Genomic DNA, 214,542 nt, shown 5'->3' with positions numbered 1-214,542 from the left:
ACCTGGGTCTGAGCCCTAGCCTGCCAGTGGACAGCTGGGAGGCCTCTCTGAGCCTCAGTTTCCTCATCTGTGGCAAGGCTGGGGCAGGAGGGTTGATTTGAGCAGGTCATATGTACCGAGCACGTGGCCCAGAGTCAGGACCCAAAGGAAGACCAAGAAGCTGGTGAGGGCACCGGTGATGGGGGTGTGGGTCGGTCGCAGGGCAGATGGTTTCTGGGCCCACCTCTCTTCCCCCTGGGGCCCTGAGGTCCCTGAAGGCTTTTGAGCAGGGGCAGGGGGAGGCCACACAGGTGCAGCCAGGTGAGCAGCTGAAGAAGAGCAGATGCCTGGCCCCGGCCCCTCCCGACTGACCAGACGACCTGGAGGCCCAAGCCTGTTCAGGCCTGCCCAGGAAGGGATGGGGGATGGAAGCTCAGCTGGCCAGAGGGCAGAGGGAGCTATGGAGTGGGCAAATGGGCAGTATCCGGAGAGTCCGGAGAGTTCTGGAGCGAGGGTCACTGAGCCTGTTCTGGTGCCAGCCACTTCTGCCTGGGGGCCTCTGGCCAGGGCCCAGCACCTCGCCAGCCCTCCTCCCAGTCATTTCTCATCAGGGACCTCATGTCCCATTCTCGCTCCCCACAATGTTGGTCTGATTTACCCCCCTTCACCGACAAGTAGACAAGAGCTGCACCCACAAACCAGCCTGAAGATGGCCGTGTGGCTCCTCCAGCCCTTCCAGAAGCTCACCTGTTGTGGGGAACCCCATCCTGCTGGGGGCCCCTGGGGCCAGCCCATCCGTCCCTCTCTTCCTCTCAGTGACTGCCCTCTGTCAATGTGCATATTCAAAACATCATGTTAGGGTGGGAGGGAGGGAGACGCAAGAGGGAAGAGATAAGGGGATATATGTATATGTATAGCTGATTCACTTTGTTATAAAGCAGAAACTAACACACCATTGTAAAGCAATTATACTCCAATAAAGGTGCTAAAAAAAAAAAAAGTTGATATCCAAACGTCAATTCTGACTTCTCAAGAAAAATATTAAATTATTATGTTCAGAATAATTAAAAAAAACCATAATGTTAACTGATCAATTCCAGAGTCCTTATATGAAATCTGTATTCATATGAGCAACACAGCATGGAGGTCACAACATAAAAAGCTCAGAGACACCTCCCGAGGCCCATTTGAAGCTCATCTCACCTTTTGGTCAACACCCTGTCTCCCTGTCTCACCCCCTGGAGGTCGGATTTGGAAGCAGGGTTGGGGCTGGCGGGGAGTCAGGGGTTCCACCTAAGGCAGATCCCACTAGCCAACTCAGGTCTTGTGAAACCGACAATATCGCCAGGTGAGGCTGGCTCCAGATCCTGGGCACAGAGGGTTCCTGGGGCTGTGGTGACACCAGGGACACCCCAGCCAGTCCCACAGGAACGGACGCATGGCAGACCCCACCAGTTTTGTCCCAGTTCCGTTGGCTGGGGGGGTCTGTCATGGGTCTGTTCTGGGACCCATGAACAGAACAGAGGCTCCCCCTCTCTCAAAAGCCCTGGCCTCTGATACCTGGCTACGGGCCCCAGTGTGCTCTGGGCCCTCAGGGAAATTCCCTTTCATCCTCCGGTAACTGACCACCTGATGCGCTGTGCTTGCTTGGCTGGACGTCCAGGACACTGACCTCAGCCTGAGGGACCCCATGGGCCACATCCCTTTGGTCAGGGTGCTTTGGTCAGAGGGGGCTCACCTGGAGGCTTGGACCCTCCTGCTCAGTTTCCTCTCTCCTAAAATGGGCCTTCCAGCTGCCTGGCCCCTTCAGCCAGCTCACTCCGGATGTCCTTCACAAGTGCCCTCCATTGCGTCTTGGGGCCATCTCCCCACACCTTCCCCATCCCACCTACCCCCACTGGATTCAGCTGCCCCTCCCAGGTGCATGGACAGCCTCCAGGCACAGTCCCCATGGCCTGGAATTACTCATTAACTCTGCTGCTTCCCCTATCAGACTGGGTCCTCCTCGAGCCCTCCATGCAGGCATCCCGACCTGGCGACAAGGCGTGGAGCAGACATCAAACTGGACGCCGCCTTAAGAAAGGGTTGGCCTGGGGCTCCTGGTGGCTGCACTTCCCAATGAGAACTGGCCTGTATGGAGCCCTCACCATGTGCCTCAGCTTATGTATGCTTGAGGCCACCTTATCCAGGGGTATAATTATTTCCCGTTTTTTACAGATGGAGAAACTCGGGCTCAGAGATGGGAGGTCATTCATCAAGGTCATTCAGCATGTTGGTGGCAGATCAGGGGGTCTGAGCCCAGGTGTGTCCCTTTGCCCCTTGCCCTTATCTATCTGGAGGATTCCTTCCCCCAGCCTGGGGGCAGGCCTGAGTCTAGGGAGGAGGCCAGAGGGAGGGATAGTCAGGAATTCAAATTGGCTGAGCTGGTGGGGGAGGGCGGGAGTGCCTGGGAGTGGCCAGTAGTTAGGGCTTGGGCAACAGGGCCCTCTGTGTGCGGGATGCTGGGGGAGGGGGGGCAGCAGGGCAGGTACAGACTCTGCTGAGTCAGAGACGCCCCAGGGTCTCCAGGGGGAGGCGTCTGGCAGGTGGCTGGGGCTGGGGCCAGTGAAGGCACCTCAGGGTGGTGGGCCAAGGGGTAGAATTGGGCTCTGAGGCCCCACCCCAGGATCATCGGGATTTAAGGAGAAAGAGGCCTCCGAGAGGGCAGGGGGCCACATATTTCCAGATGGAGGGAGTGGTCAGCCCCACAAGGTCAGGCAAGATAAGGGCTGTTGGGCCCAGCCTCCCTCGTGACTGTGACCAGAGCCTGCTGCCCCAGCCCAGGGGCTTCCTGGTGTACAGGCCACGAGGGTGCTGGCCCCTCCCCTACTGCACAGGAAGCCCCACTAGGTCCTGGTGAGGGAGGAGGCTCCCCAAAGAAAACTGCAAAGCTGGAATTTGGAAATTCCAAGCGCTCCCCGCCCTGTGCAGCCTTGGTCCACCACCATCCCTCTGGTGACCCAGCAGAGTCCCCAGGACACTGCCCACAGCTGGGATTCAGGAGGGGCCTACCTTCTCCACTCCTGCCCCCTCCTCCTTCTGCCCACCTCTTACCCCTCCTCGGTTGGAGGCTCTGCTGGGCTTCTGCCTGGCCACCCAAGCCAAGTGAGTAGACACTGCTATCAGCGCCATTTCACAGGTGGGAAAACTAAGGCTGATGGATATCAGTTCTAGGGCAGCCAGCTGGTCAGTGGCACGGCCAGGATTTGGATCCTGGTCCAACTGCCTCCCCATGAGCTTCCCCCAGAAACAGACCTGCCAGCCTTGCTCTACACCCTCGCCAACTCAGAGTGACAACAGGGCCCCCACCTTCATCCGTCCATTCCCGTGGGCCAGGTGCAGGGCCGCAGCTTCCTGCAGACAGACCCACCAACAGACGCTGCCAGTCTAATGGTGGAGGCAACAAGGAAACTGAAGAGCAATGTGGGGGGTGATCAGGAGCGGGAGGCCCAGGCCTGGGGGAGTTTGCAAGCAAGTAGGGGGCAGACAAAGCTTCCCAAGAAAGGGAGGCTTCACTGAGATTTTTTTTTTTCTTTAATTCCTGATTATTTTTCTTTCTTTCTTTTTAAAAAAATTTTTTTTGGCCGTGCCACGCAGCATGTGGGATCTTAGTTCCCCAGCCAGGGATCGAACCCATGCCCTCTGCAGTGGAAGCTCAGAGTCTTAACCATTGGACCACCGGGGAATTCCCTATTTTTCTAAAGAATAAAAATAATACACAGACGTGATGTAACAATTCCAGCAATACAGGAGCACCTTGAGTTAAATGTGAAGACTCACTTCCCACCCCTCCCCATCGCCTCCTCCCATGGGTCTCTTGCCCTGGCTTTCTTTAGGAATTTAACAACCACATATAGGAATGGAAACATATATATAATTTCTGAAAACCAGAAATGTGATTACATCGTCCACACTGTTCTGGATCTTGCTTCTCTCACTTAGAAGAATGTCTTGGCCGACATAACAGTAAACCGTTCACCCCTCCTGGCCTGTCTGCCTAGGGACAGTGCCATACCTTCAGCTGGGCTCCAGGACTGTCTTGCCTCCCCTGGGTGATCGGTGGATTGGGCTCCTCTGCACGCCTCCCACACAAATTTGTTCAAGACCCTGGAAGCTGGCCCAGGCTGGCGATGCTCCCCACCTCTTGACTCTCATCATGCCCCCACAGTCCCCTGTGCTTGGCACCTGCCCTGCCAGCCTCCTCTGAGTGCCTCAAAAAGCCTTCTCTCCCTTCAGGAGTTTGTACCTGCTGCTCCCCTGCCTGGCCTCACCCTGCCTCCCACCCAAAGTTTGGCCTTTGGGTCTCAGCTATTAATTCACATGTGAACCAAATTCCTACTGATCACAGTCCTAGGCACCTGGCTGCAGCAGTGAACCGTGGATGACCAATAGAGTCATCATGGATGGTGCAGGGATGGAGAGGGAAACAGGGAGTGAGGATAGAGTGAAAAACGCTGGGCCTGGAGAGGTGCTGGAGCTGATGATGCTGAGGAATGGTGTGCCAGGCAGAGGGTACCGCATGGCCCCACCAGCCAGGGCAGGACCTCTTGAAGCAGCCTGCACTGCTCCCAGCCCTGTCCAGCCCTGCTGTGAGCATTCTCTCATCTCCCGCCTTGACCTTGGTCGGCTGGCTGCCCCCCCGCCCAGCCGTGTGCTGTTCACTAGCCTGTGCCCACCTCCTTCCTCCTCAGTGTCGGCAACTGTGGCTTGAATGACCATCAGGGGTTGTGGCCTCTTTTGGGCTCAGGGTGCCTGGCTCTGCCTGGGGCTGTGGGATTACAAAGTGAGGGGAGGGGGCTAGTGAGGGAAGGGCCCTGTCACAAGGCAGGGCCTTAACTGGAGAGAATGTGCACATTAGGGGCCTTTCTTCAGATGCTGGCTGTTTCAAGAGGCTGCACCGAGCTCTTGCCTGTCGGGGGGCCTGGGTCAAGCTTCGCTGTGTAACCTTGGGCAGGTGACCTTAACCTCTTTGAGCCTCAGTTTTCTCATCTATAAAATGGGGTAATAACACCCCCCTCTCAGAGGTGGTGTTGAAGAGCAGCAAGCCCACATGTATGAAGTGCTTGCCTGTCCCTAGAGTGAGGAACCAATGTTGGCAGCCAATATCAGCAGCTCAAATTCGGGTGGGGCTGCTGATCTTGCAAGAGAAATTCTGCTTCCCCGTTGGGCGGCCTGAACGCCAAGTTGCTGCAGTGCCACTCTCTCCCCTGTGCGTACCATGTGCCATGCAACCCTTGTGACAAGGAATGAATGAAGCCCACAGGGCTTGGGAAGCAGCAGGTGGGGTACATTGTTGCAGGAGGGAAGCGGGGTCGGGAGAAAACTCATTCACTCATTCCTTTGACTTTTTATTGAGCGCCTGTTTTTTTAAATTTTTTGGCCATGTTGCACAGCATGTGGGATCTTAGTACCCCGACCAGGGATTGAAACTGCTCCGCCTGCAGTGGAAGCATGGAGTCTTAACCACTGGACCACCGGGAAAGTCCCTGAGCACCTGTTTGATGTCAGGCTTGAGCAGGGTTGGTACTGGGTCTACAAGAAGCAACAAGACAGTCTTCCTGCCCTCAAGGCACCTGTCCAGCAGCAGCAGCAGCAGCAGCAGCAGCAGCAGGACTGGATCGGGATGAATAGCCTGGGATTGGGGAGGGGGACTTCCTGAAGGAGATGACATCTGAGCTGGGTAGGAGTTCTCCAGGCAGAGGTGGGGAGGAGGAAGAAGGGTGGCCCAGGCAGCAGGAGCCCTGGGTGCCAATGCCCAGAGGTGGGAGGAGAAATCACAGCATGTACAAGGAACAGAGTTTTCTGGTACGGGTTGGGGCCGGGGGGGTGGGGGGTGGGGGGGGGGAGGAGAGGTGAGATGTGATATTGTATGGGACATATTTATATTAAAATATGATTAGTTGTTTATCTGAAATGCAAATTTTAACTGGGCATCCTGTATTTTTTCATTTGTTATATCTTGCTGTCATGTTAAGAAGCAGCAGTTTACTCTTTTGGGATATTTTGTGTGTTTTTTCTTCCTTCCTTCCTTCCTTCCTTCCTTCCTTCCTTCCTTCCCTCCCTCCTTCCCTCCCTCCCTCCCTCCCTCCCTCCCTCCCTCCTTCCTTCCTTCCTTCCTTCCTTCCTTCCTTCCTTCCTTCCTTTCTTTCTTTCTTCCGTTTTTATTGAGATGAGATGATGGTAAAAGTAGCAGATCAGGGGGAGGGATAAATCAGGAATTTGGGAGGAACAGATACACACTACTATACAGAAAATAGATAAACAACAAGGACCTACTGTATAGCACAGGGAACTCTTTGATATTTTGTAATAACCTGTATGGGAAAAGAACTTGAGAAAGAACACATGTGTATATTCATATACATATATATTGTAACTGAATCACTTTGCTGTACACCTGAAACTAACACAACATTGTAAATTAGCTATACTTCAATTAAAAAAAAAAAAGTAGCAGATCAGCTCTCCTGCCTGGCTTGAGCCATCCTACACCAACATAGCGACATAGCAATCCTAGTTACTTTACCCAGGACTTGCCCAGAGCCTGACTCGACTCTACCTGCCCAGGTCTCATCTCACTGAATCCTCCTAGGAGTCCCAGGGGCAGGTGCCATTATTATTCCCAAATGACTGATGGGGGAAGATGATCAGAGAGGTTAGGTCCTGTACTAGACACACGAATCCAGAGGGAGTTGGGACAAAAAAAACACACCTCATTCTCACTGGTTCTCCCATCCCTGCCACTATGTGGTTTTTATAATTTCCACGTTACTTTCCACCCAGATATAGTTTTACGGGGTTGCTGTTAGCAAAACAAAATTTTGAAATCTGCTATTTTCACTTAATATTATATCAAAACTTCCCAAGTTTTTAAAAAAATATTTATTATTTACTTATTTTATTATTTATTTATTATTTATTTTGGCTGCTCTGGGTCTTAGTTGCAGCATGTGGGCTTCTTAGTTGTGGCATGCATGCAGGATCTAGTTCCCCCACCAGGGATCGAACCCAAGGCCCCTGTATTGGGAGCGGAGAGTCTTACTCACTGGACCACAAGGAAAGTCCCCCACCACCCCCAACTTTTTAAGTGTGTCTATGTAATGATATTGCACTAGAAGCAGAAGCGTAACCATGCTTGGATTTTGTGAAGTGCTTGACAGGAAGTGGGCTTGGGGGTGGCCCTTGGAGGTGGGGACACCCCTGCAAGGCTACCCAGTAAACAGGACAGAGATGGTGAGAGTCTAGCTCACTGTGATTTAGAAATCTGCCCCCCATCCCAGCCATCTTTTTTCCTGGCTTTAAAAAATATGTACTACGTATGCAGAATTTAGAATGTTTTGGAAAGTTAAAGAAGCAGGAAAACTAAAACCTCACGCTCAGGATCTGAATTGCTACATCATTTTGGGTAAGTATACCTGGCAGGACCTATTCAAGTTGAAAACACCCACATATCACTAAATTCATAGATTCTACTTCTAGAAAACTATTCTACACAAGTAAGATCTTTTTTGGTAAGATGTGAAGAGATACATGTTGACATCAGAGTAGGAAGTGTAGATGCACAGTTGTTAATGTTACTTCAGAGCACAGACTGTGGGGAGAATTAGTAACTTTTAAAACATGTAGGGACTTCCCTGGTGGCTCAGTGGTTAAGAATCCGCCTGCCAATGCAGGAGACACGGGTTCGAGCCCTGGTCTGGGAAGATCCCACATGCCGCGGAGCAACTAAGCCCGTGAGCCACAACTACTGAGCCTGTGCTCTAGAGCCGGAGAGCCACAACTACTGAGCCCTCATGCCACAACTACTGAAGCCCGTGCGCCTAGAGCCCGTGCTCTGCAAGAAGAGAAGCCACAGCAATGAGAAGCCCGCGCACCGCAACAAAGAGTAGCCCCCACTGTCCGCAACTAGAGAAAGCCCGCGCACAGCAACAAAGACCCAACACCGCCAAAAATAAATAAATAAATAAATTTATATTTAAAAAACACACACTAAAATATATCCATGTATTTAAAAAGATCCCAAACCCTAGGAAGAACCTCTGTAAATATTTTGATGTATTTTCTTCATTTGCTTTTCCACGGATCAATATTTTGCATGCATCAGGTACATACAATTTTGTAGTTTGCTTCTTTCTTTTCTTTTTTTTGCTTCATATCATTTGCATGCTTCCAAATTGTAAAATGGTATTTATAAATACCATTCGTAGTGACTGTTTACCATTCCATCACGTGGACCATTTAACCAATCCCCTATTGTCATTTACTTTGTGTATGATTTTGCAATTATTATAAATGACACTTTAAAAATATGATCATACATTAATTTAAAATATATTTTATTGAAATATAGTTGATTTATAGTGTGCTAGTTTCAGGTGTACAGCAAAGTGATTCAGTTTTATATATATATATAAATATATATACTTTTTTTACATTCTCTTCCATTATAGGTTATTACAAGATATTGAGAATCATTACTCATACATTAATTTTCAAATGCAAGTGAAACGAGTGACCAGTGAGTACCTGTAAGTCTCAGGTGTGCTCCTGGCACCGGGGTTCCAAATTCAAGTTTACAGTCTGGTTAGAGAGACCGACCATCAAGCATACAGTCTACAAATGCAGTTAATTTCCTTAAAACAAAATCCCAGAAGAGGAATTACTGGTCCAAGGGGTATGATCATTTTAAAAGATTTTTATTTTTGGCTTTTACTGCCAAATTCATGTTCATGAATTTTGAGGTAATTTATATGCTTCCAGTAGTATAGGAGAGTGATTACCCACCAGACCCCTGACTGTGTTTGAAGGTTATCATTTGAAACTGATTTCCAATTTGTTAAAAAAGCAAAGAAAAAAGTTTTAATTTGCATGTCTTTGGTAAGTCTGGCGTTGACAGCTTTTCAGTAGTTTCTTCAAATAGTCCCTCCACTGAGCTCCATTCCAGGGATGTTTCTTTGCTTCTTCACTGATGTTTGATACTTCCTTTTTCATCACGTTCTTTACCATTTCTGGGATTTGTTTGTAGGCTTTCCGTTTCTGGGTCAGATTGCCCTGAGTTGAGTACAGTACCTTCACAGTTTGTTTTAATACGTTAGGGCAAGTCCACCTTGTTCCTTTTTCTGTTCCCAAGGAGAGAAATAATAGCTGTTTGGGGTTATTTACTCTTCCAGCTGAAGTGAGAATTTTGTTAAGTCTCAGAACCGTCCTGCTAGGGTTGCATTAAAAGTACACCTTTAGGGCTTCCCTGGTGGCGCAGTGGTTGAGAGTCCGCCTGCCGATGCAGGGGACACGGGTTCGTGCCCCGGTCCGGCAAGATCCCACATGCCGCGGAGCGGCTGGTCCCCTGAGCCATGGCCGGTGAGCCTGCGCGTCCGGAGCCTGTGCTCCGCAACGGGAGAGGCCACAACGGTGAGGGGCCCGCGTACCGAAAAAAAAAAAAAAAAAAGTACACGTTTATTTGGAAGAACGGGGCCACAGTCAGCCTTACTGGGGAGTCTCGATTCCAGTCTTGACTGGTAAATCTGGGCCCCTCACAGCCTTTAGCTGGCTTGTCCTATTATTTGGTGCCCAAAGTGGGGAGCGGTTCATCAAGTGACCCCTAGAGCAGCGTTGCGGCCCTCGGCGCGCTGCAGCCCCTCCGAACAGCCTGGGTCCGGCCGGCCGGCCGGCCTGGGGGCATCGCTTGACCCCGGGGGCCTGCGAGGGGCTGCGGCCACCGGAAGGGGCTGGCTGAGCTCGGCGAGTGGCAACCTCCGCGCCCTCGGAGCAGATAGGGCCGGCGGGGCTGCGCGGGGCCGCGGGCGGTGGGCCGGGCCGGGGGCTTCCTTCTCCAGACCCGGAGGCCCAAGACCCCAGACCGGACCACGCCGTCTGCAGCCCGCGGCTGCGAAGTGACGCTGGCCGCCCGTGGGGGCACGGAGCGGGACTGCCAAGGGTCAGGGTCAGGCCCAAGATGTGTAGGCTCCGAGTGTGGGGGCCGAGCCCCCATCCGAGGGGTGCGGGCCGGTGTTCCGGGGCTGAGGTCGCGGCGCCAGCCCCGCACCCGCGGCCGGTCCGCCACACGCCGGGGTCGGGGTCCTGGCTCCGGGCCCCTGCTCTTTCCGCGCGCCCCTCCCCCATGGCGCCGCCGCGCGGCCGCCTAGGCCCCGCCCTGGCCCCGCCCAGGCCCGGCCCGGCCCCGCCCCACCCCGCCTCGCCGCTAGTCCATTCAGATGTGGGTCAGGGGTGAGCGGGCGGTGCCGACGTCACAAGCTTCCAAGATGGCGCCGAGCGGGCGGCTGTGAGCGGCGCTCGGGCGCGCGGGGCGGGGAGCCGAGCCGGGCCGGCGGCGGGCGGACGGACGGGGCGGGCGCGGGCGGCGCGGGCGGCGCCGAGGACGAGGCCGCGGGAGGGCCGGCCGGCGGGCGAGCGCCGCCGCCGACGCACACGAGGTGAGGGGCGCGGGAGGCGGGCGGCGGGCGCGCCCCCGGTAGAGGGGCGTGGGCGGGCGCGCGCCCGGAGACGTGGGGCTGCGGCGCGCGTGGGAGGGGGCGGGACCCCCGGCTGGTCTGCCGCTTGCGGCGCTTTGTGGCCCCGAGCAGGCGGCGCGGTTCTGGCACAAAGCCCCGGCGCGCGGGTGTGCGGAGCTGGGAGGCGGGCGCCGGCTCTTTGTGCCTTTGCATCCGCGGTCTAATCCGAGCAGGTCGGGGAGCGGCGCTGCCTGACAGGCGGGCTCCTATTATGCGGGCGGCCCTGCGCCCGCCGCCGCCCCTTGCGGGGCGTTTCGCCGTGTCCACGACTGCGGCCCCGCGCCGTCCGTCGTTTCCCCGGCCCCCTCCCCGCAGGAGGACGGCTGCGCGCGGGCATGGCAGGGGCAGGCCTGGAGGGGCCGCTCCCCGAGGGCCGGGCCCTGCGGCTGGTGGGCTCGCTGCCCTGCCCCCAGACCTCTCTTTAGCAGGCGGCCGCTTGGCAGGAAGAGAAATGGGCTTGGGGGAGGGGGTCGGCTGGCAGGGGGAGGGGACCGGCTGGCAGAGGGAGGGGGCTGAAGGGCCCCAGCTTGTCACTCTCTGTTTATCTACTGAGATGGTTCATATTCACACAGGCTTAGCTGGGGTGGAGGGAGGCGGGGATGCCTCTCCCTGGGGGGTAGTGACTTACGGAGAGGAGGGAACGCGGCCAGATAATGCTCGCAGCGGCCCCACCCAGAACAGCGTGGGACTGCCTAGGGAAGGGAGCCCAGTGCGGATCCGGATGGCCCGGAACGGTTTTGAAGTTATTTATCCGTGTTTCTCCTGTTCCCTCCATCTCCAGTGCCTTTTCTAGTAGGGGTTGCCAAGCACATCTGGAAAGCTAGGTTCCCGGCCCCCCCACCCCGGCAGGAGGAGTGTAACCCGGGGAGGCCACCTCTCTGACATATGTGGTAGGGGGGAGGGGCAGAGCTTTGCCCATAGGAATCCTGTGGCTGTAGATTGTTGACTGATGTGGGGATGGCTGTGCCTCTTGTGCAGGGGGGAGGGGGAGAGCTGGCAGGTAGTGGAGGGGCCTCCAGAGATTCTAGGCTGAACTTGGGGGTGTTCTCCAGGGACCCCCGCTCGAGGGATGGAGCTGGACCTTTCTGGAGCTAGCATTTATTGCTTCCTGGCTCCTGGCTTTACTTCTTTCTCTCCGTTCCCATCTGCCAGCGTCTGGACTCCCTGGGCCTTTCAGCAGACATTTTCAGGAGCACAGGCCATGTGGCTGGTCTGTAGCCCTGGCTCAAGGAGCGGACTTAACGCTCAGCAGAGCAGGGTTGCTGGCATGTTCTGAAAAAAAAAAAGCAGATGGGCCGGCCTCAGGCTGGCCTCCAGAGACAAAGCTGTGTGGTGAGATTGCTGGTGTAGCGGGCTCTTAGTACCAAGGGGGTGGGGGGAATGGGAGGCTGATACTTGGGGGCTGAACTGAGTCCTTTGCTCCTGGAGTAGGTTGCCCTGCCTGTGAGTGAAATCGGTCCTGTGTGGTTGTGCTTATTATGGAAATCTCTAGGTCCATGGGCAGGTAGTAGCCTAGGAAGGCTGGGAGGGGGCTTCCCACCTGCCTGCCTGCCTGCCTTGGGGTCAGTGCGCCCAGGTTGGTCTGCTTCCTGCGGGCCAGTTTTGGGGTGTTGCTGAGTGACTGTCCTCTGGCCAGTTGACTCAAGTGCTGGTGTGCACCCAGGATTTCTTCCTGCAGTGTTTTCCTGCCAGTTGTTGGGACTTGTAAATTAGTCTCTCGGCTTTTACAAGCGATTCCTGAAAAGGAAAATCTCCCTCTGGTTGCTGGCTCTGCGTAGAGGAAGAAGCAGCCAGAGGGAGCCAGGCCTTTAATTAAAGCAAAACCGAAATGATTGCTGCAGTGGCTGGAAGGAGAGAAGGCAGCGCAGGTGGGGCGGAGGTGATATGCCCTGTCCTGCAGCGAGGAACCTGCCGGGGACAGGTAGGCACCGTCCCGTCCTCTCTGCCTGGTCTTGGCCAGCAGCCCAGCCTTCTCCACAAGCTGCAGTCCTGGATTAATCCTCACATAGTGTTTTCTTTCCATAGATCAGATTTCTCATTTTGTTAATAAGCACAGCCTCCGATCCACTTGAAGTCAGCTGTCGTGGACTCAGAGCAACAGGGTTTTGCATTATTGAGCTGACAGGCCTGCTGCCTTCCCTGAGTCCTCATTGTTTGCCAGGGCGTGGGGGCGGGGGTGGGGGCAGTGCCTTTGAATCAGCAGCTCGCCCCCGTGGAAGGGCTGGCAGGGCAGTTCTCGAGAGTTGAGGAGTGAAGAAGGAATAAAGTTCAGTTTACCCGGGGGACCTGCTGCCCTGCCCTTTTTGGCTTGGCCTGTTGGCCTCCAGCAGTCAGCCCCACCCCACGGCCTGCCTGCATCATTGCCCACTGGGGCTGAGGGCCAGTGCCCCCCGGGACTGATCACTAGAGGGTGGGGGCTCTTGTTCTTGGCTCTTTCTGCAGAGAAGAAACCACAAGTCCTGTTCCTCCCGTCCTGGCCCTCGGAGCCTGACTGAGGAGGGACTCCTGGGGGCAGTGTGAGGGGCACTGGCCTCAGCACTGTTTACTCTCCTTGTGGCCTTGGACAGGGATTGACTCTTTGAGCCTTAGTGTCCCCGTTTCTAAAATGGGAACAGAGCTAGAGTTCACATTCACGTATCGCTGCCTTCCAGAGCTCAGCCTGGGGAAGACAGACTGGCAAACAGACCATCGGAGGATGAGGTGATAGGGCCGCACCGTGCTGCGGGGAGCACGAGGTGGCAAGGGCGGAGGGTGGGCAGCTTCAGGAGGGGGATTTTAATGGGGAGCGCACGCAGTTTGGGGAGGGCAGTGCTGGGGAGACAGGAGAACGGCGACAGGAGTGTGGCCCTGCAGATGCTGAGCTGCGAGAAGCTGGCGCAGGAGCACCTGCTGCGTGCTCCTGTGAGTCTCTTTCACAAGCTTTTTATCCGTTCAGCGAAGTTTTTTGAGAACCAATGCAGTGCCCAGCCCTTGTGGCTAGACTAAATCATGCTGTTGCTCAGACTTGCCGCTAAGCGGTCAGCCTTCAGCTGGGATGTAGAGACACTGGGAGATTTCAGGGCTCGCTCTGGGTGTAGCACTCTCACAGACTTGGAGGTCAAGTAACTGGAGGTTAAGTAACGTCCTGGGGCTGCAGGGTAGGCGCCTTTGGTGTTCTGTCTGGAGAGGTCAGAGATCCCATCCTGGCTTCCTCAGTTAGGGGCTTTCAGCCAGCTGGGCCAGTTAGGCTCTGCCTGGCAGCCGGCTGTGCTTCCTGCTGGGAGGGGCCTTGCTTAAGGGTTAGGGACCTGGGCTGGGGGAGGGCTCCAAGCCCCAGAACCTGGTGTGAGCTGGGAGTGGCAAAGCCAGAAAAGCAGGTGGGGGTGGGGTGCGGGTTGCGAGTGGGCCCCCAGCACGCTTGGTGAGGAAGGGAAAACTGGGTGCCAACTCCAGACCCCAGCGCAGTCCAGGAGGGAAGGCCCGGGGCCGGGGGGGCTCTGCTGAGGGAGCACAGTCTGGGAGGGTGTGGCCAGACTGTGGGGAGAGGGACCCTGAGACACTGCCAGGCTCAGAGCCCTGCCTCCGCCTGCCCTGTGTGGGTGGGTGGAGGGGTGGGGGAGCGTGGCCTTGGGGTTAGAGCAGGTCCTGTCGAGGGTCCCCTGCTGCTGAGCGTGTTGGCAGGGTGGGTGCCTGTTTCCTGTCGGGGGTCCACCTTCTCTGAGTGTGTGGGTGAAAAGGGTGGGGTACGACAGGGCAGGTGGCTTGGCTCCTGGGGCTCCCGAGGCTCTCCCCTTCCATTCTGTGGGAATTCTGAGGACCCCTAAGGAAAGGTGGGGCTTGGGCTTGGCTGGGGAAGGGGGCTTCCAGGTGGGCAGTTGACCTCTTGTGGGCCTGGAGGGGCCACTGGCTCTGGCATGGCTGTGGCCACTGTGCACACTGGCCTCCAGTGGTCCAGGATGCTGCTGCCGCTTCGGGTTTCTCTCCCAGCAGCACCTTGCGGGGGAGGGGGGGCGAGGGTTCTCAGGTGAATGTGGGGAGGGGCTGCTCCAGTGCCTTGGGCACAGCCCCCCCACATACAAACAGGTGGTTGGAGGTGCTGCTTCCTTCCCCACGCTGGGGTCGCAGCCCCTTGCCCTCTTCTTCAACCTGGTTATAGGCCTTTTAAGGGGCAGGACTGTTCCATGGTCTTTGCAGTTCCCTTGCCTGCGCTGCTTTGGAAGCTAATAGTAAGCTCTTGGTGAATTCTTGTTCACAGAGTGAATGAGAAGGGAGAGTAGAGTTGATGGCTAGGAGGGTGGGGCCTGGAGCCTCAGTGTCTGCCCCATGTGGACACAGGGAACTTACCCTGTGATGAGCACGGGCTCCACACTGACCTCCAGTGTGTGTGCTGTTCCCCGTGCTGCCTGGTGGAGGCCTGCCTGATGGTGCCCTGGTTCTTACCTCTGCATATCAGGATCACCTGGAGCTGGTGGAGCCCAGCCCGGCCCACCTCTAGGGTGGGCCCAGCCATCTATGCTTCCTGAGGCTTTTAAAATGAATCCAATGTGCAGCCAACTGCTTTAGCAGGAATAAATGTGTTGATAATAGAATCAGGGAGTGGTGAGTCCACAAAGACCAGCAAGGGTGGTCACAGACTGCCCGGTGGGGTTGTGCTTACAGAGCAAGCCACGGCTTCTGTTAGGTACCAGGGTCTGGGAGAAGCATCATGTGCAGCGGGGGCTCACCCTTTTCATGGTCCCTTTTCCTGGGGTGGTAGTGACCCCAGGCCGGTGAGTATTAAGGGGGCGTCTCCTAGGAGGTCCCCCGGGAAACACCTGCTGCTCTTGACCCCAGGACTTTTGCTCCTGCTTGACTTTAAGGGACCGCCTGCCCTGGTCTCTTGGTTGCATTCTTGGGCCCTGGCTGGTCTCTGTGCCCCGGCATAGTGACCTTGGAGTTCCTCGTGGTTCCCTAACAAGCCCACTGTGGCTGCAGCTGGGGACCCCTGGGACCTGTGTCTTTCCCCTTCTTTTTCTCTTTGACCTCAGGGTACCTGGGAGAGAGAGATGGGTCCCTGAGGTTATTTACGTGGGTCAGGTGTGTGAGGGAGCTACTGACGAGGGGCCAGGAGGTGGGGCGAGGGCTGGGAGGGGCGCTGGAGGTGGGGCTTCAGGTAAGGTATGGCCAGCCCAGCCCAGCCTCCTCTGCTGGGACAGAACAATGGGCTGTCTTGGGGCTTAGTTCACGTCTGAGGGCAGCCAGGACACAAGACAGCCCCCGCCTGCTCTGGGCAGCTTACTGCACGAGGGAGGAGAGCAGCAAGGCCCTTGGGCGTGGTGAGGTCTGGAATGGGCCTGGTTGGTGTCCTGGGGGGGAGGTGCAGGAAGAGCAACCTGGCCTGGGGCCAGGCAGGAGTGGGACTAAGTGGTCTGGGCTGGGCAGTTGGGGGAGGGGTGGTCCGGGGCAGTCAGGGTGTCCTCTGTCACTGTTTTTGGCCTGCGCACATCTTGGTAGATGGACCCATGGGTTCTCCCTTGAGAGTGAGTAGTCCTGGGGGTGGATTCCTGTCTCAGGTGTTTGGCCTCTTCACCCCGCCCCTCCCTGGGACCCCTTTGGTAGAAAAGGGCTGATGGTTTCTTTCCAGCAGGTGCTCCGGCAGCTCTGCTTGCAAACTGGGAGGAGGATGGTTCCCACAGAGCTCCTGATGGGATGCTGGGGAGGTAGCACAAGAGGGCTGGGCCTTCCCTCTCAGGATCCTATCCCGGGCTGGGCCTGGTGGGACACACCTGGGCAGTCCCGATTGCCTTCTCAGTCCCTGCTGTGTGAGTGGCTTGGAGAGGTTATGCACTTGGTCTAGAGTCCTTCTGCTGGGATGTGGTGGAAAAAGTCTAGGAGTAGGGTAACCACGATGCAACACACGCACGAGGGTGCATTGGACACACGTGTGGACTCCTGCCACTGAGCAGGGCTTGAGCCTGAGGGCAGCCGGGTTTTCATTTGAGTGGGGGGCAGACGGCTGCCTGAGACAGAGCCCGGGGGTCTGGTTCTGGAGCTGAGAGAGGCCCCTTCCCCAAGCCTTGGGGGCGGAGAGGACCCCTTACGGTGGTGGCTCTTCCCTTCTGCCCCTGGAGGCCTGGGCCTGTGCTCCCACTTCCAGGAGGGCCTGGGGGCTGGCGGCAGGGCTGGGCAGCCCGGAGCTCAAAACCAGGCTTGGGTCCTCCTTTTGGTGTTCTCTCAGCATAGGGGGCACCGGCTGGGGTCTCCCTCTGGCGTGTGGGGTTGTCTCTTGGCAGAGGGGCCTGGGGGGTCTGGGCAATCATGGCTGGGCTGCAAGGGGAGGGGCCCTGGGTCACCACCAGCAAGCCGCTGCCACGAGGCTGCAGGTGTGGGGGGGGGTGCTGGGCGTGGGCTCAGGTTGCCCTGTGGCTGTGGTAGGTGAACTCGAGCCCCAGAGGGGTGCGGGCAGGGGAGGGGATAGTTTCCAAAGTCCCACATTCCATGCATGTTGACGCTGATAAGGGCAGTGGGGCTGGCCTGGTGCCGTGGGCAGGCAGTGCACACCTGCTTCCCGAGACCCCTCCCTGCCTCCACTCTGCCCACCTCTGGGGCTGAGCACCCAGTCCGCAGCCTGCAGGCGCCCGCCTGCTCAGGCAACACTGCCGCCTCTAGTTAGCAGGTCTTGGAGGCCCCACAGTGGTTTCTGCCGGCCCTGCCTCTAAGGGTGTTTTTGGAGGCCATTTGAAGTGGCATTTCCTTTCTTTTCTTTGAAATTCCTTACTCTCAGGTGTGGCCCTTTGCCTGGGATTTCAGCATTTGGTGAACAACTGTGATTTTGGGGGAAGAGGACTCTGATGTCAAGCCTGTTTCCTCCAGGTGCCAGACCAGACCTCTCCGTGCCTCATTTTCCTTGCCTGTAAAATGGGTTGGTAGAAATATTTGCGGTAATGGCCATCAGCCGTTCTCAGAGTGGTTTGCAGACCCCTGGGGATTCCCAGGACTCTTCAAAATACTGAGACATTACTGGCCTTTGTCCCCGCACTGACACATCATCGGTGTGAAGACGTGGTGGGCAGCCCTGCCCAAGGTGCACACTGCATGCTCCAGCCCTGGGTGCTCGAGCCAGGACCACTGGTCTTCCTCATGCTGTTCCAGGGAGGCCGTGCAGGTGACCCAGTGGTGAGTCTTGACCCTGGAGAACACATATGTTAAGTGTTCTCTGTGGTGAGCTGGGGAGGACCCGGTGGGTTCTCGTGCCTCAGACCGAAGCAAGATGTCATTCCAGGAACAGCAGTGTCTGCGAGCTGCTTTTTTTCATGGAATGTTAGTTTTACTTGAAAGAAGGGCTGACAGGCAAGGTGGTTGTTCAGACTTGGAGAATTGGTCAGACCTTTAATCAGGTGAGCAAAGTGAGCCTTACCATGGGAAGGAAAACAGGTGACAGTGTTCCTTGCCAGCCATAGAGCCAGCAGAGGACAGGGACAGTTTTGGGAACCACTGTCCTTCACTGCGAGCCTGACTTGAGACGTCTTGTGATGGAAGCACTCGGGTTTTGGTGTCGTATAATGAAGTCTGACAACAGTGGGAAGATGTGATTGACTCAGGGGACCACTGTTTTCCGAATGACTAGCGCTCAGTGTTGCAAAATCCTGGGTGGATGTGAGTGCAGGGTAGGCCACTGGATTTTTGTGTAACCAGATATGAATTAGTCACCGATACAATTTCAGAGTCTACATTGCACCTTTTAAGAACCTACCACTTGTTGAGTTTAAGTGTAATAACAAGGAAGAATAGCCACCATTATCTGAAAAGGGTAAAATACCCCTCCCATCTGTCTGTGTGAGGTTGGATTTCTCCACAGACTTCAGTCAGAACCATGCATCCTCACTGGCTGAACGCAGGGCAGATGTGAGGATCCAGCTACATCTGTTCAGCCAGGCGTTAAAGACATTTGCAAAAATGTGAAACAGTGCCACCCTTCTCGTTGATTTTCTTTTCTTTTGGGATAGTTTCTTTCCTCCATAAAAACATCATTTATGTTAACATAAAATGGGTTTATTGTTGATAATTTTAAATCAAGTAAATATTTTTTAAGTTACCAGTTTTTCTAACACAGTAAATAGAACAGTAGCATACAAGCCACCAAGAGTTCTTTGGGGGGTCCTTCCTAGTTTTCAAGAATGTGGACAACAGTTTCTGACCCGGTGGGCTAGGGCTGGGGCGGCGGGCGGGTGGCATCCTCCTTTACACCTCCCCTCCCCCCACCCCATCCTGTCCCCTCAGCCCTGCCTCTCCCCTCTGGCATTTGCTCCCATAGCAAACCTGCATGGGAGCCTGCTGCGTGGTAGGAGCAGCTGTGGCCGTCAGGCTAGTGGGACACAAGGTCCCTGGCCCCAGGAGCCTATTGGGTGGCAGCTGGGCAGCTAATGCTGACGTTGGGTGGGGGGAGAAGTGCTGGGTGGCTTCGCTGAGGAGGGGGCACTCGGGCCTGACTGGTGGGGGCCGCGTGGAGGGGTGGCCTGGTCCTCTGGAAGCCCTCCATGGGCTGGCCCAGGTGTGGACTTTATCCAAGCCCTGGGAGTCCATTGAGAGCTGTAAGCAGGAGAGTGACTTGATGGGATTGGCGTTTGAGGAGAGAACTGAGGGTTGACAGCTGGGACTGTGGGGGTCGGGATCACATGCTGGACTTGTACGGTCCTTCAAAGTGGCTCCCGTCGGGAGGATTCCCCCAGGTACAGGGGCTCTGGCTTCTGCTGCTTTCTCTTGGGACTGGGTGACACTTTCTGGGCATGTCCTGTGGGACTGGCCCCCGAAGCCCTGGTTCACACGGTGCTGCCCTGTTCCCGGCCATGTGGCTGCGTGCGGGGGTCCCCTGGGGTGGGAGGGGGTGCTCAACCCCTCCCTGGATCGGGAATACCCTAGTCTCTCCGCACCGAGCACGTTGGCTCCTTGTGGACCTGGGCTGTGCTGTGGGTTGTCATGAGTATGAACCACAAGGTGTGAGTTATGTGTGCACACATCTGGCTGTGAAGAGTGGGAGGCGTGCACCCTTCCCCCCACCCCTGTAAGAAATGGTCCCCACGCCCCGGGCTGCTCCCTGGGCCGCCCCTAATGTCACTGCTTTTCCAAATTTGGGGTTAACTGTTGCGAGTGTGTGCCGGTTCCCCGCACTCGTCCGCATTCTTGGACAGCGGGTTTGCTCTCTGTGGACATAGAGCTGGGCGCTCATCGTGGTTTTGAGCCTCACCCAAGTGCTGGGCATCACTGTGGTTCCTGCGCCCCGGCCCCCCCTTGTCGTGTTCCAAGGTGGCACTGACCCCACATGTCATCATGGGGCAATGTCAGGGTTTCTGTTTTTGCTGCTGCCTGAGTAACCCGGCTTTCACCCCCCTCCCCCAGCTCTGCTTCCTCAGGCAGAGAAGAGCCTGTTTATTTTTCTGTCTCTAAACCGGGTTCCTTAATGCCAAACAGCCCTCCCAAGCGCCCCTGGGATGCCGTCTGAAGAAGCTCTGTGAGCACTTTTCTTTGAGTCCTGGGGGCCCCTCTGTCTGACTCCCTTTCTGAGCTCGGCCTCTCCTCTGTTGGGCCCGTCACATTACCTGCTGGACAGGTGAGACTTCTTCTCTGTAAGTGCCATCCTGCAGGCGTTTCAGGCACAGAGCCACAGGTTGAAATGTTTTCCACAGCGGTTCCCTAGTTTTTTCCTTAAAAATGGCTTTTTAAAAACTGGTAGGTGCCCAAGATGTGTCTACTTGATTTTTTTCCATTTTGGACTAAAACAACCTGATCCTTGATCTTTGGTTTAGCTCCTTGAGTCCTTGGTCAGAGGCCCTGGGCTTGGGGGTTGGTCCTTCACTCAGGGCAGGGATCCTTCTGTTTGACTCCCGATCCCTGAGGGCCTTGTCCAGCCTGGAGCTCCTGGGGCCGTTGTTGGTGCCTTGCTGGCTGCACTTGGAATGTCCTCTCCTCTCCTAAGCATGCCTGTCAGGATTTGAAGACCCCTTCCCTCTTCCTTGGACACTAGGATGGTTAAAAATGTCATTAGGTTGTTGCTGCCTTCAGATGGCAGGCACAGATCTGCCCCGATAAGAGGTTTTAAGGTGGTCTTTATTAGGTGTCCTGTGGGTCCGTGGCTGGACTGTAGGGTTCCCTCCTGTCCTGTTGGTGCCGCATCTTGTCTGGGGATTGTTGTGATTAGTTGGGGGTTCGGTCAGCTTGCTCATCAGGCCTGGAACGGGCCCTGCTGCCCCTCCTGAAGATTTCTGTGCACCTGTTGAAGCCAAGTACATCATAGTCATACCTAAGAAGTGTGCCCAGTTGTGAGCAACAGCGCCACGGACTCTTCCCAGGTGGACACGCATCCAGCATCCATCCTGAGAGAAAACACCGGAACAGAAGGCCCTCGTGTGTCCTTCAAGCCCCCTCCACTCCCCAATCCCTCCCCTCACCCACCCCTGCTTTCCACCTTGACCAGAACTGGCTGTGTTGTCCCTTTCGGGTCTGGCTGCTTTGCTCAGCCGCTTGCTGGAGGCTCCCCGTGCAGGCAGCCAGGCCGTGGGATACGGTGACAGTCAGCTCTTCTTGACCCGTGCAAGGCACGAGTGCGAGGCTTGGCCTGAGCCCTGGGGCCTGCCCACTGCTGGAGGGGCTCCACGCCTGCATGGCTTCTGGGACCCAGGGTTTGTGTGTCTTCAGTCTGGGTCTTTTTAAAGTCTGACCGTTCTCTTTTCTGCCTGCGATGACCTCTTTCAGTGTCTGGTCAGCTAGTTGAAGCCCGTCGTTGCCATCTGGCATCCGGTTTGGGTTTTGTTTTTCTGATTCCAGGGCCAGGCCATCACAGGCAGGGCACAGGGCCTGGGTGCCAGCCACCAGGAGTCTCGACGGCCGCGTGGGTAGATGGGTCAGCTGCCCTTTCTCGGGGAAGGACTCCTATACCCTGAGGTGGTTCTTCTTGGTTTTCAGTTATGAAGTGTCTTCTGGTACGAAGGGATGATGATAGAAGATGCAGAGTATTTTTATTTTGTTTTTTAAATACTTGAGAGTCCTTAGTTAGTGTAAGACATAGTGAGCTTCTAGGGTTGGGTTTGAAGTTGTGATGTTGGAGTCTGTCCTGGAGGAGCTGTGGGCTGGGCAGCTGCTGCTCTGTGACTCCTGAAAGGTATCCCGGAGTAGGTGGGGGACGGTGACTCCTTGCAGCGGGTGGCCCAGGCTCCCTGCACTCTGCCTGCCACCCGTGCCCAGAGCCCCTTGCCCGCCCGCGGCCACTGTCCTGCCTCTAAGACGCCCGCAGTAACAGAGTGCCACCTCGATCTCTCAAGTTCTGGGGCCGCCTCCTTCCTCTTGACCCCCATCACTGAGCATTTACTACCTGCCGAGCTTCGGGCTTTCTGGGGAGTAGAAAGCTTGTAACCCACAGTCCATTGTGCGTGCAGGTTCTGGTTCTGAGGTCTGGAGTGAGGCCAGACTGTCTGCGTTTCTCAAAACCCTGGGCGAGGGCCTTCCCTGGTGGTCCAGTGGTTAAGACTCCGTGCTACCAGTGCAAGGGGCGCAGGTTCGATCCCTGGTTGGGGAACAAAGATCCCACATGCCACATGGCATGGCCAAATAAACAAATATTAAAAAAAAAAAAAAAAAAAAAACTAAAAGAAGAAACAAAAACCCTGGGCGATGCTGCCACTGGTCCCTGGACCGTGCCGGACACCCAGCAGGACAAGTAGGAAGTGGGGCTGGGGGCGCAGGAGCCAGCTTGCCAGGGCCTGTCTCCCTGCAGCAGGAGCTCCTTGCTCCTTGCCTGATTGGGATGCTCCCTGTTGGCCGTGCCGCCCCGCCAGCTTCCCACAGGCTCCCTGCCTCCAGGCTCTAGTTCTTTTGTTGCAAGCAAGCCTCTTACCTAGAGCTCAGGCCCCTTCAGGTGGGGATGGGGGGCAGTGCAGTGTGGGTACAGTCTGGAAGTTTTCATAATAGTGAATGTGCTCCAGGCAACTCTCACCTGCCTCTCCCCAGTTCACCCCCTGTCTCACTGGCTCAACACTCTTGGCCAGACTCAGGCAGGCTGGGGGCCTCCCAGTGTGACCCTGCCCTGCACCCTCCCCGGTGCCAGCCAGCTAGCTGTGCCAGTGCCAGCAGGGGAAATCCAGCTGCAGGTACCCGGGTTGTCCTGGGAGTGGGAGTAACGGGCGGGTTGTAGGCCAGGGGTGAGATGAGTGTGCAAGGTTCGCCCTGGAGCCCTGGAGAGTGGGGTTTGTGGTTGTGGCCCCGCCAGGCCTCCCCTCGTGGTGCCACGAGCCTCTTGGGTGGGAGTGCACATGTGGGAAGGTGGGGCTGCAGGCATTTGGGGGCAGACTCAGGGAGGTCGTGCTGGGGTGGATGGATGCCACCTTCCGCACTGCTCAGGGACCTGAGGGAGAAGCCCAGCCCCAGGCCCCGATCACCACGTCACCAGCGTGCTGATGGAACTGAGTGTTAATTTCGTAGAAGTCTTGTCCGAAGGAGGGCAGGGCTCTTGGCATTCGTGGAGCCCGTTGCTTTCCAGGAGGATGGTCTGGGAGACGAGCCAGGAGCTGCTGGCAGGCATCCAGGTCTGGGCCAGATTACCCGCTGGGCTCGCCCAGAGCAGTGGGTCCCACCCACCACCAACCCATGTCTGGAGGGGCAGGCCAGAGAGGGCACAGCCTGGGTCCCCAAGAGTAGGCCTGCCCCTGGGTGGTGTAGCCCAGGTGAGGCCTGCTGTGAGGTAGGCTGTGGGAGGGGGAGATGAGGGGGAGCTGCAGGCCGAGGCCCTCCTCCTGGCTCCCCTGCCCTGCCCCTGGGAGAAGGAGGTGCAGGTGTCTGTCCTCAGGGTAGGAAAGTCTGGAGTCAGGCTCTGCCACCTGCTTGCTCCTGTGACCTTGGGCAAGTTGCTTAACCCCCAGAACCTGTCTTCTTATCTGGCACTGGAGGTGGAGAGAACACCTCTGAGGCTTCCCCACAGGCAGGGTGCCCTCCACCTGGTATGGGGTGAGGAGGACCTGGGGCTGGGGGGGTGGGTTGGGGGCTGGGCCTTAGGCTCTTCTGGATCCTGGGTGCTGGGACCTTCCAGGCCTTCTTGCTCTGCCCTCCAGCTGCCCTCCTGCAGCCTGGGAGGGGCCGGGCCTGCAGGGAGGGGCAGTGCTCACACCTGTCTGGGCCACACCTGGAGCACCAGGTGGCCACAGCAGGGGTCGGCTGGGCCCAGAGTTGTGGGGGCAGTGGATACGAGTGTCTGAGGCCCTCAATGACAAGGTCAGATGTGCTTAAGCCCCTGGGGGTGTGGCGGTGGCCTGGTGTCCTTGTGACTCCCACCGCCAGTGGAGCCCTAGGTGGGTGCTGGGCAGCCCCCCCCCCCCCCCCCCCCCCGCCCCAGCTCTCAGCTGGAAGAGTCCTGTGTTCTTCTGTGACTTCTGGCTGTTGTTCTTTGGCCAGAAGGTGGTTAAGGAGCAAGAATAGCCTCCCATTGGGTGCTTTGGGCTGGGCCGGGAGAGAACTTTTCCGGGGGGGACCCAGCATAGCTCTGGGCTTCCTGCGGAAAATGTGCTCTGGGGAGGGAGGAGGGGTCAGGGTTCCCGGGGACCTGGGTGACGAGACCTGCCCAAAGAGGGGTGGGGGCCCCTTTTTCCTGTCTTCACCCTTCTCTCCAGGACCCTCCATCCTGGCTGGGTATGGGCGGGGCGAGTCGTTTCAGCCAGGGTGCGCGGGGCTTCTTTGGGCGCTCTTTCTTGCCTAGGGAGATAGGACATTGCAGAGAGGGGCCCACAGTCTCCTGGGAGCATCGCCCAAGGGTGAAACCACACCCTGAGCTTGGGCCCCCCTTGTGGGCTGGAGGTAGGCATGGGATGCCCTCTGTCTCCAGAAGGGAGGGGTGCCTGCCGCCAGGCTCCAGGGAGGCAGGGCTGCCTGCCTGTTCCCCAGGGGGTTCCACCTGAAGGCTAAAGGATGGAGCAGCCTGAGGGCCCAGGCTTCCTGGCGCCCAGGCTCTGGGCTCAGTGGGTGTCCAGGCTAAGTTGGATTGGCTCCTGTTGGAATTGGGGTTGGAGCCATTTTCCTTGGCTTCCTGCTTAAACAAGGGCCACTTTCATGTGGAGACCTCCTCTCATGGCCTCCTGCCCTCTGTGGGTTCCAGGAGGGGAGACCTCCCTACGAGCCCTGAGCCCATGTAGACCACCTGACATGGGTGGGGCCTTGTCTTGCCTGGGATCCCTGTGCAGCTGTAGGGACCTGGCCTTGGGCATGTGCTCTGTAGGCCCCGGGCCTGTCCTCAGTGTGTGTGGGGTCGGGGGCCAGCCTCCCTGGCTTTTCTGAGGCCTGAGCCTGGAGGGAAGAAGAGGAAATAAGATCTCAGTCAGGACCTGTCTTGCGTCACCGTGTAGCAGCCCTGTTGGGGAGGTGGGTGCTGGCCGTCCTGTGAACAGAGACCTGGGAAGGTGATCCAGGCCCCTCTGTTCACAAGAGAGCAGAGCTGCCCCCTCCCCGCTTCCTTGCCGGGGTCAGGGTCAGCCCATCTGGGGACAACCACGCACCCATCTGACTGACCTGTCCCACTGCCCAAGATCCTGGGCATTCTGGAGCCAGTGCTCCGGGTGGGCAGTGTGGCTGCGCTGGGCATGGGATCCTTGGGGCTGATTGGCACGCTGCTGGGCCTGCTGCCAGGTGGCTGATGGATGCCAGGAGCTGGGGCCAGGCGGCAGCCTCATTCCAGCCCATGGTGGGCTCCTGCCAGGGCTGAGCACCAGCCCCGTACCCAGTGGGCATCCCGCTGCCAGCTTGCCTGGCCAGCCCCACAGTGCTATTTCTAGCCCTCTCTCCCCAGCTGCTGTGGGCTCTCCAGGGTGGGCGCTTGCTGCTCCCACACCCACCGTTGAGCCGGAGGGCAGAGGCCTCTGGGAGGGAAGGAGCAACACTTTCTAGGGGTCTTGGCCCTCACCTGTGGTGAGGTGTGTCCCTGCTTATGGACACGATGTAGACCCACTCTCGGCCCAGCCTGGGGTGCCCGGCAGGCGGGGCAGCTTCCTGGTGGATGGGCACTCCCAGCAGGCAGCTCTGTGCGACGCCAACGCCACCCCTGCCCGGCAGAGGGCACAGCCTGCTCTGCCTGGTCCTGCTGGGCCTCCCTGCGGGTAGGTCAGGCTCGAGGGCAGTCACTTGGTCAGTTGCTGGGCTTTTTCCAGGCTGCAGTGACCAGGCTGGTCGACCTGATCTCCAACAAGGGCGAGGAAGCCCCAGTTGCAGGGTCCGGCCCAGGCTGAGGTGGTGGGCATTGTGCCCGGGCGGGGCTTGGGTTGTCATTGGGTCTGGTGGGGTTCCTGATATGGCTTCCCATCCTTTCTCCTGGGCTACTCTCACTGGCGGCGGCATTGCGGTGGTCTCCGCCCCCCTCCCCAGGCAGGGTTTGGCTCCGTCTCTGGCCTCTCTTGGCCGGGAGCCTGATGAGGGGCCCAGGCTGCCCTCGGGGAAACGTGGACGCTCTCAGGCTGCTGGACCTACAGAGCTGGTTCTCCTGCCCTCTGGGCTGACCGTGCCCCCCTCCCCCCAGCAACCCCTGCAAGAGGGGAGCTGTGCTTGGGGCCGAGAGACAGCTGGCAGGCTGGAGCCGAGGCCTCCCGGCCACCCTGCACCCCGGGTCTGGTCACATTCCTGAGGGACCTGCTGAGCCTCCCTGGCCCTGGGGGCGGGGGAAGGGCAGGCAGGGATGGGCTCTGGGCTGCTGCAGGCCTCCTCCCCCACCCCTGGCTCCATTCCAAGGGCGCCCAGGCCTGTTGGAGTGGGGGACAAGGAGCTGGAGCCTCAGGACCCCCTCCCGCAGGACCCAAAGCTCTGGCGGGGGGGGGCAGGTGGAGCCCACCCACATCTGGCAGCAGCTGCCAGTGGCCTTGGCGGGCTGGTATTGAAAGGGCGAGCCTGCAAACGCCATGTGGTCAGGCTGGGCTGGGCAGGAGGGGGCTGGGCGCTCTGGGCGGGGGTGGGGTGGGGGTGGGGGTGGGGGGAGAGCAGACCCGGAGGGAAGGGAAGGAAAGGAGCAGGAGAGCCAGAAGCGGTTGAGACTGGTTCTTACAAATAGCCCGTTGCACCAGCGCCTCCAATTTTGACCTTTTGTTATGTAAATGTGGCCAGCCTGGAAAGGGCCTTGCCCAGGCCTCCTGCCACCACGCCTGCCCGCCCTCCGGGAATTGTGTGCCTGCCACCAGCCCCCCAGATCTAGGTGGCCCTTGCAGTATCCTAAATCTGTGGGGGTGGGTGGGAAGAGGGTGCAGGCGAGCTCCCCAAATTTGCTTTCTTCCTACCATGGGGACTGACTGTGGGCACTATGACCACTGTCTCTTGCCCAGCTGTCTGGGCGTCCCAGCCAGAGAGACCCCCAGACCTTCCTGGGAGCGAGGTCCCCCAGCACCTCCCCCCTCCCCTTGCTGATGCCTTTGTGGGTGACCATGTCTGTCTGTCTTCCCTTCCCCAGGTGACCAGGCATTGATGCACCCCCAGGGAGGCCACGCGCTCAAGGAGGCCACCCCCACTGGCTGCTGCTCACATGGTTTCTGGGCCCCTGGCACTCCGGTAGGTCAGGGAGGGGGAGCTGGGGGCGGGGGCGGCAGAGGGAGGATGTTTGCTCCTCCTCCTTGGGACTCTGGGCAGCCTGCAGCTCTCAGCCTGTGTCCTGGCCTGCAGTCCTTTGTGTGCGGGCAGCGCTGGCAGCATAGAGGGGAGGCTGGGGCTTGGGGAGGAGGGCTGCTGTGGACTCACTGGCTCTCGGAGGCCAGGACCTCCTGCCCTCGGCTAGTCCCCTTGCCAGTTGTCCTGGGTGCTGGGGCTAGGTGTCTAGGCCAGTGTGGAGGCCGCGCCTTGGGCTCTTTGTCCCTGCCTGGCTGGCTCTGGGGGCAGGGAGTGGCGGAGGGCTGGTTTCTGCGCGATCTGGGCTCCAGCTTCTGAACAGGCTGACAAGGCCGAGCTGGCCTGAGGTGCTTGCTGCCTCCTGCTGTCAGGCCCTGAGTGCCGGCCCACGTGGTCATTGGGTGCTCAAAGTCTTCCTTGGGGTGCACAGGATCATGGGGGGTTTTCCTCTGTCTTTGCAAACAAGGGCAGGTACGGACCAGTGGGAGGAAGGCAGGTGGGTGCAACCCCTCCGGGCTCTGTCCTGAGGGAGGCAGGGCTGGGCGCCTGGTAGGAGCTGATCCCAGGTGGGGGAGGCTCAGAGCAGTCAATTCCTCTCCGAGGTTGGGCCGTGAGCAGAAGGACATGAAAGCCCCTTGTCGGCCTCACGGCTCAAAGCACCTGTGGGAGGGCACGAGCTTCCGAGTGGCTGGAGGGGTGGGGAGCCACGGCCGTGCGCTGTGGCCCTGCTGCCCAGTGGGGTGGGTGCATGGTTGGGGCACGCTGCTCCCAGAGACCCCTGTGCACACTGCCACGCAGCCACCACAGAATTCCTCTGCATGTGTTTTCCTCAGTGACATCAGTTAGCATCTGTGCCAGTCTGGCGAGTTTCTCAGGCTCAGACAGCACTGCCTGCCCTGCCCAGAAAGTCCCTGGGGCCCAGCGGTGCCAGGGCTTGGCCAGGCTGCCTTTCCTTCTCGGCACCTGGAGGCCCAGGCAGGGGGTAGGGGGGATGGGTGCTCAGTGCCTGTGGTGGGGCAAGGCCTTGTGCGGTGGGGGTGGCAGCTGGGCTGCAGTGTCACGTGATGCTGGTAAACCTCAGAGTTTGGGAAGCCTCTAGGGTTGTTGGAGAGAGACCCAGGCTAGAGCAGAGGTCACAGACCAGAGGCTGCATGTTTGATCTGGCCCACGTGGTATTTAAGGAAAAAGAACCTTCATTTTGCATGGGGTGATTTCACCTGAAAACCTGGATTTCTGGCTTGTCTCGAAAGCTGGGAAGCTGCATGCCCACGTGAGAAGTCCAGCCACCCAGCACCTCATAGACCCCTGCCTTTGGGTCTATGAGGCCAAAGACGGGCCAAAGACCTTTGGGTCCCATCTGGGCACGTGGTTGGCTTCCTTTAGTGCGGAGATGATACCTTGGGCCAAGTTCAAATCCCAGTTTGGTTGCCTGCCACCATGTGCCCTTCATTGTCCTCTGTGTTTTCAAGTCTGCAGATGGGCTGGTGCCGCCCCCCTTCTCAGGCAGCCTGGGTGGCATGAGTTCCCTGCCCAGGTGCCGGACCCCAGGAGGGTCCCCCGCTGATGCGCACGCGTACCTGTTCTTGCCCACAGGTGGTGCGTGTGGGCAGGGCGTGGGGACATGGGGCCCGACATGGAACTGCCCAGCCACTCGAAGCAGCTCCTGCTGCAGCTGAACCAGCAGCGGACCAAGGGCTTCCTGTGTGACGTCATCATCATGGTGGAGAACTCCATCTTCCGGGCCCACAAGAACGTGCTGGCCGCCAGCAGCATCTACTTCAAGTCCCTGGTCCTGCACGACAACCTCATCAACCTGGACACGGACATGGTCAGCTCCACGGTGTTCCAGCAGATCCTGGACTTCATCTACACCGGCAAGCTGCTGCCCAGTGACCAGCCAGCCGAGCCCAACTTCAGCACGCTCCTTACCGCCGCCAGCTACCTCCAGCTGCCCGAGTTGGCAGCCCTCTGCCGGCGCAAACTCAAGAGAGCTGGCAAACCCTTTGGCTCCGGGCGGGGTGGGGCCGGCCTGGGGAGGCCACCCCGCGGCCAGCGGCTGTCCACGGCCTCTGTCATCCAGGCCCGATATCCAGGGCTCGTGGACGGGCGCAAGGGGGCCCACACCCCCCAGGAGCTCCCCCAGGCCAAAGGCTCTGATGAGGAGCTCTTCCTGGGCGGCTCCAGCCAGGAGAGCGTGCACGGCCTGGGTCGGCCAGTCTGTCCAGCCAGCAGGGAGGCCGGCCTGGGTGGCTGCAGCACCAATGGCAGTGGTGGGGGCTGCGAGCAGGAGCTGGGCCTGGACTTGTCCAAGAAAAGCCCCCCGCTGCCCCCCGCCACCCCCGGGCCCCCCCTCACCCCCGACGACCCAGCCCAGCTGAGCGACAGTCAGCAAGGCTCACCCCTCTCGGCCTCCGCCCCTCCCGTCGCCAACAGTGCCTCTTACGCCGAGCTGGGGGGCAACCCCAGTGAGCCCATGGATCTGGAGGGGGCCGAGGACAACCCCCTGAGCCTATTGGAGGGGCCGGGCGGGCAGCCCCCCCGCAAGAGCCTCCGGCACTCGGCCCGCAAGAAGGAGTGGGCCAAGAAGGAGCCCGTGGCCGCCTCCCCCTTTGAGCGGAGGGAAGCAGCGCCGAAGGGTCCCTGCCCAGGGGAGGAGGCCGAAGGGCTTGGGGACAGGGTTCCCAACGGCATCCTGGCCAGCAATGCGGTGGCGGGCGGGCCCTACGGGGAGCCCTCATACCCCTGCAAGGAGGAGGAGGAGAACGGCAAGGATGGGAGTGAGGACAGTGGGCAAAGCGGGAGCGAGGGCGGCAGCGGCCATGCCGGCGCCCACTACATGTACCGGCAGGAGGGCTATGAGACGGTGTCCTATGGGGACAACCTATATGTGTGCATCCCCTGCGCCAAGGGCTTCCCCAGCTCCGAGCAGCTCAACGCGCACGTGGAGACGCACACGGAGGAGGAGCTCTTCATCAAGGAGGAGGGTGCCTATGAGACAGGCAGCGGGGGCGCCGAGGAGGAGGCCGAGGACCTGTCAGCGCCCAGCGCGGCCTACGCAGCCGAGCCCCGGCCCTTCAAGTGCTCGGTCTGCGAGAAGACCTACAAGGACCCGGCCACTCTGCGGCAGCACGAGAAGACTCACTGGCTGACGCGGCCCTTCCCCTGCAACATCTGTGGCAAGATGTTCACGCAGCGCGGCACCATGACGCGCCACATGCGCAGCCACCTGGGCCTGAAGCCCTTTGCCTGTGACGAGTGCGGCATGCGCTTCACCCGCCAGTACCGCCTCACTGAGCACATGCGCGTGCACTCCGGCGAGAAGCCCTACGAGTGCCAGCTGTGCGGGGGCAAGTTTACGCAGCAGCGCAACCTCATCAGCCACCTGCGCATGCACACCTCCCCCTCCTAGAAGCCAAAGACCCTTGTTGGCCTGCGGGCGCCCAGGAAAGCAGGGGCACAGTGGCCAGGCCCCGGGTGTGGGGCAGTTCCTGGTGCAGCTCTCCCCCCCCGCCCCCCAGAGCTTTAATCCACAGTCTGTACCAAGGGGAGAAGCGGGCAGCCAGCACCCAGCCCGAGTGCATGTGGCTGCTGCACTGTCTGCCTCCTGATCCTGCCCGGCCCAGTTCCCCGTGAGGGCCATGGCGGGGCCTGCGGGAGTGGGTCACGGGGGGTGTCCCGCAGGCTGTGTTGGAGCAGGGGGAGGGGGGCCTCCCTCCATGCTGCGGGGAGCAGGGCTGCCGTGGCCGGGGTGTCTGTGCTGCCAGCCTGGCTCTGCGGGGAGCGGTGCCAGAGGGAGGGGACAGCGCCCTCCCTTCTCGAGCCAGGGGTCACCGCTCACTGGTGCTGGGACAGTCAGGGGCCCCCACCGCCTACCTCTCCACAGCTAAAGAGCCCTCTGGGCCTGTGTGGCTGTTATTCCTACTGATCTGTTCCTTTTTTCTTTTTGAATTGTTTTTTAAACCAAAACCAACAAGAGTTTATTTTCCTTCCGGCCCCTCGGGGCTGAGCCTGGGTCTGCAGACTGAATGTACCGGGGCAGCCACCCCCCCTGCCCGACTGTGGGCTGGGCGCCCACCCTCCAGGCCCCAGAAGCCCTTCTTGGCCAAAGGCTTCCCTGGGCCCCGAGCCCTGCCTCGGCTGCCTCAGGAGAGAGAGTGCTTTTCCCATAGTTTCTGAGGAATATTCTTTGTTTAGAGGTACTTGTTTTTTATTAAGAGAAAACCCCGTGTAACGTGTATGTGAATGTTGGAACTGGAAGGTCTGGGGTTGGTGGGGGGCGGGGGGAGGCTGGCCACGGTGCCAGGACGTTGGTACGCGTTTCCATTTTCTCCGTGTGTGTGGTGTGCGCGGTACGTGTGGACTCATGTCGCGTTTCCTTCCTTCCTTGCCCATCAAGGTGGAGAGACTTCTGACCTTTTGCTACCTCTTGAATTTGTGAGAACAGAACGTTGGTTGGTGATGGCAGTTGTGGCCGTGACGCTTGTGTTTTCCTTCTGTCGCCCTCCTGGGCCCCCCGCCTGTGCCCCCTCTCAGAAGGGGCACCTGTACTTCCTCTGTGCGCGTGTGGCCACGTGGCCACCCTGAAGGTGTTCTGAGTGTGCTGCTGGGCGTCAGGGAGCCCGAGCTGCCTCTCATCTGGGCCCGAGTGGGGGTATAGGTGCTCCAGCCCCTGGGGAGACCCCAGCACAGGACCAGGTGCCGGGAGACAGGAGCCACACAGTGGGACAAGTTCCTGGAGGCTCCCGGCCAGGCCAGGATGGGGCGGAAGTGAGCCCCCCCCATCCTGTCCCCTGGGCCTGCAAGAGCCTGACCTCGGGAGAGCAACAGCCCCTACCTGACCAGTGCAGAGGGGCTGACCACAGGGATGTGTATATTTTCTCCCACCCCCCTGGCAGGGTGGGGACCTGTTCTGCTTTGGCATCTCTGGGCGGTCTGGGGAGAGGCTGGCTGCCACCCATGGGCTCAGCTCTGAATCCCACCCTACCCTCACCTCTCGCCTTGGGCTCTCCACCAGCCTCAGACACCTCCATGGGCCTAGAGCCATGCTCACAAGGCCAGGCCAAGGTTGAGAGGTCGGCACCACTGTCCTCAGCCTACTGCAGCCACAGGGCTGGACCAGCAGCTTTATCTTTTTCATTTTGCTTCATGTTTTCATTTCTTTTTCTTTTTTCTACTTTAAGTTCAGACCAAAAAATTCCGGAGCCATCCCCTACCCCCACCCTCCACCCCTCCAGAGACCCTCCAGCTGAAACCAGAGCCTGAGTTCAGGGACCCTAGTGGTGGGTGTTGGGAATGGGGGCACGCAGGCCACGTGGGGCCCTGCTGAGCCCTTGGGGTACCCCCGGCCTCGGGCTGCTCCTCTCCCCTCTGGGGACTTGTGTTCCAGCAAGTCAGGCGGGGGCCCCTCCAGCGCCTCTGCTCTCCCGACCCCCCTACTCCGTCAGCACTTAAGCCACACGACAGAAGTCTGTAGCGGGAGCTACCTGGGCGTGGCCCCCGGTGAAGCAGGTGGTTCATGGCAGAGCTTCAGGGACTGGGCGCAGAGGCCCTCACTCGACGACCTTCCTGCGACGTAGTATTGTACCCACCTGAGTATTGTATCATATATCGAGCCTTCTCTGTATTTTAACAAGAAAGCGAAACACTAGTTTCCTATTTAAGACTTTAAGGGTTTGTGGGGCGGGCAGGGTTAACACGACACTTGGTTTTGTTTTCCTTTTCCTTTGGTTTCATGTGGAATGTGTGCTTGTGAGTGTGTGCATGGACGTGTGTTAGAGCCTCACCAGGAGATTAGGCTGTTGGAGGCCAAGGGCGGCTTACAGTTCTCTGCTTTAGTCACTTAATTCCTGAATGTTTCGGAGAAACAGGAAACAGAAAATAGCAGATGTCATGTAGGAAAGAGGATAAACAACAACAAAAAAAAAAGAAAAAAAGCTCACATCCAAATTCACAAAACCTATTTTTTAAACCAAAGCACATTTTGAATGCATATGGAACCTCAGTGCGCTCAGAAAAAAGATACTAATATATTTATCTCATTGTTTACATAAACTTTTACAGTTTCAGACCTCAGCAGATAAAAGGCCAGTCCCAGTGAACCCCACCTTCTGCCGGAGCCCCTTCTGAGTAGGCCCTGGAATGGCTCACGGGCAGAGGGGCCGCCGTGGGGCCGGGGCAGGCGTGGAGGCCCCTGAGCCCTCCTCCCAGCCCGGGCCTCTCCCAGCCCAGCTGGCACCAAAGAGCTTGGGCCCGTGCTGACCCGCCCCCCCAGGCCTCCTGGCTAGACTGTGGTGGTCCTGCCAGCTAGCACAGCAGGGGTGACTGTCAGTTCTGGCCACAGGACCTGAGCCTGGGCTTGGGCCCTGGGATGGAGGTGCGCCCCCATCCCGCTGCTCTGCCTGCAACCCTTGGGTGGGTTGATGTGAGGGTCCCTCTCAAGCCAAAAAGCCAGGACCTTTGCACAGCTCCATGGACTCCAGCGGGTCCCCGCCCCCTGGGGACCCCCACCTCCACCCCGGCAGTGGGAGGGGCTCACTGGGCCGGTCCTTACCTACACAGACGGTGCAAACACTCTGAACAGTGTTGTTTTTGTATCAATATGTTTGTGCAGTGATGAATGTATTTATTTCTCAGACTTGGGGCGAGTGAGCGGTAGACGGCTCCACCACCGCACGCTCCCGCCAGACCGAGCCCACCACCGGGGCTCCTCCAGGATTGCAAAAAAGGTAAAGAAGAAAAGATGAACCTTTAAGCAAATACGAATCTCAGAGACTTGCAGCATAGCCATACACCTCAGCCTGTGAAACGAACAATCTGGACCCAGACGGACTTTCAGAACCTCACACACCCGTGTGTGTTACTGTTGGTCGCCACTTGGGGGCTCTGGGCTGTCCGCCGCCCCCCGCCCTCACACCCACCCGTCAGTATTCACTGGACTGGCTGTGTGCAGGAGTGCGATCGGGGCGGGCTGGCTGGGCAGGCGGACCCCAGCCGCCCTCCCCGCGGCCGTCCTGAGTCAGGGTGAGGCCTGGGCAGCCGGGAGGGCAGGGATCAGGGCAGAGGCGGCCGCATCCGTCCCGTCCCCTTGGCTTGTGGGGGCGAAAGCAGAGGCGTCAGGCCTCAGAACAGACCAGGGATCCCAGCCCTACCGGCCCCCTGCAGGGACCAAGGCCCTCACTATTCCCCAGAGCCAGGTTGGGCATCATTGAACCTGTGAACCCGATGCCAGGAAAGGGTTGTGGAGCCGGGCCTGACCAGAGCCTCAGTCTGACATTCCAAATCGGGGTGGGTGTACGCTGTGGGAATTGAGGCTGCCTGGGACCCCCTGCCTAGGACCACCCATCCCCCACCGGGCTTGTCACCCCACTTTAATTTTCTACCGGGAACCCCTCCCCCTACCTCACCTTGCTATTTATTGCTGTAATTTATTGACCTCAAATATGCTGCATAACAGACCTCACTCAGGACAGAGAGGATCCCCAGGGCTCCCCCCCTCCACTTGGCGGGGCCCTGTGGGGCCAGGTGCTGAGGGGAACCTCTCTGTCCCCCACCCATCACTTGCTTTCCCCCTCCCCCGTTGAGGGACCCCAGGTTGGGCACTGGCCCATTCACAAATACCTCGAGGGGGAGGGGAGGGATGGGGTTATAGCTGTTTTGTTTAATGGGAACTGGAAGAGGGATCATGTCCTGCTATACGCGCCCTTCCCCGGAAGGGGGGACCACGATCGCACTCCTGTACTGGCCACCGCCACTGTCAGTCATCACACTGAGTTCACTTCCCTCGAGAATTTGGATAAATTCAGGTCAGAGCTGCAGGTATGCAACCCTCAAGTGTCATAGTAAAGCAGTTCACCGATCTCTCCATTCAGAAGCGTGCAGTCTTAATGTACAGTGATGAGAAACTGTTATTTTATGATCTTTTCATTAAAAGCTTGATTGAAAACTTGTGTGAGGCCTCTGTTCTCTGGCTGTTCTCTTGCTAAATGAGAAACTGCTTTCCTTTCTCTGTCCAGTGCTTCCAGGACCTGGGAAGGTGGGAGCTGGGGTGGACATCTTCCTGCCTCAGGCCTAAGGGTGGGTTTCAGAGGGGCCTAGGCCCTCGGTGGCATGTGTGCGTCTGGAGTTGGCAGTTGGGTCAGCATCCTTTCTGGCATTGTTGGCCAAAGCTGGCCGAGGCAGTTTGGGAAGCAGGGGGTGTGTGGGTTGGGTGTGGACCCGGTAGCCTGGGTGAGAGGAGGTCTGGCCCATGCCCAGGACCATGCATTGGAACAGCAGGATTGGACTGGGGCAGGGGGTGCTCATTACTGCAATATTCCCCCCACCTGCCGCTTGGTCTTGGGGTGGGGTGGGTGGGAGCCGGGAAGGGGGATAATCTTAGTCTCTAGGGTCGGGGACAGTAGACCCTATTCCCTGGAGGACTGTCCCTGCTGAACCAGGGTGGGGGTACCAGGCTGAGTGAAGACCCAGGAGGAGGAGTGGGCTGGGCCTGGGAGTGTGGTCAGCCAGCTCAGCCCTCAGACTCCATGTACTGCAGGCATTCAGGCAGCTACAGGGCTGCAGCAGGCGAGCCCCCAGAAGAACATGGGCTTTGCTGCTCTAAATCTCAGTAAGTTCTGTTCAATTGTTTTAAAATTCTTTTTTTTTTTTTGGTATATCAAAGCAATACTCAAACATAGTTTGAACAACCAAATGGCTCTTAAAAAGGCTTAAAACAAAAAATGGTTTCTCATCTTCCCAGCCCATCCCCACATCGTGCAGGCAACCAGAGTCCAGCCTCACAGCAGGTGATCATTTCAGTTCATCTCTACCCTCTTCCCCTTCCCTCCTACCCCTGCAAATAGTTATTGGACATTTCCTGTGATCTAGGGCTTGGCAAACTTTTTCTGTAAGGTTGCCAAATAGTAAGTGGGCCATTCAGTCTCTGTGGTGACTCACCTCTGCAGTCACAGAGCAAAAGCAGCCAAAAAGGGTGTAAGCAGACGGGTGTGGCCATGTCCCGTTCAATTGCATTTACAAACCCTGGTGCAGTGTGCAACTGGCCAAGCCATAATGGTTATCACCATGTACATTTGTTTATTGCTGGGCCAACTAGTGTATTGGCCCTTCTTATTTTTCTTGAGGTTTAATAACGATCTTATCTTTTTAATTGCTCGGTTTGATCTGAGCTTCTTTCTCCACCCTTTGACTCTGTGAAATGCCTCCCGGTACAGTTTTCCACAGAATCAGACACTGTCTGTTCTGACGCCTACTGTTCTGCACAGATTGGGCTGGCGTCCTGCCTTTTTGTCCTGCAACAGAAGTCCTGTTTTCTGGCTTCTGTGTGTTCTTTTCTTGTTTGGTAGCGTATTTGCTCCAGTACCATCCTGACAAAAGAACACATGGGAAGTGGGTTTCTTGAGACTTAAAATGTTGAAAATGCTTTTAAATGACACGGAATTGGTAGTTTGGCTGGGTATAGAACTGTGGATTGGATGTCATTTTCCTGCTGAAGTTTGAAGGAGTTGCTCCCCTGGCTTCTACCTTCCAGCATGAGAAGAAGCCCAGTCCCCTATGTGTGACCTGATTTCCTCCCTGGAAGCTTTGGTGTCATCTCTCCATTTAGACGGTTTTCTGTTCGTTGGGCAGGTGATGGGTTGGTTCTACTCTGCAGGCTCATTCCCTTCAGTAAACTCTTACTGATTTTTAAAGCATCTTAGCAACTTTTTTTTTAGGTGAGGTATAGTTGATTTACAATTGTTGTGTTAGCGATTATTTTAAATTTTCTTTCTTCTGTTTGTACCTTGATTGTTGCATTTTGTTCTCTTTTCCTGGATGTAATCTCTTTCTGAGGAAACTGTAATTTTTTGACACTTTCTACTGTTCCTTGCATTGTATCTAGTTCCCTTTTAGATCCACTTTTGGTTTGTTTTTATCCTGTTCTATAATTTTAAAGACTTTTCCTCAAATGTTGGGTGGTCTTGGCAGTTCATATTTAAGAATGAGACCCTAAAAAGCTACTCGGAACCAGTCCAACTGTCACCTAGGGTGTGTGGGTTTCATCGCACTCGTCTTGCAGGTGGGATGGAGGGAATGAGCACCACTTCCCCGTGTGCAGAGTTGGCCGTGGTGCTTTTGACGGAGGCGCCAAGGCGAGGCCTCACGCCTCTTAGTGCGGATCATTGGAGGAGGTGGGAGGTGAGGGGTTACTCCATCACAGCCTGAGTGAGTTGGGCCTGGTTACAGAGTCATTCTGTGGGTGGAGGTCAAGGATGGGGTTGAGTTGTAGGCACCACTGTTTCCTTTCATAAAGGTTTTGTTTAAAATGTGCCTCTTTCTGAAAACCATCTGAGTAGGGCTGTGCGATGGAGGTGGTTTGAGCCAAGAAAAGGAGTCGGGCAGGAAAAGAGCTGCTCTGGGTGCCCTGGCGTCCAAAGAAAGGGACGGAGGGAGGGAAGAAAGGAAAGTTCGAGGAGAGTGAGCCGGAGGCTGCTCCCATCTTCACGCAGGAGGCAGCCCCGAAGCGGAATGTTTTCATAGACCTTCTGGAAAGACCTTTTCTGAGTTCAGCAAATGGAGAGGAAGCTTTTGGACGGCTCCCCCCCGAAGCCGGGGGTGGGGTGGGGGGTGGGGCAGCGTGTCGTTAAAGGTCTTCACACTGCAGGATGTCGCTGCTGCTGATTCCGAGGGGCCCCCTGCCTCGTGGGGCACCTGGGAACGCGGCTGAGGGTAGATTTTTTTCTGGTCACTGTGGTTTACGATGTTACCTGGACTTACTGTGGTGATCATTTCACAATGTCTATAAAGATGGAATCATCGTGTTGAGCTCCTGAAACTAATGTTATGTGTCAACTATACCACAGTTGAAAAATGCAGTTGACAGTCTGGGCTTGACCCCTGGTTAAAGGGCCGGGTGACCCTCCCGCCACTGCCCTGCCCTCAGGGGCCACCCAGGACTCCCTCACAGCGGGGGAAAGCAGGCTGTGGGGGATCTGGCCGATGTAGCAAAGGACCCCAGGCTGGGAGCAGAGCATGGGGTTGACTCCTCACGGTTCTGAGGACCGGAAGTCTGAGACCCAGGTGTCGACCAGGTGATCTCTCTCCAGAGGCCTCTGCATGGCACGTAGATGCCCTCATCATCCTGTGTCCCCATCTGTTAGTCCCTCTGTGTGTCTGTGGCTAGATTTCCCCTTACAAGGACCCTGGTCAGACTGGGTTAGGGTCCAACCCAAAGACCCATCTCCAGACACAGTCACATTCTGAGATGCTGGGGCAGGCCTTCAACGTAGGAATTCTGGGGGACACGCTTCAGCCCACACGGGGCACACAGACCTGCCATGTGCGGCCTCGGGTGGCTGTGGGGGTCCCCAGTGACCCTCTGTCCGTGTTGGCGCCATTGGCACCCTCTCTCCTGCCTTGGGGCACAGGCCACCTCTGCCCTCAGCAGGTACCTGCTGGGGTCACAAGCTCCTCACTGAGGCATCGCTCCTCGCAGTGTGCCCCCTGGGGAGTCGGGGGTATCCCCAGAACCTGCCCACTTTGTGATGCTACAGGCAGTGATCCCTCGGCCCTGGGGTGCCTCCCAGGATGTGGGCAGAGCTCATGCCAGTGGCCGTCAGTGCACCCCCCAAGAATTCCTCTTCCTGTCCCCACACTGCCTGTCTGCTGACAGGGATGAAGACCTCAGTCTTCAAGAGCAGGGCGGGGGAGGCAGCCGCTGACCGGCCTCCTCTGGCCCTTGGTAGGAGGTGGGGCTGCAGGTGGGGGCAGCAAATGAGACAGCTCATCACCTGACCTGCCGTCACAGTAACTCAACGTCTAACCATTAAACAGGCTGGTGAAGAGCTGTGAGGAGCTGGTCAGACACCAGGCGCTCAGGCAGGGCCGCCCCACGGGTGGGGAAGAGTACATGCAAAGTGTGGAGGCATCAGAGCACGTGGTCTGTTTATGGGACTGAGGTGGCTTCCCTGTGGCTGGCGTGGGAGACAGTGGGGGGCTGGCAGGCGGGCCCACATTGGGGGGACTCTGTGCCATTGAGCCATTATTTGATACGTTGTGGTTTACGGGAATCTTTTTTCTATTTATTTTGGCCATGCAGCTAGGCTTGCAGGATCTTATTTCCTGGAGCAGGGATCGGACCCATGCCCTCGGCAGTAAATGCGCAGAGTCCTAACCACTGGACCATCAGGGAATTCCCCTTTTTTCTCTTATCAGGCAAAAAATACAAGTTTCAAATACAAAAAAAAGGGACTGTGCACAACAGGCATGGATTTTATAACTATTCTTTCTCTGATTGGACAGACATTTATTGAGCTCCTGGCACCACGCAGATGTCCTCACCCGACCATGCACTGAGTGTGCAACCACTGCATTCAGCCCTGAAGACAGGGTTGGGGGCCCTGCACTTTCCTGGGCTGTGCCCCTCGGTGAGGGCGTGTGTGGGGAGGGAGGCCCGGAGAAGAGGACCTTGAACCTGAGTCCTGGGGGAGGGGCAGAGCAGGGCCAGCAGGCTGGGTGGGAAGATAGGCAGGTGCTTCCACCGGGTCCAGTGGGAGCAAAGGGCAGGGACACCACAGCCGGGGGTCTGTTTCCATGGCTCCTGTCGCCCCCACCGCCAGGGAAGTGGCTTGGGTTTCACCGGAGGCTTCCTCAGACCCAGGCTTTCCCTGCAGAGTTTCCTCCTAAAGACCAGGGGCGGGGAGGGGTCAAAGCGCCCCTCGGCTCACCCTCTGAGGCTGCAGAACAGCAACCCAGGGGGTGGCCAATGTCACCGCCGTGAGGGCTGGATGCAGGCCCAGCTTCTCGCGGGGACAGGGCACCTGAGCTGCCACTGCCTGGTGACCTGTCGTCACTGAGCTTCCCCACGTAAACCGGGATCAGGATGCCTAGGCAGTGGGCGCGGTGTGGTCATGGGGACGCTGTGAGGGGATGGAGGGTCCCCCGGGAGTGCAGAGCTGTCCCACGGGACTGGAGCTTGTGTTCCAGGAGCCACGGGAAACTGGAAAGAGAAACAAGTGGGCCAGATTCTAGTGTGTCATTAAGCCCAGTATATTCACAGTATTTCATATGTAATCGATACAAAAATTATCAATGAGATGGTGCTTCGCAGGGTTCACATCTCAGTCGGGACCAGACTTTCAGGAGCTCGGCGCCACCTTCTGGGGCTGGACATCCAACGCTGGAGCCAGTGATGGTGCCAGGCTCAGAGCCTCAGCCATGTGGTGTGAGTCACTGGCCCCCTGGCTCTATGAGGGAGTTTGGTAACAGCCCCACTTTACAGGTGGAGAAACCAAGCCGCAGAGCTGGAGGGGGATGTGGGGCACTCACACCAGCACCTTTTTATTTTTTTCTTTTCCATTACGGTTTATCACAGGATACTGAATATAGTTCCCTGTGCTATACAGTAGGACCTTGTTGTTTATCCATCCTATATAAAATAGTTTGCATCTGCTAATCCCAAACTCCCAATCCATCCCTCCCCCATTCCCCTCCCCCTTGGCAACCACAAGTCTGTTCTCTATGTCTGTGACTCTATTTCTGTTTCATAGGTAAGTTCATTTGTGTCATATTTTAGATTCCACATATAAGTGATATCATATGGTATTTGTCTTTTTCTTTCTGACTTATTTCACTTAGTATGATCATCTCTATGTCCATCCATGTTGCTGCAAATGGCATTATTTCATTCTTTTTGATGGTTGAGTAGTATTCTGTTGTATATATACCACATCTTCTTTATCTGGTCATCTGTCAGTTGTTTCCATGTCTTGGCTGTTGTAAGTAATGCTGCAATGAACATTGGGGTGCATGTATCTTTTCGAATTAGAGTTTTGTCTGGATATATGCCCAGGAGCGGGGCTGTTGGATCATATGGCAACTCTTTTTTTTTTTTTTTAATTTATTTTTGGTTGCGTTGGGTCTTTGCTGCTGCACGTGGGCTTTCTCTAGTTGAGGCGACTGGGGGCTACTCTTCATTGTGGTGTGCGGGCTTCTCATTGCCGTGACTTCTCTTGTTGTGGAGCACGGGTTCTAGGCGTGCAGGCTTCAGTAGTTGTGGCTTGCAGGCTCTAGAGCGCATATTCAGTAGTTGTGGTGCACGGGCTTAGTTGCTCCGCAGCATGTGGGATCTTCCCGGACCAGGGCTCAAACCCATGTCCCATGCATTGGCAGGCGGGTTCTTTTTTTCTTTTTCTTTTTGTTTTAGCGGTACGCGGGCCTCTCACTGTTGTGGCCTCTCCCGTTGTGGGGCACAGGCTCCGGACGCACAGGCTCAGCGGCCATGGCTCACGGGCCCAGCCGCTCCGCGGCATGTGGGATCTTCCCAGACCGGGGCACGAACCTGTGTTCCCTGCATCGGCAGGCGGACTCTCAACCACTGCGCCACCAGGGAAGCCCGGCAGGCGGATTCTTAACCACTGTGCCACCAGGGAAGTCCCGGCAACTCTATCTTTAGTTTCATGAGGAACCTCCGTCCTGTTCTCCAAAATGGCTGCACTAATTTACATTCCCACCAGCAGTGCAGGAGGGACAGCTTTATGGTAGGCACCCAGCTGTATCTGCTGACTCCTCAGACTTTCCTATTTCTTTTTCTTGCTTCCTTGTAGGTCCTCCAGCACTGTTAGACCTGAGCAGGAGGGTCATTCTTGTCTCTTAAAATCTTAACGGGAAGACTGCTAATACTGCCTCCCTAAGGAGTGTGTTTACTAAGCAGCTTTCATCAGTTTAGAGTCCCTTTCGATCCCTCTTTAAATTTTCCACAGATGAGGAGCTCTATCCCGCGTGCTGCTCCTACTGAAATGCTCTACTGAAGCTGGTGTTCTCCCTCTTTTATCCATGTGGTGAATGACGTCAATTTTTTGATCTTGAACAATCTCTGGAATAAAGTCTTCTTGGTTTCATGTACCTTTTTTTTTTCAATGTACCCCTTTGGATTTGGTCAGCTAATTATTTAGGACTTTTGCATCCAGCTTCATAGTCTAAATTGGCCAAATGAAAGCCGACTTTAAAAGGACAAGTTTACCTGCAATTTCACCAATGAAATAGCTTGTCTTTCTCTTGTTTCCTTTAAAGATCTTATCCGTGTACATTACAATCTTAGTTATTTCAGCATACATAGTAAATCATATTCTTTTTTTCACTAGACATCATATCTCTATGTATGCCACATAAAATACATCATTTCAGTAACTACAGTGGTGTCCTCTTTGTGATGACTGTAACTACCCACCTGAGTGAACCCACTTAACGTGTTGTGGTTTAAGAATTTTATTTTTTTCTTCCTAGATTAAGTTCCCAGGAGTGGGATCATTGGGTCCAAAGATAAGAACCTGTTTACGGATCCTGATCTCTTTCCCACAGGAGGCTTCTCAGTCCGCAGTGCCGTCGGCAGCGAGCGGGAACAAGCCAGCCTCGCCTTCTGCTTCAGGTGCGAGCACCCACCGGCCTGCGCGGTCCGATGGCTGCCCGTGAGCAGCGGTTCCGAAACGCCCCGCGCTCCATCCATTGTGACGCGGGTCCGGCGGCGGCGGGCAGAGCCGGGGCATGGCCGAGGCGCAGGAGCTACTGCTGCAGCTGCTGAAGGACAACCGCGACGGGCGCCTGCGGAAGCAGGAGCTGGAGGAACTGGTGCGCGGGCTGGAGGCCGAGAGCGAGAGCCTCACAGCGCGCCTGCACGACCTGAGCGAGCGCGAGCGCAGGTGCGGGCTGCTCCTCACCTCCACCCGGGCCTTGGGACCGAGCCGACGTGCGGGGGCACCGCGAGGTGGCTGGCATCCCGGCGTCACCCCGGGCCGCGGAGCCTCAGTTTCCCCTCCGCAGCCTGCAGCGGCAGCGGAGCCAGGCGGCGCGGGCCCTGCGCGGGGAGGCGAGCGAGGCGGCGCGGGAGTGCGCAGGCCGGGCGCACCGGCGGCTGGAGGCTGCGGAGCAGCACAAGTGGGACCTGGTGGGGCGGGGCCCTAAATGGGGCGGAGCCTTCGGGGGCGGGACCTTGGACGGGGCGGGTCTCTGGATGGGCGGGACCAGTGAAGGGGGAGGGGCCTTGAATGCGACGGAGCCTGGGGAGGGGGGGCCTTGGACGGGGTGGGACCTTGTGTGGGGCGGGGCCTGAAGCAGGGTGGGACCCTGGACGGGGCGGGGCTGTTGGTGGGCGGGGCCAGTGTAGAGAGGGATCTTTAATGGGGCGGGGACTGCGGTGGGGGCGGGGACCTCGCAGAGGCCCGGACCGCCCCCTCGATCCCGTCCAGGAGCAACAAAACCGTCAGCTGCAGGAGCAGTGGGAGGAGCTGTCAAGCCAGGTACCTTCAGGAGACGGCTTCCGTCTCACGCTTCCCCTAGGAAGCCCCACCCTAGTCCCCATTTCCGCCGCGTCCCCGCCTCCCAGGATAATCCCCACCCCTAGAAGCCCCGCAAGCCCCGCCCTCACAAGCCCCACCCCCCAGCTCTTTTACTATGGAGAACAACTGAGTCCGCAGCGCGCAGAGCGGCAACTCGGGACCCAACTGGTGGCTTTGCAGGTGCTTGGGTGGGGCCCCGAGGGCAGGAGCGCTGGTGTGGGCGGGGCTTTGATGACCTGAGGGCGGGGCCTTGGGGCTGAGGTCGGGCGGAGGGGGGCATGAACCTCTTGGCCGGGAGTTGGGGCGGGGTCTGGCGCGGCGAGCTCGGGGAGTGCCGGACTCCTGACCTTCCCTGGATCCTCCGGAAGAAACAACTGGAGCTGGTGGAGGCCAAGCACGCCAGGCAGGCGGAGGCCCTGCGGCAGGTGCGGGCGGAGCCGGGTACTCAGTGGGAGGGTCGGCTTGGGGTGTGGGTGGGGCCTGGGCAGGCGCCGGACGGTGGAGAGGGCTGACTTCCCCGAGTCTAATCAGGGCTCCCCTCATGCCAGAGCGCACAGCGGATGGAAGAGGCCTGGGCCAGCTTCCAGGAGCAGAGCGGAGTCTTGCAGGTGCCGCCACCCTCCACTCGGAGAGCCGCTCACCTCCGACCCCACTGCGGCCTCCTCCCCCGGAGCTGCCGGGGCCTGCCTCACCAAGGTCTTCCCAGGTGTGAGGACTCACTCCCAACCCTTCCAGGAGCTGCAGGGGAAGGTGATGGAGGCGGCGACTGCGCTGGACGCCTCGCAGGGCGGCCCGGAGCCGTAAGGGGTTAGGAATGTCGGGTGTGGGGAGGTGACTGTGGGCCCGGACAGAGGGCACATCGCCATGCCTGTCTCCACAGGTGCGAGTCGCAGCCTGGCCGGGGGCAGGGATGCGCGGGCTCGCTCATGGAGGAAGTGGCCAAAGCGGACTGTGTGAGTGCGGGCCTGGGCGGGGACGTGCTGGAGCCGGGACCTGCCCCCGGGGCCACCCACACACACGTGACCACCCCATAAGGGATTTTCCCCCCCTCCCCCAGGGACCCGCCCCTTGATACCAACCTCGCTGGGCGGCCACGCCTGCCACGGGACGGCCCACCCAAGCACCACTTCCGCATAGGGGACCCGCCCCGTAGTGCCACGCCCCCCACGGAGCGACGCGCACCCACGGGCTCCGCTCCCCCAGGGGGTTCCCCCCACCGCTCCCAGGCGCGGAGCTGTACGTCGCTCCCTCTTCCCCGCAGAAGCGGCTGTTCGGCGGCGCGGGTGCGGCGGACATCAGGTGAGCCGGCGGCGGGCGCGGCGCTGGAGTCTGGGGTCCGGGGTGCGCCCGGCGCCCCGCCACCACCCGTCTGCCGGTGCGTCGTGGTCCGCAGGCTGTGGGCGCTGGGCGCGCTGCAGACGCTGCTGCTGCTCCTGCTGGGCGTCGTGGCGCTGCCGCTGCTGTACCTGGCGCTGGTGAACCCCTCGGCCCTCCGCCGCGGGCTCATGCGCCCCGGCTCGGACGCCGCCATCCGTCGCCTGCGCTACACGCTGGCCCCGCTGCTGGAGCTGCGCGCGCGCGGGCTGCTGCCCGCCTAGTGCATCACGCCGGCTGCGGCCGCCAGCACCCGTGTCTCCCGCGTGGTTTCTGGGCGTCAGGCGGAGGGGTGGGGTGGCGGGGGTGACTGGGGAGGAGAGGGGAGAGGGGAAGGGGGACTGGCGAGGGGTGGCGGCGAGAGACGGCGAGACGCGGGGGTGGCGGCGAGAGAATGGGAGACACCGGGGCGGGGGCGTCATGTGTCCTCGGGCCCATCGGACGCCGGGCTCCTCCGGGTGGACCTTGGTCCCGAGAGGCTGCCGGGCCCTCGGTTCCTCCAGCCCCGCCGCCCACTCGGGAGGGGTAGGAATTGTTACTAAACCCGCTCTCCCCTCCGGCGAGCAGAGCCCCGGGGCACCGGCTGGCGGGTCCCCGCGGAGGTCCGTGTCCCGCGTCCGCGTGGTGGTTACACAGTCCCCGCGGCGCCTCTCTTCCCCTTGGTCCGCGGCGCTCTCCCGCGTCCGGGCTGTGCGGACCGTGCGCGCTCACCACTGCGGTCTTCGCGGGCATCGTCTCTTCATTTATGTAAATGTTCTGCTTAATGGAGATGGACCTCGCGTTTCACTTAGTCTCTGATGCAGACGCTGCTCGATTTTTATTATTTACTTTTTTTTTTTTGGTAGTGAAATTGTATCTCCTGTGCACACATACGTGCGTTTTTGTTTTGTTTTTGCGGTACGCGGGCCTCTCACTGTTGTGGCCTCTCCCGTTGCGGAGCACAGGCTCCGGACGCGCAGGCTCAGCGGCCATGGCTCACGGGCCCAGCCGCTCCGCGGCATGTGGGATCTTCCCGGACCGGGCACGAACCCGTGTCCCCTGCATCGGCAGGCGGACTTTCAACCACTGTGCCACCAGGGAAGCCCTGGGCACATTTTTTATATTTAAGGGCCAGGTGCATTTCTTTTCCTGCAAACAATTCATATTATTTTTTCATGTTAAAACTATAGGATTGTAGGGTTTCCTTCTCCCTCAGTTTTTTCAACGCTCTTTTTTAGGATGCATTTTACCTTCGAGATCTGTTGTGAATATTTCCCCAGTTTGTCTTTCGCTTTGTTTGGGGTGCTCTTTTGCTATGTGTTGTTTTGGTAACAATTTGCTTTCCTGTACTGATCCTGGATTTTCTGGGTTATGAAGGAAACTGTTCCCGTCTTCTTCCAACACTTGCATGCTTCCTTAGTTTATATTCAGCCTGTTGTCTGCCTCTGGAGGTAGGGACTTAGTATGGTTTAGGATGTGAGGACCTTTTGCATTTGCTTGATTGGGATTACACTGAAGTTAGGATAAGTTTGCAGAGAAATGTCTTCCAAACCTCGGGCGACATCTCTCTCCATTTTTAATTTTTCTCAGCATTTTGTGGTTTTTTTAGTGTAAAGGTCTTTCATGTCTTTCCATTTATTCTGAGGGATTTTATGTTTGGGGTGCTATTATACATGGTATAGGATTTTTTTGTTTTAATTTCCAACTGTTTATTGCTGGCATATAGAAATACAATGACTTTTGTGTATGGACCTTGTAAACTGTGGTATTGCTGAACTACTCCCTTGTTAGTGCTTTGAAACTCTTCCGTAGCTTCCTCAGGATTTTATAAACAATCTTATTGTCTGTGAGGCAGGACTGTTTCTCTTCTTCCTTCCAAACTGTCTACCGCTGGCCACACACTCGGTACAAAGCTGATTAGAAGTGGTGAGAAGGAGTGCCCTGATCTTGCTCTGGATCTTGTATTTCATCATGACTATGTTAACCATGTTTTTCTTAGAGATCTTTATCAGATTGAGGAACTGTTCTCCTATTTCTAGTTTGCTGATTTTTTTTTTTTGGCCATGCAGCACAGCTTGAGGAATCTTAGTTCCCCGACCAGGGATCGAACCCATGGCACAACAGTGAAAGCACCGAGTCCTAACCACTGGGTGGTCAGGGAATTCCCAAGTTTGCTGATTTTTTATTACGAATGGGTGTTGAATATTGTGCAGTGCTTTTTCTGCACCTGTTGATCATATGGTTTTCCTTCTTTAGTCTGTTAATGTGAATGACCCTGATTGCGTCTTAAGCCAACCTTGCCTTCCTGGGATAAGGCCCACTTGGTCATGATGGTCCTTTTTTACACATTGTGTTCAATTTGCTAATATTTAGTTAAAGATTTTTGTGCCTGTGTTCATGAGAGGGATGTTGCCCTGTCTTCTAATTTTCTTGGAAGGTCCTTGTCTTTTTTTTTTTTTTTTTAATTAGTTAATCTATTTGGCTGCATTGGGTCTTAGTTGCGGTACACAGGATCTTTCATTATGTAGTGTGGGCTCCTCACTGCAGCATTTGGGCTCTAGAGCGCGTGGGCTTAGTTGCCCTGCGGCATGTGGGATCTTAGTTCCCCCACCAGGGATTGAACCCATGTCCCCTGCATTGGAAGGCGGATTCTCAACCACTGGACCACCAGGGAAGTCCCAGAAGGTCCTTTTTAATATCAGGGCTGTGTTGCCCTCATAAAAAAATGAATAGGGAAGTGTTTGTTCCTCTCTTTTCTGAAGGATAGTGTGTAACACTGGCATTATTGCTTCCTTACATATTGAGACCCATCTTGGCTTTATGATGAAAAAAATTACACCTCAATAATTTTAACACAGAAAAACGTATGAGTCATCAGTGTATGTAGCTCAGTGAATTTCCATAGAATAAGAAACAATGTTACCAGCATCTGATTCTCCTCCTGCCTTCCTAGTGGCTCCCTCCTTCAAAACTAACTTGTGTCCTGACTTCTAACACCATCAAATAATGGTGCCTGTTCTGGAACCTCAGGTGGAGTCATTCAGCAAGTACCTTTTGCTCAGCAGCATCCACACTGCCTGCTGCAGTTGTTCATTTATTTCCATTATTGCCCTGTATTCTTCTGCATGAATAACCACAATGATTTCTCTCTTGTCCAAGAACATTTTGGTCATTTACAGGTTTTGTTTGTTAGGAGTAGCGACCTCAGGACACTATTTCCTGCCCAGATTTCGTAAGTCTGTCGGGTATGTGTGTAGGCGGGGAACTGCTGGCTTGAGCTGCTCAGCCTTGCTGGATGCTTCACACCCAGCAGCAGCAACTGAGTTCCAGGTGCTCCACATGCCCCAATGCTTGACATTATGTATCATTTTATGTTTCAGACAGGCAGGGGGGTGAGTGGGTATCACATTGTGGTTTTAATTTGCAATGATGACTAATGAAGTTGAACACCTCTTACTATGTTTATTGGCTGTTTGGACAATGTCTTTTGTGAAATGCCTGTTCAGGTTTTTTGCCCATTTTTCTATTCAATTGTGTCTTACTGATTTTTTAGTAGTTCTTTATATATTCTGGCTGTAAGTCCTTTGAACAGATACAGGTAATTGCAAATATCTTCCCAGGTTTGTGGCATGTATTTTCATAGAGTCCAATTTAATTTTTTCCCCTTTATAATTAGTGTTTTGGTTCTGCTTAAGAAATCTGTGTGTTCTGAGGTCATCAAGACACGCTTCTGTATTTTCTTCTAAAAGCCTTTAAAGTTTACCTTTAACATACATCTTTCCAGTCCACCTGGAATTAATTTCTATGTCTGATGTGAGGTAGGCAGTCGAGGTTGAGTTATTTTCTATACTGCTATCCAGTTAATGCACCATTATTGCAAAGACCATCTTTCCCTGACTGCTCTGCAGTGTCTGCATGTATGTGGGTATACGTCCCTGGACTTCATCTCTTCCACTGTTCACTTGTCTTTCCTTGAACCAGGAAGCCACAGTGTCTTAACTTCCATGGCTTAAGTATAATTCTTTTTTTTTTTTTTTTTTTGCGGTATGCGGGCCTCTCACTGTTGTGGCCTCTCCCGTTGCAGAGCACAGGCTCCAGACATGCAGGCTCAGCGGCCATGGCTCACGGGCCCAGCCGCTCTGCAGCATGTGGGATCTTCCCAGACCGGGGCACAAACTCGTGTCCCCTGCATCGGCAGGCGGACTCTCAACCACTGTGCCACCAGGGAAGCCCAAGGATAATTCTTGATATCTAGCTGGTGGGTCTTCAAGATCCAAATCGCTATATTTTGACCTTTGCATTCCCATATAGATTTTAGACTTGCCAATTTCCACTACAGAACTTTCTGGGATTTCGATTGGCATTTGCAGTGAAACTACAGATCAATTTGGGGAGAAACAAACATCTGTATAATGTTGGGTTTTCCAACCCATGAATATTTGTTTAGATCTTCTTTCTTTCAACATTTGTAGTTTTCAGTGTTTCTTATGAGTAGGTCATTAGATCTTTTTCTTGGTATTTGTTTAGGGTGCAATTGTAAATGGTACTGTTTTCATTTTTGTTGTTGTAAGATATATGTACACACATACACACACACACATAATTGACTTTTGTATATTAACCTGTATTCTGAACCTTGACTATAGAATATATTCAGATTATTTTGGATTTTTATGTACACAAAGGCCATCTCTGAGTTTTATTTCTCCTTTCCAGATTCTTACACTGTTTCCTTTTGTGGCCTGACTAGACTGGTGAGGGCCCCCAGTGCCAAGAGCTGAACAGAGGTGGTGAAACACAGTATTGTCTAAGGGGACAGCTGTCAGTATATCACCTTTAAGCATTTCAGAGTTTTTCGCAGACACATCAAGGGAGTGATGTTTTGGGTACACCCCGTCCTGACTGTGGACCAAGCTTCCCCAGAAACTCCTCGAAGGTATCAGGCTCTTGGGTTGGTCTTTTGTCTCCTGCGTCATCGAAAGAGGAACTTGACTGTTTTAAGATTTTAAATTTCATTTTGTTTTCTGTCTCTAAAGAAATCTATTTGCTTGTCAGCTTGTGGATTTAGATTTTTCTACCCAGTACTGTAAATAGCATTTCTAACTTTTCAAGATGTGTAATTTGCCATATTGCCGGAGTCTTGGACGTGCCATTCAATTGACTTTCATTTTAAAGCCAGTTTGACAGGCTTTTCTTTCCAAGTATTGTGGTTTCAAATCAGTTCTACTGTGTTTGCGTGTGTTTCTACATTTTATAGTGTGTTTGTCCTGCACTTCCTATGCTCCCCCCTCTTCCTGGTCTTCTGTTTGATCTTTCTGGAAGTCACACCCGATATTCTGGTTTCCTTTCTACTTGAACAGGCTCACCTCTACCCACCTCCCCAAACCCGACCTTAAAGCATTTAACTTGGATCATCCCCTTGGCTCTTATGTGTATTTTGTCTGGTGTTTCAGTTCCACTCTTTCAATTTCTAAGTATTTAGGGTTCTTCCAGATATCTTATTGATTCCTAACAATTCCGTGGGATCAGCCTAACGTGGTGAACAGGTACGGATGGGGTGCTGCTGCTGATGGACTGCATTTCAATTAATTTTTGCTGTGTTGGGTCTTCGTTTCTGTGCGAGGGCTTTCTCTAGTTGTGGCAAGTGGAGGCTACTCTTCATTGCAGTGCGCGGGCCTCTCACTATTGCGGCCTCTCTTGTTGTGTAGCACAGGCTCCAGACGCGCAGGCTCAGTAGTTGTGGCTCACGGGCCTAGTTGCTCTGCGGCATGTGGGATCCTCCCAGACCAGGGCTCGAACCCGTGTCCCCTGCATTAGCAGGCAGATTCTCAACCACTGCACCACCAGGGAAGCCCCGGACTGCATTTCATAATCGCCATCAGGGCTACATGTGTGACGGCATCCTGTGTTCTATCACTTGTACAGAGAAGGATGTTGAAATCTCCAACTCTACTAGTTTATTTCTCCCCTGAATTCTGTCAAATTTTGCTTCGGAAACACACGTACACACAATGATGATGAATCTATTTCCTCTACTTCTGCATCAGGTCCATGACTATAAAGTGCACTGCTTGTCATCAGCATATAATTGGGTCTCATGTTTATCCATGTTTATAATTCCTGCCTCCTGACTGGAGTGCTCAGTTGTCCGTACTTAACAGAATTAATGATGCAGTGGGACTGTCGTCTGCTATTGCAAAACTTTTTGTCCCATCTTTTCTTTTTCCTTTCCTGCCTTCTTTTGGAGTAATTTAATATGTTAAAAAGTTTTTTTAACTTACATATTGGCTGCTTCTTTATATTTATTTATATTGTGCTTCCTGCAGCTGAGTGGGTGTTTTTCACCAACTCTGGAATCCTGTTGTGGCTGACTGGAGCGTCTCATTCAACTCTCCTTTTCTTTATGCCTCATTTTTGACTTTTTTTTGGTAATTTCCTCATTTGCCTCATTTTTGGTAATTTCATTGTTCTGCCTTTCACTGTCTGCAGTCTCTTCACCTGTATCTTACCTTTTTTTTTTTAATTACTTTTTAAAATTAATTATTTTTGGCTGTGTTGGGTCTTCGATGCTGTGTGTGAGCTTTCTCTAGTTGTGGCGAGCAGGGGCTACTCTGTTGCAGTGCGCGGGCTTGGCATTGCAGTGGCTTCTCTTGTTGTGAAGCACGGGCTCTAGGCGCACGGGCTTCTGTACTTGTGGCACGTGGGCTCAGCTGCTGTGGCTTGCGGGCTCTAGAGCACAGGCTCAGCAGTTGTGGCACACGGGCTTAGTTGGGATCGCGGCATCTGGGATCTTCCCAGACCAGGGCTTGAACCCATGTCCCCTGCATTGGCAGGCAGATTCTTAACTGCTGGGACTCCAGGGAAGTCCTTACCTGCTTTTTAACCAATCTTATATGTGACTTACTTCTAGATATTTTGTCATCGTTTTTTTAGTTTTGGGTCTTTGGAGGGTCATGTGGGTGGGGATGGATACTGCGGGGAGGTTGGTGCATGAGGACGATGGTGTCCTGGAGTAGAGGACCTGAAGGTGGTCGAGAGGGACACCGGGAAGGACCGGAGCAGAGGCAGGATGCAGAGCAACGCCTACGGAGGAGAGATGAGAACGGGGCGGCCGGGTGGCCTCTGCGGGAGCCCTGAGAGCTATCAGGGAAAATACAGTGCTATTTTCGGTACATCTGTGCTGTGGTGAGTCGTCTTTGTGAAGCTCACAGTCAGGGCACCGGGGATGGCCCCTCGTGGCTGCGAGGCTCCTGGGCGGGCGCCCCCCACCCCTAGCTGAACATGCACTTAGTACTGGATTGGTTCCAACGCAGTTTTTTTGTTTTTATTTTGTTCACGTTGGTTGAATCTTAGGTTGAATATAATTTTTCCATTTTTTATACACAAGAAAATACTTCATGTACCTCTGAGAACAAGACAGGGAATGTGTCCAGTGTAAGCATAGCTCGCACCTGCGCAAAGACTGGCTCTGATTGTCATTCCAGCCACACGGGCCATGTAGGCGACACCTTGGGAGGCAGCGGGTTGCTGGGCTCTGCAGGGGCATCTCAGCCCATCTGTCCATCTGATGAGGTGGCAGGCCGTGCGCAGCAGCAAGCAGTGATTGCGGCACTCTGCCCCTCAGTAGGGGATGTCGTTCTGATAGTACTGGATCATGTCATAGGTCCGGCTCCTGGGAGCAGAGAGCAGAGGGGATTGTGAGGGGCCTGTGCTGGTCTGGGGACCCGACCCCCTGAGCCACCCTGCTACACCCCTGGAGGTCGAGTGCCCGATCGCAGACTTTTTGTCTGCCCGCCAGCCCCTCTCTCCCTGGGACACTTGCTCCCTCACCCATGGCCACAGCCTCCCTGTTATGCCCTGTCTCCTCCTTGCTCATGGGCCCCAAAGTGGGCTCAAGAGGATGCCCTTCCTCAGCCAGACGCCTGCCCTCAGTCCTGGGGCCCGGGATGTGGCCCGGGGGTGCGTCTGTAGGAGTTGACTCCCAGCCTTGGGGCCTCACATGTGGCTGGAAGGGGTCTGTGCACTCCCCTTCTGCCCCGCCTCACATCACCATCAGGAGAGCCTGCCTCATGCCGCCCTCCAAACCCCTCCTGCTGCCCTGAGCCACCCCACTTCTCTGCTCCCCAGTCAGCAAAACCAAGTGGCGCTCCTGTGCCACCGGACCTCGGCGGGTCCACCGGAGCCAGTTCTCTGTCCCCAGGGTGTGGACCTGGGGCCTCTGCACCTCCCGGGGCCTGGACTCCCCTCGCTCACCCTGTTGTTGAGCCTATAAACCTCAAGGCCACCTTCGACTGTCACAGCCCCTGAGAGCCTGTTCCCAGGCCTGTCACTGAGGCCTGGCCCCACCACTTCTAGTGGCCCCAGTTCCCCCACCAGGCCCCTCCTGTCACGGCCCCCACAGCAGCTGAAGGGGGTTGAAGCCTCTCAAAACTCACTTCCTGCCCCACTGGGCTGGGCGTCTCGGGGCAGTGCATCCTGTCACCTGGCCCAGGTGGGGGCCTGCACAAGTGCCCACTGAACACTGGATAGGTGACATGGGTGCATGGGTGGGGCAGGACAGGGTGACTTGCCTGTTGCTGAGGAAGCAGCTCTGAATGACCTTTAGAATGAAATTTGCGGCCTCTCGCTCTGTCATGTTGGGGCTGAACCTGTGCCTGGTGGGGGGAAGGGCCGTGTCAGGGCTGCCGCCCCCAGGGCTCCAGGCTGCCCTCCCTGCAGGGACGTGGCCTGGCCTCCTGTGGGGACACGGTTCCCAGCTGGCCTCAAGGGCTTGGGCTCCTTCCCAGAACCTCCCGGGCCCAGGGCCCTGCAGCCAGGGTAGGACTGGCAGGGGGCTGAGCCACTGCAGCCCCGGGGCTTGGCGCAGACACACCCTTGAGGGACGAAGGGCCGCAGGGTACATCCTCCGCCTACGTCAAGGCACCTCACACACGGAAGGTCTGGGGACAGCTCCTCACCCAGGACCCCGTCTGTCTGGGCGTCCAAGGGGGAGCACTTGGCCTCGATAACAGTCCCCATTACCAGCACTCGAAGGGCTCCCATCTCAGGGGACAGCCACCCCCCAGTGGCCTGCCTGCCGGACCTACTTCAAGAGCTTGATTGTCTGGCCGCGGAAGCAGGGAAGGCCCGTGTCCAGCATGAGAGTGACCAGAGAGACGACGGCGTCCATGTAGGGCCTGGGGAGAGGCAGGGAAGGAGGTGGACAGAGGCCAGCCTGGGTGGGGGCCCTGCCTGTGGTCAACATGCAGCCCCTGCCCAGGGCCTGCCCTCGGCCCCTGCCATGGTTCTGTGCCTGGCTAAGGAAGGGATCCTCCCTTCTGCACGTGCCATGCAGGCTTCAACAGACTCGGGTTGGAGTCCAGGTGTCCCCACACTGCTCTGTGGCATCAGCCACATGACACTTGGAAGCCAGGACCTGAGTCCCCGGCACGCAGCCTGGGGGTGTAGGGGCTCAGGCTAGGGAGGAAGGGCAGGTGGGGTGCTCAGAGGGGCCCCAAGGCGTCGGCAGGCGAGGTCAAGCCTGGGAGATGCAGAACGTGGCGGGTCACTGATGCCTGGAGCAAGATGCTGCTGGCACAGGTGGCAGAGATGTGACAGGAAGGCAAGGGCTCAGGGGGCCTCCCGTGCATCCCCCTGCCCCAACCCCAGTTCTGTGTCCACCAAAGGCCTGAGATGACCCGAGGAGAACTCTGAGGGGTGGGCGGGGCTTGCTGAATGAACGGGCCCAGTATGGAAGCCCCTCCCTGCCCCCCACCCCACCCGCGGGGCTCACCGCACGGCCAGGTAGCCGCGGACACACATCTCCATGAACCACTTGAAGGGGGTGGCCTCCATCTTGCCCCCCATGATCATCACCATCTCGTCCGTCAGCTTGATGTCTGGTTCCCAGCCGAGGTTGCCACCCGGGGAGCTTTCAAACATGAAGCCAAAGTCTGCAATACCCCAAAGAGCCATCGTGCTGGGATCAGCTGCAGGGCAAAGCTGGGTGTATGCCCTGTAACCGCTGTTTCCTGGGGACACTGGGGAGCAGCGGCTGGAAAGGAAGCCCAGCTCCCCAACCCCCAGAGCCCCTGCCCCGGTGCCCCCGCGGCAGGATGCCCACCCACCGATGTGGATGATGTGGCCCTTCTTGTCCAGCATGATGTTGCCGTTGTGCCGGTCCTTGATCTGCAGCAGGAACAGCAGGAGGCTGTAGGCAGCCATGCTGCGGATGAAGTTATAGCGTGCCTGTGCAGAGACAGCATGCTCAGGGTGCCCTGGAGCTGTGCCCTCTTGGGCCTGCGGGCACCCTGGAACCCCTGGGCCTGCACCTAGATCAGCAAGCCAGACCTTGGTAGTCGGAGTGACAAGTGGGTGCATCTGAGGTGCAGGGCTGTGGCCCCTTCCCCCCTTCAACTCCTGTCAGCTTTCTCCTGGGGAGCCCCTCTCGAGTCATGCCTTTCATCCCAAGGAAGGTTACAGATGCTCTGGTTTTACCCCCAGACATACGAGGACTTAGAAAACAGGGTGCTGACCAACGCAGGAGCTGGGGCTGGCGGGCAGTGGGGCCGCCCTGCTGCCCACCTGCTGGAAGGCCAGCGTGGACTCATCCCCGTACTGGCGTGTGAAATAGTCGTACATGCCAAAGTCGGTCTGGCGGCCCAGCTGGTCCCGAGAGGTACAGTCAGGGATGCACTCGATCACCCCGCACTAGGGAGGAAGGGCCGAGGCTCAGGCTGCGGGCACACCACAGGGTGAGGGACAGGGGCAGCGCCCAAGCAACTGCTTGGGAAACTTACCCCAGGGGCGGTGGCCACCACCCGGTACGGAAAGACGAAGAGATCCAGGCCAACCAGCTGGAAGATGTTTTTGAAGAGGTCGATGATCTGCAAGGCCAGCATGTCCTGGGAACCAGGAGAGACTCAGGGTCGTAGTGGGCTGCTGGCTCCAGGTGCCTGCGGCCCTGCCCAGTGAGGGGGAGGGGGAGGAGGGAGGGAGGCCCCGTTGAGCCTCACTGCCCACTGCTCCCTGGGCAGACTGCGAGGATGCACTGCCTGGCGGTGGGTGTGAGTAAGGGGCACCCATTCCCCGGGGCAGTTCCCCCTGAGCAGCCAGGGTGTACAGCGGGAGGGGGGCCACTGGAGAGGCCTCCGGGTTTAGCAGAAAGCCCTGATGTACTCCAAGGCAACAGAACCAAATGGGAAACCAAGGATTCCTATTTCTGTATGATGCTGAGAAGTGTGCCTGGAGTCTTGGAGAGGCGGGCCTGCCCCGGCCCCTGCACACCTCCGGCCCTGCCCTGCCTGCCCAGCCCACTACCTGACGGCAGTCGTCTCCCACTTTGAAGATGGCTGCTTGCCAGGAGATTTTCTGGCCATCGGCCTCCTGCGTGCTGCCCTCATCCTCGGAGTCTGAGCAGCACCGCAGACCTGCACAGGGAGAGGCTGCCTGTCAGCGGCGGGCAGAGAGGCCCTCTGAGGATGCTGGGGGTGAGCCCTGATCATGTGCCTGAAGCAACACAGAACCTTAGGGATCATCTCTGCAAAACCCTAAAGAGGCCAACGAGGCCCAGCAGACACCAGGGGTCAGTGGGTGGGGCCACAGGGTCAGGGTCTCTTCCTAAGAACAGCTGAGGAGCAAGGACCCAGGGCCACACCCTTGTGCTGCTACGCTCCCGACATTCATGCCCCCCCAGAACTGCAGAGTGTGATGTATGTGGCAGCCACAGCTGAGGAACAACCATGCCCTGTCCCTGGAAGAGGCCAGAAGGATCCTTCACAGCACTTCAGGAGGGAGCAGGGCCCTGCTGACACCCCGGCCTCCAGACAGAGAGAATCGACTCCTGCTGTGGAGGCTGCCAGCCTGCGGTCACTCTCACGGCAGCCAAGCCGACCAGTCCTCCCCGGGGCCTCTGTCACTGCACACGTGCCTGCCACCCCCAGACAAGGGTCCAGACTGACTGGCCGGAGGCTGTCACCGTTCATGGGGACCCCAAACTACATCGGACGTGCCCCACTGACCTTCCTTCTCAAGTTCACTAACTCCGCATCGTTTCACCTTGAACTTAGCCAGATACGGGGCCTTTGCAGCGCTGGAAAACAAGAGAGAATGGGGTGCAAGTGACAGAGAATGGGAGCCCGTGAGGGGGAGTTTGCAGGTGGTGCCTCACCTCTGCATGGGCGTCCCGGACTTGTAGTCGATGTCCAGCACGATGGCCTCGGGGTTGCTGGGCAGGTAGCAGCCTATGAGGGACAGAAGGGACATCCCAGGGCCCGAGCAGGATGAGGCTTTCCCAGCAGACGGGGCTGTGCTGAGGCCTCAAGGGCCTTGCCTGCGGCACCGCCGACTCCTTGTTCCAAGGCCGGTAAGGCTGTCTTCCCTGACTCTGTGCTGTTTCCCTGGGCCCATCCTGACGTTCCACATGGGGCAACCACCTCCCGCAGACGCTTCTCCAAGAGGACACCCTAAACCCTCAGCTTCTCAAGCCACTGGCCGCCAATGCCACAGGACACAGGAGCCCCAGCACCCATCCACCTGACACCCCCAGCTCAACCCTGTCAGTGCAGGTTGAGAGAAGGCCCTTCCTGGTCAGGGACCACAGTTCCCCGAGCCCCCGGAGGTGGGGGTGCTTGAGGCGGGGTCCTGGTGGGAGGGACTGGGCCCCTGGGGAGCATGCAGGCCCCCACCTCATCCACCCTCCTTCCCTCGCCAGCCCAGCCTCCCTCACACGGCCCAAGCTCCACTCTGCTCTAGAGCCCAGCTGGCTCCCCAGTGCCTCGGGGACACGACCCAGCAGCATGGTGTCCTCTGGGAGGCTGAGTGTTCTCTGGGGCGGGGCTGGGCAGGGCTCAGCACAGTCAGGAGAGGCCCACCCAGGGCCCTGCACTGGTGCCCACCACTGAGGCGGGCAGTGGGCAAGTGTGCAAGGCCAGGGTTTTGAAGAACGAGTGTGTAAGACTTAAGAACGGAGAGCTGTGCGGTGACGTCTGGGTTCCCATCTTGTCTTGAAAAGACACGGATCTGACCACATGGCAAGAGCACCAGGGAGTGGGGCATGGGCGCCCTCATCCTACAGGCCCTAGCACACCTGGGACACCCCTGCTCCTCCCTAAGTCCACTGTGTGGCCTGCGTTGCTTCTGTTACACTGGAGCTCAGGAAACTTCTAGAACCACAGCTGCCAAGGACAGGGCCTCGGCCTTCAGAAAACAGCTGTAGCTAGGAGAACCAAGAGTGACCACTGGCAGGGGCAGGTTCTGGAGAGGGGTTCTGGGCACCCAGGGTCCCCCAGACCCCCGTCTCACTGGCCTCGAACCCTGCTCACCAGGCTGCACCTTCACTTCAGACAGAGCCGACAGACAAGCCCTCTTCCTCTCGTCACCTTTAGGGTAGGGCCTGGAGAACAAGACACAGACACTGGTGTCTGTGGCTTCGGGGCACAGACAGGCCCTCCTGTCCGAGGGCCCTAGCCCTGCACTCTGCCACCTGGGGCATGGGAAGGGGGTGTACAATGCTGTGGGGGTCAGGCTGCGGGCTACGTGGTTTACTGGCAGTGTGGCCTCGGGCAGACCCTCAGACCTCTGCGCCCCACGACAAGGTGAGTGAAATGGAATCACGCCTCACGTGGCAGAGGCCTAGGGAGTCCACCCTGACCCTCCATCTCTGCAGCCACGTTGCCGCTCTGCTTAGAACTGGTCAGGAGAGGACCATGGGACACATGGCCCGCAGTGATGGGGTAGCGGGGGAGCCTGAGCACTGGGGACAGTGTGGCGACTAGGCACCTGGAGGAACAGCACTAGGGCTCCCCTGCTGCCTCCCCAGGCGCTTGGCCAGCATCTGCAACCCTGGGGCCCCATCCTGCACAAATGGGTGGCCAAGACGTCCAAGGTTGGCGTCTGCTCCACGTGAATGAGGGCCCAGGAGGTGAATCAAGAAAGGACCTCGCGGCTGCAAAGGAGTCTGGTTTCCCTAACACCACGGGGACCATCAGAACCTGGAGAGCAGGTGTCCTCAGGCTTGGGCAAGACCCAAAGTGAACCTGAGATGTTGTTTTCTGTGCATCTTCTATGCCCACGGGGGCCCTGGACGGTGGGAGCAGACTCCCCGTCTGGCTGTTCCTTAGCAGGAGACGTCAGGAGTCTACGAAGCTCCTTGGGCAGCTCCCACAAGTGGGGCCTGGAGAAGATGCCACTTACTTGATGATGGCCGACACGTTAGTGATCTTGTTGAAGAAGTCGAATTCCCGCTGGTAGAAGTCCTTGGCCGGGCCAGACAGGGAGCTTGTGATCTCTTCCACCAGCTGTTCCAGGAGGTCGCCAATGTCAGCTGCAGAGAAACCGAGGGTGAGCCTGCAGTCCTGGGGACCCTCTCTCCAGACCCCACCCAGAGGAGGTCTGCCCTCCTCAGGGTGCTGATGCCCGTGAGGCTGTGGCGAGTGAAGGGCCCCAGGATCACGGATGCTCACGGGGGCCGCACCTGAAGCGTGTGGTGGTCTCACGGGAGTACCTGCATCTGACTGTCCCCTCTTCCAGGGAACGTCATTTTTACTTGAAGGAGTGACTAACAGATAAGGTAAAGTCACTCAGATGTAGACTTATGGCAGATATTTTCTTGAAAATCAATAAAATGAATCTGCCATTTAAGGAAAACAACTACAAAACTTTGTTAAGCTTGACAAAAAAGCCTGACAGTTTCCCAGCACTCAGAAACGTTTCTGTCCTGTGAGGCAGCTGGGGCTCCACACACAAGATCTTTAAATACTGTGTCATGAAATGCGTCAGCACTGGAGACCCTGCCCTGCACGTTGGGTGTGACCACAGCGGGTGTTACAGGTCTTGCGAGGGGCGAGTGCAGGGCAAGCAGGGGCTGGATGAACAGAGAGTGAGGCTCACAACACGGTTCAGACTCCTCACTGCACTGAACCCCTGAGAAACCATCCCGCCAAGCTTGGTAGCATTGGCGGGGAGCACCCATGGGGGCCTGAACACCAGACACTCCTCCGTTTCCAACTATAGGTCAGCAAGGCCCAATCTCCTGCAGCCACTTCAGCCCAAACAGCATATTCTGACATGAAATGCAGAGGCAGAGTGAGGGGATCTCCCACCGCACTGATGACCTCATCTCCCACAGGCACTAAAGGGGCCTGTAAACGTGTTAAACAATGCTACTCTTCTTGCTCACTTCTTTAAAAGTTATGTTTATGTGAGATGGGTCTCTATTTTTTTTAATTTTAGCTGCTTTGGGGCTTTGTTGCTGCACGCAGGCTTTCTCTGGTTGCGACGAGCGGGGGCTACTCTTCGTTACAGTGTGCGGGCTTCTCACTGCGGTGGCTTCTCTTGTTGCGGAGCATGGGCTCTAGGCACGCGGGCTTCAGTAGTTGTGGCACACGGGCTCAGTAGTTGTGGCTCGCGGGCTCTAGAGCACAGGCTCAGTAGTTGTGGCGCACGGGCTTAGTTGCTCCGCGGCATGTGGGATCTTCCCAGACCAGGGCTCGAACCCTTGTCCCCTGCATTGGCAGGCAGATTCTTAACCACTGCGCCACCAGGGAAGCCCTCTATTTTTAATTTCTAATGTTGGTGAGTATGGATGGCCAAAGGCCACATAAACCCAAGCTCTTTGAGGGTCTGTAGTTTTCAAGGGTGTGAGGATCCTGAGATGACCTGGTTTGGGAAGCGCTGCCCGTGGAGCTGCAGGACCGAGCCATAGGGTCTTGGGAGCCAGGCAGGGGTCAGAGGTGGGAGTGGAGGAATGATGACCCTGGGCAGGTGGTGAGTACGGGGTGGGGGCCGAGGGACGGGCACTCACGGTCTTTCTGGTGCCCCTCTTCATCCACATAGATGTTCGTCTTCATGTTCCAGATGAATTGGTGTGCCAGGAGCTGGGACTTGGATGCCGCCCACAGAATATACTCCCGCACATAGCCCATCTGTAGGAAAGCAAGGTCAGCCCAGGCTGGCCACACTCCACCAAGAGAGGCCACTCTTATCCAAGCAGCAATAACTCCACGCTTGGCAGACCCAGAAAGAAGCGTGGTCGAGCGGTGCCGGCTGTGAGCACCTCTCCTGCGCGGCGGAGTTGAGCCCGAGTCCAGCTGGCTGGCCAGCTGCCGGGGTCTTTGTCTATGCAGGCATGCACCAGCTTTTGTCTCCTCTGTTCCCTCCTCTGGACTCTAAGCCCTAGACTCTAACCAGCTTCTGCTGTCGTCAAGCACGACGCGTGGGCAGGCGGGTTTCAAATGCGCCCCTGTGGACTGGTGTCTAGAAGACGCTGCCCAGTGATGGACGGGTCCCAGAAAACCCTACGTCACTCCCAGCTCAGGCTGAATTCCCATGTCCTAGGTTACAAAGGCAGCTGGCCTTTCTGGAAGACTCCTGGGGTGCAGCCTCTCCCTCTCCACAGTCATTTGCGGCCCATCTGGTAAAGTATTCCTTGGACAGATGTCCTCAACTTGGGTGGGTGGGCTTCCCAAACAGGTCAAACTTCAAATAACCCAATTCTAACCCAGCAACTAGATCTAAAGATGAACCATGAATGTGCAACCTCCAGTGCAGGGTCTCCAGGCTTGGCCAGGGCATGGGGTGTTCTGGGGCCCTGTGGGCCCAGGGCAGGGGGGTGTATGGGCAGGAGCAGGAGGGGTAGACGCTGCTGCCCTCAGACGCAGGCTTGGGTGTGGCACCGTGATGAAGTGCGGGTGGTGAGGGCTCCGGGCTGTGGTCACCCCGTGGGTGTTTTCTGGCCAGGCCCTTTGCCAGGCCCCTATGTGCATGTACACTGTTACGGCTGAATTATCCACCCCCACACCCCATTCATATGTTGAAGTCCCCCCCCCCCACAGAATGTGACTGTATTTGGATATAGGCCTTTAAAGAACTGATGAAGTTACATGAGATCAGTAGGGGGCCCTGATCCGATCTGACTTGTATCCTTATAAGAAGAGATTAGGACACAGACAAATGGACAGCCACGTGGGGATACAGGGAGAAGCCGCCGTCTACACGGCAAGGAGAGGGCCTTGGGCAAACCAGCCCTGCTGACACCTGGATCTCAGATGTCCAGCCTCCAGACTGTGTGGAACGAGCTCCCTGTAGTTTAAGCCCCGAGTCTGTGTACTTTGCCAGGGTGGCCTGAGCTCACTAATACACATGCTGTCTCCTCCAACCCCTTGGCCACTCCACCCAGGAGACGGGGAGCTGGATTTGGGAGCTAGGGGACCTGCTGAGACCCCCATCCAGCAGGTACGGGTCCCAGGCCAGGTCGCCTACCCTGAGGAAGCAGCCAGCAATGTTTCCAGAACCTGTTCACCCAGCACAGCAGGACTGGGCCTTGGGTGCTGGACGACCACATGGGGGTGAGAGACCTCAGGCCCAGGTCCCAGCTCAGTGGCCCTGCTCCTGGGCTCCGTCCCGCTGCCCGCCCGGCCCTCCAGGCTGGTAGCCCTGTGCTGCATGCCTTACCTTGTCATACCTGAGGGCCTGCACAATCTGGGGGATGTAGAACAGGATGGCATCCTGTGTGGTGGGGGAGGAGCAGTCATGACTCAGGAAGGGGTGAGAGCACCAGGCAGGACAGGGGTCCCAGGGCCCCACCCCACCTGGACTGGCCCTGCTGTCACTCCACCCCCAGGACACGTCCTCACCCTCAATCAGGCCTGCCCTCTGTCCCCCCGTGGGGCTGGGCAGCCCCCCGAGGTCGACCCAGCAGATGGGCTCACCGGCGGGAAGGACCGTAGGACTTTGACCCCATACTGCGCCGTGAGTGGGTGTGGCGGGTACATGCTGGAGAAGTAGGACAGGCCTGTGGGTGGGTCTGCGGGTGCCCAGCACAGCACATGGCTGAGCTCGGGGGCATCGGCGTCGATGGTGTGCCAGGTGACCAGGAACTGGGGAGGAAGAAGGGAGTCACAGGGATGGCCCCAAGGAGTGAAAACTGCAAGGCATTTATAACAGCTTCTGACACATTACATACAACAGCACAACTTCAACCAGGGTGAAATACACTCAACGTTTTTCTACTATAAACACAGTAAATGATTCATCCGAAGAGTAGATAACACAAGAGATCAGAAAAATCGTGGTACCACTGAGGTCAGTGGGTTTTGGTTGTGTTCCTCGCCTCCAGGCATCCCTGGAGGCAGTTTTGTTTCTGTGCACTTAGGACCAGGCCCCAGCACACTACCCGCCATGCTACCTTGATGGCTTCGGGGATGTCACTAACGGCTCCTGGGTCCAAGCGAACCAGACGGGTCACCTCATTGCCAATAGCTTCTGTGTTTTTGAACCTACAGGCAAAGAGGGTGTGGGTGGCAGACACTGAAGACGGGGGCTGGGGGAGCCCTGGACTAAGGGATGTGGACCAACACCCAGTGACATCTGAGCACTGTGGCTACTGACATGGTGTTTACTGTGACCGGCTGTGACCCAAGGGCAGAACTCCTTGGAGCAGGAATGATCCTTCCAAGGACACCTCCCTTGGCCTGGCCCCCAAAGCACCCATCCACGTTGTGGCACCCGTGGGCCAGAAGGCACGCTAGCAGGTGGGAGGGTGGGTGCAAAGTGTTCAGGTGTGACCGCCCAAGGCTAAGGCAGGCAGCTGCTGCCTAAATACCGTCAGGCTGCGATCCTGTCCTGAGGAGGACTTAGGACCCGAAGAAGGAAGCAGTAAGTATGCACCATGGGCTCTGGGGAAGAAAGGCCCACCCTGCACGCAGGCACATGGAGTCTACTGGGATGCAGCACAGGGGGCCTGGGAAGCCCCTCTCAGCACCTACCAGCCTGAGTCCTGTCCCTGTTAAGAGCTGCCTCAGGACAGCTCACAGGACACTCAGTTGCCAGCCACCCCTCTGAGTAGCCTGCTGCCTGAAGATGCCACCCAGGAACCAACCCAGACCCCCCAGGCCTACCTCCCAGAGTAACCACAGGTGTTTCCTTTCCTCATCGAACAAGGTGAGGCCCTGGGGTGCCCTGATGTTATCTCCTCGGGCTCCGGGGTGCTGGGCCCCTGGCAGGACAGACCCTACCACTGCACAGGACTGGGGAGCATCTGGGGCTACGATGGCTCTTCCCTTACAGTCCTTGGCTGTGACACGTGCCCTCCCCCTGCCAGGTGCCTTGTGCTGGACCTCCGGCACGGCCTCTCAGGCAGCCCACCTGGCTGGCAGTTGCACGGCCAGATGAGGAGAGATGTTCCAGGCGAGGTTCACGTTGTCCTTCCACTGCTTCTCGCTCAGGCTGATGTACTTGGACCTCCAGTTGGCCACGCTGCTCTCTCCAGCCTGGTCCAGCTCTAGCTCCGGGGCTGACAGTGGGTTGTACCACGTGATGAGACGCTCGATCTCAGTGGCCTGGTGAGGGACACAGACACGGATGTGCCTCTGCGTGGCCCGCGCCCCTCCCCTACCCCAGCGCTGCAGGCATGGCGCACGGGCCTCACCAGCAGGGACAGCAGCAGCGTCCGGCGCTTCATGTAGTACTTGTGCAGCTGGGAGCCCCGGTTGGTCTTCTTGGACATGCCTGGGGATGGGGGGGGGGACGGCACAGAGTGTCCCTTGGAGCTGCTCTATGACCCTGAGGACCCAAGGGACCCGGCAGCAAAGCCCCACCGACCTGACTTCTTGGAGATGGTGGACATGCCGCTAGACAGCGGGTAGGTGTTGATCCAGCCTTGTGTAGCCTGCTGGCGCGAGCCAACCGCTATGTCCAGATTGCTCCGGGTGTCCTGGTTATCTGTGGGCAGACACTGCATTCTAGAAAGAGGTGTCTGGACCTTCACCACAGACAAAGCAGCTGTGGGGGAGCAGGTGGGGGAGACGGCCGGTGACGGCTTCCCTGGACGAACCAGGTGTCTGCAAAGTTCCTCATGAACCACTGCAGATGGAAGCTTTCTAAAGTGTGTTATGTTCCCCTGAGCCCAAAGCAAAGCAAATCGAGGAGCCGCCTTGATCAGTTATGGCACTGACCTCCCAGTGTCCTCCTACATGGCGATGACTCGGGGACCCGTGGGGACAGATGGCAGGGCTGCCTGCCCTGCTCTGAGTGGAGCCAAGAGCTGCTTACAATCACTGTGCCTGCTTTTCCCTTTCGTGGCGGCCAGGCTGTCCACGTGGGTCTGCCTGCAGAGACATGCGCCTCCCGCAGCCTGGGCGTGTGACCAGCTACATGCTTCAGAGAAACAAGAGCAGGGCTTCCTCCTGTGGGGGCGGCTGCTGGCTCCCACTTCAGCGCCTTTCCCTGACCCCGTCCACCCTCCATGCTCCAAGATGCAGCTCACACGTCACCTCTTCCAGAAACCTGCCCCTGGTCCCCAACTGCTGCAGGGCAAGTGCCTGTCCTCAGGGGACGTTCCCACGACCCCCCATGTTGGAGTCACCTGCCGGTAAGACTGGCCCCACCAGGTGACAATGGACTGTGCCCTATCCCTTCCAGCACATAGGCCGTAGTCCAATACAGACTGTCGGGCATGCAGGGGGCCCCTGAGAATGGCCCCGTGCTGGGAAGTTACACCAGGGGGTGTCTGCCTGTCTGCTTGGAGACCCTGCCCTCCTTCCTGCTCCCCAGCAGCGGCCAGAGAAGAGGTGACCGGGCAGGCATGGGCCTCTGGTGACCATGCAGCACAGCTGAGGCTGGGGCTCACCTGGGGGAACGAGCTGGCTGGCGGTCAGGTACTTCTTATCTGAGAACATGGCGGTCCAGAACTTAATCATTATGCTTATGTCCTCACGCAGCCTCTTCTCTCCCTGCGTAGGGAACTTTGGGGGACAACTGCAAACAGCCAGGGACGAGGGTGAGTGCCAGGGTCTAGGAGTCAGGAAGCGCGGCAAGGTGGGGCGCGCAGCCTCCTAATGACAAGTCGGGCCACTAAGCCGGGGGTCGGCACACAGCAGGCCGAGTGACCCAGGCCTGGGGGCTGGGGGTGGGGTGGGGGCAGCACCTGAAGTAGTCGAAGGCAGTGGAGTAGATCTTCTCGCGGAGCACGTTGCGGATGGTCGCATTGGGAAGCACGTCCGCGTGCAGGAGGGTCAGGCCGAGGGTCAGCAGCCTGCAAGACGGCCCCGGTCAGCGAGTGGCGCCTCCTGCAAACCTCTCCCTGAGCTCAGGGCCCACCTGCAGGCGGCAGAGCCCTCCCGCCAGGGCTGTGGATCGGGCAGGTGGTCACCTGTCTCGGATTACTGTACCCTGATGCCTTACGAAAGATTTTTTAAATCTTCACTTTTGTTGGGGGGAAAACAACATGTGTGTGACTCTGCCCCTCGGCCAGAAGCTTTGGTCCCACAAACTGCAAACCACTCCCTGAGGTACCATCACCTACGGGGACTACGAAGGTAGAACTCAGGTTCTAAGAACAATCTGCTTGGATTCTGCAAGATCAGGGCTGCCCTGCAGGCATCCGCAGACGCGCTGGTCAGGAATGGGCAGCCCTCCTGCTCGTCTCCATGGCCACTTCCCATGGCTGGGATGGTCCAGCATGGATCCTCTCCTACTAACCCATTCTCGTTGCAATTTGTAAAAGTATAGGTCCACAACAGACTGAAAATTAGGGAAAAAGAGAACTAGCCCTTGGGTACTGGTTTGAGAAGCACGGCCCGAGGGCGTGCCCAGTGGGCTTCAGGAACATGAGTCAAGAGCTCAGGGAGGGGAACAGGTAGACGGAGTGGTGCCCACCTGCAGGGGCCCCTCACCCTCCTTCCATCTGAGCCCCCAGGTATCTGCAGGCCCAGTCAAGAGCCCTCCCCATGCCAGGCCAGGCCCTCTTGCTGCGTCCACAGCGCCCCTGACCACCGCACCTGGTTTGAGGCCCACTGGGCCACATGCTGCCTATTGGGGTGTGTGCCCTCCCCCGGTGTTGCTGGTTTTGCACAGGGCTTGGTGTGCAACTGGCACAATCGGCCCCAGAGGGTAATGGGCCTGAGCTGTCACACCAGGCTCTGCCACACAGCTGGCCGTTTTTCCCTCTCCAGTGTGTCACCAGAATCCTTTTGCTGCTGCCACCCCCAGCGTTTGGCTGGCCGGGTCCCCACATGAAGCACCTCCTGCGCACTTCCCTGCTGTGGACAGCACGCTGCCCCATGTCCCCAGCCCCGAGAGGGCGTGGTGGCCTCGGCCATCATGTGCGGATGCCTTTCCCAGGGGGGCTCGGTCAGTTTCTGGTGAACAAGTGACCAACCACAGGAAACCCGGGGGAGCAGGCCCTGAGGTGAGCTCTCACTTGAAGCGGGGCCCGATGGCCGCCACATGCCGGTTCATGCTCCCCGCAGTGCCCCCAATGCTCAGAGACATGGACCGCTGCAGTAGGCTGGAGAAGATCTCCACCTGATCAGAGCTGCAGTACTTGGCAATCTCGAACCGCTGCACCAGGAACTGGACGGAAAGGGATACGCTGCTGGTGGGGCCATGTTGCTGGCGGGGCCAGGTGGCCGCCCACCCTCGAGCCACCACTGCCTGCCAAGGAGGGGCTCAGGCCCACAGGAGGGCAGGTGGGGTCTACAGGGCAAAGGGACGAGACCGGCAGGGCGTGGGGAGAGAGATGGGCCAGTTACCCCCGAGGTGGGGCAGTCTTCAACCTGGAGTCCCAGGGCAGCCCCCGACCCCGGGGAAGAGTGGGTGGAGCACAGGGGAGACGGGGGTACGTACATCGATCCAGATGCAGTGAGGGGTCACCTCGGGGGCACAGGGTTTGGGCTGACTGGCTTCCGACGCAGCCAAGGGGTCTGCTTCCTTTATCTCCGCAGAAAACAGGCCGAACTTCTGCTCCACTGTCATCTGCCAGGCCCCCGCCATCTCCCGCATGAACTGCAAGAATGCAGATGTTAGCCCCTCCGTGGGGCGCAGAAAGAGGCTTGCTGGTTTTTTGGCGTTTTTTTTTGCGGTACGCGGGCCTCTCACTGTTGTGGCCTCTCCCGTTGCGGAGCACAGGCTCCGGACGCGCAGGCTCAGCGGCCATGGCTCACGGCCCCAGCCTCCTCCCGGACCGGGTCACGAACCCGTGTCCCCTGCATCGGCAGGCGGACTCTCTACCACTGCGCCACCAGGGAAGCCCCCGTTTTGTTTTTTTAATCATAAAAGGAATATATGCTCACTGAACAAAATTAGAAAACCGAGGAAGGTATGAAGGAAAAAAAAAATCACTAAGATCTCCCCATGATCCCACTTTCCAGCCTTTTTTCACCAGAAGCCCCTCCTGGACCACAGCCAGGAGGTGTCCTGCTTTGTGGTGCAGCCCACCTGTGACAGCACTGCCTGGAAACCACGCAGGGGAGGCCGCCTGCTCAGGGCCTCTGGGCTGGCAGTGGCAGGGGCGTGGCGGGCTCCAGAACCCAGTTCCTCCTCTCCACCCCCATGGACCCCACACGACACCTTTATGCCGCTATCCGGGCTCAGGGAAGAACTGTGGGGGCCGAGTGGAGCCTGTGACCCCACCAGCCTGGGTGAGGGGTTCGCAGGGGAGCAGCCTCTGTGGCCTGACAACAGCCAGTGGCTCCTTCCAGGGCATCCAGAGCCCCTGCGGGGACACGGGACCCCATCCCTCCTCCCATTCCATGGCTGCTCAGGGCGCCAGGCAGCCAGTCTCAGGTCCCTTCGCCCACTCGTTAGCAGGAGTGAGCAGTGGGAGTCGGGGCAGCCCTGAGGAAGAAGGCAGGGAGGTGACACTCGCCTCTGCCCTCCTCCCTGCCTGCAGGCACAGAAGCCATCTGGAGGCCATGAGGTGAGGACAGAGTCCAGCGCAGACAGAAGCCCATCCACGACACAAGGATGGACTCCCGGCGGTCGCCCCTGCAGCCAAACGTGTTGCAGGGTGGAGGGTAAGGGAGCAGCCCACCAGGTTGCCTGCCCACCATTTGTACCCCCGTCCTGGTCGCCACCTTGGCCAGGGCCTGCCTTCCAGGCTCGTGGCATGAGTGTGAACAAACACAACTCAGGTCCAGGCTGACTAGAAGCAGCCTACAGACTGCACGGCGCTCTCCGCTGGGGGCAAACAGCCGTGAAGGGAAGCGGGGATGGCGTGGCGGCATTTCAGGCAGGGCGGCTGGGGAGATCCCAGGTGGAGGATACAGCTCAGACCAGCCCTGGAGAAAACCTGTTTGAGGACAGCGCTGCCGGGGAGGGAGCGGCACCCGCAGTCTAAAGCAGGAGCCCACCGGGGCCGGGACAGCAGGGATTGCAGGGTGCCTGTGGCGGCAACAGGGGGCAGAGGGGCCTTGCTGGTCAGACACTGTCCACCTCTGCTCTGCGTGAGCACAAGCAGCATGGACAAGTCCGGGAGTGGAAGGGTCCTGATCTGACCCATTTTCCTGGCTCCTCTGTGTAGAGAAGGTGGAGGGGCCTGGGGGGATAGCAGGGGCTGGGTTGTCTCCAAGTGCAAGGGAGAGACAGGGGCTGGGCCAGGCTGCTGGGAGGTGGTCAAATTCTGAAGATGCTTTAAAGATAAAAGGTAGACCTGACAGGATTCGCTAAGGCTCGCCGTGGAGTGTCGGGGGGCAGAGAGGGCCATGAGGATTTTGTCTGGGCGTTTACAGACTGCGGGACCGTGGGGGCCAGTCTAGGCCTGTGCTCTTGTTACGGGTTACAGAACCAGGGGACCAGAATTCTTTCCTGTCTCAGTGGAACGAAGGCCCAGACCCTTGTGCTATATGAGACCAATAAGATTGCTCAGGCTTTATCTCCCCACGAATGCAAAAGACTCCAGCAGCACCCGCCTCTGAGTTGGGGCTACGGACGATTTTTGTTTTCTTCTTTGTGCTCATACCTTCCAATTGCTCCATAACCAGCAAACATTGGCAGATAATAGAAAAAATGAAACACCAGGGTGCAATGATACTAAAGACATAGAAATATAGGGGAACGGCCCCCACTTTGGGGTGTGGAGCATAGCTGGGCCTGGACAGCAGATCGTTGCAGAGGCCAGGAGCAGGGAGACAGACAGCCTTCAGCCTTGAGCCAACAGCAAGAGCTTGGTGACACCAAACCCACACATAGCTGTCGGGCTGTTGAGGAGGGCAGGTGAAGAGCTGCCAAGAGCTGCTTTCCAGAGAGAGATCACATTTCTCTGGGAAGGATGAGCCCAACAGCCCGGGGCCAGCACTAGGTCTGGCACGAGTGGTGGACGGACCTGCCAAGGCCCAAACCTCAAGCCAGCCGAGCTACTGATGATGGCGGAGGCAGGGGACAGACTAGAGTCTGACAGACCCCAAATGACATAGCAATTTGCTTGGCATAAAAACCCCTCCTTGGGGACTTCCCTGGTGGCTCAGTGGTTAAGAATCTACCTGCCAATGCAGGGGACACAGGTTTGATCCCTGGTCTGGGAACATCCCACATACTGCGGAGCAACTAAGCCTGTGTGCCACAACTACTGAGCCTGTGCTTTAGAGCCTGTGAGCCACAACTACTGAGCCTGCATGCCACAACTACTGAAGCCCGTGTGCCTAGAGCCTATGCTCCACAACAAGACAAGCCACTGCAATGAAAAGCCTGCGCACTTCAACGAAGAGTAGCCCCTGCTCACCGCAACTAGAGAAAAAAAAAAAAAGGAAGATGTGAAGGTGTGATGTAAAGCAGGAAGAACCCACCCTTCTTGCCAAGATGAGCCCCTCGGGGGTGCGGCCTTCACTTCAGCCACCAGGCACAAGGAGAAGATAAAGCAGCAGGGCCCCTTAGTCTCCACTGTTTTTCTAAACACAGTGTCAGGTCCACGGTCACAAACTTGAACACAGATGACCCTGATGCTAGAACTAACCGACCAGATAAGAATTTTCAAATAATTATCATAAATATGTTTAGAGATTTACCAGAAAAGATAGAAAAGGTGAAGATACAGAGATTCTCGGGAAAGAAATACAAAGTATAAAAAAGAAACTGAAATACTAGATCTGAGGATTATGATATCTGAAATAAAATACATTAAAAATGGTTTAACAGGCTTCCCTGCTGGCACAGTGGTTGAGAGTCCGCCTGCCGATGCAGGGGACACGGGTTCGTGCCCTGGTCCGGGAAGATCCCACATGCCGCAAAGCGGCTGGGCCCATGAGCCGTGGCCGCTGAGCCTGCGCGTCCAGAGCCTGTGCTCCGCAACGGGAGAGGCCACAACAGTGAGAGGCCCGCATACCGCAAAAAAAAAAAAAAAAAAAAAGGTTTAACAACAGAATGAATAAGGCAGGAGGAAGTACTAGGGAACTGGAAGGAGGCCAATGAAAATGGACCAAAGCAAGAGAAAGAATGAAAACAACCCAAGAGAATGCTGACGACCCTCGGACACTGCCATCGTCACAACATCTGCACCACAGGCGTCCCTGGAGCCCAAGTGAGAAGGGGCGAACCAGGTAAAAAATGTATTTAATGAAATACTGGCCTGAAACTTTCCAAGTCTGATGAAAAACCTGACATCTCTAGATTTAGGAAGTTCAAGGAATCCCAACATAAAATACACAGAAAACCACACCCAAGCAGAACAGAGTCAAACTATTAAAGATCAAAGATAAAAAAACCCTAAGAATAGCTAAAAGGAAAAACAAACAAACAATAGCACATACTGAGAAAGGATGATAATTTGTGGATTTCTCCCCAGGAACAATGCAAGCCAACAGATGATAGATGTGTGTAACATGCCAAAGGCAACTTAGGATCACAGACCCAGGAAGAACAGCCAAAGCACGAGATGAAGGTGAACTAGGCTGCAAGTTCACTCCCGCCACCTGCAGCCCAGGAAGCGCTGAGGAGAACTACAGACCCAGGCCTACAGAGGTAAGTGAGGACGGGAAACGGTCTGGATACACCCATAAGGCTTAGGAAAAGCATGTGACAACACAGACAGCACTGTTACAAGGCGTGTATCACACAGCAGTGAACACAGATGAAGACAATACACGCACGGGTCCTGACGGAGCGGGACGTAGCTGTGACTGAAGAGCCCCTGCCCTGCAGTGACAACAGGTGCCGTGAGGTGGGCCAGGTCGGCTCATCCTCACAAAGACTCTGCGCAGACCCCTTGCCATCACCCTCGACACACAGGCAGGGACCTGTCCTGGAACCCTGAAGACAGCACAGCCAGCTAGGCGAGAGCCCAGACCCAACCGACTTCCCTCCTGAGGGGCAGGGGCCAGTGTCTCTGCTCCCCACCACCCGACTTGGCCCCTCCACAGACGCCTGCCACCGTGAGCTGGACACAAACTCCGTGAGGAGGTACGACTACGGTCGGCCACCTCCACGCCTGGAACACTCCAGTTCCATCCTTGGAAGTTATCCAGCTGACCCTCAGGGGCAAAATACACAGAACACTCTTTCTGACCACTTATCTCATTATCTTAAGAAACTCAGAAAAAACATGTCCAATCCCATTACTGTGAAAATTAATGGGATCTTTGAAAAATACATCTGTTCTTAGGTGTTCATCCCATCAGCTGAAAGGGTGTGTAGACCCTCCCCGTGGGCCCCCTCCAGCAGGAGGGCTGCTGTCCCAGAGTCAGCAGGTAGGACGCGGTCACTGTGGATAAACACGTGTCCACTTGTGGAGAAATGGCTCCCCCTGCCGAGCTTTGGAAAAATAACAGCTTCAAGCACCACTGGGTCCTTTAACACACTCCCTCTGGTCCCAGTGACAGTCCTGTGGGCAGGCTTTAATATCACAGTCTTGCTTACATATGAGGCCCTGTAGGGTGAGGGGCTTTCCCGGGGTCTCCACGCTTGTCATCCAAGGGGCCAGGACTGGCTCTCCACCTCTCACCCCACAGCCGCCTGCAGCCGGCGTCTTACCGGCACTTCCACTCCATTCTTGCCAGCCAGCAGCCACTCCCAGCAGGCCAGGGCCGTCTCCATGCCGTGCTCGTTGAACATCTGGAGGGGACCCCAGCACAGGTGATGGAGGAGCTGCGGGTCACAGTCTGGAACCAAATGCATGCTGTTCAGAGGCCCCGACAGGTCGACCCACAGCCTCCCTGGGTCAGCAGGACAATTGGCACTGGCCGGAAAAGCGCTGGCCTTTTAATTACAGCCCCACCCCAGTCCCGTGCGTGACGCCGCAGGGATCTCCCGGGGGAGCGCAGGCTCTCTGCGTGGCCAGGACTCGCTCCCTGGGACAGCAAGGTGGCCCGGGCCTGGGCGGTACCTTTGCTGCTGATGAGCATGGCCGTCAGCTTGAACATGGCCTCTGTGTAGTGCTGAGGGTCACCCGCGCCCAACGCTGCCTTCAGCTCCTGGACCATCATTTTGTTCAGGTCAGACGTCTGGCCTGTGGCGTCTGAGAAGCGGATCATCCCATACACCTGTGGAAGGTCAGCGGAGGCTCATGTGGCCTGGCCACCCAGACCACGGGGCTTCGTTGCCCACGCGGAGTGACAGGCTCGTCTGGGTGCTGCCGCCACCGCGCATGGTGCCCCGGAACTCCTCCTCTAGAAACAAGTGCTGCTCCCACCATTCTGGACAGTCCCCGAGGGCGGGGACCCGGCCCTGATGTCTGAATCCAACACTGAGCTACAGCAGAGCTGCCTGCACATGGGCTAAACAAGATCAGCCGCGCGCTTCTTGAGTCGGACATTACTTTTTTTCCCAAGAAAGGTGTTGCTCTCTTATTCACAAGACTTGACTAGAGAGGAGCTCCCACTCCTTCCAAGAACCAAACCTTCCCCCCAAGACAGACCTCCCGCCCCCACCAGGAAGGAGAGGACGCTAGGGGGCCCCGACCCGGCGGGCGGCTACCTCGCCCGCGTAGCGGTTGCGCAGGTTGAGGGATGCCATGAAGTTGGAGTAGTCCTTCTTCACGCAGGCTGGCCGCTCCGTGAGCTGAGTCGCCTGCAGAGACGGGACAGTGACTGCACACCCTCGTGGCCAAAGCCCAGTGCAGTGAGGCTGTCATGCTCAGACCCGGGTTATTAAAATCTCCAGCAATGGCAAGTGAATAAAATGAAACACCTCTAAACACGCTCTGGGGTCTGCCAGGTCGCATGGAAAACAGAGTTTTAAACATTTTACTCTGAAACATCTCCGGAAGGCAGCTGGGACTACAGCTTTGCTCCATGGCCAGCTACTTCACCCCCACTGGTGTGGCTGCCCACACTTGGAAGGGACCTCGGCTCACACAGCCCCCACTTCCCCTGCCTTGGCCTCGCCTCTCCAGTCTGCCCACCCCTCCAGGCCCCTCCTCCAGCTGGACCTGCCCAGTGTCCCCAGGGCCACCTCACACTGTCCCTTCAGCTCTGTTCCCTACACACCAGCACTGCCAGTCGTCATACACGGACACTACTGGAGACAACCAACCCTCAGATGCTGCAGTTTTGGGCAACTTTTTATTTTGGGTGGTAGGGGTGGGGGGAAAGAAGGTCAGGGGAAAAGATATAAACAGTAAAACTGAACCACAAACAAAAAATACACGGTTTTCTCATAAAAATTTTAAGCTGGTTCATTTTTAAAAAGGTGACCTGAGAGTGCATTACATTTTTTGGAGACAGTGGCCTGGAGCAGGCATGTGTGGGAAACTGGCTCTGCCACTCACTGTCCCTGACCTCGGCCTGCTTCCCAGGAAGTGGGGACACGGGGTCCTCTCGCCAGGCTGAGCACAGTCCTGAGGGACCGAGAGCTGCCAGACCCTCCCTTGCATCTCTCTGACCCCGCTCCTGTGCCCAAATCAACCCCCAGCCCACTCCCCTCTGGGCGGAGAGGTCAGCCAGGCCACAGGCTGCACCTTCTGCAGGGCAGGGGCTCTAGGGCCGGGGTCTCCCAACAACCAGCGATCAAAACACAAGATAAAAATGGTCCTTCCCTCCTGAGCAACAGGAAAGGGAAAAACCTAACCTAAATCTACTTTTCTGTGGAAAAATCCCAAAATCTTTTAGGCAACATCACCTTGGACCAGGACCGAGCCCTGGTGGCCTCTGCCCGCATCCTCAGCCTGCCTAAGGGGCGGCTCCCTTCCCACCTGGGCGCCTGGCCTCCCCTGACCCCAGAGCGGGCAGCATAGAGGTGCATGTGGCTGCCTGGGCTCCCACGGACCGCAGAGACCCTGCACTGGGCCCCAGGGTTGGGAGACACCAAATCGCACCACTGCCGGACAGGCCACTGCTGCCAACCACCAGCTTTGAGGCGAGTCTCTGATCTGGTTCAGAGGGAACCCCTCAGCGCACGTGCTGCCCCTAAATGAACCTCGAGCAGAACGAGACGAAGCCAAGGACATGGGGTGCAGCTCGGTCCAATGGATGGCCAGGCCAGCGTGACCATAAAACGTGCTGACCGTGTCCAGCAGGAAACTTCGTCCGTCGTGGACCTGATCCTCAAAAAGGATCAACCTTAGAGCTCCGTCAGAAACATGGTGAGCAGCTCCCCCGAGCCTGGGGTCTGCCACAGACACCGCAAGCTCCCCATATGGGGGCAGGGCTCCCACGGCTGGAGACCCTGCTCCCCAGAGGCACACGTACCCCAAGGGTGGTGTTCTGCTTGTTGTAGCTGGCAAACTGAAGGATGCTCTCGGTGGCCATGGCCAGCCCCGTGTGCTGCGACAGCCCCGACACCCAGTTCTGGTGTTTGTTCAGGTATTCCTGAGACGGGGAAGTGCCGTGTTATTTTAAAGGTAAAAGCAAGCCTTGTGCAGCACGTGTGAGGTGGGGGAGGGAACCCTGGCTCTAAGGCTGGCATCGCCCGCCCTGATCCACTGAAGAGATGGCTCCGCTCGGGCTGCCACTCCCTTGGGACCAGAGCCAGAGCCAGAGCCAGCCACTGTTCCTGCTGGCCTGCCGGGCTCCTGGCCATGCCACTCTCGCCCAGCCCGCATGCACCCCTAGTCCTGCCTACCATAAGCGGTCGGCTCCCCTGGGCCTGCCCCCCAGTCCCACCGCACCTGCCCTCCTGGCCCCTGACCAGCATGCTCACCCCACAGGGTGTCCCATTACCCTGGGCCTGGACCAGTGTTCCTGGTCTGCTAGTTCACACCAGTGCTGTCGGTATTTCCAGCACGCTGTCTGGCTACAGCTCTCTGCAAGGCTGGAAGGAGCTACCCAGGATGCTTTTTGGTGATTTCAAGAAAGTACCTGTAGGTGAGACTTGGTGACTGTGGGCGCCCACTTCATGGCCTCCTGCAGGATCATCGCACAGCGCGCAGCGAAGTCCTTGACGATGCTCTGGAAGAGGGTGCACCGGGCTGTCAGAGCTTAGTGAACACAGGGCTGGACCATGTGCCCCAGAGCCTTGTGTTGAAGTTCGAACCCCCGGCCCACCTCTCGCGCTTCGCAGGTGTCGGGAACGGTAATGCGATAGGGGGCGTCCGGAATGTCGTAGTAAGGCTGGTCCTTGTGAATATCCTGAAAGCACACAGGTCCCTCTTCCAAAGCAGGTCCCTACGTAGCACCTCCCTCCCTTCCCCCACCCCTCCCATCTGTGATGGGAGCCCCCCAACCCCCCATTCACGGCTTGTGGCATGAGCTAGGCTCAGAAGGGTGGGCAGGGTACTCACGGCGTTCAGTGACAGCGACAGGGTCTGCAGGATGTCCAGCATGGTCTTCAGCACCGTCCCGCTCCAGAGCAAGTGGGGGAATCTGCACCCAGAGCCACCTCTCAGGGCCCAGAAGCCACCTGTCCAAGGAGCTGTGCTCCTTAAGGCCCCTCACCCCTCCTGCTGCCCAGCCCCAGCCCCCCCCAGCCCCATCATCTTGGTTATGCGCTGGCCAGACCACTCCCTGCTTCGCACAGGGATCCTCCCTGTTTTCAACCAAGGCCCCTGTACCCTCACGTGGAACATGGCAGGACAGGTGACCCTTGAACAATGGGGGGCTGGGGGTGCCGACACTCCACACAATAGAAAATTTGCATGTAACTTATAGCTGGCCTGCCGTTTCCGCAGTTCCACAACTGTGGCTTGTGTAGCACTGCAGTGTTTACCACTGAAACCCCCCCCGCTGCTCAAAGCAGGTGGCCCTGGGCCAAGGGAAGCAGGCTGCAGGCTCGGTGGCCTGGCTCAGACACGCCCTCCGGCCCTACCTGGATGGGCACATGGTGTCTGCTGCAGGCTCCGGGGATGCCTGCGGGAGCTGCAGGCAGGCCTGGCATGGCAGTGCACTGAGGCTGGCCCAGCCCACCATGAGGGCCCTCACCTGGGAGGACCCGTTCCATGAGCCTGCCGTGCCTCTCAATACAGCAAGGAAAGCCCAGGGTGGAACCAGCTCAGAGTGAGCTCCCCTCCTCCTGAGGGCCTGGGAGAAACTAATTCCACCAGGTCCTCTGGCCGGGCCCTGGGCTGGGAGACAGCACTTAGGATGGCTGTGAGCATCCCAGAGTGAGTCCAGAGCCCTGCAGCAGGGAGGGTGGGATCCCGAGAACAGGGACATAACACCCGGTCAGGAGATGTGCTCTAAGTAGCACCAACCACTCTGAACGGGGGAGGGTTAGGCCACTGACTCCTCACTTGCCAACATCCTGTGGGGGCTGCCCCGCCCTTTGAGAGCTGTGACTCTGAGTCCACTTTTCTCTGTACTGATGATGCAAGGTCGACCCTTCCCTGCATCCCAAATCTAGACGTGTGCACACAAACATATGCGCACACACATGTACACACATGGGCACACACGTGAACACACGCACAACACCAGAAGGAAACCGAGCTCACTTGTCCACCAGCCCGGACAGGTACTTGTCGGCCACTCTCCGGATGCGCTTGTGGATGTGGTTGAAGTTCACCAGCAAGAACTGCGCATGGCGCTCCAGCTCCTCCTCGTTCTCCTTGGTCTTGGCCTGGATTCAGAAGAGACAGGTTGTAGGCCCTGCACGGCCCCGGCAGGCGTGCACTGGCACTCCAACAAGGCTTACTTTATCTGCCATCATGTTCAGGAAGGCATCAAACACCTTGTCGGCAACGGCGATCACACACTGCAGCATCCCTGCAACAGGAGGGCAGGGCATCAGCAGAGGGGACCACCGTCTCATCTGTCGCTGATACAACACTCCCCCAAACTCTCAGCTTTACTTGCATTTCCCCCCATGGCCCCCTTTCTGTCCCAGGACCCAGTCCAGGGCACCCCTTGGCATCCGCTCAGCACGGCTCTGAGCCCAGTAGTCTGTGCTGATTCCTTAGGCTTTCCAGTCTTTCTGTCCTCCCCACTTCTAAAGGGCACAGGCATCTTGTAGGGTGTCCCTCAATCAAGGTGTGTGTGATGATTGCTCATGCCTGGACCAAGCTCATGGGATTTTAGATGAAATGCCCTCCTGGTCGCATCTTATGGGGGTAGGGTGAAGTCGGTGCCCCCGTCACTGGTGGGCTGGCCCTGAATGCTCCCTCTACCCTCAGATGTGAGTCCCCAGGTCCAGCCCTCACTCTGGGGCAGGGAGTGGGGGGCAGCGGCTCCCGAGAACCTGTACACGTCAAGCTGCGCAGAGCCCCCCACTTCTCCTGGAAACCATCTATCAGTGTGTTCTGTGGCAGCTGTCCCTCTGGTTCTTGTCGACATTTTCTATCTTCCACATTCTTTCTCCTTTTAGCAACTGGAATTCCACCTGAAGGCATGTCCCTCCCCGTGTTTTGTTTATTCAACCGTCTAGTCAGTAGGGACTCACGAATGCTCATCATTTGTGTGGCTGCTCCCTCTGGTCGGCTCCTGGGCCCTGCAACACACCTCCCCACCTTCTCCTTCTCTCTTTTTCCTCTTGTTTCGGCATGACCTTACTTTCTGGCCCTGCAAGGTGCCTGGGCTCAGCCTATACTCTCCCTGCCCCAGCTCTCCCTAGAGTCACCATTCCTCCACGGAGCCCAGGTTCCTTCTACTGGAGAACAGTGTTCTGAGACCAAGATCTGGGCACTGGGTGTGGTCAGTGCTGATGGGGTAGAGCAGAGTTTTAAAAACAACAGTAGGAGAACCACAGTGTTGGTGAGAGAACTGTGAGAAAACACCAACGTTTCCTCCACGACACACCTTGTGTAGCTAGGACGGTTGGTTGGTGGCCATCCCTGTGCTGCCAGCGGAGGGGGGCTTCCAGGCCCCCCACTGTCCTTCCTCGCCAGCCCCACAGGAGTCAAACCAACCTCTGGACTGTTGTGCAGGGTCACATGGAGCAGCACCTCACAGTCCCTGAGGTGATTTCTCAAAAGATTTCTCCAAGGACTGATTTTTCAACAGAAGAAAAAAATGGTACCCGAGACACCTGGGAGTTAGTTCTCCATTAGCAAGAACAAGCTGCTCAAGTCGTCAGTGTGCTGATGGTGCTGGCGTGGGAAGGACTCCTCACTACTTTTTTTTTCGTTTAATTTATTCATTTTTATTTATTTATTTGGTTGCGCCGGGTCTTAGTTGCAGCAGTTGGGCTCCTTAGTTGTGGCTTACAGGCTCCTTAGTTGCGGCAGGCAGGCTCCTTAGTTGCGCCATGCAAACTCTTAGTTGCGGCATGCATGCAGGATCTAGTTCCCTGACCAGGGGTCGAACCTGGGCCCCCTGCATCGAACCCCTCCCCCCTGGGAGCTCAGAGTCCTATCCACTGTGCCACCAGGGAAGTCCTAAGACTCCTCACTACTAACTGTATCAATGCCAAATTTATTAACCTTAGAATCGTTACTCAGCATTCCTCAAAACATTTTCCCACACTGTTAATCAACCAGACCTTGTGGATCTAGCAAATCAAGGATGCTTGTAAAAAAAAAAAAAATCATCCATCCAAGGGCACTTGGAGAGTAAATTAGAAGAATGTGTAAAAAAGAGTAAATCCATTGAATAATCTGTTCAGACTGGGGAATATCTGCAGGTATGTGTTCACTGACTCTAGGAAATTTCAGAAAGCATGATTCAAAAAAATGACTTTAAGAATAGTAAAACACTGTTCATTGAATCTGAAAAGCTAATTCTTTTTGCAATCAATCAATAAAAACAATATTTGTTTTAAAAGATTCTATAACATAACTTCATGAATAATTTCTTCCTAACATTTTAGGAACTAATTTAGTTTCTTAAAAACTTTTATTCTGAGAATACTTGAAATGATTGCTAATACCATTTACTGAATAAATGCATTATTACATGAGATACATTAAAAAATCTGTGGATTGAGCATACTAAATTTCATCAAATATTTAAACACATTTATAAACTCCATCATATTCTTCTAAGCATTTAATTAAAGCACAGGTCTAATATTTCAGTCTCTTCAATTTTTAAATACCTTATAAATCAGCACATAGACCAACACAATGATGCTACAATTTATCGTGTCCTTATACTAAAACTGGTAAACAGTGCCAGTACCATGCATTTAATTTTTTTTCTTTGCTGCCTCAATTTTAATATCTCTTCATGTTTTAATTCCTATTCTTATCTTAGGTTCACCTCAGTAGGGTTTTGGTGATGGGCACATTTTGATACCCTAGAGAGGTTAATTCTGTTTCTGTCTCCCTGGGAGTATCGTCCTGTTGGGACTGGTCACGCCGAGGCCCTGTGAGCCCAGGGTCTGAGGACACTGCATCCTGGGACTTGTAAGTCCTCATGTTTCACACAGACTTTTGTATCCTGAAACTTTCCCGGAAAAGAAGGATGCAGTCTTAAATCAGATGTGGCCCACAGGTCCTGGCCTGCTGGAAACGTGTGGTAGTGAGTGGGGTCTCCTTGTGGGCAGCAGGCCTGCTGAGGCGTGGAGCCCCCATGGCAAGAAGCAGGATGCCCCCCAGCGAGCTCTCTGCTCTCCACTAATGAGTGCCTCTAACAGGCTGCTCGCAGGACGTCTCTGCCCATCACCTGTTGGGCGCCCTTCCTACCTGGTCACTCTGAGACCAGGTGTGACCTTACACAGGTGCCCCGCCTCTCCCTGGACCATGCGGCTCTTTCTTGCTGCTCCCTCTTTCTTGATTGCATGAGAAAAACAACTACACGTCCCTACTTCACAAACACTTTAGTGGGAGAAACAAAATTATGATATCGTATATATAATTATATATAATATATATGTAATCTCCTAATGTATTTAGATACATACGTCCTAGTATATTTGCTCTTCTTTTAAACAAGATAATAGAAATACTGTATCCATGCTCGAATTCTGATAATCTGTTAGTTGGGAGCCCCTGCAGCCTGATTCTCAGTCCTCTCAGCCTGCCTCAGACGCCTGAGAAGCACTACTGCTCCCTGGCCAAAAGATGCCCCAGGTCCATCCAGACCGTCCAAGGAGCCCAGGGTCCCTCAGCAGAGGATGGTGTCTGGGACTGAAACCTGGGGGCTGGAGCACATCTGAGCATCAGTGCTTCTACTCTCGGGCTCCTGGCAGCAGAGGCAGAGCCAGAAAGATGTATATGTTTTAGAGTCAAATGTTTTTTTTTTTTTTTAGAGTCAAACGTTTTATACTGATCTTTCCAATGTAGTACATAGCCTCATGAAACTATTTTCTTGACACAGACAGAAAACAGGATGCAGTATTCTTTTTTACACTATTAAATCTCAGTTCATTATGAGAAGCCCGCAGGAGTCAACTTACCAGACTTGTCTTTCTGAATAGCTTTATCCTCAAAGTAGCAGAACATTACCTGGAAGCGGTCAGGATCTGTCGAGCGCAGGACCCTACAGGGAACAGCTCAGAGTGAGTCTGAAGCTCTGATCCCCCAGCAAATGGAATGCTGCCCGGGCGGATGAGGCTGTGAGGGCAGCCACCCCCTGTGAGCCAGGGGTTTTAAAGGTCACATGCACAAGGTCCTAACAGCACCGGCTGCATGTCCATCAGCCAACGGCGCATCAGGCAGCCACCAAAATGAGAGGCAGCTCTCTGTGCTGCTACAGAATATTCGAGACTTCCGGCTGGGAGGAAAGGGCGAGGTGCAGCGGGACAGGTGTGAACAGGTATGATCCCACATCCCGCTGTGTGCAGGTGGGATACACGCATGAGCACGTGGCTGATTTCTAGAAGGGAAAGATAAGAGACGGCAACAGGGGGCCTCTCTGGACGCAGGGCCAGCAAACGGAGACATGCATTTCTCCTCCTTAGCATCTTTTCTACCATCCAATGCTTTTCTTCTCTATTCTGTTTTACGCACCATGGACATTTTTACACGTAAAACAATATCCCTACCCTTGAGGAAAAAAGGAAGAGAAAGGAAAGGAAGGCATGTGCTTGAACCAGGGCCCCGGTACAGGGCACTTGGCATCTGGGGCTCCACTGAGACGGCCAGGCGCGAGCTCAGCAGTGCGCGTGGATGACGTCCGCACCCACCCTCTCAGATTAAGGCTCCACGGGCGCCGGGGGCTCAAGCGCAGACACTCTCCAGCGCCCTCGTGCACATGGCGAGAATGTGTGCTGTTGTCTGAAAGCTCTCCTGATAACTGGTGACTGGGATCTAAGCCAGGCTCTGGACTAAAGGCTTCAGGGCTGCTTCTCGGTGCTGACAGGAGTCCAGGGGACCTGGCAGGCAGCCTCGGGCAAGAGCTGGGCTCTCAGAACCGCCCGCCAATTAGAGAGCCTGCCCGAGAGCCCTGGGTCACCATGGGGCACACCGGGGAGTGGACACAGCCCACAGCCCTGCCGGCAGGTGCTGGAGGCCGAGGGGGCCCAGAGGCCTCTCCTGGAGCTACACGTGCCAGGATTAGACCCAGGCTTTTGCTGTCTTGGTTTGGCTTCGTTTTTCTGTGAAAATATATTCTTTGTAAAAAAAAAAAAGACCAGAAGGAACGATACTAACCACTATGGATGGTGCTAGTGAGCAGAGTGGGTTTCTTCCCTCAACTATTTCCACAGTTTTGTATAATGTTCTCCTATTACTTATACAACTGAAAAAAAAATGTGTAATGAAAAAAGAAAAGTCAAAGCTCCCTTGGCTGTGGGGACTCTGGGACTGCCGGGAGGAGGGGACTGAGGGTGGGAGGACTCACTCCCACTCACCCAAAACAGCTTCCATCTGGTTTATATGTCAAGCTTCCAAGCAAGATCCAATCTACCGGAGGGTCTCGTGGCACCAAATAAAGGTTAAATAAAGTAGTGGCGTTGTCCAAACATCCCTCGCTTTAAGAATCAATACTTTGTTTTAAGTGGTTTGAAAAAGACCTTATTCTGTATCTAACTGCACCTGTCTTGTGACCTAAACAAATGTCCTCCTGCAGCCCCCCACAGCGGGTCCACAGGGTGGGCGGCTGGGCTCTGGACGTCCTGCTGCTGCTTCCAGTCTCCCTTTACAGGGAGGCAGCAGGCACTGCCCTGGAGACGATGTCGGTCTCAGGCCAAATCAGGGACCGTGACCTTGGGCAGCTTCTTTGAGCGCCTGGGCCCTGGTTCCCTCCTGTGAAGTGGGGTGTACAGTGCCCACCTTGTGGGCTTGCTGGGGGGGCCTGTCAGCGCATGGAGCTCGTGCAGCGCCTGTGGGGCCGGTGCTCCATCCATGTTAGTGCTTCTAGCTGTCAGCTCCCTGTGGTTGCAGAGGCGTCCTGAGTGTCAGGTGCCCAGAGGACTGTGTGGAGCAGCCCCCCCACTTCCCGTTTGCTGTCTGTGCTCCAATGTGGTCCTGGAACCAGCCTGGGGGGTGCCTTAGAGCGTGTCAAAGAGGGCTGGTTCCCGGCAGAGGCTCCGATCCGTCAAGTGCACTGAGTTGGTGGCAGCTCTGGTGACAGCTCAGAACCTGTTCCCTTGGGGAGGTGGCACCAGCGTCAGACCCCTGGTGTGTTACTACACGTGGCATCCAATGATCAGGAAGGATAAGCACAGGAGAAGAGCAGAAGGGGCTGGGGGTGGTTTTTCTAAGACAGCTTACTTGTTAGGAGGAACTGAGAAAAGCCCAAGCCTGGAAGGAACACAAACGTAAAACCAGCTCAAGCGGGGGTACGGGTGGCGAAGCTCACATACCTCATGTATTCCAGCCGGTAAACGGACAGAAGGTAGGTGGACATGGCGAAGTCCAGCTTGTTGATGAGGGCGGACACCTCGGGGGCCGGGTCCAGCAGGTTGATGATGGTGCTACGGAGCTCGCTCAGCTCGGCCTAGGGACAAATGCCAGGACTGCTTGGGCACGGGCGGGCATGGCTGCTCCCCCAGATGCAAACCCCGGGGCCGTGCCCGTGAACCAGACATGCAAGACTGGCCCTCACTGTCCCAGAGGGCTTCCCGAAACCCTGCCCGGTACCACCCGTCTTTGGCAGGCAGGCATCCTTACGGGGGTGACTGTGTCGTTCTTCATGGCTGAGTTGTACTGGAGGACAGACCGCAGGGGCTCTTTGCTGGGAAAGGTGAGCAGGGGGGACTTGGTGGCTATTTCACAGACGCCCTCGTACCACTCTTCTGGCCAGAGTCCTGCAAGAGAGCATGGGCTGAGGTGCCTCCTGGCTCGAGAAGAGCTCTGGCGGGGCCCACGCTGAGCTTCTGGAGTTGTGGGTCCTCTGGTTGAGCCACTGTCCCAAAAATGTGGCATAGAAACGAGTGTGTTTCCTAATGGGGGCAGGTTTCCCTAAGGTATGTGGTGTTCCCAGAACCCTAAACAACTTCGGGAAGTGTTCCCTGAGGAGGCGGCAGCCGCACTGGGCCTGTCTTGTGCGTGGGCACAGGCACCATTAGGTCGGGCCCTTTCGCATCTTGGTCCTTACTCTGCACTGTCCTCCCTGGGGCAGCAAACGTCCCCTACCTGACCCCTCCACGGCAAATCCCATCAGCACAGAATAGAGCCAGAAATCCCGGAAGAGCTTCTGCAACCGCGGCTTCGCTTCTTTGATGGGCAGCAACCGCCGGGTGAGCTGATGGGCCGAGGAGAGAGGGAGAGAAGGTGGTTACCTGCATATGAACCTGACACCTACAGGCGTAAGCTTGAGATCCATTCTCCAGGCTTCTTCTCAGAGAACAGGTCAGTCAGACTGGGCAGGAGAAGGCACAGGGCACAGTAACCAGCAGCCCTCAGAGAGCTCACCCAGAAATGCTCCTGAGCCTCTTGTATGCAGGGCGGGCTCTGCACTGGGAGGGAAAAGCCCTTTGGCCTCGTCGGGAGGCAGACAAGCAGCATCCCAGAGTTCCTGGGGACCCAGGGATGGGGTGCTTGGTGTTCACAGGCGGGCAGGAAACAGGGAGCAGCCGCCTGGCCACAGAAGCACCAGGCCCAAGGGCCGGAACCATGGCGGGCGGGGCAGTGACCTTGGGCAGAACCACAGGGTGTGAAGCAGGTAAAAGCAGAGTGCTCAGGGGCAGGGGTGAGGCTGGAGTCCCTGCGTCCCTGTCCCCATGGTGTCCCACTCAGTGCGTGGCAGGGGAAGGCGCCTTGGGTATGGAAAATGGTTATGTGTGCACAACGCCTGGTGGACAGGTGGACCCTCCAGAGTCCCCAGCAGAGGTCGAGCCCCCACACAGCGCTAACTAACCTGCAGCGAGGGGTGCTCAGCGGTCCAAATGCTTATGATCTATGAGTGCCAAGTATGGGCTAGGTGCTGGCCAGGGTTTGCCTCCTGCCAGGGCCCAGGTTCGACTCCTGGTCAGGGAACTAAGATCCTGCAAATAGTGCGGCGTGACCAAAAAAACCCCCCAAAAAACCACCACAAACTAAAAATAGAAATGATCACGGTGCCACGGTCCTCTGCGAACACCTGAGTGGATGTGAGCATGGGAAGCACCACAGTACGGCCCTGGCTATCCCACAACGGACAGCAAAGCGGGGCTGCATGTCCTGCAGATGGCAGACAGGCCCGGGCCAGGGTCTCCTGGTGCTCTGAGTCTCTACCTGCACCCTCCCCTCCACTGTCCATGGAGGGACAGCTCACAGGAGGGTGGGGACACCTTGCCTAGCAGGCACGTCACCCCAGAGCCCAGGATGAGGTCGGGAGCTGCGATCACTTAGAGGAAGAACTCGGAGCTGGAAGACACGAGAGGAGCCCTCCCATGTCCAGGGGAGCATCAGAGCCGCCGCCCCCCACGCAACCAAGCCCTGGGCCACAGAGTGTCCTGGCTGCTCCTGTAAGCTCATCCACACAGAGACGGTCAGGCCTCCAAACACTGGGAGTCACAAGCCACTCGGCAGTGACTAAAGACACAACGAGGGCTTTGTGCTGACAAAGCTAGTTGAGCGGTGTTTGATCTGGGATGTATTTACTTTGGAAAACACGACAGCAGTCCGGCACCAAAGGTCACACTGAAGCCTGCTGGTGACTTTGGCCGATTCTGCCCCTGCAAAGCCAGTTCTCAGCAGCACAGAGGTGAGTAGGTTTCTAACGTTTCTGCCGATTATGAATTATTATTTGAGGTGGTTAGAGATGGGTAACTGATTTGCTTCCCTATCCAACTACATTCAAACGCTCTCTACACCATCTTAGAAAGGGTAAGAGGTTTTGTTAAGCTGCCTATGATAACATTCTGTCAGTTACGCTAGTGGGACTCTCAGCCAACCGGGGAGGAGGGACTGCGCTAGGTTAAGGACCTGAACTGGGAATGGTGCTGGGGGCTGTGGGCGGGCACCCTAGTTCTGGGGCATCACAAATGGTTCAGAAAAATGACGCGTGTCATACACGCGCACACACACGTACGTAGAGAGACCTGGCGAGTCTGGAGACGCGGGTACAGGGTGGGTGTTCTCTGTGCTGTGCTTTCAACTCGTTTGTGAGCCTGAAGTTATTTCAACCTGAAGACTGTCCACAGCTCCATTACCCCCTCTCCGTCTGGGCCGGGAGACAGCAGCCAGGAGGAACGAGGGACCACAAAGCCCAGCCCCGCTCCACGCAGCCAGCCTGAGAAGGCGCCATAGGAAATGCCCATAAAAACAAACTTTCGAATGATTTCCCTTTAAAAAATACTGCTTCTCTTCAAAGATAGTAATCTGGATTTAAACACAACCTAGTGATAATTTTAAAGTATCTTCTTTAACTCTTGTGATACTAAATGGCAAAACAACAGGAAGATTTACCTTTCAGGTACCTAATTTTTTACCACATAAAATGAGATATATTATGAGATACCTTCTGCTTCCTCTGATGAGAGCATAATGCAAAGTGTTTTGGGCTTTTCATCGTGTAATACAGGAATAGGAAGAGTACAAGAAGCTTCCACACTTACTATCTGAATACAAGAGCAAAAAGATACGAATGTTTTCAACCTCTGCCTCCCTATCTGGTCTCAGATTCCTTTTCCTGAACTTTTATTTATTCAAGTTGGGTTTTTTAAAGCTTTTTTTTTTTTTTTTTTTGCGGTACGCAGGCCTCTCATTGTTGTGGCCTCTCCCGTTGCGGAGCACAGGCTCCGGACGCGCAGGCTCAGCGGCCATGGCTCACGGGCCCAGCCGCTCCGCGGCACGTGGGATCTTCCCGGACCGGGGCATGAACCCATGTCCCCTGCATTGGCAGGTGGACTCTCAACCACTGCGCCACCAGGGAAGCCCTTAAAGCTTATTTTAACCTAAGAAGGATACTTTCAAGTGTAGCCTAGCAAGAAGACCTCTTCTTTTCTCACTTTTTCAGTGTCTTGCCATCAATACCCACGCCCAATTCTACCCAGAACCTTGGCCCGGTTCCGCTGGCAGCCACACACATTACACACTGTGTCCTGAGTGCAGGCAACGTGTGTGGCAGCCTCGGCTATGGGCTGGGGGGAGGGAAGGGAACAGGAAAAGACAACAGACAGTTTTAAGTCAGAAACCATGTGACTTTCCCTCTCCAAAATGTTGTGATTAGAGGAGTGTGCAAGCTGACTGTGTTAAGAGTGCTGCAGGGAAGAGCCGAGGTGGGAACTGGGGCAGGGACAATGGTGCTGGCACTCCAGGCCAAACGGGCAGAGCCCTGGACACAGGGAAGGGCTCCACTAACCAGGGTCTAATCTAGTCACTGGCACACTCAGGCAGGCTCAGCACCCCCGATACGCACAATGCTCTGCGCGGGGAGCTGAGTCACCAAAGCCCCTGGTCCAGCACCGGCACCCAGAAGAGGCTCTGCTGAGAGTCACTGCCATTGCCAGCACACCATCTTCAGGCCTAACAAGTCCCAATATTTACCTAATAGGAGCCAGTGATTCTTACCTGGCCTGGAGGGGAAGCAGACATTCTGGTCCTCAAAAACGTACCAGATGGTCACACACATGACAAACCTGACAAGACACTCTCCTCTTTCTGAGGTGATTAGAAGGGATGCTGGGATCTTGCATGACTGAGCAGCAGTATAAACACCTGCTGTCACTGTCCTGGACACACAGAAGCATCGAATAATAGCTCATTTCCCAGGATGCAATTCACAACCAGGAAGGAAGCAAGAGAAGGACAAAGCCGTCTGGCAGCCAAACTGACGTGACAGAGGGAGGGATGGGAGACAGATGGCTCATCCCACAGTATCTGTTAAAAACGTGCCTTGTTTACTTAAATAGAGGGAGCGCCCCTCAGGCCTTCAGTAAGAGCTTTCTGACAGCACCCTCACCTAGACCCTATACACCTGGTGAGACTATTTGTAACCCCAGCCAGAAACACTTCAGTGGGAGAGCTCTAGTCCCTCCTGACAGCAGTGGGAGCCGACTGACAGACACAAGGAGAAAACGTACACCTGCAGCGAGCTGTACCCTCATCCCCCATGGCTGCAGGAAGACCGGCACCCACCATGTCCACTGGGCCCCCAGGTGATCCCTGCACTGCAGACACAGTCCAAATCACACAGATTAAACCACCCCAAATAACTGCTAGTGCAGGAGGAGGAGCCTCAGCCTGCCTGGCGCCCCCCCCCCGCCCCCCACCTGGCAGTGTCCTTGTGAGCCATGCTTTACTGCACATGGGCCCCCATCCGGCTGGGGTACCTGTGTGCCTCCAAGGCCCACCCAATATGTCATTTGAGGAAGGGACACAAAGTTCAGTGAATGAATGAAAAGCAAACTCCCTGGGGCCCCTGAGCCCTATGGTTTTGCACACTTTCAACAAGGGGTTCTGATCTGGGCCCAGGGGTCCTTCAGGCAAGTTCATGAAGCCACACAAAATGTCAGGCGTCTGTTTTAACTTCAGCAGATCCTAAAATGGTTAGAGACTGGCACCCATGGGGCCCCTCCTGGGTCGTGGCCGGGGGCCTGCAGAGGTGTGTGTGTGAGTGTGTGGGGCAGGGAGGGGGCAGTCTGCCAGGCTGCCCTCACCACGTCCTACTCTCCCTCCAGCTCCAGCTCTGCCAGAATGCAGCACCTGCTGCACTCTCTCGTGGTGTCCCTCCTCCTGGTATCCGTGTGTGGGAACCTCGGCCCTCGGGGTCAGCCTGATAGCAGAGGGGGAGACCCCGAGTCTGCAGACCCCCGGTGGGGGCAGCTGAAGAGTGGAAACCTGAGCAGACCCCTCCTGCCTGCCGACTTCCACAAGGAGAACACAGTCACCAACGAGTGGATTGTGGATGGGGAAGAGGATGAGGACTACCTGGACCTGGAGAAGATCTTTGGGGAGGATGACGACTACATCGACGTCGTGGACGCGGTCTCGCCCGTGGACCCTGGGACTGGCGCCAGCAGCGTGCTCCAGCTCTTCCCGGGCAAGAGCCGCATAGAGCGGCTCAACCTCCTCAACGCCAAGTTCGCTTTAGACCTCTACCGGGCGCTGAAGGAGCGGGTTGGTGCCTCAGACAATGTCTTCCTGGCGCCCGTAGGTGTGTCCACAGCCATGGCCATGCTCTCCCTGGGCCTGCGGGGGGACACCCACGAGCAGGTACACGCTGCCCTGCGCTTCACCGACTTCGTCAACGCCAGCACCACATACGAGCTGGGCACCGTCCACAACCTGTTCCGGAAGCTGACCCACCGCCTCTTCCGGAGGAATTTCGGGTACACGCTGCGGTCCGTCAGCGACCTGTACATTCAGAAGCAAGTTCAAGTCTTGGACGACTTCAGAGCCAAGGTCCGACAGTACTACTTTGCCGAGGTCCGGGCAGCTGACTTCTCTGATCCCGCCTTCATCTCCCAAACCAACCAGCACATCTCGCGGCTCACCAAGGGCCTCATAAGAGACGTGCTGGAGGATGTGGACCCCGCGACTCAGATGATGCTCCTGAACTGCATCTACTTTAAAGGTAAGAGGTGGCGACATTTCTCAGGGCAGACGCGCGGGCGCTCTCAGCTCACAGGTGGGCCGAACTGCAGACTCTACCTCCATTCCCCTGGGAAACCCAGACACGGGGTCAGCTCGCAGGGACAGGGAAGGTCCTGATGAGGTGACAGGGCAGCTGACACTTAGAAACCCTACGCTTTACGCCTCGCCACAGCCTTGAGAGACCGCCACTGTTATGAGTGTCTCCATTTTACAGACAGGGAATTAAAATGCTGCTCTGCGGAGATGGCGGTAAGGGACAGAGCCAAGCTCCAGCCTCTGTTAGATCAGAATAACGCAAAAACCTTTCCAGCATCAGGTCAACCTGGATCTGAGCTTTTTCATTTCCCTTCCCAATGGACAAAAGGCTGAAGACAGGTTCACCCTGAGTAACTGACATTCACACCCCTACTCATTTCTAGGCAGGTGGGAGTGGGGAAATCAACCCTTATGTCTAGAGCAACTGTTCCAGGCCAGCACCAAGCACCGAGGCACTTCCTAAGGAGGACCCCTCCCCCACCGCCAACCACCCACACCTGCGCGTGAGCAACGCACGCACGCACACACACACACAGCCCCGGGACTCTAGAGATAAATGGGCACGGGTCTGTAAATACCAGGCCTCGCTTTTAAAATGCCCTGGTGATGGGGCTTCCCTGGTGGCGCTGTGGTTGAGAGTCTGCCTGCCGATGCAGGGGACACAGGTTCGTGCCCCGGTCCGGGAAGATCCCACATGCCACGGAGCGGCTGGGCCCGTGAGCCATGGCCGCTGAGCCTGCGCATCCGGAGCCTGTGCTCTGCAATGGGAGAGGCCGCAACAGTGAGAGGCCCGCGTACCGCAAAAAAAAAAAAGCCCTGGTGTGACCTGAGCCAGGAGAAACCTCTACTGCCCTCCACCTGCCCAGCAAGCCGAGGGCAGACATGAGGAGTGGGGTCACTGCACACTAGTGCGGTGACACGCAACCACTCTCCCCTCTGCCACCAAGGACTAGTGGGCACTGGCCAGGTCAGTCCCGGGAGGCCACGTTCCCTGGTCAGCTCCAGCACGGTTTACAGCAGTCCAGGGAGCCCCTCTCCTGGAAGTGGCTGAGGGGCAGTGGGGCCAGAGCACCCACCGGCCAGGACAACCACTCCGTGCCCAAGCCGAGGCCCCCAGCGGCTGTGCGGAATGCTGCCAAAGGGCAACGCAGGGGGAGGGAGCCAAGACAGGAGGAAGGGTTCAGAGGCTGAGCCAGACCCCTGCCTCCCCCGACGCCAGGCACAACGCCAGCCTCGCCGTGGGCAGGTCCAGGCCAAGGCTCCAACAGGCCCGTGACAGGCACACGGGACATGCTCAGTGAACACACACATGTCCTTTCATCCCTGGCTGGCGGGACAGGTTTGGGAATGAAAACTGGAGGTCAGCCCTGGTCTCACTCCCCTATCCGTGTGGCCTCGCAAGTCCCACTGTTACATGCTCAGTGGGTTTGATGTTGCCAGTGACACTTGAGAGCGATTTCCCGTGTTCAGGGGTGACTTTGACAGTGAGTGGGAGACCCCTGGGTGGCACCAAGGCCCTCAGCCCTCAGCCCTGCCAGCCTGTGGGCACCCCGACTTCCAGAGCCTCTGCCTCAGCGCAGTCAGTATTCAGAGCAGGCAGGGACACGTCCCAACATGGGAACCAGGGTCACGAAGACGGCAAACGTGGCAGCAGGGCACATGAATCCTTGCCCACACACCGGAAGGCTTGCTGGATCAGGGCTGGGAGTCAGAGAGATGAAACGCCAGCAGCACCAGCTCTCATGGGTGCATATCACAACAGCGTCTGGATGTGTAACTCTTAGCTCTAGCTCCCAAATCTCTATCACTACTTTGATTTTAATTTCAAATGTTACGAGCACTCTGTAAAACACAGTGAAAACAGAGGTTAGGCCTCAGGAGCAAAGGAAGGACAGAACCCGGGAGAGGCGGGGCGGCTGCAGCAAACCTGGGAAAGCCGTGGCTGGAGCCCAGGGGAAAGGGAGTCTCCCCCAGGGCAAATGGCACAATCTGGGGAAGGGGAGAGGCCAGGGACACCGCTCACACCCACCATGCACAGGGTGGCCCCCCACAGAGAGCTGCTTAGATGCCTGCCTCACGGGGCTGAGCAGCCCTGGACCCAGACCAGAGGCGGGCGGGCACTGCTGTTACGCCTCCCCCAGGAACCTCCTGCTTTTCTGACCCCCTGTGCCCCACCCACCAGCTAGAAACCTTGAACAGGTCACTTGGCTTCTCCCCTCTGCTTGCTCATCTGTGAGATGGGGGTGGTGAAAGCCCCGTCCCTCACGGTTGCTAGGAGACGAGGTAGCACAGGAAGGGGCTGGAGGAGGCCTGGCACATGACCAGTCTCACCAGTGGGCGGGCAGCCCTCACTTCCAGTTACTAGCATCTTAGAGCCACAAAGACATGTTCCCACTCGGGCACACAAAGCTGCCCCGCAATCCAAAGTGAAGGTGGCAATGGCAGTGCTGCCTCCCCAGGCATCCAGCCAGTCCTCATAGAGCTGATGGGAGCTCAGGGCCCTCATCTTACAGAGAGACACGCAGAGGCCCAGGCAAGGCAAGTGATGTGCTATTTAATGTCAGGATCTAACCCAGCATTCACCTGGTCTATTCACCCCATCTGCCCTCATCCGCTTCCTACGAGAAGCCTCTAAAACAGTGATTCTCAGTGTGGCGGGCGGGCCAGACCAGCAGCATCAGTATCGCCTGGGAACCAGTGAGAAACTTAAACTCCTGGCCCAAACCAGACCTGTGGGTTCATACGGTGGGGGTGGGCCATGCAGCCTGTTTGAACAAACCCTCTAAGAGAGCATTTAAACAAAAGCCCATTCCTGCTGACCTCACAGGGTCCTGGGTGAACAAATTCCCAGCGGAAATGACACACAACCACAACTTCAGGCTGAATGAGCGAGAGGTGGTCAAGGTCCCCATGATGCAGACCAAGGGGTCCTTCCTGGCGGCAAGCGACCAGGAGCTGGACTGCGATGTCCTGCGGCTGGAGTACATGGGGGGCATCAGCATGCTGGTGGTGGTCCCGCACAAGCTGTCCGGGATGAAGACTCTCGAGGCCCAGCTGAAGCCCCAAGTGGTGGAGAGATGGCAGAAGAGCATGACAAACAGGTGCCTCTGGGGCCAGGGGACTGGGGGCCCAAGGATGCTGGGGCTGCAGTCACTTTAGGGAAAGGGGCATGTGCCCCATGGGCCGCTGTGACTTCAGCCCGAACTTTCCACTTGGTGAGAGGAGACCAGAGAGCATTGGTGAGAAATGCACCTGTACTCTGTGATGTGGGGGCAGGAGCGACCCGGCTCTGCCACACACTTGCCCTGACCCCCTGGGGTCACTTGCTGTGGGCCTAGAACCAAGACAAGCCCCCAACCCAGTTTGAGAAGCCTCGAGGTGCTCCAAATCCCCTCAGGGCGTCACTTACCATCTGAGTCAGGACCACAGGTTGCGCTGAAGGCTCAGCGCAGGAAGGACGCACACGTCACCTCCCTGTCTTCCTGGATCCCGCCAGGCCCGAGTTAACAGCTGAACCTGGTCTGGGCCTCCTTTCAGGACCAGGATACAAGGAAATGCAACTGAGGGACAGGCAGGCTCTTAGGGGCAGGTCTGCCCAGGCAGCTGGGCAGGCACCAAGCCCTGTCACTTTCTCCTTAAAACCTGTTCTGTACCAGCCTCCTTCCTAACCTCACTGCCCACGACCTTCACCCTGAGCCAGCGGGGGCCTGACCGGCCTGCCGTCCCATGCTCCGTCTACCTGCCACCAGCCACCAGGCAGCATCCCCACCTCCCTCTTCCTGTGAACTCTCTGTGGACCCCCACGCACAGGATGCAGCCCTCTCGCTGCCCAGCCTGGCCCACACGCTGCTCTGCTCTCCCCTGCCCTCCTGCCCAGAGTCCTGCACTCCCTCCAGCAGGTCCTGCTCAGGGCCCCCAGATCTTGTCCCCCCTCCTCCAGGATGGCCCAGTGGTTAGGCCTGTTCTTGTCACTCGGACGCTAACAGGCGGTCTTTACACTTTGCTGCTTCATGTATGGGGTCCTGGCGCACCAAGAGGGAAGGAAGCTCCTGAGAAGGGGGCGCGTCTGGCATCTTAGCCCCACAAGCGCCGTCAAGGATGGAGAACGCTAGCACTGGCTGGTACAGAAAGCACTCTGTTTTTAAGTGCACTGACCTGCACTTCAGCTCCTTAAACAGTAAAATACCAAATGCCTGAAAGCAGGGACCCAAGTGAGAGAATGATGTCACATGTCTGAGCCATAAGCCAGTAACAGCTCTGCCCCCTGGCTGGTAGGACACAAACCATACAGTACCGAGGACATGACCGCACAGCAGTAACCATGCCTCAATTCTGAGTGCTGGGATTACAATGGGATGGTCTTTCCAAAATCCTCCACTGGCAGGACTAGGATATGCATTTTAAGAAGTGTTGTGTCAATTCTGTGGTACACGGACTGGAGGCGGTTGTGTGTGTTTATGGACGTTTAAGGGGAAACGTGATTCCTCTGCAACTTGCAGTTAGTAGAACCAGCCCTTCTCTTCCCTGACCAGGACACGGGAAGTACTCCTGCCCAAGTTCAAGCTAGAAAAGGACTACAACCTGGTGGAGGCCCTGCGGTCCCTGGGGGTCACAGCGCTGTTCGACAGGAACAGCAATATGACGGGGATCTCAGACCAGAGGATTGTCATCGACCTGGTAATGCCCGTCCTCTGCCCATCCCCATCCCGCCCCAGGTCTGCCCCCCTTGGAGCCCCTGCTGATACCAGAGAGAAGGCAGGTGCCCGGGAACACCCCAGCCCAGCAGGCCTACTATGGCAGAGGCCCCAGAGCATGAGCAGGCGGTTCTAGGGCCACGGTCCTGCCCGCAGAGCGCTGTGGGCAGCCCTGAGTGGCCATGGTGCACAGTGCCAAGGTGGCACCGCTCACACCACACTCAGCTGATGCGTGAGGACCGAGTCCCAAGGGCCATCCTGCCCAGCCACGTCCACGCCTCCCCTGCGCTCGCTTGGTCCCTTCCCTGAAGAACACGAGACTACCCCCCCTTGCCCGTCTGTGAGTGACCACCGCTATCTGATAGCTTCCCTTTTGTCCTGACACAGTTCAAGCACCAAGGCACCATCATGGTGGACGAGGAGGGTACGCAGGCCGCGGCCGTGACCACTGTGGGGTTCATGCCATTGTCCACCCAGGTCCGCTTCAGCGTCGACCGGCCCTTCCTTTTCCTTGTGTATGAGCACCGCACGGGCTGCCTGCTCTTCCTGGGCCGGGTCGCCAACCCCACCAGGTCTTAGCGGTGGAGGCCGGGGCGTCTTGAGTGCTCTGGGGCATCCGCAATTCCATTTCCCTTCCAACAACGACCACGAGGAGCTGGGGCGGTGACCCCGTGGCTCAGGCCACCTTTCTGGGAGACATGGACGAAGGACCGCGATGCTTGCTACCATCAGGGCTGCAGAGCCCAGAGGTCACCGCAGCTGTAGCGCGGCAGCTGTCTCCTAGAGGGTGTTGGCGCCAGACAGACCAACTCCCTCCACCTCTCACAGCAAACCCCTCCCCGGGCCCAGCATCCCCCCTCCTCCACTCTGTCACCCAAAGCCTTTCCCCCCCAGGGCTTCCCACCTGACAGGGAACATGGGCAGGAGCTGCCCCCTCCCCAGAGTGCTGACAGCGAGCCCCCTCCCCAAGGCCCAGGGTGCCCTGGCCTCGGGCTCAGTCCTCTCAAGGCCCAACCTCCTGAATTGAGGCTAAATGTCTCTGCACCTGCTTTCACCTCACGGCCGCCCAGAGGACGGCATGTACCCGTAGCCATGCCTTCCACCCTAGAGATAAATAAACATCACCACTTTTACTGGGTATAATTCTACTTTTATAAGGTCAGATAACTAAAAAAGGCCACATTCAAAATAGAAGACACCCCAGCAGTGCTAGACATCAACAGAGTGACCTGAGTGCCCAACAGTGACCCAGAGCAGGCACGTCCTCGGGCTCGGATGTGGCAGTGCTGCTGCATCCTGGGGGCGGGGGCGGGGGCGGGGGGCGTGGATGGAGCTGCCTGGGGGCTCCGGCAACACCAGTCTGTACGTGCGGCACACGCTTCAGCTTCCATCCCCAGACACAGGGAGACCCTCAGACGTGATTGTGGTGCATCTGGTTCGAGAATACGGGTGACATCCAAGGACTATATTTCTGGACCCTTGATTCCAGGGCAAGACCAGTGGAATCCACACAGGCTGCTCAGGGAGAAGAGCGCAAGGCCTCCGCAGTGCGGGGCGGGGGACAGCGCCGGGGGCTTCACAACTGCCACGCGTGTGGCCGTCAGACTGGGACCCCATGGGCCTGCAGTGGGCAGTGGGCTGGGGTCGAAGCCTGGTTGGCCTGACTCCACAGAGGGCTTCTGACCCAGCGAGACTGACACAGTCACAGGCAGCAAAGGGGTGCAAGAATGCTCCCCGATGTGGAGGCTGGGTTATCCCCATCCTCACACCAACCTGGGGCTTCCACTGTTACAGAGGGGGCACGCTCAGCCACAGGCCTGAGTCCCACCCCGGCCCTGCTTTCACCCCTCACCCTCTCCCCCTGCCCCCTCCCCACTGCCTGAGCCAGGGCCCGTCCAGTGTCTGCCACCCAGGGCAGGGGGGCCTTTCCCTGTCATCCCTCTTGCCCTCTCAGGGAACCTAGGCTTGCTGACCACCCTCTCCAAGTCCTCCTCTATTCTGAGTCAACACTGTCCTCCCTTGGGCTTGTCTGACACTTCTGGTCTTGCTGCTGGTTCCTCTGGCTCCTCCCCCACACCCCCATGTGCATCTCAAGACTCCACCTTCAGCCCTTCCCCACATCCCCCACCCAGAAGGCATGAAGACACGTGGCCCAGGTTCCTCTTCGACCCCCAAGGGTCAGAGAGCTCCAGCCCCTCAATCTGCTCAGAATGCCCTTGGGCCCCCTTCAGAAACGAGGTGCCTCCATGCGGCAGATATGAACCCAGAGCACAGGCCTGCGCCAGGCTGCCTGGGTTCCACTCCGGCTCTGGCACTTTGAGGCAAGTTCTGTGCCTCAGTCTCCTGTCTGTGAAACGGGGATAACACAGTCCCTATCTTGCAGGCTGTTGTGAGGATGAAGTGGGTTGCTGTCTCGAAGGGGTTCAGGTCAGTGCCTGGGTTACCACTTCTAGCCCAGGGGTCCCTAACTGGGGGCCTACCTGGGCCCCTCCCCCTTCCCTTCCTGAGGTGAAGTACAAATGCTTGAGGACAGACACCATCTCTACGAGGAAGAGGGAGCAGTTTTCACACAGGTCTATGACTGGAAGTGTTAGTCCCCAAACATCCTTTTACAGGCACCAAGAGAATAACCTGTCCAAGGCCACACAAGCTGCAAGTGGCCCGGGTGCCCGGCCGAGTGGAGTGCATGGACATTTTCCACGCTTTGTGACAGCGGGGCAACTATGTCTCCAGCTGTAGGTTCAAGCAATGGAATCAGTGACATTTCTGAAGAGCATCACAGAGTCACAGGACAAAGACCACCAAACGCAGGCAGGAAGGAGCCTCGGAGGCCATGTGAGCTGGTGCCCCCACCCCAGGCTCCCAAGATCACTGATAAGGGAACAGCTGCATTAGGGCAGAAACCCATGCTTCCTGCCCAGACCCACTGGCACGTCCACTCAACTAAGTCACTGAAGACACTGTGTCATCGAAAAATCCAAAACAGAGCATCTTTTTCTTTAAAATAAAAAATTAAAAAAAAATTTTTTTTAAGTATAAAACATTCAAGCAAACAAACAAAAAAACTATGGAAGTTAGTTTCTCCCAGAAGGTCCAGGGTTAGGGTGAGGGCTAGAACCAGAGAGCAGAGGCAAGAACCATGGCATCTGGGCTCTGTGTTGAGCAACAGAATCAAATATTTGTTTCCTCCTCCACAATATAACCATTAACTTGTTGACACGACGATACTTATTCCATTCATGTAAAGGTCACCGTATTGGAGGAGACACGGGTGTTTCAGGTGAGCATGTGCTAGCCTATCACTGCTAACATATCTACCTGCCCTGACGCACCAGCCCCACAGAAAGTCACCCCATTTTTTGAGACACTCTGCTGGCAGAGCAGGTGCGGAGAGACTGGGACACTCTCCCAGGACCCCACATGCAGGGCCAGGAGTCCAACTCCGGCCCCAGTGACCCTAAAACTGGTGTGCCCCCACCCAAACCTACAAGTCATCGCTCCCCCAAAGTGCGAAGTGTCCCCTATAGACTTCTTCCATGCATTTATTAAACTCCAAACAACAACCGCCAAGCACACTTACAAGCTCACAGGCATACATACGGGTCAGAGAACTGTGGGGCTCAAATATCCCAGAACTCGTTAACTTGAGAGGCCCCCCGGGCGTGCTCCCTGCCTACCAAATCTGCTCTCCATGGAGCCCTCCACGGGCCAAGGACTTCATGCCCCTCGCCCTTCCCTCCAGGCCAACAAAGTGTCCTCGTGGCGCTTCTCAATGCACTGTGCGCGAGTCGATGTCAACCATGACGTCTTTAGAAACCGACCTGTGGGTGCTGGTGTAAACCGGCAGGGTCCCAGCAACCCACAGGCCCTCGAGGGGCTGTGGGGGCCCTGACCGCAGGGAGAGGTGGGAGGGCTCCCGGGGAAAGTGGGAGGCATGAGGCAAGCCCAAGCTCCAACCCTGCAGCACGCTTGGGGAGAGATGCTGTCCTGGAGCCCGGCTGAGTCAGCCACCTTCAGGGGAGGGAGGAGGGGACAGGCAGAGGGTGGGGGTGGCCCGAGACGGAACCCCACCCCCCCACCCCAGACATAGTCCGCGACTATCAGTCTCACTATCAGAGCCAGGGACGATAAGCCAGTTAGCTGCCGGTTCCCATCCGCCTTGGTCGGCTGACACTGGACCCCCAACGGTCCCCAGACTCAAATGACAAATGCCCACAGAAGCAGAGACAGAAACTACTTTGCAGAGATAGGAGAGGGCTCCCCAAACGTCCACCGGGCCTCGACGCCCCTGGGTCACCACGCAGCCGGAGGTCAACCTCACCACGTGCGGGGACACCCACGTAAATGCTCGAGGCTCGAACGAAGAGGGAGAACTGGAGGCGGAAGCAGGGGCTTAAGCAGAAGGCAGGCTAAGTGGGAGCTCGAGAATCACCAATGAAACAAAGCCGGATGCGGGCCTGGCTCAGGTCTGGCAGCTGGGAACGCCTGGTCCAGGAAAAGTGACATCTGTAAGGGCCATTTGGGAAGAAGTGGCCGCAGGCTGAGACAGGACAAGACGGACACCGGCCCTTGACTGCGGCAGTGCTGCGGCAGAGACAGGCCTGAGCCATCCCCGACAGGGCACCAAGGGCTGCAGCCCCAAGGCCCAGGCACCAACCAGAGGCCCCAGGCTCACTATGGGGGGTTGGGGGTGGGGGGAGGGGTTGGAAGCAGCACCTGCAGGCCATAGTCAGAGGCACCTGAGCCGGGTGGGAGCTCAGGGAAAACCTAAGTCAGACCCAGACACCTGAGGAACAGGCAGTAGGGTCCTGGTCAGCTGGCCAGGGGTTCGGCCAAGCATGGAGAAAGGGGGTGAGGCAGCAAGGCCACAGCAGGCACATGCCCACGGGGCAGTCGCGGAAGATCGGAGACACAACCACAGCTGCAGGATCCCTGCAGCCTCAGAACAGCACCTTTCAGGGAACTCGCTGCAGGTCTCTGGGCAGCACTCAGCACGAGCACCACACCTGAGTCCGAGACACCAATGGGCGGGTACTCACCACAGCGATCACGGGGATGAGGACGCCCAGGTTCCCCGCGCTGCTGGAGGCCTGGAGGAGAACAGAACTGAGTCACTGATGAGCCCACGCTTCTTTCATTGAAAAGGAAAAAAAAAAAAAGACCTGACACAGTGTCATGAAAACTGAAATTCCTTAATCTACACGAAACAATGAAAAAGATATACAGAGAAACATGTATGAAGATGCATCATCTTAACAGCAAAAGAGGGAAACAATTTGAATGTCAAACAGGAGAAGGATTACATAAACCGTGACAACTCTGCACAAATATCACAAGCTGTTACAGAGACTGCGCTCTGAAAAGCACTGTTACCTTAAAAAGTGCCCAGATCAAATATTAAATGTAAGAAAGTATGCTCTCACACAGTGCCAACTACGTAAAATAAATAGATTTGCATAAAACACCTAGGAGAAAGTCTGTCAAAAGGTTAACGACGATTGGATCTGAGGAGAGAAATTTTTACTATTTATAGGTTTCTGTATCTTTTCTATAATGAACACACATTCTTTCCAAGTCTGGGAAAATTTGGGGGTTACTTAAAAATAACTAAGTAGGGCTTCCCTGGTGGCGCAGTGGTTGAGCTCTTCCCTGGTGGCGCAGTGGTTGAGAGTATGCCTGCTGATGCAGGGGACACGGGTTCGTGTCCCGGTCCAGGAAGATCCCACATGCCGTGGAGCGGCTGGGCCCGTGAGCCATGGCTGCTGAGCCTGCGCGTCCGGAGCCTGTGCTCCACAACGGGAGAGGCCACAACAGTGAGAGGCCCGCGTACCGCAAAAAAAAAAAACTAAGTAAAAAGTCAGCCACCTGGCCAGACACATGAGGCGCAGCCCGGCTCGGGAAGCCCAGCTGCTCAGTTGACCATGAGGGCATCGACTGCCCACTGCAGCAGGGCTGCTCCATCTTCAGGGATGGACAGGGTCAGGACACCTTGCCGAGGCCCCATGGCCATGCAGGGGTGGGGACAGAGTCCTAAGCTGGTGTCCCCCCAGCTCTTGATTTCTGTCCTCAGCTCCTGGTGGTCAGTGTGTTGGCCAGTCTCCACCCCACCCCACCCCCCACTGCTGCCCCACAGACACCTGGCCTGTCACTGTAGGTGGGGGATGGGTGCATGGGCAAGCTCAGCTCGGCACCCAAGGAGCCCCTACCCCAGCCGAGGAACGAAGCAGGACACCTGAGTGTTGAGCCCGGGAGATGCAGTGAGAGTGGTGGGGGTGGGGGTGGGGGAGCTGGGCCCTGGAGCCCTCAACAGGGTACAGCCTCGGCCTCCTTGGGCTCCAGGTGTCTCCCCAACACCCTCGAGCCCCCATCTCCTGGGCACAGGGAGCTGGGCCCCACTCAGGAGACAAGAGGAACAGTGGCCTAGCCTGCTGTGGCGGGGAGCAAGGCAGGGCTGAGCAGGGCAAAGGGTCTCAGGCCCTGTTTGCACCAGCCCCTCGCTCCTAGGTGAGACTTTCACTCGAGGCTGCTGTTCACTCGCTTCCACCTCAGAGAGGCCTTGAGACCACCCGACGTCCCTGTTTTGTTCCCATGCCTGTCCCACTAAGCCTGCAGGGGCAGCCCCTCGTCTGTCTGTTCACTCCCGCCAGCACCCTGGGAAGGAACCAGTCCCCCGTTCCTGATGTCACCAGGTAAAGGGAGAAAGCACAGGTTTCAAGGCGGTGCCCAGGGCTGAGCCCTACCTTCAGGGCGGGCCCCTTCTCGCTGGCCCTCTCACTGGCCCGCTTGCCCTCCAGCCCCAGCTGCACAAACAGCTCCAGCAGGTTCATGAGCAGCTCGTCCACCAGGTGCTCGTCCTGGATGTTGGCCGCGATGTTGGCCAGGGCATTGATCACAGCCAGTGAGCAGTGCCTGTGGGAGAGAAGTGACACGGCCACAGTGCCCGCCCCCAGTACTGTGAACGAAGACCCCCAAGGCGAGGGACATGCCACCAGAGGATACCAGCCCTGAAGGAAAGTCAGCTGCTGCGGAAGAGACCCCAACCTCCCCCGAGACAAGTTGGGGGCCCAGGGGCTGTTCAGCTTCCAGGAGCCTGCGTGTTGGGGCATGTTGACAGTCTCGGGACACTTCCTCCAAGTGCCTGGGCAGCCACGCAGCTGAGAACGGGCATGTCGCTCCCCGGCACTTCCAGGGGACCCACTTCCCCTCCAGTTACAGTCTCCCTTCATCACCACCACCCAGGAAACCCTGACGACACTTCCTCCTCCACCTGGGGCTGAGGTTAGGGTCAGCTCACACCAGACACTCAGGAAGTGCTCAGTGGTCCTGATGACCTGCCCCGACCCCGTCACCCCATGTAAACCCTGAATAGGAAGTTGACACTGCACACCAGTGGGGTGGCCAGGCTCTGAGTGCCAGGTCAGCTGGATGCTGCTGCAGCCGGGCTGTGCCAAGTAGCTCAGGTCTTTAAGGCCCAGTTTCTTCCTGAGTAAACAAGGATAATAATTTCCTCCTTGCAGGGCGTGGGGGAATCAAACAGTCCCTGTGAAGCATGTAGCACATTGTCTGCCCCCAAAATCACAGAGCAACGGCAGCCAGGACAAAAGGCACCTTCCCAGACAAATCTCTAGGGGGGAAACGGATGGCAGTGGATGCCTCCTCCGGCGGGAGACCAGTTACTGTGGGTGGCACTGTCAGAAAGTGCTTTAGGAAGGAAATGTGGCAGAAGATGAGGAACTGGTAAGTTCCGTACATGGCACAGGCCGAGCAGCGAGGCAGAGGTGGGATCAGAGGTCAGAAGGAAAGACGGAGGGGAGGGGCGAGGAGGCGCAGGAGCTGCTCTGGGAGCAAGATGCAAGGGGAAGAGGTTTTGGTCTGTGTGTCAGTGTCACTGCAGAGACCAGAACGGACAGACAGGAGAGGGAGGTGAGCTGGCGGCCCCCTAAGGCCACTCCTGCGTTCCAGTGGCTGGCGCTCCCATGGGAGCGGCAGTGAGAAGGCAGAGAAGCAGCCATTGTGCTGAGAGCTGTCACATGCATACACACAGCCTCATACACCCACACAGCTGGTGAGGAAGTTAAGGCACAGAGAAGATGAGCATGTCCTGAGTTCATTCACACAGCCGCACTCCCACCCCCTCCCCTGGGTGGAGTGGTCAGGAGGGGAGAGGAGAACCTCTGCCCTGCCCACCGCCCTCCTGATGTCATCTGACCAAGTCCATGAGATCCTCCAAACACAGGAGGACACGTCTCGTCCTTGGGGCATCCCTGGGGAGGGCGAGGACTCACGCAAACATCATACACCCAGGGCTGTCAACGTCTCCTCCCTTGCCCTCTGAATCCACCCTGAGGCGAGCATCCGAGACCGCACAGGTATGCAGCACCGACCAGCAGAAACACTGGAAAACTATCTAATGTGCGGCCTAGGGCTGGCCAGACAGACTGCGGCACTGCCACCTGATGCACACCATGCTGACATCTAAGATGACGACGGGCAGGAAGGCTGGTTCTGCTCTGTGAGAACACGGTCACTCGGGGGCACTGTGCCCACTGGGTGAGGAGCTCAGAGATGCTAGCTCAGGGGCGGCCCTGTGCGGGTCATTCCCGCCTGGGTACACGTATTTCTAACATGTAGTGCTTTTGTAAGAAAAGATGTTTATTTAAAAGACAAGTCCCCACATCTCACATTTTCAAAGGATCGAGAGCAACAATGAGGTTGCGAAGACTTACCTGTAGCCGTGGTCCTTGTAATCTTTGGTGGCAGAGTACACAACAGAGCTGGCCTTCACGCTGATCTGCTGGAAGAGATTCCACACCTCCTGGTAAATGTATTGCTGGAAAAGAGTGAGGGACATGTGACCACATCTCCTCTGGGAGCGCCCTCCATGGACACCCAGAGGGGACACACTGGGGACCAGGGACAGTGGGGCCTGAAATAGCATCAAGGCCAGCCCTTCCTAAAGGTTTATGCAAACCTCAACTTAGACACCAAGAGTGGAATAGGTTCCATTTCCATTCTATTCTATTAACATCGGCAAGAAAATAGTTTAAACCTCTTTCTCCGGCACTCTTGGAACCATTACACTATTCTCCTCTACTTGGAAAAAAATCTCACCATTCAGTGTTAAGAAAGTTGGGAGCATTTAACTCTTCTGCAGGGTAAGCTTAATGTGTATTTCCACATTCCTGGGAATCAAGGAGTTTCGCAAAGCTTGCCCAGGGAGAGTGGGTTCCCGGCCGTGCTTACGTTTCCGGTGATGACCAGGCAGCCAAGCTGGTCGATGATGAGCACGTCAAGCGGGGAGGGGGGCTGGCAGAACTTCTGCTGTAGGATCTGCAGGATCGGCTCCATGACTTTTGGGGTGTCCCTCAGGGCCACTGCGATATGGCCCAAGGCTCGGATGGTGTGGTCCGGAATCAGGTGAGCATCCCTATGGGAGGGAAGGACAGACACGCCCTGGGAATGGTGCTCCAGCACGCAGCAGGGAAATGAAGCCGGAAGCCAGGACCTGGACCCCAGGGTCATCAGTCTCTCAGAGGAAGCGTCCATCTGAAAGTGACAACCTGGGATCTGCAATCACCAGCACCAGGCGGGAAGACAGGTCTTTTCCCCCAGTGTCCAGGGTGGACATTCGAAGGTGGGCTTCAGCAGACATCGCGGGACAGACTCAATGCCCGACGCCATTCCGTGCCAGAAAGCGGCATAGACGTGCAAATGCCAGCGGCCCCATGAGCCTGCAAAGGACCAGCTAGCTGCCCCCGCCCCCACCCCCCCGGACAGGACAGGACGTACTTGTCACTCTCCTGGGAGATATAGAGCCGGTTGGAGAGGCTGGCCAGGAAGGCCTCCACGATCACTGCATCCACAGTCAAGCCAGCCTTCAGGCATCTGAGCAAGGAGGAGGCCAAGCAGAATGAGGCATCAGAATAACCAGATGAGCATTTTGTGTTTGATTTTGGTTGAGTTTTTCCTGTCTCGGGTCTGCAAGGTTTAAAGACCCGCTCTGAATACTCTTTCCCCAGAAATCTGAATGAACATCATTACACAGAATGAATTCAAAGAACAGCTGTAGATTTCACCCTTTGACAAGTATCTCAGTTGAAAATAGTAACTTCATTATCTTGCCCAGAACGGTCTCCCTTAGGGTGTCATACTCATGCCAATTCCAATTTAAAATTCCGTTTCTCAACAAAAGTCACAATAGCTGATTCGAAAGACAGATGGTCCCACGGTGGCTGAGGGAATGTTAAAATTACATATCGAGGTTTTAATAGTATGGAGAAATGCTTATGCTCTAGAGAAGGGGAAATCTAACAGCCCTGAGGAGCATGAAATCTTACAAGCATCTCTCGCTCCCCACACATTTGGCTCCCAGGCCACAAAGTCAGAGAAGACAGTCTGACAGAGTAGCTGGGCTCCAGCCCGATGGCCCCGAGAGCAAGGCGCCAGGACTCAGACAAGGAGAGGTACGTCTCCTGCAAATCAGAATGTATCTGGTCCCCAAGTGTAGACAGCAAGAGTTCACACAGATGGAGCTGGTGCTGAAGGGACATTCGGGCATGTAAAACCTCTCATTTATACCAAAAATCACATGGAAAACAAGATGAAATAGGACCACATGTCATCACTCTGGATGATGGGCTAAGGGATAATTCTTTTCTGTCTACTTTTCTACAAATCACAGGTTTTCTCTGTTTTTTATTACGTTTATGATCAAGAAAAGAAAGGCAGGAAATTTTTTTTTTTTCTTTAACATGTAGCAATCTCCCTTTTCGGATCCAGTGCAGGTTTAGAAGCTTCCCTGAACAATAATGTCTCTGGCTCTGCCTGACACTCCGCCCCTGTCCCCCTCACCCCGAGGCCGCCCACCTGCAGACGTTGTCAATGGCAATGTCCCGCAGCTGCTCGTACATGGACGGCTGGCTCTTCTTCCCCGACGCCACATTCAGGGTTGACTCGGAATGCTCATTGGTTACGCTGATTTTTATATCATTGCCAGCAACTGGAAGTAAAAGTTCAAATATCTGTCTGGTTATGCCTGTCACTTTCCATACCCGTGTTTGAAATTCAAAACCAAAATCAAATGTAATCATCTTTAGCTATAAAAGCAATCACTTTACAAAGACTTCACCAAGCATTTCAGAATCCAAAGTGTCAGAGAACAGAAAGAATGAAACAAATGTTTAAATCAAGGAAGCACATTTAAGTTACAAAGCAATGAATACATAAAACAGCAACGTCTTAAGAAATGATTCAGAAGTCCTGGCCCCTAGGAGCTCAGCTCCAGCAGAAAGGCAAGGGCATGGCCTGAGGGCATCCAGCTCACGAGCAGGAAGGTGGGAAGGGTGGGCAAGCGTGAGAGCAGGGCCCTCAGTCTCTCTCCACCTGAAGGGTGGGACTACCTTGGTGGGACTGGGGTCAGCATGGTGATACCACTGCAGCACCCGAGTGCGCAGCAGGGTACTTAATTAACACTGGTCACCAGCCGTGCTCTGGGCCTGTGGCAGCGGAGGGGACAGAGCTCCAGGCCCAGCACTGGGACATGGGACGCACACTGCAGGATGCCCCAGAGAGGGCAGGTGCCAAAAAGAGCAGGCCTGGAGCGGGGCCTGGGGCCGTGGCAGCGTGAGGGAGGCCTGGCACCCCAGGGGGTTGTGCAGGGGAAGCCTTGGGAGGAAAAGGCAGAGGAGCAGCCCAGGGATGGCGGCCTCTCGGCCAGTTACCTGTGTGGTACTGACTGTGGCACTTGTACAGCTTCACCAGCACAGGGGACGGGACCACCAGGAAGTCTCGCAGGGATGGCGTCACCGAGTGCACCACCACCGGGAACCTCTCGCACAGGCGGCCCAGGCCCTGCAACGCACAGCGGGCCATCAGGGGCCGCAGGGAAGGTGCCCACCCCTTCAGACACCAAGTCAATCAGACTTCCAAGGGCCACCCGGCCATGGGGCACAAAGACAGAAAGGGGGTGGTTGGGAATCTCTCCACCCAAAGGCGAGATTCACTGTTAAAGTGTGTCCATTTCTTTTAGAAGAAACTTAGGGGAGAAAGGGCACCAAGCATTACTTTTACACAACGGCAGACGTGAAGTCAGTGGGGTTGGGACAAGGTCAGAGTCTCGGCACAGCAGACTGGCGTCTGAGGCCTTGGGAACACCCGGCAGATGCAGGGCAGCCTTCACAACGCAGGACTTGGCTGTGCCTGGACCCCACTTGCAGAAAGCCTGCTGACTGTCAGCAGTGGCCTCCCAGCACTGAACTTGTCCACATCAGACTCTAGTTCAAGTTCCTAGAGGCAGCAGCTCAGACCTCGCTGCTGGTGCCCCCCACAGCCTGGCCACGGCAAGAAGGCCCTGCTGGGGCTTCCCTGGTGGCACGGTGGTTGGGAGTCCGCCTGCCGATGCAGGGGACATGGGTTCATGCCTCGGTCTGGGAGGATCCCATGTGCTGTGGAGCGGCTGGGCCTGTGAGCCATGGCCACTGAGCCTGTGCGTCTGAAGCCTGTGCTCCGCACCGGGAGAGGCCACAACAGTGGGAGGCCCGTGTACCTCAAAAAAAAAAAGAAGGCCCTGCTGACGGGTGTCAGCACCGCGCCCCCAACCACCCCCACCGGGGCCCTTGAGACTGACCTGCAGACAGCAGATGAGCAAGGGCAGGTGAGCAATGATGACCTTGCTGGATGTCTTGGACTGCAGCTTCTCAGACAGCTTGATGCACAGATTCTCTGCACCTAAGTTCAGAACAGAGGAGGGTACGGACCTTTAGCAAAGGCCAATGGTCACAAAAACTCCTTCATCAGTCAAAATAGAACGTGACTAAACCCCGGGCTCACTAACTCTGAGAAGCGGATCCACCACAAAGTGTCGGAGGTGGGCGTCCCTGCTCCTTTCCTGCTGCTATGACAACACCATCCTGCGGGGTGGGCTATCCCTCCACTGCCAGCCCCCACCCTGTCCCATGTCCTGAGCATGGCTCCCCCCGAACCCCCACCTTCCTGGACCAGCACTATCTTCCGCCCTGAGCCCCCTCCTCTCCTCGTAAGCGGAGGACACGCCAGGCGGTGGCACGGGGAACCCACCCTGCTCGTCCTTCACAGCCCACACCATGAGGTCCACGCAGGCGGCACTGGCCTGGCAGCGCAGCTTCAGGGGGCTCAGCTCGCTGTGGGTCCGGTCCATGTCGTGCAGGATCTTCTGGAGCTCCCCCTGGCTGGTGTTGAACTGCTCCAGCACGAAGTCATGGACCTCCTTCACAAAGGAGGTGGGCAGGTCTGCAGGAGGGAGAGCGGGCACAGATTCAGGCTGTGAGCAGCCGTGGTCTTTCCCTTGCGACAGACACCCAGGGAGAAGGAGCTGCTGCTGGCTACCATGCTTCCAGGAAGGCCGGCTGGGGCGAGCCAGGACGGGCACGCACGCCAGCCCTGCACACATGCTACCTGACACTCAGAATGGTCACCTCCCAGCGAAATGCGAGCCATGCTTTGTTTTAAGCTGTCAATACACTCAAACCTGAACACGAGACACAACCTGGGGAGTGCCATCACCAGAACTGGTCTGCTTAACGAGAAGTACTCCTGTGATACTTTCTAAAAAGGGCGTCAGTTATCAGATGTGGGAAAGCTGGATGCAGCCCGAGGAGGACCCCCTGCATAGGAAGACACCCAGTCTGCAGCCTCTCCCAGCTCTCGTCCTCGGGCCTGGACAGTGCAGGAGACCCGAGAGACGGCACAGGCAGAGGGCAGACTGGCCGAGAAAGCCAGCAGCAGACTGGCTAGGGGAGGTCACAGGCTCCGGGGTCAGGCCGAGCAGCCAGCACCTGCCGCTTTTCGGGAACCTAGCCCTCATGGTGGCCCCAACCAGGCTCAGGCCCCAGCAGTGCTTGGAATCAGATCAGGAAAACAGCTAAGGAGATTATGGGACACCCACAGGACACCATGTGGTCATCGAAGCTTTTGTTTATGAAGCACATTCAGCAACTTAAGGGAAGAGCCTAGGAAAACTGTTTAAAACACACAAGAGAGCCTGGAAGGAACTGCTAACTCCGTGTGTGAGCTCCGCTACTGACAAATTATTCTGAGTTGTAAGATCACGACTGCCTCATTTTCTCATTTTTTTTAATGTTTTGAAACATGTAAGGCAGACACATTAGACTGTATGCCTGACCAGGGGATCAGGACGACCCCACACGTCCGTGTCAGACATCAGCAGAGGAGACACACCCACCAAAGAGGCTGCGCTGCTGGCAGCACGGGGGGCAGGACGACAGATGCATGTCCCTCATCACCTGCTTCTCCCAGGAACGTGTCCACGTTCCTTGCAGATGCTGTGAAGCAGCCCTGGCACAAAGGCAGGACCCCACCCTCACCTTTCATGTAGTACAGAGTGTCCCGTAGCATCTTGAATGTGGCCACATAGAGGGGGTCGCTGAACACGCTGTAGTAGAGGTCGGCGCTGGGGTTGGCCTGCGGGTAGAGGCATGGGACGCGTGACTGGCACCGTGACTCCCTCCTCCCTCCTACGCTCACACTGCCCAGAGATGCCTGCGGGGAGCAGCCCCAGGCCCCTGGAGGATGGACCACCTCCTCTCACTGAGGGCTCACCCTCTCCAGGCATCTTTGAACAAGGAGAGTGGGGGTGCAGGAGCCACAGGGCCACAAGACCACATTGCACCCTGTCCCCATCAGTCATAGACACGACAGCTGGGGCACCTTCGGATTCGGCCTACGTTTTGTAACTAAAATTCACTTTAAATTTTCTTTAGCGATCTCATCTAAAATGTGACGCTAGTTTTCTTCTGGGGAAAAAAATTCATCCGAGGTCTAGTGAGTTGAGTAAGATGCTGTTAATTTTTCTGCACCCTCAGTCTAGTGCAATGGAAAGGCACGATTTACAAAAGTTCTGACACAGGTAAGCGCGGGGAAGGCAGATGCAGAGGCAAATCCACAGCGGGAAGGGGCCTGCGGGGCGAGGCTGGTGGAGGCCGTGTCCCATGGGCACCGGTGCCATCAGAGGGCACTGCGCGAATGGCCCTACAGGCACAGTCCTCATGACTCCCTGCAGGGCAGATGTGACACTGGCTGAGGTTAAGGTGAGCAGGGGTCCCACCCCAGAGCCAGGAGGGAGGAACCCGGGCGGTGCAGCCCGGCCCCAGGGCCCCAGAGCTGTGTGATGAAGGCCCTGCCAGCCTCTGTCTTCCCAGCTGAGAGTGGGTGTGCCGTGGGTTCAAGGAGAGGGAGTCACATCTGGCACATAATAATCACAGTCACTGCCAGTGAAGGTGGATGAGGAGGAGGATTATCCTGCAGTGACTCAGGTTCGAGCTTTTTTTTAGCCACAAAACCAATTCTTCAAATGGATATTTACACTGAAGTCCAAATTATGAAACAAAATATGTGAAACTGCTCTGTTCTGCGGGGAAAAGGGCCCCAAAGCCTCATGTTCCTGGCATTCCTCTCCCCTCAGGACCCAAGCCAGCTCTTCACCACGGACGGCACTCAGGCCCAACACGTCTGGCTGCTGTGCCTGCCAGCCCAGCTCCAGCCCTGGCCTCCTGGTTTGCCCAGGGTCACACGACCCCACACCAACAAAGGACACCAGGACACCTCTGAGAGCAAGCACAGTGAGAGCTCAGGCCCACAGGCAGGAGGGCTGCGGACCAGCTGGCAAGTGACCGGCCACACACCTAATGCCCGCAGACAGCGGGGTGGAGTGCATGAAGAGCAGGAGCTGTGGCCTGCAGCACAGGGAGGTCCCTGGTGGTACCCTTCCCGCTTCATAACAGCCTGGTGGTGCCAGGCGCTGCATGTCTTATAATCGGATGAGAGAAAGAATGCCAGGCTTAACAAGGAATCTGAGCCCAGCACATGGCCACAGCAGTCATTAGCCTGGAAATTGGTGAACTCTCTGGACCCTGACAAAAGGGGGCTGATCCAAATGTTCCCAGGGACTTTGAGGTCTCCCAGCAGCGACATTTAATGATTTTATGAATAAAGCTGTGGGCCTTGGTTCCAAACATGCTAAGGACAGAAGATGCCTGAGTACACACCCCTCACACTCACAAGACAGGGCCTGCAGTGCCTGGACTGATGAGGGGTGTGTACCGAGCCCTGGCAGTGGCTCTGCAGGCACCGTGGGGGCAAGGACCACAATGGAGCAGAGTTGGGGCCCAGGCCGCAATCCAGCTCCCATGCTGACCATGGGACGTGGGCACCAGTTAGTCCTCCCCGAACCTCTGCTTTCACCTGTGAAGTAGAGACCCTGACCACTGCTGAGGGGCCAGGACAGGACACCGGTAGGGGACACATCTAAAGGAGCCAGGCACAGGGCAAGCCCTTGGGTGGCAGGTGTGCTGTCGTCACTGCAACGTACGCAGAAGTCTCAGGGCGAGCCTCTCCCTCACTCCAGTGGCCCCACCCCACCCACTGCAAACCCTCCCCACTCCCCCCACACAGGTGTGCCCGGCAGGTGATCTCAGCGTGATGCCCTCAGAGGGACGTACCTCCATCACAGTGGCTACGACTGCATCCAGGGACTTGAGAACAGGCTCCTCAACAATCTTCTTCACCTGCAAGGGAAACGAGACCTCGTGAGCACCTGGCACACATAGGAGGAGACAGGAGTGCCAGCTCATTCCACTGAAGAACAAATCATGCTGATGTATGAAACCATATCACAAGCTCACAGTGAAAAATGGATGGAAATAAGAGGCCAACAATGAGCACATCACTGGAGCCCCAAGGCTCCAATACACACACAAATGTCCCTAATCCTGCCATCACCTAGAACTTCTTTCTTACCATAGATGGGAATGAAATAAAAACAGAAAAGGAACCAACTCCCTCAAATCTGGGTACATTAGGTTTCCATTTCCAGGAAGCAAAAGCACTGAGACTCCAGGCAAGACTGATTTTTCCCCCCCCCGAGGCCCCTCCCAGATGTGGTAGACCCCCGTCACAGCCAGTCCCCAAGCGCCAACGATGCCCCCTCCCCAGGCCAAGGCGCTGGCTCTTCCGGGCGCTGCAGCACACACTGCGAATTCCTCACAGGAGCACTGGCCACCCCCACCCCGGCCCCACTCTGTACCAGTGCTCAGGACAGGAAGAACTGTTCTGCCGACCGAGAACCGCCTGAGAAAACTGCCTCCACGTTACAGTGCTTTAAGGTTATTTTTAAAACATATGGATAATGATAAACGACATGCCAGGAGAAGAAATTTAAAAATGGTTTAGAAGAAAACCTAACCTTGAAAGTTAAAAAAAACTGAAAAACAAATTCCCCTGAACGACCCAAGACATCCAGCCTTCAACTGGAATCTCTTGACACGACCCTAAAGAGCTGCTGTCCCGTCGGGACACTGACAGCGTGGCCGGCTGGGGGGTCTCAGGACAGCCGGCTACTGAGCAGCTCACCCTGGCTCCACCCTGCCCGCCGACACTGGGTCATCTTCTTACTTCTCCACCCATAGCCACCACCTCTGGGCCATTTCTGTTCACACTCCTCACAGGCAAGCGCCACGTCCCTGGCCCCCGCCTCACCCCGACCTTCTTCTTCTCTCTCATTCGTTCCAAAGCAGAAAGCCCTGTCTTTGGAGTCTGTCCTGGCCCACCCAAACCCACCATGCAGCACCCCGGTACAAGCATGGCAACTTCAGGGGTGGGTCACAGGCCCAGCCACTCCAGGACTCAGACAATGGCATCGCTGATGCGACTGCAAAGGTTACACAGAGGTCCCCAGACAGGAAACACTAGCTCTGTATTACTCCAAACAGAGCAGCCCCTGAGCTGGGTCAAGTGCAAGAGCAGGTGGGCTTGGGGTCGGACCACAGTCTGAGCCTGGGCCCTGCCCTTAGCCCTTAAGGTACTTGACACCAACTTCCTCACCTCTAACAAGGGGACGCATGGCTGTGCCCCACGTGGCAGCTGCAGGGACAAATGAGAACATGCCGCACAGCAACTCCGAGGATGTGTCCCTCCTTCCCTCTTTAATCTGAAAACTGTGACTACCAAGCTGTGCTGTGAAATATAGGCTGACACAACTAGCAATTCCACTGGTTGATATACCCATGGTCCATCTATCCATCAAGGCTATGCTTACCAGGTTTACGAGTTCCCGGAGCATCTCCAGGGGAATACTGAACTCCTTGTAAGTGATGCCATTGAAAAGAGGAGAAACGGAGAAGCTGGAGCTGATGGTGGAGAAGTAGTAGTCGGGCTCCAGGGCACTCCCATCAGGCAAGTAAGAGGCTGACGGGGCAAAACCAGAAAGTCAGTCGTGGGAGTATGAGACCCAGATACTCCGTCAAGAACCAACAACGGTATCGATTTTGCTTTTGTTTACACTCAAATTCCATGTGAAGTAAAGGCTGATATGATTCAGCAATCCCACTCCTGGGCATATATCCAGAGAAAATTCTAATACAAAAGATACATGCACCCCAACGTTCATAGCAGCACTATACACAATAGCTAAGACATGGAAACAACCTAAATGTCCATTGACACATGAATGGATAAAGAAGACGTGGGGGCTTCCCTGGTGGCGCAGTTGTTGAGAGCCCACCTGCCGATGCAGGGGACACAGGTTCGTGCCCTGGTCCAGGAAGATGCTGTGGAGCGGCTGGGCCCGTGAGCCATGGCTGCTGAGCCTGCACGTCTGCAGCCTGTGCTCCGCAACAGTAGAGGCCACAACAGTGAGAGGCCCGCGTACCGCAAAAAAAAAAAAAAGATGTGGTACGTATATATACAACGGAATACTACTTAGCCATAAAAAAGAATGAAATAATGCCATTTGCAGCAACATGGATGGACCTACAGATCATCATACTAAGTTACTAAGTGAAGTAAGTCAGACAGAGAAAGACAAATATCGTTATGATACCACTTATATGTGGAATCTAAAAAACATGACACAAATGAACTTATTCACAAAACAGAAACAGACTCACAGACATAGAAACCAAGCTTACAGTTACTAAAGGGGAAAGGGGGTGGGGGAGGGATAAATTAGGAATCTGGGAGCAGCAGATACAAATTACTCTATATAAAATAGGTAAACAACAAGATCCTACTGAATAACACAGGGAACTACAGTCAATATCCTGTAATAAACCATAATGGAAAAGAATCTGAAAAAGAATATAATATATATGTATAACTGAATCACTGTACTATATATCAGAAACTAATACAACATTATAAATCAACTATATTTCAATTAAAAAAAAAAGTAAAAGCTGGATTGCAAATCCTTGGGGAGGGTTGCCTCTCACTGGGGTGTTTCAGGTCAAAGCTTAGGTAGAATCATGTCCTAATATTTTCCACCCAGACATGTAAGAACAACAACAAAAAAAGAATGACACCTTTTTACAGGTTAAGAGCCATGACAGCAGGAGGCAGCTTACAACAGAGCGGGGGCAACAATACTGAGAGGAGCTGAGACGCTGGAGGTCAACACGGTGAAGCCACAGAGGGGGCTGGACTGGGGGTGGGGTGAGGCCAAATTAAAGGCAACAGGTGGGAAGAAGGTGGGAAGGGTGTGTGTGTGCGCGCATGAAATGTGTGTGAAAACTACATAAAACATGTATATGTACAGTGTGCATGAACACACATGCTCCATGTGTTTTCCATTATATATGCACCCGTGTGACCAGCTTATCTCACTCAGCATCACATCCAGGTTCATCCACGTTGTCACAAATGGCAGGATCTCCTTTCCTAAGGCTGAATAATATTCCTGGAGGGCATTATGCTGAGTGAAGTAAGCCAGTTACAGAAAGAAAAAAACTGCACACTCTCACTTATATGTGGAATCTAAAAAACTCAAAGACATGGGAGCAGAGAGTGTGGTGACCGGGGCGGGAGGTGGGGAAATGGGGAGATGACGGTTATGCGGGCTGAGTCCAGAGAGCTAATTACACCGTGCTGGATGCTAGAAATGCGCTGAGAGAGGAGGTGCTCTAACCACACACGCACACACACAATGGTGACTATGTGAGGAGATGTATAGTTAATGGCTTGACTGCAGTAACCACCTCACCACATTTATGTATACCAAACCATCATGTCGTTCACCTTAAGGACATACCAGTTTATTGTAAAAAATAATGATAGTCATAAGAGAAGGCAAGAAGTCTGTGACCCAGACACACACCACGACATGAGGATGACATCCTGCATGGCTGACCCAGCGCGTGGTGGACACAAAAGGAGGCAAAAGGCAGAGCTGCAGGAACCACAGGTGTAAGATTTGGGATTTATGCAGGGGTGTCACTGATAATGGAACGGATGGTGCCATGAGGCGTGGAGGTCTTGTTTCCCCACTTCCTCCCCACAATCTGCATCTTACTTCCTTCGAGGAGAAGGTGAAGGCTATTGTAACAAGTGTCTGACACTGCACAGAGCTGTCACACGAATCAAATTCAGTAAATTACCTGAAAGTCCTTTGTGAACAGCAAAGCTCTACAGAAAGTATTACTCATTAAACATAAGGGATTACATGCAGTCTCATTACTATGTTCTTTAATATTATCCACGCACTTAATGACCTTAAACAACAAGAAACAAGAGAAGGACCCACCGCTAGTATTTCTACCTGAAAAGCAGTGCTTTCACAGGTTAATGTACTAAGATTCAGATGGCAGGCATTTGGGGTCCTGTATATTATTGTCTGCACTTTTCTCTATGTTTGAAATATTTTTAGATTCAAGTTTAAGAAGTTTAATCAAAAATAGAAAATAAATGCTTTCTAAAAGCTTGACACTCAAGATGCACAACAGCAGTGCCTGGGGGCTCGGTCAGCAGAAAGGCGAAGCCCACCTTCGAAGTAGTGAAAGGTGGATCCTCCAGGTGAGCTGGGAGGGGGCACCCCTCGTTCAGGGCTGACCTGAAACACACAACCACACGCACAGATAAGAAAGGCCAGTCAGACCTCAGTCAGATCTGTCTCAGACAAGGCTCCCTCTGCTGGCCAGAGCCCTGGTTCAGCCCCACCTCCTCGCTGAAGCCCACCCTGGCTACAGGTTCTCTACTGTAATTCTAAATTCTTGTGTCTAGCCATATATTCTACACCTGATGACTGAGCCAGACTATTGTCAGTGTTTCGTGTCCCCGTCTTTCTCCATGAGTCAATTACATATTCTCTACAGGCACCAACTGTCTTGCACTCAGAAAAGAGTTGGTGCCCAAACACTTCACCTCCCAGGAGATGACTCACTTATACATCTTAAAAAGGACAAGGCAACCTTTGTATTAAACAGAACTCTAATGAGAACCCTTCACATTCCCCAAGTTCCCTCAAACTACACGCAAGTGGGCACCTAACAAGCCCCCGTCCCCTGTCGGTCTGGGCGCATGGCCTCACCTGCGAGATGCTGGACACGCTGCTGGCCTTTCTCTTCAGGGTGCCCTCCTGACACACCGCCAGCAGGTTGCTGGGGAGGATGGAGCGAAAGTCGTTGAAGGACCGCCTCCGTACACCTTCCAGCTCCTCGGGGACATGGAGGGAATGAGGAGGGACTCTGGGGAAGAGCCTGGACAGAAGGGACTCTTCCGTGTTGCTGTAACGCCCAAATGCGCGGGAGATTCCTATGAGGCATGGGACCGCGTACTTGCAGAGGTATTCTGGAAGGCAGAGGGAAGCCGTGGCAGCACCACCTGGGGACCTGGGACCACCCATCTCAGGGCCCCCCACCAGCAAGTCCAAGGGCCAGAACTAGCCATGGCAACAGGCCCAAGCCCAGGCACTGACCAGCAGTATTTTCCATCCATCCTCAACCACGGCTGCAGACACGGCCTGTGGGTGGGAGGTCTTAACCACGCACAGCACCTCCAAATCAGTCCCTCAGCCACGTCACCTGAGCAGGCTCCCTTACGGGACTTAATCAGTGCATTTAGTCCTTCTGGGAGCAGATTGGTAGCCTCACACCAGAGGAAAAATGACCTTCAGACATGTTACAGGTGAAGAAACCGAGCCCCAGAGGGGGAAGTGGCCCAGCATTCAGGCAGCAGACCTGTGCTCATGACCCCACGTGGGCTCTCAGCTAACATGCAGCAAAGGTGACGTCCACCAGATACACTGGTTGCAAAGAACAGAAAATCTGAAGACTGGGAAAAGCAAGGGGATGGATAATCACAAACAATAAAAAGAAAAACATACCTTTCTCTTGAATCTCCAAGGCCTGGCACATTCCCAAAAGGACATGCAAAACCTGCAAAAGCGCCTCTAAAATCTGGAATAGCCAAGGAAACATAACACACAAACTTATAAACAAAATCAGATAAATATCACAAAATTAATTCAGAACTAGAGGGAGCTTTAGACATTCTCTTGTCCAACCTCATTCCTGATCCATAATCCCCTGCACGGAAGCTCTGCAGAGGGGTCAGGCAACAGACCTTCTGTGGACAGAACCCTCCCTCTCTGGCTGGTCCACAGGCCTCCTAACTCTGGAAACAGGTGACAGGCCCCCAATCTCTCTTCACAGCTCAACACCCCTGGTTCTTTCCATCCGTTCCTTATGATTCAAGTGCTTGCTGATGGCCTGCCTGACTCCACTATAGCTCAGTGTGTAAGAAACCATCTCCAACTGCAGTGTTCAGACAAAACACACTACTATTCCAGCGATGCTGGGGATCTCCCTGAGTAATCACCAGACTCAGCATGGACCCCAGACGTCTGTGGACATGACACTGGCTTTCCAGCAGCCCTTCACACTGCTGGCTCCATGAACTCACAGAGAAATGAAATCCTTAAGTGTCTCTCACACATGCTGCCTCAAGCTGTGCCCCTCCACCCGCAGGGCTGGTATTTTTTTGCCCGTCACTGAGCCCCACAAAAGCTCAGGGCATAAGCTTCAGTTCACTGCGAGGGTCCTCGATTCCCAGCTTGGCATCCGAATCATCTACAGACGAGACGGACTTGCTTTCAGGATTTTCATCCCCGGTCCTGGCTAGTCCTAGCTGTTCAGCTTTCACCGCAGGGGCAGGCAACCAGAGACTCCTGCCAGGTGCCCCTGGGGTGGTCCTTCAGGTGGCTCTGCAAACCCTGCCCTCCGCTACACTGCTGACCCAGGATGTCAGGAGAGGTGTGGTCCAGGCCCTGATGAAGAGCACCTAGACCGAGTCCCTCTCACTTCCCCCGCTTCCAGTCTTGGGGAATCCAGGCAGAAAAATGAAGTTGGTCTGAGGTGACTTGTTCATCACCAAATTGCTCACGTTTTGCTAGTGTCAAATGATGCGGAACAGTGAGGACCTGGAAAGCAATGTTTCGTCCATTTCACGTATTAAAGTTATGCCACCATCTTCTGTGGTGACCTATTTCAATAGGTGTTACTGATAGAAAAGCCCTGTTAGCTTTTTAAATAATATGTGATTCTAACGCATCTAGTTACCTCTTTAGCCAACCCACAAGTAAATAAAGAACCTAAACTAAGAAAGAAGGGTGGAGACCAACATAATGGCAGAAATAGGGACACAGAATTTACAGTGTGATAGTAAGGAAAGAGATTTTAAAAATTATAAAAGATACAGGGGGTCTTCCCTGGTGGCGCAGTGGTTAAGAATCCGCCTGCCAGGGTTTCCCTGGTGGCGCAGTGGTTGAGAGTCCGCCTGCCGATGCAGGGGACACGGGTTCGTGCCCAGTCCAGGAAGATCCCACATGCCGCGGAGCAGCTGGGCCCGTGAGCCGTGGCCGCTGAGCCTGCGCGTCCGGAGCCTGTGCTCCGCAACGGGAGAGGCCACCACAGTGAGAGGCTCGCATACCACAAAAAATAAAATAAAACAAAGAAAACCTTCCTTCTAAAAAAAAAAAAAAAAAAAAATTCTCCTGCCAAGGCAGGAGACACAGGTTTAAGCCTTGGTCCGGGAAGATCTCACATGCTGTGGAGCTACTAGGCCTGTGTGCCACAACTACTAAGCCTGCGCTCTAGAGTCCACAAGCCACAACTACTAAGCCCATGTGCTGCAACTACTGAAGCCCATGCACCTAGAGTCCATACTCCGAAACGAGAAGCCACCATAATGAAAAGACCATGCACCACAATGAAGAGTAGCCCCCGCTCGCTACAAGTAGAGAAAGCCCTCTCGCAGCAATGAAGACCCAATGCAGCCAAATATAAATAAATAAATAAAAGGAGAGAAATATGAAATACATTTAAGTAACATTTCCAACAAAATAAACTAAAACTAAAAAAACTGGAGCACTTGAAGGAACGGCTCCAGCTTTCCAGAAAATCTTCTCCTATGAACGTCAGTCCCCAGCATTGAGGCAGGAGGACGCGTGACCTTTTGCTGGCCACCTCACAGGGCAATTGGAAAAGCTGAACGAGATAAGACTCGGGAGGTCAGCAGGGGACTAAGCACTGCAAGCAGGATTTAACATTTCTCATGTGTGTGACTAACAGTATGAAATAAATCAACATAAACAATCCAATCACTTTTTTTTTTTTGCCCTGTCATCACTTTGGGACTCTCAGATCTTACAGAAACACACACCGAGTCACCACACACTTACCTCATCCCTGAGGGAAGGGTCCCTATAAGCCACGTCAGACAGCAAAGTGACCAAGCAGAAGCTGAAGCTCTCGGCCACTGGGAGGGTGCCTGGAGGCAGAAAGACAGGAATCGGATCATCACACTGACTGGCCACCCCATCTGGCTGTTCCCTCTCACACGGCTGCCAAGGACCTGCTTACAGTGGAGGCCGCCCTCGTCAGGATGAGCCTCCAGAGAACAGATATGGGCCCAAGGTGTTCGTTGAGAAACACCCCTGCCTTCCTTGTAACAAAATGTTTTGGTTCAAGAAACTGAAATGTTTGCTGAGCCAATTTATAGTCTGAGATTACAGAGCCTCTCAACATGACAGATTCCATGTTTTATTCCCAACCTAAATAAAATTGGGAAATCAATCTTGGTAAGACTATGGGAGATGTTCCATGGAGGCTAACTGTCAAACAACAATTACTATCACTTAACTGAATTGATGTTTTTTTTTCCTTTTTTCTTCTGACAGGTGGAGAAAATCCTCAGAAGAGCATCCAGAGATGTGCTCTATTCCTTGTAGGTTTTTAAGCCCTTCCCTGACTGAGCCTGCCAGTACGGAGATTCTCAGGAGCAGAGCCTCAAGGTCAAGAAGGGAGCACTACACCCAAAAGACCACAAGTGAAGCACCACTTCTGCACTTTGGAAAGTTTAGACCTGCTGCCGAGGAGGTCCAATCACTATTAAACATTTAACCAATTTTGAACGTTGAGCACTGACTCAAAGACACACACAAACAGAGCAGACGACCACTGCGTATCTACTTCTGCACACGTGATTCTTAAATGCAGCTCTAGGTCCTTCTCAAGCTTGAGCGTGGCCGGAACCACCAGGAGGGCTTGTTGAAACTCAGTCTGCCTGACTCCCGGGCCCAGAGTTCCTAACTCAATAGCTCCAATGTGGGGTCTGAGAATCTCCCTTCTGACAAGTTCCCAGGGTGCTGATGCTGCTGGCCCAGGGATGGCCCTTTAAGAACTACTGCTATGGCGTTTATCAAAGCAAAAGTGATATTGCCTTAATAGAAACTAGGAGACTGAAATATTACCCAATAATTGGAAATTTATATATCTCTAACAATGTTTTTTTTAAATAAATTTATCTATTTTTTATTTATTTATTTTTGGCTGCATTGGGTCTTCATTGCTGCGTGTGGGCTTTCTCTACTTGCGGTGAGCGGGGGCTACTCTTTGTTGTGGTGTGTGGGCTTCTCACTGTGGTGGCTTCTCTTGTTGCAGAGCACGGGCTCTAGGCATGCAGGCTTCAGTAGTTCTGGCTCGCGGGCTCTAGAGCGCAGGCTCAGTAGTTGTGGTGCACGGGCCCAGCTGCTCCACAACATGTGGGACCTTCTCGGACCAGGACTTGAACCTGTGTCCCCTGCATTAGCAGGCAGATATTTAACCACTGCGCCACCAAGGAAGTCTCTAACAATGTTTAAATAATGCTAAAAAACTCATTCGAATGAGTCCAAGTATACAGAAGTGATATTTGTTTTGAAATAAAATAGGATCAACACTTTCTAGTATTCTACTTCTCCCCAAATTAGATAACAATGGTTGACACAGATGTTTCACTTTTCAGCAATGCTCTATTTAATCTGCAGTCTTTCAAATTCCAGGACACCTGAATAATTTGGGGTCTGTCAGCTTTAGGTACAGTAAGTCACCAGAAATGCTGAAAACCCCAAGGGCAAGAGGAACACGGGCAGGCACAAGCGGATGTTCATGAGGACAGCACAGTCTCCAGCAGACTGAGCCCACCTGACAAATTCAGGCCATGCCACCAACAGAAAGGACAAGGGCGTTGTTTGCAGGCACCAACCCCCTGCTAGATCTGAAGGTGGGGGCCTTGGACTCAGAGAGAGAGATTACAAGGAAACTTCAGTCTCATGGGTCATGAACTCTGAAATGTTGGAGATCTTCCAAGCTGATTTTGGAGTCTTGGGAAATCTGTTTACAAGATCATGAGTGTTATAAGCGTTTAGCACAATGCCTGGCATGTAGGGGACCTATGTAAATACTTCGGGAGGGACAAGAGGAAGAAGGCAAGGAGGGAGGAAGGGAGGGGAGGGCGGTGGAGGGGAAGAGAGAAAAGATTATCTAACTTTCTCTTTGACCTTAAAGAGAGATCAGTATCGAATACAAGTTAAAAAGAAATACACATGAATTTATTCCATTTGCAAAGATGCAAAGTTCAGTGGAAACTTAGCAACATCGACAAAGCCATAAAACTACTGACAGTGGACATAGTGGTTGAGTCCCAAACTCCCATCTCAGCCCTCCTTTCTGTGCAGCCACCAGGCCATCTGGAGAACTGACCTCACTGCAGGGTGAGCCTCTCCATCTGAGGCAACAGACGAGCTCAGGGACAGCAGGGGACCCAGGGCAGCCAATGGGACATGAGCAAAGGTTCCTGAGGGTCCCCGTGGTCCTGCTCAGGTCCGCTCATCCCGCCCAGGGCTCTGGGCAACGTGAGAAAGTGCTAGTGCTGCAGGCACAGGAGTGGAACCAGCTAGAAGCATCCTAACTGCCGCGTTAGTGTGATTAAACATTCAATCCTCACAGACGGGAAACACACAGATGCTTCCTCGCATTCAGGGAAACTTTAAGCAAAACTACCTCTGCCTTTCCGAGCTGTGCTTTCTTCTACCCAATACACTTTCGGAAGACCTTTAAGAAGTCGAAGAAGGTAAGGAACCACAGAATCTTTGTGCTAAAAAAAAAAAAAAAAAAATTACATTTAATTAAGTACACAATTGGTAGCTTTTTAGCACAGACTGAGCCCAAAACAAAGCACATCCACATCCTGATCATCTCAGAGAAGGGCGTTTGCACAGCGTCGCACCCTTCCTGCTGCACATGGCGGGCAGCGTCCCTACGGCCAACAGGAAGGCCGACACCTGCCCTCTGCTGCTCAGGGTCCAGCCTGGCTCTGGCCTCCAGAAGAAGATACGTGTGCACACACTCAGAACTGCCTCCTGCCAGGTGTTTAAAGTCCCCAAACCCAAACCTCAGGACCACATCCTCCAGACTGGAGAGCAGCTTACAAACTTGGTGATGCTTCTTTCTGTTGTTCACAGCCCTTGTGCTCTTCCCTTCCTTTCATAAATTTTCGGCTTCATGTTTCCTTTTGCTCCTCTCAAATTGAGCATTAGACTTTATAGCCAACGTTAGCCAATGGAAAAATTACTTTCATCTAGTTTCCAAACTAGCCAATCAGCATAGAGTTCATAACCTTCCACCACTAGCTCTCCTGGCTGTCTCCCTACATGCGGCTGCCCCCGTGAAGGACAAGTGTGCTCCAGAGAAGGGGACACTATCTGATGTTCTGAAACGCTGAAAAAACATGTAGCTTTGAATACATGGTTACAAATTCTGCCACACTCCTTTCACCAAAAGGCAGAGTCAAATTTGCATCCCCTGAAAACAGAGCTGCCTTGGTGACTTGCTTCTAGTGTACAGTCAGACCTCCGTATCCAAGGGTTCCACGTCCGTGGATACAAAGAGCCGACAGTACTACACCATTTTATATGGAAGACTGGAGCATCCTTGGACTGTGGTACCTGCAAGGGGTCCCGGAGCCAATCCCCTGAAGATGCCGAGGGATAGCTGTATGTAGAAAGTAGAATGAACAAGCCTGACTTCCCAGGCTCGCTCAGAGATGGCAGAGCCACTTCCCCCGGCTCTTTCTCAGGACATGCACTCTTGCAACCCAGACACTATGCTGTGACCAAGTGACACAGCCCAGGCCACACAGGGAGGCCATGCACATGGAGGGGCCCTGGCCAAGAGCCCCAGAGAAGGTCCAGCCAGCGGCCAGGATCAACCCCACACACGTGGGGGAGAGGCCTTCAGGTGACTCCAGGGCCAGCCTTTGAGCCACCCCAGATGAAACCAAATGGAGCAGAGACTGGGCTCTTCTGAGCACTGGCTAAATTGCAGATTCATGAGCAAAAACCTCTGCCAAACAAAACCAACTAACTTTGGGGTAATTAAGCCACCAACTTTAGGGTAATTTTTATGCCACAGCAGGTAACCAAAATAAATAGAGAACTTTCTTTAGTGAAAACAAAACCAATTTTCCTGTACAACAATTGCCCAGGGAACTGGTGTACTAACACACACAAGACCCCAAAGGGGCTGCACACCAAGGCCCTGCAGAGAGGAAGCGGCCCGGGCTCTTCCCCACACACCCTGCAATGGTGTCACCACCACTGCTACTCTGGCCACGGCTGCCGCCAGGGCAGCCCACTAACTGGGCACAAAGGAGGCCAGTGCCAGCGCCCACCAGGGATGGAGGAAAGGAACACAAACTCCAGGTGGATCACGAGAAAGCTGGTCCCTAGGCACAGGGGCCAGCAGACACCGGGCTCCTCTCTTGGTGTCCGTGAGGCCTCCAGCTTCCTGGGAAGCTCAGGCCAACTGTGAGCCCCATGGGACAGCTGCTGCCACCCCTGCCAACCACTGACCCGGAACCCAAACCACACCAAAAGTAACTTGTACTCGTCTCTTCCCTGCCATCTGAAAAAACCCAATACAGGTATTAGGGGCTCACAGGTAAATCCAGCAAGTGATGTGTTTGCCAAAGATAGTTTCAAGTAATACTCATTCAAATAGCAGTAGTTTCTTATACAGGTTTCTTTTTTTGAAAATTTATTTTCCTCCCTTTATTTCTATATTTAAATTTAAATAGGACCTGTCAAATAGAAAATGATTGTATTTATTTTCACATTTGTAAATAAATAGGAAGAAGAAGAATTAAAATGCAGCTTATGCATCTAATCTTGGTTTTTCATGTGGCCTTGATCAGGTAACCTATTTAATTTTTGAAATACTTCTCTAAAATTAAAATGCTTATTTTTTTTCAAATGTATAAATACTCTGTCAAAAATATTAATTCTTATTGAAGTAAAATTTCCAGGACATGCAAGCTAACGTTTTTAGATGAATAAAAATTCAAATAGCTGACATCTTTATATTTTTAACATAGGATGATTAAACTTGGAATTTTAAAAAATGATTTTTGGCAATGATAAAAATAAACAGATAAAAGATTCTGTATCCAGTGACTGAGCATTTGCTTCAATTAGCCTTGGTAAATACTAAAAAATGGCCACTTTCTGTTGTAGTGACAAAAATGGTTTGTAAATCACCTTTAAAAGACACATTAACATGTACTCTAAAACAATTTATATCATAGTTTTGAAAAAGACTATTATGTCACAATTATCTCAAAGAACACTGTCTTTTTGGAAGGAAAAGAAGTGGTTACTCTGAGTCTGGCTCCCGAGTGTTTTGCCTGAGGTTTAAAATCAAGTCTACTCTGGAGGGTACATGATTACTTCACAAAGCACTCTAACATTCTGTCGAAAACAAAAACCGCACCTTCCTGAGGACGTGTCCATAGAGGTCTCATTCCCACCAGTTCTGCTCCCTCCCCATCACTCGCCCTCAGCTGACCACTTACACCAGGTAGGTTCTCGAGCGCTCCTCTAGGCCTGATTTAGGAGTATAAAGTAGGCACAAACTTAAACCCTAATTGCACCCTCTTTTGCATGCAGAAACACTTTTAATTTAGCCAAGTCCTACCTGTAGATCAGATTCAATGAGAAAAATGCCCAATGCAATCACCGCGTCTCTCCGCCTTTCATCCAACTGGAAGATGCCATGGAAATCGACTGGGCACATACATAGCAGCTTCTGGACCTAGAAAATGAGACCAAACAAACAAAAAAAGCCCATAGCTTAAAAATATATAAACCCACACTCAGATAAACCAGTACCAAAAAGCCCAGTGAATATATACAACAAATAAGTCATTTTTTTCCAATCAAAAGGTCATTAAAAAGGACACCTCCAGCCTCTGAAATGATGGTATACACACCCCTCCAAGGAACCTGGATCAAGAGCTGAAAGGCTGTGTCCACAGAGGTGGTAAAGCACCATGGCTAACGTCTGCCCTTCGGTGTCAGGGCAGTCCAGGGTCCCCACCTCCCAGTGGTGCCCGTGAGCAGGTTATGAAAACATACAGGTAAGCTACCTAGAGTCACAAGGTCTCCCCTTAGGGCTCTTTAAACATTAAATGTGTGTAAAGCACTCAGAACTGTGCGGGGCACACAGTACGTGCTCAATAAACAATATATATTGTTACTGGACATGGCATGGTGGCAGGCAGAGGGCAGCAGGCAGGCAGTCAGCAATTTCCTGAATAAATAGAAACACTAGGATTATCGTCAGAACAAACCAACAGTCAGTGTCTGTCATAAAAGAACTAAAAATCAGGATTTATTATGAAAAGGAAATCAGGTGATGCCAATCTTGAAAATCTCTGCCAGAGCAAGCTCTGAACAGAGCTTTAAGATACACCAGGAGGCCCTAACCTTGCGGTCCCATGGACCCAATGAGAAGTCTCTCACTGACATTCACGTGGTCTGGTGGGATGTTCTAATAGCAAAGGAAATGGAAGCCAGTGATTGCCATTTGCCCTGAAAATGCATCAGGCAATTACCATTGTAATTTTTTATAGAAAGTAATTTGCTGTTGTTCCCTTCAGATTTTAAAAGGGCAAATACAAGAGGAGAAACTGAAACTGGCAAAGATTATGTAAAATACTTTCACCCCAGTGTTGTGTATACTAAGTGAAACTCTGAAACAATCTAAATATTTAACATTAGGAAAATAATCATGATGAACCACTGGATCAAATATTAGGTTAAACCCTAACTGCTGATATTCAACCATTTTTGACCTACAAAAACAATGCTTTTGTAAAGTTTAACCTAATGTTAGACGTTAAAAATGGCATTTTTCTATGACTAAGCAGTGACACAGAACAATGTTCTAAATGTTCTATAAGCTCACAAAAGGAATGATCTGAATTACATACAGAAAAAATGCTGGAAGAAAATACATCAGGGAGTTCCCTGGCGGTCCAGTGGTTAGGACTCAGCACTTTCACTGTCGTGGCCCGGGTTCAATCCCTGGTCGGGGAACTAAGATCCCGCAAGCCATGAAGCGTGGCCCAAGATATACATATTTGTATACGTGTATATATGTATGTGTGTGTATATATGTGTGTGTATATATATATATGTGTGTGTATATATACATATATATATTCAAAGTGTTAATAGTTTTGACAGGATGACCAGAGGTGAGACATTTCTTCTTCATGCTTTTTTATATTTGCCAAAATATGTTCTAAAGGAAAATATTTCTTGTGTAATCAGAAAAAACATCCAGTAGGTTAAAATAAAAATATATACACATGAGGGGGAATCCATGCTTGTGTGATTAAATGCTTAGGCAAAAGAGCACACAGCAATGGGCAAGCGAGGAATGGAAGTCGAACTTCCCCCTCATCACTGGGAGAACATGCTTCATGATCAGGGGAAATAAAACACGAAGGAGCTGCAGACCAAGCACGGTAAAGCGATCGTTGCAGAGACTCACACTCACATAACAGACAGTCAAGTCTCTAAAGAAACACGCCTGCAAATAAGAAATCCAACACAAGGTGGATTATATGAGAAGGAGCCATTGAGATCCAGAGCTGACCCTTGAGCCGCCACTGACCCGAGGCCTGTGGAAGCCCTCCCACAGGCCCCACCCCGGGCAACACAGACCTGGGGAGGGGACCCCAAGGCTGGAGGACAAAGTGAGACTCAGAAACGTGACAGGACTGGCCCAACCTCATTACTAAATATGGAAAAGCTGTAACTGTACAGAAAAGATGACCCTTCAACAGTCCCACATGTCAACACAGACAAGCCTAAGATTTTATATGCTCATGCTCTCAGTCCTGTCCTCTGTCCCTGGAGGCTTTTGGTGAGGCAGGGTAAGGATCATGCTGTATTTTTCTGTGGAAGTGAAATACATTTGGACTTTGGAGTTAGACCCAGAGTCACCAGGCGACACGTCGAGCCTCAGCTTCCCGTCTATACAGCGTCCCCGTGGGGCCAGGTACGGAGGCAGAGCCCTCACCTGGGCTCAGGACTCGCTCCACGGCAAGTGGTGGGCATAGTTCACACCACTGTGCAACAGTAACGGCCTTCAAATGGCTCCTATGAGGGTCGATGGAAGCAGGACGCCTATAACTCATTTACTCACTGTTCACTGGGCACTACTTGCGGGAGGTGCCGCCCATGAACCTCAGACCAGGCCCTGCCCTCATTCCAGAGGGGGAAAGACAACCCGGGTGAGGACCAGAGATGAGGTCATGTAAGAGGCATTAATTCTCCCCGTTGAAAGTAAGGGAAGAGCTGTCTCTCTCCTTCTCTTTCTTTGAGAACTCACACTAGAAAACTTGCCAAAGGAAGAATTTCCTCATTTCTTGGAACGGTGCATAAATTCTTTTGAAGACTAGATTGGCACTTTGCGAGCTTTATGACTTAGGAATGTCTTTCTCGAGGACCTGGGGAGCCATCTCTTTGGAATGTACACATCGAGGGAGACAGTGCCCATCTCCCCATCTCTGGGGAGGACAGGAGCCTAACTTCCATGGGCTTCAGACTCCAAGTTGCAAAACCACCTCCTGTCATAAAGGTGGGAGGATGAAGCCAATCAGCTAACACAGTCCATCACTCCAGTTACCAGGTAGTTAGCACGAACTAAGTGTGACAAATGGTGCTGACAAGTCCTCTTATTTGATTTTAGCCCAGTGAGACTTCTAAACAACTATAAAACAATAAATTTGCACTGTTCTAAGCCACTAAGGTTGTGGGCATTTGGAATGCCCACAGCAATAGGAAACTTATACAGTTGGTCACAGAACTGTAAACAAAACTCAAAACCTGGACTGCCTATCAAGAAAGATATAAAAATTAATCAGGTTACAGGCAATATTTATTTCCTTCTTTACTCTTTTCTGTATTTTCTGTAAGGAATACTGTTAACTGCAGAATCAGAAAAAAAATTTTTAAATAGTAGGAACAATTTTGCCACTAATGCAAATCTTATTTCTAAAAGGACAATAATACTTATACTCTTAGAGCTCAGAAAATAAGAGAAGAGTGTATAATATTTCAATGGATAGAATCTGGGTAATCCAAGAACAAAGAAGTAACATAAAACCGGAAGAAAATCTAGGTCAACTAAACGAAGAAGATGTTTTCTACATACAACAGTCCTACTACAACTTCTTTAATTCTAACATCTTAACATCAGCAAAACAACTGCTACTTAACTATAATTTCCCCAAGAGTCTCAACCTACGTAGGAAGGTTTTTAAAAAGCAGGCGATGCAGCTATCTGGCCCTGACGCAGGCACGTGGCTGCAGAGAGAGGGATGGCTGGGTGGGGACCCAGGCCGGTGCCACCTGGGACAGGAGGCGCAGGCACGTCAAGCTCAATCTCACAAAGCAGCCTTGAAAATGCTTCACAGCTCTGTGTAAACGAAAACCAAATTGATTAAATTACTTCATTAGCAAAAAAAATCACGGAAATACTGGATTGTGACATTGAGCTTTCCTTGGTAAAATTTCTCTAAGGAAACACGCAGCACACACAGGCCCAACCCCCATACCGAGAGGACACTCGGCCCCAGGCCTGAGGCCCACTGACGACCCCCAATCACAGGCAGGGTCCCAGGCAGAGGCCGGGGGAGGGCGCGGCCTCGGCTGCCAAGCGTCCACTTTCAGGAGATCGTGTGCCATCCTGCTTCACAGGTTGGGCAACTTGGCCCGGACGGGTTAAGTATGATCTCAGGCAGCAGGCACTTCCCTAGACCCTCTGACTTCTGTCCCCCCGCTCATGCACCCCCACTGGCCCCCAACTCCGACACAAACTCCATGCACATGTGCAGTCTGGCAAGGGAGGTCCTCCCACATACCGACACCCAGCCTGGACCTCTGCCAGGCCGCTTCCAGGGTCTCCACTGTCTGCAACATTTCTCAACCTGCCTCGTCTCCCCACAAAACCCTTCCATCGTTCTAAGACGCAGCTCCCCCTCTCCTGCTTGTCAAGCTGCTCTGGACATCAGGTCTATCCCCTCACACCTCTGAGGAGCCCACCAAGAACCCTGGGCTGGGATGCCTGCCCTTCTCATGTCTTACCTTGGAGCCCCTGTGTACTTACCTTCCGTCCCCTGCAGACGGGACTGTGTCCCCCTGGTCACGTGCCCACCACAGCCCCATTAACTATCCCCATTCTACGGCTTACAAAAGTGAGGCACAGAGAGGTCAAAGTTCTAATGCAGAATAAAGCTTCAACATTATAATGAATAAAAAATGAAAAAATAACATTGAATAATTTTCTTCAGAAGTTTACAACAAATTAACAAGTAATTTGGTTTCTTTGGGGTGAGGGAGGGAAGAGTCTGTCATTATTAAAGGTCACTAAGCTCAAAATCTGAAAGAGACGGCTGGGGTTGCTCCCATTTATGAAAAGGATCCAGAGGGGTTGGCTCTGCACGCCACTCTGAGGAGGCCAGTAAGGAACAGACCACAGGAGGCAACAGAGGTAACTTCCTTAGACTTTGAGAAGCCCTGACAGTACTTTAACCCAAGGCTTGTTAAGAGAGATGCCTTGAGGTGAATTTACTGCCAAAGTAAGGAAATGCCGAACCAAGTTAGAGAAAATAAGATGCCCTCACAAGTCTGGATGAGTGGGCAGAACACCACAGATGAGAACTCAACATAAGAGTGGGTGTAGGTCAGGTATGTAGGTCAAAATAAAGCTACAATAATAGCGTTACAAGCTGGCCAATTAAACTTTTAAGTATGCAACTTTTGTTATCTGAAACCTCTGGGAATACTCTTCCTGGAGAAACAAAAGTCCCTGAGAACTGAAGATTATGCTTTAAGTATTAGTGGTATTTTGTTGTTGTTAAATCTGTTTTTTAATTCTCATTCTCCTACGCCCTGCCCCCTTAGAGAACAGTGAACATAAGTCAACATTTTCTAAGTGACTCAGAGTGAGCATGATAGACAAAGGTGATTGTGACATGATGCTTGTGTCTTAAAACTATGCCAATTTTGGCAAACTGACAAATCATGTCCCTCAAGCCTCAGCTTTCCCAGGTATAAAAGGATGAACAGATAGATTTTTTTTTTTTTTTGAACAGATAGATTTTTGCAATGTCTGCTCTAGCAATAAAATCCGGTGAGCCAAGAACTTCCACCTGCAGCGATGAGAGAACAGCAGGATCTGGATTTACCTTCCTGCCAAAAAACAACAGAAAAATGGACAAATACATGAAACCACTGGTTTCGTACACTGGAAAAGCAGCACAGGACTGAAAAGCTTAGGGGAGAGGAAACAAGGTGAGCCCTACAGCTGCCCTGATTTTCTGCCAGAAGATGTATCCTGGACCACAAAACAGGGAAGGGCATCCCAAGCAGATCATGCTGGTCTCACTAAGCTGAGGAGACAGAAATGGGAGTACTGGAAGTCTAAAAGCAGCTGGGAATTCTGGAGAAGAGAGAGCTCAACAAAAAAAAAGCTCCACAAATCTGCAAGAGTTCCCCTGAGTCTTTGATGAATATACTAAGACAGACCAGGATAGGGTAATACTCCACAATGTTGGGCAAAAAACAACCAAGGAACTGTGAGATGAATGGTTCCTGGGTTCTCAGAGAGCTGAGAGGAGTCTCAGTTACTCCCAGCCAGAGCGAAAAACCCGCAAAGCATTCAGTGGAGAACTCAAAGGGGCACACCTCAGCAGTGGGGCTAAACTACCCCTGTCGCAAAAGCTATTTCAGACCTGCCCTAACAAAGTTTAAAAACCAGCTCTGCAATAGATGCAGAAAAAGCATGTGAAAAAATTCAACATCCTTCATGATAAAAACACTCAACAGGGACTTCCCTGGTGGTCCAGTGGTTAACACTCCACACTTCCATGGCAGGAGGCACGGGTTCAATCTCGGTTGAGGAACTAAGATCCTGTATGCTCCCGGTGTGGCCAAAAAAAGAAAAAAGCAAACACTCAACAAACTAGGAACTTCCTCAACCTGATAAAGATTATCTATGAAAAACCCACAGCCAACATTTTACATAGTAAAAGATGGAAAGCTTACCCCCCCCAAGTTCAGGAACAAGATAAGGATGTTCACTCTCAACACTTCTACCCAGTGTTGTGCTGGAGGGTCTGGTCAGGGCAATTAGACAAGAGAATGAAATAAAAGCCATCCAGATTGGAAAGAAAAAAGAAAAACTATCTCTATTTGCAGATGACATGAGCTAAAGGAGAGGTAACCCATCCCCAGGCCACGGACCAGTACCAGTCCATGGCCACTTCAGAACCGGGTGGCACAGCAGCAGGTGAGTGGCAGGGGAGCAAGCGAAGCTTCATCTGTATTCACAGCCGCTCCCCATCACTTGCATTACCACCTGAGCACCGCCTCCTATCAGATCAGTGGCGGCATTAGATTCTCACAGGAGCGCAAACCCCACTGTGATCTGCACATGCGAGGGATCTAGCTTGCATGCTCCTTATGAGAATCTAATGCCTGATGATCTGAGGTGGAGCTGAGGCGGTGATGCTAGTGCTGGGGAGCAGCTGCAAATACAGATTATCATTAGCAGAGAGGTTTGACTGCACAGAGACCATAATAAATCAATTGCTCGCAGATTCATATCAAGACCCTATCAGTGAGTGGCAAGTGAAAACAAGCTCAGGGCTCCCACTGATTCTGCATTATGGTGAGTTGTATAATTATTTCACTATATATTACAATGTAATAATAATAGAAAAAAATGCACAATAAACAATGCACTTGAATCATCCGGAAACCATACCCTTCCCCCACACCAGTCTGTGGAAAAATTGTCTTCCAAAAAACTGGTTCCTGATGCCAAAAAGTTGGGGACCACTGATCTAAAGAATCCACTAAAAAAAAATTAGACCTAATAAATAAGTTCAGCAAAGTTGCAGGATACAAGATCAATATAGAAAAATCAACTGTAATCAGACTTTCAGTTTTACAAGATGAAAAGAGTTCTAGAGATGGATGGTGATTGTAGTAAAACACTACAAATGTATTTATTTATTTTAAAATAAATTTATTTATTTATGGCTGCGTTGAGTCTTCGTTGCTGTGCGTGGGCTTTCTCTAGTTGCGGTGAGCAGGGGCTACTCTTCATTGTGATGCGCGGGCTTCTCATTGCAGTGGCTTCTCTTATTGCGAGCATGAGCTCTAGGCATGCGAGCTTCAGTAGTTGTGGCACACAGGCTCAGTAGTTGTGGCACAGGGGCTTAGTTGCTCCATGGCATGTGGGATCTTCCCAGAGCAGGGATCGAACCCGTGTCCCCTGCACTGACAGGTGGATTCTTAACCACTGCGTCACCAGGGAAGTCCCTATGAATGTATTTAATATCACTGATCTGTACACTTAAAAGTGATTAAGATGGCAAGTTTTAAATTATGTGTATTTTACCACAATAAAGGAAACGGGGGAAAAATCAACAGCATTTCTATACAGTACCAATGAACAGACTGAAAAATGATATTAAGAAATTATTCCATGGTGACTTTTACGTCGTGAATTAATTCCATTTACAATACATCAAAAGAACAAAATACTTAGGCATAAATTTAACAAAGGAAGTGCAAAACTTACATTCTAGAAGCTACAAAACCTCACTGAAAGTAAAGACCTAAATAAATGGAAAGATATCCCATGATCATGGATGATAAGAATTAATATTAAGATGGTAATTATACTCTGAATTGACCTACAGATTCAACACAATCCCTATTATAACCCCAGGTGACTTCTTTGCAGAAATTGATAAGCTGATCCTAAAATTCACAGGGAAATTCAAGGGACCCACAACAGACAAGGCTATCTTGAAAAGGAAGAGCAAAGTTTGGGGACTCACTCGTCCCAATTTCAAAACTTACTACAAAGTGACAGTAATCAAGACAGTGTGCTAGGGTAAGGACAGATATATAGACCAGTGCTAAAATAAAAACAGCTGCCACCCTAGAATTCTATAGTCAGCAGAAATGAAGCTGGAAAAAAAACTTTTCCAAATAGGACAAAGCTGAGAGAATTAATCACACTTGCAGACCTGTACTATAAGAAATGTTAAAACTAATAAAGTAAGGGGGACTTCCCAGGTGGTCCAGTAGTTAAGACTTCACACTTCCACTGCAGGGGGTGTGGCTTCAATCCCTGGCCGGGTAACTAAGATCCCACATGCCTCATGGTGTGTCCCCCCCCAAAAAAAATAAAGTGTAAACATAAAGAAATGAAGAGAACTGAAAATACTGTATATATGAATATGCATATTTTTCATATTTTATGATTATTTAAATAAATTATAATAATGTATTGTGGAGTTTATAACATAGAAGTAAAAATCTAAGACAGCAATCGCAAAAAAATGGGGTCAGATCGAATTACAATTATAAGGTTATTACACTATAAGTGAAGTGGTATAATGTTATTTGAAGGTAGACTATGATAAATTAAAGAGATGCATATTTCAATCCTAGAACAACCACTTAAAAAGGGAGATCTATAGCTAATAAGCCAAAAGTGGAGGTAGGGCTTCCCTGGTGGCGCAGTGGATGAGAGTCCGCCTGCCGATGCTGGGGACACGGGTTCGTGCCCCGGTCCAGGAAGATCCCACATGCTGCAGAGCAGCTGGGCCTGTGAGCCATGGCCGCTGAGCCTGCGTGTCCAGAGCCTGTGCTCCGCAACGGGAGAGGTCACAACAGTGAGAGGCCTGCATACCGCAAAAAACAAAAACAAAACAAACAAACAAAAAAAGTGGAGATAAAATGGAATACCAAAAAATGCTGAATTAATCCAAAGGAAAGTAAGAAAAGAAAAAGAGAAGAAAAACTAGATGAGACAGATAGAAAACAAATATCAAGATGGTAGATTTAAATCCAACCATATTAATAATTACATTAAATGTAAATGGTCTAAAAACTCCAACTACAAGGAAGAGATTTTCAGACTGGAAAAGCATGCTACATGCTGTCAACAGGAAAATCACTTTAAATGTAAAGGCAGAAGCTAAAAGCAAAAGGATGGAAAAAGATATACTATGCAAACACCACTAACAAGAAAGCAAGCTGGAGTGGCTGTATTAATAACAAAGTAGATTTCAAAACAAGGAATATTACTATTCATGATTATAAAGAGGTCAACTGATGACAAGGATATAACAATCATAAATGTGTATGAGCCCAAGAATCAAGTTTCAAAATACATGAAGCAAAAATTAACAAAACTCAAAGGAGAAATCGACAGATCCACAATTATGGTTGGAGACGTCAACAATCCTCTCTCAGTAATCAATAGAACAAATAGAAAATCAGTAAAGATACTGAAGACTTATAAAACCTACCTGACCTTACAGATATTTATAGGAGACTCCACCCAACAAAAGCAGAATACACATTCTTTTCTTGTACAATTGGAAAATTCACCAAGATATATCTTACCTATGCTGATTCTTAAAGCAAGTCAATAAATTTAAAAGAACTGAAATCAAACAATGTTTTCTGACTGCAACAGAATTAACTTAGAAATCAATATCAGAAAAACATCTATAAAACTCCCCAATATTTTGGAAATTAAACAACATACTTCTAAATACCTCTGAGTCAAAGAAGAAATCCTATGGGAAATCAGAAAATATTTTGAACATAATGAAAAAGAAAACACAACATATTAAAATTTGTGGAATGCTGTTAAAGCAGCACTTAGAGGGAAATTTATATCTTTAAAGGCTTATATTATCAACAGAAAAAAGGTCCAATATTCTATGATCCCATAGTTATATAATTATAAGTCCCCCCAAAAGATCTAACAGACAATTTTCCTAAGTGAGAAAAGACATCTAAAAAAACAATATTTAGGGCTTCCCTGGTGGCGCAGTGGTTGAGAGTCCGCCTGCTGATGCAGGGGACATGGGTTCGTGCCCCGGTCTGGGAAGATCCCACAAGCTGTGGAGCAGCTAGGCCCATGAGCCATGGCCACTGAGCCTGTGCGTCCAGAGCCTGTGCTCCGCAACAGGAGAGGCCACAACAGTGAGAGGCCCGCGTACAGCCAAAAAAAAAACAAACAAAAAAACCCACAATATTTAATATTCATACTAAATGTAATTTTCACAAATCTATTTAAACTGGTCTCAAATATTCCCATCTACAGGCTAATCGTGACATTTTATTTTACTTATTATTAGTATTTTAAATTCTTCACCAATCCCCTAAAGGCTATTAAACTGTTAAACTGCTCTTAAGATAAAGTCAACCATCATTTCCACTACCTGTCCTGGGTGCTCACGTCCTGCCCACCCCACCCCCACCCCCAAGCTATAACCACTATAGCCTACTCTAACGTCATCAAATGAGTCAAAAATGTTCCTACCTCTCGCCCTTTGCACAAGCTGTATCCTCTGCTAGGAGAATTCCTTTGTACACACTTCATCAGCTACCTCCTTCAGCTCTGTTTAAAATCTTCCTTGAGGGACTTCCCTGGTGGTCCAGTGGTAAAGAATCCGCCTTCCAGTGCAGGGGACGCACGTTCAATCCCTGGTTGGCGAACTAAGATCCCACATGCTGAGGGGCAACTAAGCCCGAGCGCCTCAACTAGAGAAAACCTGCATGCCACAACTAGAGATAGAGAAGTCAGTGTGCTTGCAATGAAGAGCCCATGTGCCACAACTAAGACCCGATGCAGCCAAAAATAAATAAATAAAATAAGTAAATATTTTTTAAAAATAAAAAAATAAAGTCTTCCCTGGTCCCCCTATAAACTGGGAGCCCATTTTATCTCTCCTCATACCATTTACCTTTTTATTAAATTGAGATAAAATTCACCAACATCATTTACTTTTTAAATTGAAGTATAATTGATTTACAATGTTTCAGGTGTGCACTGTAAATCAATTACACCATTTAGAGGGAAGAGAAGGAGAGGGAGGAGGAGGAGGGAGGTGGCAGCTGGTGGTGGAGGAGCAGGAGCGGGAGGGGGATGGAGAGGAGAAGGCTCCTGGGTGGCATGGCGCACCTGCTCCTCCAGGCGCTGCCCAGCCCCCTGTCAGCCAGGGCTGAACCCCTGCAGGATAAGGAAACCTGCGTGGGTACTAACAATCAAAGCTAGCTACATCTGTGACACAGGACCCTGCTGTGAACAGTCTCAGTGCTGCAACTACTACTATGAACTCTGGTGGTTCTGGCTCGTGTGGACCATCATTCATCCTGACCTGCTGCTGCTGGAGCTGGAAGGCACTGTATGGTGGGGGAGGAGTTGGAGGTCGGTTCACCACTTCCTCATAAGGAGGTAGTAAATAGTTTGGTAAAAACCTGAAATAAAATGGCAGCGCTGAGTAATCGTGGGCAGCAGTGTGGCCCTACAGGTGGCAGCTCCCCAGGCGCCAATCCCACCAGGGGCTCCCAGGAGGCTCAGAGCAGCCCCTTGTCAGGCCCAGCAGAAGCAGCACATGACCCCCCGAGCATCGCTGACCCTGAGCCCTCCAACATGCCAGCAGACCCAGCAGCCACCAAAGCCCCTGGGATGGAGTCCAGCGGCTCTGTGGCCGGCCTGGGGAAGGTGGACCTTGGGACCTTCCTGGACAAAGATTCCGAATGTAAGGAGGAGCTGCTGAAAGAGTATAGCTCTGAGCAGGGCAGCGCCCTCCCTGACAGCAAAGACAAGACACCCGGCAGACATCATAGCTTCACAGGTGACTCGGGCATTGAGGTGTGTGTGCGCAACTGGGGCCACCACGATGACGACCTCAAAGAGTTCAATGTGCTCATCGACGATGCTCTGGACATGCCCCTGGACTTCTGCGACAGCTGCCACGTGCTGCCCCCTGGCGACAAGGAGGAAGGGCTCTGCCAGCCCTTGGAGGAGTAGGCCCAGTCGGGCACCCCCACCCGCCGTGGCTGCCTGACTGCCTGATGCTGAACACCATCAACGAGCAGCAGCTCCCCCAGCCAGAGCAGGCCCTGGCTGCACCCGAAAACTTGGCGACGCAACCAGGATAGGAGAGAACCATGAGAGAAGCATTAAGTGACGGTGTTCCTTGTTTTTTTTTTTTCCCCCTCTGCTCCTGCATTTTCCTGCATCTCCAGGTAGTTTGGGGTGTGGGTGCCTCGCCCCCCATAGAAACACAGTGTCACGGAGGGCCAAGAAGTTGTCCTGTGACTCATTCCTCATACCCCACCCTGTCCCCCTTTACATCAGGTCTCACTACCTGCTTGGGTCAGAGATATGTGTGTTTCAGAAGCCCCCAAGGAGGGGATGAGACTGTGCCCTGAGGTGACTCTTGGTGATGGAGTGGATTTATGTTCTGGTGTGAGTTTACGAGAACCTTGCCGCATCTCAGTCCAAGAGAGGTGGCAGGTCTCAGCCCTGGGTGAACCCCCAGAGGTCCGGGGATTGTTGCCCCTTGCTGCCAGTGTCTCCGGAGCCGTAACTGGGATCCTCCTGTGGGTGGATGAGAGCTGACCGGCGGTTGCATGGTGGGTTGGTAAAGGGCTTGTGCTCTCAAATTCCAGGTGACGAGATCGAGGTGGCACGATGCATCCTGGAGGGGTCCCTTCCCAGCAGGTTCTGGCTGCGGACTGATTCAAGTGTGGAATATTACACCTGCCTTCTCTTTGGTTTTTCTCTTTTTAAAAAAAAAAAAAGCGAGCTGAAAATAAGAACGTGACCAATGGGCAGGCAAGAATTCTGTTTTGGAAAAGGAAAATTTGTGGCTTTTTTCCAACTTGGCCTTCAAAAAGTCCTGGCTACAGTTGAGCCAGAAGGAGATGTTTTGTGTGCAGGCTTGAGTGGGGGCTATCGTTGGACCTCCTGTGGGTGAGCAGGAGGCCCTGTGCTGTGGCAGCAGATAGAGGTGTAGCTTTCTGCATCTCTGCCCTTTGATCTGTGCCCACAGGTGATCAGTACCCTCCCCCACCCCAAGCACACATCTGCCGGCCTTCACGTCTCACTGTTCTCTACGAACACATGAGGAGGCTGTGGGTCCTGAGAAAGGGCAGTCCCGCAGCCTGACTCACACAGTATTTTCTCTTGATTCTGAATAAGTTGTTTTATTTATTTGTTTTTTCAAACTGACCATTTGGAAAAAATGCCTTGGTTATCTGTGGTTTTCTTGCCCTTTCCCTGCTCCGCCCCTCCTTGAATGGGGTAACTAATTTTTGTAGCCTATGTCAAGTGTCTAAGTGGCCCAGGTAGGAGGGTGAAGGCAGCCATCCTGAAGGACCACAGGATCCTTATCACTGTAGTTTGGCTTCAAAAACCAGTTGAGCTCTGACAGGAATAATCTGAATGGAAAGAGCAAACTGCCGAAACTAACATTCCCCGTCCAGCCCTGTTCATATGAAGAGTTTGGTTCTTCCCCCACTCTTGAACGATGACATTCAGACTAGGCATTGATGTTATGGTAAGAAAAGAAAGTATATATATGAATACACATGTATATATGTGTATGTGTATATATATATATATGTGTGTATATATATATACACACACACACACATACACACAAAATAGACAAATCCAAGGCTGTGAGATGAATGAGTGTCTGAGTTTGGAGTCCACAAAACCAAAATCTATGTTGAACAAAGTGCAGTCCGTATACAGTGACTTCCTGGATAACCTGTGTGTGTCTGTCCGTCGTGTGTGAGCCCCCAGCCCTGCTTTCCTGTGAATACACTTTGATCAGCAGCGACACTGCTCACATTACCCACATGTTTGGAGCAGGCGCAGCCCTCTCAAGGTAATTTATTTTACGCATTTACTGTTTACTGAGCAAATGTCTGTGCACTTGGGTGTACTCAGCAGCACCGTCGGCGGCAGTCCCCACGTTTGCCAGAGATGCTGTGCTCCAAGTAGAGGTTTTACTCTACCCATCACTGAAATTTGCACATTGCTCCATGGACACTCAGAGGCCTGTGTTCTGCTCCCTGTAAACGGAAACGTGCTCTGAGCCTGTCTGCCTCCCTCAGCTGCTCCTGGCCCTCGGCGTCAGCCCCTGGGGGTGTCCACAATCGCTCGGGACAGAAGGCCAAGGTGGAGCCTCAGACAGAAGCTGGACTAGATCTTCAGTGTCAAGCTCGGACTGGCTGTGGCCCAGACGTCAGCCCTGCCCAGAATTGCCAGGAGGGTTTGGTGGCCACCACAGTGCTGTAGGGCTTACCTCCCTCTGCTGAGGTCCAGCGCGTGGCTGGTGTGTGGCGAGAGTGGGCAGGAGTGTGCCAGCAGCCCTCAGATGCTTTTCCTGCCACCTTTTTTTGTTTTTTGTTTTTATCCCAAACAACTCACTGAAGTGTCTCAAGATCAAGTTTTACCACAATGAATCCTGCTTGAGTTAACTGGTTGAAGGGATGGATTCTGGCGCTCTCAGGATTCCTTCCCCAGTCAGAGTAGGGAACTGGTCCATGTGTTTAATGCTGGGTTCACTGCAGCATCCAACCCGAAAGGCACAAGAAGAAGAAAACACAGTGCGTGGAGCTGGGCTCGAGTCCAGCATCACAGTCTGGCCCCTGCTACATAAGGCTGCCCTGCATGACAAAAGACGTAAGTAGGGAGCTGAAGGACTTGTGAGGGAGCCAAAAAGATTTGAGGGAGTCTGATGTTCCAGGTGAACTAGAAGAAAGGGGTTGGTTGAGGGTTTGGTGCTACATTTGGAAGATTTGCAAATACACATTCCTGTGTGAGGCACATCACCCTTTATCAGTTATTGTGAATATGTGTATTTTAAGCAGTAAGATTCAGCTGGTCAGACTTTTCTGGGCAGCCTCAGTGACGCATTTCCTGTGCTGTGATTGTTCTGAAGACAGAGTGGCTCTAACCACTGTGAGAAGCCCAAATAAAGTCGATCCCCGAAAAAAAAAAATTATACCATTTATACCATTTACTTTTGCTTCATGGCACTTGTTACCATTTTAAATCATATTTACTTGTAGTTCTTTGTTTAAGGTTGTTTGTCTCCCTCCATGGTAAACGCCATGACAGCAAGATCATGTCTATTTATTTGTCCCTCCAAGGTGCCCATCCAGGGCCCAGCACAGTGCCTGGCAATCAGCAGGCACTCAAAGACTTAGTGCATGAATGAATGGGTGGATGAGGTCACCATCTTTTGCTTTCATAATGGTGTACCCTTGGCTGTCCTGAATCCCGGCTTCCAGACCAGCTCTAAACAGAAACATTCAGAAGAGAACGGCTTCCACAGCAAAGATAGAGCCTCTCAGACTCAACGAATAAATGCAAGGGAGACCTGAGAGGTTTTGCCTCAAACCTGTATATACGCATCAGGTTTTCACACAAATGAAAGTAGGGCTCTGGCTGGCTTGGCAATGTTCACAAAAGGCCAAGCTTTTTTCATGAGAGAAGCAAATACAAAAATATATAAATAAGAAACCAGGAAAATAAGTACACAGAAACATTTCAGCAACTAAAATCCATGATGGGAACAGCTGCTGGTGGAAGGGACTGGAGGCAACCACATTTTTACTGGATGCAAACTGCAAACACTGACAGAAAAAAAGAGAATCCACAGTGAGGAGTCAGAAATAGAACATCTTTGCCCTCTGGGGGAGCAGACTGCTAATGACACACCACTCCTGATTCTCCCTAGGGCACTGAAACAAACAACACAGCCATAATCAGCTTCCTAACGCACACCAGCCTCAGGCCCTGAAACATCCAGGGATCTTCCTTGTCTCATCAATTAGATGCAGACTCTGAGTCTAGGAACATAAACAAGGTCACTTGCTTTCTTCTCCAGCCTCATCTCCACTCTTCTCTTTAAACACATCCTGTTCCACCAAACACTATCACCTGCTGTTTCTCATTCTCCTCTGTGCTGTGCCCTCTGTTCTCTCCATCTGAAATGACCCTCCCTCGCCAATGCGCTTAGTACTTGCAAATGCCCATCCTCATGGCTTCTAAGCCATCCCTATTTAAAATCTCAACTCAGGGTAACCTCCCAATACTTTTGCTTTCTCGGAGCACTTTTCACTTTTTTACCTTATATTACATTCTTCACAAACCTATTAAGAGCCATGGAGAAAAGGTTTGGGGCCCAAATTAGAAATTATCTGCACCTCCCACTCCCACCCCAGCAAAGTACAAAACAGCTAAATATCCTCCCAGGGTATTTTTATTGAAAACCTACACAGTTCACCACCAGCTCCTTTCTGGACAGACACTGGCCAGCCCTGCACCTAATACTGCTGCTACTAATTTGTAAGTTAGTTGAGGGTCAGGATTGTGTGCCCACCTAGCAAACCCAGAGTGGTCACAGCCAGGAGTCAGTGCTCAAGCAGCAGGACTACAAGCATGAAGAGAACACAGAACATTCAAGTTTCCACATAACGGAAAACAAAAACACAGCAACATCACACGATCCTAGCAATTCTGCCTTGGGAGCTGTTTGCTTAATTCACAATATAAATAGCCAACCACAGTCAATATCATTATCTTGGGCTCAAAAGAATAAGGTACCCTTTTAGGCTGACTGAGTTGCCAGGAAAAAATACAGCAAAATCCAACCTTGTGAAGCTATAAACATGCACAAGGTGTCTTGCTGATGCTATCACAACTAAGTACAATCCTCTGGAAACAGGTGGGCAGTAAACATCAAGACCCATCAGTGACTTAACACAAGGATGTAATTCAGAAGAAGACAACATGCTAAGTGTACAAACATGCTGTTTTACATGGAAAAACTAGAAAGTCTAAACAGAGAAATGCTTAAGTATGGTCTGTCAACGCAAAAAGTGACATGCCACTATCAAAATAATAAATATGGGCTACTTTTGCAAAAAGCAATAAAGTGAACATAGCTATATATGGTTAAAAACTAAAAAAGAGCTTTAAGAAATGACAGTGCTGATGGGTTAATGTCATGGGCTGAATCGTGTCCTCCATCAAATTCATATATTGAAGTCCTAATGCCTAGGTACCTCAGAATGTGACTGTATTTGGACACAGGGTCATGAAACAGGTAAAGTTAAAATCAGGTGATGAGGGAGGGCCAGTCCTACCAATCTGACTGGTGTCCTTCTAAGAAGAGGAGATTAGGACACAGACAGACACAGAGGGAGACCATGTGAAGACACGGGGAGAAGACGGCCATCTAGATGCCAAAGAGAGAGGCTTGTAGAGAAACCTGCCCTGCTGACACCTTCATCAAGGCCTTCCAGCCTCCGAATTGTGCGAAAATTCATTTCTGTTGTTTAAGCCACGGTGGCCCTTTGTTAGAGCAGCCCCAGAAAACTAATACAGTTAATGTGGCTTGATTACAGGTAAGATATTTTTCTTCTTCCAATTTCTTCCTAAAATATTTTAGAGTTGATTTAATCACACTGGTTTTAGCAACATGAATATCCTCTGCCGAAGCTTATTCTCTCTCCTCTCCGTGTTTTTGTTTTGTTTTGTTTTGTTTTGTTTTTTAACATGGCGTCACAAAGGAATGGGAGCAGGATGGGAAATTTTCAGCTTCGTGATGCTGAAAAAATGCCAATACCAGGATTTTCACTCCACAGCAGACCACTCTAAAGGACAGACTGGATAAACATGAACTCCAAAAAGCTCACTGTCCTAAGCACCTGGCCACATATTCCTCCAGTTACTTATAAGAGTTACCCAGAGCGTCTCCTGAAGCACACCTGTCCACCAGGGCGGGTCCAGCCTGTCCCTAACGCCGCAGTGCCCTTTAAACATCAGGTCAATAGTTTATTGACCTCAAGGTTCTGGCACCCTAACTGAATAAGAGAGAGTATTTTCAGAAATGGGGAAGGAGTCTGATCAAAGCCTCTTGAGGGTGGGAAGAGGAGCAGGAGGGCACGGAATGCTGCCTGCTTTGCAGCTCTGCCTAGAACTCTCCACATCCTGGGCTCAGGGTCCGTTAGTACGGCACAGGCCAGGCGAGAAGAGGCAGGAACAGGTCCCCTGACTTCCAGGGTACAGAGGAGTATGACCAGGCAGAGCCAGGAGGAGGCTCAGCAGGGGTGGCTCAGCAACATTCTCAAGACAGGCAAGATCCAGGAAAGTAGAGCAAAAGATGGGCAGGCAGATGGAAATCAGAGATGGATTCAGTGTAGGCAGGACTCTCTCTCTTCTCAATTTTTCTCCTCTCTTTCCCCCAGAGGGAGAGGGCTGAGGCCTGAGTGGGCCTCATGGAGGGTGTCCTCAGAGGTGGGCTGCAATCCCAGGGGTGGGCCTCAGGGCTGGGACTCCAGTCTTAGAGGCAGCCTAACAGGAAGAGGTCAAAGCTCAGATAAGGATCCTAGAATAGATGCCCAGGGCCCTTGGGTCTGGCTACCTGAACACAGCAGGAGTCTGGTCACCAGACATGGGGCACAAGAGCACATGGGGGACTTGCAGCAAAACTGACTTGTTGCTGGTCACCTAAGCAATCAAATTAGGAGTTTATTTACCTGGCCTAATGCATACCAATTAACAATAGGTGCTCAATAAATGTTTTCTGGATGAAACAGAAAAATTAAGGACAAGTAAAATGCACTCAGTAGTGATAGGCTTGGCTTCACGGCCTGGGGTTAGGGTGGGTGAATGGAGTAAGTCAACCCCACTGTGGCATGCCGAGGGACAAAGATAGGGTAAGTTGTGTCATTAATGTGTCTCAGTGCCACTGAAAGCATGTCAGGCTGCCTGAGCTCCCATGTCTGAGCTGAGGTGTCAGGTCTAGTTCAGAAAACAGCCTTCCTTGGGTCAACCCTATCTGCATCAGGCCCCACTCAGTCCTCTGTCTTCTCTGGAAAAAAGGAGGAGAAAGAGAAATGAAAACAAAGAAATGGGTGCGGGGTTTCAACACTCATCTCCCTGCTTAAGTCTCCAGCTTTCTTATCCCAGGTGGGTACTCAGAAACTCTTTTACTCTTAAGAACCTCAAGAATCTTTCCCTTAGGAATGCTAAGGGCTTCTCATCAACTGTTTTAAAGTAGGGGAGTGCAGCAAGCAGACATACAGTACAGGACTAAATAGTAACAGTGATCCCAAGTACAATCAAGTCTCAAAATCGTAGATGAGGACAAGAGGAATTCACATATTTCCGATGCAATCAGCCACCTACAGAAACCTCCTCTTGAGAAAGAAGTAGCTTTGGGTCCTCAGGACCACACACACATACATAGTCCTCCTTGCAGATAAATTTCATTACAGTGAAAGGATCCGAGCCAGAGAAACAGACACAGGTAGAGAGTCTGGAGAAAGCTGTGCAAGGGCTTCCTCTTGTCTCTCCCTCCTGTGAGGGTGCACCCCAAGCACACACCCCTTACAGCAGCAAGCAATGCAGTAACACGAGAGTGATGTCTGTGCCAAGATTTTTACTGGGGGCTGGTCATTTAGGCACTGCCTGCCTAGCAACCATCAAAATTCCAGATTCCCAGAAGGAAAGCAGGTGCTCACCGTAAACCATGCTGCTTACACAGAGTCAGACACAGTGAACCATCCTGATCAGTTAGAGAATGGAAGGAACGGTTCAAGCAAAAAGTTCCCAATGCCAGCCAAGGGCCAACCTCGTGAGCAAGCCCTTTTGAAGATGGCAGCCCCGGGGACTTCCCTGGTGGCACAGTGGTTAAGAATCCACCTGTCAATGCAGAGGACACGGGTTTGATCCCTGGTCCAGGAAGATCCCACATGCCGTGGAGCAACTAAGCCCATGCGCCACAACTCCTGAGCCTGTGCTCTAGAGCCCGTGCGCCACAACTACTGAGCCCACATGCCAGAACTACTGAAGCCCATGCGCCTAGAGCCCATGCTCCACAACGAGAAGCCACCGCAATGAGAATCCCGTGCACTGCAACAGAGTAGCCCCCGCTTGCCACAACCAGAGAAAGCCTGCATGCACCAACGAAGACCCTACGCAGCCAAAAATAAATAAATTAGTAAATTAATAAATTAATTTAAAAAAAAGAAAGACACTGGCAATAATAGCCTAGTTTTTTGTTTTGTTTTGTTTCTTTTCTGGTACGCGGGCCTCTCACTGTTGTGGCCCCTCCCGTTGCGGAGCACAGGCTCCAGACGCGCAGGCTCAGCGGCCATGGCTCATGGGCCTAGCTGCTCTGCGGCATGTGGGATCTTCCCTGACAGGGGCACGAACCCGTGTCCCCGGCATCAGCAGGTGGACTCTCAACCACTGTGCCACCAGGGAAGCCCGCCTAGTTTTAATTTTTAAAAAAACAGCAGCCCGGGCTCTGTTAACTCTTTCCTGCTATGGTTTGTAAATGAGCCGATGAAAGTGAATGGTATTAGGGAGCCCAACCTAAAAGCTGCATTAATTCATTGTAAAACATTGTGTCATCTTGACTACCCAAGCATTACCATAAGATACAAAACTATGCTGCAGTTACAGAATGTTCTTGTGACTAGTGAAGAAGACTGAAGAAGGTGAATTGAGCTGAAGGTGCATTTTTCAGTTACTGAGTGAGGAAGGGTGCTGCCACTCCTAGAGCCGCTGGACCCTCTTCAAGATCATCCAATTCCCTGCACCCTCTTCTCCAAGTCCAGCAAGCAAACTTCTGATACAACTTTTGGTCCTCCTCCTAAGAAGAGAATGTGCTGACTAGCTGGCATGGATTTGATTCCATAAAGCAGCACTGTGGTCCATCACTCAGGCTCATGCAATAACAGTGATCGTTCATTAGGCACCCACCTGCCTCCCTTTATTCATGTCATTCTGTCAATCTTTGCAATACTTGTATCAAGTATGGCCCTTGTATTTTGCAGGGGAAAGCAGAGGATCAGACTGGCGAACTGACCTGCCCAGACTCACACGAATGTAAGTGAATGACACAGGATTTAAATTCAGGTGATCTTATGGCTACAGCCCATAGTCTTTCCATTCTATTGTACTCCTCCTTTAACTAGAAGTCAGGCTGGCATCAGTCTCCCAAGACCTGCTCACTGTGCAAGTCTGAGAACCTACAAAGCCAAGGAAGGACAAGGTCACTCTGCCAAGGTGTGTGCAACAGCCTTTTAGCTTCACCTCCCTCACCAGAGCCATAAAACCACTCCCAAGCGCTCTTCTGCTGTCAGACAACGTTCTTTCCATCCACCAGGAAGCTGCAGGGAAGAACAATCCCACCCCTTCGTGCTCACTCATCATCACGACCTGGTGGGGGAGGAAAGCTGCCCTTTACTGTCCACCTACTCTGAGCCTAACTCTGGGCCAGGCACTTTCTGCCTGAACTCATTTAATGCTCAAGAACCACTTCATTTCACAGATAAGGACACAGAAGCTCTGAGGGTTGAAGGAACGTCCAAGACGACATACAGTGACGGTGCAGGGACGTTCCGACTCTAAAAGCTGCGTTTTTCCCACCGTCCCAGGCACTCTTGAGGCTGCCTTTCTCCCAAGATAAGGAACCCCCGGGGCCTGAATTCTTTTCTTCAAACACCCTCTCTCAGCCGGTCTAACGCCCCCTCTAGTCTCAGAGAAAAACAATGCGCAGCAAATGTGCGTCTCAGAAACCGCTTCCAGATACGCTACTTCATCCGCCCTTCACCACTGAGGGCAAAGCGCGGAAAAGCGCCCCTTCCCCGAGGACGGCAACGCCCCAGAGTCAAGAAACAGAAGACAGGGCGAGTGGGGAGCCGACCCCAGGCTCAACCCCGGCCCTCGGCTCTGCCCGCGCCCCCTGCCGCCGCCCCCGCCCGGCGGTGTCACCAGGCGGCCCCACGGCTCAGCCCGCCCGAGCTCACGGCCCCGCCCGCCACAGGGCCCCAGACCTCCGCCTGCCAGCTCCCCGGCCCTCGGCACCTAGCCGCGCCGGCTCCTCCCTCAAGAGCACCCCGCGCCCCCGGCAGCCAGGACCCCCTCGGCCTCCCGCAGACCCCCGCCCCGCCTCCCGCGCCCCGGGCCCCTCCCCCTGTCAGCCCGCGCCCAGCCGCCGAGCTACCTTCTCCAGGGATGCCGGTCTCTGCACGGCCAGGGAGCGGGCCAGCGACAGGACCGTGTTGAAATAAAAACCCCGTGACGCGCCAGCGCCGGAGCCCGAGCCGGAGCCGCCGCCACCGCCTCCCCGGGCCGCGGCCGCCGCCATCACCGTCCCGCGGCACCGCCCGCCGGCTTCCCTCACCGGGATCTCGACCGCCGAAGCTCACGGCGCAGGCGCGGCTCCATCCGGCCTCCCCGCCACGTGACCTCTCTGTTGCCTACGCAAGCGGGGCGTGGCCTCGGGCAGATCCACCGCTGGGGGGTGCCGGGAGCCGTGCGGCCTGCGGCGGTCGCGAGCGCCGGGCGTGGCCCCCTCCCCCCGATGCGGTGCACGATGGTCGGCTCCGAGGCAGGGCCTCCGCAAGCTTCTGGCGGAAGGAGTTTGCGCGGCGACGGCTACGGGCGTACGGGAGCTTCTGTTCTCTGAGATACTGCAGCTGCCCCGTGGTCAGAGAGCGCCCCTCGCCTCGGCCGCGCCCGGCTCCTCCCGCCTGCTCCAGGCCGAGCGCTGGCGCCATGTCGGCCTATCCCCGAAGCTACAACCCGTTCGACGACGACGCGGAGGACGAGGGCATCCGGCCGGCGCCGTGGACGGACAACCGCGACCTCGCGGACTGGCCCGGCGCTCCCGCCGACCGGCAGCAGGCCCTGCGGGAGGAGGTGTTGCGCCGGGCCGAGGCCACGGCCGCCAGCACCGGCAGGTCCTTGTCCCTGATGTACGAGTCCGAGAGGATCGGGGTCGCCTCCTCCGAGGTGAGTCCGCGGTCGCCGGGGCTCCTGGGGGCTCGACCGGTCAGCCAGGACGGGTCTTGTACTTTGGTGACTGGACGGTCGGTAACAATCTGTTAGCTACGTAGAGACGCGCGTTTTCACACACGAAAGGGGCAGTTTGCCCCTGGCGATCTCCTGAGCTTAGTCCACAGGGTTGTTGTTTTTCTACGCCTCGTCAGGGGTCATCTCCACGCTGTTCGGTCCAGGTAAGTAGGGATTCTAGACAGCAGACCCCGGGTTAGGGACGTGGAGGGTCTGTTTCTTTTACACATTCCCTGGACAGAAGCCTGGCCCGTGGCTTCAGCCCTTCCTCCTGGAGTGACCCAGCGAGGACTGTGCCTGCTGGTGTCAAGCGTCCGAGGAGATGGACCTTGGGTTCTTCCCGGCACTGAGCGCTCCTCCGCCTCGCTAGGAGGAGAGTGAAGGTCTTGTCTGCCTGGACACTGCTGAGTGCGCCGGAGCCCGAGTCTGGTCGAGTCTAGGGCCTTACGTTTCCTTCCCGATACCGACGAAGATGTCCTAGAGAGACGGGGGCGGTCTGTGACAGTCTGCCGTCCCAGCTTAGCTTCTGCAGTTCTTCTTAACGTCCATAGGTGGTTTCAGAGAGTAGGACCTTGGGTAAGAGCTGTTCTTTCTTAGGCACCACATTCTCGCCTCAGCGTACTAATGAAACAGTTGTGTTGGGCATTTCTTTAGAAAGTTTTTTAAAATGTAATAACCTGTGATTGCTATATCAGGTAAAAATAATTCAATTTAAGCATTTGTAGTTCTGGAAGCTAAAGCATCATGTTCTTCCCTGGGTCTCTTCGTAATTCTTTTCTCTGGGAAAGTTCCCACTGACCTGGTCACTTACAGTCTTGGACAGTCTTGAGGTCCGTCCCATCATTCTCCCGTTACCACTTCCTTGGGTTATCTCCCTTCCCCACTTCTCCTTATCACCAGATCCCTCAGTGCCCCACCTGCCTGTCTTTAGCCTCACTGAGGAAGTTTTGCTTGTGTCTACTGGATTCCTACATTACAGTCTAAATGGAAAATGTTGACTTAAATTTGGGAGGATTGCCTGAGGTCTTAGGGCCCAGGTGGAGGGGTCACTTGATTAAGGGTCCCAGGCCCAAGGAAGCCAACTAAGGTTTAAAAAGCCATCTTTGGGGACTTTCCTGGTGGTCCAGTAGTTAAGACTGTACTTCCAATGCAGGGGACGCGGGTTCGATCGCTGGTCAGGGAACTAAGATCCCACATGCCAAGCAGCACAGCCAAAAAAAAAAGACATCTTTGGCAACTGAGAACGGGTGAAGTAGGAAATCAGAGTGACAGAAAGTAGAATACTGTGGCAGAGGATACCCTGGAATCTGGCTTCTAAGGCTAAGGTGTAGATAGGAGGAGGAGGAGGGACTTCCCAAGGAAGAGAAGAGTCAGGCAAAGGCACTGGCCCAACGCCACAGCTCCTGAGCAGGAAAGTGTCGCCCAGGAAGCCTTCCAGGAAAGGGCCTGGAGGAGGAGCTTAGGACCCAGTACAGTCAGAGGGAAGGTCAGGAGTGCCAAAAACACAGAGGATAACGTTGTTTCATAAGGATTGTGGTGACAAACCCCATGCTGCCCCCAAAGTTCCTTCTTTCCTATAATGGGGACCATGAGAGCAAAGGCAGAGTGGCACCTCAGGCCGTGAGGCTTGGCATGGCCAAACCAGGTGTTGCTGTGAGAGGTACGGTATGATCATGACTGAGCAGGTGACAGGCTCTGTCATCAGTGCGATTACACATGGAATTTTTCCAGGATTGAATCAGTTCTCAATTATTGGAGGCCCTGGGAGGCAGGAATGGTCAGCACCCCCGTCTCCACCCTACCCCATAATCTCCAAGTTGTCTTACTGTCTTTGAATCCCTTTCATCGCTCTTTCATTCCCCTGGGGGATTTGGGGGGGGGGTGGTGGTGAGCTCTGTCCCAGCAGACCCCAATCACCACTAAACTAACCTCCTAACTTAGACAGGTGCCCGTCACATACCCAGCTGAGAGGTGCCGAAACAGGACACATGTTTTAGACACTGAGGACTTGACTTTTTTAGGCCCAGCGTGGCAGCAGCAGGAAAGTTACTTAGTCAGGTCACCTCTAGTGAAGGAGAGCTGCCCTTCTCCTGAGAAACCTGTAGGGTTCACCTCTCTGGAAGGCTCTCGCCTCAGGTCCTGACCCCACAGGATAGAGGAGAGGTGGGTCGGCCTGGGGAGCACAGTGCAGAACCATAGAGGCTTTTCCACTTCTCAGGCATGATTTGTTTCTTCTTTTCTTTCCCTAAGGTATAATTTTTGTGAAGTGATAATCTAGTCACAGGGTTCAAAATTGAAATGATACAGAAGGCTGTGAAGGCTGCTCCCACCCGCTGCCCCCCTACCCCCTGCCACTCACCTTCTGTTCCTGCAGTGTCCCTGTGGAGATATTCTGTGTATAAAAACATGCTTAGGGCTTCCCTTGTGGCGCAGTGGTTGAGAGTCCGCCTGCCGATGCAGGGGATGCGGGTTTGTGCCCCGGTCCGGGAAGATCCCACATGCCGCAGAGCGGCTGGGCCCGTGAGCCATGGCTGCTGAGCCTGTGCATCCGGAGCCTGTGCTCCGCAGCGGGAGAGGCCACAACGGTGAGAGGCCCGTGTACCACAAAAAAACAAAAAAAAATGCTTATACTTATCTTTTTCTTTTTTTTTATAATTTTAACTTAAGCAGAAGTGTTCTTTTTTTTTTTTTTTGGCCACGCCGAGTGGCTTGTGGGATCCTAGTTCCCCAACCAGGGATTGAGCCCAGCCCAGCAGTGGAAGCGCAGAGTCCTAACCATTGGACTGCCAGGGAAGTCCCATGCTCTTTCTGCGTCGTGGTCCCTCTAGTGGATGGCTTCTGTTTCTGCAACCAGTCCCCTAATGGTTTGCCTGTTTGTGTCCCACGTGGACGCAGTCTTCATGTGCCCTTTCACCACCCTGGCCAAGGAGACTGCCTGCCCCCTCTGGCTGCTGAGCACGCGCCAGTGATGTTTTGTGGGGCCCAGGGTCTCAGTTCAGGGAGTCCAGCAACAAACCTTGGATGAGGGCCTGAGTGGCCAGCTTGGTTAGCATCAGCGGAAAGGGAGTCGGGCCAGGATGCTCTCAGCAGCCCGGCCAGCACATCCTGCACATGGTCTCGTGTGGGGCCCCCTCACCTCATTGAGTCTTTCCAGCACTCGACAGTCGCCAAACCCTGCTAGGCCTTCAGTTCAGAGAGGTGGGCCACATGGGGACGGACACCTCTGCAGCCTGGGAACGGAGGCCATCGCAGCTCTCTGTTCTGGGTGTCCCCGTGAGTTGGGGTGGTGCCCTCATCCTCTGGGCAGACCCGTCCCCTCTCCAGGTGAGGGGCTGTACTGACCAGAGCCTCCCCTCCAAGGCAGCCTGGGCTGGTTCTGACGCAGCCAGAGTTCTTAGCACAACCCTATCCTGAAGCAGAAGCTGATGGAGGGAGAGGATCAGCTGCTCGGTTAAGTAATTCCCAGTAGATTTTATAAAGGATCAGTGATTGAATTCAACTGTTGAAAAGTTCTAGGATCAAACTTGCTGGCTTCTTAGCTGTGAGGCACCTTGTGAGGCCGGGTCTTTACCGTCCAGGCAGGTCGTACATCCCACACCAGCGCCGTGGCATCTGGCTGTGTCTGCTGCTCCTTCCTAAAATGTCCACCCGTGGCCTCCATGGTGTCTGGGAGACCTTGCTTTGCTGACCAGGAGTTGTGCTAGGGAAGCCCAGGGGCTGTCTGCTCTGCAGCCTTCTGCCTCTGAGAGTGAGAAGTGCTGTTTAGAGGTGTTGTGGGGGTCCCCAAGAGCACCCTCAGGTTTAACGATTCCCTAGAAGGACTCAGAATTAGTAGAGCTGTTATACTCACGGTTGTGGTTTGTTACAGCAAAAGGATGCAGATTAAAATCCTCAAGGGAGACAAGCTGGTGGGCAGAGTCCAGGAGAGCAAGCACAGCTTCCCGTTGTCCCCTCTCTGTGGAGTTGTGTGTGCAGCCTGCACTCCCCCCACTGTGACGTGTGACATCCCGGAGGCACGGCTGCCTGCCTGGCTGACTAGAGTCTCCAGCCCCTCCAGAGGTCACACTGTGTGGCTCAAGGCCCCCCACCCTGTAAACCACATTGCTGGTGCAGACTGTCAGGCTGACCTGAGGACTCTGGGAAGCAAAGTCACTCTTCAGGCTAATACGAGGGCAAGGAGCCAGACAAGGCCTTTCTCGGGAACACACGGTATGAGCGGCCCGGGCAGCCTGCACATGCAGCAAGGGGCACCAACCTTTGCCTTTGGTGGTTCTCTTGCCACCTAAGACCACTCTACACTGTCACTCCTGCCGGGACGGAGCCCCGCATTCAAGCATGTTCCCCGCCAGCTCCTGCGTCCCTGCTGGTGCGTATGTGTGTCATGCTCCCTGGGAAGGGGAGCGACATTGATGGGGGTAACTCTCAAGTTTCTAGATTCAGCGTATCGACTCCAGATCGACCTCTGCCTGCTGGTTGTTCAAAACCAGAGTTTAATCGCAATCAGGACGAGACACTTAATGCTGGCACCTTCCCCTCCAGAGCTCGGGCGGGACTCAGGTTAGGGTGGGGGCTGCGCCATCCCCAAGTGCTGGCTGAGGATTTACAGAGAGCCTTCCTCTGCGGGTGACGGGGAGCTACAGAAAGTGCAATGCCATCATGTCTCATCCTCCCTAGGAACTCGTGCGCCAGCGAGGGGCCTTGGAGCGCACAGAGAAGATGGTGGACAAGATGGAGCAGGATCTGAAGACCAGCCAGAAGCACATCAACAGCATCAAGAGTGTGTTCGGAGGGCTCATGAATTACTTCAGATCCAAACCCTCAGAGACCCCACCTGTGCAGAATGGCACCCTTGCCCCCCAGCCCAGCAGCAGGTGAGCAGTGCCCGTCTGGCCGGAGCGAAGCAGCAGAGAGGGGTTTAGTGCGGGTGGCCGAGCCTTTCAGGACACTTCTCATGCCTTAAAGAGACCAAAGGACCCTGAAAGTTACTCACTGGGAGGGATTTGTCTTCAGACATTTTGAAACAAGAAGCGTTCTCCACTGCTCTTGATTGTGTGATGTGACCGCTGTTCAGTCTGCAAACTCTGCGTGAATTGGGTCTCCATAAATTACTGCTCCTGGTAATTTGAAAGAGAGAATGTTCACTCTAGTTAGTATAAATGTGACTCACTTCACAGAATTTTTGCTTTAAAAAGTTTTCATGTCCAGCTTCCCCATATCTAATTCAAGTTGCCCATTGATTATCATTTTAAAATCAGAGATTATTTTCCTCAAAATTTTTGGCTAGAGGTATAATAAAATCATACTGCAATTTTGGCTGGCATATAAATGCCATGTGTTCAAACGTAAAATAATTCAGTTTCTGCTAAAACGTGATTGTTGCTCATATGTTAGATCGTTGTATCTGTCTTTTATTGTAAAGACAATATCACCACATTACAGAAAATCTACACCTTACCTACCGTAACACAAAGAATGTAGGTTGCTCCCCTTATTCAGTGTTTTCATAATTGCAGTTAGAATATTCATTTGGCTTTGTATCTTGGTCAGAAGAGGCATTTGATTTTCTCACATGGTCACTGTTAGAAAAGACTGCACTGTCACAGGTGCTTTTCCTTTCTAAAAGCTTTCTTCTTCTCGTAACTTTTATCCAAAGGTTGAAAGAAGGCATAAGTACAAGTAAAGACCAGGAGGCACAGTACCAGGCCAGCCACCCAAACCTCAGGAAGCTCAATGACTCAGGTCAGTGCTCCCGCCCACACCTGGGTTCTGCGGGGACACCTTGCACTGGGTAGGGGCGTCAGGGGCCTCAGTGCCTCTCTCAGGGAGCAGGGGGTGTGCATTATGGCAGGTTCAGCCCTGCTCCCCCATGGAGGGAGGGATAAGGGAGTGGGAGCCTGGCCTGTATAGCTCTGAGATCTTCAGGCAGGGAAACACCTATGCTGAGTAGGATATGACCCCCCGGACATCCACGGCTTAATCCCCAGGCCCCAGGAATATGTCAGGTCACATGGCAAAAGGGGAATCATGGTCACAGAGGGAAGTACAGTTGTTGATCGGCTGACTTGAGGTGGGGAGATTATCCTGGGTTTTCCGGTTGGACCCAGTGAAATCGCAAAGGTCCTTTGCAAGTGGGAAGGAGGCAGAGGAGAGAGTGATGGAGTGAGAGGTTTGAAGGTGCGGGGCTGCTGGCTCTCGGGTGGAGGAGGGGCCGCTGCTAAGGATTGACCTCCAGGGGCTGGAAGGGGCCAGGAATCAGATTCTCCCTAAGTGCCTCCAGGGGAACCAACCCCACTGACACCTGGGTCTGAGGCCAGGGAGACCCAGGTTGGACGTCTGACTTCCAGAACCAAAGGATGGTTTGTGGTATTTTGTTGCAGTGACAGAAGGAGGCTAACGTAGCCCCCGAGCCCCAGTGGGCGCAGAAGCGGCCGTGTGGACAAGGAGTGTGAGATAGGAGGTGTTTTGTGTCAGATCGTCCCATTAATATCAAATGATGGGCCCAGAAACATCCCTCATCTGGAAAGGAATCAAGGCCTCCTGGGGGCTCTGTCGACCCCTAGAGAGCCAGGCACATTGGAAGTAACCAGGTGCTTCCTGTGCCGCCTGCGGGCACAGCCGAAGGGAGGCCTGGCGGAGGAGGGCCAGGAGGTTCATCTGGGAAGGCAAAAGCCGCAGAGGAAGTGGGAGAAGACTGTGCGCTGAGGGGCTTCCGTAGGCCATGCTGAAGGAGAGACCCCAAGTCTAGAAAGAGATGGTCCCCAGAAGACATAACCTGGGTGACAGGGCTTTTCTGTGTGCATTTGGAAACTGAGGTTCAGAGAAGATTTCTGGGGGTAAATGTGCATCATTTAACGTTTCTTTTTCCGGAGCCTGTGTGGGTTTGCGTGGTGGCTGCTCCAACTGCCATACCATTACGTGCATGAATCTCTTTCCTGAGCTCGAGGGTCCGTGGCTGACCAGGTGACCCATAGGCTGGGGTTCTTTGATCTCCAAGGGGCTGCCCTCAGGAAGTGTCTCCCTCCCGCCCCTTCCCTGTCCCCTGCCTGCCTCTCTCAGTGGCCTCAGAACCAACCGCCTTAGTCCTTCCACCCGTTTTCCAGATTAAGATGACTTTTGTGAAGCGGCATTTCAAGTGTGTCAGTTAACCGTCCTCCTGGTGTTTCTTTGTCAACTCAGACTCCATCCCTGGAGGGGCCGATTCTGCCATGAGCTCCGAGGCTTACCCAAGGAACCCGCACCTGCGCACCTGTCACCAGAGGATTGACAGCAACCTCGGTAAGACCAGAGCACCGCCACCAGCACCACGGCTTGTGTGAGCTGGGGCCCCCCGTTGTCCACCCCTGCACACACACACACACACACACACACACACGTGCGCGTGTGCAACATCCCAGCCCCTCACCCTCTCTGGGGTCTGCCCGCTTGTCTCCGTCCCCACCTCTTGTCTGGGAGGTGACAGTGACAGGGTCAGGGTCTGGGGACTACCCTGTGCAGCCTGGGCTCTGCCCACCCCCCTCACCACCCGGCCATGCCACCCTGCTTCCTCCGTGTGCCCTGGGCTCGGGCAGGGTCAGGTGAGCAAAACTGGAAGGCTCGCGGGAGGCGGCCCAGCAGGTCAGGCATACATGGGGCCAGCAGCACCTTGGCCACGTGGCCAGGCACCCTGCTTCCTGGGCCTCAGGCTCCAGGGCGCCCTGTTGTAACCACATACCTGCTGGCTTCTCTGGTGTCTCCCTAACCAGTCTCCAGAAACACAGGAGAAGTTCAGTTTTGTCCCTACTTTACACCCAGGGCCCAGAAGGCGAGAATGGAGAGAGGAGGGGGTTATTTGCAGTCGGGTGGAGGAGTTGGCCCCTCAGCAGCCCCCTCTGACCTTTGCTCCCTGCGTGTGAACCTCCCCCATGGCCACCCAGGTCACTTGCCAACCCTCCTTCCCCTTAGGGGATGGCAAAGAGGGTGAGACAGAAAGGAATGCTTCCCCTGCTCTCTCCTCCCAGGGGACGCAGGCCCCCAGCTCTCCCAGGGCAGTGCCCACTCCAGCAGCCCGGGCTACTGGTACAGACAACACGTAAGGCAGACCCACATCCTTTATTTAACCTTCATTTAACCTTTGTTTCTTAGCACATAGACTCATTGTAGAAAACTGTGAAGTGAGGCAAGTGCCCTAAGGAAACCAATACCCAAATTCCACCGTCCAGCAGTGACAACTGCTTTGGTGTCATTCCTTCTGTTTCTCCACCCTGAACCTCAACTGCTCTCTGCCCTTGGAGCCCAGGGGCACCCCGGAGGTCACTGCTTGCTTGTCCTCTGGACTTGGCCCTGGAGCCAAAGGCATCAGGCAGAGGGTGTATCTGCCAGGCCTGACTCCAGAGAAACACAGGGACTGGCGGGCCCTCCGTCCTCCCCACCAAAGGTTTCCCCACCAAGAAAGGCTGGCACTGGTGCCTGCTGGAGGGAAGACCTATTGCAGGGGGCGAGATTCAGGAATGCAGGGAGTGCAGCAGGAAGAAGACCAAGGACAGCCTACCCCAGAGGCTGAGGGTGTGCATTGGGTCGGCAGGGTGAGCGGGACACAGAGCAGCGCAGGGGACCCCAGCACGGCCGTCCATGGTCCCTGCTGATAGGGCCACACGACTGCCCCGGGCAGGTCCCTCTGCCTCTTGGACGCCCGGGCCTGCTGGCGGTCCCTTGCCAGGTGGCCCTCCCTGATCCAGCTTCTCACCCCAGTGCAGCTCCTTGTGGGTCCCAAGCCGTCCCAGCTGCCGGCAGCTCCCTGAGACCTGGGTGTCCTTACAGCTGTCAGTGTCCATGGGATACAGGGGCACAGGCTTTCTTTTCTTTTCTTTTCTTTTCGTTGTTTTTGTTGCGTTGGGTCTTTGTTGCTGCACGCCGGCTTTCTCTAGTTGCAGAGAGCGGGGGCTACTTTTTTTTTTTTTTTTTACGGTACACGGGCCTCTCACCGCTGTGGCCCCTCCCGCTGTGGAGCACAGGCTCCAGACACGCAGGCCCAGCGGCCATGGCCCACGGGCCCAGCCGCTCCGCGGCACGCGGGATCCTCCCAGACTGGGGCACGAACCCGCATCCCCTGCATCAGCAGGTGGACTCCCAACCACTGCGCCACCAGGGAAGCCCCAGGGGCTACTCTTTGTTGCGGTGCACAGGCTTCTCATTGCGGTGGCTTCTCTTGTTGCAGAGCACGGGCTCTAGGCATGCAGGCTTCAGTAGTTGTGGCACGCGGGCTCAATAGTTGTGGCACATGGGCTTAGTTGCTCTGTGGCACGTGGGATCTTCCTGGACCAGGAATCGAACGCGTGTCCCCTGCATTGGCAGATGGATTCTTTTTTTTTTTTTTGTGGTACGCGGGCCTCTCACTGTTGTGGCCTCTCCCGTTGTGGAGCACAGGCTCCGGACGTGCAGGCTCAGCGGCCATGGCTCATGGGCCCAGCCGCTCTGCAGCATGTGGGATCTTCCCGGACTGGGGCACGAACCCACGTCCCCTGCATCGGCAGGCAGACACTCAACCACTGCACCACCAGGGAAGCCCTGGCAGATGGATTCTTAACCACTGCGCCACTAGGGAAGTCCCAGTAAGACCATTTCTAAAAAATCTGATTCTGCTTAGATTTATGGTGCCATTGCCAACTATTTGTGTATTTTGACCTTTTTCACTTAATATTTTATCTTTAACTTAGTGAAAAGGCTTACAAAGCACCACCTCTTCTGTTTTCCCCCAGCTCTTTCCTAGTAAAAGGGCAGAAAGCAGCTCTGGGTGTGACCCTGTCCCCATACCCTGTGCACATGCACACACACATTCAGGGCACACACATGCACACACACACACACACACACAGGGAAGGGGCTTTATATTCATCTGGACAGAATCAGTCACGTCACGACTCCCCTCTGTGGTCTGCACAGCCCCATCAGGGGACCCCGGGCCCCTTGGCTGGTCTCCTCCCCACTCATGGTCAGTTCTTTCTTTGTCACTGTGCTAAGGAAGCCCTTCACATACTCGAGGCTGACCATGGTCTTACAGAATTTATTTCTCTTAAAAATGAATTGAGATTGATTTTTACAACTTTTTTAAAAGAAGGGAAATACTTATTATAAAGACTGGAAAAGCCTGAGGTGTATCTCAGATGTGTTTCCAAATGGGGATCTTCCTCTTTGCCACTCTGGACCTGTGCTTGACCCAGCTTTAGGGAGCTGGGGATGTAAGGTTCAAAGGCAGCTGAAAGGTGTGTGGCTCTATATGAATTTCTAAAATAAACACTGTGTACTAACAGTGGGTGTCCTGGTGGGTGGCAGGGAGGAGTGGCTTTCCTGTTAAGCGCTACTGCTTTCTCTTCACTTGCACATGTTTTGGAGCATGTAACCAATGCCCTGGCATCTGGCCTGTCTTCCAGGAAAGAGGGGTCAGTGACTGCAGTGCTGCCGAGCCCATGGGGGGAGCATCTGGGGTTGCAGGTCCCGATGCTGTGACTTGGCTCAGGCCCATGTGTGCTCTCCTGTCCCACAGATGAGCTGTCCGTGGGCCTGGTCCGGCTGAAGGACATTGCCCTGGGGATGCAGACAGAGATTGAGGAGCAGGACGACATTCTTGACCGGCTCACAACCAAGGTGGACAAGTTAGACGTCAACATCAAGAGCACAGAGAGGAAAGTTCGGCAGCTTTGAAGACGGAGGCGGATTTCCGCTCCATCGTGATGAAAAGATTTGAAAGGTCTTCTTTTAAACGCCCAAGAAATTTCAGTTATTACTTTAGAATGTGATTTCACATGTGTTTGCAAATGTTGTAAGAGTGGGTCTCAAAAGAGGTTTTGTTGTAGAGAAAGCATGTGCCCCACTTCTCTGAGGGCCCTGACTGGAGGTGTGCGGGCAGAGTGGTGGTCATGCCGGCCTCTGCTTCCGTCTGCTGTGTTTCTCATCCCCAGGCCTCTGTGAGGTAGAGCGCTGAGGGCCATGTGACCCGTGTTTGTGGGCATCCTTCTCCCCCCGACCTCCACGAGCACATTGTGATGCTCTGAGCCCCTTGGCAGGCGTTTGATTTTAGTAGGAGGGGGTTCAGACCAGCCCTGCTCACTGTGACGCCTGGAAGCATATAGGGAGCTGGGTGAGCCCCGCTGCCCCTGCACAGGGTCAGGAACACGTTCTGCCCTGGCTGGAGGCTCCCTGGCCAGCTGGCTGAGGCCTGCAGAGCGTGAGAGAGGAGCATCACACAGACGTGCTCTACCAAGCTCCCTGACCTCAGGTCACCTGGACCAGGCCCCCCATCCAAACATGTTTACTCGGTGCCTGGGGTCCCCTGGCCCATCCAGGATTCCCACCCACTCTTCTGTGCTGCTGGCAACATGCCTTGACCCATCACTTGATTCTCTGGCCCCAGTTTTAGGACTGGAGCTCCACTAATGAGACTGACTGTGCACAGAAGGATATGGCTTTAAAAAAAGCCCAGATGTTATCATTCTACCTGGCCTAGCTTGTTCTCTCTTCATTTTACAAAAAAAGAGAATCATTTAAAAGTACTAATTAAAATTGATTTCTGTACTTAAAGGAATTTCTTTACGTTGGTACCTCCAACAAAATAATTGAAGCCACGAGGTCCTGGTCTTTTTAAAAGCAAATAAATTAAAATATTTTGAAGATGGTGAAAGGGACTGATTTTAATAAGACAGATTAGGTTGGAAACCTTAAAATCACAGTGCCTTTCACCCTGAAACCTGGCCCCGGCACGGTGACCTTCACCACTTTGGTTCAGTAGAATATAAACAAAGTCCCTTAAAGCAAAGGAACGTCTTTAAGGGGCAGCAGCAATGCAACAGCGTTTATGTAGCAATTCAAATATAAAAGTTCCATCCCATAATGCCTGACTTTCCTAAATACACTGACAGCCTCTGTGGGCAGACACATCTTTCTGTCATGTTCCAACCGCCCTGTGAGTCTGACCCACATCACTGGGAATGTCACAGGGCGTTTGGATGCTGTGGAAGGTAATCAGACCCACATCTGCTTATCACAAGCCCATCATGGTTGTTCTCCTGGTAACTGGAAAAAGGAAGAATTTTACATGTCCACCCGGCCTACACTGAACGAGTTCACAGGGCCTCCAGCAAAAAGGCTGCTCCAAAGCGTGACACCAGGATGCAGGGCAGCCTGGGGGTGCCTGTCCACCCGGCATGTTCCAGGGTTTTCCTCCGTGACGCCTTCCTCAGTGGGTGTCATGATAACTGTTCCTGCTCCTTGCCCTCAGGCATAGACACGTGGAGATTAGTCAGCACGCCTAGACCTGAGCTTCTCCTTCAAATAAATACAGACAAAGGCCACTGCCAAACACTGTCTGCAGCCCTCCTCTCACGTAATGGGGTTAGTGATTTAACCAATTTGAAGCAAAGTAGCACCTTATTTTGTGTCTTTTGTTGGATTGATGAAGCCGATCACCACCACCCCCTTTTTTACCCCAAGCTGTGGAGGGAGAGTTGCCCTCACTCTTCTAGAAACGTTTCCCTCACACGTCTCCCCGTATATTTGGTTCTGTTCTTGTTCAGATCCGTCATTCTAAAGCCTGGGCCAAGGGCCTGTCTCATCCTCGTGCTGGGCAGCATCTCTGCCGGGTCCCCACCTGCTCCCGCACCCACTGAGGGCCAGTGGCTGCTGCTTCACACAGCAGAGCCGCTCACACTTTCAGAGAACAAAGCAGGACAAGAGAAGCCTCCAGGACCTGCGTGTAGTGACTGTGAGCAGAGGAAAACTCTGCCCTCTGGACGCACGTGTCAGGGAGAAATGGGGGTACCCGGCCGGGGTTGTCCTTCTTGCCACATGGGGTCCAGAAGACAGATCTGGAATTCCACGGTCAACCTGGAAACAAACTGTGCCTTCCAAAAAGTGGCTTTTCTAACTCAAGGTTGGTTACATGTTAAGTGTGCTCCTAACTTAACAATAAGCACGTTTTCCTTCGGAGGAACTTTTTTTTTTTTTTTTTTTTTTTTTTTTGCGGTACGCGGGCCTCTCACTGTTGCGGAGCACAGGCTCCGGACGCGCAGGCTCAGCCGCTCCGCGGTATGTGGGATCTTCCCAGACCGGGGCACGAACCCGTGTCCCCAGCATCGGCAGGCAGACTCTCAACCACTGTGCCACCAGGGAAGCCCCGGAGGAACTTTTTAACGTAGTGATTTGTAGTTAACAGTGGCAGGTTGCCTCGTGGACGTCTTTTTTGCGTTATATAGGAAAGGAGACCTGAATTTACCTCAGGTGGCAAGAATGGAAGTACATAAGTGCTTTTTTTTTTTGCGGTATGTGGGCCTGTCACTGTTGTGGCCTTTCCCGTTGCGGAGCACAGGCTCCGGATGCGCAGGCTCCGGATGCACAGGCTCAGCGGCCATGGCTCACGGGCCCAGCCGCTCCGCGGCACGTGGGATCCTCCCAGACCGGGGCACGAACCCGCGTCCCCTGCATCGGCAGGCGAACTCTCAACCACGGCGCCACCAGGGAAGCCCACATAAGTGCATTTTAATTTCTCTTTCTTTAACTTCTTTTTGTGAATATGTGATTTTAAGTGTATACCACAGCAATTTAGTAAAAATCTTATACTTTGCCTACATAGGCCTTTTCTGCAGAATTTTTAAAGTTACCAATGTTGTTAAGCGTCTTCAGCTCTGATGGGTGAAATGTGTACAAAACGATGAGCGAGTCATTAAAAGTGCACATGGGAGGAGGGGCTTCTGCTCAGAGTGTGTGTCAGGGCAGCTCTTGTACTTCATGCCTTCAACTCAACAAATGACCATATTCCTTAAAATAAAATGTGAAGTTGTTTTTTTTTTTTTTTTTTTTTTTTTTTTTTTTTTTTTAATGCGTTACGCGGGCCTCTCACTGTTGTGGCCTCTCCCGTTGCGGAGGACAGGCTCCGGACGCGCAGGCTCAGCGGCCATGGCTCACGGGCCCAGCCGCTCCGCGGCATGTGGGATCCTCCCAGACCGGGGCACGAACCCGTGTCCCCTGCATCGGCAGGCGGACTCTCAACCACTGCGCCACCAGGGAAGCCCGTGAAGTTGTTTTTTAATCAAACTTTGCCTCCTGTGAGGTCCTTTTCAAAGAGCTGGTGGCGGGGGGGGGGAACCCTCCTTGTTGAGTCCTCAGGTGTTTGGTTCTGGCTGCCACGTCTCGTGCTTCTTGAAAGCCTGTCAGTCCATCTGTCCTGCCTCCCGGTGCCTCTGCAACACTGTCCAGCTCAGGGCTTGGCACACCCTCGAGGTCCAGAGATTGGACGTTTTAGGCTCACAGGCCAAACAGTATCTTCACGTCATCTTCCCTGTGTCCATCCCTAATGACCTCACTTTAAGTTAATTACCTCTGTAAAGACCCTGTCTCCAAATGTCACGTTCTGAGGTTCTGGGGGTTTAGGGCTTCAACATATTAATGTGGAGGGGGTTGGCAGGGACCTGACATCTGACAGCCTTTATCTTCTTGGTGGGAACAGAGAAAGAGGATGGTAGAGGTGGATCATCAGGGAAGGGCTGTCAAAGGCCCAGCTGAGATGGGGACTCAGAAGGACCCTAGTAATTAACACCTTTTATAGACTTTTTAAAATAGTGGGGTTTCCAGCCCTGGAGTCACCAGGTGCTTTCGTGGCTGGAGTTCAAGAGCAGGCCTCCTGCCTGGGGCTGCCAGCAGAGCCGAAGAAGGCAAGTGAGAAGCCAGAGCTCTGGCCTGAGGCCTCGGGAGAGGGTCTGGCTCCTTGACTGGATCACCAGGCTGAAGTGTGGGCGCTGGCCCTGGAGCTTGGAGCAGAGGATGACTGACACGGATCTTTGCACTTTAGTGCCTCGGATTCTCCCAGAAGAATTCTCCTGAAGTCTAGGCAGGACCCGACTTGAAAGTAGGCCAAGAGCCAGGAGTGAAGCAAGTCGCATGAACGTGCACAACATTGCTTCCCCCACAGAGGCGGCTTTTAGGGCTTTGGACCCACAGAGGACAGAGACAAACCTCAAACCAGGGGCACCACCAGGCCATTTAGAAATTAAGTCAAAATCAAGTTCTGCTAGGGTTTGATTGACTTTTTTTTAACATTTTACTTTGAAGTTTCAGTTCTTGGAGACAGGCTGGTGCTAATCATGCCAACCCACCACTTAAAAACCTGCTCTGGGGCTTCCCTGGTGGCGCAGTGGTTGAGAGTCTGCCTGCCGATGCAGGGGACGCGGGTTCGTGCCCCGGTCCGGGAGGATCCCACATGCTGCGGAGCGGCCGGGCCCGTGAGCCATGGCCACTGAGCCTGCACGTCCGGAGCCTGTGCTCCACAACGGGAGAGGCCACAACAGTGAGAGGCCCGCGTACTGCAAAAAACAAAAACAAAAACAAAAAACCTGCTCTGGCTCCCAGCATGGTTACAACAACAGTGCTTTTAGGGGAGCTAGCACATGATACCACTTCCACAGCCCCAAGTGGGGGTTCCAGGCCCACAGGCCAGAGCGGGCCAGTTTCTTACAGAGACTCACCAAAGTAACAATGACTATTTTATTTTATTTTTTATTATTTATTTATTTTTGGCTGCACCCCGCGGCTTGCAGGATCTTAGTTCCACAACCAGGGATTGAACCCAGGCCCCAGCAGTGAAAACACCGAGTCCTAACCACTGGGCCACCAGGGGATTCCCAACAACGACTTTTAAAATGAGCTAGAAGGCCATAATTACTCATTTACAACAAGAAATATAATTGTCAAACAATTTAAGCTGGAGTGTAAGCTGCAAACTCGATGGGACTCCGGAGCTTGTGCCCAGTGCAGGGTGAGCACTCAGCAGGTTTCTGTAAATGAATGGCTTAAAAAAAACGAAGGCCAGAGGGGAGTGAAATTCTTGTCCAGTGGATACGTGAAAATGTGCTCAACATCACTAGCCATCAGGGAAATGCCAAGTCAAAACCACAATGAGCTATCACCTCACACCTGTCAGAAAGGCTGTCATCAAAAAGATAACAAAAAGTGCTGGTGAGGGGCTTCCCTGGTAGCACAGTGGTTAAGAATCCACCTGCCAATGCAGGGGACACGGGTTCGATCCCTGGTCTGGGAAGATCCCACATGCCACAGAGCAACTAAGCCCACATGCCACAACTACTGGAGACCGCGTGCCTAGGGCCCATGCTCCACAGCAAGAGAAGCCACCGCAATGGGAAGCTCACGCACCACAATGAAGAATAGCCCCTGCTCGACACAGCTAGAGAAAGCCTGCACACAGCAAGGAAGACCCAGTGCAGCCAAAAATAAATAAATAAATAAAAAACACAGTGAGATATCACCTCATAGCCGTCAGAAAGGCTGTCATCAAAAAGACAACAAATAAGGGCTTCCCTGGTGGCGCAGTGGTTGAGAGTCCGCCTGCCGATGCAGGGGACACGGGTTCGTGCCCCGGTCCGGGAGGATCCCACATGCCGCGGAGCAGCTGGGCCTGTGAGCCATGGCTGCTGAGCCTCTGCGTCCGGAGCCTGTGCTCCGCAACGGGAGAGGCCACAACAGTGAGAGGCCCACGTACCACAAAAAAAAAAAAAAAAAAAAAAAGAGACCACAAATAAAAAGTGTTGGTGAGGATGTGGAGAAAAGGGGAGACCCCAGTGCGTGGTTGGTGGGAATGTGAACTGGTGCAGCCACTGTGGAAAACAGTGTGGAGGTTCCTAAAAAAGTTAAAAATAGAACTATCATATGATCCAGCAATTCCACTTCTGGGTATTTATCCAAAGGAAACGAAATCACTATCTTGAAAAGGTATCTGAACCCCAATGTTCACTGCAGCACTATTTACAATAGCCAAGATGTGGAAGCAACCTAAGTATCCATCGACAGATGAATGGAAAAAGAAGATACGAGATACACACGCACCCGAATATTATTCACCCATAAAAAAGAAGGAAACCCTGCCATTTACAATAAAATAGATGGAACGTGAAGGCATTATGCTAAGTAAAATAAGTCAGACAGAGAAAGACAAATACTGTATGATCTCATTTATATGTGGAATCTAAAAAAACAAAAACAGGTTCTTCCCTGGCGGTCCAGTGTTTAGAACTCGGTGCTTCTACTGCACGGGGCACAGTCAATCCCTCGTCAGGGAACTAAGATCTTGCAAGTCACGTGGCGGAGCCAAAACAAATAAATAACAAAATAAAATAAAAACAGAGAGCAGAGTGGTGGCTGCCAGAGGTGGGGAATGGTGGTGGGTGAAATGGGTGAAGGTAGTCATAAGGCACAAACTTCCAGTTATAAATAAGTTCTAGGGATGTAATGGGCAGCATGGCAACTGTACTTAACACTGGATTGTGTATTTGTATGCTGCATACTTGAAATTTGCTGAGAGTATAAACCTTAAAAGTTCTCATCACAAGAAAAAAATGGGGGGAGAGGGATAATTGGGAGTAGAGGATAAAAAAATTAGAAAGAAAATTGAAACATATGAGGTGATGTCTGTTAACCAAATTTATCATGATGAAGGGAGCTCAGCTCGGTGCTCTTTGATGACCTAGATGGGTGGGATGGGGCGGGTGGAGGGAGGTCCAGGAGGGAGGGGATATAGATATACATATAGCTGATTCACTTCATTGTACAACAGAAACTAACACAACATTGTAAAGCAATTACATGCCAATAAAAATGAATAAGTAAAAATAAATTTTAAAAATTTATCACGGTGATCATTTCACTATATATACATATATTGAAACATGTTGTACACCTGAAACTATTACAAGGTTATGTGTCAATTATGCCTCAGTTAAACTGGGGAGGGGGAGTGAAATTCTCACTACCACTGCAAAGCCCATTCCCTCCCTGCAGGAAGGCTATTGGAGAAGCCAGGTTAAAATCAGAAGATCTCTTGGTGCTTAGTCCTCTGTAGACTGAGCACCACCAGGCAGGGCTGTGTGGTTTTCACCTTTGCACCCCCCCCCCAGCTCCCAGAAGATGCTCAGCACACATGGGCCAAGTGTATTCACCCCCTAAAAGTCCATTATCTCAGGATCTTAGAAAGGGCTTCTTTCCTGAATTCCGGTAAGGGGCAGTTTTAGTCTGGTTTTCTTTTTTTTTGGTTTTCTTGAATATCTACCCAGAAGTCATTTTTCTTCTTCCTGATGCCAAAGCCCCAGTCTTGTTCAGTGCAAGTCAGGCAAGGATGGCCCACTCTTGCCTGGTCGCTTTAAGAATGAGAATGCGACCCAATGGGTCATGGGTCAGGGATGGGAAGGGGAATCTTTCTGGAGGTTTCCAGAGGAAGTGCTCTTTGCTCTTAAAAAGGGATACAAAGGAACAACAGTCCTTCCTCCACTGGGTCTCGTCATGACTGGATTGGGTGAGGCCTGGGGTAATTGCAGCCACCTAGCTGCCAGCCAGAGGATGAAGCCAAAATCTGAAGGTATTTAGACCAAGAAAATCAGAGGAGGACTTCCCTGGTGGCACAGCAGTCAAGAATCCGCCTGCCAATGCAGAGGACACGGGTTCGAGCCCTGGTCTGGGAAGATCCCACATGCTGCAGAGCAACTAAGCCCGTGAGCCACAACTACTGAGCCCATGTGCCACAAATACTGAAGCCTGCTGCACCTAGAGCCCATGCTCCGCAACAAGAAGCCACTGCAATGAGAAGCCCGTGCACTGCAACAAAGAGTAGCCCCCGCTCTCTGCAACCAGAGAAAGCCCACGTGCAGCAATGAAGACCCAATGCAGTCAAAAATAGATAAATAAAATAAATAAATTTATTTTAAGAAAAAGAAGAAAGAAAATCAGAGAAGCAGACCCAGGGTCTGGACATCCTGGTTCTTGAGCTGCCTGACTACAGCCCTTGTGTTATGGGGAATGACAGATACCCTTACTGCTGTGACTATTTTGAATTAGGGTTTCTAATCATCACAGCAGAAAGCTGGCCTAGGAAGGATGGTTATATCATGGGTCCATGGTAAGTAAATTCTCCTAAGGTCACTGAGTCATTCTAGAGCTGCAGGAATGGAGCCATCTGATTGCCTAATCGCAGGAGGGTTGAACCCCAAGCTGAATCATCACTGCTTTTTAATAGGATTTGCACTGGGAATTAAGAGGATCCTAGGTGATCTGGGGGGTTAAACAAAAACGAAGTCTTCATTTTCAGAAGCCAAGATGTTCAGAGGAACTGCTATTATGATGGGTAGGAAACTGAAATGTGTAAAGAGGGACCTGAGTAGGAAAAAAAAAGGGTTCATGCGCACAGGCTCCGGACGCGCAGGCTCAGCGGCCATGGCTCACGGGCCCAGCCGCTCCGCGGCATGTGGGATCTTCCCGGACCAGGGTGTGAACCCGTCTCCCGTGCATCGGCAGGCGGACTCTCAACCACTGCGCCACCAGGGAAGCCCCAGGCTAGCTTTTGAAGGTTTCATTTTGTGTGAGGAAAAGGATTGAAGTTTTCTGTCCACCGCCTACATCATTAAAAGGATGTTCCCTGGGAATTCCCTGGCGGTCCACTGGTTAGGACTCTGCACTCTCACTGCCAAGGGCCCAGGTTCAATCCCCGGTTGGGGAACTAAAATCCCACATACAAGCCTCGAAGTGCGGCCAAAAAAATAATAATAATAAAAAAACTTCAAATAAAATTAAAAAATAAAAGGATGTTCCCATATAGAGATGAGAGCACAAGGAAAAGCTATTTTAAGAAACTTTGTCCCTCAAATAGAGGTGGTAATCCCAGGATGTGATGCAAGACTCTCGCAGCAGGTAAGCCAGAGTCCTAGTTTTTTTCAGGCAAAAATCTCTAGCTCTGGCTCTCACTATTACAGAATGGCCACCCTGCCTCCCGTAATAATGGGACCTAAGTATGGCATAAATGCTATATTGTAGATTGAAAGTTATCTTAGAATGAGAATCAAACTACTACTATTACTTAAAAGGCAGGGTTTCAGCTGCAGGACAAGTCAATTACCATTGTCCTACTCATTGTGGAAGGGAAAAGGTATTTCTCTCAGATGGAAAGTCAAAACTGAGCAGGAAATCTCCAGGAAGTACAAATCAGGCTGCACATTAGAATTAGCTAGGGGCTTCAGAAAATTCTGACATATGAAAAGATTCTCAACCTCACTCCTAATAAGAGAAATGCAAAATTAAACTACTCTGAACATTTTTTCCACCTATCAGGTTGCAAGAATCTGAAAGTTGGACATATAATTACACCAATATCCGGTTCTCCTCTACTTCTGAGAATATGGAGAGAATGCAATTCCTGCTCTCTCTTCATTTAGGCTTGTCATGTGACTCATCCTCATCCGTAAAATGCAAGCAGAATTAACCTACTTCCTCTGGGATGAAACATTTAATAGCTGGTGCTATTCAGCTAAAGAGACTCTCCAGTTCTGCTCCCCAATTCAACAATAGTGAGAAGTTCAAGTGTTGTGCTTGGTGTAGCCTCGGGACCGTGGTGCTTCCACCAGCGTGGATTGCTGAGTCGATGCTCAGAGGAACATGCCCTGTCTATGACTAAGTCAGAAATAAACCCTTCTTGTATGAAGCCACTGTTGCATACACCCAGCCTGGTCTGACACACACTGTTGATGAAGCTGTGGGGAAACAGCTGTTCTCTTCTGTTATTGCTGAAGGACAAAACAGTGTGTTACAGAGGGCAATTTGACCATATCTGTGGATGTGCATATATCCTTTAATCTGCAGTCCCATTTCTGGAAATTCATTCACAGAAAGACCTGCTCTTATAGACTGAATGTTTGTGTCCCCCCAAAATGCATAAGTTGAAACCTAATCCCCAATATGATGATGGTATTTGGAAGTGGGGTCTTTGGGAGGTGATTAGGTCTTGAGGGTGGAGCCCTCATGAATGGAATTAGTGCCCTTACCAAAGAGACCCCAGAGAGCTCCCTTGCCCCTTCCACCATGTGAGGACACAGGAACCAGGAAGTGGGCCCTCATCGGACACCGAATCTGCCAGCACCTTGATCCTTGACTTCCCAGCTCCCAGAACTATGAGAATTGAATTTCTGTTTATAAGCCACCCAGTCTATGGTAGTTTAACAGCCCAAACAGATTAAGACACCTGTATACATGTGAAATTACAGGCATACAAATACAGTTATACATTGTGACATTGTTTGTAACAACAAAAGTTTGGAAATAATTTGAATATCTGTCTGTGGAGGCTGGTTACATAAACTACGGTATATCTTCACAATGGAATAGCATGCAAATGTAAAAACAAACAAACAAAAAGTTCTCTACATACTCATATGGAAATATTTCCAGGATATCTCATTAGATTTTTTTTAAAGCCAGATCCAGAAGAGTGGATAAAATGTTTCCTTTAGTGTAAGAATGGGGGAAAATAAAAATATTCTTCTTTTTACTTGCATAAAGAAACACTTGTATAATACACAAGAGGCAAATAAAAATGGTAAAACAGGGACTTCCCTAGTGGTCCAGTGGGTAAGATTCCATGCTCCCAGTGCAGGGGGTCCTGGTTTAATCCCTGGTCAGGGAACTAGATCCCACATGTGTGCTGCAACTAAGTCCGCATGCCACAACTAAAGATCCCACGTGCCACAATGAAGATCCCACGTGCCACAACTAAGACCCGGGGTGGCCTTAATAAGTAAATTTTTTTTTAATGGTAAAACACAGGGACCTCCAAGATAGATGGGGTGGGAATAAGACTTCTCAATGAATATCATTTGTATCATTTTTGTATTTGAACCATATGAATGCATTACATATTTTTTAAAATACAGTACTCAGGTCTCCCCATGTCAATTCAATTAAATTAGTCTCTTGAGATGAGGCCTGAGCTTTTCATTTTATGCCACCCAGGTGATGAAATGTTAGCAAGAGTTAAGAATCGCTGCTTTTTGCCTCAGTCTCAGATGGAACAAGGGATTAGAGAAGTAGTTTTGTGTTGCAGGTGTGGGTAATATTTGGCCCATGCTCTGTATTCTAGAACCTAACTCTGGTAGCTCAAGTCAGTCTTTGTGGATGTAATCCTATACCTGGATGAGGGAGCTCCGCCTGGGTTGAGTGTTGATGGTGCTGTGGATGTAACAAGGAATCATGTGCCAGGCTATCTGGGGATAAATACTGTGAAACAGAGAACTGACCAGACATAGAGATGGAGTAAGAAGCAAACCAGTACTGAATGTATTTATCAGGGGTGTGTGGTTGAAACCAGGGGTCTGTTTCAGGGAAGAGAATATCTATTAGAAATCCTGGGTCATACTGGGAGCAGGACAAAAGGTACACATTCAATATGGAAGATTTTTGATCTAAAGATGGCAAATCCATGGGCCAAATCCAGCCCACTGACTGTTTTTGTGTGGCTTGTGAGCAAAGAATAGTTTTACGTCTTTACACGGTTGGAGAAGAAAAATCAAAAGAAGGATATTTCATGACACAACAAAAGTATGTGAAATTCAAATTTCAGGGCCCATAAATAAAGTTTTTGTGGACAAAGCTACACTTACAGATGGCCAAAAAGCACATGGAAAGATGATCAACATCACTAATTGAGAAATGCAAATCAAAACTACAATGAGGTATCACCTCATACCAGTTAGAACGATCATCATCAAAAAAAAATCTACAAACAGGGACTTCCCTGGTGGTCCAGTGGTTAAGACTCTGTGCTTCCACTGCAGAGGGCAAAGTTTCAATCCCTGGTCAGGGAACTAAGATCCCACATGCCGCGCTGTGCAGCCAAAAAAAAAAGAACTACCATATGACCCAGCAATGCCACTCCTAGGCATATACCTGGAGAAAACCATAATTTGAAAAGATACATGCACCCCAATGTTCATTGCAGCACTATTTACAATAGCCAGGACATGGAAGCAACCTAAATGTCCATCGACAGTTAAATGGATAAAGATGTGGTACATATATACAATGGAATATTAGTCATAAAAAATAAAAAAATAATGCCATTTGCAGCAACATGGATGGACCTAGAGATTATCATACCAAGTTAAGTCAAAGACAAATATGAGGAATTTATTATATGAGGAACCTAAAAAAAGGGTACAAATGAACTTATTTACAAAACAGAAGTAGAGTCACAGATGTAGAAAACAAACTTGTGGTTACCAGGGGGTAAGGGGGGGAGGGATAAGTTGGGAGATGGAGATTGACATATACACACTACTATATATAAAACAGACAAACAACAAGGACCTACTGTATAGCAGTACAGCACAGGGAACTCTACTCAATACTCTGTAATGACCTATATGGGAAAAGAATCTAAAAAACAGTGGATATATGTACACGTATAACTGATTCACTTTGCTGTACAGCTGAAACTAACACAACATTGTAAATCAACTATATTCCAATAAAAATTTTTAAATAAAATAAAATTTCCAGGAAAAAAAAAGCTACACTCACATCCATTGGAATAAAGCCACATGTCGTCTGTGGCTGCTTTTGCACTGCAATGGCAGATCTGAGCAGTGTGACAGAGGCCGGGTGAGCTGCTCTCATCCTCTGCAGCGATGACTCAACAGCGTTTTGAATGCCACGTTATCACTGTCTCACAGCATCTTATTTTTTTATTGCCAGTGCACATCCATGGTCAAAAGAAGAAAATCAGACTTTGAATATCACAATTTTAAGGTAAAGTGGAGTGTAGATTATTTTGTTATTGAAGTCGACAGCAAAACATTGGGTTGATGATGCAATGACACTCCATCTGTGCTAAAAGAATGCAATACACAACAACTTAGACTAAAGCAGTCATCATTGTATTCCCAACTCAGAGGAAACCAACAGTTAGAAAAAAATAGAAAATTTCAAATGGAATATCTCACTGGAATTTCTTCACAAAAATAAAAAATGAAAATGAGGTTGCCACCAAAGTGGGTTTCCAAGTGTCTGATTTGTTAGCCAGAGAGAGCCACTTACTGATGCTAAGTTAATTGAATTGTGTTGATTTTAGCAGCCAAAGAAAGGTATCCAGATAAAATAAACTTGCTTTAGACATTCAGTGAGAAAGTTGCTCAAAGACTTGAGGATATTGGGAACACCATCAATGGTCAATTAGAGAACAGGATAGGGAATTCCTTGGCGGTCCAGTGGTTAGGACTTGGTGCTTTCACTGCCATGGGCCCGATCCCTGGTAGGGGAACTAAGGTCCCACAAGCTGCTTGGTGCAGCAAAACAAAAACAAAAACAAAAAACAGGACAAATTATTGTGAGTGATTTTCCTTGATTATCAATGAGTTGATAGATGTCACCAATACTGTCCAGTTGCTTTTATTTGAGGTGTCACTGCTGAGTTTGATGTCACCAAAGAATAAGCCTCTTTGGGACTTCCCTGGTGGCCCAGTGGTTAAGACTTCACCTTCCAATTCAGGGGGTGTGGATTTGATCCCTGGTCAGGGAACTGAGATCCCACATGCCTCGCAGCCCAAAAACCAAAACATAAAAAAACAAAAGCAGTATTGTAACAAATTCAATACAGACTTTTTAAAAAATGGTCCACATCAAGAAAAATCTTTAAAAAAGAAAAAGTCTCTTTGAAGAGTTTGCACAGAACAACTAGTGGCAAGAATATTTTCAGAAAAGATGAGAAATCACTAATTAGACATAACCTGAAGGGGAATCTGCTAAGATGTGTTAAGTTTGCTAGAGATAAAAATGTGTGAAGCAGAAAGAGGCCTACTTGGACAAATTTATAAAGCTCTAGAAAATGTAAGGTGTTTAGAGCCTATGGTTATTCATTGTACTCAAATTACTCATCAGGAGCTAATTTGCAGAAAATATTTGATTCATGTGTTATTGAACTAGAGTTACCCACAGCAAACTTCCTTTGCTGTTGTTTTTAATCCATCATCAGATCTGTGAATTTTTGTTAGAATTAGAAGCTGAATAGCCTGAATTGCCCCACCACATAGCAGTTTGATGGCTTAGCAGTGATCAAGTTTTATTGCAGTTTTTTTCAGTTCAGAGCCAAGGCTGAAATTTTTCACAACAGAGCACCATTCTAAACCATTATCACTGAATAATTAATGGCCTTGGAAGTTAGTTTTTGCTACAGACTTGATAATGTTTCTCAGTGAATTCAACCTAAAATGACAGGGCATGGGAATTCCCTGGCAGTCCAGTGGTTAGGACTCTGTACGCTCACTGCTGAGGGCCAAGGCTCACAATCCCTGGTTCAGGAAATCCCATAAGCCATGTAGTGAGGCCAAAAAACAAAAACGAAAAGTAAAATAAAATAAGATGACAGGGAAAAACAGTGCTTATATGTGAAATGTATACCGCAGCAGTCATTTTGACAATAACTAATGTTGTTTTGAATCACAAGGAATGTAAAGCTGCTTTATACACTTCCTGTGCTGTCAAAAGTTAAAACAAGAAGCAAGATCTCATTCTCACACAAATTTGCAGCAGATATATTTTCTGAGCTCCAACTACAGTTCCAGCAGAATTTTTCAGAACTTGATGCCAAGTGCAATGGAAATTTCCATATTTCAAAATCTATTTAATTGGGCAATTGAGGAGTTTCCACCCAACCTTCAACTGAAGAGGATTAAACTGCAATGTAAAAACAAGCTAAAAGGCAAATATCCAGAGAAGAATCTAAGATAATTCTATACATGCCATCCCACAATGAATATGCTCAATTAAAATCATGCAGCATTGGCAGTACCATCTGGCTGAGAGACATTTTCAAAGATGAAATATACAAAGTCTCATTACAGCTCAGCATTGACAGCTCAATATTTGATGACAGGGTCATGGATTTTGAAACCCAATTAAGCAAAATATTATCTCAAAAGAATTCCATTATTCTCATCAGTATACCTGGATTATAAAAAAGTTACACTCAATTACTATGATATTTTGAATTTCATTTTCAAAAAAATTGTAGAAAAAAATTTTTGTCATTAGACAAGAGAACATTCCAGATAGGTAAAACAGGTGGTGCAAATACTGTGAGGTATTAAGATGCTCCTGTTTTAGAGGATTTTCTATAGGAGCCAGTGAGGAGAAGCAGGAGACTGGAGCAGGATTACATATTTCTTGATTTTCCTCTTGTCCTGTAAAGCCTAAAATATTTACTATCTGGACCTTTACAGAAAAATTTGGTGACCCCCCCCGCCCCGGGACTAAAGGGTTGCACAGAACTGACTTCTTCGAGATAAGTGTGAGAGGGGAATCAGTGTTCCCCTGAGTGAATTTCACTAAAGGCACTCCAGAGTGCTCTGAAATCCAGAGGAAACAAGAAAATCTGCCTTCTGGCTCAAGTGACATGAAAGTAGACATTTTATAAAAGAGGTGGTAGAGTAATTAAAACTAAATTAGAAAATGCCAGGGGGACCATGACCACACTTTAAAACACTGGAGTAACGTTGGCCAGTGTTTTCTAGAGGGGTCCATAGAGCTTCTGGATATGGCAGCCAAGCCTCGTTCAGAGATGTCACCCTCAGAAAGAAGTGATTAGTAAGTTGATATTTTAAATAGTGTAGCATGGGACTTCCCTGGTGGTCCAATGGTTAAGACTCTGTGCTCCCAATACAGGGAGCCTGGGTTTGATCCCTGGTGGGGGAACTAGATCCCGCACACCACAACGAAGATCCCACGTGCCGCAACTAAGACCTGGCACAGCCAAATAAATAAATAAAAATAAAAAAATAATGTGGCATGGAAAATTATAATGGGGATGTGAACACTATTTTATTAGTATTGCAGAAGCAAACTAATAGGCGGGGAAGAAAAAGAAAATAATCAATAAGCTCCTTTTTTGTTTTAGGGAGATAAGCTTGGAAATATATATGAAACATGGGGAAGTAGTAACTGAGAACTGCAGAGCCAGAGGGAAAGTTTACTGCACAGAGGGAAAGGTCTCCAAGGACAAGTCTAATTAATGCAGTAGAAACAGGTCAACCAGTCCTCGTGGAGAGCGCACCTGAGAACCGCTGACCTGATCAAGTCAGTGTGGTAAACATACTTCCTGCTTCTCCCCCTACACAGTCACACCTCTTCTACCCTCAGCATCATTGTTAGGAAAGAACCCAGGGCAGGAGGGAGGGACAGATGCTTGTTCTTCTGGGTCCTCAGTAAGGCAGCAATCTAGGAAGTTGGCCTGGCCTTAACCATCACCCGCAGGGTTGGACCTGCGCAGATAGGGGAGAATAAAAAGTCAATGGTGGGTCCCAAGGTTGTGTCCTCAGTTCAGAGGCGGCCTCGGGGATAGGAAGTCAGGAATCCTGGCAAGTTGCTCAAAAAGCCTTGTCAGTCCTTTGAATCTAAACCATAAATATCTTAGAATACAAGTGTAAGTATAATGACATCTGGAAACCCTGGGAATGAGCAAGCTAAGGCAGAATCACAAATCTTTAGGTTTTAGCCATTTTTTTTAATGCTTCCTTGTTGCTTGTCCATTCATTTCCATTTTGTTATCTCTTAGCATCTAGAACGTTTTCTGGAAAAAAAAATTTTAAGCTTGTCTCAGGTGTGCTAAGGAAAATTAAAGTACTTAATTTTTTTACTGTGAAAAATTTCAAACATATACGAAAGTAGAATAGTATAATTAACACAAACCCTCCCCCCCCCCCCCCCCCCCCCGCCACAAGCACATCAGGTCTCCAACTTCAACAATTATCAACAAGGCCATTCTTGGGACTTCCCTGGTGGCCCAGGGGTTACAACTCCGCACTTCCATTGTGGGGGGCATGGGTTAGATCCTTGGTCGGGGAACTAAGATCCTACATGCCAGGGGGTGCAGCAAAAAAAAAAAAAAAAAAAGCCATTCTTGTTTCACCTTGATCCAATCCACACCCTATTCCCCACTGGACTTTTTTTTTTTTGGCTGCGTTGGGTCTTCATTGCTGCGCGCGGGCTTTCTCTAGTTGTGGTGAGCAGGGGCTACAACTACAACATTGCAGTATGCAGTCTTCTCATTGCGGTGGCTTCTCTTGTGGAGCACAGCCTCTAGGCACGCAGGCTTCAGTAGTTGTGGCCCACAGGCCCTAGAGTGCAGGCTCAGTAGTTGTGGCGCATGGGCTTAGCCGCTCCGCAGCATGTGGGATCTTCCCAGACCAGGGCTTGAACCCATGTCCCCTGCACTGGCAGGTGGATTCTTCTTTTATTTTTTTAAAAATAAATTTATTTATTTTTATTTTTTAAATTTATTTTTGGCTACATTGCATCTTTGCTGCTGTGCACGGGCTTTCTCTAGTTGCGGCAAGCGGTGTCTACTCTTTGTTGCGGTGTGCGGGCTTCTCATTGTGGTGGCTTCTCTTTGTTGCAGAACACAGGCTCTAGGCGCATGGGCTTCAGTAGTTGTGGCATGCAGGCTCAGTATTTGTGGCTCACAGGCGCTAGAGCGCAGGCTCAGTAGCTGTGGCTCACGGGCCCAGCCGCTCCGCGGCATGTGGGATCTTCCCAGACCGGGGCGCGAACCCGCGTGCCCTGCATCGGCAGGCGGACTCTCAACCACTGCGCCACCAGGGGAGCCCCCAGGAGGAATTTTTAAAGAGGGGAGCGTGACACTCTGGCAGCAGAATGGTGGCGGTATCTGAAATCCAACCCCTCCACCCTACTCCAAGATTGACATTCCTATCTGGTGCTAGAATTTACTTTAGAGGGCCTCAATTTCCCTATAAGCAAAACAAGGAAAATGGACTAAATTATAGGCAATAACTGTGTAACAGTGAAATGAGCCCTTGACTTTGAGTCAAAAGACCTGGATTAAGAGTGCCAGCTGTGGGACTTCCCTGGTGGCACAGTGGTTAAGAATCTGCCTGCCAATGCAGGGGACATGGGTTCGAGCTCTGGTCAGGGAAGATCCCACATGCTGCGGAGCAACTAAGCCCGTGCGCCACAACTACTGAGCCCGCGCTCTAGAGCCTGCGAGCCGCAACTACTGAGCCTGCGTGCCACAACTCCTGAAGCCCTCACGCCTAGAGCCCCTGCTCCACAACAAGAGAAGCCACCACAATGAGAAGCCCGCACATCGCAACAAAGAGTAGCCCAGCTCGCTGCAACCAGAGAAAGCCCGCGCACAGCAACAAAAACCCAACACAGCCAAAAATAAATAAATAAATAAAAATTTTAAAAAGTGCCAGCTGTGCCTCTTGCAAATTATGTAACTTACAATAACTTATGTAAGCAAGCCACTTAACCTCTCTGAGGTTTAATTTTGGATCTATGAGATGCTCACTAAATATTTTTTCTATTTCTTAATTTTGTATCTATATGTTTACTTGTTATAATTATTTTATGATGTACATAAATCAAATCATTATGCTGTACACCATAAACAGTGCTGTATGTCAATTATATCTGTATAAAACTGGAAGATAAATGAAATACATTAGAAAATGAAAAGAATATATATAAGACATGGAACGATTCAGTCAGCTAGTCAGTTGAGCTAGGATTGCAACCCAAGCCTTCACCTCCAAATTCTGAGCTATTCAAATTGTGCCCGAAACTAATACAACACGAAACTTTGGTGGGGGAAGCTGAAAACCTGCTTTGCTGAGTTACAAAATGCACTAGACCGTGACACTTCCCCCGGAGTTTACACTGGAACAGACATCACCCATCACCCTACAATGTAGGCCAGGCTCAACCCCGAGGTGCGAAGGGCCACAATGAGAGTCCGATGACCAGGGGTCTAAGAATGGGCTCGTGCTGCCAGCGTCTCCCTTTCCGGACACTGTTTCTCCTCTGTCTGGTTCCGGGCTGCAGTTTTACCTCAACAGTCATTCATTCCACCAAGATTTGAGAATCAGCTCAGGGAGGGACGGTGCGCCAGGCCCAGAGCTGAACGAGGCGAGGCAGACCAGACCCTGCTCCCTTAAATTGACTGTCCAGTGCGGGTGGGGGCGGCCGGGGTCCGGGGTTCCAGGGGGGCTATGCCCGACAGCGTTCGCACCTGCCCAGCACCACCTGAGCGTAAGCAACAGTCGGCTCCGCGACCCCTTAACCTGGCCGTCCCGTTGCGGTCACCCCGGCCCCACGGGGCCCATCGCGCCCGTCAGCTCACCTAGGGGCCGCGCCCCCGGCCGAACCCAGCCTGCGCTTCCCGCTTTGTTCCCAGAGCGGGTTCTGGAAGCGCCGCGCGCGCCCAGCCCCAGCCGCTTCCAGGCAGCGCCCCCCAGCTGCCTGGGAGGGCGCGCGGGGGCGCGCACGAGCGGCGCACGCCCGTCCCGCATGCCCGCGCTCCCGATTGGCCGCGCCGCGTGACGTCACCGGGAGGCCCCGGCGGCCGCTGGGAGCCGCCGCCCGCGCGTGCGCAGACGGGGGGCGCTGAGCGGAGGGGGAGGTGGCTGGCTGCTTCTCCCGCGTCCGCCATTTTGTTGCTGTGGCTCTTGGGAGCTGGCTGGGCGAAGCGGATCTGGCGGCGCGGCGCTCCCGGGGGTCCGGTGCTTGGCTTGGCCTCGGGGCTCGGTGCGGAGCGGCGGGGGCGCGGGGCCGGAGCGCGCCGGGCCAGGAGTGTCGACCGGAGGGTCCCGGTTGGCCTCTGCCGCGCTTGGCTTCACCGCCGCGACCCGGCTGGGCCCGCACCCCCGAGCCGGCTCGTTCCGTGAAGCGGCCCCGGAGCAGGCGGGCGGTGCGGAGGATGCTGCGGGCCCGCGGCCGCGAGGAAGGTGCCGGCTCGGCCCAGTAGGCGCGCGGTGAGCCAGAGGCCCGGCCCGGCCCGCAGACGGTTCGGGCGGAGCGTCCAGCGCAGGCAGAGCAGCCCCGGCCCGCCCGGCCCATCGCCCGGCCCGCCATGTCCTCCGCCAGGTTCGACTCCTCGGACCGCTCGGCCTGGTACATGGGGCCCGTGTCTCGCCAGGAGGCGCAGACCCGGCTCCAGGGCCAGCGCCACGGCGTGTTCCTGGTCCGCGATTCGTCCACCTGCCCCGGGGACTACGTACTGTCCGTGTCCGAGAACTCGCGGGTGTCTCACTACATCATCAACTCGCTGCCCAACCGCCGCTTCAAGATCGGGGACCAGGAGTTCGACCATCTGCCGGCCCTGCTGGAGTTCTACAAGATCCACTACCTGGACACCACCACGCTCATCGAGCCGGCGCCCAGGTGCGCGGAGGGCGTGTGCGGGCGGGGGTCGGGGCTGGACCCGTGGCCCCCTTTTCGGAACCGGGTTACTTTCCGGAGGGCATTCCGAACCGAAGGCAGTGTCAGGATCTGGGTCATTGTTGATGAAGGGGTGCGTCTTAAATGTGTTGAGTTGCGGGTGCCTAGTTGAAAATGGACGCTTTTTGCCTTCGTTACGTTCTTGGTTTAATTACCCTACTAAAGCAGAATTTTGTTGTTGTTTTTGAAACCCTTTTTGGGCCACGGATTGAGACTCTGAAGCTAGCTTACCCTCCCCCCCCGCCCCGCAAGCACACACGAGTTTGCACACCTTTCAAGGTTTTTGAACTCCATCCAGGTTAAGACCTCCTGGACTGCAGCTTTTGGAACACTGGGCAGATGAAAATGCTTTAGCGTTTAGAAACAAATACCTTTAACTGTGAAATATCAGAACTATATATTGATACCCTGGTGCCAAGTTTGAAATAACCTAGGCATCTATTTTATAATACATTAATTACAAAAATTGTAGAAGAAGGTGCGTTGGCTTCAACGAAGACTTTTTTTTTTTTTTAACAGTTTCCCCCCAAGCTGGACCATCCATAGACTGGAAATCCATTTGGTTAAATTCCAAGGAGGAATGAGGCTAGAATGTTACTAAGGGAATTTTTTTGAATGACACTCATCTTAATTCTATCTTACTTGAATTTCAGATGTACTTTTTGTGTTAAGTTTAATGACTTAGTATCTATTTTAAAGTTAACCCAGAGTGACACCGATCATTAGGCATCCTCTTTTCATTTGATTATTTGCCTTAATCAGTATTTTGCTAGAGGTTTCTTTTATTTAAATTACGCCAAATTTGAGCTGAAGAGATTGCCTAGAATTTTAAAAGTAAAAGGTATTTCACTGCCCAGTTGATTTCTTAAACATTTGTTTAAAAAGGACAGATTTTTCAGGATGAGATGTTTCTGACTTTACAGATTTTCTGACAGGATTCTACTCTGAGCTCTAAACACTAAAAGGTATTATATTAATTAAGGAGCACCCACTGGACGCCTCAGCGTTGCTTCTGTGGAATAGAGATAGAGAAGGAACAGCATGACAGTGGAATGACTTTGAGGTTAACTGCAGAACTAAATGGATTTTAAAAACTGGTGAGAAAGTGATTATAAATCAGATAGTGTATAACGAAGACCTAGACACGAAAAAGAATCTGATTGGTGAAACCTCCAGGTCCCGGAAGATACTGGTGACTGGAGTCAACTTTCAGCACATGTAATTCCAATATAAGGGATTGGAGAGACTCTTAGAACCCACAGTAATGAGATATTAAATACGTTTAAGTAAATTACTTACCTAGCTTGTGGAGGTGAATTATATCATTAATTTTAGGCATTTAGCATGCCATGTTGTGTGCCAGGTGTGTGCACTTTGAGGTGACAGGTACTATAGTGCAGCTGTGAGTGAATAACTAGATCCCCTTCTGGGTGGAGAAAAAGGATTGTGCTGCAGCGGCTTCCCGCAGAAACGACCCCAAACTTCCCCTTCGGGCGTCTTCCCAGGTGCCCTTGTAACTTTGTGAGTGTGGTGCCTGCCCTCACCCCTCTCATCCTCCTTCCCGGGAGCCAGCCCTGCACGCCCATGCACACCTGCGGGCCTTCGTTCGACTGCTGGCCCTCCGTGGAGCACCTCCCTCCACCGGTTCCTCACCTGCGGAAATCCTCCCTGTGGTGCTGGGGCCTTTACCTGACCCCCTTGAGTTCAGCCTTGATTGTTTCCCCTCTGTGCCCTCTGCCCCAGGCATTTTGCTGTAGTTTAGTTTTTCCTTTTCCCTGCTGTCTCCAAGGGCTGTCACAGTGCTGGTTGAATCAGATCCTGGCTGGATTTACTTTGTCACAATAAATCTGGATTGCCTCTCCTGAGGATTTGGTTGATGTGTTACCTACTGTAGGAGACTACACCAGGCAAGCCTTGGCCAAATGCAGAAATCAGGGCGATGCATTTTCACACCCCAGACAGGATAAATAAAGTGGTTTAGCTTTTTTAGGCCTCAAAACTGAGCTTCTGAAGCCAGAGTTTCATGCCCCTTGGCTAATAGTTCTTTTGGGGGGTCTGTTTTGCTTAGTGAAAGGTCACAACTGTATGACTTCCTCAGAATTTAAGGACTGGTGCTTGTTTTGTGCTAGTCTGATCTTTTTTATTGGAATGTTCCTTAACTTTTAATTTTATATTTTTATTCAAATATTACAGGAGAATTATGTTCCAGTGATAGGTACTGGGAAAGAGGGGTGACAGACATGCTTTCTTTGTCATGGAACTTAGATTTTAGTGGAGGAGACAGACAGAAAAGTAGAAAAATAAAATACTACAAGATTTGTGAATGCTATGAAGGAAATCAATCTAGGCTGAGAGGATCTAGTAGAAGGGACTTACCTGAGCTGGTGAGGTCAGAGAAAGCGTGAAACTGCAGAAGGGAGGAGGAGCAAGGCTTGGGCGAGGAGGGAGAGAGCTTATGCAAAGTTCTGGGTTGGGAAAGACAGCAATGTGATGTGAGTGTGGCTCTGAGATGCAGATCTAGAAGAGTTTGGACAGGTAATGGTCAAAGGCAGGAAATTGGGTGCCATGGAAGGGGTTTGAAGCCAGGAAGTGACCTGAGGCTGTTACTGCAATCCAGGTCAGAACGATGGTGACTGATGAGTCGCCCATCCGTCCATCATAGAGACATTATGTAGACTGAGTGATGGCTGTGGTTTGAAAATAAGTTGCTGGTGGGAGGGGGGATGATGGGGAAGAGAAAGGAAGAGACAAAGATGACTTGGTATATTTGTAGCTGTCTGTTCTCTGGGTTATCTTATTGTCTTATGAGTTTGTCTGTGGTATTCATTTCTGTCTTAGATTTTAAATTTAAACACGAAAGGTATATCAGTGGCTTTTGATTTTTGAATGACCCTAAAGGATTCTTTTTCTGCATATGGGTGTAATTTTTATATTAAAAATCATTTGATAAACAGAAAACTTGTGGTTTTCACCTCCATTTTATTTGAGTATAAACACTTTTAAGATTCCATTTATTAGGTTATAGTTAGTATTCAGGTAGGCGCTACTGGTTTTTTTGTTTCTGTTTTAATAGAGGCTATTTCCAGTTTAACAACAGAGTGTTTCAGGTTTCTGAGTGGATTTAGTTTAGCTGTGAAATACATTTTCCTACGGTTTAGGAAATTGAAAGTGTGTTTTGCGTAGCTTGCTTTGCTTATAAAATTTTCCAGTTCTAGCTTATGTAGCTATATGATGGCTGGGAGAAAAATCATGAGAAGTAAAAGTTGAAAAACTGAGGCAAGTTGACCCATAGAGAAAACCCTGTTTTTTACTCAGCAGACATTGCTCATTGCATGTGCTGGTAATATGGAACTAACATTGACTCAGCAGTCCCTGTCATGCTCTTGAGGAGCTTCCTGGTTACTGAGACTTTATTTAAAAGGACAAATTCATGTCATCTGAAACAGACAGTAGCTGTGGGAGGGCGGAGAAAGGATGTGCAGCCTAACCTGAGCATCCTGAGGGGACCCTCACACGTGTGCCACAGAGGCTACACCGTGGGGGACCGGAGGGTACCCCAGGTAGCATGGCCATGCCTCCCCCCGCGGCCCCTGTCTGAATATTTAAGGGAACTTTTGGACTTTTGTAATTAGGAGTAGGGGAGAAGGATTGACAGTGATTTTGATTAGCATAGAATTGGACACTGTGGATAAACCTTTGAGTTTCTTCTTACCAATAGTTTAAATCACCTAAGTTCAATTTAGATGGTATCCATAAACGTCATTACGCTGGGAATGGAGTCTCGCCCAGGTGAGAATTGTGTTCCCATGGCAAGTAAAGTGCTGATAGCCATTTGCTTTGTGACCTTTCTCTTGTTTAAGACTCAAATTCAGAGAACTTTTTATCTAAGATTTCTGCTCTTGATCTGAACAGTTGGACTAGGTTCTAAGGTGCTAAGGTTCCTTCAGGCTAAAATATTTTAGTTCTTTCTAATAAGTGAAAGGGGGCAGTGGTGATTATCCTGGAGTCGGAGTTAAGGTCACAAGGAGTAAGGTGGGACCATCAGGCATGTGCAGCTGGTGGGGAACGACAGCACAGCCGAGTGTGAGCTCTGCGGTGGTGAGGCGAAGAGGCTTGGACAGCAAACCTGGTGGCACACGGGATCTCCTTGTCTGTGGAACAGATTTAACCCAGGCTTAGGGGAAATGCTCCCCTGTGTCTTGGGCATTTTAATTTTAGCAGGAATTTCAATATATTGAGGCCTACTGTATCCCAAAGCTCAATGCTAGACTCAAGTCATATAATGGAAGTAAACCACGGCCCTAGCTTTTGAGAAGCTCAGTATACTGAACAAATGAAAATAGAATACCATGGGAGCTTAAAAGCAAGGATGGTCAACTAAAGGGTCATGCAGGGCCTGAAAGGGAAGGTGCTCTATGAACTGGTTCTTTTTTTTTTTTTAATCTTTATTGGAGTATAATTGCTTTACAATGTTGTGTTAGTTTCTGCTGTGTAACAGAGTTAATCAGCTATATGTATACATATATCCCCATATCCCCTCCCTCTTGTGTCTCCCTCCTTCCTTCCCTATCCCACCACTCTAGGTGGTCACAAAGGACCAAGCTGATCTCCTAGTGCTATGTGGCTGCTTCCCACTAGCTATTTTACATTTGGTAGTGTATATATGTCAGTGCTACTCTCTCACTTCGTCCCAGCTTACCCTTCACCCTCACCATGTCCTCAAGTCCATTCTGTACATCTGCATCTTTATTCCTGTTCTGCCCTTAGGTTCATTAGAACCTTTTTTTTTTTTTTTTTTAAGATTCATATATATGTGTTAGCATACGGTATTTGTTTTTCTCTTTCTGACTTCACATGAACTGGTTCTTGAAGGATGACAACAAGTGTATGAGGTAGAAGAGGTGCTGGGAAAGGCACAGGTGTGGTTCATGTGAGTGAGGGGCCACGAGCTAGGAAGTTAAGAATGCTGAACTGTGAAGGGCCTCTGTGCTTTGTACATGAGTTTAGTAGTGGGAGCCCTCTAAAGTTTTTAAGAAGAGAACTGTCATGGTCAGTTTTATTTTTTAGAAACTGGTGTGGGCAGGGTGGTGAGAGTCTGGAGTGGGGTTAATTAAGGGCTGTTACAGGGGAAGGGATTGTGAGAAGCTGAACTGAGATCTCTTGTGTTGGGAATATAAGGTGGAAGCCGATGACAGCCATCGCTAGGCAGTTGCCTGTAGGTGAGTGGAGAGCTGTGGCATCAGGGATGATTGAATGGTGCCTCTGAGAATGGAGAGGAGGGATGGGAGGAGGGGGTCGATGGTTTTCAACAGGGAAGCCAGGCGGGGTTCAGCAATCTGATGGGTTTGTTAACGAGAAGAGGGTTGGGGGCCAAATATACAGATTTGGGTCTAAGCTTTGGTGGAATCCGCAGAATGAGCAGAGGCAGAGAAGCTGTGGATGGAGGTGCAGAGGCGGAGGTGCAGAGGCAGGCGCCCCTGAAGACTGAGAGCCATTGGTGAAGGTGCGAAGCCAGGGATGGAGGGAGAGTCCTCCGTGCTCAGGGCCACCGAGGGATAAGAAGCGCTGGAAGCACTTTGAGCAGACGGGTACTTAGCCAGTCTTCTTGGAATTGATTCTTTTACCATCTGTTTTGTTTTCCAACTTTTTATTGTGAAATTTTTCATACATACACAATAGTATGTGTATACATGTATATAATAAGGAAAATCTTCCATATCCATGTTACCCCCTTTAAAAACTAGAACAGGGAGCTTCCCTGGTGGCGCAGTGGTTGAGAGTCCGCCTGCCGATGCAGGGGACATGGGTTCGTGCCCCAGTCCGGGAAGATCCCACGTGCCACGAAGTGGCTGGGCCTGTGGGCCATGACCGCTGAGCCTGTGCGTCCGGAGCCTGCGCTCCGCAGCGGGAGAGGCCGCAACAGTGAGAGACCCACATACCGCAAAAAAAACAAAACAAAACAACTAGAACAGGACCTTTGAAACTCTCTCCTGCCAGAAGTTGATTGTATTGCTTCCTTAACAGGAATAAGGTGATTGTAAGCATAGAAGGCATTAAAGCTGAAGTTTAAATAAAATGTTATATCTGTGATTTATACATGCAGCTGAGAATGCTTTTAACCAAAGGAGGAGGGAGATTCATTGTCATTCGATGAGGAGCGGCTTCTCTTCCAGAGCTGGCGGGAGAGGGAGAGGGAGAAGAAGAAGCATGGGTCTGGTGTGCTTGATGGGCTCGGGAAACTGTGTGTGTGTTGAATGCTATTTACAGTCCTGATGAAGGAACAAATTGCGAAACAATTGAGAAACAATGAGTTGTTCCAGTTTTATGTTTCCTATTTCTTTGGGCAGTGCGTTCTAATATGTTAAGTATTTCTGACCTGGCATCATCATGCTTTCATCTCTGCAGTGGGACTAATGTGTAATTTGCAGGGGATTTTGATGAATACACGAGTTTGAGAAAATGGGAAGTGGAGGGCTTTGAATTTGTCAGGGGTGTGGCTGGGAGGTTGATTTCTTTCCTGTCATATTTAGGGATGTCTGTGCGTGTGCCGAATCAGGAAAGGAGCTCCAGGTCACTGTAGCAGTGAAGTGGTGGAAAAAGTGTAAGCTGTCCTCCCTCTTGTCAGGTCTGCATGAGCACCCTCCCCAGCTCCGCCTCGGCTATCTAGACCAGGCCTCAGCGAACTCACGGTGAAGGGCTAGCTGTTCAGCACTTTAAGCTTTGTGGGCCCTGTTGTCCCCATCCCAGCCACTCAGCTCTGCCCTCGTACTGCGGAAGCAGCCATAGACAGCCCATGAGCGCATGGGCCTGGCTGGATTCTACTCAAACCTTATTTGTAAAACCAGCTGGTGGGCCGGTGGCCTGCAGGCCATAGTTTGTGGACCCCTTGGCCGGACTCACAGATAGTTTTTGTATAGTGTACTGGAGCCGAGAATGGTCATTACTTTTTTAAGGGTTATATGAAAAGAAGACTATCTGACAAAGGCCATATGTAGCCAGCAAGCCTCAAATGTGTGCCGGCCAGCCCGCTTCTGGCCTTGCTTGTGGGAACCAGCCAGCCCCACGAGCTGTGGGGAAGCTGGGAAGGGAGCGTTTGAACCTTTGGGCCTCTTAAGTCTTCTGATGTAGAATCAGAACGCGTAAGCCTGTCTTCCACGAAATCTTTCAGCTTTAAAGGGGGCTAGTCTTTGGCTTTTTCTGCACCATCCCCTTGCCTGTTCTGACCCTTAGCAGAACTTGACCCCGTCAACTTCTGTGGGACACATGAATGACACTTGGTGCTCTCATTTGCCTTCCAGTCTCTGTCGCTACTAAGTTTGCAGTCTTTGGAGAGCAGGAACTTGGTTTTAATTCATTGTTTGTCCCCCAAGTTCTTAGTACATAATAAGGCCAGTGGGTACCTGGGTAAATGGATGTCATTAGTGTTAATCCCTACTGAAGCTGTACTAGTGTTCTCACGGTCTGTGGAACTGCTTTTAACTTTTAACTGTATAAACAGTAAAATAACCCTTGAAGGCGTCTGCAGTGGAACCAAGTGTGCTCTTGGTGAAGTATCTGAGTTTTGTTTAGTGTGACCCAAACTCTCACAGAATCTCCGTGGCCCTTGAATTAGGTTCAGGGGTGGGGGGTGAGGAGCTGATGGGGTGCTTAGTGCCGGTCAGGAACTGTTGTGGGTGTTTCACGCACAGCGTTAATTCTCAGACACCTGAAAGACCCACGGGTTGTCCCTGCGGCTGGCAAGCTGAGAGGCTGTGAGTGAGGACACTGCTTTGTGCAAATCCAAGTGGAAGGCATCGTACCTCCCAGGATTGCTGTGGGGATTCAATAATTTACTGTCTGCCAAGACTGCAGGCAGTCCCCAATGGAGGTATAAGTGTCAGCCTTTTCTTTGTTTTGCTGTTCCTGCTCACTCTTTTTTAGATACACTGATAGTAAGCAGTCTGCCCCTTTGTTGTCAGGTTGTTAATAAGTAATAAGGCTGGGACTTCCCTGGTGGCCCAGTGGTTGAGAATCCGCCTTCCAATGCAGGGGACGTGGGTTTGATCCCTGGTCAGGGAACTAAGATCCCACATGCCAACTAAGCCCATGCACCACAACTAGAGAGAACCCTGTGAATGGCAATGAAGAGCCTATAGGCTGCAATGAAAGATCCCGTGTGCTGCAACTAAGACCTGATGCAGCCAAAAATAAATAAATAAATAAATTTAAAAAAAAAAAAAAAAAAGTAATAAGGCCTTTGAGGTTTTAAATCACTCTTCCAACCACCAAGATATCCTGACTACTGTGAAGCTGGTCATTTACATTAAAAAGATGTAAGTTTTGCCAAATTACAAAGACAGACTTTTGGAGAGTAGTGTGGCAAAATGTCCCAAGGGCCGTGAAAACGTTCCTGTTCTTTAATCCAGGAATCTAGGCTTTACAAGAAATACAGTGCAGGGAAATTAAATTCAAAAGAGTATGTGAAGATGGTAACAGAGAGAAAGAAGAACCCTTCAGAAACACAGGGATGCTTGTTTGCAGCAGGCTCACCGAATGAAGCAAGAGCAGTATAGTGGGGAAACGCAGAAAAACTGCCCCTGGCATGCATACATGGGACTCTTTTTTAAAAAAAAATAAATAAATTTATTTATTTATTTTTGGCTGCATTGGGTCTTCGTTGCTGCGTGTGGGCTTTCTCTAGTTGCGGCAAGCGGGGTTCTCATTGCGGTGGCTTCTCTTGTTGCAGAGCACAGGCTCTAGGCGCAGACTTCAGTAGTTGTGGCACACGGGCTCAGTAGTTGTGGCTCACGGGCTTATTTGCTTTGTGGCATGTGGCATCTTCCTGGACCAAGGCTCGAACCCGTGTCCCCTGCATTGGCAGGCAGATTCTTAACCACTGCGCCACCAGGGAAGTCCTGTATGTGGGACTCTTAAGAAAGAAAGCCGTACATGGGAAGCAACCTAAGTGTCCATCAACAGATGAATGAATGGATAAAGAAGATGTGGCACATATATACAATGGAATATTACTCAGCCATAAAAAGAAACGAAATTGAGTTATTTGTAGTGAGGTGGATGGACCTAGAATCTGTCATACAGAGTGAAGTAACTCAGAAAGAGAATGAAACAAATACTGTATGCTAATACATATATATGGAATCTTAGGGGGGAAAAAAGGGTCATGAAGTACCTAGGGGTAAGACGGGAATAAAGACACAGACCTACTAGAGCATGGACTTGAGGATATGCGAAGGGGGAAGGGTAAGCTGTGACAAAGTGAGAGAGTGGCATGGACATATATACACTACCAAACGTAAAATAGCTAGCTAGTGGGAAGCAGCCGCATAGCACAGGGAGATCAGCTAGGTGGTTTGTGACTACCTAGAGGGGTGGGATAGGGAGGGTGGGAGGGAGGGAGACGCAAGAGGGAAGAGATATGGGAACATATGTATATGTATAACTGATTCACTTTGTTATAAAGCAGAAACTAACACACCATTGTAAAGCATTTATACTCCAATAAAGATGTTTTTAAAAAAAGAAAGCAAGCCGCAAAGTGGGCGGATGGGAGGGAGGGAGGGAGGAGGGAAGGAGAACTGTAGCTACCTTGGGGCAGGAACTGTGGGATTTTTTTCTCTTTTGTTTTCCTTTATTTTGCTGAACGTTGTAACATGGCAACACTTTTTTAAAAAGAAACTTTTTTTTTTAATTAAAGTGCTTCAACTTAGGAGATCATGTTGTTATGTGAAACAACTTTTTAGGTCATTAATTGGGGGAAAAAGAGGGGATGGCCATGATCTACTGGAAGACAAAACAACTGTAGTCAGTGGTTAGGCAGGCATAGGCCCTATCCCAGCATTCTCCCTCAGGCTGCTCCAGAACCAGCCTTGGTGATGACTCTACAGGCATCACCCCCTAAAGAGGTGGAGACTCTGGGTGAAGTTACTCTGGTGTAGATTATGTGCTTCAAAAAAGTTAAGGGGAGGAAATGCTAACAGCAAAATAGGTTTTCCCAAAACTTCATGTATTCGCAACTTTCCAGAACACTTCTTAGGTGAAGAGAGACCTCTGTACTTCTCTTGCAGAAGGGGGCATTCCAGATGGGGTGTTGCTGAAGAGAAGGGAGACAGTGCTTTTCTTTCCTTTTTTAAAAAAAAATTATTTATTTATTTTTGGCTGTGTTGGGTCTTTGTTGCTGTGCACATGGACTTTCTCTAGTTGCAGAGAGCAGGGGCTACTCTTCGTTGCGGTGCACAGGCTTCTCATTGCGGTGGCTTCGCGGAGCACGAGCTCTAGGCATGCAGGCTCAGTAGCTGTGGCGCATGCACTTAGTTGCTCCACAGCACGTGGGATCTTCCTGGACCAGGGCTCGAACCTGTGTCTCCTGCATTGGCAGGCGGATTCTTAACCACTGTGCCACCAGGGAAGCCCGGGACAGTGCTTTTCTAACCGCCTCTAGGTGGTTCCGGGTGTGCGGGGCAGACTCACGGGGGGCTCCGAGAGCGGGTGGCCAGGGGTGTGATGCTTAGGTGAGAGCTCTTGCGTCTGAGCTTTTCCGTTAAAATTTTCACGTTTTCGTTTTGAGGCTCAAATGATGATTCCTGTACAAGGTGCAGTATGGGTGTTTTTTTTTAAATTATAATGCAAGTATATACTCCCTTTTCTGGTTTTTATATTTTGAGGGGCACAGAGGCCTTTGTCATCTCTCTGGGTGCCCGGGGAAGTGTGCAGGGTGCACACCCTAGATTAGGACCAGAAGGAAGAGTATGTGGTGGTTGTGATGGGCCTAAGGAAGGAGGCAGCTGAACTTACTGAGGATTTAAAAATAATTTAAAAAATTCAGACCAGGTATCTGTATGTGTAAACAAAAGCTTCCTATGAAACAGAGATATGTGGGAGGGGTGCTGTGCATCTAACGTTAATATTCAGGATGTTAACTTCGATTGCATTACAAACTACAGAGGGTAAAACAGTGTGACAGGACCTTCTTAATGACTGAGAATATGGAGAGGGAAATAATTTGTTATTGAGTTAATTGGTTTATTTTAAAAGTTTGACAAACACTGGCATAGAGTAAGATTTTTCTCTTAATTTTCTCTCTCTCTGAAGGTATCCGAGCCCACCAATGGGATCTGTATCAGCACCCAGCCTGCCTACAGCAGAAGAAAATCTGGAATATGTACGAACTCTCTATGATTTTCTTGGGAACGATGCCGAAGACCTGCCCTTTAAAAAGGGTGAGATCCTGGTGATAATAGAGAAGCCGGAAGAACAGTGGTGGAGTGCCCGGAACAAGGATGGCCGGGTGGGGATGATTCCCGTCCCTTATGTCGAAAAGCTTGTGAGGTCCTCGCCACACGGAAAGCATGGGAATAGGAATTCCAACAGTTACGGGATCCCAGAACCTGCTCACGCGTATGCTCAGCCTCAGACCACGGCTCCTCTGCCTGCAGTTTCCAGCACTCCTGGGACAGCAGTCAGCCCTTTGCCATCCACACAGAATGGACCTGTCTTTGCAAAAGCAATTCAGAAAAGAGTGCCCTGTGCTTATGACAAGACCGCCCTGGCATTAGAGGTAAAATCTACTAAGGCTGGTTCTTTGGGTCCTTTGACACTCAGTTTTTGTTCTCTTTGGCCATGGCTTGCGGGGATCTCAGTTCCCCGACCAGGAATTGAACCCATGCCCTAGGCAGTGGAAGCATGGAGTCCTAACCACTGGACTGCCAGGGAATTCCCTAAAAATGCATATTTTTAGAAGAATGGTCCCATATATTTTTGTGTGTTATTTTTTTACTGATGTATAAATTTATATAAATTACATAAGTGAGGTGGGCCCTAAATATTATTGTATTAGAATATGGGATTTGGTACCACAGTTCCCCAGCTCTGTCATTTATTGATAACTTGTGAAAATGGTTTGTGAATCACACATTGCAATGTAAGTATCATTATGAGTACGGTTTTATACTCTTTCTTAGTATCATTACATCACATGTGTGTTAGAGAAACTGAGATTAAGTTATTGCTTGTTCTGTGTGTGTTCACCCCGAGGTCACAGTAGGGCAGAGCTGGGAGGCAGCCCAGGTGCATGGCAGGAGGATGAAGTCATGGGGCCTGTTGCTTCTGAGCAGCCTGCCCTCAGATTCAAAGGGAGCTGTGATTTTTGTGTGTTTTTTTTCACTGGTTATCCTCAGGTTTATTTGGACCAAGAGTAATACCCAAGTGAACTACACCTGGAGGTTTGGTTCAGAGTCTGAGGTTACTTCTCCCTCTCATGTTAGCTCTAAGGAAAGAGCATCTGAGGCGGGGACCGGGGCTGGGGAGGACCCCGTGCTTTTATACTTCACAACAGGAAGGGAACCAGAGAGGCTCCCTCCACAGATGGAGGCCTGGCTGAGTAGGCCTGCTGGCCTTCTCATCCCCACACAGAGCTGCCCCTGCACGGTACACACCTCAGCACCCTGAAATAACTTGGGGGGTTCTGGGCTCTAAATACCTTCCAGTTTGCTTAGTGGTTTCAGGCTCTGGGAGCACTTCCACATCTCTGGTCTCCTCATGGGAGTAGGGAGCTAGGATTTAGAGTTGTGTTATGCAGCTGACGGTTGGCACACCAGGGTGAGATCCTGGGGGTCCAGGCTCCCAGTCAGAATTCCAAGCCCTGTAAAGGAAGTCAGGAAGTGGGTTCTTACCTGAGCCAGGATTTAAAGCCTCACTCCCTTTAGGATGCCTGTGTGTTGACTTCTGGCTCTAAGATGTGCGGTTTAGAAATCCCTGTCTCCCATGTTTGTTCTTTGGAGTGTGCACAGGGGGTTGTAGAGGGGATCACTCAGAGCTTGGGGAGTGGATACATAGGTGGGTGCCTTAGGGAGGCCGGGGTGAGGAGAAGGAGCCTGGTTCGTGAAGCATATTTGAAGATAACCCATCTTCTCATTGTTAACACTGCTCTTCTAGCCTCAGGCCCCAGAGACAGGTCTCCACACCTGAGCCTCCTCGTGACACCAGCCCAGCCATGTCAGCCTCGTGAAAGGCTGCCTTAGGTAATTAGTGTTAGTGGACCCAAGAAATAGACCTTTGCCAAATTCCACTTCATGGTATTTCCTGTGCTGTGTGTTTAAATGAGACTTTCAGCTATGCCGTAAATAAGTATGTCTGTGAATTATGTTATCTTCTAAAACTGATGCCTGTCGGATCTTGTTAAAAACACTCCCCTCTTGGGACTGTTGCAATTAGGTTACCAGGAAAAGTATTAAAATTAAAATAAGAAAGGTGAGACAAGTAGGAGAAAATGTGCCAGTAATTGAAGCTTCGTTATTCCCCTTGAGATGGTGTTACAAAGTGAGGATGGTTCAGGTGAACTTTACTTCCTGAGTTAGTTCACAAGGTTTTTTCATAAAACTTGAGTTTTGAAAGAACATTCCTGCACGCGAAGAGATATTTTAAGAGAGGTCTTTGTTTAGACACTTTGCTCTCTTGCTTACCTCTTTTTAGGAAACGAGTTTATCCTTGGGATTTGGTTTGAAAGGGGAGCCTCCCGTGCCCTTGGTGGAGCAGGGCTGGAAGGGCTCCTGGGAAGCAGGGGTGTTCTCAGGTGGTGGGGAGTGGCGAAGGCCTTTCCAAAGGTAGATCGTTGGCAGAAGAGAATGTTTGGAGCAGGGGTGCTGTGGTCATTACAAAATAACCTGCAGTCCAAGTTGTGTCCTCTGACACAGCGGCCCGCATTCGAGTCCCAGCTGTTCCTGGTGTGATCTTGGGCACGTTTCTCAAATTCTCTAAGCCTAAAAGGCACCCTGGCTCTGAGAGTTGATGTTTGTTTGTTAATCATCCATTCATGCATCCAACCTGTGAGGGGTGCCTTGTAGGGTCCTGCCACCAAAGAGCTTGCCACCTAATGAAAGATTAGAGGCAGAAACCAGCAGTGTGGTAAGTGATCTGATAACACAGAATAGGTGGGAGCAGAGATGGAGGTAGGAGATGGGAATGTGGGTGGGTGTTGGTCTGGGAAGGCTTCCTGCAGGAGGTGACCCTTGAACTGAGTTTTGAAGGATGACTAGAAGTTAGCTGGGTGAAGTGGGGGGAGGCATTCCTGGCAGAAGGAAGAGCTTGCAGGAACAAGAGAACACCACTGTGTAGCTGAAGGTCATTGAGAGTGTTGGGTGTGTTGGGCAAAAGACAAAAGCTTGGACGCGAGCTGTGACCATATCAGCAGAGAGCAAAGCTGAGGAGGTGAACAGTTTTCTTGTGGCCTTCATTGAGGCATGAAATCGCCAGTTTCTCACAGCTGTTAGAGGTTCTGAAGTTTGCAGGTGGGCAGTTTACCTTTTTATTGATTAATTTTTAAGTAATTTAGAGCAAATGCTTGAGTCTCCCTATAATAATATCAGTCTCCTATACTCATATTCCAGTATACTTTCCTGACTAGAAAAGGGCAGAAATTTGTTAGCACCTTCAGAGTTGTACTTAGCTCTGAGCACGCACAGCCAGGAGTCTGAATGGAGCCTCACGGAGCAGTGCCCCGTGGTGTGGGCTAAGGGAACGGTGGTGAAGTGGGGTAGGGGCTGCAGGTGAGGTATGAAGGGAGTGGGGATGGATCGAGAGAGTCGAGGAGGGCAAGTGGGGTGGTCCTTAGCTCTGTCTTCCTGATGCCTCAGCTCCTACCTCACCCTCACCATGGACACCTCCACAAACATTCCCTTCTTCAGCAGAGGTTTCCTGAGTGCCTGGATGTGGCTGTAGGAGTGGGGAGTGCAGCGGGGAGCAACGCAGAGGGCCCGTCTTTGTGGAGCCTGGGACACAGTCTCATGACATGGTCTCTGCTCCCACCAGGGAGAAACCAGCCGCCTCATCCCTGTCCTGTACCAGCCTCGCTCAGTGTGGACCCCTGTAGTTGTCCCTCTTGAGGTTTTTGTTTGTTGGTTTTGGTTTTTTCGGTCTTACCCACCTGTATGCTTCTGGTCTTTTAAAATCCTGATTACATCGTGTAGCATATTGATCACCCCCTCGGTTTCATGTTATCTGCACATTTCATAAATGCACGATCCAGATCCTTCTCTGCAGCCTCTCCTGATCCATGTCTGATATCTAAAAAAGGACAGTGAGGCTGGTCTGGTGTGACTTGTTCCTGACTGAGCCCATGCTGCCTTCTAGAGACCCTATTTCCCATTCTAAATGCTCATAAACCATCTGTCTGCTAATTGCATCCAGAATTTTGTCCAGGTTTGATCTCAAGCTCACCTTTTGCGTTTCATAGAATTTGCCATTATCCCTGTTAGAACAAAAACCAAGAGACTTGACCCTTCTTAAGCCTGCAAGTGTTCTGTGATGTAATTCTCTGTGGCAGATGACCAGCACTGGACTGGTCCTGTTTGCCAGTGTGTTTGGTCAGCACTTGGATATCTGTCCTTATCAGCATGAGGCCATCCTTTCATCTGTGGTGCATATTTTTTCTGTGAGCTCACCAGCATGCTCAAGAAACCTGCTCTTCACTCCCATTGGGGTCATCTGTGATTGTGGTGTTTACATTTCTTGGGTGTCTACTCCCCATTTTGAAAACCCCTAGACATTGAGTTGCATCTGGTCTGAATCTTTTGAATTGACCTTCCTAAGACCCATGGTACTTCTTCCTTCACTGACTGGCCTAGAATTCCCAGATTTCTGCTTCCACAAGTTGGTTTTGCTTCATTGGTTAGAATTAAGTGTTCGCGTTAGCAGTTTCTTCATCACTGCTTCTACTTACTGAGAGGAAGTTATCTACAAGGCAAATCTAGGTTTCCTCAGTGCTGATTGTGTTTTTCTGCTCTCCTGGATCAGCTGTGAGTTCCTGTGGCTGGAACTCTATGCCCACAGTGATGTCGGGTCTGCATGTGGAGGTCTGTAAGGGTCAGAGGCATTGCCTCCCAGCGTGAGGGGGCTGCTCTGTCTCAGCGATTCCCCTCCTCACCAAGGCTTGTCAGAGATGCCCACAAGCTCACACCCACCTTCTTAAGGACTTTCATCAGGGCTGCCGGGCTCCTTCTCCATCCTTCTGTCGTTGATGTGTCACTTGTCCTTAACAGCATCCAGTTTTAGGAATTCTGTACCTAAGGTAACATTTTTTTTTTCTAGCATATCATATTCTTATTGGATTGTGAATTAGAGAATATTCTTAAAAGGGTTTTGTTCCTCTTTCTTACTATGTAAATTGAGTGAGAGTACTGTGAAATTGGGGCCCTAGTGTGGTTCAGACAAGGCCAGTCCCAGCCTGGTCATTAAGCTAACCTCAGTTTTCCATACGTGGCAATAGCTACTGTGTAAGGAGAACCATCAGCTAGGGCTTCGCAGAGAATATTTTAGTTGATCCTCATAGCTGCCCCATTTTATGCACTTAGAACTTGAGGTTTGTTTAATTTGTTGACAGTCTCATAGTTGGTATGTGGTAGAGCTAGGACTCAGCCCACACAGTCTTTCTTTAAACAGCTTTATTGAGATAAAATTCACATATCATACAATTTACCCATTTAAAGTGTACAACTTAGTGGTCTTTGGCATGTTAAATTATTCATTTTTAAAAAATTGTGATGAAATGTGCATAACGGAATTTGCCCTTTTTAAGTGTTCAATTCAGTGGCATTAATTGCATTCACAGTGTTGTGCAGTTATCAGCACTGTTTCCAAAACTTTTTCCTCACCCCAAACTATAACCATTAAGCAGTAACTCCCTACCCTCCTCTCCTGAGGCCCTGGTAACCTCTAGTCTACCTTCTATCTGTATGAATTTGCCTATTCTAGATACCTCATATAATAAATGGAATCATAAAATATTTGTCCTTTGGATTGGGCTTATTTCACAGAGCATAATGTTTTAAGGTTCATCCATGTTATAGCAAGTATCTTCATTCTTTTTATAGCTAAGTAAAATTCCATTGTATGGATAGAGACCACATTTTGTTTATCCATTCATTAGGTAATGGTCATTAGAGTTATTTCTACCTTTTGGTTATTGAGGATAGTGTTACGAACATTTATGTACATGTTTTTGTTTGAATACCTGTTTTCAGTTCTCTAGGGTATATGCCTAACAGTGGAATTGCTGGGTAGCTCTTTAACTTTTGAGGCCAACTAAACTGTTTACACAGTGGCTGCACCATTTTACAATCCCACAAGCAATCCACAGTTCTCCACATCCTCATCAACACCTGTTATTTTCCTTCTTTTTAAAATTTATAGCCATCCTACTGGCTATAAAGTGGCATCTTGTGGTTTTGATTTGCACTTCTGTAATTACTAATTATGTTAAGTGTCTTTTCCTGTGCCTCTTGGCCATTTTTATATCTTCTTTAGGAAAATGTTCAAGAGCTTTGCCCATTTTAATTTTAATTTAATTTTATTTTATTTTTGCCTGTTTTAAAATTGTGTTGTTTGGTTTTTGTTGTTGAGTTTTAGGAGTTTTTCATATATTTTGGATATTAAACTCTTATCAGAGGTATGATTTTTAAATACTTTTTTCCGTTCTGTAGGTTGTCTTTGTACTTTCTTGTCAGTATACTTTAATGCACGTTGTTGATTTTGATGAAGTTCATCTTATCTATTTTATCTTTTGCTGCTTGTGCTTTTGATGTCATATCTAAGAATCCATTGCCAAATTCAGGGTCATGAAGATTTACCCCCATGTTTTCTTCTAAGAGTTTTATGGTTTTAGCTTTTACATTCAGGTCGTGTATCCATTTTGAGTTAATTTTTGTATATGGATTGACATGGGCGTCCAAATTCTTTCTTTGCAGGTAGAAAATCCAGTCGTACCAGTACCATTTGTTGAAGAAATTGTTCTTTCCCCATTGAATGGACTTGGCACCCTTTTCAAAAATCAGTTGGCCAGGGAATTCCCTGGTGGTCCAGTGGTTAGGACTTTGTGCTTCCATTGCAGGGGTCATGGATTCCATCCCTGGTCGGAGAAGTAAGATCCCACAAGCCACAAGATGTGGCAAAAAATAATAATAATCAGTTGGCCAGAGATGTATGAGTTTATTTATGAACTCTCAATTCTATTCCATCGATCCATATGTCTGTCTGTGTGCCAAGACCACACTGTTTTGATTTCCATAGCTTTGTGTAGTGGGTTTGAAGTCAGGAAATATGAGTTCTCCAACTTTGTTCTTCTTTTTCAAGATTGTTTTGGCTATTCAGCATGCCTTGCACTTCTATATGAATTTGAGGATCAGCCTTTCCATTTCTGGGGGGAAGAAAAGCTGTTAGAATTTTGATAGAAATTGTGTTGAATTTGTAGATGACTTTGGGTAGTGTTGACATCTTGAAAATATTGTCTTCCTATCCACGAACACTGGATGTCTTTCCATTTATTTAAGTCTTCTTTAATTTCTTTTAGCAGTGTTTTGTAATTTTTGGTGTACAAGTCTGTCACCTTGGTTAAATTTATTCCGTTACTCTATTCTTTTAGATGCTATCGTCAATGGAATTGCATTTTTTTTTTTTTTGGCTGCGCTGCGCAGCTTGCGGGATCTCAGTTCCCCAACAAGGATTGAACCTGGCACGACAGTGAAAGCGCCAAGTCCTAACCACTGGACCACCAGGGAGTTCCCTGGAATTACATTCTTATTTGCTCACTGCTGGTGTATAGAAACACAACTGATACTGTGTGTTGATCTTGTACCCTGCAAATTGGCTGAGTTTTATTAGCTCTAATAGCTTTCTTCTGGAATCTTTCTACATATAGGATCAGGTCATCTGTGAATGGAGATGGTTTTACTTCTTCCTTTCCATAGCCCACCTTCTCTTGCACCATGGCATACCTTTAACCCCTGACTCATCCTAAAATAAAACCCCTGTGTTTTCATAAGAAATGTTAACCAGTAAGTAGCCCTCTTGAACCAAGTTAATACCCTGAAGGATAATGGCAATTTTAAAGAGACTGAGTCTTCAATATTAAAAACCAGTCAGTAGGGCTTCCCTTGTGACGCAGTGGTTAAGAATCCACCTGCCAATGCAGGGGACACGGGTTTGAGCCCTGGTCTGGGAAGATCCCACATGCCACGGAGCAACGAAGCCTGCACTCTAGAGCCCACGAGCCACAACTACTGAAGCCCGTGCTCTGCAACAGTAGAATCCACTGCAATGAGAAGGCCGTGCACCACAACGACAAGTAGCCCCCGCTCGCTGCAACTAAGGAAAGCTCGCACACAGCAACCAAGACCCAACGCAGCCAAAAATAAAATAAATAAATAAATTCATTTAAAAAAAAAAAGCACCAGTCAGTAGCATCCGGTTGTAGGTGAGGGTACATGAGGCCACTTGATGGCTGCTCAGGGCACATGGACATGGAGGGTTTGATTCAGGTGCAGGTGCCCAGAGCACATGGGGCGGTGTTAGAGCAGGCAAAGGGCCCAGGCAGCTCCATGAGGGCAGGTGGGCTGTCTGCTTCTTTCTGTCTTGTGTCCTTCCAGGCCTGGCACGTGGATGTTCAGCATGCGTTAAATGAGTGAACGAATGAAAGCCACAAACGGCAGGATGAAAGCTGCCTGGTGATTGTAGCACGTGGGTTTTTGCTTTGTTTTATATCTTTTTGGGGTTACGGACCCCTTTGAGAATCTGATGAAAGCTGTGGACTCTTTCTCCAGAAAAACAACATATATTAATGTATTTACATATAGTTCTGCATATACTTTGAGGATCTTTAATATCTGAGACCCATTCCTGTCACCGAAGTTAGGACTTCTGACTCCAGTGTAACCCATTGCACTCCTGATCTTGTTTTTATGGCGCCTGACTGGGGAAGCAGAAAGCTGCTGTGGCAGCCAGTGCTGGGGCCTCCTGCAAGGAGGACTGCTCTTTGAATCAGGTGCCAGAAGACAGGCGGCAGAGTAATTTCCAGAGCTCCTATTCACACTCGGGACAGGTAGGGCTCCAGGAGACCATGGCCACATCAGGAAGTATCCTCTTGGCGTCTCCCTCTTCCTACCCCTCGTGTCAGCCTCACACAGAACGGAGCCTGCTAGTGTGTGCTCCATCTTAGAGTTGAAGCAAACCCCAGTGCGCTGGCAGTTCTTATCATGAGGAGGACTGTCACAGGGTGACAGTAAAGGACATAAGGACGTAAGGAATGTTTTCTCGATCTGTTGATTGGGTTGGCCTCGCCTTCCAGGCTCACATTGGTCCTTGAGCTGAGTTGGTACCCAACCACTTCAAGATTTATCTGCCTTCCAAAGTGAGTGCTGCTTTCGGCTCAGCCCTTCTACCATGAAGCCCAAGGAAGGGCACCGGACCAGCACTGAGAGCTCCCAACCATGCTGGGCCCTGGACCCGAGGGGCTGTGTGGTCAAGCCGTGGAAGAAGCCAGTCCACAGCCAGCCCCGTCCCATGTGTGGTGTTCTGGGGCTCGGACCCGTGGAAGGGGGACTTCAACTGAGGTAGAAAACAGCACAAGGAGTGACGGGCTGTGTTTTGACATGTGAGGGCTCCTGCAAGGCCAGAGTGTGGCATTAATGGTCAGGTGGCCATCAGAAGTCTCCCAGCCCTTCTACCCTCCTGGGCTGCACCCAGCCGCGCTCTGCTACTCAGGGTCCCTCAGGCGAAGTCCTCGTCCTCGCTCCTGTGCTCTGCAACATGGACTCAATACTGCTTTTCAGCCACTCGCTTTTTGCACTGTTTTTATCATCTAACAGACATTTGCTGAGTGTCTGCCACGTCTAGACAGTGGGTTATTTATTGTCTGTCTCACAGTGAAGAGGGTAGGAGCTGCAGTCGATGTGCAGCACATCTCACTGAACTGATTAGGCAGAATTAGCAGAAGGTATCCTGTGAAGACCGTCAGAGTCAGGAGTGAATTGGCAGAGGTGCGGGTGGGATGTTCTGGCACCTTCCTTTGCATCCTCCCATGGTCTTCCTCGTTGCTTGGGACCCTTCACAGTGACGTATCAGACTTCGAGTCTCCAGGCCTTCCCCTCATCTCCTCTCTCTAACAGGCATCCTTCCCATCCCCTGTCGGTTTGGAGAGGACCCTTGTTACTGACAGGGTTGAAAACCCACTTCAGTACAGTGCTTCTCCATTGCTGGTTCCAGTTCTCCCCGGTACCAGCCAGAGAACAGTGACAGCTGGTCGGGGGCATGATCGTGGGGTGGGGACTGGGTTTACTCAGGAATCTCTATGCCAATAGCAGCTACTGTTTACTTCGCTGGGTGTTGTGGTTAACACTTCCATTTAGTACTTCCTTTAATTATTGCAAGAACCTTCCGAAGTCAAAAGAAAACGGAGACTTGGACAACTTGAACAGTTTGTCACAGTAATGTAGCCCTAAAAGTGGCAGAACCAGGACATCGGTCCAGCCCTGCCCCACTCCAAAGGTCATAGCGTGAGTCACCGCATGGTGCCATCCTAAACCTGCTTTAAGCAGAGACTGCTTACCTCCCGCTGTTGTAGATCTTAGATCTTAGTTTCAGGTGTGTCCTGAGTACACAGTACAGAATCCAGCCCATCTCCAGTGGCGGCCGCCCAGAGCCCTTCCTGCTCTCAGTGGCGGCGTGTGCAGCTTTATAAGGCCGTTTATGGGAGCTGGGATTGTCCTTAAGGTGTGTTTGACTTTGGTCAGGGTTGCTTATGTTCCTTCAGTTGTGGAAGCAGAGCAGAGATCCAAGGTTTCTTAGGACAAGCTTGATGGTGCTGGGCAGTAGCCTGGAACATGGTTTTTAACATCTTACGCTGTGCAGTCGTGTGGTCGCACTTCCAGTACATCACGTCCCTATATCTGTCATACAGCCCATCTCTGGGCAAGACCGTGGCAGGTTTGAGAAACTGAAAGGAAGCCACTGTGATTGGGGTGAGGGTCAGAGATAGGAAGAGTTGGGGACCAGAGGAGGCAGAGCCTTGGAGACCGGAGTTTGGATGGTGCTCTTGTGCAAATAAATGGTGTTGGGGGTTCAGAGGCAGAGCAGTGACCTAATTATCTTTATGTTTTCAAAAGGTCTGTCTTCTGCTGTCCTTAGGCCCTTGTGCCTGTCACTTCTGTCCTCAGAACCTTGCTGCTTACTTGGCCATCTGTCTCTAGCACGTGCGGACAGCAGCCTGTCGTTTTTTCTCTTTTCCCTGATTCTGCAGACTTCCCTGGAAAGCTTACAAGAGCCCTGTGACATGGAATGCGAAATGAGCGAGACCAGCCTCCTCCTTCTGAGAGTGCTGTGTGGGGGTGGGGGACGAGGACGAGCAGAATGGAGCCCCCATGGGGCAGAGGGGCAGCAGAGCAAGAGGGAGGTGAAGTCTCCTGCTTCAGGTGCCTCGGCATCAGCGGGAGGGGACTGGCCCGGGGCCATTGACCTGGGCCCCAGGAGTTCCTTGGTGGTAGGTGGGGGCCAGGCTGGGGGAGAGGAAGGGTTGGGAGCTGGGCTGAATGGCAAGGGTGGCAGGGGATGGAAGGTGGCTGGTCTGGTAGAGCCAGGCCGTTGGGGGGGGGGGGGCACCTGGAGGAGAGGGGGCATTAGCAAGAGGTCTCAGCGTGTTCCTGGCCCTCGGACTGGAGGAATAAGCTCAACCAGGATGTGGGAGAGGGCTGCTGGGGCCAGGTTTTCAGGAAAGTGAGATTTTTTCTTGCACATTTATCAAACATCAGATAAGGCAGGCTAAGATTACAAACTTGAGGCAAAATATATGCACTCTGGGCATCCAGAGTCCAGGTGAAGATAGAAAAGCATAGATAAAAGACAGAATTCCCAGAGTATTTTTTGTAGGATGTCAAATGAGTGGAGCAAACAAAAACTTCAGTCTTGGGGAGAAGCCGTTGATCCTGACATCTGCCAACAGCACCTATCAGCCAAAACTGCATTATATTTGTTTCTTTTTAGTCTGAGCTATTCTGGCCTTAGTCTTTTTTTTAAAAAAACATCATTGTCAGAGTCTGATCTGGCTCTGAGTGCAGGCCTGCCTACAGACTGCCCAGGGACCCTCAGGCCATCATCCCTTTGCACCACAGCGTCCACCTGGGCGTTAGCTCACCTGGTCCCTCTCCCCTTTGCTCACCACATCTTCTTTACAGGCACGCACTCACACACCCTCTTATTTGTCCTTGCCTTTTCTTTCTTGCTTTTTTTGGAAAATTTTTAAATTTATTTTTGGCTTCATCGGGTCTTGCTGCATGCGTGCTTTCTCTAGTTGTGGTGAGAGGGTGCTACTCTTCATTGCAGTGCGCGGGCTTCTCACTGCAGTGGCTTCTCGTTGCGGAGCACAGGCTCTAGGCGCACGGCTTCAGTAGTTGTGGCTCGCGGGCTCTAGAGTGCAGGCTCAGTAGTTGTGGCACGCGGTCTTAGTTGCTCTGCAGCATGTGGGATCTTCCTGGACCAGGACTGGAACCCGTGTCGCCTGCATTGGCAGGTGGATTCTTAACCACTGTGCCACCAGGGAAGTCTCATGTCCTTGCCTTTTCTTATACTTATTTCAGTACATTGATTATATTGTATTTTCCGTAAGTCATTTTGTAATGGTGTCAGTAGTTTTATATCCATGAATTTTCATTTCTTTCCTATTTCATTATTTAAAAAATAAAGACAGGTAATCATTTTCTTAGCTGAAAAGGAAATAAGGAAAGAACATGCTCTCATATGTTGGAGAGAGAATGTGCCAGTGAGGCTCCCCACATTGGTGGCCTTATTGTGCTCCAGGCACGAGACAGCTGGTTCCTGCAGTGGAGACGTGAGGAGGCCAAGGGTCTGGGGGAGGTAGGGGTGGGGGTGGCTGCAGGGCCTGGGTTTGTAGTATCCCAGCAGCTCCTGCCTGCAGAGGATTCTCTATGCTCACATAGGCCCCATCTTAATTTTTGTGTTAAATGAGTTTCATCTCATGTCTTAAGTTTGTGCTTAAATATTTTTTTTAATGGAATAAGACAGATTGGACACAAGTCATGACTGCAGATCCCCATTGACTTCAGCTCCCTTTGATCTTCAGCTTTGTGATTTCTGTACAGTCTCCACTGCAGCTCAAGGTTCCATCTGCAGTAGAGCTTTCCTTGGATCCGATCTGGCAAATATCTTCACTAGAGATAGCAATGTGGTCATAATCAGAGTTTTCCTCTTTTATGACTTCTGTACAGTAGGAAAAGAATATACAAATTACAGAGCTAAATCTTTGGTACACTTCAAAGAACATGAATTTATTCTTAATTATCAGAATCGTTGGTGTGATATCCTAGTTATGAATAAGAAAGACATTTCTCTTCCTGCCACCTATGAATAAAAACATTGTTACTTGGAGAAAGGGAGCAATACTTGAACTCTAAGCACTAATCTTAAAACAATCTGTATTTTAGAAGTCTACTAAAGACATTTAAAAATTTAACTCTTATATTAAATTAGTTTATTCTTTCCCCCCAATTTTTTTTTTTTTTTTTTTTTTGCAGTACGCGGGCCTCTCACTGTTGTGGCCTCTCCCGTTGCGGAGCACAGGCTCCGGACGCGCAGGCTCAGCGGCCATGGCCCACAGGCCCAGCCGCTCCGCGGCATGTGGGATCTTCCCAGACCGGGGCACGAACCCGCATCCCCTGCATCGGCAGGCGGACTCTCAACCACTGCGCCACCAGGGAAGCCCCCCCCCAAATTTTTATTTCCTTTTAAGGCAAAACAAGAGAAAACATGTCTTTTCAGTTGTAATTTTTTTTTCCACTGAAGTATTTTACAACTTAATTTTTAATACAAGTCTTAAAATAGAATTACCAGTTGTTAACCTTCAAATTTTAATTGTTCCACCAACTTAAGGTGTTAAAGTTGAGTGATGACATAAGTTTGAAAATAAATATAATAATTTAATTTATAAATATGTGTAGTTAGCTTTTTACGCCTTGTTTTTCTCATATACATATCTAGTACTTGGCTACAAAAATCTGAATACTATAGTGCATTTATTTTTGTCTTGCGACGTCATTATATAAAATCTAATTCTTAATTACTGGACTAACTCTACAAGCTGTATTACAGTAAAGTTGAATTTGTAGTTTTCCTAAATAAGAGGAGTTTGAGTCAGAATTCAGACTGGGAACTTAGGGACCCTCCCCCCCCATTTTTTAAAATTTAAACTGAATTTATACTGTGTTCTAACCAGGGAGCCTCAGGGGATAACACTCTTTTCCGTTGTCATTTTGGCAAGTACTCCCAAGTAAGCCGGTCTCCACAAGGCAAGAGGTTCCATTTGGTAATAGCGCTGTTGTCCATGTAAGTGTGACCACAGTAGGTTTGGGGAGTTAAGCAGTTGGTGTGCTGGTTCGAGCATCCCGGTGAGCAAGTGGGTTGATGAAGTCAGCAGTGCTGGGTGTGGGGGAGACCTCAGGGCAGGGATGCGACGTTAGGGCAGAGAGTGGCTGGGGAGCCAAGGGGTCCTCGTGCAGCTGGGCTGTGCTGCCCTGGCCCCCCTGCTCCAGCCTACCTTACGGGAGGGTGGAATGTGTGGAGGATCAAGGCTGAGCCCTGCAGCAAGAACCCTCTGAAAAGGCGGCCACACAGCCAAGCTGCTGACGCGCAGCGTCTGCTGAATCGAACTCTGGCCCCCACAGCAGCTGCTGGCGGTGTGTTTCCTTCTCCGTCCCCAGCTCTTCCCCAGCCTGAGCCTTCGATTTCGTGCACAAGTCAGGATGAAATCACCACCTGGACAGACTGGGTGGGCACGGGCACAGTGTTCAGTCCTCTGTTTCGCACCGGCATCACCTAATAAGCACCGCGTCTCCCACCCCCGTGAGCCGAGTGATGTCCTGGTGCTTCCATACAAATGGCTCGTCTTGTGTAGACCAGGAGCCGTCTTAGAGCCTGGAGTTTGGTTTTAAGAGTGCAGTCGCTGGCCCTGTAACCTGAACGCCTGGGAGCCAGGAAGGGCAGGTGTGGCTCTGCCTGGGGCCCCGGGCGCCTCCGGGGCCCTTGGTCACTCCGGGCCAGCAGTCAGCTCTCTAGCCCAGCAGCTTTAGCAGAAGATGCCTTTTCCAAAATGAAATACTGCATGGAACCCCATAGATGTCAGATTAAAAGTTTTTTAATATAAAGGTGTTCTGTAAATTGAGATTTACAAGGATTAAGAAGGCAGTTGGGGGGGTGGTCGACTTTTACAATGGGCAAGAAAACATTGGAAATAACGTGAATGGTAGATACCATCTTGTGTTAACCCCCCTCAACCAGCTCACTTTTTTTTTTTTTTTTTTTTTTTTTGTGTGGTACACGGGCCTCTCACTGTTGTGGCCTCTCCCGTTGCGGAGCACAGGCTCCGGACGCGCAGGCTCAGCGGCCATGGCTCACGGGCCCAGCTGCTCCGCGGCATGTGGGATCTTCCCGGACCGGGGCACGAACCCGTGTCCCCTGCATCGGCAGGCGGACTGTCAACCACTGCGCCACCAGGGAAGCCCAACCAGCTCACTTTTGAGTGTACTTTGTTGCGTGCAGTGAGAGGTGTGTTTTGCCCTTTACCTTGCTATTCTCGGGGGCCTTCCATCAGACACATGGGACAGAAGCTTCGTTCCAAGGAAAGCACATGAGCAGCAGCCAGCAGGGCAGCATGGAGTAATGGGGCAGGAACGCGCTTGACTGCTTCTGATTATAACTTTTATAAAATACACATTTACAAGATTGAAGTCCCAGTCTGACATCTGTTGGAGTTTAAAGCACCTCCTCAGAGCTCAGGGTCTGCAGACAATTTGAAAACCACACCCAGGTCAAAATTGCTGCCTCCCCTTGATGAGCAAAGCAGCCCCTGGCTGGTGCCTGTCCTCTGGCCGTAGGTAGGATTCCTACCACCCTGAAGCTGAAGGTTGGTTTGAAAAGGTTCTCTGAGCTGGGCTTCCTTCCCCCGAGACTGGCCGGTGGGAGACGCTGCTGCAGGGGAGGCAGCGGACAGGGTGTTCTTGGCGGTAGAAGCTCCTTCCCGTGAAAAAGGGTGGAGATGGCTTTGTTTCTTTTTTTTTTTTTTTTTTTTTTTTTTTTTGTGGTACGCGGACCTTTCACTGTTGTGGCCTCTCCCGTTGCGGAGCACAGGCTCCGGACGCACAGGCTCAGCGGCCGTGGCCCATGGGCCCAGCCGCTCCGCAGCATGTGGGATCCTCCCGGACTGGGGCACAAACTCACGTCCCCTGCATCGGCAGGCGGACTCCCAACCACTGCGCCAGCAGGGAAGTCCCGCTTTGTTTCTTTTAATGCACTTTTTGCGTGAGTTGAACCATTCTCAGAGTCAGGTGTTCATTCTGTGCCGTTGGAGTTAGTAGCCAATCTGGGGGGAAAAGGCTGCCTCAGAGCACGTTCTCACAGCTGAGCAGAAGCACCCTGGCTTGCTGGTAGCACCTTGTGTCTTTGGCACGGCCTGATTTTATTTAATTTTTGTCTGCATTGGGTCTTCGTTGCTGCGCGCAGGCTTTCTCTAGTTGCGGCGAGCAGGGGCTACTTTTCATTGTGGTGCACGGGCTTCTGGTTGTGGTGGCTTCTCTTGTTGTGGAGCACGGGCTCTAGGCACACGGGCTTCAGTGGTTGCAGTGTGCTGGCTCAGTAGTTGTGGCTCGCGGGCTACAGAGCTCAGGCTCAGTAGTCGTGGCACATGGGCTTAGTTGCTCCATGGCATGTGGGATCTTCCTGGACCAGGGCTGGAACCCATGTCCCGTGCATTGGCAGGCAGATTCTTTTTCTTTTTTTTTTTTAATAAATTTATTTTATTTATTTTTGGCTGCGTTGGGTCTTCCTTGCAGTGTGCGGGCTTCTTATCGCGGTGGCTTCTCTTGTTGCGGAGCACAGGCTCTAGACGCGTGGGCTTCAGTAGTTGTGGCTCGTGGGCTTTAGAGCACAGGCTCAGTAGTTGTGGCGCACGGGCTTAGTTGCTCTGCAGCGTGTGGAATCTTCCTGGACCAGGGATCGAACCTGTGTCCCCTGCATTGGCAGGCGGATTCTTAACCACTGCACCACCAGGGAAGCCCACGGCATGATTTTAGGTCTAAGCACTGAGAAAAATGAGAGTCCTAAGAAGAAAATGTGTTGGTTCCTTTCAGTGGAATAGCATGTGTGATTTAGTTTTCAGAGAAAACGCTGACTTCGTCTTCTTTCTCCCCCTTACAGGTGGGTGACATCGTGAAAGTCACAAGGATGAACATAAACGGCCAGTGGGAAGGCGAGGTGAACGGGCGCAAAGGGCTCTTCCCCTTCACGCACGTCAAAATCATCGACCCTCAGAACCCGGATGAAAACGAGTGATGCTGCTGCCCTGTGCCTGCTGCTTCATCGTCCTGCCCCACACGCCTCCTTCAAGCGGGGAAGCGTCCTCTCGGGCAGGTCACACGCGCTGCCAACGTCCAGCTTCTGCAGCGGGCAGCCTCCCACACATTGGAATGCTCACAGTGGCTGCCCCGGCATTTGTATCATAGTCGTGTTGTCAAAGAGTAGCTGATTTTAGAATTCTTTGGATCATAAACTGGAAACACTGGTGGAGGCACACAGGTGAGAGGAGGTGCCGAGGACAGGGCTCCCTTCCGGCCAGCGCCCCGCCTGTCCCTGGGCTGACCCAGGGTCCCAGGGGAGCTCGGGCCCACAGCAAGGCCTTGCCACTGGGAGCCATGGGTGGTGCCGTCGCCGGCGTGGTTTTCTGTGAAGAGCAGAGGAAGTGGACCCTTCAGGAGAGGGAATTCTGCCCTAAACTCCCCACGTCAGGCTTTTTTTTTTTTCCCTCTTGTTGTTTGGTTTGGTTTTAGAAGACTTAATTAATTAGACTGGTGTGTTCTGAACAGGTTTTTAAGTAGCAGGTTAGCTTTTGTGGTGAGACGAGGGATGGCACGTGCCTCTGAAGCCGCTGTCACCGCAGGAGCACAAGAAAAAGAGCCCTGAGGCAGAGGCCTGTACTGTCTTGGTTGCCGGTGGTACCTTGTGTTGCCAGATAGCAAACAGCCACCACCACCACCACCCAGCAGATGTGGGCTTCCAAGCTGCGTGCACAGCCTCTTGGACGACGTTGTCCCTGCAGGCATCAGAGCCGGGGGCCAGGGGGTGGTGTGATTCACCTTGTTTGCTGGCTTCCTGTCCAGGCTTTCAGTGAATGCACCCCTTGAAAGTATAGGACCCAAGTTTCCTTAAAAAGTCGTTGAATTCACTAAGGAATCGTTAAATTCCACTCACTGAGGCCCAGTTCTCCCTGCCCCAGCAAGCTCCCCAGGCTGCCCAAGAGAGATGGTGCTGCTAATGCTGGCTCCATGGTTCTTGTGTCCACACTGCTGTCCAGCAAGAAAGTGTAAGCTCTGGGCCTTGGTTGATGCATTTGATGTCTAATGAAATGCATCATTAACCATTACTTATTTGATGTTAAGTTTTCCCTGTTGGCTAAAAGAGGCCTGTTCATACGAGTCAGCTGGTACCAGTGTGTGACCGATGCCACGTCTATAGCACACGGCCGACTAGAATTCTGGAACCTTTGTGCAGTTCAGTGTGCCCGCCCTTCTGGACCCTGCTGAAGACAGGCCTCAGCTGAGAATGCGTCCAGCAGCCCTGGGGGTGTGGTCTCAGCCTGATAAGTAACTGTCCTCCCTGAGCATCTGCTGTAGCCTCGGCCCTGGCTCCCAGGGGTCTTGGGTTTTGAGGTTTCGAGCAGTTATTCTGGTCAGAACCAGCAAGGCCACATGTTTCAATTTCTCTTTAATCAAATGTTCCATCAGGTAGGTAACCATCATATTAAAGACTCTTGAGGGTGCTCACATAGCCCTGTCTCTCTGTGGTTTTCCTGGAAAAGGCTTCTTTGTGGGCTCTTCCTGATCAGTGAGAGCTGTGGCCACCTCTTGCTCCCAAGGTGCCTGAGTTGCAGTCACCTCTTGTTCTGGGTCCAGGCCCAGCCTAGCCCCACGGCGAGTGGCACGTGTGTGGCTGGGCCCCTGCCCTCTACCTGGGGATGATGCCTGCCCTGTGGCCTGTAACCCAGTACCCAAGGGGGTCTCTCACAGAAGAGGGGGACGTGTGCCTTGTCCAAAGAGAGCACACACCCTAAGGCCTTGTTAAACCACATTTAGCCGAGAGGCTGGGCACCTTTGGATGCCAGTAGTTGGCTCAAGTACAAGAAGTATATGGCCTTTTGGAAAGCAAGGTTTCCTTCCAGCCATGTCTGCTGACCAGTAAACAGCGTGACCCACCTCACGGGGATCACTTCAGAATCAGAACACCTGCAAATGTAGGTTTACTTCAGAAGGCATCTGTTCAGTCCGTCAGCCCAGGTGCATGTCTCCAGGGCTGCCCCAGAGATTCAGAGCCCCAAATTAGGTGAGCCTTGAGCTCTGAACTGGAGATGTGTGCCGAAAGTAGTACCTTTTTGACTTAGAACCTTATTAGTTTTTTAATCAGCCAGGGTAATTCTTTTTTTTCCACACTAAATATATAAGAAACAGCCCACTACCTTGGCTTTGGGCCTGGGCTCCCCAGGGGTCTGGGAAGACTGTGCTTCAGAAAGCGACTCAAATCTTCCAGAGGCATGGACTTCCCTCCTGGGCAGGCTTCCTCTTAGGACTGTCCATTATTGCTACTTGCTCTGCTCTACTGTGTGTCACTTAAGAAAATGTGTGGATGTTAAAGTAGCTCACTGGGGAAGAGAACAAATTATATGCTAAAGGAATTGACAGTTTGATTAAAAATGTACTTATCCTGGAAAGGGAGTTGTCCCTGTCACCTCTGCCCGGTGTTGCTGCCCGGGGACACAGCTAATGAAGAGAAGGACATGTGGATGGACTGCCCTTCGACGACTTTGTCACCCAGATAAGACCCCTTCTGTGCTCATGGTCAGGAACCTGAGGAGAGAGGGCCAGCTGCTCCCTCCTGAGCCTGAGCATCTGGCCTGTGCTGACTCCCTTCTCCAGCTGTTTACACACAAGGCGGGCCGGGACCGGCGGCCACTGCTCTTGTTAAGTTTGCTCAGAGGAATATGAACATTTTATTTTTGAAAAGGGATGGTGTTTTTGTGCCAGGTGTTTATAATTTAATCCTTTAATAATATTATGTTCATTAACCTCTTAAAATGAGTGAATCTTGATTGTTTTCACACCGAACCCGAGACACCACCGAGCTCGCCCTCAGCCTCCACCCTCTGGGACCGGAGGCCTGTGTCCCTGTGGCTGCAGCCAGTGGCCCCGAGCTGGGCGTGTGCTCTCACGGAGTGGAAGGACAGTCCTCTGAGACAGGGTCGTGGTCTCTGCGGGAGGAACAGTGGCCTTGCTTCTTGACGGTCTTCACTGTGTGTTTTAAAATGACAACAACACAACACAAAACTCTTTTGACCTGTAACTTAAAGATCATAAACTTCAGGCAATAATATTTTATGTGTAAGCTTTTAAAATTATTTTTGGGGATCATAGCTTGTTTTATTTTGTGCTATAAAATTAACAGTATTAAATGACTTATATTCTTAGAATACATGGAGTGTCTTTTCTTAACAGATCAGTGCCTTTTTATTTTTGTATTCCATTTTACGTTACTGGTCCCGGCATCAGACCCTTGTTTCCATGGCCTGTTTGTACATTGTCTCAATAAAACTTGCATCAGCCAGCGGTGGCAGCGGCTTTCGTGTTTTGGTGTCTCCTCAGTGCTGCCTTGGAGGCCCTCGCCCCCCCTCAGCCCCCCCAGCAGTTAAGCACCTGCCCGGACACCTGTGAAGCAATGGCCACCTGGTGCTTCTGCAAGTTGCCCTGCCCAGCCCTGCTGCTGTGGACTGAGTGGAGGGGTGGGGCTTGGCACCAGCACCACTCACACCCTGGCCTCCTGGGGGCGGGGTGGCAGTTCCAGGTCCGGCATCCTCCAGGGAACTTGGGTGTCCTCCCTCTAATGGGCGCCTTGTCTGAAGCATAAGTTTCGGAGCAGCCTTGTCCCTGGTCAGGGCATGAGACTCACCTGCCTTTCTTAAATCCTCTGTTCCTGTCTGTGGCCCTCCTGACAGGCTCCGGGACCTTCAACTGGAGGTGTTGGGGGTCCCGCTGATTTCCCTGCCACCCCCCAGCCAGTGCTGTCCCGCACCTATTTGTGTGCCAAGAGAGGCCCAAGTGTCGTCGTGGTAGAACCTCCAGGAAGGTGCAACCTGGATCATCTCGAGCTGTGTTGCTGGAAAGCTTGAGAGATTCCAAATGGTCCACTCGTCCTGGAAGAAGGAAGGCCTCAGAGACGCCTTTGAAGAGTACTTTCTGCTTGGAAAGTTAAATTTTGCTCAGCAACGCTGGGCTGGATTCCTCTGTGATGGGAACCCCTGGGAAGTGAAGCTGCCTCCCCACTGGGTGTGTATCAGGGCCCAGGTCTTGACACCCCACAGCGTCTTTGCATCCTGGCCTGGAGTGACCCACCCTTCAAGCCCTGGCCCTGCTCATGGCTCCCTGGCAGGAGGTTGAGGCCTGTGTCCAACGGGGGGCTGCAGAGATTGGGGGGCATCCCCTGCCCACGCCTTTTGCCCTGGGGACACCATCGCACTCTCCCCAGGCTCCCAGGCTTGTAGCCCAAGGTAGCCTGTGCCTTGCAGCCTGGCACTGAAACGGGGGCAGGGGGAGGGGACTCAGCTACACCCTCCAGGCCCACGTGCCAGAGACAGCCCCAGGGCTCCCACTATTCAAACTCAGAGGTCCGAGGGAGGGGTCGGGAAGGGGAGCCCTTGGGGTGGGCTCCCAGAGCTGCCCAGTGGCCAAAGCTGGCCAGTGGATCGGGTGGTCCGCCCAGTAGCTGTGTGGAGGGCAGGGCCAGGAGCAGGGGGACCAAGCCCCTGCCGGCCCTCCAAGGAGTTGGGAGAGTTCGGCTTTGGCATTGAGGTTAGAGGGAAAACACCCATAGGGCACAGTATTCAGAAGCCCTGTGTCTGGAGAAAGGCCACCCACCCTGTCGACTCCACATCCCAGTCTCCCTGTTGCCTGTTTATTATTGTATTTTCCAGAGTTACTCTACAACATACAAGTAAATATATCTGTAAGTACTCTTTTTTAATGTTTTCTCTACAGAAAGGCAGCATAGATCACTTACTGTTCTGCGCCCTGCTTTATTCTCCCAGTCTGTTTAGAGCTGAGCCTCTGTTCTCTTCCATCACTGTGTCGTGTTCCTTGAGGTGGATGTGCTGTTACTCAGGTAACCACCTCGGGTATTGATGGGCATGTAGGTCCTTTCCAATCTCAGGTGGGCAGATGCATTAAAGTGAGTTCCTCTGACTGGGATTGCTGGGTCAAAGGCTCTGGGCACTGGCAGTTTTCAGAGCTGTCGCTAAATTGCCCTCTTACAGGGATTGCCTCAATTTACACTTTCGCCAGTGATGTATAATATATGAAAATATAACATTTTTACAAACACTCTGTAGATACCTTGTTTATGGCTAAACAGTATTCTACTATGTGGCTGAGGCACCTTATACTAGCCCATCTGTCTGTCCTGGCTGTGGAAGTTTTTGCCAGTGGGGTTTTTTTGTTGTGTTTGGCTGTACCAAGTGGCTTGCGGGATCTTAGTTCCCTGACCAGGGATTGAACCGGGTCCTGGCAGTGAAAGTGCCAAGTCCTACTAATCACTGGACTGCCAGGGAGTTCCCCCAATGTTTTGATGATAGGAAATCCTCAGGTCTAAGTAAGGGCTGCAGGGGTAGGGCCCACCTTCCAGCTCCTGGGCTGACTCTGGTCCAGTCCTTGACCCAGGTGCCTCCCGGCCCCCCTGCCCCCTGTCCAGTGCCAGTCCTAGTTGCTGGTATTTTTTCCCCAAAGACACATGTGATGAAAACCCCTAGCCCGCTCCTCCCTGGCCTATGAGATGCCTCCATGCCAGGCTGCTGCCCAGAGCCCAGCACTTGAGCCAGACTGGACTGACACATTCTGAGTCCCCAGAACTGGCCATCATACCTCCTTGTCTTTGCCACACACTTCTCCTGCCTGGACGCCCTTCTCTCTGCTGAACTCCAAAGGGCTCATCTGTCCTCGGCTCCTGCCACCTCCTAGGAAAGCCCTCTGACCTTCCCTCCCTCCATGGGGACTGGAACTAGAACTGGTCAACCCTGAGCCCGGAGACAAGACAGGACTCATGACAAACCAGCAACTTGGGGAGGGTCAAGGCTGGGCTGAAACAGGCTGGTGGGAGCCGGCTTCACGGGGTCAGAGAGCCTCCGAGGACCCTGGGGGTGCTGAGACATGGCAGTCAGGTTGTGTAGACCCACCTGGGATGTGGGCAGGGAGGCTGGGCTGTAGCAACCAGAGCAAGCCAGGGAGTCAGGGGTGAGGCCGGGAGTGGAGCGATGGGGATGGGCTTAGCCAAGGCTCCCCAGCCTGGGGATCCCCCAGCGTCTGCCTCCATAAGAATAAGTCTCGGGGTAGCTGAGGGCACCATTCCTGCCTATCTTGCCCCTCAACACAGCCAGCCTCAGCTAGGATGCTGGCTGTGCTATATCAGACCCCCCAGCATTTCCTGGGGACCAGTTAAATCGAGGTCTCCCCATCTGGAAATCCACCTAAGTCCCCAGGGAAGAGTCCACTCTCTGCCCTCTGAACCCCAAGGCTCAGGGGGGCCCTGTGGACTCTCAGGTAGGCCTCCAGGGGGCGCTAGAGTCAATCCCAATGTTAGACGTTGCTGGTCTCTCACTTTGTGGCCTTAAAAAGGACAGCCCTGCACGTCAGAGCTTGGAGACCCTAGGCTGAGAGGAGTGGGGTGGGTGTGAGGAAGACAGGGACAGGCTTGCATGCTGGGGGGCCCAGGGATCACCCCTTCACCTGCTTCTCACACCTTGGCCTTTGGGGTGTCTGCTGGGTCTGTGTATTGTCAAGGCCACTGGGATGAACGCTACCATGTTGCCAGAATCATCCTCGGGGCAAGATCAGGACCTCAGGCTGCCCAAGACTTGGAGGCATCCTAAGTCTCCCCGGGTCCCGGTGTCCACATGTACCTCCTTCGAGCCCGGGGCTTTGGTGAGGCCACCCACCTACCTTCTGTTTCAGCTTTTGCTCCATGAAGATCTGGTCATTTCTGCCCCACCATGGGGCAGCCAGAGCCTCGAGTCCATCCGCAGGGTGGAGGCGGCCACAATGGTCTCGCCCCATGCAGGGCATCTACCCAGGTCGTTGGCCTCCTTACAGCCCCCCACACTGACCTGTCCCCTCAATGCCATCTCTGGCATCCCATGCTCAGCAGCCCCCACCCCACATCCTGTGTCCTGTGCTGCCTCTGAACCTGTCCTGGTGTCCTGGAGGATCTCCAGCTGGAGGCACTGCAGTTATCCCCAGATTCTTGGGGAATCCGGGGCAGAAGGGGCTCACTGACAAAAAGGTCACAGATCAGGACTCGAAATCTGCACTGGAGACGTGGCAGCCTTGGCCGAGCCTGACAGGCCTCCCCGCTCTCTCTCCCAAGCTCCGCTTTGTAAGCCCAGCACAGCCAGCCAGCCAGGACCCACGTCTCTGCCACTCACCAGCAGCGTGGCCTTGGGGAGTCCCTAACCTCTCTGAACCTCAGCTTCCACATCTGTAAAATGGAGATGACACAGAGGACCTTCCACCTCAGGCTGCTGTGAAGAGCAAAGGAATAAATGCACATAAAGCCACAGCCACGTTTCTTTACAGGGCACAGTGTTTTCCTGGCTGGGGGCTGTGGGGTGAGGGGCAGGGCTGCAAGGTCAGCAGAGTGTGGATGGAGTAGGGGCAGGCTGACTGGAGGCCAAGGGCACAAGGCCAAGCGACACCTTCTACCCAGTGACGGGGCCTCTCCTGTGGCAGTTGGCCACCCCGAGGGGTGGACTGAGGGGTGGATGAGTGTGACCCATTCAGGCCCTGCTCCTGCCCCTGGGCGCCACGCAGCCTCCCCGAGCTTCCCCATCTGTAAAATGAGGGGAGATGTGCTTGCCCCCCTGGGCAGCCTGGGGCATAAAGAGGGACTGCCTCAGAGGCCGGTCAGCCTGGCATCCTAACCAGGAGGGAGCGAGGCCCAGAAAGGGGGGAGATGGCA

General features: G+C 52.7%; 6 protein-coding genes and 1 pseudogene across 19 annotated transcripts; 6 read left to right on the top strand and 1 right to left on the bottom strand.

Annotated features, from left to right (window-relative positions):
* The first annotated feature begins 10,391 nt into the window (after positions 1-10,391).
* On the top strand, positions 10,392-33,023 carry HIC2 (HIC ZBTB transcriptional repressor 2). Of its 2 annotated transcripts, none has more exons than XM_032603472.1 (3): positions 10,392-10,448; positions 26,947-27,044; positions 28,692-33,023. In XM_032603472.1, the coding sequence occupies exons 2-3, from the start codon at positions 27,019-27,021 to the stop codon at positions 30,505-30,507; spliced, it is 1,842 nt and encodes a 613-aa protein (XP_032459363.1). In that variant the 5' UTR covers positions 10,392-10,448; positions 26,947-27,018; the 3' UTR covers positions 30,508-33,023. The 2 variants fall into 2 exon arrangements, with proteins under 2 accessions (XP_032459363.1, XP_032459364.1); XM_032603473.1 differs by lacking the exon at positions 10,392-10,448 and adding an exon at positions 17,612-17,660.
* On the top strand, positions 27,001-45,003 carry TMEM191C (transmembrane protein 191C). Its single transcript, XM_032654051.1, is given in 12 exon segments — positions 27,001-27,044; positions 42,432-42,769; positions 42,891-43,014; positions 43,316-43,366; positions 43,511-43,585; positions 43,774-43,830; positions 43,954-44,025; positions 44,028-44,054; positions 44,057-44,205; positions 44,286-44,358; positions 44,667-44,704; positions 44,799-45,003. Coding segments are annotated over 11 exon segments (1,026 nt in total). The 5' UTR covers positions 27,001-27,044; positions 42,432-42,614.
* Positions 45,004-52,056: 7,053 nt separating this feature from the next.
* On the bottom strand, positions 52,057-146,969 carry PI4KA (phosphatidylinositol 4-kinase alpha). Of its 13 annotated transcripts, none has more exons than XR_004345429.1 (55): positions 146,744-146,955; positions 124,498-124,614; positions 121,528-121,621; positions 118,887-118,975; positions 116,532-116,604; positions 115,737-115,996; positions 115,193-115,259; positions 112,473-112,621; positions 110,878-110,943; positions 108,745-108,841; positions 107,459-107,650; positions 107,010-107,110; positions 106,105-106,234; positions 105,251-105,383; positions 104,174-104,269; positions 103,628-103,811; positions 103,111-103,214; positions 101,125-101,866; positions 99,424-99,474; positions 84,270-84,378; positions 83,805-83,941; positions 83,498-83,631; positions 81,149-81,231; positions 77,510-77,580; positions 77,310-77,434; positions 76,161-76,242; positions 75,925-76,008; positions 75,739-75,828; positions 75,130-75,249; positions 73,418-73,510; positions 72,828-72,984; positions 72,476-72,603; positions 67,361-67,519; positions 66,936-67,087; positions 65,661-65,768; positions 65,364-65,491; positions 64,337-64,456; positions 64,164-64,243; positions 63,881-64,074; positions 62,922-63,012; positions 62,446-62,613; positions 62,189-62,242; positions 60,540-60,660; positions 58,931-59,060; positions 58,060-58,130; positions 56,907-56,979; positions 56,758-56,828; positions 56,057-56,166; positions 55,537-55,641; positions 55,377-55,447; positions 54,865-54,985; positions 54,531-54,690; positions 53,845-53,934; positions 53,329-53,412; positions 52,057-52,430 (listed from the first exon to the last, which is right to left on the bottom strand). XR_004345429.1 is itself a non-coding variant. In XM_032603019.1 (55 exons), exons 1-55 carry the CDS (start codon positions 146,885-146,887, stop codon positions 52,379-52,381), a joined length of 6,870 nt encoding a protein of 2,289 aa, XP_032458910.1. In that variant the 5' UTR covers positions 146,888-146,954; the 3' UTR covers positions 52,057-52,378. The 13 variants fall into 13 exon arrangements, 7 of the variants coding, with proteins under 7 accessions (XP_032458910.1, XP_032458917.1, XP_032458912.1 ...); XM_032603019.1 differs by having other exon boundaries at positions 55,322-55,447; positions 146,744-146,954; XM_032603026.1 differs by having other exon boundaries at positions 52,059-52,430; positions 55,322-55,447; positions 101,125-101,293; positions 146,744-146,969.
* Positions 88,418-95,188, top strand: SERPIND1 (serpin family D member 1). Its single transcript, XM_032603027.1, has 4 exons — positions 88,418-89,634; positions 92,518-92,791; positions 94,223-94,367; positions 94,772-95,188. The coding sequence occupies exons 1-4, from the start codon at positions 88,755-88,757 to the stop codon at positions 94,961-94,963; spliced, it is 1,491 nt and encodes a 496-aa protein (XP_032458918.1). The 5' UTR covers positions 88,418-88,754; the 3' UTR covers positions 94,964-95,188.
* Positions 135,529-138,326, top strand: LOC116738999 (annotated as a pseudogene).
* A 75-nt stretch (positions 146,970-147,044) lies between the features above and the next one.
* SNAP29 (synaptosome associated protein 29) lies at positions 147,045-158,389 on the top strand. The gene is made up of 5 exons (XM_032603028.1): positions 147,045-147,534; positions 152,269-152,465; positions 153,248-153,333; positions 154,771-154,869; positions 158,114-158,389. Exons 1-5 carry the CDS (start codon positions 147,298-147,300, stop codon positions 158,269-158,271), a joined length of 777 nt encoding a protein of 258 aa, XP_032458919.1. The 5' UTR covers positions 147,045-147,297; the 3' UTR covers positions 158,272-158,389.
* Positions 158,390-178,272: 19,883 nt separating this feature from the next.
* On the top strand, positions 178,273-210,160 carry CRKL (CRK like proto-oncogene, adaptor protein). Its single transcript, XM_032602734.1, has 3 exons — positions 178,273-178,617; positions 189,763-190,228; positions 206,695-210,160. Exons 1-3 carry the CDS (start codon positions 178,307-178,309, stop codon positions 206,827-206,829), a joined length of 912 nt encoding a protein of 303 aa, XP_032458625.1. The 5' UTR covers positions 178,273-178,306; the 3' UTR covers positions 206,830-210,160.
* The last annotated feature ends 4,382 nt before the right edge of the window (positions 210,161-214,542 follow it).

This window comes from Phocoena sinus, chromosome 14, assembly GCF_008692025.1.
Source record: "Phocoena sinus isolate mPhoSin1 chromosome 14, mPhoSin1.pri, whole genome shotgun sequence".
In the NCBI taxonomy this organism is placed as follows: domain Eukaryota; kingdom Metazoa; phylum Chordata; class Mammalia; order Artiodactyla; family Phocoenidae; genus Phocoena; species Phocoena sinus.
The sequence above is the reverse complement of the archived record's forward strand: the minus strand, read 5'-3'. Positions and strand labels throughout refer to the sequence as shown.

What these genes read in the sequence shown, in the direction of transcription:
- PI4KA (XM_032603019.1), bottom strand. Translation starts at nt 146,887, where the DNA reads ATGGCGGCGGCCGCGGCCCGGGGAGGCGGTGGCGGCGGCTCCGGCTCG. An exon ending in GCGTGTCCAGCATCTCGCAG is followed by an intron (nt 115,260 to 115,736) that starts GTGAGGCCATGC and finishes TGTGTGTTTCAG; the next exon opens with GTCAGCCCTGAACGAGGGGT. An exon ending in TACAAGGACCACGGCTACAG is followed by an intron (nt 101,867 to 103,110) that starts GTAAGTCTTCGC and finishes TTGTTTACTCAG; the next exon opens with GAAGAAACTGGGCCTTAAAG.
- CRKL (XM_032602734.1), top strand. Translation starts at nt 178,307, where the DNA reads ATGTCCTCCGCCAGGTTCGACTCCTCGGACCGCTCGGCCTGGTACATG. An exon ending in CTCATCGAGCCGGCGCCCAG is followed by an intron (nt 178,618 to 189,762) that starts GTGCGCGGAGGG and finishes CTCTCTCTGAAG; the next exon opens with GTATCCGAGCCCACCAATGG. An exon ending in AGACCGCCCTGGCATTAGAG is followed by an intron (nt 190,229 to 206,694) that starts GTAAAATCTACT and finishes TCCCCCTTACAG; the next exon opens with GTGGGTGACATCGTGAAAGT.
- HIC2 (XM_032603472.1), top strand. Translation starts at nt 27,019, where the DNA reads ATGGTTTCTGGGCCCCTGGCACTCCG. An exon ending in TCTGGGCCCCTGGCACTCCG is followed by an intron (nt 27,045 to 28,691) that starts GTAGGTCAGGGA and finishes TCTTGCCCACAG; the next exon opens with GTGGTGCGTGTGGGCAGGGC.
- SNAP29 (XM_032603028.1), top strand. Translation starts at nt 147,298, where the DNA reads ATGTCGGCCTATCCCCGAAGCTACAACCCGTTCGACGACGACGCGGAG. An exon ending in TCGGGGTCGCCTCCTCCGAG is followed by an intron (nt 147,535 to 152,268) that starts GTGAGTCCGCGG and finishes CATCCTCCCTAG; the next exon opens with GAACTCGTGCGCCAGCGAGG. An exon ending in GCCCCCCAGCCCAGCAGCAG is followed by an intron (nt 152,466 to 153,247) that starts GTGAGCAGTGCC and finishes TTTTATCCAAAG; the next exon opens with GTTGAAAGAAGGCATAAGTA.
- SERPIND1 (XM_032603027.1), top strand. Translation starts at nt 88,755, where the DNA reads ATGCAGCACCTGCTGCACTCTCTCGTGGTGTCCCTCCTCCTGGTATCC. An exon ending in GAACTGCATCTACTTTAAAG is followed by an intron (nt 89,635 to 92,517) that starts GTAAGAGGTGGC and finishes CTGACCTCACAG; the next exon opens with GGTCCTGGGTGAACAAATTC. An exon ending in CAGAAGAGCATGACAAACAG is followed by an intron (nt 92,792 to 94,222) that starts GTGCCTCTGGGG and finishes TTCCCTGACCAG; the next exon opens with GACACGGGAAGTACTCCTGC.